Source organism: Chelonia mydas, chromosome 9, assembly GCF_015237465.2.
Source record: "Chelonia mydas isolate rCheMyd1 chromosome 9, rCheMyd1.pri.v2, whole genome shotgun sequence".
In the NCBI taxonomy this organism is placed as follows: Eukaryota; Metazoa; Chordata; order Testudines; family Cheloniidae; genus Chelonia; species Chelonia mydas.
In genome coordinates this window covers 76,370,993-76,659,350 of record NC_057855.1, presented here as the reverse complement: position 1 = coordinate 76,659,350, position 288,358 = coordinate 76,370,993, and the positions used below count along the sequence as shown (strand labels likewise).

The 288,358-nt window shown below is 46.2% G+C and overlaps 1 protein-coding gene across 1 annotated transcript; it reads right to left on the bottom strand.

Moving 5' to 3' along the window:
- Positions 1-142,951: 142,951 nt before the first annotated feature.
- Positions 142,952-277,772, bottom strand: EFNB1 (ephrin B1). The gene is made up of 5 exons (XM_037909075.2): positions 277,136-277,772; positions 198,538-198,815; positions 161,213-161,305; positions 154,697-154,825; positions 142,952-152,445 (listed from the first exon to the last, which is right to left on the bottom strand). The coding sequence occupies exons 1-5, from the start codon at positions 277,258-277,260 to the stop codon at positions 152,057-152,059; spliced, it is 1,014 nt and encodes a 337-aa protein (XP_037765003.1). The 5' UTR covers positions 277,261-277,772; the 3' UTR covers positions 142,952-152,056.
- Positions 277,773-288,358: the final 10,586 nt, after the last annotated feature.

The window sequence follows — 288,358 nt, the reverse complement described above, 5'->3', positions numbered from 1 at the left end:
GAAAAATAAGGGGTCTGTTTCCTCCAACTAAAGTTGGGCCCCCTCCCATCATCTTTTTTAGTGGTGATTGACAGAGTAAAAACAGACAATCATCTCACAAGCCAAGGGCTGGGCTGTGTGCACACACCCTTCTGCCTTCGCCTGCTACCTAGTCCGCCTGTCCCAGTAGCAATTTGTCCATTTCAGATAGGTGTCACAAGCGCTCCCCAACTCCCCCCCATAGCAAGAGCCCCACAATATGCAGAGGTTTGGCAGCAGGGGGAACCCCTGCTTGGAGCACTGCCTGCCTCCTCAGCAATGGCAAAGACTTCACACCTCAGAGGAAGATATGTTACTGTGCCAACTTGAGGCCTCAGGAGACCACACTATACTTTTCCATGGGACAGGGCCAGAGCTCAGTGAACAGCTGATGAGGGAATGAGAAACCAAAAAAATTGAGGTTCTCACCAGATTGGGTGTGCAGGGGGTGCGGGCGTGAGTAGGTGAGGGCTTTGTACATGTGCTGTGGGGGCAGCTCTGCAGGTCTGGCTATGTAAGTACCACTATATGTGTGTATGTACAGGGAAAAGTCGCTGTATTCTGATCTGTGCATTGCGGTCTGAGGGGTGTATGTGTGCCTATGAGGCTGGCAACTTTCAATACAGGGGGTCCCCCTCTTGCCAAACTTCCGCACATTATAGAGCTCACGCTGTGGATGGAAGAGGATGTACGTGTGTGCTCCTGTAAGAGGAGGACTAGGGTCGAACTCTCCACTGTACAGTGAATAAACCCAGCTGATCTGCCCAGAGCAGCCCTTGGTTTGTGTAGATAGGATATACTTGCATGGTGGCCTTGGATTTATTTATAACTCACTAATGCTTATTATTAGAGAGACAAGATGGGGGAGGTAATATCTTTTATTGGACCAACTTCTGTTGGTGAGAGAGACAAGCTTTCGGCCTGCACAGAGCTCTTCTTCAGCATACCTATTATGTACTAGAACTGGATGGAAATTTACTGACAGAAAATTCTTATTTGACAAAATTTTTGGTGAAAAACAGAAATGTAGAACTGAAGGGACCTCGAGAGATCATCTAGTCCATCCCCTGCACTGAGGCAGGACTAAATATTACCTAGACCATCCCTCACAGGTGTTTGTTTAACCTGGTCTTGAAAACCTCCAGTGATGGAGATTCCACAACCCCCGCCCCCCCTCCGCCCCGACACAATTTGTTCCAGTAGTTAACTACCCTGCCAGTTAGGAAGTTTTTCCAAGTGTCTAACCTAAATCTCCCCTGCTGCAATTTAAGCCCATTATTTCGTGTCCTGTCTTTAGTGAATAAGGAGATTAATTTATCACCCTCATCTTTATAACAACCTTTTATGTACTTGAAGACTGTTATGTCCCCCCCTCCGTCTTCTCCAGACTAAACAAACCCATTTTTGTCTAACTTTCCTCATAGATCTGTTTTCTAGACTTTAATAATTTTTGTTGCTCTCCTCTGGACTTTCTCCAATTTGTCCACATCTTTTCAAAAGTCTGGTGCCCAGAACTAGACACAGTACCCCAACTGAGGCCTTATCAGTGCTAAGTAGAGTGGAAGAATGACTTCTGTCTTGTTCACAGTGCTCCTGCTAATACATCCCAGAATGATGTTCCCTTTTAAGGGGCAATATATTACATTGTTGACTCATATTTAGTTTGTGATTCATTATAAATGATCAAAACGGGACTTTATTTTGACTTTTATCATTTTGACTTGTGGACATGATATGATGGGGTAGGATAGGATAGGATACATTGAAATAAAAAGCACTTTGACCTTATTGAAATGAAACATTTCATTTCAACATTTTGCTATATGTCCAAAATGAAATGATTCCAGATATTAGCTTAGCAGGAAATTTCAAAATTTTGACTTTTCATTCTGATTTGGGATGAAGGAAAATTTTGAAATGTTGGAATTTCCCACAGAATGGAAATTCTGAGTTTCAGCAAGCTCTAACAAAACGCCAGAGATGGTGCCCAGGCTGCAGCTCACCCTGACCTGAAGAGCTGCTAGGGAATAACTTCTGGCCACAGATACTTGTTTGGATGGGGGTAGTGATAAGTATGCTCAATGCTCCTTCCGCTTTATTTTAGACACCTCCAGTGCCCCATCTATAAGTACCCTGAGCCACAGTAGATAAACTGAAATCTCTCTGGGGGAACCATCTCATCATTCCCAGGGATTGGCCCCTGCACCTCCAGATGGGATCTCTGCCATCCCCGAGGAGTAGAGTCCCCCACAATGGCTCTCCCCAGCAAAGCAGCCTGTAGCTGATGGCCATTCCACTTGAGTCGTGGTAAAATCAGACACCTGTTCATTTCCCAGCAAGCTGTTCCAGAGCAGCAGTGAGGAGGGTCTGTAACTCCTGGGCCCTTCCAATTAGCATTTAGTTCTCCTGTTGTAATTGGCTATTAGAAGCGTGTCTAAACAGCACCAAAGGGCCCTCCCAGCCCATCTGAAACACCATTTCCATTTCTGACCAAGGTAATTGATGTCCTATTTTCCTTTCATTCACATGCAAATGGCATGCAGCAATTCACATGGCTGCAGAGCGAAAAGTCTGACTGAGGCACTGGCCTGTCACAGATCATCACACTGCTGGCCACAGAGTCCTCTGCATTTGTTTTAATGGAATTATACCCTGTGTACTTGAAAAGCCTAGACTTGGGGTCCCATGGTGCAGTGGGCCAGCACATGAGCTTTTCCAGACTAGAGGGACACCTGGGTTCAAACCCTACTCAGCTGCCAGGGAAAATAGAGGTGGTGCTGTCCATTTCAGTCCCCAGTGGACATGCCTCTCCATCGCTCTCAGCACTTGTCTCTGCGAGGGTTCATCATGGCACCCCTGAACTGAGTGGGAACTCAGCCCCGGGCTTCCTCCATGAAACAACAAAGACGGGAGTCGCAGTGGTTGCTGAAGATCAAGGTTGCTGAGGGTCATTGGTGGAGCTGTCTGGGAGCCTAGAAATGGCAGAACAGCTCTGCCAACAGATGGAACGACACACACACATCCACACCCACACACATGTACACACACGCTCTTGCTCTGTCTCTCTATAATTCACACGGTCGCCGCTGCTCAGGGCTTTTATGAGGCTCACTTTGCCTTTGGATGTTACCACAACAACTGAGGTTGCCGGGCACTGGCAGATGATCCAGTTACTGACAGGCAGGGTAACGTGCCACAGCATACTTCAAACTCAGTACCTGGGCCTCCACAAAGTGCACTCTGTACCCTTAAGGGAGCATCTGGGGAGGGGGGTCATATACTCTCCAGCAGAGCTGGCACAGCCCCCTAGATTAACCCATGTCATGCTGGAGTCTCCAGCCCCCAGTAGGTCACTTTCACCTCAAAGGTTTCCCCTCATCCTTTTTGACCATTGTTGTAAGAAGGGGATTCCCATTCCCTGCTGCATGGGTTGCAGCTGAACACAGATGGGGCAGCTGGGGTGGGGGCAGCTGGGGCCGTCTCCCCATCACAGCTCTCTGAGACAGTGATGAATGACACTGCTGCCCACATGACATGATGGGAGGAGGGGTCACTGGAGCCCCTCACAGTAGGTTCCCCCGGGGACAGTGATTGATGGGTGTATGAGATTTGAGAGAGAGACTAGCAGGTGATAATGGAGCAACCCTTGAACAATTGCAGCTTGATGACACGAGACACGAAACACAGATTATAATGACAGCCCCAAAGCAGCCAGTTAATAACCAGCCTGCCAGGGAGCAAGGAGAAGGGAGGGAAGGATAAATAGTGCCAACTCTGCAGGGTTCCTCAGTCCATCATACATGTGAGTGTGTGGATGGTCCTGTGCCTTTATGTACTGCTGACTGAGTACAGTACATGTGGGTGTGTCTGTGTGTACTGCATGTGTATGCATGGTCCTGGGAATTTTACATAGTCTGAGTCTTGCACATAGGGATATGTTGTGTACGTGTGCATATACCGAGCCTGTGAGCATTGTGTGTGAATGTGTGTTCTCTCTATGTGTGTACATGTGAGCTTGCACTGTATGTCTGTAATTGGTGTGGGGTTTGGGTATGGCATTGTATGTATACTTGGAAGTATGTTGCATACACATAGTATGTTCACTGCATGTGTGTATTGTGTGCATGGACTGTGTGTGGAACTGTGTGTGTGTGTGTTTTGTGTGCGTGTGTGTGGCATAAGCACAGTGTTTTTGTGTGGTTGAGGAGTAGCTTTTCATGTTCCACAAGATGCAAAATATGCCAAGTGCGATAATTTGGGGGAGAAGGCTCACACAAGTATTTCGCCTTTCTTCCTCTGCTTCCTTCCCCAAAGTCTCACAGTCTGGCTGACTGAGATGGATTCTCCAAAGTATATTTATACCATTATAATCCAGAGGGGGTGCTGCAGAGCACGGTGAGTTAGCCCAGGAACGCTGAGTGCCTCCACAGCCAGTTCCTACCAGCCCAGGGAACAAGGTATCAAAGCCTCATGGAGTAAAGAAAAGAAAGAGAAAGAAACTGCAGCTTATGGCTTTCCCCACTCAAAAGCCCTAGCGCATTCCCGAGACATAGACTATATTTTCCAAGATGCCGCTATGGCTCTTGCAGCTGCACAGCTACCAGACACTCTCCTGGGAACACACGTTTACTTGAGCTAATTTCATTTTGGGGTCCTTTTTAAATAATTAAAAGTGACAGAGGAAGAAAAGGCAAAAGTTAAAGGAAAAATTACAGTGATTGAAAGTGAGATTCCCGAGGGAGCACGTAGCTTCATTGCAATGCACTTAAAATCTTCTCCCATTAACTCGAAAAGGCTTTTACAATGTGCTACATAACCGGAGGCTGAAATGCCAGAGACATTCTTTGGGAAGGGACGTGGGCTTTGCAAAGTCAGAACTTAGCTCAGCATGGCTCTCTTTGAAGTGGAGGAGGGATGCAAAGCCATGTTGCGTGAGGAAAGACAAAGGTTGGCACAATGGTGGACAAAGTGTGATTGCCCCTTAAGGAGCTTTACAATATGGTCCTCAGTAACGCTTGCCATTAATACAAGGACACAACCTGCAAAGACCTAGCATACTATGCTCCATCTTAGTTGCATAGGGGGACTTGTCGTCTCTGTGAGCCCCATCCCTGTATTAAAGGTGAGGTTGCCTGCAGCATGGGCAATTTTATACAATTAAATGTAGCCCTCGAGGTGTTGGCATGTAGCCCTTGTTTGGGCAAATGTTAGGGATGTCCTAGGTGAACAGTGTTCCTGGTTTGGTCTCAGTGGCCATACAGGTTCTGTCCTCACACGTTCAGGTGACCATAGCTTGTCTTTGTGTGAGTGACCTGGAAGCTGTAATGCCAGTCTCTTCTCTTCTCCATAGTTCCCTTTAGTGAGGAGGACAGCTGGGCCACACTGGGGGAGTGACTCAGCGTTTAGTGCTCAGCACTGCCAGGCCAGAGTCTCAGGCTTGATTTTCAGCTCTGGGCCTCTGGTGGCTGGAAAGGCTCCCAAGGCAGCGGGCTCAGCCCCAGAGTGGAAGGGGAGGTGGGAAAGCCTTGTGCCACTGTTTAGGGGCTCACGCTGCTGTTTAGCTATCATCATACCTGGTGTCTTAGAGAAAAAGAGGCAGATAGCACTGGTGGAAATCCCCGCCCCCCATCCTTCCACTGAATGGCTGGTGGCTACAATATGGACTCCCCACTGTGGGAAACCCTGAAGGGTGGGTGCTGAAGGCCTCCATGAAGAAATGAGATCAGACAGCAAGTGGTCTCCAGAACCCCCTTCCACCCAGAAGCTCTGTTCACAGCACCGGCGTTTGGGAGGTGGAATGAGGGTCTTGCCAAGCTCAACACTGCAGCTAATTCAGCACTACCAAACTCATCCAAAGCAGCCCACATGGAGCATTCCTGTGCCAGCGTTTGCCCCACTTCCTTCCAGTCTACTTCTCTTGGCTTCTGCCTACCCTGTTCGTGTTGCACTTGCTTTGACTGCCCCCAAATACTTGCTTGCAGAGCCATCCTGAGCTGTGTGTAGGCCAGGAACGTTCATCCCCACTTCAGTCAACGTACTTCTGCCAGCTGGCAATGGTTCCATGCTCCCTGAGTTCCTTGCTCCTTCTCGTTTCTCCAGTGGGCTCTCAGAGCTCTTCTAAAATGACAGCTATCTGAACACCCTACCTTTGCCTCAATCTGTACCGTCATGGTGCTGCCCCGGCTCCCATCAGGAACCTGGCATAAAAGCAGCACTGAACACTCACAGGTTGGTCTCTGCCATTAGGCTGATTGAGACCCACTAACTTCCAGAAACTATCTGAGAGCACCCCTGGCTTCTCCCCAGGCTTTGATCTCACTGGATTAATTTGTCCCTTTATTCTAGCAGTTCCAACTTTTTTAGTGAGAGCCACTATGCCCTAGTGGATTAAGCCCAGGGACCTGGGTTATAGTCCTGGCTCTGCTACTGAGTTGCCATTTGCCTCAGATAAGAATTAATTTCTGCCTCATGCTCAGCTTCCACATCTGAAGATGGGAAAATAATACTGACCTAATGCACAGGGCTTGATGTGTTAATATTTGGGGTGTGCTTTGTCCATGCAAAGGAGGAGCTCAGGCTGGGGAATGATGATTTATTGAATTCTCCTCTCAGCAGATGAAGTTTGGAAAAGATAAGGCCGCTTAACTTCATTTTGGTTTCCCTGCTCATGAATTAAATGAAATGGAGTGTGTGCCAGCCAGTCAGATTGCTGGAAGGAGTGACTAATCACTTGGAAAAGTAAAACCCATTCCAGCCAATCATAAACTAAGCTATTCTCTAAGGTGCCCACTATAGGGTCAAAAGATGCTATACTGCTCACTGATTGGCCAAAGCACACAATAGTGCTATTCTCTCAACCAATCAGAATCCAAAAGATCTAAAGTGTTTCTTTGAGTGATGGGGGTCCTCTATGAATCAGCTGTTAGGTGGCGCCTTCTAAATGAACAGCCCTTGAGAGACTTAAGTCCTGTATTGCTCTCTTGGAGGGAGAGAGAACAGTTCAGTCTCCGTGGTCCAGTCACTCCTTAGCCTCTCTGCTGAGATGTCTATCAACACGGTCAATCAGAAACTATGCTGACAATGATTTTGGGGTGTGCCTACCTGCCAACTAGGAGTTGGACTGAGACCCGCCGCCAAACAGCGATCCAAATTCTAGCCACTTCTCACCAGGAACACATTAATGTTGGTGAACCACTCTGTACTCTGTTTCCAACTGCCAATCACCCAGTCTCCCTATCTTTGGGTGGGATTAGAACCAACCCCTGAAGGTGAAAAGCTGCAAATCTCACTCTGAGGCCCTGGAACCAGCCAGCCCTTACCTCTTGTTGCACAGCTTTTGTTGCCCTTGCCTTTTGTGAAAAATAGAAAAGAATAAAAGGATCATTTAGTTTGCTTCAGTAATGCCTGAATCTTTTTACAACTCTTTTTTACATGCCATCTCTTTTCCCAGCTGCCACTAGTTTCACCATCAAGCTTCCCAGGGTGCTCAAGCTGTGATAATTTAAACGAGGGAGATTTCAGGGACTGAGTGAAATTCTAAATGTCTCATTCAAACACATGGCAAAATCCCTACATTAGAAGAGCCAGAAACTTTAAAACATGGCTTAAAAATTCATCTGGAACTCCAAATGCATGAGCTTCAGTAGTTTTGGTTTAGTTTCTCCTGCCTCCAGGCTCTCTTTTGTTTTTTCCTGTCTGGAGACCCATCTATCCATAAGTCTCTGTTTCTTTTCTTGATGGGACAGGCTTGGGTCTTCTTTTGTCTCTGAGATTGAGTGAATTAATGCTATCACACAGAGGTACTCACCCAGAGTCCTTGTAATGCAGGGACATCTAATTTTTGCCTATTTCATTTCTCAAGATTTCTCCCACACCAGAGAATGCAAGAGCTCTTAATTTATTTTAGGGCTGTGATATTCCCTCATGACTTTATGAATAGTATAACGAAGGCCATTCAGATACTCTTATTCACCCAGCCCTGGAATATGGTAACAAGGAAGCGCTTAGCAAAATCCCAAAGCAGTCAATTTCAGATGAAAAAAAGGCAATGTTATTTAATTTAGCTTTCTAATTAACTTGTGGGACTCACTGCAGCTGGATAATATTGAAGCAAATAGATGAGTAAAAAATAAGTATTTATACATTTTTGGCCCAAACACATATGCATGTTTATGCATGCCCAGAAGCTGGGTGTGTTGTAGTTGAGCATGTGAATAGGTACGTACATGCACAAATCCCAATCTTACATGCATGCTTTGGCTGTGTGCATTTTAGTCTGTAAACTTTTGAAAATATGGCACTACTTCTAATAATAGAGATACACATTTTCCAAAGTTTGAGCTCAATTTCACATGCCAAAATACCTCTGCATTTACACATGCAATAATTGTATGCACATGTGACCAATTAGGTGTGCAAATGATTTATTGTACTTGCAATTACTATAACTACATCCACAAATTATTGTCAATTTGTCCACATATACTTGGAATTGTCCACATATACTTGGAAAATCAAGCCCAGATTCTGTAGGACCTTGTTTCAGCACTTAGGTATCACATTAGTAGATGCCATAGAAATACCTAAGATCGGATAAAATTATGAAGACTACAACCTTCATGCTTCAGGCTATAAACTGGTCACAAGATGGGTCAGGCAGTCATCGCTCCCTGGTACTATATGGTACATGTGCACTGTTGTGGTGTAGGGTGTTATCAGAGACCATAGGCCAGTCGAGATGGACCATTGGTCTGCTGTGATATGGCTAAGTCTGTATTCCCAGCAGAGTCCTCTTCCCCCTAAGCTTTGCTGCAGGATGCTTTTTTGCACCAAAGCTGTCTCCACTTTACCCACTGCGAATAACAGGCCAACCACACAAACCAAAGGATGTAGGTCTGAGCGGCTGTGAGTGTTTCGGGCGAATTTGATCCTGCCAGATTAGGGAAGGCATTAGCAAGGCTTTGAGTCCTTGAATAGGCCTCAGTTTTATATATATACATGGTCACAGTTATGAAAGTGACATTGTAATACATCACACTTGCCAGCTGCAACCTGGGTTTCCTTGGCACCTGGCCAGGCAAAGGTAATTTTGTGCTGAGTGATATCAGAAGTTGAAATGAGCCCCACATACTTTGTATAATTCCCAGAGGCTGTAAAACACCTCGGCCGTCTCCCATCCAACATTTATGTGTTTTGCATTAAACTTCCCCAAATTAGTGCTAAGTGCATTAAAGTTGTAAAAATAGCCTGCGTAAAACCCCATTAAATTCTAAAATTTACGGATCCGGTGCACAGGGATCTATAATTTAGGCTTAAGTTCAGGAGCCCTGTAATGCACAAGCCCTGTGCTAAATACAGCCCAAGGTGGAGCGTCATGGCCTTCCACTGCTTGCTTTGTTGCTAGATAGCAGAGGCTTAATTTATTCGGACCACGGTTTCATCGGAAAGGTTCAGGCGGAGGTGAGCAACATCGCTTCATCTTGGCCTGATGGAGACATGCTGTCCCCACACCCAGGAGTTATAGGCGGAATTTTTCCCAAGGGGGGCTTCCTTTTACACATCAGACATTAGGACTATTAATAAAGTTAGTGGAGCGTTGGACACATACAAGACAGACTGCAGGAGGTGGAGGGAGAGATAGTAGGCCAGAGGGGAAAAATACATGGTTGGCCCAGCTACACCATCATCCTGCAGGATTCATAATGGGAGGGAAGGATGCCTGAGAGAGAAGGATCTGGCCCAGGCTCAGTTATTGTGAGGACGCAAAGTCTCATTGCTAGGCTGGCCGTTCCAGTGCATGAGGCACTAGAGTGCAGCTGCATTTCTGATGGAGCTTTCCGTCCTGCCACCTGGTTAGCAGGGTGCTTGGCAAAGGGTTCATCTGGCTCTGTGTTTACCCAGTTGTGGTGAATCTGCCAATGGGAAGCCAGTTGGTGGGGTGGGTATCGCCTTACTTAAGAGGCGGGAAAGCCCCAAAAGATCACCCATCCCATCTTCCGAGGCCAACACAGGACCAGTCCCTCTAACATATTTTCTCGTGCTTTGTCCAGTTTGGTTTGATTGTTCCAAGCACAAGGGCTTCTACTTCTTCCCCCCCGGAGACAGTACCTGACCAAAATACATCTCTCTGCTATAAATTGGCCCAGATATTTAGTCTAAATAGTCTTCATTTCACCCCATTTCTCCTAGTGATACCCCCTTGTACTACTCTGAACAAGTCCCTCTGCGGCGTTTACATCCTGAAATACATGCAGGCTGTTATGTCCATCCTCACTGTACTCTTCCCTTATCCCAACTAGGCAGATCATCAATCCCTCCAGCCCCTGATCACCCTTGTGGCTCTTTTGCTGCGCTTCCAACAGTCATGCACCATCTTCCTGGCAATGTGGTGCCTGTCACTGAGCTCAGACTGGAGACAGGAGTTACCTGCAGTCCACAGCTCCCTTTGCAGCTGTCTGGTAGTCAGCTCTTATCCTGTGGGACATTTGCTGGCCGTGGATGTGCGACCAATATTTGCACACTCTGCTTAGGCATTTTGGCCCCAGTTCATTCAGCTCCCAGTGTGTGAGAACACAAACACCTCCTCTTCCTCCTGAGCGAACAGCACCTGAGAAAACAGCTAACCTATTGGCTCAGGTAGGATACTGTGCTCTGTGTGAACCCCCCCTCTTTCCTTAGAAGGTGCTGTCCTGCCTGAATCTCACTGGCTTGCTAATTAGCTTCCCTTCATTTCAATATGCTGAGGATTCTTGCTAAAGTGAATCTAGTGGTGGGAAAGGTGTTGCACTGACAGGCCTGGAGTGGGAAGCCTCTACCTGCACCCAGAATGGAGGTATCAGATGTAGTATCAGGGCAAGGTTCACCAGACATGCACACATCCTGACCTCCCAACATGCTTCAGCCCTGCTGAGCGTCAGCCCTCTGTACTGGACAAAGGAGAGCTGAAGCTCCATGGTTCTCTGCAAAGGGTCCACTCAGTGTCACTTGCAATGATGAGTTTTGTGATGGGAGTAGTAGGAACCAGATGTAGACCCACCCATTCATTTCAGTTACTGTCAAGGAGGTCTGGGTTTGAACTGGTAACCTCGAAGTGAAAAGCTCCAAATTCCATCTCCAGTCCCATCAAACTTCCAGTCTACCCTCCCACTCCACCCCAACTTCACTGACCTCTGCAGCTTTGGCTGACTCTACCCTACCTAGTCACAGCCCCTGGGAAAGTTTCACACTTACAGGGAAAGTGGCCAGCTGGAGGTGAGGAAGGAGAGGCCGCAGGGAAAGGGAAGAGAGAATTCCCGTCTGTATGCCTTTCCCCAAATGGTTCCATTTCTCCAGTCAGATTCCAAACTGGCCCCTGGCTGGAGAGAGCACGGAAATGTGCAAACAGCCACAGACTCAGCCATGTGCAATCGGAATAGGAAATAGCTTTGACCAATTGCTAGAGTAAATAGCAAATTATCAGCTCAGCCTGGAGTGCAGAAGAGGCAGAGTTAGGGCCAGAGATTTGGCCTCTCTGGTCCCATCCAGATTCCTCATTTTGTTCCTCTGCTCCCATTCTGAGCTCCCCACACAATAGCCACACCTGTCTTCTTAGTCAAGTTCCAGAGACCCTCCCATCCTTCACAGCATTCCTCCTTCAGTTGCCTTATTGCCGTTTTAGCCCCACTCCCATCCTCATTGCCCTATTTGAGATCTAAAGACAGAGTTCTCCTCCCATTCACCAAGTTCCCTGATTAAACTCTGGACCTGGGAGAGCTTCCCCAGTGATCTCTGAAGTCATTTCTCAAGGCCCTCTCCAAAGTCTACCGAGCCTCTCTCCACAACCTCACCCTTTCCTCAGCACAATCCCCAGAGCAGCCCAGCCTTGATCTTCACAACAGGCCCAGGTATGTGTCTCCCTCTGGCCTGACAGCAGATGTAATATGGGAGGAACCAAACCTACAGACATGGCCAGTGCCTGCCCCTGGTGTTCTTTTAAAACATTCAGTCCTGACAACGCATCACCTCCCACCCACTCTGCGTGTGTCAGCCAGCAGAGCCTCACAGGAGGGAAACTCTCCTCTCAGTTGCCAAGGAGGCAACATTATTTGGCTAACGGCGAATCAATTATGTTTGCATGTCGGGAGACGAATGATGCAGCCACATATTTCACACAGTGTGCTGTTTGCCTGGGAGAAATTCATGGGCCACCTCCACTCCTTCCAGCTGCTGCAGTCGGACGGTTTGCAGATCTCTCATGGTGATAATTATGAGTTGTTACTTTAACAGAGAGGGATGACTCCCTGGTATGGACCTGCTTGGTTTCAAATCTCTGCTTAGGAGAGAAGAGGTTTTTTATTTCATCTGCTTTTGAATTTTTATATACTTTAAAACATTTCATTTCTTTTACTCCTTTCAAGTCCAAGATGTGGCTCCAGTTAGCACAGGCTAGAGAGTATCCAAGCTGCAAATGAGAGAGCTTCAAACAGGCTGGCCACACTTATTCAGACTCGTGGCCATTATCCTTTTGATTTTCCTTTAAAGGTACATGTCCATTTTTATTACTGTCACTTCCCAAACCTTTGGAATCCTTCCCAAGACGTACTTATGGAATTACTGTTCCTGCTCTGAAAGAGAAAACAGCTAAAGCTTTGTTATAACTCCTGTATGTTAACATCTGAATGGAGGGATTATCCTCCTTTACAAAATGCTGCATGTTTGTTTAACGTTGTTTTCACTTGTTTGAAAGTGAAGTTTATAAAGTCTCTTCCCTCTCCACATCTCCTGGCTCTGAGCTTTCGCTCTTGCTGCCTCCTCCACAGATTCCTAGTGATGGAGCAAACCGCAGGCATTTCTATGGTTTGGCTCAAGCAAAACACCCTTGTCCAAATGGATCGAGATCACGCTGGGCTGGAGAACTTGTGAGGACAGGTTTTTCCATGAGATTTCCAATGTGCCTCGTTTTCTGTTGAGTTACAAACCCCATGTGGGCGTTATTATTAACACTGGTATTGAGGTAGCGTGCCCAGAGCTCCAATCCGGATTGAGGCCTCATTGTGCTGGGCACTGTACACACACATAAGAGGACGCACTCCCTGCCCCCAAGAGCTTACAACTAAGGTTCCAATCAAGCGATGTGCAGTGTGTGGGTGGACTGCTGCACCCATCCATGGGGTTCTGCCCAGGTGCAACAGCCCATCCTCATGGACAGGGCCTAATCTGAGACAAAACGCAAAACATGAGCTTGATAAACAGAGGCTCTGCTCCGCTCAGATCTTCCCCCGTGTGCGTGGGGAATCCCACTGAAATCTGTCGGGCTCTGCAGTCTGCCGACACAGAGCAGCCCAGAGGATCAGAGTCAAAAGGAAGAGTGGGGAAAGGAGCATGAGGGAATTGAAAATATCAGTCTGCTTTTTGGCTGTATTTCAGTGCTCCCAGGCCCAGGAGGCACAGAGGGGTATGGAAGTTAAAGGGGAAAGGGAAGGAAAGTTTCAAACTCTGAAAAGCTGCCAAATGGGTTTGAGTTCTGGGCTTAGCATTCTGGGCCCAATTCAGCATCATCTCCTTCCCTCTGTGGAGTGGGCACTGGGGGATTTGTTCTTCCTCTAATTTCTTCCTCCACATGGGAAGGTGACAGTGTGTTCACTTCCAGTACAACTCCTCTGAAGTTTGCAGCAAGCGTGTTATTTTTTTGCAGGCACAATATTTATAAATGGTTGGTAAAATATTTATGTTCTGAGCCAGTTTGCCTTGTTGGTTTAAAAAATTAATATAACATTAACTCTTCTCAGAACCTTTTGCTTTTAGAAATTGAACTGGAAATTAAACAAGAGTTGAATTTGTGGTGGGTGTAACATGCCAGAGAGAGCATTTATCACAGGCAAAGCTGCTCCTTTGCCAAAGAAAGCAGCATTTTGGGGTATTTTTATGCCCTGGATAAATATTCTCAAAATTTTTGGAATAGTTTAAAAAAATAATAACAATAAAGCCTAGTAGGTAAAGAGAAGCCAAAGACATTGATGGGATATTTAAAAAAAAAAAAAAAGGAGACTTAAAGATTAACTTTTATACTCGTCAAATATAGAAACTAAGTCAACTGCTGCATCCCTTATAAGGTGTTATGCTTTTAAGTGTCTCTGCCTTCTTCCTCTTTAAAGCACTGTTGATGCCTCAGGGAAAATACTGATAAACAATTTGTCTTTAAGGACAGTTCTGTTCCTATGGCCTAGATTTTTCCGTCTTTCTTTCACCTTTGTTCTGTAGTACTAAGATGTTTCCATGAACGCAAAGGTCAAATTCATTCCTGGTATAATTCCACTGTACTCAAATGATTTATACCAGAAACGAACTTACCCCAAGAGCTCTACTTCGTTAGGAGTTCCTTTGCGTGGGCGATTATTCTCAGTGCATGACATCACAGTCATTTCCACAGCAACAAGGATGATGTCCTGGGGAGGATTCTGATTGGGGAGATGCAGATGGTGAAATCTCAACAAACTCCAGTCCTGTTTCTATGCAAATGTCCAAAAAGAAAAAGTGAGCATGGGAGAAAAAAGTACAATGTGTGCCTGATGCCAGGGTCTGAACAGCAGAGCCAACAGGGAGGGCAGGGTTAGAGGAGGAAGTAGAGGAGACAGACAATGAGGATACTCGTGCTGCCCTAGAGAAGCACCTTTGACCTCCAGACATTAAATGATGGAAGCTGAAATGAAGCCACAAACTTGCTTTGAAAAGAGAGGCAAAAAAAGGCGAGCAAGGAGGAAGTGTTAAGATGTTGGAAGGTACATATAACTGAGTGACCCTAACTACCACTTCTCTGGTGCTGTTTAGAGCCAGTTTATTAATTCACTGAGCAATAGAGGCCTACGTTTTCAGAGGAGACTAGTGATTCTGTGTGCCCACCTGGAGACAACTGAAAGAGGCCTGATTTTCAGAAGGTGCTGCACATCTGCCCTCTGAAAATTAAAACTCCTTACGGTGTCTTGAGTTGAGCATGCAAAAATGGTGACACCCAGAATGACGAGGAGTCACTTTTGAACATCTAGGCCAGAGTTCCTTGTGAATTCTGGAGTTTTTCCACAGTGTAACTATGTGTGAACAGAAAAGGAGTACTTGTGGCACCTTAGAGACTAACCAGTTTATTTGAGCATCACAGGGGGTGCGTAACGTTTCATAGGGTTCCCCTGGATCAGATATGTGCATATAAGGTTTATCAAAGGGTGGCATGTGAGCTCTCTACTAAGAACCAAGAGCCCATTAGTCGTCATAATCATTGCAAAATGTGTGTGTGTGGATAATGTTTAAGGAATTATGAATCTGTACTGAAAATTATGTTTTCAAGGTCTGTGAGTAAAGGCACATCACCAGACGGTGATAAACCTGTGCCTGTCAGGTAGGAGGGAAGAGACATTGACCTCTCTCTGGCTGGTTACGTGTCCACTGTGTAGTGTCCACTGCACAACTGGGGGCCTATTTGCATTACTGAGCCTGATGCTAATGAAGAGATTGTGAAATCACATGAGAGAAAAACTGCAAAGAAAAAAACCAAAAACAGAGGGCTGGGTGGGAGGGAACATCCTATTTATAAGTAATGAGAAACATTTTTAGGGGGTACAACTGGGGGCAATGCGGTATACACCCTGGATCCTTCACCAAGGAGACAAACTGTCAGTGTGTTCTGTCTTTTGAAAGGAGGGTCACAGCCAATCTGGCTGGAAAATGCTGCAGAAACTGTGGGTGAGCTAAACTTCAGTAGACAGGAAATTATCTTGTTAATTATGTCTAAGCTCTAGAATGTCCGTTATGATCTTATTTCACATGTAACCATTTGTTTCCAATACCTGTACTTGCTATTCTTCAAATCTCTATTCTTTGTTAAATACACATATACTTTTTTCATTATAAACATATCTAAGTGCTGTGTGTTAAGCAGGGCTGTGATCTCAGGTGAAACCGGTAAGCTGGGGACACTGTTCCTTTGGGAGCAGTGGATCTGCGAACAGTGTAAGTGTCCAGTGGGACAGGGGCTGGAAACTCCAGGGGACGCTCAGAGTGCTTGAAGGGGTGGCACATGTATATCACTAACTGCAGAGGGCAGCAGAGCCTGCGGAGGCTGAGAGGGGAGAGTTTGTGTTGCCCATGGTCAGTAGAATCAGGGAGCTGATGTCCAGAAGGCACAGACAAAGCTCCCTTATGCTGAGGGCGGGTGGTAGCGAGGTCCCTCACAACCCTGGGAAGTATCACACTCCTCCGTGTTTGATATTGCACCAGTAGGTACGTCATGATGGATTTTAGGCCTTCTCCTCAAGCATCTGGCACAGGCCACTCTCAGAGACAAAGTACTGGATTTCATGAACCACTGGTTTGCTCCAGTGAGGCAAGGAAATTGGTGAGAAGAAATGTCCTTTGAGCACCCACCTCCACCTGCATCTCAGACGCTCTCCCTGCAAGTCTTGAAGTGTGGCCTTTAGCTGTGGGACAGGGACTACCCCCCAAGTGTAGACTGCTGAAGGGAATAATTTAGTCTATTAGAGGGACAGCCCCAATGGGTCAGACAGCAGACCCACCCAGGAGAAGCCTGTCTAAATTGCTTCATTTAATCTATTGTTCAGCTGAGTACATTGAAAATGGAGCATGTAATTGTTTCCCCGAATAGAGTCGAACACCATTAAACGCTGGTCTGAAGCTTTGCCATCTAGCAAATATTCCAGCTGGCTGGAGCTCCTCTGGGATTGGCTCCACGTCACCATGGTTACTGACTGTCCATGGCTTTATTCGTACGGTTAATTAAAAAGCCTGTTTTACTAGGCTGCTATGCCCAGAGGTATGCTGGTATGCTGGCCCTACTAATTCCAATCAAAGAACTTAACAAAATCATCTCATCCCCACTCTGCCTAGGCGACATGGGCTGGGTGGCCATAGAGTTTCTCCTTGGTGACTTAGATCCTTAGATAGAAACGGTATAAATGTTAGCGTCAAGCAACTCATTGCTGGAATTTTCATTCATTGAGGTATCAGGTTTTTCCTTCATGTGAGGAAAGGCCCGATCCTGCAGCCCTTGCTAAAGAATACTTCTTACTCAAAGAATTAGTCCGATGGATTCCAATGGGACTGGTCACCTGAGTCAGCGTGAATAAGGGATGCAGGACTGGTCCTTAAATTCATGGATTTATGCTGCCCCCTCTACCTATGCCCACCATATTGCTGGTCTCACATCTAAGCACATGGTTCCACCCTCCAGAATGTGCAGTGCTGTCAGACTCTGTTCACAATAGGCTATCTTTGAACAATAGAAACAGTTCTGTTGGCTAGTTCTCTAGGTCGTAAGGGGCATGTAACCCATCCTTAAGATGAAGCGGGAACTGGAACTCAAGAGGGTGCAATGGCTAATTAATTAGTCTTTCATATCTGGAAACCTAAGTTCAAATCTTACCTATTAGCAAAAATGAGTGGATGCTCAGCCTGTTCCCAGCTGAAGTTTGTTCATATTACACAACTCCAGCACTGTTTAGCAGCAGAGTTGTGGTGCATCAGCACAGCCACGGGGAAGGGGGGGGAGGGTCCAGCAGGGAGCGCTGCAGGTCAGGCATGAGGTCCATCAGCATAGTTTGAGGAGTAGAGGGACCTGAGATCTGAATAGTAGGAGAGGCTGGCAAGGGATCAGGATTGAGGTGCATTGGCGGAGCTGTGTGGGAGAAGCTAACGTATATGGATTGTGACAGATTGTGTGGGAAACCCATCTATCCCTTTCCCTGCTTCCCTCCAGATACACTAAGTTATTGAGTGCACTTCATGTGCTCCCTCCTGCCTCTGAGCTTTCCAAGGTGAATTCCATTGCTCGAGGGAGAAGAGAATCTTGGCCGCTGGACAAGGGAAGTGGCCCAGCAGCATGGTGGTGGAGGCTGAGGCATGTGACCTTTGTCCAAGGGCCCCAGGGTGCACCTACCCCCCTTCCCACACTTACCCTGACAACACTTTCAGTGAAGACCGACTGGTAGCGGGCAGCCCTTCAGGGGAAGGGACTGGGCCCAGTTATGTGGGAAATTACCTAATTAGTGCACAAAATGACCGAGCCACTGGGAAATGCAAACAAACAATGGCCTGAAAGGCCGGGCGCAAATTACAGGAATCAGCTCAATTAAGGGAAATAAGCCCTTTCAACGGACTCATTACAAATGATACCGACAGAAGGAGTGACACAGATTGATTTGCAGACTTTGCCAAAGACCAGCACAGCAGAGGGGCAGCTCTCTGAGCCTGGGCCCACCCTCGAGTTCTGTAACAGTCCGTGGAAAGTGAGAAAAAAGCAAGGGAGTAAAGAAAACATGTTCTGCTTTCATTAACCTTTCATTCCCAAGTCAAGCCACTGGCTTCTTTCATGGTGAGGACTCAATCGGGATTCATTTCCAAGGGCTGCGGCTATTTTTAGTGCCATCTGGAGCTCCTCACAGCAAATTCCAAGGCACAGGCAGGCCTTCCCTTCCCCACCTCCTGTCTGGTCCTGGACCTTTGGGGAAGTAGTCAGCCATTGGCTTGTTGATCTTCCAGCTCTAAGAACAATGAGGAACATAAGGCTCCTGCTTCCCCATGCAATAGCATCTAGCACGTATGGTGTATCCTGTCTCCTGGCACAGCTAGGTGGCAGGGACAGGGCCCTGGTATAACGATCACAGTGCTTAGAAATAGAAACGTCCTGCTTTTTCAAATCATCAAGCGCAGTAATTGCAAGATCTGTCTGCCTAGCAGATAGGGGACGTCTCTGATATTAAATGCATGCTGCACGTGAGATCTTAGCTTCCAGGCAATGCTGGGCCTCATCCCCTGTAGAAATGAAAAAAGTCTGCACACAAATGAAGCCTAATTATAATGACTGTATGTAGCTGATTATCAAAGCTAACGTTTAGAGCTGGATATCGAATACCATCTGGTGCTGCTTGCAGCAGGCGGGGAAGGGCCAAGAGAAAACAAATTCAGGTTAAATTATTCAAAGCACTTGATGTGGAGGGCTGAGTGAAAGGAGGAGCATGCAGAGTCTGGGGGCTCCAGGTTCATGGGCTCGTGTCCTACCCCATCTCCTGGGCAGCAGGACCAGTCATGTATGCTATAAACAAAGCCCTAAGCACCCAGGTTGCATGTCAGCAGAGACTCATGGGCAACTCTCCAGCCCACACACACACAGCTCTCTAGGCTATGCCAGCTGTCTCAGCAGCCTGCAGGTGACATTGCAGTCAGCAAGGCCTTGGAGGTACCTAGTGCAGAGGGTGTGTCCTCCCTTGGGCTTCCTCAGACCTGTCTGGATGTGAGCTGCTGTCAGGTTGCCTGGGGATCCAATCTGGGTGGGAGCTTTGGAAACCTAAATGTTGTATGTGAATCTTAGTGTTCACCTGAGTGAGGGGCTAATGACTGTGCTTTATTGCACAGTGCAGGCATCTACCATCGGACCTTCCCACGCCCACACAGCTCTGCCTATGCCCCTGAGTGCTGGCACCCTCCAGGTACTAGTCCACCCTGGGCTCCCCCATACTGCTGCACCAATGCCCTTCAGTACTGCCCAAGGGCACCCTCAGCTATTCCAGTTCTGGGTCCCCAGCTGACTCCCACCTTGTTGCATTATTTGAGTCCTGGGCTCCCCACACAGTTCAGCCAACACCCTTCAACCCTGACTTGAAAACAAAACAATAAAGTTGAAACAAAACCTTTTGATCTTAACAAAGCCAAACAAGAAAGTCAAAGTGACTCATTCTGAAGCCTTTTCATCAAAAATGTCATCAAAATTGATCTGTGCCTGTGAAATATTTAGATTTCAATGAACAGCATTTTCTGGTGGAAAACTGTTCTGTCAAATTTTTCGATCAGCTCTATTCAATGTGTAATGAATCAGCTGAAAGCCAGGAAAAGGAAGAAACTGCGCTAGGCCCAGGAACAGCATTAACCCAACAGAGGCATCTTCCCATGTAGCAGCTAGACTATGTGCCTCTTGCACATTACCATAAACAAGGGAACACAACATGAGCTATTAGGAGCCACACTGAGCTGGCCTCGGCTGGGAGTCATCTTCCCCTGACCAACCTCATAAGAGCCATATTGAGTTGGTCATGGCAGGGAGTTGCCCAATCTCCTAAACTATGATTTGACATACTAAAATCAAGTTACAGGGGTTAAGCTGTGTCTCCATGGTGTTAAGGGGGGTTGTTAATCAAGTTAAGAAAGCTAAGCTGAGCTCACTCCAATGAAAAAAAGAACCTTTTTTTTTTAGGCCTGGTCTACACTAAAAAGTTATGTCAACCCAGCTATGTCACTCAGGGGTGTGAGAAAGTCACCCAGTTAAGGCAACCTAATGCCCTGTGTAGACAGGGCAAGGCTGATGGACATCTTCTGTCGACTGAGCTCCAGCCCTTCGGGGAGATAGATACTATGGTGATGGGCGAACCCCTCCCATCAGCATGGGTAGTGTCTACACTGCCGCTGTGCCACTAGCATTTCAAGTGTAGACAAGCCCCCAGCCTAGTCAAGGTCTTAGAGAGATTATTCACAGCTTTAGCACCGGTGAAGTCTCCTCTCTAGCGTGGGTGTTGGCAGCAAATTCTGCCCTGGTTCAGCCCTCACCTCTGCCTTAGTTCCAGCCCTCAGTGTGCTCAGACATGACACTCACATCAGAGCCATCCCTTTTTGCTGTGTACGCACGCACTGTGGGAAGGTTATTATTCATTTTACAGCGCCCCAAAGTGTGCCAGGCACTTGCTGTAGCATGACGCTGAGAGACGCTCTGTGATTCCTTCACCTCAGTAAATGGGCAGAACCTGTCAATTTGGCTCCGTCTCGTTAGCTTTGTTTTCATAGCAATAAAAAAATACCAAACCCACAATCATTTTTCTTCACTTCATCAAATACCGAATTAGCTCAAACTTGGAAAAGTGAATGTGTCTCCTCTGGGACTGCTGCAACCTCCCCAGCCTGGCCGCCTCTCGCTGGGCTGTTCCAGTCTCCCCTGGCCCGGCCGCCTCTCGCTGGGCTGTTACACTGTCACTAGGTCTGGCTGCCTCTCGCTGGGCTGTTGCAGTGTCCCCTGGGCTGGCCGCCTCTCACCGGGCAGTTACACTGTCACTAGGTCTGGCCGCCTCTCACTGGGCTGTTACACTGTCACTAGGTCTGGCCGCCTCTCGCTGGGCTGTTACACTGTCACTAGGTCTGGCCGCCTCTCGCTGGGCTGTTACACTGTCACTAGGTCTGGCTGCCTCTCGCTGGGCTGCTACAGTGTCCCCTGGGCTGGCTGCCTCTCGCTGGGCTGTTGCAGTGTCCCCTGGGCTGGCTGCCTCTCGCTGGGCTGTTGCAGTGTCCCCTGGCCCGGCCGCCTCTCGCTGGGCTGTTGCAGTGTCCCCTGGGCTGGCTGCCTCTCGCTGGGCTGTTACACTGTCACTAGGTCTGGCTGCCTCTCGCTGGGCTGTTGCAGTGTCCCCTGGGCTGGCTGCCTCTCGCTGGGCTGTTGCAGTGTCCCCTGGCCCGGCCACCTCTCGCTGGGCTGTTACACTGTCACTAGGTCTGGCTGCCTCTCGCTGGGCTGTTGCAGTGTCCCTGGCCTGGCTGCCTCTCGCTGGGCTGTTGCAGTGTCCCCTGGGCTGGCCGCCTCTCACTGGGCTATTACAGTGTCACTAGGTCTGGCTGCCTCTCGCTGGGCTGTTGCAGTGTCCCCTGTGCTGGCCGCCTCTCGCTGGGCTGTTATTGTGTCACTAGGTCTGGCCGCCTCTTGCTGGGCTGTTATTGTGTCACTAGGTCTGGCTGCCTCTCACTGGGCTGTTACAGTGTCCCCTGGCCTGGCCCCCTCTCACCGGGCTGTTGCAGTGTCCCCTGGGCTGGCCGCCTCTCGCTGGGCTGTTGCAGTTTCACTAGGTCTGGCTGCCACTGCTGGTACTGTCACAGCCTATCCTGCTTTGTCTGCCTCCCTGGGATGGTTGCTGCCTCCCCAGCCTGGCTGCCTTCCCCAGAGCTGCCGCAGCCTCCCCAGTCTGGCTTCCTCCCCCATCCCAGTCATAGCCAACCTGGCTGCCTCCCCTCACACTGTCGTAGCCTCCTCAGTTTCCCCCAATCTCAGGTGAAGGCTCAGGTTAGTGAAGGGCCTGAGCCATGATGTTTTGATCCCGGTCCAGACATCCCTGCCATCCAGACTATAAGCCTAAGGGACTTTGGATCCCAGGTCTCATTTGGCAGAACTGGCTCTCCTCTGCCTATGTCACGGTGACAGTTTGTGCTTGTTGGGTGTGTCTGATGCACAACTTCCACATGGAGCAGCCACCGGCCATGGGGCCAAGGAAGCTTGGGTGAGCCTCTCCAAAGGACAGCCTGTCTGGTATTTCCCTTCACCTCTTATTATTGCCCCATATGATCAGCACTGATATGGTACCTTCCCAACCCCCAGGGAATGGGCAGAAGGGAGCTCAGGCAAAGTCTCCTCCAAAGGACATTATTCTGAATAGCAATGGATTGTCGGTTTCAGTTCCTGTCAGCTCCAAGGATTGCCTGCCCTCTTTGGACACTGCTGCTGTTTGGATGTTTGGAATAGTTTCTCATTTCATACTGACAGTGCTTTTGATTGTATTGTCATATTTGTGGTAGGTGCTCACTTAGCACCTTTGTGCTGGTGGATGCACGTTAGAGCAAACATTATTATTGTGTGTGTATTTGCTTTATGTTTGAGTGATCACTGTGGTTATTTCACACCAATATTTCAGGGCCAGCTAAGCAACACACACACACAATTATGAGAGTAGAGGAGTCCCATCGAGGGATGGGGGAGGTAGACATATCCCCCGAGGAATCCTTCTCACCCCTGTCTTGGCCTGTGTGTTTCACACAGCACTCGCTAGGACTAGCCTCGGGCTGCTTCCCCTCCCTCCTGAGCTTGGTTCCAGCCACTGGTGCTAAAATTAGCAGGGAGCTTCTGTCCATTCTAATACTAATAGCCCCATTTTTAATAATGATGTTTTTGCAGCAATTTCAGCCCATCATGGTGTCAAGGGGGTATTGATGAAAAAAGCTTCTAATCCCTTTTAATAGATTCCATTTGACAGTGGACGTGTCTCAATGTTCATTTCCAAAGGCCCCAGCAGTTTCAGTGTCACTCATGTCTGACCTTGGAGGGTAACTAGACCTTCCCTGGAAGAATGGCCCAGTGTCCATTTGGGAGTGGGCTCCTCCACCCTCCCCCTCATCTTCCCAATCTTCTCAGATGACTGGGGCTTCTCTGCTGATTTTGTACTAGCTCCCTGGCAGGGAGAAGGTCTATCCTCATAGGTCCCCTGTGACCAGTGTATGATTTCTTACAACTTCCCCTGCCATGATCCTGCACGAGAAAGGAGTGGTGCTGGGCATAGAAGCAGGGCCATTTTTCCTCACACACAGAGGTCAGAGAGGTGTTCTCCTCTCCTGTCCTGCTGCCTGAGGGAAAGAGCTGGCTAAGGAACAGTTTTCATTCCACAGTTCTAAGAATCAGATGGAGTTTGGTGGCTACCAGGTCAGACAGCAACAGAGTCTTCTTCCCTTGGCTCCATGTAGGGGAAAGGGGCCCACAAGGGTGTCTGGGGACATTTGAAGTTCAGATAACAAGACTCATCATTTGCCCTGAGCACCCGCATCAGGCCAAGCTCTTACACGGCTTTCTCTACCCACTGTCTATAGTGCCAGAGACTGTGATGACAGGCATAGGTGCCGTTGGCTCTATTCTCTACAGCACTTCCTTCTGGGAGAACGGGGACTTCAGAGAACCACCTCATAGCCAGCACTCCATGGGAATCCCTTTGGGAGACACTGGCTATTGCTTGCTTCAGCTGGGCAAGCAAGACAGCTGGATATTAATTGCAGACCAAGAACCTGGCTTAGATTCTGTGAGCCCCCAGCTGAGGAAATTGACTGGACATTTACTGAAAGCAGCCACAGATTGGGAATTTGACCAGTATACAGCTCAGCGGAACACCCAGCAACAATTCCAGAGGACCCCAGCTGCCGTGGCCCTACACGCTCATACACACAGACAGCTGAGAAGGGCACTCAAGCGGAGTTAAGCCATCTCAAGCTTTCACTCTCTGCTGCCTCTCCAGCCCAAGCCTGAGTCACATCTACACATTAACAGACACCTACGCACACACTGGTTGGAAGATGCCAGTCTGCATAGAGCTAAGACTAGAACACAATGCACATTGGCACTGTAGAAATCTTTAAATACCTAGTCCGCTCTTCTACAGCATCTTCCATCTAAGAATGTCTAAAGAGCTTAAAGTCAATGCAGACTTACAGTCCACTCCCCCGCCACTAAAAAGATAGGTGAATGATGTTATCCACTAGATCATGCCTCCCCTCTAAACTCTTCTCTCACCTGGAAGGAAATTGATGTGCTCAACTAGGGCCTGTTAGTTGCCAGTTATAATAAGTGGGCAGGAAGTGTTCTCTTGCCAGAGCAGGATGGCCAGCCTCCCAGGGGAAAGGAATCTGGAACACATGGCCACAGAGAAGGGGAAACCCCACTCAGATCTAGCTCCAGAATTGTGCTTGTTTCTGCTAGGGCTGGAGAGAGAGGTCTGTCCCTTCTGTACCCCCACTTTCAGAATGGAACAACTTTGAGAGGGAACACAAGATAAAGGGCCATAAACGGCAATGGGACCCTGAAAGGGAAAGACACAATGGTATCTCCTTCCTGATCCCTACAAAAGAGCAACTAGCCAAATGATCAGATTCTGATATGCGCCCTGAAAAATCTGCCCTCATCTTCCATCCCCATAAACCTAAGGGTCCCTGGAGCCCAGAGCTGACCTAGAACTGTTCATGAGATCATTCCCTAGATGTGAACTCTGACCCATAGTTTCCACTCCTCCCCCAGCCATTTAACCCAAGGGTTACCCACTTTCATCTCTGCCCTGTGGCTTTTTCTCCTACTCCAGAGTCTGTCCTATTTCTTCTTTTCCCCCCTCCTTAACATTGTCCCCTCCTTTCATCCTGCACAGAAGGAAAGGGGAACTCTGTGTGTGTTCAATAAACCACAGAAACGAGTCATGGCTTGTGGCAGGGGATGGCAGGGGAGCTGATTTTTCTGGGGGGCAGAAGGAAGGGCAAAGTCCTGCTGTAGCTCACTGCCAAAGGCTGCCTTTCACTCTGACATTCCCAAGAAAAATGAGAATAATTAAAGGTAATTTCATTTATTTCACTCCCCAAATAGGGGAGGGACAGACCAGCAGATGGTGTTTAACTTTTTAGAACGTGGAGTAAAGCTGAACAGGGAAGAGTGGCTGAGGAGTTTTAACTTTGCTAATTGAGAGAAGAAATCAACAAAGGGCCCAGAACTTGCACTGGATCTGGGGGATGCACAGTGACGGCAAACACTTTCTTCTCTGGGAATTGAGTGGAATTGTTTTCTCTTACCAGGACATGCTGCTTTCCAGCGTGGATCAAGTGGCAATGGGGAAACCTCAACAATTTCACAGCTGCACAAGTATTTATAAATTCCAGTGCTCTTCATTCAGCAAAGCTGGCCTGGAAATCTCCTGAGCACTGTCTTTCACACAAGATTTCCACTACTTCCACCTGGACTGGCAATGGCAGAAAAGCACCTTTCATGGTATTTTGTGTGTAATGCAAAGTGCACGGGCTGCATGAAAATGCAAAATGGTAACTATAAAAAAAGTCACTGGGACAATTTCAAACCTGCCAACATGTTCAGGGTCCAAGTATTTCAGGCAAAGGTTTGGACTAGTTTCTCCCAACTGGTCTGGCCCATCACTAGTCTCCATAAATTCATCACAGGTCTCAGTCCATTGGTATACCACTTCTGAAGATAGGAATGAGTGTCCCTTGGATGGCTCCAAGTTCCAGCTGTGAAACAAAGCCATCTACAGTAGCTCAGCAAAGGGAGAATACCAGAGCTTCTGAAACAGGGTGCCAACCTCAGTTAGTACAAATAATAATCCTTTGCCCATTTCTAGTGCCTTCCAAATAAGCATTGTGCATTCATCAATTCCTTCTCACAACACCCCTGAGTGAAAGGGCAGTAACATTATCCCCATTTTGCAGATGAGGAAAGTGAGGCTAATAGGTGGGAAAGCACCGTACTCAGGTTTATACAGTTAGTCAGTGACAGAGCCAGGAATAGAATCCAGGTCTCCTGAGTCCCTGACCTGTGCTTCAACCATAAAACCATCTTTCTTTCCTTGTGAGGTGCATGTAGGACACAGTAACAATGCCTAGTTATATCTATAAGCTGGAGATACCTTAAAATGGGTCCCATGTGTTACACACAGTGTAAAATGTGATGTCAATTTCAGATCAGACTGTACAACTGCAGTTTATCAATATCTGTCCTGAAGGAAAGCGGAACATCAGTGAACCAGACAGCTGAAAGCAGTGACTTTAATTGGTTGTTAGTTACAATAATGACATGGACTGAAGTGATCTAATTGGCTGGCAAGGATGTTGAGCTATGTAATAACAAGACCATAAACCACACAGGTCAGAACTCCTTAAGCAATACATTCAATCTCTACTTTATAAGCACAATAATACTCTGCACGGCATACTAATTATAGTCACATAGGCATTTCTTGGAGGCTGAAGTGCCTCTCTTCACCCTTCAGCCTTGGACTTCATAATCTCTCTGGCCCCTCCCTGGTTATCCAAGATGGAGTCCCCCATGTGGCAGCTCAATATATAAGTTGAGAAAACTCTGCTTTCTATTATTTTAATGTTTATTAAGTTCTCAAACATCATGAGAATCAGAGTTAGCAGCTTGCTCCAAACACCTTCCGGGCATAATGGGACTAGGAAGGTTCAGGGCAACAGGGTATCCTGCCCCAATGAAGTTACAGAGCTGAGTGAATAGTGGAAATACATTTCCATGAATATGTGTTCACATTCAAAAGTGATTTTTGATTCAACCATGTTCTCAATTCCATTGTGTTTGATCTGCATGAATAATTCCAGCATTCAAACTTTCCTAGTGCAAATACACATTCAAAACAAATGTTAAGCTTGAATATTCAACAGCATTTTGAATTGTGTACTTGATTGCATTTGAAATCAGCATTGTGCTGGTTAATTACACAAATCATCCAATCAGGGAAAAGAAGCAAAACCATAAAAAGAACAGGAGTAGTTGTGGCACCTTAGAGACTAACAAATTTATTAGAGCATAAGCTTTCATGGGCTACAGCCCACTTCATCGGATGCATAGAATGGAACATATAGTAAGAAGATATAGATATATATACACATACAGAAAACATGAAAAGGTGGAGTAAGAGGCTGATTAGTTAAGATTAGCTATTATCAGCAGGAGAAAAAAACTTTTGTCGTGATAATCAAGATGGCCCATTTAGACAGTTGACAAGAAGGTGTGAGGATACTTAACATGGGGAAATAGATTCAATATGTGTGGCTGGGTCATTATACATATTGAATCTATTTTCTCATGAGAACAGGAGGACTTGTGGCACCTTAGACACTAACCAATTTATTTGAGCATACAGCTCACGAAAGCTTATGGTTAGTCTCTAAGGTGCCACAAGTCCTCCTGTTCTTTTTGCAAATACAGACTAACACGGCTGATATTCTATTTCCCCATGGTAAGTATCCTCACACCTTCTTGTCAACTGTCTAAATGGGCCATCTTGCTTATCACTACAAAAGTTTTTTTCTCCTGCTGATAATAGCTCATCTTAATTAATTAGCCTCTTACTCCACCTTTTCATGTTTTCTGTATGTGTATATATATCTTCTTACAATATGTTCCATTCTATGCATCCGATGAAGTGAGCTGTAGCTCACGAAAGCTTATGCTCAAATAAATGTGTTAGTCTCTAAGGTGCCACAACTACTCCTGTTCTTTTTGCGGTTACAGACTAACACGGCTGCTACTGTGAAACAAGCAAAACCATGTCACTTACCTAAGTAGCCAAGACCGCCTGAATTTCAGACTGAATACTCAAACTGTTCACAAGCCAGTTCACAAAAGGCGGTAAAAGTCATAAAGAAATTTGCAAATAATTTTAAATTATAAATACAATGCGGAGTTGTGATCTGCTCACAAACACTCTGTGAAAGAAAGAGAGACAAAATTCTAGCAATAAATTACTTGTTATACATTTTTTGCCCAGCTCCTTGTAACCACGACAACATGGATGACTGCCTGGTCTCAGCACCTCCCAGTGCTCCTAGGGCCTATTCTGTACAGTAACTGCACATCACATCATCATATAAGCATTCAATACCTATATGTGCTCAACTCCCATGGATATTGCGAACACTGTATAACCACAGGACCTTGATCAAAAATCATGAGTCTCAGCCTTGCTGTCACCCATGGGTGCCATGGTTCTGGTTCAGCTAAGGGATCCATCACCCTGCTCTGATTTCTGACCCAGTTTGAGGCTCCTCAGATGCTGTGTGAATGTGCTGTCCTTTGCTAGTGCCCTCTGCCTCAAGGGGAAGATCTGCAGGGGGTTGAAAACTGGCACCGAGCCAATTGTGCCCCTCCATTCCAATCTGCTGTGATTGAATGCAGTCCAGAGCCCCTGCTTTCTTTGCACATTTAACAATGAGTATCCGTGGAATCTGCAAGCCATTAGCTCTCTGTTATCTTTCTGGAGATGCTGAGGTGAGCCATATGGAAGCACTTACTCGTCAACAGCCTGGGACAGAGTTTGGTGGGGTGGCCAGGACTCGGCCCTTTGTGAACTGCAGAGAAGTTGGAACGGATCCATTGACCCATTTAATGAGCTCCGGCAAGGGGAATTTCACACTGTGCCTGGAGCGGCAGTAACCTTATATGTAGAGAGGGGGGGAGATAATTTCTAATCTTGTCAATCACGCCGTTGTGAAATCCACAGCAGGGTTCCTCATAGCGTGAGGGCCAAGGAGAAAGAAGTAGGTCCTGATCCAAGTTCTTGGAGAGCAGGAAAGCACAAGAAAGGGCCTTTCATTATTTTTCTTTGCAGTCTCCTCATTTCCTTACTGAAAAAATTATAATATATTTATTAACTGTACAAATATTTAACTGGGACAAAGTGCTAAAATGTAAAGCTTAGTGACTTGCAATCACCTCACCCTAACCAACAGAGGACCATCCACTCTCAACTCCTTCCCTCAAATGCCACTTCGTGCCCGGGCCCCAATAATCCCCACCTTTACCCCCTACGAACTCTTTCCACCAATCCCATCTCCCTTATAACTAACAACTACTGAAATGAAAATGGCGCCCTTCCAAGGGGATACAGTGGGTCTAATTCACCTCTCACACCAAGTGTACGATGGAGTTATTTCTTTGACTTCAGTGGAATTATTCCTGATTTACACCTGTGTGAGAGCAGAACTGGTTCCAATGAGTAGTCTCTGCTGGTTACAATGAGTAGCCCTTGTACATCTAAGACAGGCAAGTACATTTACCCTGCAGTGCATAATGGATAAGGAATAGGAATAGGAATAAAGGAGTCAAAAGCGCTCAAGTGACTTAGGTGCCTACATTCCATTAGCTTTCAATAGGACTTAGGGACCTATGTCACTTAGGTGTTCACTTTGAACTTTTTATCCTAGGTGTTCTTAATAGGGCTTGTCAATCTCTAGATTCCATGGCAATTCTGTGCTATTGTTTTGGGGCTGCAATGTATTCCATCCAACAGTGTGACTAAGTGAAAGAGGTGGGTGTTTGGAGTGTTCACACACTGAGACCACTAGAGGTCATCGCAGACACCTCCCTTAAAAAAATGAAGCAGGCCAGCCTTGTCCTTACTACAGTGACATGTGCGTACAGGGAGATGTTAAACGGATTAGAAGAACCCAAGGTCTGGAAGCTTTCCTTTGGGAGCAATGCATCTCCCACGATGCCATCCATGAGACCGTCTCTGAGTCTCATAGTCATGCCTGAAAGCTCTGTGCTTCGGAAGAGAGAGAAATTGTTAATAAAACAAGTGCCAAGCTGGAGCTGTCTAGACACACAGACGGGACTTCCTCCTGACCATCCAGCCACATACATGGCCTATAAGTTCTTACAGCATGAGTGACCACTGGTCCCGACATGGAGTTGCTCTCTCTGCCAGCTGCAAACCAGTTTAAGGCATATGTTAATAGCAGTCCCACCCTGCAATGGGGAGGGTTTTGCCAAAGGTGATTAAAAAAAGGGTGAACTCGATCCCCAGTCTGGGATCTCTGCAAAACAAGAACTAGCAAGCTGAAATATAAGGTAGCTTGTTAGCTATGAAAAGCTGAATTCAAATCCTATTTAGGTCCAAATATGTCTGGTCTCGGTTTTTGCTCAATTCCTAACAGATGCTTCCCCACAACCTCAGTCACAACGACAGTATTGTAAAAGTCAAAACAATAAGCCAAACCTTATCAGAACTAGCCAAACCTCTTTAGCTTAACCAGCTTTCTTGCAAGATTTCTGGTACTTTCTGCTTCTTGCTGAGTCAGAAATACCAGAAGAGCAGTGTTTCTCTCAGTAGTTTGGTCTTCACTTCTGGTTATGGCTTGAACCAGGATGTTCAGGGATCAGTGAAAACAAATTTCACTCCTCCCTCCTTCCACCCAACCCATTAACCACACTTTTCCAAACCTCAGAAAAGATTCTGTGGATCATGGTTTGGTTTGAGAATTGGGTAAAGGACAGGTCAGTTCTGAGTTAACCTTAACTGTTTCACTTAGCCTTCAAATTAGCTAGAGATGGGCACAAGACAAAAAATTCAAACCCAGATCCAAACTTCCCGAAGCTGGGGGATACTGGGTCCCCAGGTTCAATTCAACCCCATGTCAAAATGTAACCAACATAAACTGTGGTATGCAAATGAGTGCAAGTCTGCTCTTTGCTTATTGGGTAGGTTCCCTCTGGTGTCACATTCTGCCCACACTCCACCATCCCTTGGGAGGGTAGAATTGTCTTGGTATTAAACTGCAAGATAAAGAAATCAAATTTCTTCTCCCATTGTTTTTCCTGTTTGACTAAGAAACAGTCTTACAAAAACAATAAATAACTTGCAGGTGGGCCCAGGAAAGAGGCCATTTTGTTTGTGATTTTAATCAAACAGGCTTTTCAAAAATAAAATCTCCTAAGTGCCAAATATGTGAAACACAACAGAGGGAGATAGTGGATAAGGCTGCATACCCTCTCTCCAAGTCCTGATGAAAGGAGCTTCACTCATGGTTACCAAGATGATATCATAACACCACAAAATGTGTGTGGATTTCTGGGCAGGTAACCGTATAGTGCACAGTCCAGTGAGCTTTGCCACATGTGTTGTGTCCATACCTATGTTATATCTAGACGTACATACATACTAATCTCCATGCATGCAAAATCTATGCCCTGACACCAATGGGTGCCGAGTGTTACCACTGACACTTCCCTCTACATCTCCCATATAAGGAGCAGAACTATCATTAGCCATCAAACTTGTGGTCTTGCGTCTTTCCCACATCCAACTGCAGCTGAATGTTAGCAGTCAAGACTGCTACTATTTCCTGTGTCCTCTCTGAATCCCCGTCTGAATGGAGGAAGAGAAAGATTCCCCCATGTGAGTGGACTGAGGGATAAGCATGATCTATATGTCAGATCTTGACCCCTCTAAAAACTTGCTCTAGTTTTAATGACAATAGAACAATAACTAATAACTAATGTTTTCATTGCCCCTTTTATCCCAAAGAAGCCCAAAAGGTTTTGCAAACACCACATTTACAGCCCCACTGACATGCAGCAACCTCTGGGGGAGGGAGAACCTATCGCATAGCCCACTGCACATCAGTGAGAGGAGGGGACATTTTGAACAAGAATAAGAGGGAAAACATCTGCTCTTATGAAAAGCGCCTTGGAGTCTTCAGCATCCATGCAGCACAGAAAGGGCTTTATGATTTAATCCAAGAAACAGAAATGGGAGACGGTTTATTTTGAGTAAACACACAATATATTTTAGTTCATATTATAGGAAACCTTTCATAATCACATAACCACAATATCTGGGTTATTATTTAAATTCCTATCACTTGACATCTTCATATTATTGGAAATCCACCGGAGGTCTAATATTTTGGATTCTTTCAATAATTGTAAGGAGGCCAGAGACCACAGCCATAGGACCTACTACTCATCTACCAATCGGTCCTGTCAGCAAAAATATTTGTTGATTCCAGCTATGTGTGTATTTTATGTCAGGCTGAAATGCAGCCAATTTAGCATGGCTCCCACTTACCAATACCATGGGTGTGTGTGTGTCAATGGGTATTTTTTGCCCTTATTATTATTTATTTGCAGGTAACCTAATGCAAAGTGACTGACACAGAAACTAACACCTCCTCTCTAGGACTTCCGTGGGTCGCACTTTCCCTGGCAGACTCTGCCCCTCTCTGCTGGAGTCACAGACCCAAATGTGCTGTACAGTAAGTGGCCTCATCATTATCCTTGGTGTAACACAGTCCGTTTCTGTGGGTTCCTCATTTTTACGAGGTGTGATGGGAAAGGAATGTTGGGTACAGTTTAATTAGGGACTAAGTGCCTTGAGAGAAAGTGGAAGGTAATGAATGTGCTGGGACATGTTGACCAATAGCTCTGAATACTCAATATGCTATTAAAGCAGCTCCTTTGATGTCTGTCGTCGGCCCACTGTAATACGGCCCTGGTAACCTATGGCGAGGCAACCAAAGTGGGAATGCAATCACCAGATGGGAGGTTCCAGGTGAGCCAGCTTGTTGCTATCCAGCTGAGCAGCAGCTGGACATGGGAGGAGGGGGCCTATATTAGTGAATTGGCATCCAAAACATCTGCATGACCCCTCTCCACCATCACTGATTCTCCCCTCCCAGGACCAAAGCAGGCACATCTCGATTCTTCATTGGTGGCTGCATTGGGAATATGACAGCTAGCTAGAGATAGAAACTGAGCAAGCCCAGGTGTGAAGTCAGATGAAGGAAGGGAAACCCAGCCAGGAAAGAAGGTAAACAGAAAAGGGAGGAGACAGAGAAGGAAAGAGAGGAGGCAGGAAAGGAGACCATGTGAAAGAAATCAAGTCCGTGGGTTCTGTGTGCTGGTCTGGGGGACACATGACACAGCCAGGTTTGATGAAAATCCCTAGACCAAACCCCAAAGTCTGACATTCTGGAGGTTTACACCCTCCCATTAAAGCCTCCAGCTCTGGTCACTGCTGGAGACAAGATACCAGCCTAGTGGACCACTGGGTTGTACCTTTGACTTCCTAGCCTTTGTTCAGCCCCTATGAAAGGCTGTTGGCTGAGGCTAGGCTTGAATATGATGATCCCATATTTTTTTAGCTTCTTTTTCTGCCTTGGTATTTTGTCTGAAGAAGAAAATAGGACAAACCAAAAGTTCTTACAGTTAATAATGAATCTGGGCCAAATAGAAATGGGAACCAAAAGTGAGCAATAAATTATGCCCATGGTTTGCTATGGGTGCAGGGGACCAGGGGGGGCTGGGGAGGGCAGCAGTGAGGGTGACATATTGCCCTCAGAGATCTGTGGCACAAACAGTGACAGCAAAACTGTCCCTTCCCTGGCTGCTCCCAGGGTGCACAAGAGATTGGCATTGGTTGCTCCTCGTTCCTCTAGTGAAACCAGGAATCTCGAAAGGCAGCAGGGCTTGGCTAACGGGGTGTTCTCGTTCTCAGCACTTCCCTCTTCTGAGCCGCACCCAGAAAGGAAATTCACATTAGGTCAAACTAATTTTCACCTGGCGTCCAATGAAAAGGGGCAGACTGACATTTGCTTCCGCCTACGTATGGCAGCGTGCAGGTCACAAAGCGAAGAGAAGCAAACACTGAGTGGCAGAGCAGTGTCCCACTCCGTGTCCATTTTCCCACCCCCTCCCCATGCTAACAGCACCGAGAGTTACCGTACTGATTCCAGGCGGTAGGTGCGATCCCACTCTGCCTTCGTCTTCCCAGATCGTTACATGTCATGTATCAACACGGGCAACGAAGCAAAGAGTATGACGCACTGCTTGTAATGATTTCTTCACCTCCACCTGACTTACCGGCTGAGTGAGGAACATGAGGTAAGTGTAAGGCTCACCGCCTCCAGACGTACTGAGACTTACACATGTACTCTGCTGAGTCTGAGTCTGAATCAGTGCCTGGAGGGCAGACCGTGACCAGCCCCTGTGTAACACATTCCTTTTCCCCATGTCCAGAGCCTGCCTGCAGGAGGAACCCATGCCCATCCCTGTTCCAGGTCCTTGATGTGGTCTGTTCTGTAACAACAGGGCGGGATCTGAGGAGCTAGCTTTAAGCTCTTTTTAGGCTTTTATGGTCAATATTGTTTTGTCAGAGTGTGGATCACTGTGTTACTCATCCTACCTGTGTTTCTTCATGGCATGAAAATCCCTGGGAGACAATTTCTCAAGGTGTGGCTGATGGAGTAGACAAGTTCCTGTCTGAGGAGTCTATGATTTGTGAGGGCACATGGGTGATGGGTACTTCTGTGTGCATCCCAAAAGGACATGTGGCATACCTGCTGGCGAGGGAGAGAATATGTAAGGGAAGGTTTACAGCTATGGCAGACATTTTGATCAAACACACATGCTTTATTCAAGCCGATGATCCAGTGCTGGGAGTGAACACTGACCAGTGAATACTGATCCAGTGCTGGAAGTGAACTCTGAGGAGACTGGATCTGGAAAGCTCTTCAGCACCAGATCCCAGAGCACCCAGATGCACATGGCTGGCAGGGGAGGATCTGCACTGAGACCTGCTGGTGTGTAGAGATCCACAGGCGGTGGGGACAATCCACCTGAAGGGGGTGGCAAGATTCACCCCTTCTGTTTCAGGCTTGATGAGACTCTGAAGCTGCTCCTTGTCTCAGCAGTCAGTACGGGTGTGCTCTCTACTATCATTCACGGGTGCCTAGAGACTTGGGTTCCTACAGGAGACTGCTTGCCATTGTGGAGCTAGAGCCTGCCGCTGGGCTTAGGCCTGGCAGTGGGGAACTGGATCTGGGTGTTGGTTTGAAGTTCAGTGACAAAATTTCCCTTCCCTTCCTCCTGATTTTGTGCAGAAGAGAGTATTCTTCTCTGCTGGCAGAGTCGCCAACCAGCAGCGTCACCAACCATCAGAGCTAGACACTTGGGAAATACCCCACCCGTAAGAGTTTTCAGGCAGCAAATGGCCACTGCAGAAGGTGGCGGGGAACTCTGACAATGCTCCACAAACCCAGAGGGAGAGCAAAAAAGACTGACACAGAGAGGCAGGAGGGGGATCCCCCCTTCTTTCTCTTTCCCAGAAGCTGTTCATAAGTATTCCTAAGAAGCCTTTGCCAGGGTTAGATTGAATCTCTTTCTAGTATGGAAATCCAACCACCCTTCTTAACCCAACAAGCATCTCTCAGCTTGTGAATGGAGCTGGGCCTTGCAGCTGGGCGGTGCCCCTTCCATTCTCTAATAGGAATGGAGAGAATGGCTGGCTTTGCTGCTCTCCTTTACTGCACTCAGATCTTCAGGCTGCCAAGCTGCTATGGTATTAGGGGCTTTTTTAAAATCAACACAGTCATTTGATAATGTACCTCAGTTTCCCCACCTGTAAAATATAGCTAGTGAGCCCGACTGTCCTGTGTAAAGGGCTTGGAGATCTGTGGATGAAAAGCAATACACGAGCCTGATCTGAAGCCAATGGAAGGGCTGCCTCTAAGAGTTAACTGGTATTCTTGCCATTAATAAACCCTCTTAGGATAAAGTCCCAACATATATGTAAGGCAATTATCCAGCCCCTGCTCACTGTAGTATCTGAGTGCCTTAAAATCTTTAACATATTTACTCTCACCACATGCCTGTGAGGTACGGCAAGTGCCATTATCCCTATTTTACAGATGGGGAACTGAGGCAGTGAGACGCAAAGTGACTTGCCTAAGAGCACCCGGGAAATCTGTGGCAGAGAAGGGAATTAAACCCAGGTCACCCAAGTCCTAGGTAAATGTCCTTCCTTCCTTCTCATGACACACTCACCATCAGCTACTTTGGACTGGTCTACAGTGAAAACTTACATCAGCATAGCTACTCCTCATGGGTGTGAAAAATCCACACCCCCGAGAGGCATCGCTACGCTGAGCTAACCCCCAGTATAAACAGCACTAAGCTGATGGAAGAATTCTTCCATCAAGCTAGCTGCCAGCTCTCAGGGAGATGGATTAACCTCAGCGACAAGAGAGCCCCTCCTGTCGTGCAGGGAGTGTCTACACTGAAGCGCTGCAGCTGGGCTGTTATAGTGTTTGAATTTAGCCAGACCATTATTAAAATATAATTTGCCTAATTTTTTTTAACTCTCCTTTGTTTGCAAAATGAAATAACCCTTGTAGGAGCCAGAAAAGACCTTCATCCGCATCCTTACCTTTTACTTGGATTTCCATTTAGATTGCAAGCTCTTCAGTGCATGGACCAATCTGTTGCCCAGTTACTGGACAGTATCTACACACTAGTGGGTGCTCTAAAATGAGAATAAATGCTGTCATTATTATCTCTTTCCACTGATGGACCCTGATCCTGCAATCAGTCCCATGCTGTGAGGCCTGTGTGCCTATCTGGAGCCCCAATGAGCTCCTTAAAGGTGCCCCAATGCGACCTCCATTGGGAGTCAAATGGGGAAGAGGTGTGCCTATATGCATCCAGCTGCAAGGTCAGGGCCCTGGACTGGACCCTTTGTTCCACTTTTGTCCTGCTTTTTCACCTGCCTCTTCACCCCTGAGATGAAACACACGTGGCTTCTGTTGTTTTTTTCTTTTTTTGTGCGTAGGCCTGGTGGTGCATGTTGCTGGCAGCCACCTGGCAGGGTCTGCCAGGGAACTCTTGCTATGGGACCAGCAGAGGGAGCACAGAACATTTCTGCATCATCCATTATTTTGCATGATGATTTTTTTTTTAATTTCTTAGCATTGAGGTGATGCATTTACAGTATAGATGAGACAGAGATTTAAACTCCACACACATGCCTCACCAGATTAGAACAATTTTTGAGTAGGTCAGAGTCTGGCTTTAAGCTGCTTGACAGTTCCCCTATAAAACATATCTAGTTTAATGCCCTATATATATATATATTTTGTGACATGGAATCAGAGCAGTTTATAGGGGCAATGTTGGGAAACAGATGTTTTTTTCATGTTGGGGGAGGGCAGCAGTGGGGAAAGTGATCTAAATGAAGTGGTGATTAAGGTCATTAAAGAGAACTAGGCTGGAGAGGAGAGGGGGCATCCAGCCTGTTGCCTCTAATACGTAAAGCATCCTACAGCCTTTGCTTTGGGGGCAGAGCAGTCACAGCTGCACACAATGCTTAGTGCAGGGTCAGCCCTCCCACTGGGACACATTACTGCACCAACCCTTGGCTTTCCAGAGACCTGGCTGGGTTTTTCTCCTCTCCCTTGGTTCTAGAACGTGAGATTCAGGCCATGGTATTGGGCGGTGGGGGGAATTCTTAAAGCCACAGCTCCTGGAGCCCTGTGACTAGGTGATCATCTCAGCTTCCATTTTTCAAAACCATCTGTTTCTAGCTCTTGTGGTTGTGAAGAAAGTTTGAAACATGGCCTAGAAAGGCTCAAAAACCACAGGGCAAATAAAAAAAACCCTCAGCACTTGAACAATTAATAATCGCATGCTTTTGGGGTCTTCCTCCTTGAATGCTTGGGGTTGCAGTACTGTTGTCTCCCCATATCTGCAAGCTTCTAGCATTGTACCATAGATACACTACAATGCTAGACCACAGCCCAATGGCGGGGTGAGGCAGGGGGATTTACTACAGCAGACGGTGCCAAGATACAGGCAGATTCTCAGAGATCACCTGAGTAATGGCTGAGTAAGCGTCCCCCTCTCTAATACATATCTCTGCCCTTAACTGCACTCCACTTGCTTGTGCCTCGGTGTTGAAATCTCTATTGTGGGGGAGGATGGGATGGGGCTCCTACTCTCTATCCCTGGGTCCTTCTGCTCAGCACTCCCTGGCTCACTTTCCTTCCCCAAGGCAGATCTCCTCAGCTCGCCACACAGGTCTCTGCTGGAGATGGCTATGCCCTCTGGCCAAATCACAAACAAACAACCCCTTTCAGGGTAACAAGAATCCAGCTGAAAATCTTAACACACAAGAAGGTTCTTCTGCCCTTCTTGGGCTTCTCTTCAGCCCACCTTCTAGACCAGGGATTCTTAAACTTCAAGACCTCAGGAAGGGGAACTGAAGCCTAAGCCCACCGAAGCCCTGACTCCCCAGGCCAGGAAGCCAAAACTGAAAACTGAGCCTCACCACCCTGGGTGCGGGGGGCCAAAGCCAAACCCCACAGGCTTGAGCCCCGCTGCCCAGGGCTGAAGCCCTTGGGCTTCGGCTGCACGCAGTGGGGCTCAGTCTTCGGCGTTGACCCTCGGTCCCAGCAAATCTAACACCGGCCCTGGCAACTCCATTAAAATGGGGTTGCAACCCACAATTTGAGAACCGCTGCTCTAGACCCTGTTCTCAGCCCCTTTCTGGGCTACCTTGGAGGGTTTCCCCTGCTCTGGTATAGGGCGCTGGAGCCTGCCCACTCACTATGGCTCCAAACCCTATGTCAGGGCCTTCTGAGCCAGCAAGCAGCTCCACACCCCAGACTGAGCTCTCCCAGCCCTTTTTTGAGGACCAGGTGTCTATTAAGTGATCACCTGATCCCCTTTGTCCCACCCCATCAGGCTGGGAAGCTGCTAATTAATTATGGCACAGGTGAGACTGGCCCCAGCTCCCGTTAAAGGGCCAATCACTTGCATACCCTGGCTATACTCTGATCTGCTCATTTTCTGTGTGGATTTCTCTGAGACCTCCGGCAACCTTGCACAGAGTTACCTTGGGTTGTGGATAAAGGGGTAAAATCCTGGCTTCACCATGGTCAATGGGACTTTTGCCATTGACTCCAATAGAGCCAGGATTTCACCCAAGATGACCACAGCAGCAAGCTAGTATTCTTGGGCTGCATAGATGCTAACCTGCTCACTGGGTATCAGACCAGTTTTGGGAATCCCAGTCCCTCAGAGTCTCTGGGCACTGTAGCTTCCCTGGATCTCTGGGCTGCATAGCCCCTATCAGCTTGCTCGTGTGAAACATGCTGATCCGTGATCACGCTGATGGTTTGTTGCCCCAGCCTCTGGCTGAGGAGATGCTGCCCCTGGGCAGGGGGTCTACATTACCGAGTTCTGAGCAGCTCAGACTAGTATTTGATGGGCTTGTTTGGCAGGTGGCTCCCTTAGCTGGGGCTCAAGATCTGATCCCTAGTAAAATGCCCTGCATCTCGCCCACTGGCATTGCTAATCCACCTCCCTTCCCCCCACATATCTAACCCCTCAGTGGCACACTTTCTGATGAGAAAGGAAAGAGGCATGATTTAAACGTGACCTCTCACCCCAAGCTGTGCCTGTAATCAGATGAGCAAACATTAATAGGCTGAGCCAGGCAGCAGAGCCCAAAGCCCAGCTACACCCAGCCCCGACGACGATTCAATTTCTTTCCATGAGATCAACATGCAGCTTTAGCAAAGCCACTTGAGAGGTCACTGGACTGAAACAATCTGGGCTGGCAGGAATGGTTATGCTGCCTTCAGGGGAGATAAAATGGAAACTAAGCAGAACTTTCCACAGGCAGCCCTGCTGTACTCACCTGAGCCACCCACCCTGGTATCCAATCTGCCTCAGTGTCCCCCTTGTTCCTGTCCTGCCTTGGTGCTCACCTTGGACCTCACTTTCCCTTCAGTTCTTCTTTCCAACAAGAGACAGGCCTGTTAGTGTCCACCAGCATTATGTGGGAGATGTGACCGGGTGCCTGGGATGGACCATACTGATAATGCCACACTCAGGGCAGACTGCAAGAAACCCCAAACTGGTGGTTTATTCTGTAAGTAGATTCACCAAACTAGTAGCAACAGAGGTTCTGCAGCACCACACTGGTTAACAGGAAGCAAAACACAATTCCCTTTAGGCATTCCAGCCCTTGGTTCCCATCCAGACAAACTGGTCTAATATAGTGAGAGGATACTGAAAACTCAATTCACCGCATGTAAGGGTCTACCAATCCCAAAGGATCAGACGCTTACCCCCAGGTCAATTAAATATTTCAGATCTTACCCAAATACCACGCTGTCAGCCAGTCCTTAGTAAAGTAACTAAGAATGTATTAATCAAAGAAAAGAATTGAGTTATAAACGGTTCAAAGATCATATACTTACAAATGACTGAGAAGTCCTTAGATCAGGTTAGTATCAGTGATGGAATAGTCTGCTGCCTTGCAAAAGTCTCTCTGGTAACTTCCAAAAGATTGGAAGGTCCTCAGTCCATTGTTCAAAATACTGTTTTTAGTTGTAAATCCACAGTCCAGGGAATTGGAGCAGGAATGAGGCAAAATGGAGATGTTTTAGTTGCAATTTATACCCTCTCCCACATGCAGGGAAAGTTACTATCCCATACAATGCTCATAGCTCATGTGCATGGAAAGTTACTGGCAAAGATGGAATTTAGGTCACATTCCATATCACATCCTTACATGTTTTGCTGAATCACATGGGTGGCCATTGGCCCCTTGCTGTCTGAGGCATCCTCCAGAAGAGGTATCTGGAGAGTTGATCCTTCTTAATGGCCCATCAAGCTTGAGTAGTCCATTCCCAATGGGCTGGCAAGACTGGGTATAAACTACCTTGTTGGTGTCACCCCAAGAACAAACACATTTGAGCTACAAATACATAGCCAATATTAATAATTTCAGTTACAGTGATGATAGATGGATTTAACCAGGATACTCATCCCTGACAGATTGTAACTTGTCCATTGATACCTTGCATGATGCACTTTGTATAAGATTTGTTGTAATTGTATAATAGTGGTAGGAACAATGATACAAATGATCATCTTCACTCATACAGCGCCACAGAAGACCCAGGGTCAGTGACTGCGGTTTGGTCCCTTGGCTCTCATCCCCTGGGAGCACGTACGTGGGGAACATGAGGAGCTGCTGAGAGAAGGGTACGTGTTTTGTAACACAGCACTGCCCCCTGTGGATAAGTAAGGAGTGATATTAAGTGGCTTAAACCTGAGGGTGGCCTCAATGATTCAGGACCTTGAGGGTGAGGAGCACAAAGAAGGGGGAGCCTGAGAGCTCAGACACAGATGCAGAGGACACCCCCGGGAGGGAGATGTCACTATCAGTGGGGTTAGATATTTTATGGCCCCAGCACAATGGGGTCCTGAGCCATGGCTAGAGTAATACCAATGAATAATAATAGTAATAAATAATAACAGCTGTTGGCCAAAGCAGATTGAAAGAGAAGGGGGCAGTCTCATGGCACCAGCCAAGGAGGAGGGAGAGCTGTGTGGAAGTGCTGCTTGCTCAAGCCAGGGAGAGGAGGCATTGTAAACCTGTGGGTTCTAATAGGAGTCTAAAGCAAGCATTTAAAAGGGAGCAAAAATGAGTCCTTCCCTCATCCACCCCCAGCACCTGGATGCCAAATCTGCCCCTTCCCCCTAGCGAGTTACAGAGCCCAGGTGTGGCACAGGAACACTAGTGGGCACAGCTGCGCTGGGCTGGGAGGAGAGAGTCACTGGGTTTCCCCCTGGCACACACAGTGCCAGAAATTGTCCTGCACAGAGTGCCTGCGGTGCTAAACCCCCAGTTGTCCCCCTCCCCTGCGGAACCTGCTGTTCAGCCTTGTTCTTCAGTGACACACTGGGGAGGGGAGTTTAATAGGGATGGGGGTGGGGAACAGAGGGTGAAGAGTATTGGGTGGGGGCGGGGATGTTTTCCATGTCACTCAGGAAATGGCGACTCCCATCGCTGTAGTGAGTGTCCCATCCACATGAGAGAGAAACGATGCCAGGTTGTTGTGCTCACTGATCTTAGACCTGGATAATATGGAAACCTGGCTGGAGCTGGGAGTGAAAAGGGGGGCTCTCCAGGAGACGGCTGAAGCATACTGGTGGGATGTTGTGGGGGACACTTACCTGTCGCTCCCTGTGCTGTCCCTGGTCCTTGGATACAGGCCATCAATCTCCAGGCCTGGTAAGCCAGCATCTTTCCCCTGTGTAATATCGTAGCTATTTTCACATTTGAAAATAATTCAGCATAGAGGTTATTGATCACCTCCATCCCCTAGGGCTGTGCTGTGTGGTGGACCAAAGTCACCTGATGCCTGGGTCTTTGTACCCACTGGCAGATGAGGGGTTAGTGCCCACTGGGGTGGAGAATGTCTCTGACACAGTATGCTGCATCCATCAGGTAGAGGGGAACCGAAGTGAAGCCGAATGGGACAGAGCAGCAGAGCAGGTGGGTAACCAGAATAGGAGACCCTTGAGTAGGGCTGTGCAAGCCGCTCACAGGTGAGGCTTCAGGGCCTTCCCATTGTGCTATCTGCCCGAGGCAGCCAGAGAAATGACCACCCTCTCATGGGAATGCTGCACCACTTCAAAGGGTGGCAGTTTTTCGCCAGCTAAGCCAGTTGGAGCAAGATCCCATTTGTTGAGGTGGGTTATTATTAAAGCATTGTCCAGTGCTCTGGGCCCAGGGACATTATAAACAACAGCAAATCTCACAGAGTCTGGTCTCTCCTTACCCCAGCAGAGTCTCAGGAGTAAATGCCAACCTCCTTCAGGAAAGCCTGAGAGAAGAGTTAAGCCTTGCAGTATGCCTAGGATGCCTAGAGACTCAACTCTCTTGGACCAAGGGGGATACAAGTCCCCAAGGGCTCTTCCCAGAGCCTCCCCCTCCCACCCACCACACACGCACTGATACACCTGGGGGTTGTCTTTGCCAATATCTCAGATGATACCAAATGCCATCTGATTGCATGAGGTCAGAGATTTTTTATTATTCTTAGTACCAAAGTGTGATTGGGGCCCCATTGCGCTAGGTGCTGTACATACACACAGTCACAGGACAGCCCCTGCTCTGAAGAGCTTACAATCTACATAGACAAGACAGAGGAGAGGGTGGGAGTAAGAAGTGTTGTTATGCCCACTTTACAGATGGGGAACTGAGGCACAGCGAGATCGTGTGACTTGCCCACGGTCACACAGGAAGTTTGTGGGAATTGAATGCTGTTCTCCTGAGTCCCAGTGCCCTGCATGAACCACAACAACCCCTTCTCCTAAATGTTCCCTTCCCCCACCCGAGTGCTAGCTGCTCCCTCCAGTGCTCCAATACCAGGGGCTCTAGGAATGCAGCAGGTAATTCGATTCAATTAGATATTGATTCTCCTCTCACCAGTGTAGATCAGCAGAAACTCCTGTGAAGTCAATGCAGTTACACCATTGTAAAACCAATGTGCGTGAGCAGACAATCGGGTACATTAACTGCAGGGGGTCTTGCCTGCAGGCAAAGGATCCCAGCCCATATTTGCAATGACCGTACCTATTTTAGTAAGGATTAAGCTCAGGAGTCATTTTTAACTCTTGGGGCTTCTCTGCAGAGTGGGGTAATGCACTTGATAGGGGTGTGATTTCTAAAGCGGCCCAAAGTGTTGTGCATTACTTGGTCACTGCAGATCCTGCTGGTAACAGTACTACGTTAACACGCACTAAGGGAACAGCTACTGTGCACCAGCAGGGTCTACCTGGACCAGTTAATGAACAACGGTAGGGCAACTTCAGAAATCACCCCCCTGTCAACAAGCCCCTGGAGTGTTTCCCTCCTACATTCCCAAGTCCATATTTTAAGCTTCATAGATGGAGGAGCTTTGTCCTTTTGGTTTTCAGCAGCAGGATCGGCTGGCATTGCCTCTCCCTAAGCTGCTCTACCTGCCTCACCCATCAAAGCCAAAGTTTCTTCTGCACTCACCATGACGGGGGTCCCTTTTATCTTCAGACTGGAGTGGGCTGAGGCATTTCCTTTGGTCTGATCCGGAATAGATGGCTAACATTACCTTGTGCTGTAACACAAGCTCAGCTTCCCCAGCAGGTTCCTTATCTGTCCTATTTCTACCTACCTAGCTAAGGCCTCATCTACACTGGAAAGGGTTTGCCAGCATAGCTCTACCAGCAAAGCCCCCTAGCGGAGATGGAATTTATATGGGTTTTTAACAGCTCCCTGAATGAAATAAACTATAGCAGCAAATGGAATTTTTTTGCCAGTTTAACTGCATCTGCACTAAGACTTTTGGCTGTATAAAAGTGTGATAAAGGATCACACCTCTAACTAACATTATTATACTGGGAAACATTTCTAGTGTAGACCTAGCCTAAGGCTTTGAGAGAGCACCGTTCTCTGCAATATCTGGGTAGTTTTGTCAGCCACATTTATGGCCTCTTCTAAACTCTTAGGTAAATGAATTCTGATTTTACCACTACTCACAGTAACAAAATAACCCTGAATCACTGACTCTCTAGTAGCTAAATCATATTCTACTAAGCTTTCACTGCCAGGTGGCATGCCATACCAAAAGTACTTTATGCATATAGGTGTAGTGAATAGAGCATGGAATCTGGAGTTGAGATACTGGGGTTCTCCTCCTAGCTCTGCCACAGATTTGCTTTAAGACCTCAGGGCAAATCTGTTCCCTTGTCTGTGCCTCTGTTTCCCCATCTGCAAATCACGGATAACAATCCCCACCTATGTAACGTGCTTGGAGATTCTTGGGTGGAAGGTTCTCTCTGAATGCCAAGTATCATGTTATTCTTCTGTTCTGCAGCCCCAGCTTTCTGCAGCCACTCCAGGGGTGCAGCCTGGCTCCAGTATGCATGGACTGTAGGTTCGAATTGTTGCTTTAATGTCTCTTTTAACTTCCATAGTCACTTTTCCCCTCAGGTGGTAAATCTCTATGCACCTCGCTTTCTCATCCTCAGAATAACAGAATTAGAAAACAGAGCCTCCTTCTCTCATTCCATCCATTTGCTTTTATAATTCAGACTGCTCTGCCCACACTATCCATTTACCAGACACTCCGCTGAATGACTCTGGCAGAAAAAGCAGTGCTCTCAATCCACCATGCTGAGCCCCAGCCTTCTTATCTGTCATTTCAGTGCCGCTATTCCAGTACTGTAATTGCTCTTATTATGAATCTGCCCAATCCCACTAATTGCCTCCAGTTTGTAACTCACTGTAATCAATTTGTAACCCATTTCTCCTTGGTTTAGGAGTTGCTGGTAGTGCATTCAGATCCTTTGTTAATAAAAGCAAATGCCCACAAGGAAGCCTGCACCTAAAACTTAAACTTCAATAACCAGGAAAGGACTGACTATAAAAACAATCATTTAAAGTTCCAGTTCCTGAACCTTATCACTCCCAGGTCATGTTCAGAGATCATAAACTACCCTGGTTGTTGCATGTACAATTCCAGCAATTCCAGTCTCAGGGAAAGAATTAGCTCTTAATTCCCTGAAACCAAATCAGGACACAATACTACCCATATTGTTCCAATTTACACCTCCTTAAGAGTTTCCCAGTTCCCTTTATAGTCTCAGTCTGCCTGTGTCCTGAATCATCCAAATTTCCAGTTGCTAGTTCTTGAACCTTGCAATCCTAGAGTCCCCCAGTTGCTGAGTCTTGCAACTTTTTTTTGGACCCAACCTCTGGATACTCTATATGCAAATAAAGAAATTCTGATTGGCTGTTGTGAACAGCTCTCTTTCACATCCTCTTCTCAATCCATGCTCAGATTGCACAAAAAGCTTTCTCTGCTTCCCTTGTGCTACAGTTACCCAATCATTTTAAGAGGCAAAGACGTAAAATCCACATCACTATAGGCCAACTTACCCTCGGAAAAAGGTTATGTCACAAAGACAATAACCATAAACCCAGGGGTCAAACTGGGGGGCGGGGGGGGAAGAGTGCTATTGCGCCAGGCTCCACCCATGCGAGCTGCCAGAACAACATCGCTCACAGTAAATTGTACAGATCTGTGATCCTCTCTCTCCTTCCTTACACGGGGAATGAAAGAGTTAACGATCCTGACATTTAAATTATCATTCTGGGTCATCTCAGTTCATTCTTCACTGAGATGAATGGGGCAGTTACACCTGTCAGAGATGTCATTCCAGGCTCTTTGCAGACTCATATAGACATCTCGGCATTGGTTACACTCGGTTCACACTTTGAGATTTTCTTCCCAGCCATACCAACTACAGGCTTGCTTTTTAAAACAAAGAGGGCTGAGATTTGGCAGAACATGGCCGGGGTTTCACAAAGCTGCTAGTATAGAATGTGGATGCATTTTGGCTGCTTCTGATATGTGTCAACCCACCCCAAGAGTTCCCTATTCCTTAACCCAAAGCACAAGTGCTCCGCAGCACCATCTAGGATTGTGGAAATGTACAGATTAGAACCAAATTACTAGAGCCCTGACAGTGGCCCTACAACAATAGCAGCAAGAAAAGGGCTGGCCGCTTGGGCCCGACACAGTTAAATACACAAGATGGATCAGTCCCACGCTGGCAGGGTAATGGACTGAATAACCTTTTCGGCCTTTCCCAACTCTAATGTCTTATGACTCCCTGACCCTCTCTATGGGTCGGAGGTTTCTGCCCCATTGCACCCAGAAGATAGAGACCGCTCTACCACTCTCCGAAGACAGAGACAGAAACCCAAGGGAGGAGAGGTGAGGATGGGCTTTAAACTTGCACTTCCCAAAAGCCTCCCCTTTAGTTCTTCACCTGCCTCCTCTCACCCATTGGCTGAGACCTCTTCACTGCCACGTCCTGACTCGCGGAGCTGCTGTCGGTTTGCATTTGGCACTCTGTCTTGCTGAGGGGAGAGTTAATTGGAAATATGCTAATCGGGCCAGGTGCAGACAGCCTACCCAGCTGTTCATTTGGAAGGGGAAGATCTGAGCAACATTTGGGCTGGAGCTGTACCGTAAACCAGTCACCTCTCCAGACACCAAAGATCTCATTGCCACCACAGACAAGGCAGAAGAGGTCAGATAACTTTGAATTCAGAGGGAGGGCACCTGGCTGGATTTTATCATCTATCAGTCCCCATCCCCCACATGCCATCCCATACCACATGCTCACATGACTGCTTAAAGGGAGCCCTTCCCCTTCAGTGATTCAGCTCCTTTACTAGATCAATTGGGGTGATTTGATGGGATGAACCATCAAATCAGCAAGAAGGGAGGCCACGTACATATTCCAGGAAAATCTCCTTGGATGCAATTCATTTTCAGATTCAATCGGCTACATTAAGGGATCTGAGCTGGTGTTTTCTGCTATCGGGCTACCCTCCTGCAATGCAAAGGTTCAGAAAAATGGTTCAGTGTCCTACATGAACCCATCAACTTAGTATGTCGATGGGAGAAAAGAGGTGCTGGGTCATGTTCGTAGAAAGAGCACAGAACGTACAGGCTGCTTAGTAGACTCCGTTTGGGATGCTGGCCAGCAATGGTCACCATCTCACAGGGGAAGGGGACATTGTTGCATCAGTACCACAGCTACACACACTGGACCCAAGTGGTCCACACAGCAATGACCCTTTGATACAGTTGCCGGACCCTGCTCCCCACTAGGCTGTTTCCCGTGCCCCTTACCCTTCGTGTCGAGGTTACACTCAGCTCTGGGCCTTGACAGTGAGACTAGAAAGATGATATACAAATATCCATCTAATCTCCTGCCGAGAAGAGAGAGGCCTTGATACCCAAACTGAAATATCTCACATTTCCTAGCTGCTGTTATCACCAGGCACTTGGGCAGAAGGAAAGGGGGGAAGTTTGGGAAACCAGTGACCCTGCCAGAGCCTGTGGTATCCCGTGAAAGTCCATTTAAACTGCTCAAGGAACCATCTGTGAAATCAACACCGTATAGCGGCTCTGCCTTTTAACAATGCTCCACTATGTAGCCTTGTGATAACCTGCCCCATTCCAGAGACACATGGCCCTGGGAGCATAGCCCAGCCCCATGGCATTCATCTCTAAGACATTGCTCACTCACACCTTAGCCTAGAGTGCCATCAGCAGCTGGAGCAATTGCAAACAGCTAGATAAAATCCCAGATGCCTTCCATGCACTAATGACCAGGGAAACGTCACACCCCACACCTCTCTCTTGTTTTCTTATAGCAGAGACACGAGCCTCATCCTTTATCAGTTGGTGTCACACGGGCACCATGAAACATTCTTTCTATAGAGTTCCGAAAGGCCAGTCTGACCAAGCACAACCATCTTGCATCGGCTCTCAGTAAGGGACACTGACCCCTCATTCTGGCCGCTGCTGGGACTCCTTCCTCCGGGCAGCACAGTGTAACAAAAGGGGGGGTATCTTGATGAAACACCCTGCATTGTTCTCAGAGGCGCTCCCAGCGAATTGGACCAAATGCTGTGAAGGTGACACTTCAACTCCCTTTCTCCCTGCCCTGAATTAATCACCAGTGGGCAGCCATCACAAGTGGGGAGGAAGCCATGTAAACAAACCCTTGGGGGAGCGGGGAGGGATTAAATCATTCTTCCAAGGGGACTAGAGAGCTGATCGCAGAGGCAGCCAAGAGCAGCCCATGGACTTCTACAGTATGTTCTGCAGTTGGTCTCCTCTTGAACACCAGAATGTGGCCTGTGGAGACATCTCCCATCATACAGTGCTCCATCTTAGAGCTCTGCATGCTGGATCCTGCAGTCTCTGCGGGCCACACTGCTGTGTTAGAGATGATGGTGGCTGTGCTCAGGTTGATTTGATGCTTCTGACAAGTTGCCAACACAACCCTCAACTGACCACTGCGTACGGCCCCCCGTCTGGGCGAACAGGTATATGACATAGCAATTCAGTAATCTGTGGGGCTCACTAGCCATCAAGAGCTGCCCACTTTTCCTCAGTCAGGAAGGAGGACTTGGCTAGGAGAAATAGTAGTGAGGTAGGTTATCCCTAAGCAGAGGAAAGGGTTTGGGGAAAAGGTCATTGTCCAAAGGAATATTTCCAGAGAGGGCTGCTGGCAACCAGCATGTTGGAAAGCTCCTGTCCAAAGATTCATCTGCCCAAGTCATGCTCCTGCCCAGAGTATCCTGAGAGTCAAGCGGAGACAGTTTATTTTTTTGCAGAGCTAACAGAAACCTACCAGGCTAATTGGGGTGAGTAGGAGAATGACGTCACTCTCTCCTGGAGAAAGGAGACCTACTAATGGAAACCAGGTGGCAATGCCCCCTCCAGGCCTGACCCCAACTCTCTCTGGAGTATGACCTTGTCTGTGGGATGAAAGGAGCTATCCACCGCCTCTGCGTCACCCCAAACAGCTCTGTCTAATGCAAACAGGTGTGGGTTTGGTCCATCCCACACTAGGGCAACCCCCCTACAGGCCAGGCCCTGGCGTAACAAGCATCTGTGTCCTGAGGCCAGGGCACACTTCCCTAATGGATTCCAGGACAAGCAAAATTGCCAAAGGGTCATGGCCGGAGACAGGCTGAATGGTTGTGCTGGAATTTCAAGGACAGGGTGGACAGATGGTCTGTGTCAGTCAAAGAACAACCCCGGACCTTGGCCCTCTCCCCACAACACTGGGTACAGAGATTTTCTTTCCACCCAGACAGCTGCTGTATGAACTGCAAGCAGCTTCAGAGCTGAGAAATAGCTACTCACCACAGCATGGATGGGCTCACCCCTGCTCCTAATGGACAGGTGGTCACATCTCAAATCCCACAATGATCATTAGATCCCTCTTTGTCAGTCTCAGCAGAAAAATCAAGGACTGAATAGATCATACAATACAGACAGAACTCCTCTCCCACCCTGAGGGGGTGTCAGGGGACAGCTTCCAGGGCAAACGTAACAAAACACTTCTCCCAAAGCAAGCCCTTCAAAACATCCTGCCTTACTGACAGATTCTATCCCTCTATCTGTCTGAAAAACTCAGGTGGAAGCTTCAGGCAGGCAGACTTGAATAAGGTTTGCCAGATTTCTTGTGCCAAGTCAGGCCAGGCTGGAAACACAGATGCTTTTCAACCAGTAGAGGCTTTAAGATAAGGTGGCAGGGGTCCAGTGTATCAGTGACTAGAGGAGCGGGCATTTCCACTGAGCTCCTCTCCCCACAGTCCTGGGGCCTGATGTTACTGAGAAGGAGAAAGTCACCATTCTTCTGGTTTTATTCCAGTCCTTTCCCTTTGGTACATGTTATTCAGTAGGGAAGAAGGGTTGCTATTTCCCCATGCCCTGATGATAGGCACCAGTGTACTGTTTCTGCAGTTGTCCAGAGTATCCTGGCATTCAGTGCAATATGGGCCCAATCTGAAGTCAATGAGAATCTTTCCATTGACTGCAAGGCTTTGGATGTAGCTTTTGTATCTTCCTGTGTCTGGAGACCTGAGGTCCATGCTCCCTACCAAAGGGAATTATTTCTGTTTATTTCTGGAGACTCACTGTTTGGTTTAGAGCTCTTACCCTCACTCTCCCTCTTCCTCTAGAACGACTGCTCTGGCTGCTGAGCGAAGGGAACTCCCTCCAGGCGTCAGAGACTGTGAGATGGCACTGAACCAGACTCCATTCCACTCCCGGTCCCTGGAGCTGTGAGTAACTGAAAAGTGCTTTTCTTACCACTATTCCTGCAGGTATAATGCTCCAAGAATAGCATTTATGCATAAAATTGGAATCCTTAATATGGGCTATATAATACCAGACCAGCAACCAGCACCATAAATCAGGCCTCATAAATCTCCGATAATGCATGACCTGCACTCCGGCTGCAGAGCAGCTACAGGTAACTCAGCTCTGAGAGGAACCAAACTTGGTGACAGCAGAGAAATTAGCAATGGAAAAGACCTCACAGGGCCAGCCCCAGGAGCCAAAGTAGGCTTGTTCCCTCCCATTACTCCCATCCAGGGCTTTGTACAGACTAGTCTTTTACCTCCTCATGAGCAATGGGTCTTCCACCCCTTCCATGGGGAGACTGCTCCACAGTCTAACAGTCCTCACTCTTAGGAAATATTTCCTGCCATGCAGCCTAAATTTTCCTTGGCTCAATGCCACCCCATTTCTCATGATCCACCCTAACTCACTCCCCTCCCTCCTTGGTGTGAATCCTAGGGAAGAACTCTGTATCTGCTGTGTGTCTATTTCCCTCGCTCACACAACAGTCACATCTTTCACATATCTGCAGATGATTAACACATCCCTCTTAGTCATTTTTCAGCTGGCTGGGCATACGTAGCTCGTTCACTCTTTATTACTCCTAAATCCAGTCTCTTGGCCCCTTAACCATATCTGTTGCTCTTCTCTACGTTACTCTAAATCTGTTGGTCTCTTTCTGGTGCAGAGGTGCACAGAAGTGAGCTCTGTATTCTGGGTAGCCTCACCAGAGCTCTACCGAGATTCACTAACCTTGATGCCTCTGCAGCCCCAAATTCTCTCTCACTGCGCTCAGATCTAATTTCATATTGTACCAAACTTCCAGTTTTGTACTGTCTAAAAGACTAATAAAACAAAATAAAAAGATGCTAACAAGATCCAGCTATAACAACAGCTTAGCTCATGATCTTTCACCAGAGGATCATTCACCCATATCTCTCCCCCTCCCCTTTGCTCAGTGTCATCCCTTCCTCAGTTATTGCTCAGGCACAAGCTCCATAAAGCAGGGGCCTCTCATTTTGGGGGCTGTAAAGCACCATGCACATGTAAGGCACAATATAGTTTGCTGTTAAGTAGCAGATTAGGTCAGAGAATAGCCACAGATGGAACCTCTGAACTTTCTTTGAGTTTTAGTTTTGATACTGGTGTCCTGGTCCACTCCAGGTTGGAATTCTACCTCCTTAGATTGCCCCTGCAGTCTCAGTTGGAGATGAGTCTTCTTCACTCCGTTCCCTAAGCTGCTGCGTACTGATGGTGAGCACTGTTAAACAGCCATTGTTCTGCCCCCTAGAGGCAGCTGCATTTCCCAGGTGGCCAAGGAGGAGCACAGTATGCAAAGTGCTTCAAGATAAAGGAGAAAGATACAGATTCATTACTCAGGGCACAGTGAAATCAGGAGTGGTGAGGAGGGCTGTATACAGCCCTATCCCCTGGCTCTGCTCTCTCCGGGCTTGATGAAGAGATTGTAATGGTTCTGTTGAGCTTTTGTTTTTTTGGATTATCAATGCACTCCTGTGTAGTTCCTCTTTACTTGCTTGGCAACTATAGTCCTCATCCTTCAGTAGTAAGGAACATTTAGCCTCACTATTATTATGGCTCCAATTTTATTTCTGGAAATCCCTCCTGCAGCTCTTGACAGTCCCTGCAGCAGCCTGGCTCTGGAACTTGGCTCCCTGTATTTCCACAGGGGGCTCGCAGGGCTGCTGTCGCTTGCCCTCTTCACACGTGCTTGCCCGTTACTTTAATGAAGACTGGAGGGACATTGGAGGGGAGGGCTGGTTTCATAGTGCCGTTGGAGTCTGGAATCAAGAGGCTGCTGTTGCTATTGGGCTGGCCAGGTGTGTTGCTGCTATTCCCATGAGGTAGGGTGACCATGTTTTCCCAAAGGGAAAATAGGACACCCCACGGGCCGGCCCGAAGCCCCGCTCCCCTCTCTCCCACACGCGGGCCTGCCCCCAGGCCTCCCAGCCTCCCACCCACATGGGGCTGGCCTGAGCCCTCCCCCTGCAGCTACCCTCCCCGCCATGTGCAAGGCTGGTCCAAGCCCCCTGAGGTTCCCCTCCTACTCTCAGTGTGCGGCCATCCAAGCTGCCTCGCCACCTGCCCATGCATGGGGCCAGCCCAAGCCCCCCTGCTGCCTGCCCGCAAGTGGGGCCAGCCTGCCCGAGCTGCTCTCCCTAACCCTCCCTCCAGCGCGGGGCTGGCGTTGACACTTGCCCCTCCCGCCACGTTCCTCCGTGCCCCACTGGGGTCACACCCTACTTTTTTGGCTAAATTGGGCATTTGTCCAGTTTGCTCTTGCCAGTTGATGGTCAGTTGGCAAGAGCAAACTGGCCAAATGCCCAGTTTTGCCAAAAATGTCAGGACAGCTGGGACAGGGCCTAAAAGGGGGAATGTCCTGGCCAAAACGGGGCATATGGTCACCCTACCATTAGGCAACCAGTCATGAGCAGGCTGCAGGAACAAACACTGATGAGAAGGGAGGAGGGACAAATACGAGAGAGGAGGGGTGAGATATGGAGGGAGAACAAAAGATGATATTGAAAAGAAAAGCTGTTACAGTGGCTCCATGGGATGCTCGAACCATTCGGCTCTAAGGGGAAGGAGGGTGCTGACCTCAGCATGACTCTTTGCAAACCACTTCCAGCTGAGCAATGGGTCTAATTCTCGGCCATTCGCCTCTTCCCCCTTCCCCAGCTGGATAGGGTCTAGGGTTTCTCTGTGGTTCTACCAATCAGGATGTTTCTCATAAAAGAGAATTGGGAGCCCTTGGAATGGGGCCTTGTCAGGGACGAGAGAGAGGACTCATTTTTATTTCCATTCACTTTTGATTCCTGCTCCCGCCCCAGCACCATATATGTCTCTGGCTATGAGCAGGATGCTGCAGACCTTCATTTCATTTGCCTGCATAGTGGTCTTGCCCTTTGTTAACAAAATGCCATGGGAACAAGGACATGCTGGTGAGTGCCAAGAGCAGGAGGTCTGGGTGAAGATGCTAAGCTTACAGGCCCTGAATCAATGAGGGGTTTACCATTCCTGCTTGTAAAGTAATTCCAGAGCACTGGCACTTCCAAATGGCTCTCTCAGAGGAAAAGATGAGGGGAGCTTTCAAAGATTCAGTACAGAGAAGCACCCAAAATCTCAGGGGCCCATTCAGAGCTGCCTCTGAACCGATTATGTTTGGAACACTGTGACACTTCCAGCCACATCAGAAATACCATGAGCAAAGCCTCCCCCAGGATATTTCAGCTTCCAATCAGAGCCAGGAAACATAGGAGGGGGGATAAACAAAATGCTCTTCTCCAGACCTCAGGGAAAGGCTCAGGTTGAGTTCTGAGCAAGGGTTCCGAATAGTTTTAATCTTCCCTAGCCTCAGCATAGCATGCAAATGACTCCTCCTTGTTCACTGTCCCTGTTTTACTCTCCTTATGGACCCTGCTCCAGCAGCTCTTCTTGAGGAAACTCACTCACTGATGACTGGGGAGTTTGGCTTGGGTAAGGACTACAAGGCCAAAATGAAGACAGAACACACGTTATTCCCTCCTGGTTTCTCTTCTCCTGTCTGGCCATCACAGATTATTTTCTCCTGTGTTGTCCTTACGGGTACAAAATGGCCATGGACAGATTCTCTTCCTTTTGTTATATCCTTGTTGGTGCCCCAGCATAGTCAGTGTTCAGTTTTTCCAGTAGCACATATTGCAGAACTGCTCCTACAGGCCAGCAGGAAATCAGAGCACAATGATTTGCTTTTGTCTAGGTCCTACATATAAACACTGGGTATTATTTTTATTAGTTTCTCAATACAGTAGAACCTCAGAGTTATGAACACCAGAGTTACAAACCACACACCTCATTTGGAACTGGAAGTATGCAATCAGGCAGCAGCAGAAACAAAAAAAAACACAAGGAAACAAAAAAAGCAAACAGAGCACAGTACTGTGTTAAACATAAGCTACGAAAAAAATAAAGGGAAAGCAGCATTTTTCTCCTGCATAGTAAAGTTTCAAAGCTATAGTAAGTCACCGTTCAGTTGTAAACTTTTGAAAGAAGAACCATAACGTTCAGAGTTACGAACATTTCAGAGCTACAAACACCTCGAGAATAGAGTTCTGCTCTGAGGTTCTACTGGAACTCAAAGGTGGGATTTTGTAGTAGCCATGATGATTCCAGAGGTCGTTCCCTAGCACACGGGTTCTCAACCTTTTTCCTTCCGAGACCCCACAACATGCTAAAAAAACTCCACGGCCACAACTACTGGTTTTCTGTATATAAAAGTCAGGGCCAGTGTTAGGGTGTTGCAAGCAGGGCAGTTGCCTGGGGCCCCGTGCCATAGGGCCCCCCGTGAAGCTAAGTTGCTCAGGCTTTGGCTTATGCCCTGGGCCCCAGTAAGTCTAATGCTGACCTTGCTTGGCAGACCCCCTGAAACCTGCTCACAGCCCGCCATGGGGCTCCGGACTCCTGGTTGAGAACCACAGCCATACCAGCCCAGAATAATTTGAAGGTAGGTCAATTTTTCGATCTTACCTTCCTAACAATACACCCTTTCAAGAAGAAAAATGTATCTCCCAGTGATGTATGTAATTGCATTAACAATTCATTTTGATTACACATTTTGGCCCCGAAATATGCCTCACATCTCACATACAGAATAACGAAGAAGAGGGCTTTGCGAGCAATCCCTGGGGTTGGCCAATGTCCCCTTCCCCTCACCAGCCACATTCAGACAAGAGCCAGCCACAGGCATTTAGTATGGTAATGTGGTAATAAGACTAATCAATAAACAGCCATGTAATACAAAGCGACAGTTGCAACTGGACCAAGTGTCTCTGGTGACATCATAAAGCAGGAGAGTGGAGCTCAAGGCACCAAAAGCCCTGGCTGGAATTTCCTTGCATTGCACTGTTGCACATATTTGTTATTTTTTATAATATGAGGTTAGAATGTTTCCATTCTGGCTTCCAAAAAAATCACATTAGCATCGGCAGAATGTCGCGGTGGGGCTAAGGGGGCCGCTCAAGCCACTCATTGGGAACTTCCCGAAACTGGAGAGCCTGTAAATATATTCTGTACATATGCGTGTAATCGAGTTGCACTCACAATGCTCCAGGTAAAGTCCTGTCAGCACTCCAAGAATAAAGACCCAGTGGCAACATGCTTCCTCTCAGACTGGAGGTTGGGATAAGGGTTATTGGGAGCTCAGGCTTTGGATTCTGCGGGTACAGCCTCCCCTCAACAACATCCTCCCTGTGCCCCATCCGGTACCTTCCTACTGAGGAGCTGTGTTACAGCTTTCCCCCGCGCCCACCCCCCGCACCCCATAATGAATTTCACTGTATTTGCTTCACAAATGTATTTTGATTAGCTGGATGGAATACAGGCACTCAGGGTATGACCGCTGTTTGGTGACCAGGATGAACCAAGATGGAGTTTTTTCAGTCCACTGTCCCATGCACGTAAGTGTCAGCCCAAAACCAGCATCCAACTGGCCCTCTTTGTTGGCAGCCTCCTCAGCGAGACCAAAGGCTGATGGGGCTGCTGCCCTCTCCCTCCTTTTGAGAAGCCCTCCTGGTCAGAGAGACATCCTCAGGTGTTAGGGTGGGGGTAGGCGTGTGCTGTCACTGCCTCCGCTGTAGCTGGCAGCTTGTCTCTGGATAACAAGAGGATCCAGTCTCCAGCGCAGTTAATCTGGTGCCTTCCATCAACACCAAATACATTTTCCTGCACAGCTGAGCTCTCTAGATGCAGGACATTCTGCTCTCTCTAATGTGTACATAAAGCACAGAGATGGAACGGCAGAGTAACGCCCTTCAGACAGACCTGCAAGCTCCCTAAGAGAGGAAACACACAATTGTGGGGTGTTTGGGGAGTCTGGGGTGGGGTGGGGGTACGTTTATTATTCTTCCTCCAGGCAAATAAATGGACACTCAGCGTGGAAAATTCTTGGCTTCTTTGCCAGATGTGCCCCATTCCTGTTATCATGTAATATTAATCAGCACGGCCTGTGTGTAATTTTGGAGTTTTGATTAGAGAAATCTCCCTTACAATAATAATCACTCTGGGGCCTGTATAAATACCAACGGCTCCAGGTTTGTTGGCTGGATAAAGTGGCATGTTGATTGCTGTGCTCGCCTGTTCATCAATCATTCAACGTTGCCCCTATGGTAGTCATCCTCCCGGAAAACTCCCTTCTTCCACACTCCCTCAGTGCTTGTCCTTTCATTAACAGCCTTCTTCCTCCTTCCCCTCCACCTCCATCCCTGCCTTCCTTTCCCTGCACTTTCTGTCCCGTTCCCCCCGCCTCCCCCGCTCCCTGCATTCATCTTGGATTATATCGTTTGGCTGCTTGGAGTAAAATAAATTGCAGGTTTTTGAAGGGCTGGGGCCATGTATATTTTTATGGTTAATGAATCTTCCTGTTTGAGTTGGGAAGATGGGAACATTTCTTTCTAGCTGCCATGTTCAGCTCAGGCCAATTACATCCATGGGGGCGGAAACATACCCCCCTCCCAGCTCAGAAAAGCATCGACTGACTACAGCCACCCGGTATCTACCAGGGGCCATTAGCAACATACTTGTTACACAAACTGCCCAGCCACAGAAGAACAGTTCTGACGCTCCACAGCAAACTCTCCATTGCAATAGAATGAGATCAAGGAATAAACAGATTTCTTCTGCTGCAATCTATTTTCCCTGTTCTGCCATATGGATCAAAAAAGTGCTTGCAGATATTCAGCCAGTTGCTTAATTGTATGACTTCAGAATATACATCATTCACCTCTATATCAGGTGTACCCAATGGGCGGCCGTAGGGGGATCTAAGTTCCAGTTACTGAGTCAGCCCGTTCGCAGCACAAACATGATGGTGTCTATGCACACACACCCACACCACAGTGTATGGAATCACACCTGCTCTAGCATTTGTAATAATGTCACCCACGAACGGGTAGAGTTTCACTGAGGGTAAAAGTCCAGTGTGGACAAATAATTCACAGTGACTCATTTATTTGATGAATTTTACCTCTTTTTCCATTTTTGACTGGTCTGTGGGCAGATTGCAATTTTCTCTAATTTATTTAACATTCAAATTGATTCACCACCTACTCTTTATGACTGATTTCTTGGCCTATAGATTGTTGGCCTGCAGTTTGTTGAGTAAATTTGACATTTAAAAGTCAAGCTATGCTGGTTAGTTTTGATTGGACACATGCCATAAGTCACATGGTATTGTTTCTGTTCCCTGACAGGCTGAGTGTAATTCAGGTTTCTGGTGTGAAAGCTCACACTTCTGAATTCAAAATTCACTGTCTGGAAATATTTCCCACTGTTCTCTTAGAATTCACTCTGTTTCTATGAGCATTCTGAGAGTAATCTGCTCACTGCAATATTCATGGAGAGTGACACAGTCAAAGTGAATTTATTTAAAAATGCTAATGACTAACCACATAAAACTAGGGCAGGGGGTTGGGAATGAAGATGGGAAGAACTTTCCAGTCCTGCAGACTGGAACTGCTTCCTTCCCCCAAATGTCTGAACTGTAGTGAACAGCAAGGAGTCTCCTAATGCAAATTTCACCCTTACTGCATATACAATCTCTGTCCCATTGTTGGGCTCCCAGAGAGGGACTCCAAGAAGACCCTTGGGGTATACTGACCTGGCAGCGAGTCCATAGCCAGACCAGTAGCTACTTGGAGTCAGTGCAAACTGGCCTCTGCCATGTGACATATTGGGTTGTGTAACCCTGATGCAGACCAGGGAACAGAATTCATTCCCCTATCAGCACTTCTGTGTCTCACACCCTTGTTACATTAACCCCATTAACACATACCTGGGACAGACAAACACAAACACAGAAAAAGAGCGAGAGGGTGATATGTTGAGAAAATATGTATTTGTTTTTCAGATTCTAAATCAGAATTGCATCCAGATGGGATTGGGGTCATACACCCTGACATTGGCTTCCCATTACACTGGTATTCAATGCAGATAGTTTTGCAAATTATCTATATAAAATATAACACATAGTTGTACGGGTTTTTTTTTAAATCCATTTCCCTAGTCACTCTCCATTGTGATGTACTTCCTATGTCTCAGGTTCCCTGCTCCTTTTCTCCCTCTTATTCTGTTGTTCACACATCTGGCTCCCTGCATTTTCCCCAGATGGACAGTTTAATTTGAGAATGATTTCCTTTCCCACAAATGCCTGGTCAGGTTATTAGATGCTGCTGACTCTTCTAATTGCTGTGTCAGTGACAGTATGTTTTGCAGCCTTGTTGTGTTGTTTTCGGACATCGGAAATGTTCATAATGATAATTATCAGGGAAAGAACATTATTTAAAAAGCAAACCAGATTTCTTAGCCTCCGGCATTATTTGCCAGTCTTGAGGGATAAACAACAAAACAAGTATGTGGATGAATCTCTTCGCTTGAAGAAAGGAAACAGTGACAATCATTGCTTGCTACTGGACTTCTGGAAATGCCTGAAAATGTCACACCTTAATGATTTTATAGTGGAAGCAATGCTGAAACTATATCCTACCTTGCTGCTTTCTACCTCATCCTAATCCAGCTGCTTCAGGATTTGTGGAGCTCCCAGCCTCTCTTAATTGAAATAGTGTCTTTCAATGGTCTCATGCTTCAAACCAGCATTTCCCCAAACCACCATGTCATAGGAAACCAGCTGCAGAAGGAATCAACTGCCTCTCCCATCACTGCAAGACACCAAATTCCAGGGAGAAGGGAGGAGCTCTGCTTTCTAAATTTACTGACGTGTTTTCAAGTTCAGATACAACGGAGATGAGCACAGCTAAGCAAGTTACTTGTAGCACATAACTTATTCAATTGAATTTGCCTCCTTTTCTGTTTGTGAATTGGCTGTGACCAGAACAGTGTTCTCAAATGTATTCATTATCCAAAATGACTGGGGGGCCTAATGCAGAGTTACCTTTCTATTGACTTAAATGGGCCCTTAATAATTTCTGCAAATAATTCTTGGCCTATGTCTTATCCACAAGCAGATCACTGCAAGTATTCAAAATTCAAGCTATTTTATTAGCTACATAGGTCACAGGATGCTGCTTCTGATACCTGGCTGATGAGCCTCTCTCTTAGCATTGGGTTTCTGATGCAAACACTTCTGACTATAAATTCAGAATTTGCTTTCCATTAACATTCTGTGAGATTTACTTAAAATTCACTGTTTCCTGAACCCTTCCTGCCAGTAGCTCATTGCACTTGTTAGAACAGTAGTCAAAGGCAAACACGAAAGGGGCACAAGCACAATCCAAGTGAGTTTGTTTAAAAATCGGAATGATATGTGTGGGAAAGGTTTTGCAGCAGTTGCCCAGCTCCTATGATGAGTGCTTTAAAAATGTTTAGGAAAATGCTCCCCATTTCTACCCCATTTCCCTACCCCAACTACAAACCATCTGTCAACATTTTATTCCAGGAAAAAGAAACAGTAAATTATTTTCAACTGTTAACATGCTCCATCCTTCTTAACCAGAACAGACAAAGTTGTGGTTTACAATACTAGCAAACTATGTAAATCTGAGTCACTAGGGAGTTGTGGTCCTCTTGTTTACCTTGCAAATAATCTGCTATTAACACGATACCCATTGAATATACTAATATGCACCACCTACACTCACATTACACATGCATTGCAGAGTATGGATGTACATGTATTGTCAATGATCTTCCACATGTCACTGTACAATGCAAGACAGTTATTTCCATATGTATGCACCCCTCATCTCCACCCCTCTGACTTTTCCACTGATGGATTCATGAAGAATAGAGAGCTAACAGTGGGCTCTTGTTTATTGGACTCACTTCTGTTGAGAAGGTCTGTAGTTGAATTCAAAGCCATCTAAAGCCACCCCAGATTTCTACCACTTTCCATATTCTAGAAAGGACACTGATTGAAGGGAATGGGACCAGAGGGGCAGGGACACCATCCCAATCCCAACACCCAGTGTAGGAGATAGAGTCCTTAGGAATGTTACCCCATAGCCACCTGTGGCTTTATCTTGATGATCTTAGCATGGACCTTATTGGCTTTTGATCTGGAAGAGCTGCCCCAGAGCAATATTCCCCAGGACTCTGTCCCTTATGCTGGGAGTTTAGATTGGGAGTGCAGTGGGAGGGGAATCTAGTAGAACAAATGTTAGAGTTGCTCCTAGATCCTACGACTGGTATAAAAGTCCTCTAGGCCTTCCCCACCATGCCCATGTTTGTAATCTTACCTAGGGGAACAGGAATTGAACTGAAAAGAGACTTTTGATTGAATTCCCCTCCTGATCAAGGGGAAGGCTAATCGGCAGGGTCAGCATGGTGTACAGGTAGGAAGCTTGTATGGCTGCTTCCTGTCCTGTAATTGTTCTGGGGTTCCGCTCTTAGTTATAGCAGTGCAAATCCAGAATAACCCCATTACTGTCAGTGGATTTACTCCAGATTTACACCAGTACCTGAGAGGAATCTAGACCTCAGCCTCCAGGGCTGTCAAATACATCACCTTCCCAAGAACTACAATTCACTTTATAAAGCAAACAAAACAAGAAAACACATGTTTCTTCTATGTCATTTAGTAAGGAGCTGAGAAACGGCGCAGCTCTCTGATTGATGAAATGTGTACTATATTTGGACTAAAGATTCTAATAGATTCTGATGTGATTCTTTGATTCATACCAGGCCATCTGGATTTGTTTCTATGAGATGCTGTTTTAATACACTTAAAATTTCCCATTGCGTCTCATGCACCAAAAAGAGAAGGAAGCAAAAAAGCAAATTTAATATCAGAAAGACCTGAAATCTATTAAATATATATTAAAACACATTTGGCTTCCCAATGGGTGCAAAATGCCATAACATTTTCCTGGGTTTCTGATACTGGCAGAAGCTCTGAATGAAAATGGAGCGGAAAGCCCAGATCCCTGCTCAGTAGTTCATGGTAGGGAGAGAGAGTCATCTCCAGTTTGCTAACACAGCAAAAATGGGAAAGGCTTCTCAGATAGGGCCACAGAGGACACATTTCACATGTGTTTCTCTTAAAGATGTGCACAAAACCTGAACAGCAAGAGCTTTTCTGTTGCAAAATGGCCACCTTTAAGTCTGTTACTGAGTGACCAGAGAGGTTGAAGTGTTCTCCTACTGGTTTTTGAATGTTATGATTCCTAATGTCAGATTTGTGTCCATTTATTCTTTTGCGTAGAGACTGTCCGGTTTGGCCAATGTACATGGCAGATGGGCATTGCTGGCACATGATGGTATATATCATATTGGTAGATGAGCAAGTGAACGAGCTCCTGATGGCATGGCTGATGTGATTAGGTCCTATGATGGTGTCACTTGAATAGATATGTGGACACAGTTGGCATCGGGCTTTGTTGCACGGATAGGTTCCTGGGTTAGTGTTTTTGTTGTGAGTATTTGCTTCAGGTTGGGGGTCTGTCTGTAAGTGAGGACTGGTCTGTCTCCCAAGATCTGTGAGAGTGAGGGATCGTCTTTCAGGATAGGTTGTAGATCTTTGATGATGCGCTGGAGAGGTTTTAGTTGGGGGCTGAAGGTGACGGCTAGTGGCGTTCTGTTATTTTCTTTGTTGGGCCTGTCCTGTAATAGGTGAATTCTGGGTACTCTTCTGGCTCTGTCAATCTGTTTTTTCATTTCAGCATTTGTGATTCACGCTGCATTGCATATCTGTCATGACAAGGAAGGAGACAAGGTGGCCACCCAGATGTGCCAATGCCCTTCTGTCCTGCCCTGCAGCCATTTCCCCGGCCCTCCCCACGTTACTCCAGCCTTGGGCTCCCTCTGCCAATGTGTCTCAGTCCTGAACTGCAGCCTCCAGGTGCACTCTTCACAATTTGGACAGGTCTACATTACGGGGTTAAGTCGACCTAAGTTATGCAACTCCAGCTATGTGAATAACGTAGCTGGAGTCAATGTAGCTTAGGTCTACTTATTGCGATGTCTACACTGCTCTGGGTCAACAGAAGAAACACTCCTGTCAACTTACCTTATGGAGTACCAGAGTCGACAGGAAAGTGACCTGAGATCGATTTAGCAGGTCTTCATGAGACCTGTTAAACTGAACCCTGGTGGATCAATCACCACAGCATCGATCCATGGTAAGTGTAGCAATCTGATTATCTGAAACCATTGGTCTAATGCTCCATTCCCAATCTTGCACTCTAACACACCAGGCAGGTATACAACAGGGTGGAGAGATGTCAGGCAAGACATCAAACTTCATCACTGCACAATAGCTGCTCCAATAGTTGCCTTTGGCCCAAGACTGTTACCTTGGTACATTGCCAGTGTTTGGGTTTAATTTATATTTGCACATCAGATGCCAGTGATCCTTCACCTCCTCTCCATGTAGGGATTTCATTTCTGAAGTGGTTGTCAAAGGTTAAGAAGTGCAGCAGCTTCATTTTTCCTGCACACTTTGCTATTAATCTGTGAGCTCCTTGTGGGCAGGTTCTTACTCCATGTCTGTGCAGTGTCATGCACACTGTTGGTGTTTATTAAATAGCAAATCATTATAATAATAATCAGCTCACTGGGCCCAATTCAGACTTGGTGAAAGTCCATTAACTTCAGTGGTATGCCAAAGATTAGTATGGCCCGTTGATTTTGGCCTTGGAGCTTGGATTCTCAGTGTGCCAGGTGTGAACAATTGCTTGCTCTAGAACAATTCTTAGAATCACTGGAAATTTTAGAGAGTGGATCTTGTGTCCCATATTTGCATTGAGGCTGGGGCAAGGTACTGGCAGTAGGGATGGTGAACCGCAGCATGGAGTTGCCATGTGCATAAGCTACTCCCAATATTGAATTTTAATTGAACTATCCTGAGCTTCATAAGCACCAACACTGGGTTGGGATGTCAAGAGAGCAGATGTATGGTATTTCAGCCCTTTTGCTTCTTGTCCAAGTCACAACTGGAACATGCAAATGTGCACAGTGAAAATTAAAGTAGTGAGAGAAAAATTTTGCCTAAGCTATTTAGGACCTAAAAAAAAAAAAGGTTGGTTTGGGTTAATTTCAAGCTTAACTCACTAGTTATTTTATGACAGGTTTCAGAGTAGCAGCCGTGTTAGTCTGTATCCGCAAAAAGAAAAGGAGTACTTGTGGCACCTTAGAGACTAACAAATGCTCAAATAAATTTGTTAGTCTCTAAGGTGCCACAAGTACTCCTTTTCTTTTAGTTATTTTATCTGAACCATACCAGTTCATCCATCCAGAAGCTAAAGAAGACCAGCTCCACATTGTGCTCCTGAAAAACAGTACACGTGTGTCTGTTCACCCGCAAGTCTGTGTGTGACTCAGTGAGTGTGCATACTCATATATTTGTGAGTTTTAGTTCAGTGAGTGTATGTGGATTTTTGAGCATGCTAACTGTGTGTGTTCTCCTTTTTGAACATCTCCAAATGTCATAGCTGGTATGCAGCCCAGTTTACACTCCCACTGAACGGCAGATGTTCAGGGTAGACTGAGCCAGCATCAGGCCAGCTTTCCATGATGTGAGAGTCTCTTCATCCGCCACGGTTAGGGGAAAGTTTCCCCAAAGATAGAGTCAGCCAGCAGCCTGGAGATAATGGGAAGATGTTAAGGCAACACAGCCGGTAGCCATCAGTGCACTGCTAATAGCTGCTGAAGTCCATTGCATCATTGTTCGAAGAGGAAGAGAAATGCTGACCTCTGGCCACTTCGGATCCAACTTTCACTCAATGGGTAAAGAGTGCAGGAAGCCAGAACTGCACAGGAACAGGATGAGCTTCAAAAACAAGACCAAATGCAGCCCTGATTGGTCACAGATGGCCAAGCACACTGGGAGCAGTTCTCCCAATTTCAACACCTACAAGAATCCCAATACTAATGTTCTGGTGGGTGAATCCCTTCACATTTGAACCCTAGTGAAGGTCTGGATAAGAACCAGACAAATGTTTTGAGTTTCCAGAGCCACATTCTTTATAAACGCCACCTAATTTCACCACTGTCTTATGGATATTTTTTTGCAAGATCACAACTTTCTGGGGCATTGTGGGGAGGGGGTGGAAATGAATTTCCAGGATTCACCCTCTTTATCTTCCCTTCTTGCACAAGTCTTAGTTCAAGCTGACCCACATCTCTAACAAGGCACCTCACCTCACCTGCAACACTCCCTTTTTCCAGTGCTCTACGAGTGAACCCAGACCTAACAGAAACTTACAGTCATGCTAAAGTTTTACCCATGATCTGAAGAAAATTTAAAATCATTGCTAGTAAAAATTGAAGATGATATAAAAATTGGTGGAGTGGTAAATAATGAGGGAGGCAAATCAGCTACACAGGCCGATCTGGATCATTGGGTAAGATGGGCTCATTTGAATAACATGCATTTTAAAACAGCCAAATGCAAGGCCATACATGTAGGAACAAAGACTGTAGGTCATATTTACAATATCCAGTATCCTGGACAGTGACACTGAAAAGGACTTAGGGATCATAGTTGACAACCAATTGAACATGAGCCCCGAACATGATGCTGTAGCTAATAGGGCAAACATGAGCATTGCATGCATAAGCAGGGAAATAGCAAGTAGGAGTCGGGAAGTGGTATTACCCCTGCATATGGCATTATTGAGACAAAACTGGAATAAGTGTGTCTAGTTCTGGTTCCCACACTTCAAGAAGAATTTTGAAAAGTTACAAAGGATTCAGAGAAAAACAAGAAGAATCGTTCAAGTAATGGAAATATGCATTGGAGTGACAGACTAAAGAAGCTCAATCTATTCTGTTTATCAAGCAGTTTAAGAGATGTCTTGATCAGAGCCTACAAGTACCTACATGGGGAAGAGATTTCTGATAGTAAGTGGTTCTTTAATCTAGCAGAAAAAGGGATAATGAGCTCCAGTAGGTTGAAGCTGAAGGTAGACAAATTCAGATAAGAAACAACACACCTATTTCTAACAGTGAGGGTAATTAACCACTGGAACATCATCTCTAGGGATGTGGTGGGTTCTCCATCACTATAAGCCTTTAAATTGAGACTGGACATTTTTCTACATGAGATGCTCTAGCTCAAACAGAAGTTATGGGCTGATGTAGAATTTACTGGGTGAGAGTATAGGGCCCGTATAATTCAGGAGGTCAGACCACATGGTCAGAATCCTCCCTTCTGGCTTTAAAATCTATTAATTGTGCCATGATTTTATGATGTGGACAAAAATTAACTAAGGACTAAGCTGAGACACACTTAATCCATTTGAATTTGTCACATTCAGCAAGAAGATTTGCATTCAGGTTTCCAGAAGGCTAAGATTATTTCTGGAGCCTACTGCACTGCTGAGCCCCTGCCAGACTGCACTGACCTGTGTCCCATGGAAAACTAGGACAGTTAACTAACAAGGCAGGTAAGAGGTCCAACAGGTACTATGGCTAGGAACCAGTTGGATGTTCCATGGACACCACAGAAGACTCAAAGGGCTCCATTGTGGCCTCACAGTTGCCTGCCAAGAGAAAGAGACAGAGGTGTTTAAGCCCGTCATGGACTGGGGAAAGCAGCCACTATCTCAGTCAGGTTTTTTATACAAGCTGGACTACCTGAGGAGGAGGAAGAGGGAGTCTGAAGGAGGCTGGTAGTCCAGGCCTGAGAGAAAGGACCTTGTCATACAGTCGCCTGCCCAAAGTGAGGTAAACCCAGATGGAAAACCTGCCAGGGCTGGAAAAAAACAACTTTGAATGGCTCCCTTTTAAATTAATTTAATTCCATTTTTAATAGTAGTTTAAAGGCAGACTTTAGCCAGTAACAAAAGGAGCTTTAAAGTGTCTAGGAACACTGAATGCTATGAAAGAGGCTGGGGAGCCCAAGGGACTTCATTAGGAATGCCAAAGACAATCATAAACCAGCTGCCAAACACAGCTTGCTGGCCTGTAGGGAACAGAGCTTTACAATGAATGTTGACCCACCAGAATCCCTCCTTATTCCTGTACCTGCCTCCATCACACCAGAGTAATAGACACGGGTATGAGAATCCGCAACATGAGAACGGATAGTCCTCAGTGAAGGCTTCACTGTGTTTTACTTCTACTGTTAAAACTGAATCCAGTGTTTGTGACAGTGAGACCATTGTTGTTTGGAGCAGAGGTTCCACAGACTGTATCTAAGATTTCCAAAGGGGTCTTCACCTCCATTTGAAATTTTGTAGGGGTCTGCAAATGAAAAAAAAAAGGTTGAAAACCACTGGTCTAGAGCCAGGCACAGCACAGGACGATGCTAATGCTGCCCTTCTCCCCACACACCTCACTCCAGAGCTCCAGCTAATTAATATCCCAAACCCACCTCCACTAGTCCAATCCTGGTTGCCTACAGAACTCTGCCAAGCCCCTCACTCCTGCCCTGCAGCACCCCTTCCTTCTGCTCCAGCCCTGAGCTCCCCACCCAGCTCTTCCAATACACCTCACTCCTGCCCTGCAGCACTTCACCTGCAGCTCAGGTTTCTCCCAAGCTGCCTGCAGAACAAGGCAGTTGGTGGAGCAGTTTTGTGCCCAGACCAGAGATAATGTATAACTGAACTGCTCTCCCATTGAGAAGCTTGTCTTCAGACAAATCTCTCTAAATACATTCCAGTGCCCTGGGGTCACATGTCTGACAGGTTTGCATTGTACGATGAGATCACATGACCATTTCTACAGCATTAAGTTCCAGACACATCAGCAAAATATGAAAACAGCTGAATCTAATAAACAATCTCAAGGCTGGGGATAACGTGCAGCTACAGATAAGGAGACTTTCAGATAAACACACAGCATATGTATACATAATGCTGCTGCACAGAAAAAGAGCATTACTGCTCTTGGCAGCTCCCCCAGACTCAGTAAGATCCAAAGAGCTCTGAGCACTAGCTGCCAAGCCCACAGCCATCTTGATAAGAACAGGTCATTTACATACAAGAGCTCACTAGAGTTCCAACCAGCCCCTGGTGGGGTAGGCTCTTAGAACCCTACTCGGAGATGTTTGGCCACTGATATCACTAGGCCTGATGGATGGATGACTCCGCTGGAGCTCAATGAAGGCTGAGCTATTAAAACACCAGCCAGAGCACTAGTGAAAACCACCCTACAGGACGGCACTGTCTATGGCTTGTTCCTAGAAGCCGCGCTATGGGCTGTTGCTGGACAGCTGCTAGGATCACTGCAGTTGGCTTATCCTAGATAGAAAGTATGATCTAAAGGGCAGACTCTTAATATTCTTCCTCTCTAGGTTGGAAGTTTGAGTGGATTTCTCTGTGTAAAGTGTCCACATCTGGGCTTAGATACATGCTACAATTTCTACAGTATTATCCAATGACAGTTTTTGAAAAGGAAAGGGATCGATGTAAGAATCACCAAGTCCACACTACCATGCCTAATTAGACAGAAAGATAGATTTGCAACCATAATATACGGAGCCAAATTCAGACCTGTTTTATGGAAGGACAAGAGATGGATCTGGTCCCATCAGCTAAGGGTCTCAAGACATTGGATACATTATTACATTTTTTGGCTGATCTCCATAGTCTTTAACTGCATTCATTATAATTAAAATGTCTACAAAGGAATCTGGCTGTAGACCAGGTTCACTAGTGATATCAATGACTTTCCAATATATTTGATAGCTTTAGCTAATGCCACCTCTAAGGTCTCCCCAGGTCTGTTTTCAGAGGGCAGAACTGAACAGCAGTGAGGTCAGAGACAAGAAATAAGAGATTGTCAAAGTGGACAGGACCAGGAGAAATAAAATAACTTTAACAACTCTTTAACCAGTAGGCTGGTAGCGTGCAAATTACTGAATGCAAACTGTGTGCCAATTGGCTGATGCACCTCGATGTCATAAATCCATCTATAACATGGATGGCAATACCCAGCGCTTATCTAGTCACTTTTTCCTTCAAAGCATTTTATAAATATTAATTAAGCCTCACAATCCTACTGGGAGATAGGTATTATTCCCATTTTACAGATGGTGAAACTAAGTGACAAAGAGAGAAAGGCATTTACTTAAAATCACAATCAGCGTCAGAGCTTGGAAGAGAACTGGGGAGTAAAGCTACATAACATTTTTTGGACAAAAAACATTTTTTCAGTGAAAAATTCAGAGTTGCGTTGACTGAAACACATCACAAATTAATATCGAATTTGTCAAATTGTTTCAGCAGAAAACACACAAAAAGTCCAAAAAAGACTAAATGATTGTTTTGAATTTTACTTCCATTTTATTTTGGTAAAAGGTAAAAACACTGAAAACTGAACAAACTGTTTTGTCTTATGTTGAAATGAATTTTTTTCTGATTTTTTTTTCATTTGGCCGCTGACCCAAAGAAATTGGTTATTGGCACACCTCTGCTCAGGAGTCCTTAAAACCACTTTCCGTTTCAAGGCCGGAACAATGGCTGCTCCAAAATCTTACATCAGAAAACAAATCTTAAAATGGTTTTCTTCTGTAGCAGGAAATTTCTGGTGAGTAGAAGCCAAGAAAACATGCCTAACGTTGAGGTGAAGTGCATGATGAGGCCCAAGGACTGTGGGAAGAAATGGGCCCAGGGCATTTTGTGTCCAACATTTGTTCATTCACATAATAACAAGAACATTATAACAACATATATCTGCAGCACTTCTCACCATCTCACAAACTACAGTGGTGCTGCCCCCTCTGGAAGACGGCAGTCAGATAACCAGTCTTTAATGGGTCTTAAATGTTTAGGCAGAGCTAACAATGTTATGGTCTCTACTTGCATAGCCCTCAGTTAATCTAAATCAGAAGGACAAAAAGCTGAGCTGCTAGTCCCTGTAAATGGGCCAACAAATTTATAAAATTTAGGAAAACTGACTAGGGCTCTGAGCATATCAGAGAGTTCTAGGCTTGCAGTTTTACGGATCGCTATATTGTTCAGAGGTGTGCATACCTGAATGCAGGTGGTGTGTGTGTGTATAATCCAAAACACTAATACTTAGAACTTTTATGGCACTTTTCATCCACAGATCTCAAAGCAGTTTACAATGGACTGTTACTAGCAGTGTCCCCATTTTACAGATTGGATGCACCTGTGCATGGGGATGTCTATATGCATGCATGTCATTTTCTTTTGTGCACCCAAATACATGCCAGGCGCCTTCACAAGATAAGTGAGAAAGCAATCCCAGTCCCACAGAGCTTACAAAATAAATGCCCCCTGACACACAAGCAAAGATCACAAGGAGACAAAAAAGAAAGGAAAGGAAGGTAAGTAAACAGGAGTAATGAATATCAGATGGTTAATCAGTGAGGCATGGATACATCTGGAAGTTTCCATTAATTAACTTTTAAGTGTGTGTGTGTGTAGTTATTATCTGTATCAGACCCTAAAGTGTTCCAGGTGCCTCCACATAAAAAAAATGTGGTTCCCCCACCCCCTACAAAATTTAAGTGGGGGGGGGGGTAGGAATAAGTGATGTCAACAAACAATGGAGTGGCAAAAGGGAGAACAATGATAAATAAGATAATAATGTTACTCAGTCTGTTACAAGCATATGCCACAGATTCACCTCTCTCCCCACCAATCCTAGCACTGTACTCTCTTTAACTCATCGCACCAGCTCTGAGCCCCTTTTCTCCTTTTTTGCCCCCTGAGTTGCACTGAGGTTTGATACTTGTATCATTTGCTAAAGAGCCGTAGAAAGACATAGCAAAAGCAGATCTGCAAACACTGGGGTCTGCTTAGGAACCCATGGTACCTCTGGGCCCTTTGCAAAACGGGCCATTTCCACGATGAACAGCTAGGGATGCAACTTGTGGATTTATAATGACAAAATACAAAGTGATTTAGGATGTTTAGGAAGGTTAATGCAAACCAGTCATAATTCCCATCCCTGGGAGGGCATTGATCAGCTCCACCTGAAATTGAAAATGAACTCAGAGGCTCTTTTGTTACACTGGGGCATCAGTTCTCAAAGGATATGAAATGCAGAACCAACTAGCCAGTGTGTGAGTCATTGCAGCCTGGTTCGTTATGGATGTGGAAAGTGCTGGTGCCTCCTTTGGGAAAGTCTGTGGAGGCCTTTGACACTCAAGGGTTCCTCAGTAAGGATGTCAGCACTGTGATCTCCCCTTCCCTTCAGACAATTCTTTTATTTCCTCCAAATTATTACTCGGTAATTAATTTTACTCTGCCCTTCGACGACAAAGAGGTTTCACATCACAAGTATACAAGCCCCGGCCCAGTGTGGTACTGTTAACCTGAAAGCAGGAGGCATAAAACTACTTTCAGCTCCAAATACAGAAGCAAAACCAGACAAATTTACATGAGAACATTTTAGTAATCTCCGGAGAGGCAGAAAATGTCTCTCGATTGAGCTTTGTGGTTTCATTTGGGCTTTGTGATTAAACGTGTGGCATGGTGGGTTTTCTCTAACAAAACCCAAGGAAGTCCTCACAAAGCTTACAGGACCTCTGGTACACCTTCTCCATGCAGAGAGCTTCACAAAACTCACTGCTTTCACTTCAGTTTCACCTTGACCATGGTGGTTTCAAACAAACCCTATCTTTAAAGTGAAACACCTGGACTGAACCTGATGCAATGTTTGCAGAAATGTAGATGAACTGAAAGCAGAAATTTTCCCATGGCCTTAAACACTGCATTTGAGGGGTAGTGTGCCCAGAGGGAATATCTGACCCATAATGAAGTATCTGCATTTCAGGGAGGGTTTGGGGAAAGACATATTTAAAGTTCCCATTGCTTGTCCCCAAAAGGAGGCACTGCTAACCCCAATTTCTTAGCGAGATTCCAGCTCACTGTCCCCTTCTTTACTGCCACACTTTCCTTTTCAGTTTCCTTTCAGTAAAATCTGTTTTAGCCCCGCACTTCTCTGCAGTATTGCTGGTGATTGCCTGGTGTTTCACCAGGGTGAGGGAGGCATTTCACTGCAGGCAGTGAAGTGATCCCTTCATGAAGCATATTCTGCCATCATTTTACAAAGCAGACTCCCATTGAACTAGGGGTGGGATGTGGGCATGACCCCATAATTCAGAGCCTTCTCCAGTTCACTGAATAGTAGATTATGGTGTTTGTCTCCACTGGGTCTTCAAATCCCTTTATTCCTGTTTCTAAATGAAGGGCTTTCTGGTTTCTGCACTGGTGCTATTTTTCTAGTCAAATCCCCTCCAGAGAGCTCTTTTCGGGGAAGTCAAAGTCTCTCTCATTCCTGGCTAACCTTTCCAGTCCTAGTGTGTGCTCAGCCATGCCTTTTATTGCTCATGTGTGTGGAAACAACACAGCCCACATCAGAGCAAAGGCAAGTCTCCTGTGAGAGTGCTCACAGGAGAATAGGAGGAGATGGGGCTTCTTACCCCACCCACGGAAAGGAGAATGGAGACCTGTCACATGCTTCATTCCATTTATTGCACACAAATGGGACAGAGATCTGGCCATGTCAAAATGATCTTATTTAAAATACACAGCAGGGCACTAGAGGAAACGGCATCTCTGTTCCAAGCTACAGCTGCATCTCATCCAAAGGGGATTCAGTTGATGTTTCTGAGCCATCTCCCAGAAGCACTGGATAGAAAAGCAATAATATTAGGGTTTGGGGAAAGCAGTTGTTGTTGGGCATTTATCATAGTTTTGCCAAATGAGCCTCAAACATTGTGGGTTTTAATTCAGCTGACTCAGCTGCACAGCATCATCATATCACCTTGAGACCCAGGGCAATAGCATTTGGAGCATGGTGTCATCACACTGTGATGCTGCCCTGCAGGTGTCATTCACTCCCTCCCACCCTCTCCCAGAGTCTACCGTGAGTGTGGGTGACAGCTAAGGATTATCCACGGCTTCCATGCGGATAGCAAGCCAAGCAAGAAGTGCCTTGTGGTGCTGACTCCTATACTGCCTTGTACCTTGTGCATCATTTTTACCTGTTCAAAGTAAGTGCAAAGCAGCTGTAAAATGCTACCAAAAGACAAGGTGCAAGGCAGTGGAGAATGAGACTCAGAGTCTATTCCAGAAGCATGGGGAGGAGAGGTCCAGGCACTTCTTCATGGGCACAGCCCCACCAGCACTACATTCCTGGTATTGTCCTCACCCCTTCCTTACAGACCCCCAGTACAGTGTTGGGACTGGGGATACAGACAAGCCCATTACTTCAGGGGGAAGGAAGAGGAGACGAAAGGCTAAGGATCAGCTGCTCCAGATCTAAATGAAGAAGCAAACTTTTCAATAATTCAGGCCTCCTTGCATCTAGGAAGGACCTAATGTAGCGCTCACTTGCTGTGCCCTTTGCAGTGTGGCACAACGGAGCAGGAAGAGCAGCACAAAAATTAGTGGAGCAGGAAATTCCAAATGATGTGGAAATGATTGTGGTGAGGGAGAAATCCTGGACTTCCGTGACATAGGGTCTCTTTGCTCCTGATATTAACTTAATTAGGCCAAGAAGAAGTAGAACACCTTAGAAATCCCCATGCAAAATGGGTGAGTGGCCATTAAGAGGCAGAGAGAGTGAATGCAGGATGAAACTCAAGGTTGGGAGGTGCAATCTTAAACTGTTCAAGCAGATGCTGTGCAAGTTTCCATCACACAGCTCTATCAATGCACCTGGTTCTGGCCCAAAGCACCCTCTGCTTTTTCAGTCCACACAGCTCAGTGAATACACCTCCATCCTGCTTTCCAGCAGGGATCCCTGCACAGCTCTGTGTCCTGCTTTTCCCGGTGTGGGCCTCTCCTGTGCAGGGACTGTCACCCATGCTCAGTTGTGCTGTAGGTTGGTTTGTTTGCCATCCAGGGACGGTGAGTGTCCTTTTAACATGAGTGCTATTCAGCCATCTGACAAATGCCCATTTTTATCTTCTGGCTGAGAAGCCACAAAGCTGACAGTGACTTTTGAACTCAGGACTCTAGAGATAAAATATAATGTCTATAGCCCACCCTGTCTAGCACCCTCCCCATATCTTCCCACTAATCAAGTTGGCAGCCCCTCCTCCTTCTCATTCATAGGCTTTTGCCTTTCTCAGGACATTTGTCAAATATTAAGTTTTAAGGCTGTGGTTTCCCCTTGATGCACCCCCGCATCTCTTTACAGGTGGGGGTGGTAGGATATGTATTTTCACTGTAACTGCTGCAGAAAAGGAGACGTCAGCAGACACACACACACACACACCGGTTCAATTACACTGTCAGGAGCACAAAGTAGGGAAAACATTGTACCAGAGCAGTGGGTGCATGTAACAGAGGCACAGGCATCTCCCCTCTTCTCTTCCCTCCCCCACCTCACCTCCCCCGGGAGAAAACAGCCCCATAGTGCCTCATTTTCTTAATCTCTCTCTACGTGGTAGCCAGAGATAACTAATCACCCACTAATTATTAATCAGTTCCCTGTGACTTTATCTTGACTGGCCTCTTTTCCATTCACCCTTCTCCAGGACCTTAGGCCAAGATCCACAAAGGTACTTAGACTCCTAATGTCCATTCAGGTCAACCCCACAGCCACTCATTCCCCACCAGCCTCCCCGCCCCCCTCTTACCCTGTAGCCTTGCCCCTCCTCCCCTACATTAATGTCTCCATTTTTGACAGTGTGGCTAATTGGCCAGGCCCGGGCAACCTAACCCTCCCAAATTGCTTTCACATGGGCTGCCCACTGGTCCGCACTCCCCACTGGCTCCAGCTGCAAGCAGAAGGCTGGGTGCTGCCCCAGCACTAACTATGTTTATTTAATAAGGCTTAAAAACCTAATTCAGCTAAACTGAAACCTAACAGCCCGCAGCTGGGGTGGTAGCAGCTGGCGGGGCTCACCCAGCGCCCCCTTTTATCTCGCTTCTCCCCAGCCCCACACTGGTCATTGGGGGAGGAGGAAAGTTAACAGCCTGCCCAACTTGGAGAATCGTATTGGCCTGTGTAAACCCTGCTGGTGAGGCTGGTCTGCCTGCCTGCTTCTATCGCACCCAGGCAGCCTGCCCCACTCACGCTGGGGTGTTCCCTGGCAAGCAGAGGAAGAGAGGCAATGAGTGGATTACTAGGGTTAATGTATGGCCTATCGCCAGGAAAATGAGGTAGGTACACCCCAGGCTCTGCCTGCTGCTGGGGCAGTACTTTTAGCTGGGAGCTCCTGGCTGGAGAAAATGGAAGGGAAAGAATGGAAAAGGAGGAGGAGAGAAAAGGGACTCTGTAAAGAGGGGAAATGAAGAATGGCTGGAGCAGAGGGGAAAGGAGAGAAGAAATGAATGAAAGGGAGTGACAAGGAGTGTGGGGAAGGAGGAGCCAGGTGGATACACAGCTGGAGAGATGCGTGACAGGTTGCAAAGAAGAGAGGGAAGGGGAGAAAGCCACGACGACAGAACAGAAAATAGTAGCCCAGAGAAAGTCAGGAACTGGGTGAAGAAGCCTGGGGGTGTCCTACAGCTCCTACAGCATGGCCAGAGGCTCTGCTCTCACTGTTTGCTGGGCAATACTCTGGTCCCTGCTCACTCTGGGTATGTCTACACAGCAAGCCATGATGTGATTGCTGCCAGGCTAGGTAGCACTGTGTGCCCTTGACATGTCTGAGAGAGATACTGCTTCCCCAGAGCAAGGCAGCTAGAGAGAGGAGCTGATTATCTCCCAGCATGAGCAAGTGAAGGCAGAGTTGGATAGGCCAGCCTGTTACTGGAGATGCCAGCCTGTGTCACTTGTGTGTGCTCTACCATGAGCCCGGCTGCTAGAAAGTGACTAGCCAGTGGGAGTGACAGGAGAGAGATAGCAGCTTCCCATTATGGAGCTGCTGTACTGGTGAGGTGGCAATGGAGATGGGAAAGGGAATCTGTAAAACAATTAGAGCCATCAGATTCATTTATAGGAGCAAAGCTCCTCTGAGCACTTACCTGCCAATTTTATTTGCCTATAAAATGCCCTGAGTATTTATGATGTAGTATGAATAATAAATCCAGACACCTAGTCGATAATAGCTACTCATATGTCCGGTCTGCCCTGGGGAATATCTGAGTGCATCGTGCCTTTCTTTGAATCCCTCCACCGACTTTCCCTTCTTCACCACATCAAGTTCAAGCAGAACTCCGTATTTAGGTGTCCTTGCATCTTTTTACATTGATCCTCATCCCCTCCATTCTGCCAGGCATACCAGACCTGTCGCCCTATTTGTTCAATTCTTCCATGCCAATTCCCGGGCATGGAATGCTGTTCCCAAGCTGCTACTCCAGGTCACCACACTCTCACCCTTCAAAACTCTCCTCTAGACATTAATCTCCCAAGAAACCTTCAAGAAGCAGCCAGCTAATAGAAGAGGCTGCAACTGAGGATAGGTCATGCAAATAAACAATCACGGTGAAACTCTTACTCCTGTGCCAGCATCTCCCTGACCACTCTGTACAATGCAGCCTCTTCCTCTGTCACTCCATTTTGTCTTTAAGATGCTTGGGACAGGGATTGTCTTCATGTATGTCTGTACAGTGCCCAGCATAACAGGGCCTCAGTGCTGAGTATTCCTGCAATAGAAATAACACTCAAAGTAAAGATAAAGAATTGCATGGATCTGGCTAGTGAAAACTCCCTGTCGTGTGGTTCAGGGCTGGGGGGCATTCCCAGTGCTTCAGAGCTCCAGGCCACTAATGAAGTACCTAATGGTCATTGGAAGCAGACAACTAGTAGACTAGGATCCTGGGGTAAGAAAGGGGGACCCTGCTTCTGAATGTCATGGTATTTACCCAGTCCTGGACACAGACCTTCAGCTAAGACTGAATAACATAGGAAGTGTGAGATATAGGGATACCTTATACCACACACTATATCAGATATACAGCCAGTCAGGTTAGGGAGTCCCCCAGAGGAGGTCCACTATTCCGCAGTGGGGCCAGCCCAGAAAAGCATATGCTTCCTCCTAGAGAGATCACAGCCCCATACCCAGATTGATCCTTCAGTACATCCTACATCAGACAAGGAAAGGAGAGGGTAGGGACATCACCTGGAAATTGCTACCTTAGGCTTAAGTTCCTTCCAAAGCCCTACATTTGGCTGGGGATTGTGTGCAATACAAGGTAAGAGGGAATCCTTGGGGGAAAAAATCTTTTAACTGATTTATTCCTATTTCAGGTATTTCAATGCATTGGCTGTAATTAAAGTTAAACATCTGGGGGGAAATAGGAGGGAAATCTTCCAACCACTTTAAAGAGAGGCTTTCAGTGAGGAAAAGCAATAAAGCTTGCCATGTTTAAACAAATCCTTTTTACCTTTCATCATTTCCCTCCACAGCCCTGGCTAATTATCAAAGCTATCCGTGTTCCTGGGATGGGCTGACGTCCCTCCTGGGCCCCTTCTCCCATCCTTCTGTGTAATTGTAATCCTGAATCTATGGTATCCCAATCAGTTACAAGGAAATAGGAATCATGTCAAGCAGGGTTTATCTGTTGGCTATTTGGTGGCCTGTGCAAAAGGAGTTTGCAGAGTCTCAGGCCAGTTCCTCGTGGACATACGTCCACATCACAAAAACTACCAGCCCGCTTGGCGCCAAATGGCCTTTTTGTGGGCGTGTTTGACAGCCTGAACAACAACTAAATGGGTTCTGGAGAAGCAACTCCCCTCTCAGTTGCTGGAGGGGTCCCTTGTGGGAGGAGGTTTGTCATTTTGGAGAGGCAGTGTGTATGGGAAACTTGCACTGCCGTTCTTTGTGATCTCTCTCCTGTGGGTAACAGAGGCCTTTAGTCTCTGGCATTGTCAAACTGGCACTTTCCAGCAGCACAGAATTCACCCTAAAAAACGTTTTTTAAAGAAAATAAAAATGAACAAAGAAAGGAATCTGACCTTGCTGCAGGGCATAGCAGAAAGGGAAACTAGATGGAAAGCCTGAACAGCGCCTATTCATATTCCAGTCTCTGGGACAATTCAGTGTTGAGGAAACTACAGTTAAATTAAGCTGCCCTTTTGTTGGTGTGGTCTTTTTCATGTTTATCCCATGTTGTAATGGGCTTGCTCACACACTCTTGAGTGGCTGGGGGGCTGAATGAAACTATGGCCCTGTCTACATTCGATTTACTTTCCTAACATTTCCCACTGGTGCAGTTCGACCCACGGTAACAACAATGGGTGCCCAACTGTAGATGGCTACCTGTATTTTAATCACAGGTCTAGAAATCATGATACTTGAAAGACTGATAGCCACCAGCACCTTGTCTACACTAACTCTTTCAGCATTGCTATCAATTGCAGGAAATATATCTAGTGTAGACAAGACTCACTACCGGCCAAAGGAGATTCCCATTCCCACAACTGCTAGAGCAAATGCTCCTGGATTCAGTGGTTCCCGCTTAATGGCATGAAGAAGTTTATCTTCGCCACCTGTTCAGATCACAAACTCTACCTGCTTATATGTTTCACGTAAAACATGGCTGGAAAACTGAGGAGGGAAAAATTAATAGCATTACTAGAATAGTGATAGAGTTAATGCAGTAGCAGGCAAAATGATTTTCCAATAGTAAAAAGTGATCAAGTAAACCAGTTTAAAGGTCTTGTTGGGAGCCTAGGTTTTCCCTTGGAGATCCCACATGACACGCGCACTGTACAGGCACCTCCTAGAGGCATACAAGAGCTGGAAACAGTGCTGTTTTTCAAAAAAAAGAATAGTAATTTAGCAAAAAGGAGGCGATGATGGATTGAAGCTAAGGCAGGGAATAGGTTGGACTATGGAATGAAGCAGTGAAGGAAGGCAGTGGTGTACTGTAAATCAATGTAAGGGGGAGCTGGAGACATTATTGGAGAGGAGGAATCTGAGGGTATGTCCATAAATGAGATTTGAGGGGGGCGAAAATGGCAGTATCTAGGCAGATTTGTGTTTCCTGGGCCCCATGATGAGCCAGATGGTCTTTCCAAGCCTTAACTATGTTGCTGTGTTCTCATGTAATCAGCACTTTGTTCTTAATCTCCAGGGAAAGACAAAAAGAGGGTGGGGAGAGGGAAATGTTCTATGAAATTTCCCTTTGTTCTTAAAAACAGAAACAGCTGCTGTGATTTATGGGAGGCTGATTGGCCAAGGCAGTAGCTAGGGCGGAGACTCCACCCTCATGAGGAGGAGTTACTGCAGCCAATGGGAATAACTGTTGAGAGTTTGGCAAGAGAGAGACACATAACTCAAGTTGTCAAAATAAAGAGTTGAAAGGGACAGGGAAGTGGAGAGAGAATGGAATTGCTATTGTAAGTGAAGGAAAATAGCTTTACCCTTTGTGCAAAACAATTCTTGAATCCATCTCTGGCTTTTGGAGCAAGAAGAGCTACCCGCAGGATGAAGACAAAATATGAAATTTTTTAAAAATAAAAAATGTAAAAATCCAAGTGCAACATTTTCAGAATCCAGCAGCAGCAGCCACCTGCCAGGACTCTAGGGATTTCCAGAGTCAAATGCAGGAATTACTGATCCCAGATGAAGCTTCTGTTCCCTAGGGAAAACTGGTTACGTTCCACTTGGGTATGCGTTGGCCACAATGACCCACAGAATGGCACTGGTAGCACATGTGAAGAAGTGAGAGAATACATGACCGTTAGCTATTGAGACCAGAGTTATTATTAGGGATGGGAACATCCTTATCTCACTGTGCATGGGAGCCAGGATTGGAGTATCAGCGGGTGCTGAGACTCAGAAGTGAAGTGCATTGTCTGAACTACAGCTAAGAAAGCTTGCACACTGTCTGCCTTCCCCTGTGCATCTTGTAGCTATCAGTGCTCTCAGCCCCGCCCATTTGCCATAGTACCAAATTCACCTTATCATGCTAATCAAACGTGCCAGGATCAAAGAGACTAAACCCTTTGGAAAATCAGAGAAGGCTGACAAACGCTCCTTGATGGAAGAAACAAAGGAGCAAGGGAAGTGTGGCTGGAGCTGGGAGGGAAGCCCATATTCAGGGACCAGGTTCCACTCCTAAAGACATTTACAAATGAAATAAAGTAAATGTAGCTTGAAAGAAGCCCCTGCTCACTTCCATGGGGTTAGAGCACAATTTAAACTAGCCCTCCTCATGATGCTAACTGGAGGCCTGAATTGAGACTGAGGAAAGGGAGTGCCCCTCCCTGCATGTGACTCCATTAGGGCTGAGGGGAGAGGAGGACAATGTGCTGCTGCAGGCAGCCTGGACACTAATCCTGCTTGCAGTCAGATGCCTTTACCCACGCCTGGAATTGTCTCTCAGCGGCAAGCGCCTGCTTTCAGATGGCACCCATCTCTGCTCATTACCACAGACCTGAACTGCCAGAGGGGAGGGGCTGAACGTGACTTGTCTTCTCCAGTCCCACTGTCAGGAAGAAGCTGAGCCAGGTCCTTCTATCAGAGGGCAAAATGGGGCTCCCATGAGCTGAAGAGCTACTCTTGGGTAATTAAGCACCCTGTGCTACCCACTTCTGCAGCTTTGCCTGCCCAGCACTCATCTCCTGATCCCAGTGCTGGTCATGTCCCTCCAGCTCATCTGCCCTGACCTTGCCTATCCATCCATACGTGTCATTGCTGACACACTCTGCTGCTGTACTCCCACCGCTGTGCCAGTCACCGCCCACCCCCAAACCATGCCTCGCCACATACCTTTAGCTGTTCAGCCCTAAGCTAAAATTGCTCTTTCCAATGAAGCAGATCAGGGCTCCCAGGCCTGCAGCCCAAATACACAGAGCAGAAACGAAGGAGAAACGCTGCTCTCCAAGTCAGCACGTGTGGGTGGTTTCTTGTTTGCAGCACTGAGAGACTTTTGGCAGGTCAGCTGTGAGGACATGCCAGCACAACAGGCCGCTTGCCATCTGTGCACTTGCCCCTGGCTGCCTCCGGTGCCTTCTGGTTTCAGTTACCCAGGCTGGTCACATTCCAGTGTAAAGTGCATTCTTCATCCCTGCCCACCCCCTTGGATTTAGTGCTTTCGAACAGTTGCAGGATGCAACCTCAGAGCCCGGGAGTTGTGGCTCAGATACAGAGCCACTAAGTGGGGAGCACAGCTCATGCTGGGCTACCCTCTCCCTGGTGACGTACCTTCAGCACAACCAGGAAGCAAAGACCTGTTTTAGGAGCAACATGAAACAGATCATTTTCCACATACATTGGCACCCTCAGCTTGTTTGCAGCGAGCCAACTGCATCTCCTCACACTGACGCAGGTGTGCAAAGCCATGCAAAACTGCAGTGCATCTGCTTCATTCAGTGACACACTCGTCCTGTTTGTGCCCAGATGGCACAATCTGGGTGGTCCAGCATGCTTTGTAAAGCAACAAATCGCACTGAGCAATGCAGTGACTCTGGGGGTGAACCCAGCCGCTGTTCTGGGCCCAGCAGCAGCATGCCGCGGTCTCAGGTGTTGAGTACCATTTTATTGAGAGAGGGGGTATTAGGCAAGAAGTAGGATTATTCCTCTAAACTGTCCAAGAAATGGCCTGGCATATTTAACCGCCACTGGAGTAAAGAGGGTGCAAGCCAGCAATGAACTAAATTGATGGAGACAAGCCCATGTTCTGGTCCAGGGCTTGAACTCTCAGGCTTCAGACCACACCATGAGAGGAATCATTAATGACATTGTCTGGGGGCAGATCAAGCCTTGTGACAACAGCTTCAATGGGAGAGGACATTGTGGGCTTCCAAAAATTCTGCAGTACCTGAAAATGACTTTTCTGGTAGAGCCCCACCGAGGGGTTGTAGCATTTTCTTCTTCATTCCAGGAGAAAAAACCATATGACAGCCTGGCTGGGACAAAGCCAGTGAAGATGGGATAAGGAAACAAGCCTGAAAATAATAAAATAAACTGACTCAACTCAAACCAAAGCCATTCTCTAGAACTGGGGTCATGTGAGACTATGGACAATTATTCATGACATTTTCCGCCATTTAATTTCTCCTCTTCTTGTGTGTCCAACATTTTGTGATTTTTGCAAAATCCCACAAAACGATGAGCACTTATCTGTGGAAATGTAGGAAATCAATAAAAATTACCTGTGCCTGCAGTGAAAAAAACTGAACCATGACCTAATTATAAAATGACGTTTGCAAAAATGGGACCAGTTTTGAATCGGCTCAGTTTTGAATTTGCAACAAAATACATCAAAGCTTACATTTGGAACGTTGCAGCAAATATTTCTCCTCCTCTGTCAGCAGTCCTTTGTGTGCTTCCAAAAATGCCATCTGCCTGCACCAGGTCACTGTAGTTCCAGGGCCACAAAGAGCTGGACAGAGGAGACTCTCTTTGGGCCTGGCTGGAAGCAGAAAGTTCTGGCATTTTTGATTTTCTCCCAAGTGGGCCCATTCTCATGAGATTTCCAGCTCAACTTTAAAGCCACAAGAGGTTGGCAAATTCCAGAGAAACAAACGTACGTTGGGGTGTTGCTTCGCGCTGTTTGAAATTCAATCGCCCCTAAGGAAAATATGGGGAAACTGAAAAAGAAGGACTAATGCGAAAATAATAAATTGCAAACATTCCTGTGGTGGAAGCGGATTCCCTGCCTCCTTTTATCCCTGTGTATTGTCTTCTCAGCAGTCATCTGTGAAATTATGCTGTTATTGAAGTAATTCTGGGTGTAATTAGAGTTAATAATTTGGTATTTTATTTCTGTCCTCCAATTACTGCAGGGGGGAAAAAATCAAAATCCAGGCAGCAAAAGCATTTTTCTCCTTTTCCTGGTAAGAAAACTCCCTGTCTGGGTCAGATCCCTTGGTATACCTAGCACTGCATCTCCCCTGCCTCCCTCCGACCCCTTGCTGCACCCATACCCGTGCTCACCACTGCGTCCTCCCCCCAGGATCCCTCACGGTGCTAACTCCTGTGCCCCCAGGATCCATGTCTGTGCCCACTCCTGCAACTTTGCTGTATCCAGGCTTGGGCCCATTCCAATCCCTCGCTGTGCCGGCCCTTAACTTGCCTGGAACCCTTTCTGTGCCCAGCCCTGTGCCTGCCCAGACCCCTCGCTGTGCTAACCACTTACCCTGCTGGTTCAAGTTGGAAGTGACGGAAAGTCATTCTCATCTGACAGCTGGCCTGAAAGAGCTGGTGGGTTTCGATCCAATTCTTAGTAGACAAGTGTCCCCATCTCCTAAGGAGCGTTATGTGGCAGTCTCAGCAGAGATGCCAGGCACCGACTGGGCCTGGAGCCTGACAGATGTCTTCTCCATGCTGGCAGGATGGCATGTAGGGACCTTGCCCTGCTGCTGCTTGTGCAGTCTCTCTTCTGGTGATACACAGAGGAGGTCAATCTCCAAGGCTTTGCAAAGGCCAGAGGTGGGTGGAAGGTTTCAGTGATACCAGTGGGTGAGGAGCAAGGTGTGATTCTTTTTAAATTCCCCTGTCATTTGCCTGGCAAGAGCACATCCACCATTAGTATAATCTACCAGAGTTAACCCTTTAGCAGGGTTAGCTGCTGGTGGTCTCCATCCAGCGAGTACGTGTGCGGCATGCATATTGCTGATTTCAGCCTCCATTCTTCAGTGGCATTTCTAAAGTGCCCTTGGCTATTCTTGATTTTATTGCATTTACCTGTTTGAAACATTAAAGAACTTTTCTGTTAAATTATTTTGAATTAAGTTTGGCAGCTGAGACCCTGAGGAAATCAGTCCAATCCCTCCCGTGTGAAATGAGTTTGGAGAAGACTCTGTCTGGTTCCACAACTAATTATCCTGCACAATAATTAAGAAGTCATCAGTTTGGGGGATGAAGATGGGAGGAAGAAGGGAGGTGAGCCCACGCTGGGGGGGATCTACTCAGCCCTAAAGCTGGGCTTGGCCTTTCAAAACACGATTAGGGCAAGAGACACACATACAGCGCAGGAATTATTAGAGCAGGAAATTTCAAATGATATGGAAATAATCTTCTGAGTGTGAGTTTATTTTGGAACTTTAGACTTAATAATTCAGCACTTCTGGGATTTGGAAAGTGAAGTGACAAAAATTAAAGGCATATTGTGAAGTTCACAATCCTATATTTTCAAACACCACGTTTCCTTACCTGGCTTGCATACACAGTGGGATCTCATTCATACTTCACTAATTCCCACACTCCAAGATTTGCATTGACAAAACCTCCCTCTCTCCCTGCTGTGCAGCAAAGATGGAATAGCTGGGACAGTGCTGTAGTGAGATCTCATATTACTAAAACTAAAATATCCTTCAGAACATGTGCTAGCACATTACGAAGTATAATCATAAATAATTAAAACTTAGCCACACTTGTCAAATAAATGAACAAAGTAAATCTTGTGATGCATTATCCTTGTTTTCTCTTGACTGTGTTTGTCGCTCGTTATTAGAATGGGGCAAACTATTTTTACCAAAGAATTTATTCAAGGCATTTTGCCCTTTTCCCCCCCTGTTTGTAAACTGTTCACAAACACACTTTGATTCCTCGCTAATTTGTTCACTCTTCATAATTGCTCAGAAACTGTTTCAAGCTGAAATTCACATGCATGTGGGTAGCTCACAAATTGTGTCCACCACATCTATTCACTCTTGTTATTCCCGCTCTGTGATTGGACACTCTAGTCACACGGGGTCTGGTTCTTTGCCACACTGTGGCCTCTTGGGCAACGCCTGCTGCACAAAAGGACCATAAAGCCAGCTTAACTTGCTACCTGGGATTTCCCTTAACAGGGGGGCTTCTCAAGTGGCATGGTGCCAGAGTTGATCTGTGGGAGAAAGGGCCTCCTGCACCAGTTGAGACCCATTCCTCTAAAAGCTGTATGGACAAGGAACTGACCTCTGAGGCAGCCTCCCGCAGCAGATGGGACTTGGGCTTCAATCTCACCATGAGATGAATCTGTCCAACTCCCCACCCCCCATTCCACTGGGCTCCATTCTAGAGAGGAGTCCCCATCTGTTTATCTTCAATTTGAAAGGGAAGTCACCTAATCCCTGCTCATTCCCTGTTATTGGGGTCTGGCTCAATTCACCCTGTCTCTCCATGCCCACCCAGCACAGGCTAGAGAGACAAAAAACTCTGAATTCTGCCAAAACTAAAAAGGCGCGTCCAGCCTGGAACATACCCAAGAAGAAAAAGCTTCCCCAGGAAGTCAAGGCGTCTGGGGCAAGGCTGCTTGGGGGCAGCTCTGACTTGGACTTTGGCCATCGTCGGTGCAGGATTTTACATGACCAAACAGTTGTTCTTTGTGACTGGTTTTATGAGCAAATAAGTGGAACAAGCTACACAAAAGGGGATTTCAGAGCAAGCGTTTAATATTCACGTTGTTACTGTTTCAGTGGGTGGTTTCTTTGTTTATACACAATGTATTGCTTTTTTTTGAAGATTCGCTTTAACAGCAGCATTTATGTTAGCCCACTGCCCGCCAAGGTCCAGCATGTTGTAAGCCCACTTTGGAACAGGGCAGGAGGGAGCCCTGGCTCCTAGCAGATAAAGGTGAGGAAAAAAGACAAGTCCATTGGCCTCACTGCACCATTCTCCAAAACACCCACTCTGCCAGAAACATGACAGCACCAGAAAACTAGAGGTATCTGGCACTGAATCCCATACCAGAGCTGGCAAAGCACAGATTGCTGGGTTAGGATTAGCCTCCCAGAAGCCGAGATGCCCACCTGAAGTATATGGGAAGCATGTTAGCCTAGACACCTCATGAGAACTGGCTTCTACTCCCACCAGTTTTCTGAATTTCTTCAAGGGCCGAAGCACTATAAGAAGAGCCTTTCTATATGGTAGCACCTAAGTGCAAGGGTGATGAGCATGGTTGAAACACCAGATGGACCTGCAGACAAGAACAGACTGCAGCTGGGCTGTATTTTTAGTTTTAAACTTAGTAGGTTAAAAAAACAACAACCCAGAATGAATGTTTGAACTCTAATAATTTCCAGCCAGGGATCAAAGCCCAGAAGAGAAATACTAGAGGTCAGTGGTTAGGACAAATTGCAGCAATGTTCCCATGTGCACTAAGTGCATGACAGCAACTCCAGTTGCCATCTGTCTGAGGTGTGCCCAGGTAGAATTTGCCATTACTCTGTGCACCCATCACGCCAGCAAAACTCCCTCCAATTCACTGAGAGTGTGCCAGCTTCCACATGGGGGATAAATAACCATATTTGTTCTGCTGGCAGAATGCTTTCCATATATTGCCCAAGAATAGGCACAAAGGAAAGAAGGTGATACGTGATTCTAGTGTGGAACAAGTAGAGGTTTTGCTTAGACTATTCAGACACTTGGAAAAAGACACAGAAAAGCCTAGAATGGGTTTCTGAGTCCCTTGGACTCTGGGTGAAGGTCCGAGGAGAACAGAGAAATCTAAACCTGGCATGAATACAAAATGGCCTCTGGGAACTCAACAAATGACTAACCAGCTTTTGGACCAAACCCACCATTTGGAAGGAGAGTATTTGGGGAATGACTACTCCCCAAAATATGATTACAAAAGTTGACATCACTTATAGCAACAGCCAATCAAAACCCTGACATCACTTCCTGAAAATACCCCTTTCAGGTATGGAACTTCCTGGTGTGATCCCATTCAACATCGTCATGGGCCAGGCTAGAGATAGGCGAGACAATCAGAAACCAACACTGCCCACCATGATCTTTTTCTCCAAAATCAAGTGGGCCTCTCTCCAGTCTTGATAACTGAGTAGGTCAGAAGCAGCTCACATCCGAAGATGGAAGGTGACTCGGTAAGTACTAAGGTGTCCTTGCCTCAGCTTGCACGTTGGGGTGCAATGACTGGAATCTTTCTGTCTTGGAGGCTGTGATGCAGGGGTTGTCCCATGCAGATAATCCATGAGATAACCCACTCACCAACTTCAATTCATGAGAATGTAGCTGGAGGCAGGAGGTGACTAGACAGTAGCATTCTGACTGAATCGACCCCAGACATCATGTTGCTGACACACCCAGACCTTGGTTTCCAGCCAACGCCGTGCCCAAACAAAGACAAAAAGCTGGGGAAGGAATTTGGCTGGAGGCCGGTGTCTCATCATGGCCTAAGCAGTCTGGTCCAGTCTGGTGCCGGCAAGAGAAGCACCTAATTGTCAGGAGAAATTTCCAAACAGAATAGCAGCCAGATCACCAGAGGGCATCCAGTTCCTAGTTAGTGCTGCCTCTCACACAAGTACAGGACAGGAAGCTTAGCTTGGGTAAGCCAGGAAACAGTCTGAGTTGCTCTACCAGCACGTCCGAGTTCTTGTCCCAGGAGCATTCCATACTAAGATCCTGTATTCTTCTGCATCCCTCCTTATAACTCTGATAGCATCCTTCCTGTCTCCCACTCCCACCCCTGTATGCAGTTTCAGGATTACAGCTGTAATTCTATTGGTATCTGATGTGTTTTTTGCCCTGAAGGTTCTGGGGACTTCCCAGTTCTGTTCCAGGTGTGGTTAGTCAAGGAATTCAGTCCAGTCATCTCAGCCAGTTAAAACACTTACTAACTACACTTCAGCTGGGAATTTCCTGCTCTGAGGACGGGAGGGGGCTAGAGACATGTGGGGATGCCAGGAGGGAGGGCTGGAAGTTCCTTTCAATCCAAAACTGATGGCAGAAAAGGAGAAATTTTTCACTATCTGGCTGAGGTTTGATTGTTTTAGCCTTGCCTGACACAAAGAGCAAGTGAAAACTAAATAAAAAGCGACTGTTAAAACATTTCAGCATTGCCAGCTCCAAGTACTCAATAATTATTGGTCAGACCTCCCCTCCTGCCCCCCCCCCCCCCCAAATTACAAGATTGGCTTAAAAATCACCAGATTTTTAAAAATGAATTAAAGTACAATGTAGGTCTTCTTTATTGATGAGTTTCTGAGACTTTAGGGTGTCTCGCTTCACATTTTCAAGTTTGTCTCTGCACCACAATGGTGGCGAGGGCTGAGATTCCCATGCAATCCCTTGGCTCCAGAAGCTGAGGCTTTAAGAGAAACATCAAATATCTCTAGTGTTGAAAGATTTGGCAACACTGCAGTTATAGAAAGATGCTAAAACAACACAAATGGCAGGCAGAGCAGACACAAGTAGGCTTCACTGGATAGCATCTGTTTGAGAGCACGGGTGACTCCATCATGCTTACAATGAGCTGCTGCCTGAGCAGCCGTCCCTTTGCATCCCTGCAGACTGAGGACTGAGATACAGCCTGGACAGCAATAGTCCAAGCTGTCCCCACAACGTTCTCAGCCAGTGTCCCTCCATCCTATCCAGAACAGATCGCCCTTGGCTCCATGGCCTGTTCAGTCATTGGCTTCTCTCCCAGGTGATCCAATAAGAGCCAATATGGTAGTAAGTTTTGTGATGTGGACACTGCTTTCTAGGAGATGGGCTGAGACCAACCTAATTTCACTTCCTTTCAGGCACTAACCTCAATTTTAACTAGTAGCCTAGAGATGAAACGCTCCATCTTTCATTCCCCATCTCTCTGAGCCATCCTTCCCTCCATCCCCCAGTGACCTCTGATTCCTCTGAGTGAGCATCTGATGGCTCTGAACCCCCTCAATAATGCACCTCACACAGCCTTTCTCTGGCAGTTATCCTGCACTGGAATTTTAGAGGCATTTTTCAACATCTCTGGTCTAACTGAGAATTACTGAGGGACTGTCACAGACAATGCCTTGCCCTGCTAGAAATTGGGATTCAAACTAGAGAGAGAGACTCAAGCCACAAAGGAACCATCCAGATCTCAGATTCCCCAAGGTTCAGACCTGGGGAATTGCATTAGCCTATTATAAAGATATGGGGCTAGTTGCAAAATTAGGCTCCAGGTTTGGGTTTGGATTCCAAACACCCCTTATGCTCAGCGATATTTGAGCCAGAGTGCTGGCTCAGGCCCATCTCCAGCTAAAAACCTGGATATGAGGTGGGAGGTTCCTGGCATCCTAGTCCACAGGGGCTGTTTATCCACAGTACAAAACCACCACAGGCTGTAGAATACTTAGCCCATCTCTGCTCAGGGCTGGAATAATACTGAGGGCTTTTGAAGGATTTTAGACCTTTCTATGTCTTTTCCAAATGTGGAAAATGAAGAGGTACTTAAGAGTCTGCTGTTTATATTGAAAGCTAAAATCCCTTTAGAATTTAATCTCCCTGTGATGGATTTAAAACTGTTACAGACAGTCGAGTTCTTATTTCATCACTGGAGTTGTGGTAACGCTTTGAAGCAGGATTTTATTGAAAGCAGCATTTTAGTTTCCAAGCCCTTGTCAGTGCGATGTCCATGCTTGCATCTGTCTGATGGATATTAACTGGTAACTCCAGTGAGGGAAGTCCCGTTCTAGAGAATTCCTGTTCAGTGACACCATAATGAGGTGGAGGTCCATAATGATCCTACTTTAGGGTAAATTCCAGCCCAGGATCCTACCAGTAATAAGATTGCTATAGATACATGGCCTGTTTCATTGCGGCCCACTTTACATAATATACCTACCCAGGAATCAATTCACCCAGCTCTGTGGCCCATTCCAGTCTAACAGCACATAGCAAACACCGTAGGGCAGAAAGTAAAGAAAGGGAGACTGAAGGAGAGAGAAAGGCGTTTCCCAAACTGGAACTTAGCCTGCTCTGGGGTAAAGTTGCATGGGTTCTTTAAATGGCCACAACTAGGCAAAACCCTAGTTTTCCACTATATCCAAAAGCCAGCAGCATAACACACCTAGCACCGCACTGAGGCAGTGGTTTAATTTGGACTCAGAGAAGAAAGCACCACCTATTGAATCACCAGCACCAGTGCCCTCAGCTCCCTGGATGCTGCTTGCTGGCCTTCCATCCTGATGCTGGGCTGACCCAACTCCTGCTTAGCTTGTTAGATCTGGCAAGATCACAACCCATCATCCTCTTGTTGCAGCCATAAAACAAGCCCGTGAGGAGGGAAATACCAGGATCAAATTGCTCTAAGACAAAATAAGGGGAAGGAAGTGGTGAAAACTTGAAATGTTGGCTTATATTAGCTTCAGGAGAGCATTTACTTGGCTCTCCCCTGTAGCTGAAGTCTTTCTTAGGGCTATCTCACCTAGAACGCCCTGTGGTGGAAATGTCCAAGCAACATGCTTTTTCACCCAACATTGCTCTGTCATTTGTTCCAGCAGCTTTTGCAACTGAAGAAAGAGATGAGCTCTCCCAAAAACATCCTTAGTGACAGCTAACAGGTGATTTGTCCCAGAGAAGTACCAGTGCCTCCAGCATTCCCTTTGTTAAGCGAGCTACCCACCAGGAGAGATCAAATCCCACAGTCTCTCAGTTCCCCATGATCCTACAAGGCAGCACACAGACTACTTCACAAATGCACACGTCTTCCCTAGTGTCCGTGCAGCAAAAGCAATGCAGTGCTGGCAAATGCAGATGGCAACTAGGTGCCGCTGGGAGTGTTGGGCTGCTGGGGCTCACACCCACAGGTTGCCAGTACGCCAGGAACTAGCTGAATTGGGTGGCAGGCCAGTGCCAATAATCCTTCCTCAAGAGAAGCCGGAAGAGTGAGTATGGAACACTTCTGTGGGAGGATCCATGCTGGAAAGGGACTCCTGGCCTCTACTTCCATCTCCGCCATTGACATGCTTCAAACCCCTGGGCAAGTCATGTAATCAAGCTTGAGTCCTTGATCCCTTCCCTGACTAGGCCACGGATTCTGGCTTCCTACCAAGTGGAGGGGTGGGAGAGGCCAGCTATAAAGTTCCCTAGATCCCCACGTGGAGACTGGGGACAACCCATAAGAAAACAGTGGTTGTGTGAGGTGGAGTATTAATAATATTTGCCCAAGCTGAATTATATTTGCCCTTTTCCAGTCCTCTGGAATCTCTCCCATCTTCCATGACTTTTCAAAGATAGGTTTCAGAGTAGCAGCCGTGTTAGTCTGTATCCGTAAAAAGAAAAGGAGTACTTGTGGCACCTTAGAGACGAACAAATTTATTAGAGCATAAGCTTTCGTGAGCTACAGCTCACTTCATCGGATGCATCTTTTTCAAAGATAATCACTAATGGCTCAGATATCTCCTCAGTCCACTCCTTGAGTATTCTAGGATGCATTTCATCAGACCCTGGTGACTTGAAGATATCTAACTTGTCTAAGTAAACACCTATCTTCCCAGCTCTAGAGGGAGACATGAGGGATAATGGGCAGGAAGGAGCAAGGTATTCAGAGAGCATGAGGAACAATGGGCAGTGGAGCAGGATGAGATATAGTCAGAGCCATGGAAGGGAGGAAGGTTCAACTGAGGTGAGACTGCGTGTTGGAATCTAAGGGTAGGTCTACACTGCGGGGTTAAGTCTACCTAAGTTATGCAACTCCAGTTACGTGAATAACGTGGCTGGAGTCGACGTACCTTAGGTCGACTTATTGCGGTGTCTACGCTGCTCTGGGTCAACAGGATAAACTCTCCCGTCGACTTACCTTACACTTCTCGTTCCAGTGGAATACCAGAGTCATTGGGAAAGCGATCTGCAGTCGATTTCGCGGATCTTCACTAGACCCTCTAAATCGACTCCCGGTGGATTCATTGCTGCAGCGTCGATGCACCACTAAGTGGAGACAAGCCCTAAAAGGGGCAAGGAGCTGGGTGCTGCAGACAGGAGTGGGGACTACGAGTGACATAATGATTACTGAAAACTAGAAGAAGGGAGACTGGCAGTGTGACTCTAAGGCCAGAAGGGACCATCATGATCAGGTGAGGGGACTTAACCTCAGATGAGCCTGTCAAGCACAGTGGAAATAGGGGGTGGGGGATGTGATGGATTTTTACAGCCCTTACCGCTGCATCCTTTATTCATCAAAGAGGAGCCCTGCCCGGAGCTTGGCCTCTGAACATTCAGATCCAGACGCTAATTCTCTAGCTGGCCCCACTTTCTAACCCCAGCCCCCTAGAACCTGGGGACATTTTGGACCCCGAGTAGAACTTGGCAGCTGAGGTGCATTTCTAACTCTCAGCATGGTCAGTTAGTTTGCACTTTCTCTGCGTTTCTTCCTCAGCCAGGTAGAGGCTTAGGAACATCCTGCACTACTGCTGAAATGTAAACCTGGAGACTAGCCCTCGCTCCTCCCCGTCAATAAAGCTGCCGGCAGGAGTCACTGACCTTGTCCCCATCTTTCAACTGCAGTTTCAGGAGACTCAAAGGGGAGACACAAGGTCACTGTCTTTTGCCTGAAGCTGGCTGAGTAGCTGTTTCATCACCATGGAATAGCCTGGTGCTGAAGAATGTCTTGGCGCTGGGAGAGGAGCTGAAAGATTGGTGGTATGCAACATGCATGCAGCGTGCTGGGCAGGGACGCAAGCAGGGGGCTGGGAAAGGATGGAGGGCAAGTCAGCTTCAGAGAGAAGGATGAAAACTGAGACCCTTTTTCTTTATCAATAGGCCCCTTTACTTCCTGCCCTGTTGTTGCCCCTTTAATGACTTGGAGGGACCACCCTGTCCTAGGGTGCAAGGGGCTTCAATCTTCACAGCAGCTCAGTCCCCGCTAGGCCTCCCATGAGCACAGCCAATGCCTATTCTACCAAGTCATCATGTGTACTGAGTTTCTATGTGAAAGACTGAGATGAGGCCATCAAACTCACTCACTTCAGCTTTTCCAAAACAGCTCACAGGGCCAGAATTTGCAGAGAAGATTTAATAGCCCACTGCTTGCTGCAATACTTTCCTGATAGTTTTATCACTTTTAATGTTCATTACTATCCAACGCTTTAAACCTTACTCTGTCCCAGCACCTTTTACATCATGCTGAGAAGTCACTGAGTCATAGGGCACAGCACCTTCTGCTTGGAGATAGTTGCTATTGGTACCCTGGAAAGATTTCTTCCTGAGTGACAATTGCTGGAGTCACTAAAGAAAGTGTATACACCCTTAGGAAGGAGCCCTGAGCTGGAACCCCTTACTACTCTGACATCACGGATAGTCATGATGAGTTTTGGCCAGTGAGGTTTTCCCTGTATGCAGGGAGCAGATTTTTGAGGTCAGACAATATTGTGTGTGTTGTTGGTTTTTGACTCTAGTGCTCCTGCGAGTGAATAGAGAACACCACCTTTGTCTTCCCCTCACAGTGCTGTGCCAGGGCACTTCCATCCTGAGCTGCTATTTCAGTGCTGGGCTTCTTCCACGCATTGCTGTGTGCTATGTTAGGGAACATGGGCAAGCAGCCACTACTGACTGAAATAAGACAGTCAAACCCCCCCCCCCCCCCGCCCATCTTGCTGGGACCCAGTTAGGATTTGAACACTGACCTTTTGCAATGAGAAGCTAATGTGCTGCTCCATGGCAACACCAATGCCCTAGGGCAACATGGCTACGAAGGGGACCTGTCTGAGAAAAGCACCAAAAAGGGGCACAATTTACCAGAGATTGTGAGCTCTTTGGGGCAGGGACCATGTCTTCACATACATTAGTGCAGCACCATGGTGCCCCATTTCTTATGGGAGGCCCTGGAAGCTACTGCAAAACCAATATTTTGCAATTAAAAAATAATAATTGTAAATCTTAGTTTAGGAAAAACCCAGGACTGGAATAGCAGGAGGAGGGAGCTGTGAGCCAGGCTCGGAGTGCCCGGCAGAGCTGGTTCCCTGCACAAAGCCTGCTGCTCCGTGACCTATGCTATGATCCCCCTCCATTTCAGGAGCATCAAGTTCTTCCCTTTCTAATTTAAAAATCATAAACGCAGCCACCATTCCCATGGAAGAAGGTCCTGAAACATTTACTAAAAGAGCAAGAGCCAGAAGAGCGCACGGCACCACCTGAGCTTAGAAGTCTTTTAGCAGCTGTCATCAAGGACAGAAAGAAATGTTCAGCATAAAAGCCTGTTATTTGATAACAACCACATTAGAAGTTAACCTTCTCCCCTTCCCCCATTCATGGCGGCAGGATTTGTGGAATGCTAAAAGCCTACGACCATGCAAAGGGGAGAAGCCTCCGCTTCCTATTGTCTGGGAGCTGCACAGTGAGGCCTCAGTGTTTCTGCCCTGCCAGCATTCTTTGTGCTTACGTTCTCGCTCGCGCTCTCTTTCGTACCCCTGACTTTCGTTCTGCTCCGGTGGTGCTGCTGACAGAGTGGAGCTGTGTTACAGCGGCGCCTCCGAGGCTGGGAGCATCAGATAATGCTGGCTGCACGCTGGCTGCTGAATGTGTGGGGTGCACCCTCCCTTGGAGGATTGAACCTGCCAATGCTCTGCCTCTTTAGGCATGGGTTCACAGGGCACAGGACACCTAACAGGCATCCAGAGACACAGGATGCGATACAAAGGGTTTACCTTCACGGCAGATGGGGTATAACAGGGGCATAATCACAGAACTCGGAAATCCAGGGAAATCTTGCAAGTGAATTAGTTAAACTGAGCCTGATGTGCAAGAACTGCTATGACCGCTGAGCCCTTTAAAACCAGGCTAGTGCTTAGGTTAAGTGCTGGAAGACAGTCTGTCAGAGCCAAACCTGCACTAGACCCTAGGGTGGGGAATGGCCCCTAATTTTTACAATTTGGTGTTTTGCAGATGTGTCGCCAGGGGCCTACTTAAATTAAAGATTCAGGCAGAATGTGACTTATCGGGAGTCTGTGTCTTGGCCTTTCTGAACAAGGAATGTGGGTGTAACTTGCATTTTACAATGCACCCAAGAGGCACAGGAAGCGGAGCTGGGGAATAGCAGGCAGGGCTGGATTAAGGCAGTCTGGGGCCCTAGACACACTATGAAATGGAGTTCCCTGAGACTTAGCCCTGCAGATCCACCCCCACCCCATAACACAAGCACACCCCAGACGCATGGGTGGCACTAGAGGTCTCCCTTCTAACCCCTGGAACTTCCGGCTCCTGACTCCCCTCAGGAGCAGATGGAGTCCCCTCTCTCCCCACAGAGAGGTAGGGGTCACAGCAGTAGGGCCCAGTGGGGATTTGAAGCATCCAGATTTCTGAAAGGTGAGCCAAATACAGCTAAAGAGGTCAAAGATGTTCCTATGTCACATTCAGGCTAATTTCATTACAACTAATACGACTAATATATCCTTACAATGTTCTCTCACGTATAAAACACCTCTCTCACGTATAAAACACGTATAGCACCTCTCACGTATAAAACACAACACAAGCCCTGCCCCAATGGGCTTACAATCTAAAAGGCAATAAAACAGACAGCAGGCGTGAGGCAGGCCACAACGTAGAGGTAAAGAAGCCAAGGTGAAGACTGGCCACTTTGGTGACTCAGTGAACTGACAACACAGATCCAGAATGCACGGAAATCACGTCGGATTCACTGTACGTAACAACAAGAAGGGACTATTTGAAGCCCTGAGACTAAGAAAGGCTCCCAGGGCACAGTAATGCAGGGGTGCCAGACTTCAAGAAAGCCAGTTTAGGGGACACAGGGAACTTACTGAACATGCAGCAGTTGGAGGAAATATTAAAATCTATGAGGGTGGAGCAGTCTGGAGAATCCTAAAAGACACCCCAATAAAGGGATATGAAGTCCCTTTGCAAAAGAAGCAGAAATGGTCAGTATGTCTTCAAAAGGAGCTGCTCCAAGGTTGGCGGGGAAGAAGACTTTATGCATAATGGGAAAAGGGTAAAGAGGAACAAAGAGCTTTGACAAGTATCTTAGAGGGAAAGGACATAGAGAGAAAGCAGATCATAAGAACTGAGGAGGGAGAATCATTTACTAATCATTCTAATATAATTGAGTTATTAAAACAGCAGAGGCATGAACAATGACTGTAGCTATTTAAGAAGTAGGTGTCAGCTTGCACGCCTCCTGTTGTGTGAACACATTCCATGTGCAGGCGCAGTTAGGGATCTGTGCATCCACATGGCCAGAGAAGTGTCTGCCTAGTTGTATGCACACACCAAAAAGTCTAATTGGACAGGCCCAGGCAGTACACTGCACATTCAGAAGTAGGTGCAGTCCTCAGGCCTTGGTTTATGAAAGTCAGGAGCAGGAAGTAATGAAGACCTGGTTGTCAGCACAGCTGTAGGTTGGGGCACTGGATGGCTCGTAGGCTTATTAATGGAATTTGGAGCCTTTCATCTCAAACTCATCAATTCAAATCTAGTCCAGATCAGTAGTGAGCAGAAGTTGCTACCATCTGGCAATGCTTTGTAGAGAAATGAACTGGAATTTTACCCCAGTGGCTGGAGGAAAGGAGAGTTGTTTGTCATACAAACAACCATCAGCATGAGCACTCACTCACCATCCTTCTTGACAGTCTCTGAGAGGTGAGTAAACGTCACGCTCACTCCTACAGCTGGTCCTTCCAAGAAAGCGTTGGGGCACATTGGCAAGGGTTGATTTGTAGTGTTCCTGCTGTTTGTGCTGCCACCATACTGTGGTCAGAGAACTTCAGTCGCCAAGGGGAGTCATTCTGGCATCTCTCACTTGCAGCGAAAAATCACTTAAAATATGCCGATAAACTGCATCCTAGGGTAGGATAGCTGAAAAAACTTCCAGGGGAGAGGGTAGCTTTGCAAGCACTGAGCTATGGAACATGCAGCCTAGAAAGAAACATGCACCATGTGAGCTTTCACAGGAGCACAGCTCGCCATCTGCCTCCCTTCTTTAGCAAAAAGAAAAGGAGTACTTGTGGCACCTTAGAGACTAACCAATTTATTTGAGCATAAGCTTTCGTGAGCTACAGCTCACTTCATCGGATGCATACTGTGGAAAGTGTACTCCACAGTATGCATCCGATGAAGTGAGCTGTAGCTCACGAAAGCTTATGCTCAAATAAATTGGTTAGTCTCTAAGGTGCCACAAGTACTCCTTTTCTTTTTGCGAATACAGACTAACACGGCTGTTACTCTGAAACCTTCTTTAGCAGAGAGTTGAGTACAGAGGTGAGAAGCCATCAGTGACTCCACAGCAACTTCACACAAGTGGGAAGGGGTAATAGCAAAAGGCATGAAAGGAGCGTTCCAGCAAGGGGCCTTTGCTGGGCATGCAGTTCAGCTTCTTTGTTAGCAGCACTCTGCAGAAGGTCTCCCTGTCACTGCCCTGGCCCTGTTTCAACAGAAACAGTCACAGCTTTTTGATTTCAGCGACAGCTACGTGCCTCTTATCTGGTTCCTGAAAGCAATTTTGAGCCGAAAGGTCAGCCAGGTACTTTTAGCCCTGTCTTCATGGCAAAGGAATGACAGGGCCTGTTAAGTCTCTGCCTGCTCACCTGGACACTAGCTCATTGGAGGTCTCTGCATCAGGGCAGCCGCACTTCTCTGAGGTGAGGTTGTCAGTCACTTGCAGGAAGGGAGATGGACTAACATCTCCCACTACTGCAGTAGCATTTTCCAGGGATACCTTCCCCTGCCTCCCCCTTGATCAAGGCAAGTGAAAAACTATGCCAGCCCCAGAAAGGAAATAGAGATGTGGGTGGGTGTTAATCTATGTTAAGCAGTTGTCTGAGATGCAGCTAGTTCTAATGCCACCATGCAGGACAGGAAGTCAGGAATCATATAGGGTATCAGGTTTCAGAGTGGTAGCCATGTTAGTCTGTATCAGCAAAAAAACGAGGAGTACTTGTGGCACCTGAGAGACTAACAAATTTATTTGGGGGATAAGTTTTCGTGGGCTAAAACCCACTTCATCGGATGCATGCAGTGGAATATACAGTAGGAAGATATATATACACAGAGAACATGAAAAAATGGGTGTTGCCATACCAACCGTAACGAGACCAATTAATTAAGGTGGGCTATTATCAGCAGGAGAAAAAAAAGCCTTTTGTAGTGATAATCAGAATGGCCCATTTCAAACAGTTGACAAGAAGGTGTGAGTAACAGTGAGGGGGGAATTAGCATGAGGAAATAGTTTTTACTTTGTGTAATGACCCATCCACTCCCCATCTTTATTCAAGCCTAATTTAATGGTGTCCAGTTTGCAAATTAATTCCAGCTCTGCAGTTTCTCATTGGAGTCTGTTTTTGAAGTTTTTTTGTTTGAGAATTCGACTTTTAGCTCTGAAATTGAGTGACCAGGGAGGCTGAAGCGTTCTCCGACTGGTTTTTGAATGTTATAATTCTTGATGTCTGATTTGTGTCCATTTATTCTTTTGCATAGAGATTGTCCAGTTTGGCCAATGTACGTGGGGCATTGTTGGCACATGATGGCTTATATCACATTGGTAGATGTGCAGGTGAATGAGCCTCTTATGGTGTGGCTGATGTGATTAGGTCCTATGATGGTGTCCCTTGAATAGATATGTGGACAGAGTTGGCAACGGGCTTTGTTGCAAGGATAGGTTCCTGGGTTAGTGTTTTTGTTGTGTGGTGTGTGGTTGCTAGTGAGTATTTGCTTCAGGTTGTGGGGCGGTCTGTAAGTGAGGACTGGCCTATCTCCCAAGATCTGTGAGAGTGAGGGATCGTCCTTCAGGATAGGTTGTAGATCCTTGATAATGTGCAGGAGAGGTTTAACTTGGGGGCTGAAGGTGACGGCTAGTGACGTTCTGTTATTTTCTTTGTTGGGTCTGTCCTGGAGTAGGTGACTTCTTGGTATTCTTCTGGCTCTGTCAATCTGTTTCTTCACTTCAGCAGGTGTGTACTGTAGTTTTAAGAATGCCTGATAGAGATCTTGTAGGTGTTTGTCTCTGTCTGAGGGATTGGAGCAAATATAGGTGTATCTTAGAGATTGGCTGTAGACAATGGGTCATGTGGTGTGGTCTGGATGAAAGCTGGAGGCATGTAGGTAAGTATAGCGGTCAGTAGGTTTCTAGTATAGAGTGGCGTTTATGTGGCCATCGCTTATTAGCACTGTAGTGTCCAGGAAGTGGATCTCTTGTGTGGACTGGTCCAGGGTGAGGTTGATGGTGGGATGGAAATTGTTGAAATCATGGTGGAATTCCTCAAGGTCTTCTTTTCCATGGATCCAGATGATGAAGATGTCATCAATGTAGCGTAAGTGGAGTAGGGGCATTAGGGGACGAGAGCTGAGGAAGCGTCGTTCTAAGTCAGCCATAAAAATGTTGGCATACTGTGGGGCCATGCGGGTACCCATAGGGTATCGTTATTTCAGGAACATACAAACAGACCAAGCATCACTTCAGAGATCAATGGGACCTGACCACTAAATGCCTGATCTCTTCAAGGTGCATGATGCGATCACTTCAGGGTCATAGTGTTATAGGATCCAACGGGGCCAGGAGCATGCAGCCATGGGGCTAATGACAGAGCCGTTTGACTCCTCAGGAGCCAGGGTCCTGGCAGTATAAAACAAATGCCGGAAGCTCTTAGGGTACTGTCACTCAGACTGCTTTTCCATGGCGGCTTTTCCCAACCTGAATGCACTGAAAGGGTAGACAAGATTAATCTCGCTCCGGAGAGGAGCAGGTGGAGCCAGACTGAATGAGGGGACCTTTGGCATGTGCTTCAGCAGAGGAGGAGGAGGAACTGTTCCCCATTTGCTTCATGGAATAGGGGCTAGGCTTGAGTTGTCCCCTGCCCCCAGAGCAATGTATATGCATTGACCATCCCCATGGCCTGATGGATGAATACACCCCGCCTGAGGTCTGGTGACACTGCCTTGTCCTGGTACAGATCATAGCCATTTCTCAGAGGAGTCTTTTTGCATAGAATTTACTGAACCAGATCATCTCCCCCTTCCCCCAGGCTCTCTGCCCTCAAGTGAGGGAAATGACTGGCTCAAGGCCGCACAGTGAGTCAGTAGCAGAGCTGGGAACAGAACTCCCAACCCCCTGCTCTAAACACTAGACAGTGTTGGTGATACCAGGGTAAGGGTCAGGTTTGCACTGGGCTTTTGATGTGTGGTAGGGATGATCCCCAGAAGCCGGATTTATGACCTATTCACACTTCCTTTTAGGTAGTTCCTTTATGCTTATGACTCTAGCATCAGAGTTGCCCCATTCCCCAATGCATCTGTGGATGGCGAGGGGCAACATACACACATTCCAGTTTCTAGAAATATATCAAAGAAAGATCCCTGATACTCACTTGGAAACAGAGACACTTCAGCTAAGAAGAGACCTGAGCTAAGTCCACAGTGCTCTCTGCTCCAGCATAGAGATGTCAGCATGGGATCTGAATCTCCCCCAGCCCCCATTAACTTCAAGGGTAGTTATAGGTTCTCTGCAGGGGTTGAATCAGGCTGGTGTTGTTTACATCAAGCTGACAAAGCTGTGAATAAAGACAATTGAATCCCATGACCCCAGCTGACTGTGCCTGCTGCTTTCGGCTAGGGTCAGAGTTTAAATCACATGCAACAGGGCAGTCTCCCAGCTGTGTGAGAGAGCAACATATTCTTTTAGGATTCATATCCATTAGGTCTGATTTGTGTAGCAGAGATGAAGATTATTCATCGCCACCTCAGCAAAAATGGACACAGTTGTTACCAGATAGTTACTGTCATTGCCAAAGGAGATCAGCAATAGTGCCCAAGTATTATGTGATGGTGGTTGGCGACTCAAGAACTAACCTGCCTCCCCATTTATCACCCTACTGCACCAGGACTACCCTGCTTCCACAGAACTTGGAGGGTGAGGAGACAGCTGTCCTGCCAGCCCATATCTCTGAGCAACTCCCAGAGAGCTCCCATGTGATCCAAACAACAGTGAGAGTATGGCTGGATCAAGGCATCACCTGGTCTGTACTGCATGAAGAAGACATTGGTTGCAAGTGCAATTGCTCTAAATTTTCTCAGTGCTGGTTATAAGGTTTCTGCAAGTTGGGATACAGTCTGGGTTTCTTGTAGCTCCCCAATCCAGTTTTTTTACAAGCCAGAGCAGTTTGGATTAAATTGCACAATGCTTTGGGTTATGTTTACAGACTGTGATTAAAAAGCCTGCCCAGTAACTGCATGGCTCCTCACAATGGTGTCTTTGTCTCATCCAATCTGTAGATCACAGAATGAGGGCTCGGAAGAGGCTGGCCATTGTACCAGCCATACACTGAGTGAGAAGCAGCTCTCCCAGCTCCATGACAGGAGAAGAGCAAGGAATCTTGACTCATGCTGCCTGTGCAACCCACTCACCGTGCCAAAGGTTTCCCTTTGGCCCAAACACAAGTGATCCACTGGGGCCTTGAGTACTTTGCTTCCTGTTAGATATTTTTATGAATCCTCATGTCTTTCTGCTTCTTCTGTAAGTTACCTTAGCACACCACTGGGAGTGGTAACAATAATGAATAATCAATGTGGCCCAATACTTTGTGTTGATATATTTCAGCCTATGGATTCCTCACAGATTATTCCCTTTCAAACACATCTTCGACTCTTCGTTATTCAGGATGTGATCAGTAACTTGGTGCAAGTCACATGAGACTGTTTCTGTTCCCTGATTGGATGATCTAAACTTGTACAAATAGGGGAAGGGAAATCAATGAGACTTCAAGGTGGCTGTGCAAACCCTTCACATTGCAACCATTGTGCAAATCTATGTTCACACAAGACTTCCACTCATGAATAATCCTTCCAAAACATAAGAGATCCTTGTCAAGAATGCTCATAGGACATGAAGAAAATGGGATAGAGGTGGCGTGAATTCATGTTCTGTATTCAACTGAATCCTCACTAGTGCTTTTTGTACTATTCATCCTGCTTTAGCTGGAAGGATGGGATCAGCCTATGAGATGGGTCAGGATTTCAGATTTCCCCCCACAAAAAAAGAAATGCAGCACATCGTGCATTTGCTCCTGTGATTTGTTTCTTTGCCAGTCCCTCACGGTCTTATTATGTACTTGCCTGTCAATAAGACTACATCCATCCTTTGTTAGCCCTGCTCATGGCGACCCCAAGAGGACGTGGCATGCTTCAGGTGCACACTTAATTCTGACTGGCTCTTACAATCACACAAGCCCAAAGTCGCTGGTGCCACTTTCCTTCTCCTGTCAGGTCCTATGCCCAGTTCCTTTGCAAGCTGATAATTACATTGTACTATACGTGATAGTCGTAATGAGACCAGGTGCTGGTTTCCCATCTAAGCAATTTACACTGTGTATCCTCCAGCAACAGATGAATCCCACCGAAGGATCTGGGGTAACGGCTGTGTGTGAGATAAATGCAGAGGGTCAGAGCAAGGATAACCCCTCAAGCAAGGAAGAGACAAGAGAGAGAGGGAAGGAAAGTGGGAAAGAGGACTGCAAAGAGGAAGGAAAGGGAGAGAAAGAAAGAGACAAAGGGTGGGATGAAAAGGTAAGAGAGGCAGAGGAGAGAAGGTAATAGAGACCTATGAGCAAGCTAGAGAAAGAAAGACATTGATAGATGTTATTTTGTGGGCTCCTCATGCCTAAAGCCCTCTGGCGCCTTAGCAAAAGGAGCTGAAAATAGAATTCTAATAAACAGAGGCCATATGCCTATAAAAATACCAAAGCCAGAGAGTTACAATAAACATAAAAGCCCAAAACAAAGGAACTCAAAAGAAAACAAAAGCATCTCAAGCTGCACCCAAAAGATACCTCAGAGATGCCCTGATAGATGTGGAGGGGGAAGCATTCTGTAGGGAGAAGGGGAGGAGAGAGAGGCTATTGAGAAAAGGCACAGAGAGAGACAAAGAGAAAAGGCAGCACATAGAAAGGGCACAAGACTTTGTGACGTAAAACAACTTTCAAAGTTCTGTTATTAGGGGAGGAAACGGATGAAAATAGTTTCTTTAAAAAGTCGGAATTTATACCAATGCTGGAAGCCACCACCATCCCTGTCAGTTCACATACTGACTGGCTGGGGCCCTCTCCAGTCCCATCTTTCCCCCATGCCCTCAGGCCAAGCAGTTCAACTCAGCACTCAAGGGCCTGATCCTCCTGCACCACTGAAGACAATGGGAGTTTTGCCATCAACATGAATGGGTGCTGAGTTGAACTGCTTGTTTCTCAAGTTGTCATCAGACTGACTTTCTGCTGGGAAAAATTAGTAAAATGGCAGCTCCCACTGAGAGAGATGTGCACCAGACACAGTTACAAAATGCATGAAACTGCAATGGATAGTCCTAAAAACTGCTTGGGGGAAAACGTGCAGCCCAATACCTTGCCTGACTCTGGTGCCCACCATCTGAGGAGGTCAAAACACTTTACACACACAAGCTAATCAAATCTCCCCTCGTTACCCCATACTACACTGAGCAGAGGAGGAAATTACTTGTCCAAACTTACGTAGTGAGTCTGTTGCAAAGATAAGACTAAGTCTCGGGAGTCCAAAATCCCAGGCCTGTTCTTTAGTTGCAGTTAATATTGACCTAGCTCTCCAAGGGGCCGGGGGGGAGGGGGCTTGGCTTCTGGCTGAGGTTTCTTACAAAGGCAGCTTTCTTAGAAGCTGGGTTTCAAGATCATGCCTTTATCTCCAGGAGAGTGAGAGTTTACTCAAGTTGAGTCTTACTCAAGAGGCTTCACTTCCTGACCGTCCTCTTTGAACACCACTCCTTTTATGCATCAGCTATAGTTATAACTGAGTCAGGAGTCTTGTTTACAGTACAGTGGTCCTGGGTTTTAACCTAGTTACAGAGCCATTGTAAGTTCTCATCTCCACTGCACCTTTGAACCCTGTCTTACCTTGTCCCCTGGCTTGGTTATAGCTGTAATGGCAACAGTGTCATGGAGGGAGCTGGCTGGGCCCCTCTCCAATCCCATCTAGGTTTCCATGACACCTACAGGCTTGCAGGCTGCTGTAAACTACTAGAGAAGGATGCTAGTGGGAGAGGAAAGGAAAATAGCCCTCCCCAGCAACGAGGGAGAGGCGGGAGGGGGGCTGATGGTGGTTACTTTGCCCCACTTGCCTTGCAAAGCAATGGAGAGACCTGAGGCCACTTGCAGGCGAAGGCCTGTAAAGGCCTGTCTCCCTAGCTATCGCCATAGCAATCATTCACACCTGCACTCAACTCTAGCTCTGCCAGTGGAAGTGGCAGCTCCCATGGTGGAGACCCGTGGGGAAGGACAGAAAGCAGCAAGCAACATCCTGCTCACTCCAGAGAGACTCCGATTTGGGTTCACTGATTATGTAGCACTAACCCCTGAACACACAGCCGCTGCCCTTTATAAGTTCAGTCCTTGTCACCAAAGGATGGCGGGAAGCACATCTAGCTGCAGCCTGCTGTGAATGCGCAGTGACTGGTGCTGTCTGTGATCAGTGGCGATACTCCCCTTGAGTGGGTCTGTGGGATTTAGCCACCTGCCTCATTACGTTCCTGATCTTTATCAGGTGCCAGATAAGCGGAGTGCTTGGTGGCTGCCCACTTTCCCCAGCCTTTCTGCCCGTGCTCAGTGAGTTGTGTTGCGTGTGGGAGAGAGAGGTTCTTGCATCAGAGTTTCACAAAATCATGGCCATACAGTGAGACACAACTGCAGTTTTCTGCTCCAGAGAAGCCCAGGACTGGAAGATCAAGAGGGCTGCAGGGCGAGACTGGGGCCCTAGGCAGAACTCAGGGGGTTGGGGAGGATGGGATTCACGACGAGTGCTTCAGATTGAGATTGAGGTGCAAGGCAGAGTTGTGTGAGGAGCTCTGGACAGGTGAGGGGCTGCAGGTCAGGGATGAAGGGCATCAGCAGAGTTATGTCATGTGTGCACACACATGGGTATGGGAGGGTGGATCTAGGACATTTGCTGCTTGTTAAGTTCATGCAGCAACAAGGTTAGCATTTGTAACAGAAAATGCAGTCTGGGGTGGTGAATGTGCCTTGAGCAGAATGGGGCTTGGGCAGCTCTGAGCATCATTCTGCTCAGATTCTTCTCTTGCAAGTTACCTGATTCCAGCTCTTGATTAGTGACCTGGCATTTTACACAAAAGCTACCGTAAGCCAAATGTTCTGTTCAGCTCCAACCCTCCCAGTAGCTACTATGCTTGTAGTTCTCAGAATGGGATTGGGATCTGTGTGGAGTCAGGGAGACCCAGACAGAAATAAAATACCCAAGTGATCTAAATGTTAGGGGGGGAGGGGAAACATAATAAATATGAATCTATTTTTGTTACATCTGCTGAAAAGGAGCTTTAGGACAGATGCTTTCTGTATCCTATTTAATCTTGATGTTAGTATAATGAGCTAAGGTCTGGGGTCTGAGCTGATTGTCTCCAGAGGCAAATTCTTAAATAATAGTGAAAATTCTGCTTCCAGCCAGACAGGCAGCTATTCCTGGTTCCCTTTCTCCCATCTGCTGGAGAGTACGGGACTTCAGCGGGCTTCAAAGAGCACCCGCTGCTGCAGCAAGTAGGACAGAGATGGAGGGAATTCATCTGTTCCTTGCACCGGGAGTGTGAACGGTGCCCCTGCAGGTGGACTTTTCAAAATTTGGTTGGGTATTTAATTGCTCAGAAAACACCTCAGACAACGATACAGAAGGGAAAAGACAGTGGCCGGAGTGAAGTTCAAGGGAGAGTTCAACGCTAAGCTCTAGGGCAGGTAAATAAACCACCCTGACTCCAGTGTCATTGCCACGCTGATGAGCCTCCTAGGCTTGTTATGAAAGTGTAGAGACCAATCGTCCTTCTGCAGCTTGGTGCAATGGTGTCAATCTAAGAACAAGGCCCAATCATATAGCTCATTATTCCAGAGGCCCTACTACACAAGAGACACCAGCATCAGCCAGTTAGGAAGGTCCCACACCTGGCCTCTTTCCCAGCATTTTGTGCTGACACATGCATGCATGGGCCTGACTGTGGAAGCCAGCAAATGGTAATGAGAAGAGATAGGCCCAAATCATAACCCCAATCAAGCCAAACCGCTCCATCCCCTCTTCGAGCCGAACTTTCTCTCTCCCATCTGATTCTCTCCCCCAGTTGCCGGTCTTGCGCTCCTCTTTATGTCTCTACTGTTTATTGGGCATAGTTATTACTCTGACCTTAGAGGCTTTGTTTTTAATTTTGTAAATTACAGCATAATTTAGACTAATTATTGCTTTGTCCCTCTGATCTTATTAAACCTTTAATCCCCCAGAGATTCCCCACCCAGAGCTCAGTCTGGTTTTTTCACATTCATTCCTGAGCTGGAGCTCGTTTTCCCATGAGGGGCGCCTCCTCCCTAAGGCAGCCTCACCTTACACACATTACAGCCCCCCAGAATGGGCACACTCCAGCTGCTCTGCACTGGAGTACAGCTGGGTGGGAAGAATGAGGGTAGTATGTCCAGAAGTCTCTTCCTTTTGGCCCATGTCAGGGTGAAGTCTCCAGAGGTAGAAACGACTGACCTCTGCTGCCATTAGAGACCCTGCTCACTGTCCTTGAAAGCCCATGGACATAGGACACAGACAACAGAATAAATGATTCCTAAGAGTCATTAGAGACAAAGGCTTGATTCCCATTCCCAGACACAGCACTCCCCACCGCCCAATCAACCTGCCCTATCCCCTGCATGCTCTGCTGACTCACCACCCTGCTGGCTTTATTACCAAATATTTCCTGCCATTGCAACTCCACCAGGCGGAAGGCTCATTTAGGTACCAGTGGCTGCAGGCATTTCTATGTAGCTGAAGTATCTAGCCCAGCCATACAGTGGCTCTGACTATTCCTCTCCAACAGGACCTGGAGAGAGATGAGCAACTGCTGCTGTTCTCCAAAAGCCTGCACCTGCAGAGTGGCACAGGGACACACCCCGCTGCCTTACCTTGTCGACCCTCTCCTGTTCTTTTACCAGGCCGTCTCTGTTACTGCTCTCCAGTGATGATCTAACTCAATGAATAAAAAGTATCATCCCTTCTGGAGTGACACAGCATCCGGGACAAGAACCAGCCTTGGCAAGCCAAGTCCCCAAGCAGCTTTGGGAATCCCTGCCTCTCCCCACCAAACACCAGTTCCTGTTTCCCTGCCTGTTGACACGCCTGGTATCCTCTCTGTGTGAACCAAGTCAAATCAAACCCAGACTCTAATTCACATTTACCCTGTCCCAAAGGCCTATGTGTGTGGGAACCCCCCGCAGTGTTGCTCTGCTGGCAAGGGAAATGAATGCACTTTCCCTGCGCTCCTCAGGTTCCTACAAAGCCCCAAGTGACCCCATTATCCAGCTACAGCAAAACCACTTTGCATAATAAACTGTACCCCAAGGCATGTTATTAGAGCCCAAGTATTCATTAAGCAGCAGAAATGAGCAGGGAGCAAATCACTGGGGAGTTCAGGGATCATTAGCCCTCCCCAGATGGGGTGAGCAAGCAAGAAATAAGGTTCAAAGATATTGGATCAATACTGGCACGTATCCTAAAGCTATCCCAGTCCTCGGCCCCACACAGCTCTGCCTGTGCCCCTCAATCCCGCCCTACAGCCCCCTCCACTATTCCTTTCAAAAGCCACCACCCAGCTCCACTGAAGCACTTTAGTCCTGACCTGCAGACCCCCTGTAATTCCAGTCCTGAGCCTTCCATCTGACAGCTCTCCATCCAGATCACAGTACCTCCTATTTTTCCATGCTAGGCACCCTCCTGAGCGGAGGCTGGTGATGACCTAGCCAGGCTGCAAAGTGGGTTTTCTGATGCAGACAAATGCCTGAGAATAGAGCTGGATAAACCCATTTTCATTGTGAGATTTGAAGCTGGGGTCTCACAGGGTGGGAGGCAAGTGCATTATCCAGCCCAGCTGTACCCTGTAAGAGTTAGACCCCCTTACTCAGGTGCTCACGTTAGTGCATTTCAGCAGATCCAAAAATCAATACAGCTAAGAATCCAGCTGTGAAACTCTCATGTTAATTTACTTGGGCAAAACAGATTATAGAAATGTACTTTTTATAGCTACCAAGTTAAAGGATTTTCTGACCATCGGCTGCAAAAATCCCCTTAATGAAGCCCTGCAGCTCTCAGGGGCTTTGGGAAGAGCTCTGGCCCAGGCCCCCCCACCCCCCACACTTGAAGTATTGTTTCTGTCGTCCGTCTCCTGCCAAGAATCTCTTCAGCTCTGCAGCTGGATTTGATAGCGGGGGGAGGGGAGCTCAATCACAAAATAAAGAGAACGGGAGAGGAGCTGTTTGGGGGAGTCTTTCAAGGAGGTGGATTTAAGAGTCCCCAAGTGCGAAGGGCGATCCCAGATGTGCTACTCAAAGCCACAAAAACAGAGAGGCTGAACAAAACCTCTCCCAGCCCTTTTCTGTCTCTAATTTATCCCAGCCCCAGGATTCAAAGTAGGTCACTAAAGCTGCTGCAGGGAAAGGGTGCGCGCGCGGAGGGGCGGGGGAGCACGCCAGTAGCAGTGTTAGTGTCTATTAACCAATGGTAAATCATGGCCCATAGTCTATATGGAAGCTCACACGTTCTGGAATTGAGCCTAATTTACAGTGGAGTGTGAGATGCGCCACAGCAGGATGGAATCCCAGAGCAGCAAGGGGCGAGCTAGGAGAGAGATGGGAAGAACAAGAGCAGTACAGGAGCTAGGGAGGAGTGGCGGCTATTACCTCCCTCCCTGAATCAACGGGCTCCTGCTGAAATGGAACACGAAGGGCGGGATGAGCTAGAGAAACTAGGAGACATGAGACCAGGCTGCTTTAGGAGAGAGGGAGCAGAAGGAGACCTCAGGAGTCATTTTTCTTAGTGGAATTTATAGCAGGATCCTGCTCCTGCCCGGGCAGGTGCCTCTGAGCAAACAGCTTGTGCCCCACCATGGACTGCGTCCCTTCCAGCCATGGAGTGCAGCATCTGCTATGGCCTGCATACAGAATCAGGTCTCTATTGTGCTGAGCTTTGTAGAAACTTTGGGAAGTTCTTTGGGATTCCAAATACTCAGAATGTCGTTACTGTTCATTTTTGTGCTGCTTCTGCATTTCCTGATCCCAAAACAGGCCAAGAAAAGCTGCTTTCCTGGTATCTCCCAACCACCTGAGATAGAAAGTTGTGGAGACCTTATAAGAAAGCCCATTCTCCTGAGATTCCCAACCTAGCTCTGCAGCTGTCACCCTCCAGACCTTCTCAGAATCTCCCATAACAGCTTTTGAGCTATCTAAGGAGGCATGACTAAGAGCACTGCATATACCAAGTTCCCGCTTCACATTAGATGATAGGCCTCCAATAAAATGATTATAGGTGAAACGTAGCAGAACACCTGGATCCAAACATTCTCCAAATGTAAGGAGCTGGGATATGGAAATATCTCCTGACCAGAGATGTCCTTCATGTTGTGGTTTAATAAGATGTCCACTAGAGACTTATAAATTGAGGTCTCTGAACATTTTTCACTTTTGAGCCAAGGCAAGACACTAACTCTTGTCTGCTGAAGGGAAAGGTTAGGCTGTGAACCCACCTCTCCATGAAGCCTCCAGCTTTCTATCCAGGTATGTAGTATACAACATAGATACACAGATCAGCAGTGCATGCAGGTCATGGGCTGATGGTGCAAAGGGACTGACTGGTCCCCATTAGCACAAGCACTAACCGGTCTGGGAGCTTTGCTTGCCAAAGCAGATGCTTGTCCCATATGCTGAGCTATGAACCTCAAGGCAGCTTCCTGGGCCCTGCAAGCAAATAACCCAGTCAGAATGGTAAGGGAGGTAAGTAACAGGTGACGGCCCTGCAGGTTCATCTCACAGTACAGAGAAAGCTTGAGTCATCATGTGAAATTTTGCCCTGCGAAACCCATAAAGGCCCATGGAAAAACCATCCCTGGAGAATGGTAAGGAGTCAAAGAATCTCATCCATATTGGAAGTCACATTGTTTGAGGCATTTAAGTCTGGAAGAGAGAATGCTCCATATGAACCAATCTTGCACTGACCCTTGGGTGACAGGAAGGGTTGGATACAGAGAGGACTACGTGGACATTCATGCTGGAGGACTTTCCCAACTCTAATTTACAGGGTTCTAAATGTTCCTAAAATCTCATTGTTACACTTTAGTTAACAGAACCGCTTCCCAAACCAGCCCAGACATCCTTTCTCCCACACACGTACCCCCTCCCCCTTCATGATAGGCTGAACCTGTAGCCAGACCCCCCCTCAGCAGCATTGGGTCTAAAAACAAAATATTGGCAGGAGGCTGAGCTGGGCTGTTGCCTGTCCCATTTCAGCTTTGGTGCCACAGAAAGCACCACAGTCCAAACCACTGACAAACAGGCAAAAGCAAGACAGCAGCTTGCTGGGATACCCTAATAGGGGCAGGACAGCACTAAGACACACTTCTGGACATATTGCCTTCATCCTTCCCACCCAGCTGTACGCCAATGCACTCTGCCTCTGCTGGCCTCCCAGTAGACTGCAGGGCTGAGCCAACCTAAACCATCTCATGGTGCAAGGATCCTCCCACATGAGGAGATTTCTCCCACCCACAAAAATCTGATTTTCATTTGTGCAGAAAGGATCGAGTTGGTCGTGAAATACCCTTCCCCTAGGCCCACATGCAAATAAGCACAAGGAATCGTGTGTGCATGCAAGAAGCCTACAAGAGACTCCCCTGCTTTCTGCATAGTGTGAATCAGCAGCAAATGAAGTGAATGTTGGGACATTGCAAACGATCCCATGCTCCTGAAGATCAGAGCAGCACAGCTTCCCCCCACCTCACCCTCCTGCAGCCACGCTGTACATGGAAGGAATCCTTGCAAGTGTTTCCAATTACCATCTCTAGAGAGTCAGAAAGCAAGATACACCTGCAATTACCAGGCAAAGCGCCTCCGAGCACGGAGGACAGCAGAGCTCACATTGCTCCCGACTCAGCACAAAGAAGCCCTTACATCAACTCTGCAGCAGACATGCTTTGGAGAGGGGAACAATTATATTTTTATTCTCTCAGTTCGGCTCTTATTAACATTCCATAACACAGCAGCAGAGGGCTGAGCTGGAGCAGACGGGTGTTGTTGAAAAGATAGATAGGTAGAAAGGCAGACACCAAAAAGCCAAGCTTCTTTGACAGTCTTCCAGAAGGGTTATGATCTTCACCTACTAATCCTGTGCAGAATCACAGGTTCTAGTCGGGGGGAGCCAATGCACCTGGCCCTTCCTTCCCCAGCTCCCTGAGTGCAAGCTCTCCTCCATCACTTGCTATCCAGCCAAGAGAATGCCTCCATCCACCTTCCCAGGTGCAGAGACTCATTGGCAGTGTGGGGTCACATTCACTCAAGATGTCAGGGGTTTTATGTATTGTCCTCACATTCTGTCACCTTCCCACAATCTCCCCTCTGTAAAGGTGAGAGCCTTCTCCTCTGCATCTCCTGCCTTAAGGAACAGGACAACCTTATCCCCATCTCTCTCTCTGACTTATCCACTCCATCTATGTAAAGTCTCATCAGATCTTTCCTCTCTCACACATCCTGCCCACCTTCATCCCACTCCCTCTGATTGGCCTTAGGTCAGGATGCTGTAATTTGTTCACTGCACATACACTCTCCTAGTTTGCACTGCAGCCTGCTGTGACTCACACCATACAGTGTCTGCCCTGTATTGTCAGACTTAAAGTTTGGATGAAAACTGCTGTTCAGAATGAAGCTCTATTGGATTGGGTAATTCAGGGTCCACTTGGGTTTAAGCATCTCCCAGCCCCAGCTGTACAATACACTGTGATAAACATGCAGCTCTCCTCTGAAAGGTGACTAGAAAAACCTCTTAAAGATTTCCAGGTCAAATTTGTTTCATTTACAAGACACTCATATTGTGAGCCCTCAGCCCTACAGCTCACCCTCGTATGTAATGCCTCAGGACGGGACACAGAGATTAAATTTCTAGACACATTAATGACCACTTCTTGGAGCAGCTAGTCCTGGAACCAGCAGGGGAGAGGCAATTCTTGATTCAGTCCTAAATGGAGCACAGGATCTGGTCCAAGAGGTGCATACAGCTGAACAACTCGGTAATAGCGAACATAATGTAAGTTATTCCACTTTAAATACATAATTGAATAATTAAGTGTGAATTAGGTCAAAGATAGCTAGAATAACTCTACACCCTAGTGCTTAGGGCACTGTCCTGAGAGGTGGTGGCCAATCCCTTAGCACCATCAGGCAGCGGGGAAGGGGGACTTGAACTAGGGTCTCTCACGCTGGGTGAGTGTACTAACCACTAGGTTAGAAGTTATAAGGGAGCTCCTTCTCCGGCCAACCCAGCTATTTTGTGGAGTTAGGCAGCCTCTGAGCACATCTACCAAATCAGGCCCTGCCCAGGACAGGCATCTGGCTGCCTATCTTCCCCTGTTTATGAATCACACACAGAGCTAGGCACCACCTAGAAACCCAGACTTACAGGCCTATCTCTGGGGGAGGTGCAGGGCTTAGCACACACCTCTGACATCAGCATCTCCTATTGGCTAGCTTTGGCTTGCAAGCTGGGCTTCGTGGCCAGCAGTAAAAGGAGCGCTCAGGAAATCTAAACTGTCCTAATGTCAATCCATGTTGTAAACAAGCAACTCGCCGCAGATCCCTGAATCAGCCGTTCCTGAGCCCGGGGTTTGTGTGCTGTCTCTAAAACCCAACTGTGTAGGAGCGGCTGTGTCCAGCCCATTGGGTCAGTCCACAATCACAAGCATTTGGGCTGGTGGCCAGCAGGCTGAACTGCTTTCCTCAAGGAAAGAGGCCAGAAGGCTTTGCGGGCAGCCACACCTGGCACCGGGTACAGAGTTGGTTCCACTGAATTCTGCGGAATGGACTAACAAACAAACAAACAGAGCACAACAGTCCCCTAAGGGCCTCTTCCCAACTGCCTCCCAGAGCATGCAGAGCTCCAGGGATCACCAAGTGCCTCCATCTGCTCAGGGGCTCCTCTTGCAAGGGAGACTTGGCAGCACAATGCTGCAGAAGAGACCAAGGATGGGACACTAAGCAGAGCAGCTGCACAGGGCCCTTGAGCCTGCATCGTACCAAGCTGTACATTAAGGAATGAAGCAGGCTGCAGAGGCTGTCAGGACAGGCAGCTCAGAGAAAGGCCAATGAGAGGGGCAAAATGAAAAGCAGAGGTTTTGGATGGGAAAGGGCAGGTGTATGACTCACACCAGCAAAGGCACAGATATGCCTGGTCACATACACATGCCCAAACTCATAATTATGGCATTGACATACAAAGCATAGCCTCATCTAGAGAGAGAGACTCATGCACGCACCCTGGTGCACAGAGTGTCACGCACACCCAGACACTTTGACAGACATATACAGCTATACCCAGATACCATTTGTTTATGCACACATGCTCACACACATCCCTGGACATGCTACATTATGGAGTCTCTCTGTTTGTGTCTCACTTGGGGCTCTTGTGCAGGGTGACTGCACACTGTGGCCTTCAGTCTTAACCCAGGATGGAACATCATCTACCCTGTTTGGAGGCCCAGCCAGAGCCAACTAGGAGTGTGAGCATGGCCCCACCCCTAAGGAAACAGAGGCATGCTCTTGCCTGGGGTCTCCCTGGAGCTCCTTATTGTCCAGCACATGAGAGCTAACTATAGTCGTGAGTCAGAACCCTGGATCTGAATCTCCATCCTCCCATAACTCCTGGGGAGTTCATAGCCTGCCTCCGAACAAGGTGACCTGGGTCCACTTCTGCTCAGAACTAGAACCTTCATGGGCTCTTTCCTACAGACTGGCAACAGAGCAGCTCACGGGTGTCTCTCATTCCAGTCATTGCCAACAGAGCTTTTGTTTTATGGGAGCAGTTTGAAATAGTGACATTTTTCAGCTTGAAACACAGAAAACAGGGGTATTTGCCTTTGACCAATGATGGAGAATGGCTTGTTCTCTCCATGTGTGCATGGAGGACCTCAGAGCCCATAGAAGATCAATGTTTATCAAAAGCAAGCCTTGTGGAGACACAACACTGAGCAGTGGGCACAGGGTGTGTTGGATGCACATGGATTGCACTGCGTGTTATCATCTCTGTGCTCCTAAAGACTAAAGGGTGCCACACAAAACCCTGAAAGGAGGAAAAAGAAGTGGGGGTTATAATGCTAGTCTCCTGCCTATAAATCATTGTAAAAGGTGGCCGTTTGCGTCAGCTTTAAAAGCAAGCACAGGTTGGAAAAGGTCTTCTGCACACCATGTACAGCACTGCATGGGGCTTGAGAGCTACCCTGACCTTCTACAGGCTCTTCCCTTCCCTCCAATCCTCTCAGCCTTTTCACCACCTGCTGTGGCTCATGGATGATTTCTCATCTGCAGCTCTCTTTGTGCTTGGAGATTTATGCTGAAGACATGTGGCTGTAACTCTCATAGTCTTACCCGTGGCACTGGCAAGGGCCTGTACAGGAACCAGTCACTGAGCTGCAATATGGTGCCATCTGGTAGGTCCCATGATTTCCCTTAGGCCATCTTGCTGAAAGGTGATGTCACGTCTGACCCCAGCAGTGGAGGGACAGAGAGCAGGCATGGCAGGGCTTGGGAGCCAGTCACTAGGTCAGCGCAGGAGCATCTTTCCTGTCATGTCACACAAGAGATTTCCACACTCAGGGGGATTTTATGTATCTACACACTCCTGTTCAATGACATGGGGGGTTGCTTTGTAACACACACACTAACATGGGGCAGAATTCACGTAACTACATTTTTCATGCATGCTCACAGACACATCCATCATCTTGACGCTCACTCATGTGCGGAAAGCTGTGACTTGTACACGATTCCCATTGCATATCACTTCTCCCAGTCACGCTGCAGTGATGGGACTGGTTTAAGAAGAAAGTCTCCCATGAAAACAAAAGGTTTCATTTGTAAATGCTAAGCGTTAAATAACATCATCCGACCCTTAACCCAGAATTAAAGGCAGAGTGGGGAAAAGGCTTCCGGTTTCTGACCCTGAGGGAGGCCTCCCCCAAAACACTGTTGGGGTCACCACTCAGGAAGGTGGAAGCCTCCAGCAGGGGACTGTGAAAAAAGACCCTTTTCCCCAGCCCCTCTCACAGTTTACTCCTGGTAGGAAGCGCTGCCCCCTTCCCCTCCTGCCACTTTCAAGCTGCTCTGCTGAGCAGAAGGGGTGGGTTCCCTCTCAAGTGCAACTCTCAGACTTGAGCAAACTTGGAGGGACGGGGCCAGGGTTACACAAAGAGCCATTTACTGGGCTGCGAAGTCCCTCCTGACTCTATTTGCTGTTATTTCTGATCTTCATATTGAGTCACTGCTGGTCTCCCTCCCTGCCTGGCTTCTCTGGGCATGGAACAGCACAGACATGGACAGACTCAGAGAGGCATAAGACAGTATGAACATTGCTATAGGCACAAGAGCAACATGGACCTGGAGATAGACACACCTTAGCACAGAACAAGCAAGAGTCCTGGAGCAGAGGCCGTTGGTGTTCTGGGAGTTGCCTGCCTCTTTCAGACTTGGGGCCTGGACCCTACACAGGGCTACGTTCCCTATCCAGCACCCACCCCTGCAGTCTCTTAGTTCCTAGGCCATGGTCTGCACCTAGAGCCAATCCTCCCTGATGAACCATCTCAATGCTGCCCAAGGTCTCACTGGGCTGGCAAGGAGAATCCAGTGACTCCTCCCCAGGGGCTTCTTCAGGGGTGTTACTGAATGTGTGAGGCTGCAAGAGTAGTTAGATTTCACCCCTAGCTAGGGCCATCTTCGAGAGTCACAAGGGAAAATAAGTGAGGGCTCTGAATGGGGGAGGTGCCAAGCTGGGCGACCCACTACATGTGCCAGGATCCCCAAACTTAGGGGACATTCAGCTGCCTGACAGGAGGCTGGGTGGGTAGGGTGCAGTGTGACTTCCTGTTCTGGGTATGACTCATACTAGTTTCCATGACCACCAGTTGTGATGCCACAAGCAGGCAATGGGCCACAGAAAGAGATGACTTAGAGACAGGCCTGACTTAATCAGCATCCAGGGTCCTCCTTTGGGGTTCACTACAGAGATAGTGTGGATCCAGTGCACAGATACAATGACAAGCAATGAGGCAGCTATAAAGACTCCCCCATGTCCAGGAGTGTTTGCAGCTGGGGTTCACTTTAGGTCCATGTCTCCTGTCTATGGTGCGATGGAGAGAGAAAGGCAGAAACAGTGGGAAACAGAAGCCTAATTGTTCCAAACCAGGCAAATTCCCCTAGTTTTCCAGGTGGTGCCAGCTGCTTTTTCCAACAACCCCATTTCATTTGCCAGCCAAGCGAGAGAGGCATTCCTGCTGGCCTGACATGTCTCTGTCACAGAGCCCCTTCCCCTTCTCTTCCCTCCCCCTGCCAGGGAAGCTCAGTACTTGTAACATTTCTCAGGCAAGACTCCTGCTCAGACTCAATATCCCTTCCGTTAAGGGGGTGAGGAAAGGAGGCAGGTCATGGGGCGGGGAAAGAGATGGAGAGATGCTCTTCCACACCTGGAATCAGCCTGCAAAACTGGTGCTCATTTGTCATCTTGGTGGCAAGGAGCCCTGGTCCTCTTCCACTCATCTGGCCCCAGTGCTCTGGGACGGATGCTGGGTTTGGCCTGTTGGTGGAAGGACCTGAACTGTTCTAGGCTTGTAGACTGTGATCTCTTGGGGCAAGAGCTCTCTCCTCGTTAAGGATCTAGCACCTTGTCAGTATTAAGCAATAGAGACAAATCGCTGGCTTTCTGTGCCCTCGGCAGTGGTGTTTGGAGTCCCGGCCAGCGGGGCTCCCCATGCACGGCACAAGAGCAATTAGAAGCTGTGCACGCGCTCACGCACACACACAAATGCTACGAAAACTCACAGTTTGTAGCCCTGCCATTGCTGCAATAGTCATGTCTGCTCTGTGCAACCCTGAGGGAGCGCGACTTACTAGAGAGATGCTGAGGCAACACATCCAGTGCCCCAGTAAGAAGTGTGCACAGGAGGCCCAGGTACTGAGCCCAGGAGGAACTGAGGGGCTACATTCAAGGCTCCTTGGGAAGGGGGATTCTTTAGCAGGGGTTGCACACCAGCATGGAGGAGCCGAGAGCAGACAGGTGGTAGAAGGGGCCGTGGGATTGGGTGGGTGACAGTTCTTTGTAAAGAAGCCATTACTGCATCGCACTTGTTAAACATGCACAGAGAGTAAATATGCCTGTTCTTTGTGCCACCTCAGTGCCTGGCTTGTCCCATGCTGGCTCCATTTCACTGCACAGGCTTTTGGCTGGGAGAGCCAGCCGTGGCAGCCGGAGCCATGTGCCCAACTGCAGGTCCTTTCCAGAAGCAAGCCAGAGCCCTCTCGGTCCACAGCGGGGCTCACATTCCAGGCACCAGGTGCTAAGCTCCAGCCGCAAGATGCCATGAGGTGGCTTCATGGGAGTTTTGGGGTGGGATAAGAAAAAACTTCAGAATAAAGAGAGAGGAGACAAAGGGAGACCCTGCCCCCCTCCCCGCAGCTGTCCCACAGACTCCCCCTTCGCTCTCAGAATCGCAGCAGACAAAGATAGTCACTATTGGTGGAGCAGGCAGAGGCGTTTCCTAGCCCCTGCCCTATCGCTTTGCCCACAATCACCATCTCCCTTAATCTGACCTGACAGAGTCATCACATCACCACGCAGTGGCAACCCAGCCACCATTATGACCAGGTGCTGTCACACATCATCCTACCGAAAGATAACTTAGGGCTCCCTGAACAGCCTGCAGGCCTGATGGGATGGAGAGAAAGCAAAGGAGCCAGCTGGGAGGATTGAGACCATTCTGCAAATGCCAGATCAGGCGAGAGTCAGCAGCAGGTGAATTTCACAAGACTGGGTTCAGATAACCCCACCCCATGGGGCCATGCGGGCCTGGGACCCAGCTGCCCCGCTCTGGGGGGAGGCCTGCAGGCCATAAGGCCAGCTGCTCATATCTGTTAGCTAGGACCCATTGAACAAGCTCCTCCCATTCACAGTGCCAGGTCATGCAGCATAAGGACCTCCCCTTCCCCACAAGGGATGAGCACCGGCCCACCCATCCCTGACCCTTTTCATTATTTAGAGCCATCAGCAGATGAATCTTTCCTGCAGCTAGCACAGAAGAGTGAGGGGAGTGGGGATGGGGAGCTCCGGCCCGTTGCACTTACCCTAAGCAACCCCATTATATAACATGGCTGGGATGTCAGGCTGAATCACATCAGCGAGCACCACGGCTTCCCTCCAGGGAGGAGGCATCAGCAGCTGCCAAGTCACATTAGGCAGCATTGCATGCACTTGGGGGAGCTTCAGAAGACGAAGGCAGAGAGCAGGGGGTGGGGACTTAAGGAAAGGGGGACCCATGCCCAGGGCAGGGGAGGGCGGCTCCATCTCGGTCTGAATCCTTCTCCTTTGAGGTCTTACGGCCAAGCACTGTGCCACTGACATTTCCACTCCCTCGTTTCCAGCCAGCGAGTCGCCCCACCTGCCACTCTCCTGCCTATTCCTGGAGGGAGCAGTATCCCTGCTCAGCCCCCCGCACACCACTGCATTGCTGCTCAAAAGCTGCATGGGTTTTTCTTGGCCAGGAGATGGTGCACCACTCCCAAAGCTCCTCCCTGCAGAGCCCAGGGACAAAGGTTTACAGGTCAGATGCCCTGCAGGTACAGGTTAGAATCAGGAAGAAAGAAGACAACACTCTTTCTGCAGTCACAATAACGCATCAAGCCTTTCCCTGCTGTCTGATGCCACGCCCATGGGGAATGATGTGTCCTGATGTGACAGCCCCACAGTAATGCTGATTGGCTACATCCAGAAGTCCTGCCTTTTGGGGGCAGGGCATTGGGAAATGATATCACTCTACCAGTCTCTAGTGCCTTCCATTGGAGGATCACACAGTGCTTTACAACATTAATTATTAAAACTCACCGCCCCCTTGCAGGCTCTGTCAGTACCATTATCCCCATATTATAGATGTGGAAATTGAGGCACAGAGGGATTAAGTGAAATGCCCAAGGCTCCCTAACAAGTCTGTGGAGGAGTCAGGCATGGAACCAGGAGGCCTGACTCCAAGTCCTTTGCTTCAATCACAAGATCTCTCCTGCATTGTTAAACTTGGACACAAAAAAATTTTTCAAAGTTTATAAAAGTGTTTTGCACCAGAGCAGGCAAAATCCCCTCTCCTGGCATAACCCTACAGCCAATCCAGGGTGGAGTGGTGGTGTAAAAACAAACTCCCTCCTGACTCACAGCAAGGCTAGTGCCCAGCACAGGAGATCCAATAAGGTCCAATCTGTGCAAATGAAGTAAGAACAAAACTAACTATCACTAACAAATGTACATCCAGCCTTTTTCTTAAAAAAAGAAAACTCCAGTGGAAACAACAGTCTGAACAAATAACCTTCCCGTTGCAGTGTTTGCAACCTAAATCAGGCAGCGCTGGGTTAGTGCAAGAGAACCTGGAAGGAAAACTGACTAGAAACTTTCATTATCCCACCTGAGAGAAATGAAAAAAGTATGTAGACAGCATCAAGACTGGGAAGTAAATCAGCTCTTTATGCTTTACTGAGGTGGTTAGTGACACAGGGAAAGGAAACTGGTTGGATTTTTTAATATATAGGATTTATAACGTGACAGTGTCTCTTTAAAAAGCGCATAGTGATTGAAAAGGGGGTCAAACAGGATAAATTCTCAGCTGTCTGCTTTCCTGTTTGTGAGAAACAGACTACGCTGGACTCCTTTGGGTCCTCTCCACAGCTCACATACACCCCAGCTAGACCCCTGCTCTGTAGTTCCCTCTCAACACCTTTTTCCTTGAGAGAGGCACAGGAGCAGTTCCATTTCTTGGGAGACATGACTGCCCAGGAGCAGAGGACTTGTGGGTGTCAGCGTGTGACAACTGTGTGCATGGGAAAGGTGTATCTGCTGGGGGTGTGAGCAAGCTGTTTATGTGAGAGAGAGTGAGCAGTATGATTGTGTATACACGTACTATGGTGTTTGTGTGGGAGGTGTGGGGCTGGGACATCATGCTGTCTAGTCCAACTCTCCCAGGCCCATCAGAGCAGTCTGTGCTGTGTACCTCAAGGCTAGTACCCCAGGGGAATACTGTGGCAGGGAGGTAAAGCTGGCAGGATTCGCCCTGCAGCATTTTGAAACTCACTTTACAAATTAAAAGTGATTCAGAATTCACTTGGTTCAGAGCTCTGACGAGACAGTGCAAACAACAATGAAACAACCTGCTGTCTGGCCAGCGTCTTCAGTGTGTGAGACAGGCTGCGGGGAAAGGGGGGTGTCGAGGTCTTGGAGAGCCTGTGAGAACCTGCCAAAACTCCATGCCTGACTGGCCTTTACAATGGAAACCGACACTGAGCATTGGCAGTTCACACTGGAGCCCTCTCTCTCATTTGTTCGGTTTCCAGAACCGCCCCAGAAGCTGGAGGGGAGGAGAGTCACTCAACACCCAGGCACTGGCTTTGCAGATTCAAAGAATGACAATAAGCAAAGCAGAGATGGGCCCGATCCAGAGCGCTGGAACTTTGGGAGAATACAGGTCTGGATCCGGATCCAAACTTTGTGACTCAGGCCCATCTCCGCTCGGTGATTCTGAACTACAACAGCAGATCCACATTCCTCAGCCTCTAGGGCTGGGCCCATCTCTCTTTCAGCCCAAACCTCTGGTGAGGTCCCCTGGCATTTGGGGAAATTCATTTTGCCCTGGTATGTTTTTATTGTTGCGGCAGCCTGTGTGTCTGAGTCACAGACTGGCATGGAAGGCGAAGAGCTGAAATACACAGAAATTCCTAGAGAAGCTGCTCCCTCCAGCCCCAATGCCAGATCCTTGAAGACACTTCAGATCATCCTCCAAATTGCAAAGCCCCAAAGAACAAAGAGAGAATATCCCAGAGAAATAATCCTAGACACAGAGCAGGCTCTTCCTGGAGTGGGGAAGGGAAAAAAGTTCGTCTCACAGTGAGCTACAAATGGTCAGGGCACATGCGTTTGAGTGCTTGTGTGCTATCTGGGGGCGGGGCAGGGGGGGATCCTTAAGTGAGAACTTCATGGCTGTCAGAGGAACAGGGGAGCTGCCTGATGCCCTTAAAGAGACAGGCTCAGAGAAGATCAGACCCTACATTGCCCAGGTTTCTTTGGGGCACAGGTTACCCCCTGGATTTGGAGATGGGATAGTAGATAATAGGGTATGAAATTCCTACAGTGAGAGGAACACAGCCCACATTGTACAGTAACAAAAAAGCTACCAGTTACAATCAACTCAAATTAATTAGCTTTGATCTTACCTTATTCTGGATTTTTTATACACTTTGGAGCGAAAAAGATTGTTTCTCTCTCTGCCCAGATACGATACTGCAAGGGGGAAGGATTAAAAATAAAAACATGGGGATGGGTGCACAGCCCAAAGGATGGTTTGTGTTCATCATGACAGCCTCAAACTCTATTTTAGGCCCCCAGGCGGCTTGGGTGTTAGAGAATCTCCTTACACCAGGCCCCCTGAGGTGGGGGAACATGCAAGTCTCCACGATGCTAAAGGGCTCTTCTTTCCAGCTCAGGATTGCCACACCAGGGCTCATGTTGTTGCTCTACCCAACACAGGTACCAGCCTCCATTCCCCAAAATCAGCCCAGCAGGCCTCTTCCAAAAAACAGTGGGAAAACCAAATTTGTGCACTGTCTATTTGGGCCTGAAGTAACAGGAGTAATGGAGATGCCAGGCCACATCAGACACTTGGGGCATCTCTCTGCATTTTCCCCAAGCTTTAAATGGGGCTAATAATACCTACCTCACAGGACAGGCATGTGAGGATTAGTTCAAATGCCTCAGTGTCTGTAAAGCACTTTGAGATCCTTAGATTAGATGGCAGGTATTAGAGAAGAGCAATATGTCATTAATCCAGTCTCAGCTTCAGGCCACGTTGGATGGACATTGACCCAGTGCTTCTGAAACCTGTCTCCAGCAGAGGCCAATAGCTGATGCTGCCAAGGAAGGCGAAATATCCCCATTAATACTTGGACACTGCAGTACATGAGGCAAAAATTCCATCCTGACCCCACAGACAATCAGCCCTGAAGCATGATATTTCATTGCCCTTATCATCTTAGTTTGCACTGAGGGCATGAAATAAATCATCCAGCAACCTTATCACCCAGCCTTGAAGAAGAACTAACCTTTCTATCCCACCAAGTCTGCAATACGTTATAGGCTTGGACAGGGCCGGCTCTACAGTTTTTGCGGCCCCAAGCAGTGAAAAAAACTGCCGCTGCGGATGGCAAAAGGGAGAAGCTGCCGTCGATTTGCCACCACCACCGGCGGGGCAGAGGGGCTGCCGCCAATTTGCTGCCGCCGTGGAAACACTGCCACCCCAAGCACCTGCTGGGAACGCTGGTGCCTGGAGCCGGCCCTGGGCTTGGCACAGGCAGCTCAGGGGGTTGGTTTGAGGCCCCAGCAGAACTTTAGGAAAGCCATCTCTTTGCTCCACTCAGCAACTCTGCCAAAGACTAGAGGATTCATTTTCCCTTTTTATTAAGGTCTAATTATCCCTCTATTAGTTTGGGGAAGGATACTGCCAATGTTTGTAAAATCAGCATTCATTAACCCTTTCACCCCAGCCTGGGATTAATTTCCCCTTGACCCCATGCTAGGCGATGCACTTCCAATGGGAGAGCCGGCCATTGATGGAGACAGTGCAGGCTTTGTTCAGCTGCGCAGGCTGGGTTTGTTGACAGAGTATTGCCTTACTTGTCAAAAGTTCCAGCTCCACTCCTGGCTTCCAAGAGCAGCAAAGCCCAGCAGGCAGGAGGATTATTATTGAAAGTAATGGAGGAGAGGGCAGAGGCATCAGGCTTTCGCAGGGTCGCTCTGATGGGTCTTCTCTAGGGGGAATGTGGGATGGGGGCTTGAGTAGGTGTGAGGTGGAGAGAAGGGGGAAGCAAGGAGAGAGAGAGGAGCAGTGAGAGGGAGAGGAAAAGACAGAGACCATGAGAGGGATGAGAATGTGTGAGAGCAGAAGGGAGAAGAGATAGATGGGCTCAGAGAGGGGTGACTTGAGAAGGGAGAGAATACGGGCAGGGGGGATAGAGACAGAGGGGAAAAGAATAGTGTGAGGGGAGACAGAGAGCTCAGCAGCCAACCCATCAGTCCTGTATTTTGTTGCCAGCAGGCTGTCCTGAGCCTGGTGAGGGGACTTTCCCTCTCACACCCAGCCAGGATCACGTTTCTCATTTCCATTTCACCCAATGGCCGGCACAGAGCATTTGTGACACAGGCCCACATTCGTGCGCTGGAAATGAACCCCATGGCACTAGATAGAACACACTACATGAGCCTGACTCCAGTCTCCTTTCAATATACTGCAATTTCACTCTAGGCACAAATTCAAAGTGGGGCTGGGCTCGTTGCAATGAAAGGCCTAGGCCCATTCCGTACTCGCTGGCTCCTTTCTTCTGGGAGGAGGAGGCAGAGCTCAGAACCATTCCCTTGTGAAGGCTTCTCACCACCCTGCACAGTCTCCTCAGCTCGCAGGGGGAGCTCATCCTTGCTTAGACAGCAGGTGCCTCATACTGGAGCAAAAGGCCTGGCTGGGTAGGTATTTGTATTCTCTCTTTGTTCTTCTGGGGTATCCTGCCCTCGCTCAGCAGTTGCTCTGTTCCTTGGCACCGCTCATGATGCATTCATTCATTACTCAAGGTCCCTTAGCAAGTTTGCCTTTTAAGTAAATAATTACTGGAGTCCAAATTCTTTATTGAATTAAGCAGCTCTTTGCTAGGCTGATCAGAGGCTCCAAGTCATGTCTTTTTTAGACTCCTGCTACATAATATGATAACGTAATTGTGGAATTAATTCTACATGTCACTCCTGTAAGTCAGTATTTTATTTAGAACAAGTCCAAAGGCGCGGAAGGGAGTGGTGCTGACGATTCAGCAGGCGTCCCTGTTCCCTGTGGGTTACTGCTGACCCCAGTGCCCCAGCCCTGTGCTGTGGAATTTGGGGAGGAGGGGAGGTGACACTTGGCTAGTGGAGATGCTGTCTTAGATATAAAACTCAGGTTCTAACTGGTCATCATGGGAATTAGCACTTTTCGGAAGAGCACATTAGTGTCTTGGGCAGATCACATTCATTCTGCCTCCTTAAGTGCTCTCTGGAGCTTCACTTCCCACCCTAAACTCTTAATCGGTGTTACTTTGAGTCTGTTCAGAAAGGCTAAGATGCTGATGTGCATGTTTTGGTGTGTGCCCCAACTGCACTCAGTGTCCATTTTGTTGCCATGGGACTTTGCTGAGGGCAATGGGATTGTGCCCCAGAACAATAGGATGTTGCACCCAGGGACCCAAGAACACAGTACACATTCCGTATGTCCCTGTATTTCAGAACTACCAGCAATGCTGATGGACCAGTGGTAATGTTTGCCCTCCACATGTATGGAGCCAGCCCTGGGTGTGAATGATTAGTAAGTTCATGAACAAGGAATGTGGCACCACCACTGGGCAGCTGGCTGGATTCTGTGGAGGCAGGATGCATTTCTCCTGACACCTTTGCCCTCAGATCCTTGGACACTGAAGTAATACATTTGCTGGCTGAGGCCTAGGAACACGGCAGCTTCCTGACTGTTATTGCCAGGTCCAAGTCCCAGGTCAGTTCCCAGAGTCTCCATTCACTTACGTGCTAAGGGAAGGCCAAGCGGATTGACAGGTGACTAGACACATTTTCTACATACACACAGACTCACCTTTATCCCAGATGGGGACTTCATCATTGCCCAGATACTATGGCGATGGGCATAGCAATAGTAGGTAGAAAATCCTGCCACAAACTCACCTGTCTTGCAGAAGGGATGCTTGAGCAAAGACCATCCTAAAGGAGATGGAGTTCCTGTGGCTTTGTCTGATTTCGGAGGACTCTGTGCCTTTGGAACTAAGCGCACACAAACACGCACAAAATGCAGACCGTTGTTTCATGTAGGGCACTAAAAGCCACTTTCCTAGAGTGATGGGCAGCAGGGCACTGGCATCCACACAGTGACCAGGAACTGCAGGAAGGCTTCCAGGACCTTTCCTCTCATTACTGCAAAATGAAATAAACCGCACAGCGAGCCGCCGTAGCGTTTCTGGCTATGGCTGAGCTTTCCCATCTTATCCACCACTATCTCCCCCCGATTTTTTCCCTCTCTGTTCTGTCCCCTTTTTTCTCCCTCCCCCTCACAACCGCTTTACCTCCCATACACACACTCATTTATTTGGGTTTTTTTCTCTATTTCACTGCCATTTCTCTCTCCTTTTACTTTAATCTCTTCAGGCTGGATTCAATTTCTGATTTTTCCTCATCATCTGTCTCCTCCACTCCTTAACCACCCCCCAACACAGACACACTGCTCTCCTTTACTTCTTGATTTCTCCCCCTTGCTCTCTGCTCTGAATTTCCCTTTGTCTGTCCCTGCTTTCTTTGTACAGTGGATGGGGCATTGTTTTTTGTTTTGCAAAATCTCATCTCAATAGAATTTTGCTTTTTCTGGTCCAGGGATGGTTCTGATCCAGGTTCCATTTCATCTGAACCACGATAGGGCGCCTGGGTGAGGGGAGAATAAGATCAAAGGTTCCAGCTTGGGCCCATTGCTTTATTCCAGGAACGCGCACAGACCAAGTTTCCGAGGTGAGAAACATCTCCGTTCCCCTTAGCACTGTTCTGGCAGCTTCTGAGGAGTGGCAGCTGTCCCCTGCAGTAGTTCTTTCCCTGACACACATTCTTGGGATGGGTTCAGACAGAGTCTTAGCTCACTGTCAGGATTCGGGGCTATTTGCACCCGCATTAGACGCTGTCTGGACTGTTTTAGAGCCCAGGGGGCTATCCCACCTACCTCCCCCCAACCCTGATGAAAGAGACCGGAGCCTCCCCAATGCCATTTCCTTTTGAATAGCCGTCTCTCTTTTCTTTCTGGCTCAGCAATGTTGCAAAGACCCCAGAGCCGCAACAAGAGCCAATTTCCAGCAAGAACCTGGCGCTCGGCTCACTCAGGAGGATTACACCAGCCTGCAAGAATTAGAAACGAAAAAAACCCAGCTGAAATCTAAGACTCCTTCAGTGCTTCCCACCAGGATTGGGGAGGGTCTGAGTCCAAAGAAAGGCAGGGTAATTACAGCTATTTGAGCCCTGCACCCTTCTCCACCCTGCACATCAACAAAGACCAGACCCAGATGGATTTGTTTCCCCGCAGGGAATGGACTCCGGGTGCCACCCCTGGGAGCAAAAAACCTGAGCTGGAATCTGGGTGCTGCCCAGGTAAATAAGTGCCCTTCACAACTGTGCCCCAACCTCTGGGTACCAGAGTGGCTGTGCCCTGACCCAGAGGGAGTGGAGAAAGGCCATCAGAGAAGCAGCTCAGGAGAGGCTCTGCATGATGACCCCCCACAGGCAAGCACAGCTGGTATTCTGGCTGGAAACTGCTGTGTGCTGGGACAACAGGCCACCCTAGCCTGTTCAGGAGAGTAGCCCCTTATCTCTCCGGGCAAAGCATGGCCACAAAGCCAAGCAGGAGATTGGCATCAGAGGGAAATTCTAGCTGCAGCCCAGAATGAGTGACATCTATTTATGGAACTTATCTGGCCCCCATCGCTGTCATAACTGAGCACCCCACAATCTCTACTGTATTTATCCTCATGACACACCTGTGAGGTCGAGCGGTGCCATTAGTCCCAAGTTACAGATGCAGGACTGAGGCTCAGAGTCACTGAGGGCATGTCTTCACTACAGACTTAAGTTGACAGGCCTTACCAGGAACACTTCCACCCACTGAAAAGGGGCAGTGTGTGGGGCTGACAGCCAGGACTCTCAGCTCCACGCAGTTCCCCACTGGGAGCCCAGATCACCCCCAGGCTCTTGGGAGCAGGAGTGGGGGGTGAGCAGCAGCCCAGGCTTTTCGCCTCCCGGAGTGGAGAGCCGAGAGGGCGCAGCCCAGCTGGGAGCAGGGATCTAGCTGCCCAGCTTTCTCGATGAGACAGTCAGCAGCCAGTGTAAGTAATGCAGTGTCTGTGTAGACACAGTCTGTGTAGATACTGTGTCACCCTAATTACAACGACATAAGCCCTACACCTCTCAGGGAGATGGAGTTATGTCAGTGTAATACGGCACTTACATCAGCAGGACAAGGCTGTAGCATGTATACTGACATAATTAGGTCGATGTAAGCTGCCTTACATCAACCTAACTGTGTAGGGTAGACCAGGCCTAAGTGATTTGCCCAAGATCACACATGAAGTCTCTGGCACAGCAAGGAATTGAATCAGGGTCTCCTAAGCCCTAGGTGTGACATTCTGTACCTCGGGGGAACACCCAGCACCCCCATGTTCATCCTTATAATGTGATTGTGTGGTATCTAATGCAAAGTTTGTCATGTCGGGTGTCTTCGGAAGGCTCATGATGTACTGAGCATTGTTGTTATGGTAATGTTACAGTAATCATTGTTACAGTAATGTTATAGGTTGTAATTTCATTTATATAGTTACGAAGCTGAAAATGTGTCCTCCTGGCTTAAAGATAGCCCAGACAAAAACTCTCCAGAAGCAAAGGGGAAGTTCACACCTCATGAGGGCATGTATGGGACAAACCCAGCCCAGCCTCACAGGAACAAACGACAATGGCATAGGCAACAACAAAGGATCTGTTGGACTCTTGAGTGAGTCACCCCCCCACTTCCTTTCGTCAGTTTGGGACTGCGATGAGGTAATGCTCATCTGACTCTGAAGATGGGGGAGGGGAGAGAGGGGGCAAAGCCAAGAGGGAAGAAAGAACATGATAAAAGCAAGAAACATTTGCCATGCTCTTCCTCTCTCTTCCACCTACATCTACAGACAACACACCAAGCGACTAAAGCACTGATCAAAGGGGAGAGCCTGGCTGAAGGGCAACCAGCCAGCCTGTGGTGAGAAGCATCTAAGTTTCTAAGGGCAATGAAAGTGTTAAAATCAGCTTAGAATGCGTTTTGCTTTTATTTCATTTGACCAAATCCAACTTGTTGTGCTTTGACTTATAATCACTTAAAAATCTATCTTTGTAGTTAATAAATCTGTTTGTTTATTCTACCTGAAGCAGTGCGTTTGGTTTGAAGCGTGTCAGAGACTCCCCTTGGGATAACAAGCCTGGTACATATCAATTTCTTTGTTAAATTGACGAACTCATATAAGCTTGCAGCATTCAGCGGGCATAACTGGACACTGCAAGATGGAGGTTCCTAGGGTTGTGTCTGCGCCCGGAGATATTGGCTAGTGTCATTCGGTTGCACAATCCAAGGAGCAGCTTACGTGCCAGAGGCTGTGTGTGAACAGCCCAGGAGTGGGGGTTCTCACAGCAGAGCAGGGTAAGGCTGGCTCCCAGATTCAAGGATTGGAGTGATCTAGCAGATCACCGGTCCAGATTACACCAGAGGGGAATGTCACAGTAGGTTAGTGTCCAACCACTGGATCATCCTTCCTCTCTAGGAAATGAGACTCATATATACCATATATACCATGGCTCCCTCCACACATATACACCCCATGCCAACCTCCTAGGACTCCTCCCTTGGCCCCAGCCCTTTCGCTTCTAGTGACACACGTCTAGCATTCGTCTGAAAGCATGAACTGCAGAGGCGATCAAACTGGATGCGAGGAGAGCTGGTAGGGAAGTGGAATGTCCATCCTGCAGGGAATTCTAACATCTCAACATTTCCTTCTATCCTGAATCAGGATGAAAAAAAAAAATCAAATTGCAAAATTTACCATGGAATGGAAATCTGAAATATTTCATTTCAGAAACATTGAAACAACTATCAAAATATTTCATTTCAATAATAAGATTGAAATATTTAGATGTAAATAGGAATTGTGTGTATCTAGCAATAAATTAAAAGTTTAAAAAATTAAGATAAAGCAAAATGAGAAGGCAGATACCAAATACTCCATTTCAGTCCTGAACATTTTGAAGTTTTTTCCACTGAAATCAATACGTTCCTGCAAAACATTGCGGATCAGCGTTTTCTGCTGGAAAACTGTTCTGTTGAAAAACTTTTGACCAGCTCTAGGCAATAAAAAAGACAGAACACGGCAGCCTGCTGGCACCACTGATACCAGCCATCCCTACCCCCCGTGCTCATTGCAGGTATAGAGGCTGCTGGGAGTGGGGCCCCAGTCAGTCCATTGGCTCATGGGCTGGCTGCACATACTATCTCCTGACCTCTCCACAGATTCCTTGCCCAGCCCATATCCAAGTAGAGGTGGGGGGATTCTCACTCCAAGGAGCTGCCTCCACAACAAACTGATTATTTTTTTGTATTAAAGGGAGTGCCATGTTAGGGAAAGATGCCAGACTGACAGCCCTGCTGACTGGATGGACCCACAGAGCAGGTGCAGCACAGACAGTGGCATGGCCAGCCTCCCACAAACATCATTCCTCTGCAACGTATCTCACCGCTGAGCTGGGTCAGTGTTGCTGTCAGTATTGCATGTCAGTATTGATTCTGAGGGTGGTCTCTTGCCTCCTGCCAGCGGTGCTTATAGGCCCTTGGTTACCATGGTCATGAAGATACCAATGTCCATAGACAGCATTCAGCATTGCATCATGACACCACCATATAACATGTCAATAGACCATTGCATGATGACACATTTTGGTGCATGAGATGGCCCCAGAGTGCAAGCTGTTAAGGTGGCTGTGGACTAGGAGAGGGGAGCTCCATTCCCATGGCCCCATCTGTTCTTGGCCTGTTTGCTCAGACTGGCAGGGAGGAGGCAAGGGCTATGGCTAAAGAGGTAATACTAATGTCACAGCACACTACATGGACACGTCTGATCTGCTGAGGGTGTCGATCTGCAGGTCTATGTACCCAGGAACACAGGGTACAATCACAGCATCACATCCCACGGGGCTCCGTGGTACCCTGTGCCATACAGCGCGGGATAAAGCACTGTAGACTGGTGATAAAGAAGGGCTTTCTTCTATGCGCTGTATGTTTCACTGGGACCAGCACACCTGCTTGAAGGACGCTTCATAGGGAAACTGAGCTCAGTAACCCAGACCCAGGCCAGCAGAGACTGCAAGGGGCATGGAGTGATATGCTCATCCCCAAGGAAAGGGAAGCACCCCATGTTGCTCAAGTGACCTTCTCTGCTCCCAATCCAAGTTGCTCTAAGCCACATCCAGCCCTTTTTGATTAGATGGATAGGTTTATCTGATGCAAGACCATGGGGGAGAGGGGGGACTAAAGGGAGGTCATTGTGGGGAATAAGGATATTCTGTGGGATCCCCTAAGGAGCCTGATTGAGGATCCCAGAATCTGTAAGGTGCACTCACCCCTGAGGTCCCATCCCTCTGTTCACCACTCCTACATACTGCCTACACACAAAGACCTGACCGGAAAGGCCCCAGGCTCTCCATCCCCAGCACTGCAGAAGCTGGAGTATCCATTCATTTTCCCCTCAGCTGGGGCTCAGCTGTTCCCTGACTACTTCACACCCCACACCCTTCTGGACATAAAGCCCATCAGAAAGAGAACCTCCACCCCAGCCTTCTCCTTACCTCAGCTAAGGCAGGCCAAGGACACCCAGTGGCCTAACCACCATAGGATGCCTGATTCTGTCAGTCTCCAGCCTCACACAATGGCTGTTCCCAGACAGCTCTCCACAGAGCAAGGAGATTCCACAAGTTGCTGCCATCCAGCAGAAGCAGCAGCAGGGTTGGCTCTGGAGTTGGGTTACCCGGCCTTCCCCTCACAGCTGAAAGGTTAGGCGGACTTGGCTTCTTATCAAGTGAACAAGGAATATAGGAAGGGAAACAAGAGACCATCAGCTGATGGTGACTCAAGAGGAACCCCTTGGGCTGGGGTCCGCTTCCATGGCTGACGTCCCCCCCTGCCTGAGATGAATCAAAGACAGCTCTGAAATAGTGGCAGCCATATTTCGTGGTCTCCACTCATTCTGTAAGCCACTGGTTTTCACTCATCTTGAGGTGTAGGTGGATGGGCCGCAGTCCCGGTTGTTTCCTTCACCTCCTGAGATTAGTCTTCAGCTTCCTGAGGGCATTTTGGCTGTAAAACTCAATCCAGAGGGAGAGAAAGCTGAGCAGAATCATTATTACAGAGGCTGGAGGAGATTTGGTTAAGCTGGGCCATGCTTTAAGATGTCCCAAGCCTGCCACACAGCCTTCACCAGCACTGGAGAGCTCCATCCAGCCTGCATTTTATGGGGTGGGCCCCTTTGCCATGGCTCTGTCTGTCCTGTTGGCAGGGTACTGAAATCCCCAATCACAGGGAAGGGGGAATGCCTGTGGGGGGCATCATGACTTTGCACAGGGGGTCAGGTTTTGTCCTCTGACAGAAATCTCTGGAAACGGCAGCTCTTCTGGGGCTTATAGATATGTGTGGAATTTACCAGTGCTGAGTCCCAAGAGAGACAAGGACTAGGGAAGGCTGAAAGGTTAAATCAAAGGTGGCCAAATACTGCTCAGGCGAGGGGTACCTGGCAAATTTTCCAAGTGGCCAAGGACCACGTCTAATTGTACTAAGCGGAGCACATTGCAGCTGGAATGCCAGTAGCTTTCACTCAGCACACGATGGTGAATTTCATGCTGGGGCTTGTGGTGCATGGGTCACACAAGTAAGTCATTGGGCCACATTGTAGAACACTGTTTGCTGATTTTAGCATATCCTGATCTCCTCTCCTTCTCTTCCCTACTTTCAAATGACAGGTTTCAGAGTAACAGCCGTGTTAGTCTGTATTCGTAAAAAGAAAAGGAGTACTTGTGGCACCTTAGAGACTAACCAGTTTATTTGAGCATGAGCTTTCGTGAGCTACAGCTCACTTCATCGGATGCATAGCATATCGTGGAAACTGCAGAAGACATTATATACACACAGAGACCATGAAACAAAACTTCCTCCCACCCCACTCTCCTGCTGGTAACAGCTTATCTAAAGTGATCATCAAGTAGAGCCATTTCCAGCACAAATCCAGGTTTTCTCACCCTTCTCCCCCCCCCCTCCACACACACATACAAACTCACTCTCCTGCTGGTAATAGCCCATCCCTCTTTGAAATTTCATCGGATGCATAGCATATCGTGGTTTCAAAGAGGGATGGGCTATTACCAGCAGGAGAGTGAGTTTGTATGTGTGTGTGTGGGGGGGGGGAAGGGTGAGAAAACCTGGATTTGTGCTGGAAATGGCTCTACTTGATGATCACTTTAGATAAGCTGTTACCAGCAGGAGAGTGGGGTGGGAGGAAGTTTTGTTTCATGGTCTCTGTGTGTATATAATGTCTTCTGCAGTTTCCACGATATGCTATGCATCCGATGAAGTGAGCTGTAGCTCACGAAAGCTCATGCTCAAATAAACTGGTTAGTCTCTAAGGTGCCACAAGTACTCCTTTTCTTTTTACTTTCAAATGCTGTTCTGTGAATTTGGGTAGAGACCACCAACAAATCCAGTTACCAGCAGCAAAGGTCTGAGAGAGCCTGCAGGACAGCAAGGGAATCAGGTATGTAAAAGACATAGTGCCCTGCAGCTTTCCTGACAGCAAAGCCTGAGACATCTCATCCCATTTGAATTCAAAGGGGAAGGTTCTGTCCCTTCTCTAGGCCTAGATTAACCTGGCCGTTCCTCCATCATGAACAGAGGTAGGGGAGGATCGGTGGTGCTCAGTCCAAATTTGAGTGAAGGTGGAGGGGCCCCCAATTTCCACAGTGCAGGGGCCCAAAATTCTTTAATGTGGTGGCCTTTTCTGTCCTGCCCTTTCCTCCTTCCCCTTTCTTTACTGCCTTGCCTCCATCCTCTCCTGGCCACGTCCTTCTCCCACCATGCATTAGTGGAGAGGTATCCCTAATGGCACTGTCGGTGCTGTTGGGGATGGCGGGAGGTATCACAGACAGTAGCATTCGTGCTGATGGATTGTTGCCTGGTAGGGGTGTTGCTAGACGAAGTGCTTGTACCAGCTGACTGTGGAGGCTGGTGTTATGGGCTGAAACGTGGATGTCTTTGCTGATAGTAGTGGAGATAGTTGGCCAAGGTGATGTTAGAGAAAGTGTTATCCTTAGCAGTGTTCACTGTGGCTCCAGCATTATGGGCTGCTGGGATGTGGAGGGTCTCAAAGGCAGAGTGGGTGGAGACTGAGTTAGTGCTGGCTTTGGTGAGAACCTTATTGGAGGAGAAGGTCTTCTAAGGTATTCTTATTGCCATGTCGGTCCCAGAATGTGAAAGAGACAAGGAGGGTAAGGTAGTATCTTTTATTGGACCAACTTCTGTTGGTGAGAGAGGCAAGCTTTTGAGCTCCACAAGCTCTTCTTCAGGTTTTGTCTCTTTCATTAACTGAAGCTGGTTCAATAAAAGTATTCTGAGTAATTTCCCAGGAGCTTCTTCAGCATAGATTTCCTACCACATTCCCCATCTATGCGAGGCTCCTTTCTAATACTCTCTCCCCTGTCCGACTGTTGCTATCATAGTGCTCTTACTCCAGGTTAGAGAACAGGGAGGCACCCTCTGTGTAGCCCAATGCCAGCAGCACTCTGGGAATTGCCACCTGTTCGACAGCCATTTGCACAGGGCATTCAATTGGTACCTTCCCTCCAGAACCCTTCAGAAATCCAGCAGCAGGAAGAAGGCAGCTCCTGAGCTTTGGGTCTCCTGCAGCCACCACTGCCTAAACAAATGAATATTCAGATGGGCCTATGAAAAATAGCCCACCAGTGCATTGTAGTTATTACTCTAATTACTTGGCCTTTGGGACTAGTTGCATACCATGGCAGGACTAATGGATCTTCCAGGTTCTTCCTTGTGCGAGCTTGGAAACCAGGTGCAGCTTGGCTGGTGCAGGTTATAAGAGGCTTTGCATGTGGGAAAGGCACATGGCCTCAACCAGTGGAACCTGTTATTTATTCTGGAGATACCTCAGGGAAAACAAGGATAAACTTCTTAATCCCCACTGCAGCAGCTGGCCCAGGCAAGATTTATTAGATGGCATTTTTATTATATAATCTAATGCAGTTTGGGTTTTTCTAATGTTCCTTTTTGCGCTAAAGTGGAAACATTCAAAGAGGTGGCTGGACAGGTTAGGAAAGGCAGCCGCCTTCATGGAAAAGCAGATAGTGTGTGTGGGGGGGTGGAAATGGGTGGAGACAGGAGGGCTAGGCTAGCTACGATGTGACTGAAGGGAGGGAAACCCTCAATACCCCAGAGGCTGGAATGAAGCAGAAAGGGGAAGAGAGAAAAGAGGGCCAGGGAACATTGAACCTCCCTGTTAACTAAAGATTAGAAAAGCATTTTAGGTCAGTGGCTGCACACAGGTTGCTATGGTGACCCACTCAACCTTTATACATCCAACGCAACACAGGCTGTCCCAGTGAACCGAGAGACCTTCCCCCCTGCTCCCCAGCACCCGGAGGGAGGTGATTGTGGGACAAGGGCTGGGGGCAGTAAGGGCCTCCACCTGCTGCAGCAGAAGCCAGCTTCAGTGGGGCACACAGCCAGAATTCTGTGGCACTCCCGCCACTGGTTTGTGTTATCCAACAAAGAATCTTCACCTGCCTTTGGGGCCCTCACCAGAACCCGAGAAGCTGAAGAATAAAACAAAGAAAGGAGAAGCCCTCAGGAGGGCTTTGTCCCTGGGACACAGCTGTCAGGAGTCATTGCTCAGAGCAGCCTCACATACCAACACTTTCACTAAATAACCTCAGGAGATTTGCCTTTCTTCTGCCCTCTTGCTGCTGCTTCTTGAGGGTCTGGTTTATTCTTGCAGACATAGACCAGCCTCCACTGCTCACTCTGTCAGGGGAGCCAGTGATCTGAGGTGTGTGAGAATTTAGATACCCTGTGTACCCAATGCCTGGCCATCATGTGGAGACAGCACGCCGGGGAAGATCAAGGTGCAGGGCAGTGGAAGAACGTGCCAATATTTCAACTCTTGGAGGCATAAGTTCAGAGTCAAGTCAGGTGCCTGGTAGATATTTGTCAGCTGAGCTTTTCAGAATGATCAGCATCTGTGCGTGACAGGGCCTGTTACAGGTCTGGATTGAGGGGCATTGGCAGAGCTGGTCAGGAACGCAGAGCACCTGCACACACTATGCCTGGTTCCAAGCAGCACTGTCAGTCCTGAGCTAAAGCATTTTGGAAACTGACACAAGCTAATGGGATCTCCAAGGGAGGCCGCGTTGTTGCTCAAAGCATATAGGGAAAATAGACCCTGGGTGAAGCCACACTAGAGGCTAGTGAAAAAACTCCTGGTTTCATGATGCAGGGGACTGGACCAGGTGAGCCTGTCAGTTCCACTCTGACTGCATCACACCACGTGTGAGGAGTCTGTTTCATCTACAGCATGTAGAGCTTATCCCTGCGAGTTATGGAAGGAGCAGGGCTGTGAGCCCTGGCTGAAGTGGGTGCACATATACATTTGCCAGGACATCCCTGCACCCACAAAATCAACAGTTCTGGTGATGCACAGCTACACCCCTGACTACTCGAAGCCACCCTCTCTGAGTGTAGCTTCCCTGTCTGGGACCGGTAAATTACACACACCTCTCTGAGTAAACTGAGTATTCCTCAGGAGGCACTTACATAAATGGAAAGATCAAAATACACCAGTAACATCTGAAAAACATCAAGTCTCTCCTTGCAGTCTGCTTTCGATTCGGGGAGGTTACGGCTGGGTTACATGGATCTGCTGGTATGTGAGTGTATGGAGGCAGGGCCAAAGGTGGCCCGAGAAAGCTCTTTGCTTGGATCTGTTGCATTCATAATAACCTGACCCTTATGGAAGTGCAGGTATGCACCCCATGTGCAACAAGAGCGAGGGCATGCATGCTACAGCAGCGAAATAAATGAGCCATGCATGCAACATGACTAGGTAGGCAGCGGAAAGAGTGCACTCTGCATTGTCACTCAGCTTCCTCTATGTACTCTGCATGCAGCAGATATGGCCTGTATGCTCAGCTTGCAAGATACTGCACATATCCCTGCTGCTTGACACATGTATTAATACATTATTTGTTAATCACGCACCATAGGTGAGCAGGGTTCAGTCAGTACATTTGCTGGTACTTCCCGAGGGAGTGAAAGGTGATTTCTAATGAGTCTGAGCCAGCATGATCTCTGCTGTGACAAAGAGCAGTCTCAAGGAACACTTTAGGCATAATCTGGGTGTGGCCTCAAGCCACTAGAAATCTTAGCCCAGTTTCTTCTCAAATGGAAACTAGAAATGCAGATCTCCAATTCTCCCTTAACTCTTCTGATAGTCTGTGGGCCATTAGGGACTGGTTTGATGCTTGGTTGGTTGTGCGCTCATGCACCCTGCCCACTCTTATTCTCTCCCACCTCAAGTTCAACCATGAGTTAGTCTGGTTACTTAGTACCGTCCAATTAACCTATACAATTATTTCTCGTTCTGGGCCATACCATTAATTCTGCACTGAACACTAAGTAAACCACTAAGCCCCACACTGGGACAACACATTTCAATTTAGAGGCTGAAAATGCAGAGGCATGATATCACAACCTCAGCTAGACAGTGGGTTCAGTTCTGGGCAATTCATTACCAGAAACCTAAAGATAGAAGGATGTTGACAAATTAGAGTGTGTTCAGAGAAGAGCCACAAAAATTATCCAGAGGCTGGAGGAATTGATTTATGGAGGAAGGATTGAAAGAGCTGTAACTGTCCATCTTGGGTACATGGGATGTGAGAACAGTGTTATGTTTACAGCATACACGGAAAAGTAAGATAAAAACATAAAATACCCTTGCTGGAAAGTTGCAATGTAACACTACATAGTATCTGAGAATTCAGAGTACCACCACACAAGAACCCTAAAACATAGAAAGACAAAGCAGACTGCTCCCAAAAGCAGAGATGCACAACTCACCATGCTCTAGGATGGCTCTGCAGATGGGAAGCTCAAGGCCCAGATGGCACACAGCCTCCAGGCCTGCAAGCAAGACCGGGAAACCCCTTGCAAAGTTAAAGTGATAGCTTGTGATTTTAACACACTTTTCAATACACCACAAACAAACAGTCTGCAACTATTTGATGGGTGCAAATACAAAGGAAGGAGATGAGTCATTTGTTGTGGTACAAGTGGTTGTAGCTGGAAGTAAAGGAATGGAATTTAGAACAGGAAAATTTAGGCTGAATATCAGGAATAACTCCTTGTGAGTGAGATGTATCAGGCTGAGGATGAAGTTGTCTCCTAAGAAAAAGGATGGAAAGCCACATTACCTGGGATGTTGAAAACTAGTGTAGAAATCATTATTAACTATACAACCAATAATAATGCTGCATAGGCCAGGAGATGGTTTAGATGGAGCCATGTAGGACATTTCTATCCCTGACATCTACGATCAATAATTTGTGTGTTGGCTTCGGGGGTTTGGCCTGCTGTGAAGTTTTGTGGTCAAGAACAGCACTTTGGCTGCCATTGCAATACCCAAACACACACAGCGGCATGGGAGAACAGGGAAATTGAGTTAATTCTGCCAAGCTACATGTGAAGGAATTGGGAATGGGAGAGAGGGGACAGTGCAGGGTGACTCCTCCAGCAGATCCCAGGTTTAGTCATGCTGGGCATGAAAAGCAACTCTCATCTCAAACTCAGAGGTAAAAATGTATCTGGGAACCCAGTGGTTTTCAAATGACATGAACAGCCAGTGGGAGCCCCAGCCCCATCTGACTCCCCAATTTGAGGGAGACCTTTTGACAACAGTTGTATAGCTTGTCATGCCAATAGCATAAAGGAGACAGATTGCTCAAGTGTTGGCTAGAGGTAGGTACAATTTACCCCAGTCAGGGCTATCACAGGGCCCTTTGTGGTCTCCCTGAGTGCACCTCCGCATGTGTCAGGCCTTGTGCCATTACTTATCAGGGGTAGAATTCTGTCTCTCTCTCAGACCAAGCCCTGGGCATACAGTACTCTGGACCCTATATATTACTATGCATACCCAACAGGTCCAACTGGATTCAGCATCTGCAGTTCTTCCCTTCAGGAGCCTGCAACCAGCAGCAAACAGAATGACCAGACAGCCTTCTTAAAACTAACAATACTTTGGTTTTAACAGCTGGAGCAAAGAATTTAGAAAGAGAATTTTAAACAGTCTACACACATCTATCTTACCTAACAGTGTATAATTCCCGGATGGTAACCTAGGCAGGCCTAACTTCTTCAGATATCCTACCAGGGTCCTGTGTCTCTGTCTGGTTCCCCATCCTCTTCCCCCTCTTGAAAGTGTCCCTGTAAAAATCTGCCACAGTCCCCTTGATCTTCAGGGCATTTGGCCCTTTACCTGGTATTGTCTCTTAACAAACCTCAAGTGTTTGCTGAGAAGTGGCTTATCTTGAACGACTGTTTCTCCTTCCTGTTTGTTTTTTCTTATAGCCCCTTATTAAACACATATATGCATATAGTAAACACACCAACAACAATACAGTATTAATAAATTATTACAGAGCTGCTTGGTTAGAAGTTGATACAACTTACCCTACACCCTCTGTGGTTGGGGGTTTGACTCCTGTGTCCATTTGTCAGCAGCATCCATCCCTGATCCGGGTGCAGATTGCTAGCATTACACAGAACAAAACTTTTGTTCTCTCGCTCCTTTCTCCCTGGGATCAGACAGTTTTCCCCCGTTGTTTTTTTTGCTGACAAGCCATTTACACTTCCTAATAATTTGGGAATGTCTCTCTCTTGCACTCCTTGTATTTTGAACATTGAGAGACAAACACTTTGCACTTCAGTCTCTCCATTGTTAGAGTGGTCGCACAGCCTCCAGTAGGGAATGCTGCTCATGCAGGACAGTCCAGGGAAATCTCAGCCCAAGAAACATCCCCTCCCTCTAACCCCAATATAGATCCAACTAGCACTCACTGCTCCTGAGGGATGCTTCCAAAGGAATCTCTGCCTGGGGTCACCCCTTCCTGGACTCTCACACAGAATAAGCAAGCTCTGTTCTTAGCCCACATCCTATGACCTTAAGCCCCCGCGCACTGCTTGGCTTGTCCTGTTGCTTCACAACCATGCACAGTGAATGCACAGCAGGTTCCTCTTTTGGCTAACATCCAGCCACCATGAACCCCAAGCTGCTCCCACCCCGGGTTCCTGTCACAGCTCACACCAAGTGCTTTGCATTCCCAGCACATACCCTGACCCTGACTCTCACTCTTCCTGCTTCTCCACATTCCTCTCTGACACTCCACAGAGCCATGCTCCTTTCAGTCAGACCCATGTTTACCCTGGACATAGTGGGAGGCGGTTAAATTAGCAAACGAACTGGGAAATGGCTGTTTCTTTACGAGATACAATCTCCCCCCTCGCCACATTGCCTGCCATCCCTCCCTCTGCAGTTAGATCTCCAGCACATCCTAAGGCTACATTCCACAAACATTCTATGAGTGGAAGAATCCCTCCCCAAGGGAGAACTATCCCAGGAAAAAAGAACAGGAGTACTTGTGGCACCTTAGAGACTAACAAATTTATTAGAGCCTAAGCTTTCGTGGGCTACAGCTCACTTCATCGGATGCATAGAATGCAACATATAGTAAGAAGGTGCCACAAGTACTCCTGTTCTTTTTGCAGATACAGGCTAACATGGCTGCTACTCTGAAACCCATCCCAGGAAAATATAGCTCAGATTCTAAAAGGGACCCAGAGCAGACAGTGACTGCAGGCACAGCAATTCCAAGGCCAGGCCTCCCACAGGCTCCATTAGGGAGACATCATGAGGTTTCACTCTCATTTCTTTCTATAAGAGAACTCTCTGTCAGTTAATTAATCCATTCATGAATGTGTTCATGAGGACACTTTTCTGCTGAGTCAGACCTGGCCAGAGCAGAGCCACAGTGGAGTTCATGGCCCACAGGAAAACATGTGGTCACGATAAATGGAGAATAGTGCTGATCTACTGGACAGAGTTAGCTGCCTTATTGGAATTCCGATGCTTTGTAGCAACAGCTGGTCAGAGATGGACTTCAGGAGGTCCCCCTAAGCTCTGTTTCTGTGCTGAAGGAACCTTCTGAGGTCAGTCCAACTCCTTGGCAGGGGTTCAAAGACAATTTTAGGAAATGAATCATGGCCCTCAGTGATCCAGCTGCTCAAGGAGTTTTCTTGACATACATGGATCTACAGGATGAGAAGTATAGATGACAAGCATGATTGGAATATATGGTTAATAACTTAATTCCTCCTGACCCTCAAAAATCAGAAAAACTATCCACCTCTGTTGAAACCAAAATAGGCTCCACCTAGTTCTGAACTCCACCTAGAAGTTAAAGAAAATAAGAAAACAATTCATTTTGCTTTAGATACTTTGTCTAAGGAACCACAGATAAGATCAAGAGAAAGGTTCCATCCCTAGAATAGAAATTGTTCACACTTACAAGGGGGCAACTGAACAAACTTTAAACCAATATATATTGATTACCTTCTCACCACCCACCCTATAGGTGATCACTGCAGGGAGAAGTCAGGCACGTCGGTGGAGTTGGATGGAAGGCAGTGATTCCCAAACTTTAACAACCTGCGAACCCCTTTCACTAAAATGTCAAGTCTCACGAACCCCCTCCTAAAAATGAATATTTCCAGGGATTTTCTCCTTTACTCAAGAATAAATTATAAAAGCAGTGATCTTGGAAATATAAAATTTGTTTTTATGACATGCTTATTACACACTATTATTATTAATCATTACAGTATTTTTATTATATTATGAAAACGGCAACACTCTTCCAAGATCTCATTTTCGTAGCTTGTATCACTTTGAATAAGCCTGTTATAGACAAGGCTCCTATGTTTCATCAAGGAGTATCAGATGTGAAACACCAGGAGGGTTTTTAAGAAGCCAACTCAAAGAGTTCCTCCTACACAAGCATTCAGGTCTTGAGCAGTCCAGGCAAACAACGCACATACAACAAAGCTTAAACTTGTTCTTTATAATAATTTTTAAAACAATACTAGCTGCCTATTTAATTTTAAAAACAGCAAAAAATATCCACCTCCCTTTCCATTTCTTATAAGAAGTCTTGAAGTTTAAATCTCCTCAGTGTGATAGATATGCTTTCTTTGATCTGCTCAGCTCTTGGAAGTCCAGGGGCTCCGGGCTGCTGGCCCCGTGCTGCCCAGGGTCCCTGGGGACAGCTCTGTCCACCATTAGGGAATTTTTTCTCGAGAACCCCCGGTAACATTTCACGAACCCCAGTTTGGGAACCACTGATGTGAGCGATGCTTGCACTCCACAGTCCATCTTGTACTTATGCAGTGTAAAGGGGACTTTGCAGTTCACAGTGGCATCTTTCTACAGCATGAAATTCACTTCAGTCTTGTTTTAGTGAACTTTGATTGCCCTCCCCCAGACCCTCTTTCCCATTCATTGCTAATTAGCAAGGTCAATGTATAAAGAGCAGCCCTTTCCTTTCTAACCAGCCTCCTCCTGCCTGGTTCATGAAGTATCTCTGATCAGGACATTATATTTCTGTGGCACCTTTCATCCCAGATGATCCCAAATGCTTGAGACGTCAAGTCCCATATGAACTACATGGAGGGATCCCTTCACTTACCCTGACATCCTCTCTGCATCTTGGGAGGTTGCTGAGCCAGCAGATTTTGCTTATGGCATCTTTCCCAGTAAGAAGGGCCAACCCCAGATGTCCTGATTCCCAGTCCAAACCCCAGGAATATACAAGAGACCCTCTTCTAAGGTTTGGATTCATCCATAAAGAATCAGAAATGAGCCCTTTCCCTTATGAGGGCTTCTGCTTTATGGAATCCCACAGGCATCTGTCTGGAGAGCATTAAACACGCCCCACCAGGAACTTCCTTCACAGGAAATGAATTCGACATTTCACATTCTCTTGAATCATTTCTGCAAAGATTCTATCTGACATAAATCACAGTCTTTGTATTTCACATGTCGAGTGGCTTTTAATTTAGCATATGGAGGCAAGCGGAGCAACGGCAGAGGGGCTCTCTTCAGAGTTGCTAGGGAGCAAGGCTGTCAAAGGTTTCCAAGTTCTCCTGCGTGTACAGTCATCTCTGTAGGTTCGTGGGTGGAGGGAGATAGCAACATCCTTACACTTTCCATTCCACTTGGAGAGAGGGATCTTCCATTTCTATAGTGCCTTGCAGACCAAAGGGTCCCAACTAATGAAGTACAGTTGCCTCCAAGGTGGAACTTGGCTGAACAGAAAGTCTTAAATACATGTTCACAGTATCACACAGCACAGTGGAACAGGAACAAAGACTACCAAAGCCAATCACCTGGGGAAGTCCTGGACAGTTTTCCACTCAGGAGTAGACAGCTCATTGTGCAGCTGCTTTCCCTATTCTCCACCCAGGGGGAAGGGAACAGCATGTCTTAGATGTGCCAAGATGATGCATAGGCAGTGAGTACACAGACTGGCACTTGGCAATAGACTAGCACAGGAGGGGCAGCTACTGGCCTCCGAACCCACCCAACTTGCAGTGAGAAATGACCAAGCAAAGCAGAAGGGCTCCACGCTCAGTGGCATGGGGATCCATTTTGCTAATGCTTCTCATCTATTATTTATTGCATTTTGTGGTACTTTACAGTCATGTAAAATCCTATATTAAAGCAGGTTATAAATAGGCAGAGCAACAGCTATGGTGGAGCCTGCTTCAGAGCTGGTTATAGCACCATCTGTTAAGGATTTATTACTGCCATTTCCCAGAATGACTTTTTAATAACTTATTAAGTTATATGGAGGAATGATTAAATAAATATCAATAGCGAAAGGAGGCCTATGCTTCCAGCCCTTGGGCAATACCCCCAGAGATTAGGTACAATCTCAGGGCATTGTCTTCAGTACAGGAGCAGGGTGCTCGTGGTTCCTGCTCCTGCTGCCAACCCCCCAGCTTCAGGCAGATTCCGCTGGCTGGGGTTTCACAACACTTCCTCACAGCAGCCAAGTACAATGGCCCGGGCAGAGGGTGCTGATCTCTGGTAAAGTATTTGCGCTAAGGAACAAAGATCCTGATTTCACAAAAGCATCCCTAGGACAGTGAACGAAACACAGAAAGCCTGACTTGTTTCCAAACGGAAAAATCACTCCCAGTTCTTTGACGCATCTGCGACTTGGTTTAATATTTAAGGGCACTATTCAGTGCTGGTGGAAGATGCTGGGCTGACAGTCCCAGGCCTGGGCTACACTGGGGTGGGGGTTTTCGAACTAAGATATGCAACTTCCGCTATGCTATTCGCGCAGCTGAAGTCGAAGTATCTTAGTTCGAGTTACCTGGCCGTCCTCACGGCGGCGAGTCGATCGTGGCGGCTCCCCCGTCGAGTCCGCTTACTCCTCCTGCCGAGGTGGAGTACAGGCATCGATTTGGGGATATATCTAGACGAGATGTGATAAATCTATCCCCGATAGATCGATCACTACCCGCCGAGCCGGTGGGTAGTGAAGACGTACCCCCAGTAACTAAAATTCTGTGTCTCTACAGAACACGAGCTTCCCCCCTCTGGCTGCCCTCTGCCAAGGTCCTGTAGCCCTACCTCAGGGAGAGAGGAGAGTTCCGTCATGGCACATTTGCTTTTTGGCTGAGACAAAAATCCACTGAAACCATTTACACTGGCCATTTGTATGATCTGGATCCCTACCCCACTAGCACAGGACCAAAACCCCTTAACAAACCTATTTACCAGAGGGCCAATTACTGACAGGCAGATAGAAAAGCTTTGGTGGGTTCTAACTTGAGCCTGATTCAAAGCAGTGGCAGTTTCATGTTGCAGTTAAGGTTGCAATCAGGCTCAGCACTCCATTGTGCTTGGAGCTGTACAAACACAGAACATGAGATCTCTGCCCTCAGGAGCTAAGAGTCAAACAAGACAAGTGAGAGGGGGTTACAAATGTGTGACCATTTTTTTAAAAGTCAAAATAAACTCTCTCCGAATGCTTTTCAGTCTAGCACTCAGCACCTCAAGGTACTGCTTTGTAGCCCATTATCAATTCCCTGAGTTAACCTTTTCCTGGTTCTTTTAAAACAACATTATTTCCAGAAAGAGTCTGGGGCAGGAACAAAAACACACAGAAGACTGCTAGGTTTCCATAGGAAAAAAATCTTTTATTTAACAATATATCAGGTTCCATCATGGCTCCATGGAATTCAGATTCCATATTACTGATTATTGATGATATGATACTGGGTGAAAGCAGCTGTGTAAAAGGCAAAGGAATAAAAAAAAGGAACATGACAAGAACAAAAGAATACATGGTTTGGGTGAGCATGGCCAATAGGATTCCAGGACTCTGGGCTGTGGCCCAGAAGCCAAACCAAAACTTAACAAATGGATGGAACATGATTAGAAACCAAGAGACGATCAACCAGCCAGTGAGATGCTTGCCCACTGACTATCTTGCTCTAGGGCAGGGAGAAATACTCTGCACCTTACACTTCATCATGAGGGTGGGAAGGGAACAATCATTCATGAGAAGAGGCACTCTCATTTTGGAGTGTTTCTCTGACCAAGTCATGTGTTGCCTGCCAAGGAGAGGCCTGAGTGGATGGACTCTCTGTGGAGAGGCTGGAGAGAAGGTGAGTACTTTAATTCTGTTAATGAAGGCAAAATGTGTAAACACTCATTAGCCCTGTGGCTGGAAAGCATCTGTACTCTCTGCATACAGATGAGGACATCAGTTACAGCAGCAGGGCAGCACAGCACTGGCAGCCTGACCACTAATCTAGTCCCAGAACGTGTTCGTGAATCACCCTCCTTCGTCTGGTTCACTGACACTCCAGAAATGTATGAGGATGACTTGCTACCTCAGATCTTTTACAGTTGGGAGTACCCTGCTGGCAACATCAGCTGTAGGGGCAAAAAAGAGCTTGAGGTGCAGGAAGGAAAGGCGAGAGCATGATCCAGCCAGAATGCCTGTGAGACCATAACTGACTGTTACTGCTCCAGCACAGATGGGCAAGGGCGGCCGAGGCAGCAGCGCCACTGGTTGATCACATGACTTAAGGTCGTCCCCAACTTAGGAAAATGGAAGGAAGTTTAACTTGCTGCAGAATACTGGATTGTGGTATTTAATGAGATGACCCAAATGTGCACATGGCTGTGATGCATGGGCTCATCTGTCATGCCAGGGTGTATTTGCATACACACGGTATGTACACCCCCCACGAACGTGTACCTGTTTACATCTCTGAAATGTGGGTGCACGCCTCGTTACGGGGTGTGTTTGCGCGTGCACTGCCATGGAGACAATGGGTTCTCTTGACCCTTTTCACCTCATCAACTTATCTTAACATTCCAGAGAACCTGGGACTGCAGTAATCACCTCACATGAACTCACTGTGTTGCTATAATGCAGAAGGTTTTTGGCATAACTAACTGACCAGCAGCTGTAATACACTGGGCAATCACCACAGACTCAGACCTCGGAGACAGACCTACTAGGCCTCTTCCATCTCTGAACCACCTCCCCTTCGTGATGTGACAGCAGAGCTGGAAATGGTTTCCATGAGGCACGTGCACACCTCCCCCCATGGGACTAACCTCTGGTGCTTCCCCACTCATTCACTTTAGTTAGGCAAAGTGCACTTCTCTAACATGAAGGCATCAGGCACAGTAAGGAGGGGTGGGGAGAGTTTAGCTTTCTCTTATCAATTAGAAAGAAGAGGGGGTGGGTTAACATCCCACCCCAGCGCTGACAACTCACACATCACGAGGTAGGCCCCCCAAATTCATGAGTTTGGCTTAAAAACTTTTTTTTAAAATGTGTGTGTGGGGGGGAGAGGGGGATTTACCAACTGCTTTTAGAGCTCATTTTAATGGGGTCACCAGCACTGGCTTAGACTTTCTGGGGCCTGGGGTTGAAGCTGAAGCCTGAGCCCCACTGTCCGGGGCTGAAGCCAAAGCCCGAGGATTTCAGCCCTTGGCGGTGGGGCTCAGGTTACAGGCCCCCTGCCTGGGACTGAAGCCTTTGGCCCCTCACGTGGGGTGCTGGGGCTTGGGTGGGCTCAAGCTTCAGTCCCTCCTCCTGGGACCTGTAGTAATTTTTGTTGTCAGAAGGGCGTCGCGGTGCAATAAAGACCCCATTCCCTGATTCTCCATAGCTCCACCAAAGTGCCCGCGCACACACACCCTTTCGCCGATGAGCCTCCTGAATTTGATTGCGGTATGACAATGTTTTACACCCGTTCTTGCAGTTATTTTTTTTTTTTAGTTCTCATTTGTTTTTCTAAGAAAAAGCAACCAGAAAATAATTCAGAGTTTATACAAAACATCTTTACATTATTTCTTCCAAAAAAGACTAGTATTTACACACAAAAACAAAACAAAAACAAAAACCACCTTCAATTCTTTCAGTGAAAAGAACAAAAGGGACACTCAGTTATAGGACCCAGCAGACTGAGGTGCGCAGCAAGATTACAGTTCAAATTTCACCCCTTGACATGGTTACAAGTTTTTTCAGCTGCCCACAGCTAGAGGAGTTAGTTACTTTTATGGGGGTTACTACCAAGCAACCCACATTCTGTTGATGATGGGTGGTTTTGCCCTTTCATTAGCAGTATACTACTAAGATTTAAAAATCCCAGAAAAGCAGGGGAGGGGCGAGCAGACAGTCACTGCATTCAGGGGGCAGTAATCACATTGGAGAGCTAACAATAAAAGTTGAAACAATTGTATTTATCTACTTTTGGTTTAAACATCTGGCCAGCCCAAGCCCCTTGCGTCTCCTAGCCCTTCCCATCAAGCATGCCTCCAGCTTGACCATCGAAGTCTCAAACCACTGCCAATCACTCCTTTCCAGGCTGGGAGGTGAAACTCCTTGTAAACAAACGGTTCTTTAACAATGCACACAGGCTGGGCTGCTTCTCCAGTTTTAGCAATCTCGATTGTTTTAGTTGCACTTGGAAACAGGATGCTGATTTTTTGGGGAGGGGGGATATTTCTAAGATTAGAATCTTTTCGCAGTTTTGCACAACAGACTCAGTCAATCCTCTGTGGGGTCCTGAAAAACCTGGACCCTGGCCAATGACCTCAGCCGAGCAAGCCTCAAAGTGCACTTTTGTCTAAGCGCTTTAGAAACACCTTGGCAAAACACTGCCCAGCCTGGCTGCTATGCGGCACAGCACGGCATCCTGCACAGACCCCCGCAGCGGGGAAGTAAAGGTGCATTTGGGGAGGGAGCAAAACTGAAAGGTGTAAAATGAAACCTCTTGTAATCCTGCCATCTCTCAGGGGCTGGCAGCTGAACAGTGTCCCTTCCGCTGTGCCTCAGCCCAGAGCCCACAAGGAGGGACAATGGGATCAGCTTAAGTTCCCTGTGATTCTAAGGCTCTTCTCCTCCCACCGTAAAGGCAGCCATGACTCTAGCCGGTTTATTGCCCTGCACGGTGCTGAGAAGTGGAGGGTGGGGGGCATCCTGCTTCTTGCCCTGTCTGGGATTGGAGGGAGAGGGAGAGGAGAATGGTGCTCTGCTCAACCCTGAGCTCTCATTTTTTCATTTCTAAAAAACTGAACAATTGCTCTTTGATGCAGCCCCCAGGAGGCCATTTCCACAGAGCACAGTGCCCGCTTTCCCCTCTAGATCTCAGTGGGCCCCATATCCCTCCTGGTTTTCAGACGCCTTATGGAAATAAGTGCCCTGGGTTAGAGGGAGAAGGCACAAGGGCAGGATTCAGGAGAGACTCCCTGTAATGAGATCAGGACAGTGGAGCCCCCCACTGTATGCTGTGCTTTGTGTTCCTTCTCCCTACTTATTGGGCTGTACCTGGAGTTGGGCCACATCTCCCCTTGCAGCCTGCAGGCACGTGCTCATTGCACCCAGCTGCATTGCATGGTGGTGCTCTCCGGCTGTGCACTTCCAAACAGCCAATTCTGGGGCCACCAATAAATGTGAACAATTGAATTCACACCAAAGAAACATGCAGGGAAAACAGAGGGAGGGTTAGGGCACTAGCCCAGCTCCTTAAGCAGAACCCAGCTTGGAGGTTGATTTGGGTGCTGTGGGCCCCTGTCATGTCCTGACGGCCTCTGATTCCCAAGATAGTTTAAGACACTGTGCTGTAGCCAATTCCTTTCATGGATTTACAAATGGGATCCAGTAAACTAAAGAGACGACTAATCCCCGCCCAGAAATAGGGCTGGCAAAGGCAGATGGCAGCCTCAGAGTGAGTCCAGTGGACTGAATGACTCCTAAGTACCGTGCCCAGCAAAGCAGGACCTGCATGGGAGAAGTGATGACTCTTCCCCTGCTCCATACCTGAATCTTACAGAAAGGACAGGGAGGGAGAAGGGACTTTCTGTCTCTTGGAAATACCTTCACTATTTGGTTCAAGGATGAGTTCAGGAAATGTCTATCCCACAAATTCTATCCCTCACACTGCACTTCCTCCAAAGCAGCCACTTCCCAAAGGAAAAGGCAAGGAACAAACAAGTAACTCTCTCACTCCCCACCCATTCTCACGCCTGAGGTGGAGGCTGCATCAGAAGGGTCAGAAAACCCCCCTCCCCGGGACAGCCGTGAAGGCAGCCACACAAGGTCACAGAAACACTGGCTCTCACCTTGTTATCACATCACACTCACTTAAGACAATGCTTCTTTTAGACCTCAGCTGGAGAACTGTGTCCAGTTCTGGGCACCACACTTTAAGAAAGATGTGAGAGTCCAAAGCACAGCAACAAAAAGGATAAAAGTTGTTAGGGAACCTGACCTATTAGGAAAGGTGAAAAAAACTGGGTATGTTTAGTCTTGAGAAAAGACGGCTGGGATGAGGGGGACCTGACAACAGTCTTCAAATATGTGAAAGGCTGTGATAAATGGGACAGGGAACAATTGTTCTCCATGTCCACTGAAGTAGGACAAGCAGTAATGGGCTTAAACTGCATCTAGGGAGATTCAGGTTAAATATTAGGAAAAGCTTTCTAACATCAGGGTAATTAAACTCTGGAATAGGCTCCCACGGGTGGTTGTGGAATTGCCATCATTGTCTAATGCAGGGGTGGCCAACCTGTGGCTCCAGAGCCGCATGTGGCTCTTCAGAGGTTAATACGCGGCTCCTTGCATAGACGCTGACTCCGGGGCTGGAGCTACAGGCGCCAACTTTCCAATGGGCTGGGGGGGTGCTCACTGTTCAACCCCCTGCTCTGCCCCAAGCCCTGCCCCCACACCACCCCTTCCCCCAAGGCTGCCATGCCCTCGTTCCTCCCCCATCTCCTCCAGAGCCTCCTGTGCACCACGAAACAGCTGATCATGGCCAGCGGGAGGCGCGGGAAGGGAAGGGGAGGTGTTGATCGACAGGACTGCCGGCGGGTAGGAGGGGCTAGGTGCGGGGAGCTGATGTGGGGCTGCTGACGTATTACAGTGGCTCTTTGGCAATGTACATTGGTAAATTCTGGCTCCTTCTCAGGCTCAGGTTGGCCTCCCCTGGTCTAATGTGTTCCTAATAGCCTCTGAACACCTGTGAGGGATGGTCTAGGTTTACTTGGTCCTGCTTCAGCACTGGGCAGCACAGCATGGGGAGGAGGTGACCAGCCCTCTGTGGAGAAAGAAGTGGTTCGGGACTATTTAGAAAAGCTGGACGAGCACAAGTCCATGGGGCTGGATGCGCTGCATCCGAGAGTGCTAAAGGAGTTGGCGGATGTGATTGCAGAGCCATTGGCCATTATCTTTGAAAACTCATGGCGATCGGGGGAAGTCCTGGACGACTGGAAAAAGGCTAATGTAGTGCCCATCTTTAAAAAAGGGAAGGAGGAGGATCCTGGGAACTACAAGCCAGTCAGCTTCACCTCAGTCCCTGGAAAAATCATGGAGCAGGTCCTCAAGGAATCAATTCTGAAGCACTTAGAGGAGAGGAAAGTGATCAGGAACAGTCACATGGATTCACCAAGGGCAAGTCATGCCTGACTAATCTAATTGCCTTCTATGACGAGATAACTGGCTCTGTGGATGAGGGGAAAGCAGTGGACGTGTTGTTCCTTGACTTTAGCAAAGCGTTTGACGCTGTCTCCCACAGTATTCTTGCCAGCAAGTTAAAGAAGTATGGGCTGGATGAATGGACTATAAGGTGGATAGAAAGTTGGCTAGATTGTTGGGCTCAACGGGTAGTGATCAATGGCTCCATGTCTAGTTGGCAGCTGGTATCAAGGGAAGCGCCCCAAGGGTCGGTCCTCGGGCCAGTTTTGTTCAATATCTTCATAAATGATCTGGAGGATGGTGTGGATTGCACCCTCAGCAAGTTTGCAGATGACACTAAACTAGGAGGAGAGGTAGATACGCTGGAGGGTAGGGATAGGATACAGAGGGACCTAGACAAATTAGAGGATTGGGCCAAAAGAAATCTGATGAGGTTCAACAAGGACAAGTGCAGAGTCCTGCACTTAGGACGAAAGAATCCCATGTACCGCTACAGACTAGGGACCGAATGGCTAGGCAGCAGTTCTGCAGAAAAGGACCTAGGGGTTACAGTGGACGAGAAGCTGGATATGAGTCAACAGTGTGCCCTTGTAGCCAAAAAGGCCAATGGCATTTTGGGATGTATAATTAGGGGCATTGCCAGCAGATCGAGGGTCCTGATCATTCCCCTCTATTCGACATTGGTGAGGCCTCATCTGGAGTACTGTGTCCAGTTTTGGGCCCCACACTACAAGAAGGATGTGAAAAAATTGGAAAGAATCCAGCGGAGGGCAACAAAAATGATTAGGGGACTGGAACACATGACTTCTGAGGAGAGGCTGAGGGAACTGGGATTGTTTAGTCTGTGGAAGAGAAGAATGAGGGGGGATTTGATAGCTGCTTTCAACTACCTGAAAGGGGGTTCCAAAGAGGATGGATCTAGACTGTTCTCAGTGGTAGCAGATGACAGAACAAGGAGTAATGGTCTCAAGTTGCAGTGGAGGAGGTTTAGGTTGGATATTAGGAAAAACTTTTTCACTAGGAGGGTGGTGAAACACTGGAATGCGTTACCTAGGGGGGTGGTGGAATCTACTTCCTTAGAAGTTTTTAAGGTCAGGCTTGACAAAGCCCTGGCTGGGATGGTTTAGTTGGGGATTGGTCCTGCTTTGAGCAGGGGTTGGACTAGATGACCTCCTGAGGTCCCTTCCAACCATGTTATTCTATGATTCTATGAAAGGGGGCTACATTTGCCCTCTCGAGGTCCCTTTCAGCCCTACATTTTTATGAGATGTTGGGAAATCCCACCCCAAGGACAGACTGGGAATGTAGCCACCGACCCCTTGGACACAACAAGGTCAGCATGGCAGGACCTTCTCAAAGACGCGCCAAGATCCCTCAAACACTGCCACTCAATCATGTTACTACTAGATCTGGAGCCATAACTGCAAGGAACTGCAGTATTCCTGTGATGGGTTCCTCTGTACTGCAGGACACAGCCATTCCTGCCCTGTGAGGTGGGACGCATGCATTCACGGAATGGAGCCAGATAGGGTGATCTGTTACCTAGTAAATCAGGAGGATGGAGCAGGGTCTTTGACTGGTGTTCATGCCATGACAACAGCAATCAATAGGGTTTGCTGAAGCCATCAGGGAGCTAAGCCTCGCTTCTAGTGCTGAATGACTGGCTCGTGCCTGGCAGTCACTAGGGAAAACAGATCAAACATACATAAGAGTTCTAGAAACGAAAGGGTCAGTGGGAGAAGAGGCCCAGCTGCTCTTTGTGGAAGGGGTGAGGATGCTGGGGTACATGGGGGCCTAGATGGCCTTTGAGTTTACTCAGAATTCCAACCTCCCCAGGTCAGCCAGGGTCAGAACAGCCTAACTGCTGTGGCCACTGAATATCTGCCCCACCCCCAACATCAATGCAGTTTGCTTTCTCCTGCTCTCTTAACATTTGCTCTAGCCTCCTGAGAACATGTCAAATACGGGCTTCAGAGCAGGCATGATTCATTTCGTTTCCTGTCCAAATGGAAACCCTGTGACCTGAACCCAAAGAGCAAACCAACTTCAGGATCTGTGGAAACGACAGAGCCAAGAACGAACCCTGTGACTAAGTTACTGAATGCTCCCACCCTTTCTCTCAGCCCAGTCCCAGATCCAGCCTGACTGAGACCATCAGTGAATGCTGTCCTCCTGCCCTCTCCCTGATGTTGGAGAAAGTAGCTCAGCCTCTGTCCTAGGAAAAGAGATCAGGCAAGGGGCATGCCATGAAGAAGACATGCCTTTCTGAGGAGTTCCCACAAAGGCTACTGTCTTGTTGAAAGGGAGGAGGCTCCTGGCTCTGGTGGCATGGGGTAGAACCCTGGATTTTCTCATGCACTGACCATTTCAGTTATATTTTTCCTCTCCCCCCTCGTTTAAGCAGGTAAAAAAGAGTTGACTGCTACAAACTTAACACAAAAGTTTAAAATGGCAAGGACAGCAGAAGGTGAGAGTGTGTGTCCTGGCAGAGCATGGCCAGGGGATTGGCATGGCAGAGAGAGAAGAGCATGCCAGAAGGCTGCAGGTGGTGGCTCACAGTCCCACCAATATTTCACAAAAATAAAAATGTTACAAAAGTTAAAAAATAATTATAATAATAATAATAGTATGTTGGGTTTGTCAGCCTCCTCCCTGCACAGGGTCTACGTCCTTGGCATGCCTACGCAAAGTGCTGCCGCAAGCTGCTCATTCCTCAGGTGAGTGGAGGTTCTTCTTGGGGCCCACAAGTTAATCCGACTCCTAGGACAATCCTGGACCAAAGCAACAACCAGCACAGCCCCAAGCACAAGAATACTTAACATAATATAGATGGAAAAGCTGAAAGGGACATCCCCAAAACAAGAGAGGCCAGAGTTTTCTGTTATCGCCAGGGGCATCAGAGTGAGGAAAGGCACAGCGCCCACGCACAATGGCTGCTGTGCGCAGCTAGGGCCACATCTCGGTTAGATGTGTCTAGAGCCAGGATGCAGTCTGAAGCAGGAGGAGGATGCTGAAGGCCCACCCTCGAGTTTTGGGATTACAAAAGCTGAGAACTACAAAACTAAATACAAAGGGAAAAACAGAGCGAGAGCGTGCGAGTGATCCACTATCAGGTGCGAGACCCTTGCGCTCCCCTGGTCTTGCCATGTGGTTCTTTTCACTTCCTCCCTCACAGAGCGAGCACACTAGTGGGGAGAGCCAGCGGCTGCCCCCAGGGCCCTCAGCTCTCTAGTGCTCTTGCATTGGTAGGATGCCGAGGCTCAGATCTTGTAGTAAGCCTCAGACCTTGTAGTAGATGTTGGCTGGGCTCTGAGGGGGCATCTCCTGGACAATGTAGACGGGGTGCCCATAGTCCCCGCTCACCTTTTCATAGTGAGGGCAGTAATTATTTTCTGTAGTCCGTAAGGGGATGATGATATCGCTGGGTTCTGAACCTGCATTACCACTGCACTTGGGACTGGCCAAGGTGCTAAGTGACAAGGCTGCTGCCCGCTGCTGGGTGTGCTTCCGGTGCCGCTTGCGGATCTTGATCAGGAGGACAACAAGGAAGATGATGATAAGGATGAAGATGACACAGCCTGCACCGATTGCAGCAAATACTGCCACCTTAGAGCTGAAGAATCCATCACTGCTACCTTGGGTGTTCTGCCCATCTTGGTTAACGGAGCCTGGGGCATAGGGGAGAAAACAAGATGGATTAAAGTGAGGAAATGACCTTCCTGCCCAAACATTTAGTCATTCTCCCTTCCCCTTCGGGGAACCTGGGCTCTTCTCTTGCTTAAGTCACAAAAAGAATTTACATCGTCTCAGCCTAATCCTCTTGCTCCACTGCAAAGCCACCACACCCAATTTAGCAAGAGTGGTGGACGGGAATAGCAGGGGGAACTGCAAGTCAGGGATGAGGTACACTGGTAGAGCTCTCGGGAAGAAGATTGTACGCCTACCAGCACTTGGCCCAGCTCCAAATTCACCCATCTGCATAAGGAAAAGGAAACTCAGTTCACTAATGTACTCCAATGGCAACTGAAAAGTAGCTATTATAGGATGGGACAGAAGAAAAGGTTAAGATACAAGACTGGGCATAACCCAAAGAGGCAGAGGAAGAGAGTTTACCGGGTGATTTCAGGGGTAGGGGTTGAAGTTCAGTCTAAGGCTTGGTCTATACTTAAAAGTTATGTCAACGTAGCTACAATGGTCTAGGGTGTGAAAAAAATCCCTAACCAACATAATTATGCTGACATAGCCCCCAGTGTAGACGCAGCTATGTTGACAGCAGAGTACTTCTGTCAATATAGCTAATATCGTTCTGAGAGGTAGTTTTCCTACAACAGAAAACCCATCTGCCGGTGTAGGTTATGTCTAGCCTGGTATAGTCCCCATGGTGGAGACATACCCTATGCTGACACAGGCTACGTCTAAACTATGGAGCCTAAGTACCTGGTTCCAGTACCACACCCAGATCTGAGGACACACCAAGGGGCTGGCAATACCCCAAGGGCTCCCACTCTGCTGTATTTGCATCTCCAACCCTTACAGATGGTAGTCAGCAGCACAGCCCTTCCTCCGAGTGAACTGAGATAGCAGAGGCAACAGTCCAGTTAGTGGGAACATGAGACCCATTGATTCCAGGAGGAGGAATGGGTATATTCTGGAGAAACCCCAGCACAGCAGTGTCCACAGCGTATCTTCTTTCACTTTGCATGTACTGGGTTCCCCATGTACGTAACCCCACTTACTCAGTCTCAAGAAGCAATGCAATCTCAGGATATGTTTACACTGCAAGTGACGATGTGTTTGTAGCATGGGTAAGAATACTTGTGTGTTACCCAAACTAGCTAGATTAAAGCTAACAATAGCAGTGTAGACATAGTGGCACAGGCTAGCAACTAGAGTAGAATATTTACCCAGGCTTCCTAGAGGGCCTGTACTCTGGTTGCTAGTTTGTGTTGAAGCCCATGCCACCATGTCTACACAACTATTGTTAGCTTTAATCTAGCTAGCACAGGTAACGCAGGTATGCCTGCCCATGCTATAATCACACCTTCACTGGCAGTGTAGACATACCGTAAGAGAGAAACCTTGGCCACTCACAGACACTGTCGTCCCATTGTTGCCCCCTTTCCTCACCCTAATCTGACATCCTCTCTTCACATTCACCTGACTGGACTGGAGACAGATGGCTGTTCACATCCAGTCTGTAATCAGATGAACCCCAGGAGTCCCTGCTCCCCCCAGAAGACTAGAAAGCTCTACTGAAAGTGGGTTCTGATGCCTGTAGACCTGCCATATCCTGTTACTGCCCCCACCTCCCTCTAACCCCCAAGTCCAAGGCAGGTCTAAGACCCCTGAGGGGAGCAATTTGGCTTCCTGTCTGTATCACAGATGGAGAAATGAGCAACTTTCCCCCACTTCATCGGATTCCACTTTTCCTGACAGGAACTCAGGAAACCACCTTCAAAGGCCTTTCACCCAGGCTTGGCTCAAAAATCCAGGCAACCTCTATTTTTCCAACCCCCCCAACTCTGCCTCAGTAAACTGACAGATAACAAGCAATACAGAGGACAGGAGCAAGAGAGTGCTAAAGGAAAACTCCCCCTGCTTAAGTCACCGGGGAGCTCCAGGAACTATCCTTCAGAGTCCAAGTCCATTCTGCTACTGCTCTGGACTCTGGCAGCATCTCACTGTCTATGAGCAGCGACATCAGGAGATGCATGGTGAGGGAACCCCAGATGATGAGTTTGCAGGAACCTGTGCAGAGAGCTTGCAGATGTCTAACTCCCTGCTCTAAGGTATCTCGATTTTCCTGGACTCTTAGAACTGAACTGGGCCTGGCTCCTCTGGCAATCAATAGCTGGTTCGGGACCCACTAAAAGCACTACTGGTTTTCCTCTCTTTCTTAAAATGCACAGGCAAACCTACCTGGCTTCCCAGGATCCTCCACCACAGGGACCTTGTGGCGTGGACTGTGTGTGGCGATTTTCACTGTATTGTCAGATTCCTTGCTGGGCCGACTGGTTGTCAGCTGCTCTGGGATCACAGCATTTGGATCTGAGAAAAAGAAAGACGGGATGAGAAATCTGCTTCCAGGTGCTAGATTACAAGATCAAGAGCTGTAGCTCTTCCTCCATCGTCAATTGCTTAAACCTCACTCCTTACCCTGGTATCTGAGTGCCCATGTCAAACGTTGTTCATAAAGGTGGTGCAGCACAACATGCTGCGTGTGCACAAGTGCAGTCTGGCCCTGTGCAAGGGCTACATGCTTGTATGGGCAGGAGGAAGGAATCAGAGGCATGGGGCAAGGGATTGATGGGTAAGAGTGGGAGGCTTGGTAAAGAGGCTTAGGAACACTGGGTACATTTCCCTACTATGTATGGAGGAGCAAGCATTCCCCTTGGTTTTAAACGTGCACTCTGATTCTCATGTCCCCCAGCTCCAACGGTGAGTGCTAGGCTAACCACATAGAGAAAGGGTCGGGGTGAACCAGAGTGATACAAGGCTTCTCTCCCTCGTTCAAATAACCAGTGTTCAGGACTCTGGGCCAAAACAGCCCCTGGTGTTCTATCGCACCAGCAAGCATGATTCCTGGAGGCAGGCACAGGTCCTGCCTTGGTTTTGCATTTGAGGCATTTCCTTTTAACTAGAGGATGTGTGATGGTTAGAGGTTAAGTCCCACATTTGAAAGTCATTCTCTAATCAGTCTCCGTGGTTTCCTCCACACTACCCCTTTATGCAGGGAATGCCCTCCCTGAATTAATCTGTAAGGCTACTACTGTTTCCTCTTTCTAATCCCTCCAGTAGACTCACCTCTGCTGTGACACCCACAAGAAACTAACCAGCCAACAATGATTTAGTTGTAAGTCAAGGAGAGTGATTTGATTGAAATTTAAGACAATTGAGAACCATCAGGACCACCAAGTTGCGCAAGTCACTAACCTAATGTGAGGCATGATCTTATCTTCGTTATGCTCCTCCCTCACCTCATCTTATCCTCCCTTACATTCAGTAATTGTTTACAGGGAGGGCTCTTTAAGGCAACACTATCTTCCAGTGTGCACAAGGCACCCAGCACAATGGGGCCCCAATCCCTATTGGGGATTCTCAGTGTGACCACAATACAACATAGTATCAGCTGCCTCAGGAATAGACAGAGGGTGGTGGAAGGTGGTTTCATACAGGCACCCCTTCTCAAGAGCAGTACACATTAAAAGGCAGGACTGTGAGCGAGGTTGCGTTTCCTGAGAACACTCAAAAACAAACACTTCTCCTGAACTCCGTCTGGAACCCAGCTCCGCCTGGAGGGTTCTGCACCTCACAGGGCTGGCCCAGGAAATCAAGGGGTTACATGCTGCAGAAGCAAGACTGGATTGGGCCATATCTACCCCTGGGGTAACATCACTGACTTCAGAGGGCTACACCAGACATGAAACTGGCCACCAAATGGAGATGAAGAGAGGAGCAGCTCAGAGTTTTGTGGGGAGCGTGTGTGCCTGGGAGGGTGCGCGCATGGGAGGGCGCGGGGAATTAAGGAGTAAGATCCTTATCTGTTGCCAGAATGCAGGCGTTTCCATTAGATTTAAGTGCAGCTCATGGACAGCTTCATTTCACAAGTAATACAATTGTTCAGTTTGGCCCCAGACATGTACAGTGTGCTGCAGAACACTGCAGTACTGGCAGCACAGGCCCTGCCCTGAGACACTTACAATCTAACTGGAGAATGGCAGACACAATGCTCGGAAAACAACAGCAAGCAAAGAAGGAAGGCGCACAAAGCTGAAATGTGGTCATGGCTGCTGAAGTGACACAGGGAGCATCGCATCAGCTGCCATATTTAAAGTAATTTTGTTGGCTTGAGTAGTATCTGTTATATGGGTCACTGTCTGAGGCCCTGTGAGCAAAGATGGGTTTGAAGGAGGGATCTGCAGGAGGGGAATGAGGCTGTGTATTGTAAGGCTCAGAGAAAACATTCCCTGGACAGCCTTGGAAACGGCACAAAGGAATTTTTACACCGAAACAGAATTAGCAGAGGGTCCAAATAGGAGGGCAAGCCAGTGACCAGTGACAAGACATAGGTGGGGCTAGGACCTCAAGTATAAGAGTGAGACTTTGAATCTGATATGGAGCCTAGAGAGAGAGAAAGACAGAGAGAGAGTATGGACACTGTAGATCATAGCTGGTAACGCTCCATCTTGAGCCAAAGGTCTGTGCTGCTTTTGCATGATACCCTCAGACCTCTAATCTCGGTGGTATGCAAGAGAGACAAGCTGAAGACAAGCGCCAGCAATCTGTTTCTTTTTAAGACCATTAGGATTGACATTGCCTGAATTGCTTTCAGTTTGGGGGAGTTTAGGCAATACCCTTGGCTTGGTGGGTGGGAAGTCCTGCCATCCCCTTCAAGGCTAGAAGTACTAGAGCAGAAACAGCAGTGAGAGTCAGATAAACATGAAGCAGAGGTAGATTCCTGGCTGAATCCTATACGCACCAGGATCTCCCCTTTGGACAACATTACAAACTGCATTTTACTGTAACCAGTTGGGTGAAGCTTGTGTGGGCTCGTTGCCTGTGGGCCTTTTGGACCACAGTAAGGCCTTAAACTTAAACACTAACAATATGTGACAAGCCCCATTAGATATTTTGTTCCCCCAAAATGTTTCCACCTAGGGTTTAGGAACAACCACCTGAAGCTGCGGTATTTTGGCTGCCCTCTTGCCTGCCCCAGAAAGGGAGCTAATAAATGTGTCCCTCCACTCCCAGTTTAACATAGTCATGGAGTTTTAAACCCTTGTGAGTATCACACAGAAATGAGCCTGTCATGGGTGTTGCTGGGAGAACCCAGAGCTCCAGACCCACCTCCTGCCACCTCCAAGGCATTTGTTGCTCATTGATGAATAATGCAAGTAGCTCCCTTGGTGGTAGCAAAATGTCAAAGAGCAGGGGGGGCATTTGACAGAGCAGAACAAGATGGCTTCCTTGGTGCCTCCTTGGCAAGACCATGGTCTGTTCAGCATCACTGGAGGACGGGCAATGCAGACAAGCCAGCTTCACCCTAGCTGCAGCCATATCCCCCATCCTTCCCTTTCATGTCCATCTGATTATGTGCCCAATTTTGCATTCTAAAGTGACCACATCAAACACAACACGGGGAGCAAAGATGCTTCACCTACTCTGGCTGGAACTCTGCTTACAAGCAGACCAAAGGGATGCATAAGACTTGACTGAGTGTGGGAAACCAGCAACAGTCTGAGAGCCAAGCAATTCCTATTACTGCTCCCCTGGTCTGGGAAGTGTGACATGATGCAGAAAGGAAAGAGGCCAACCCACAGGAGTTACTGAAATAGCAACATCAAAGCTAGTCCTCTCCTCAAAGGAGCATTAACAAAACAGGCAACAGAACCAGACTAACTGACAAATGAAAACCACGGAACTAACAAGCCATATGCTAACTTCAGCTTCAGTCAGTGGCCTGCTGCTGCCTCCCATCCCCTAGTTTGCTGTCTTCTATTTAGAGTGTAAGCTCTTCAGGACAGGGACCTTGTCTGCCTCTTTGCCTGAAAGGCATCACTCTAGAAAGCACACATGAAAGGGCAGTGATGAGGTAGCACTGTCTTTAAGGGAGGGCAGAGGCATCGGGAGGCTGAGAGAGAGGAGTTCGGGGACATCACAGGCTTGGAACATTTCAGAACTTTGGGGGAAACAGTTTTTTGATGGTGGTTTTTTAAGATTCCTTCTGAGCTCCAGTGCATGGGTCTGCGCATATTTCCAACAAAGGCAGCTGAGAGAACACAAAGGAATCTAACTTTCCAGGGCAGCAGCACTATTCCTTTTGTTTTGTTATAAATACTGGCACCAACAACATCAGACAAAATAACGAAAAGCAGCCACTCTGAGCTCTGCATCCAGGGAGTGAGCTGGAGTCAGGCCTGTGGCATCACTGGGACCCAGAAGAACTCCACAGATTGGGAAGAGGATGTTTTCAGAGAGCTTCGGCCGTCAGAAAAAATTACACAGCAGAGCACGTTTAAAGGACTCAGATAGGTCATGGCTGCACTACAATCCCTTATTCTGGGGGCATTTCCCAAGGAAGCATCAGATGTCAGAAAGAATTCGGTGCCTCAGCCCTGTTCCCACAGCTGCCCCTTCTCCATGCCAGGAGCCATGACCTCCTTGTAGAATCCCAGCATGCATTGGGAAAGCTCATGGAAGGCCAAAGAGACTGGGCCATGTGGTACCTCTTGGAATTAAATTGCAGCTCCAGAAACGCCATTTGGATGAAGCTGTGATATCACTCCCAGAATATCTCAAAGCACAGAAGGTGAAATTCATTAGTATTAGGGGCAAAATCACTCTCCCCTGCACACACTGAAAGGTCCAGGGCCACAAAACGACAGACTGATATTGCCTACAAATATGCAGGGGGCTGCTCAAAGGAGAGTCAATGGAGGAACAGCCATCTATGCCTTGGGTGCCCAGGGCCCTATGCAATGCAGTGGGTTTTGCAACAAGACCCACAGCCACCTTCATTGTTAATATTGATGAGCATCTAGTGCATTGTGTTGGTAGATGCATTATCCCCTTTAGGATCTATCCCACAGAGAAGATAAGGCTTCTACCAGATCTCTGTTAGCTCAAGCGGTAGTGACCTGAACTGCTGACGCTGAATGCCCAAGGTTTAGTTGTAGCTCCCTGGGTCGGCTATCTGCAGAACATGGATTCCTTGAGGATGGCCTGCAGAAACTGCAACTGCTAGAATGCAATTCTTAGTCTGGGCAACGTGGCTTCTAGGACCTCTATTCCTGACTGGCTGCAATAAATTCCATTTTATGCAAACTAGGAGTAACTATTGGGCTTCTTGCAATTTGCCAATGTGCCTTTTGACTGCTATGGTTTGAGGAACCCCTGGCTTGGAGCTATTTCAAAGGGGAAGCCCCTAATTTCTAGCTCTCCCTTCTGATGGCCATCTCTCGCTCACTTCAATAATGGGACAGGTGGGGAGAGACAGGAAGCCCCCATTTTAGTTTAAGAACTGGATTTTCTTGCAGAAAGCAGTTTTTGCCATCTTACTTTGGTGCAGAATAGTTCAGACTTGAAAGTTCTGTCTAGTTTATATATTAGGCAGGAACTGAGAACAGGCCAATTCAGCACAGGCTAAACAACTTCAGCTATTTTTAGAGACCTGCAGTATCCAACATTCAGATTTGTTCTCCCAGCAATGGGGAACATGGCAACCTCCTTTATGTACGGCACTGAGGAAGCTGGAGGACTCTGCCTGATCACAGACCAAACCAGTTTCAGTTGACCATCCATCTCAGAGTCTGAGCTCATTTCCAGCGAAGTGATAAAACCAAGGTGGGGTGGAACTGACACTTACTGTAACTTGGGCTCATAATGCTGTGTGTGCACAAATGTTGGCCAAAACAGGGCCCTAAAACTCAAACTCTGCTGAACAATTGGGAAATGTCACTGCTCAAACAGCAGTTGCCCTGTTCTCCCTAATCAACATGCCAGACTATAGCCAGTAACCCCACTTTGGGCCTCGAGAGGAAGAGGCTGCTATAAAAAGTTGCTTGAACTTTCTAAAGTGTTAGCACAAAAGGGGGAAAAAATAATTCCAATTAGATCTCTGTTTTGGAGAGACCACCCTCTTGTGGGAAAGTAATGATGGAACATTTAATTAGATGGAAACAGCTCATTCCATTAGCAGCCAATCAGAATATCTGTTGCATGGGCCCTCCCAGATAAGGCCATGAATGCTTCAGAATCTTGAACCATGATTGGCTGCTAAACTCAAATGATTTAATTCTCTTCATTAAACTCAAATGATTTAATCCTCTTCATTATCTAAATGACATTCTAATCATTTGGGACAGGGGCGGGCGGTATTCACAATCAGAAGTGGGAAGTCTGGGGCACTGAAAAATAAAGTGTAGGAAACAACCCTGCACTGCCCCCTGGATTACAGGGGACTTCATAGGTCGTCTTCTCTCTCAGTTTCTCCAGTATGCCTGGAGCAAAAATGGGGCAACCCAAAGGCATCATCATCACCTGTATTTTACAGCATCAAATGAGCCACAGGCTTCTGGGCACCATAACATTTATTATAAAATTGATCAACATAAGTTAGTGATCAAATACAAAGACATCAAACTAGCTCCTCCCTCACCACTCCCCACATTATGTCACAATTAAGATAAACAACTCAACCAAAAGACACCAGTTCTTCAGTCCGGCCAAGCTCAGTCCCTTCATGAGAAACCTCCTGTAGTGTTGGGAGTTGCAAACCTGCTGTCCCAATGGTACTTTGTCAAGCTCCCAAGAAGGGTTTGCTAGCACATCTCAGCAAGCCTGGACTGCACAGCGGCTATGTAAAACGTAGCACATTTCATTTCAATACTGATTTCATGTCCAATGGGAAAACTCCAGAGGACTGGAGTGACTCACCCTGCCCCACTTTCATGACAATCTTCATAGAGCGTGTCTGGCAGACTCCACCTTCTCTGTTCTCCAGGCCTTCCAGAGTCCCATTGGAAGTGGCTACAGGGAAAAAGAAGACTCAGTTAAAGAGCATTTATTAAATGGAAGGGTCTTCAAGAAGGCAAGGAAAGAGGCATAGATTAACATGGGGGTGGTGCCCCAAAAAGAGTGGTTCAACAGTTACTCTGATCTCCTGTCTGTGCTGAGCTAACCTAAAGGAATGGGGAGCAATTTAAAGAGGATTGCTTGTGTCGCTGCAGAAACACAGGGGGCTCCATGTCTCTTCAGCTGTGTTCTCTTTGCTAAACAGTGGGATGCAGTGCTTTAGACCTTTATTCAGTGGCTGGTCACCTCAGGCTAGCTGTTCAGAAAGGTCCCAAGAAAAACCTTGAGGGTTTCTCCTAACATTACCGTTGCAAAATTCTGTTTACAATCAGAGTAAGAGAATGAAACTGAACAAAGAAATTCAGAAAACATATCAGGAAAACCTCCTGAGAGCAGGAGCCAGTTAGGCTACAAAATAGTATTATATGAGTCCTAGTAACATTTTTCCATCTCTCTCCTGATGTGCACATTCATTCCACAATGTTCTCACCTCCCTCCCCACTTCTAGCCTTGGGTCAGGATATTTATGGGCTTCCTCATTCTACAGTCCTGAGCACACAGTAAATGTTTAATATACCGAACTCTAGTCTTCTGTAGTCTTCTCCAAATCCCAGCTGCTCCACCCCCCAGTTCCACTCACTCAAACCTCCAGCCCATTAAAATAGTTATCCTGCTGCTTGAACTGGTTGCTGAGCTGCTAATTAGATTGTACTCCAAGGAAAAATGAGAAACCAAATCTGACAAAGGCCAAGGCTCCCATTCCACAGCCATAGCACAATGAGGATAAAAGCTGCAGAGAGGCAGCAGGGTACTGGAAGAGAGGAATGCTCCGGAGGCTGAACTTTCCAAGCCATAAACCAGAGAGATTCTCTCCATTACTTTGTCTCCCCTTAATAGGGAGCTTGTTAACCCCATGAGGACAAAACGTGAAATGTTCTTTTCACCAACCTGTCGCCCTCCCCCTCTTAAGGCTGGTTAATGGCTTTCTGAGCAGCCTGGGGCACTAGCCTAACACTTAAAGGGGCTGCTACTGCTCAGAAAAGTGGCAGTTGATGGACAGACCCCAGCTGCCTCATGGAATGGAGTCTACAGTCCTCTCTCTCCTCCTTGTTACGCTGCCTCCTTCTGACCCAGTCCCCAGCTCCAGCCCCATAGCAGCTTCTCCTCCAAGAGGCACAGCGCAGCACTTGATGAGCTCAGCTCAGGAATATGGGCTGCTACAGCAGCACAGACCAGTGGTCTGTCTAGAACTGGATTATCCCTCCTCCTCCTCATCTCACTTGATAAGACTGGTCCATCTGTGCAAGGAGATGCCGCAGAGGAAGGAGACAGTTCTCGCTCACACTCACTCACCTCTTCCCACCCATATTAGAAGGTTCAGGGGGGATTTCTTCCTGCCCCCAGCTCCTGCTGAGTTTATGCTCTGAAGCCTAAGGACTTGCAGCCCTGAAAATGTTTACCTGAGAGCATGTCACAGTAGATGCTATTACACCAAGATTTTCCTTAATTTTTTTTTTTTAAAGAAGGATTGGGGGAGGCACTCCACACATGAAGTATAAATAATTCAGCATACAGTCAGGAAGGATGGTCTTTCAGTTAAAGCACAGGACTGAGATGGAGAAGATCTGGGTTCAGGACCCAGACTCTGCCACACAGACTGAGAGACCATGGCAAGTTCCTTGATCTCTCTGTACCTCAGTTCCCCATCTGTAAAACAAGGACAATACCACCTCCTTTCTCCACCTTTTATTTGTTTTGCCTACCTTCAATGCAAGTTCTTTGGGATAGGGACTGTATCTTACTATATATCTGTTCAGTGTCTAGCACAATGAGGCCCCAATTACAGTTGATTTCTACCATAATGCAAATCACAAATAAAAGCATCTGGGAGACATTTTTATTGCCAGGAATAAAGCTTTACTGGTTATTTTTTGTTTCGCAACCATTTCATACAAATAAAGTACAGTACACACAGGAATTACTTTTCAGACCACTTGAACGCACTCATCTCTGAGCGCAGAAGAGAAAGTGGCTGTTTAACAGCAACGCCAGGGCCACTTAAAAAGACAGTGTTTCCCATGATAAGGAAGCAGTTCTGAATCAGGCCCTTCATCACCCATACCTCATCCTCAAGGCTTATGGGCCCTTCATCGCCCCCTCTACCGCCAGTAGATAATTCCCCTTACTGCTTGAGGTGTGTGATAGGAACATGTATGTATGCACAGTATAAATTATACATATATAATTACACACTGTGCATCAAAGAATGTAAACTCAGAGCCCCAATGGATTCGAATGGCTATAATTTCAGGGCAGAAATCAGCTAAACTCACATTAACTTTTTTTTTTTTTTTTGGTCTGTGCAGATTTTAAGTCTCTTTTGTTCCTGTGGGAGTGAAGTAAGCCACACACCTCTTGCTGTTACGGAGAAGAAAATGACATATCAACATGCTCAAGAGCCTCCTCTCGTGACTGGAGCAGCTCTGATATGCCTGCCTGTGTTGCGGCTAGGACTGGGAGTCATGTGTAGTTAGGCGCTTGGTTAGACTGTATACCACCCTAACAAGCACCATATAATTATCAAAAGAGAAACTGCTGTGTCTCTGAATTTAGAATAGTGCCCCAGGATAATCCTGGCCCTTCAAGAGTGGGTGCTGTGGGTGGGAAATGGAGTCCCTTGATACGGATCTTTTCGCCTTGCCTTCTGATCCCCGACCCGTCCGTTATATGGATGGCGCCATACTAGGGCAAAACAGAATTTGGCCAGGATATCTGGGCTAATCCCCATCCCTAACTCCTGCACAGAGCACCATGGCATATTTAATAGCCAAAAGAGGATAGGAGGTTTGTGAAAGGCCTGAGCCCTTCCCTCCCTCTGTAGTACAAAGAGTCTTATTTTAAGGGGAAACACAGGAAACTGATGACATGTGGCTGACTGGAATAAACACATCAGGAACGCAAGGGAATCTTTAGGGTTACAAATCTGATTATGTCTCAGCTCGGATGTTATGGGTAGTAGCAAGGGCCTGAAACAAGGTCTCTTTCCTAGTGACCCAACCCAAACAAATAGGGTTCCAGGATTGTTCAGTCTGGTGCCTTGGTCAGGATCAATAAACAGTGATTCACAGGAACGTACAGCCCTTCCTTAGTATACCTAGTTAACAGTGCAACGCTTTGCACAGAGAAGGGGAACTGCCTGATGAGCCCACAGGAATCTGCTGATACTCTGAAGCAGGTGATCAGATACTTCCTTAATATGAAATAAATACAAATGTTATAAGTGATCAGAAAGTGCCCTTATAACCCTCCTGTGGCACCAATTTCCCAGACGACCAACTCGTCACTGCCTGAAGTCTTATTTCACTGTGTGTTTGGGATTCACAGGCTGTTAGTTTCATTAAGTGCTCTGCCACCATCAGCCCTAAGTCAACTGGATGGAGGGGCCAGGGAAGTTTCCCTTTGAGAACCATGCTAACAATTTCCATCTCTTGGTCAGGCCCTGAACTCAGACCCCTCACAGCGGCATTTTAGGGAGATAATTCCTCTGTCAGGAGAAATGGATAGCTCCCGAACAAGCAGGGGTGCTGGAACAATTTTTATGGCTGAGAGGAGTGCTGAGAGCCACTGAACCGAACTGTAAAATCCTGTATATAATGGAATCCACTTCAAGCCAAGGGGTGCAGCAGCACCCCCAGTCCCAGCACCTATGGGATCAAGAAGAGATATGGTTCCCTCTATGCCTTCTCACCCTGCCATGTAAATTCAGGTCAGGTCTTTATCTGCTTCAGATTTTCTAGAAGACTATCAGTGTTACCAGCCTCTAGCCCACTCTTACCAATTTACTATCGATGTTGAGAACTGTCAACTCAGTCCACTACTCAACTTTTGCGTATCAGAAATTATAATCAACATACACAATAACATCCTGTGTTCCATACAGAGGAGTGACAGGGTTCCCAATAAAACAAAGGGTCACTAGTAAGACAAGCAGGCCCATAATGAGGACTCTTCGTTGAACTGACGAGCAGGCAAATGAGAGAACGGTGTAGGCGAGTTAGGGAGAGCTGTTCATTTCCCCTCAGAAACAGCAAAAAGAAGTTGGTTTCTTTGAAATCATCTGACCTACAAATCCTGAACTTCCCCTTTGTTGTGGGAAGACAGGGCAGTTACCCTATTTAGATGGCTGGAGGGTACAGGACAAGCCAGTGGGCATCCTAACAGACTCTATGATGCCACGGAGATGGAAAGATGCCCGCACACCCATTCACTCTTCTGTGTTTAGGGTCCAGAATAAAAACAGAACTGACTAATGGCCAAAAGCATAATTCTAAAACAGTTTCACATACAGGAAACTACACACACCCTAGCCTACCATTACAAGCAATGGGGCTATGGGAACGCGGCAAGTGTAAACTGTATTCCATACACCCATGGCAGTCAGTTCATCTCTGGTGGGCACAAGGCAAGATATTTTGTAAGATAAAAATCAAGGAACACTCCTTCCCCCCACCCCACTTGTGACTGGTTTATGGGAAGAAAGGGGGATTAGAAACAAAAGAAAATGTAAAACTGTTGGATACCTTTCTCCATCTATCAATTTTTATCCTATTATAGAGAAAACCATCCAGGTCCATGGGGTGCTCTGCTCTGGTCCTTAGATCTAGCCCTTTAGATACAGGAGCACAATAGCCAGAGAAAGCTGCACAAGATTGCACCGACCAGAGACAAGGCAGTGGCTCCTGACAGAGAAAAAGACTCACGGAAAAGATGGGTGCAAGCTATTTCTCTGGAACCAAACAGAACATTGGCAGGCATGGTGAAAGCAGGAGCAAGAGCTCAAATTGCCCCACTCCCTTCCTAAGGAGCACCATCAGCAGCCAGTAGGGGAAGGAGATCAACTTGACGTGCCAGTGTAAACCACAACAAGGAGCTAGTGCTATGGCAGGGAAGTGCATACCACAGAGTATTCTAAGTCGTGTAGACATTCAACTACATGGTGCGTTTGTATGGCCTTGCTGTGATGAGCGTCACCACCATGCCCTCTCCACAAGAGTATCAGTGCCACATCCTCAAGCCAAAGCAGCAGCAGCTGTGATGAGGAGATTGGATTAGCATCATGCCCCACCATGCTTTTTGCTGCAATAGGCAAAGGTCCCTTAATTAGTATAAGCAGGAGCTCAGCAAAGCCAGCCTTAGTGGCACTGGCCATACCAGCATTTTCTTGTAGCCACATCAATTTCTGCAGGATTTTTCCTTCATTTGCCAGAGCAGGGAGTGGGAGCCTCCCCTGTGCAAACTCTCTTTTCATGAGTTTAGCATTTGGTTAGGAGAGTTGTTAGAGGTCTCCATTCATCTCAAGGGAGAGTTAACCCTCGGACCCAGCGATAAGAATGTAATGTCAATGCTGTTAACTACATCACTGCTAATCAATTTAGGAGAAACACTCCGCTAATACAGAGCTGTGAGCAGAGCTTGAGCTGTTGGTAGAGCATGCTTATGGCTTCTAAGCACACAACAAATGGAATGTTGAGAGAAGGCTGAAGCTCACCAATTGGCTAGTACATGGGGTATTAACATACCAGGTGGAGGTTTAGGAGAATCCAGATACACAGGATTCTTCCTGTGTCTAGCTACTAGCAGCAGGAATATCCTCTGTGTGGGGCCTTTCCCTCATACCAGCTGGTCATGTCTTACTCTCCAGTGTAAATGCTTAAATGGTGTACAACAATTTGATTTTGGAGGATCTGAAGCCATGGAAGGCGTACCTGTTGGCAGACAGATGCAGGGGTCTTTTAACTGGTCAACTTTGGATGGAATAAGATGTTTGATTTCTCTCATGATTCCCTTTAGCAGATCTCTGTTATGATTTGGGCCCCAATGCACAATCAACATTCTGAGACTGTAGCAAATCCAAACAGTTTTTCTTTTATTATTCTTAAATACTCTGCCATCTGTGTACAACAGCCTGATGCTAGGTGCAGCCAAACACAGCACAGATACAGTACGCAATCTGGCTCTGCAATCCCTCTTCCTCTTCTCCAGAACTGTGCGGGTCCAACATCCAGGAGGCCTTATATAGCCTTCAGTTAGGGCCTTTGCTTTCAGTCACAACGTTTTTCTGTTCTTTTTAAGAAGGTGATTTCCCCCTCCCCTGGGCAGAGTAAGATCTGATGAGCTCCCACCTCAGAGAGCTTAAGAGAAGCTCCAAGTGTAGGAACATTAGGCTCTTCAGCCACAAGTGGCCCTGCAGTTTGGGAAGGGAAGGCTGGGGCAATTACACTCCAAGAAAAGAGCCCATTATCTAGCCAGATGCTAAGAAGAAAGACGTAGATTCCCCAACTCTTAGCTCCTATTGATCTCATGGTTAAAGGAAAAAACAGCTGCATCACAGCAACCCCACTGCCTGCCTCCTCCATGCACCCTCCCTCTCCATTGGTTGTTCTGAACAGTGCGAGAGCACATCATGGGAAATCTAAAAAAAGAAAAAGACGTGACTCCCGACTACACCCAGACAAGGACAAAACCCTCTAGAAGAGCTTGGGTTGTGGTTTTGTTGTAATTGCAGGATCAGGGAGAGTCAGGATTGAAATTCTGCCCTCTTTGGGAGAAAATCCATACACATGCTTCATCAGTTCCACAGGAAAGCCTGGGCCTCTCTATACGAGGCAGCTAATGAGCTAAGGACAAGGCAACAAGATGGAGACCAGCCCTTCACCAACATCCAGAGGGAAGTGGAACCAACACACTTTGTCTAATGAATTTATCTTTACACTTTTACTAAATTATCACAGATGGCTATTCTTTCAGCAATAGGTTCCTTCTGTCCCATGCAACCCATTAAGATTCCCCCCACCTTCCCCATCTGCCCCAGCGCCTCACCTGTGCCAGTCCTAGCCATCATACCAGTTTCCCTCTCCTTCCCAGGTCCTCCCCAGACTTCCTAAAGCTCTGTCAGGCAGGGGAATTTTTACTGTGTCTTTACTACAGAGTTTATCTAGCACCCAGGTATTAGCACCTGGGTTAATCCAACCTGGGTGCGAGTGGCCGAACGCAAAGCTCTGCCTGAGTTATTGTGTCCTCATTGGTGTTGCACTCATGTGTGTGTGTCACTAGGACTTCTGGGGGCATATCCCACTGCTCTTTGTGTTGCACTAAGATGAGCTGCTCTGTTTCCATCCCAGTGAATTGGGGAGGAATGTATCTGTCTTCTGGGCACATGGGGGGAAATTGTGGGAGGCACTGGAGAACTACCAGAAGGTTTAGCCTGCGCTCTCACTACGAAGTGAGCAGGTTACTAACCCGACTGAAAACAGCACCCGAGCTCCAGCCAGGCCAGCTACCCCAGGGTCAAAGCACCAAACTTCGATGAAAGGGTTACATCTGTGTGGACAGGGAAGAAGGTTAGAGGCAACACCCGGGTAAGAGCCCAAGTTAACCCTGCAGTGAAGACATACCCTAAACGTCTCAGAGGCACATGCTGATAGGATTCTATGCAAACCCACAAACTGTGGGAGGGTTTTAGATACAAATCAACTCCTGCATTTTTTTTAGCCACTCCTTTTGCCTGCTCCTCCCACTTCTGGCTTTGCACTTTCTTTCATGACACTTCCTCCATGTCCTGGAGACCAGAGCATAGCTACCAAACTCCCGCTGAGCCCAGGGTAAGAGATTAGATGGTTTCTCCACCTCCAGTTCCTATGACCCAAGTTACTTGTCGCTTTCTCCGCAAGCCATGGTGCGATCTTTAAGGATGTTTCCAGGTCACAAAGCAGAGCCAATCATGTGTACAGGAAACCACAACCACAAAGCCTTGTTTGAAAAGCATAGCTGAACAAGAAGGCATTGCATCCTCTACCCCTGTAGATGGAGTCCCATTTCCCCAGTGTTACCTGGGTGATACTACCCCTCCTTTACTGCACATAGCAATAACTGTAGAGGCTATTTCATTTCTGGGCTATGCTGTAGGGCAGGGGTCAGCAACCTCTGGCACGTGTACCAAAGACAGCACGGGAGCCAATTTTTAAGGCATGCTGCTGCCGGCAAGGTCCCAGCCGCCGGCCCTGCTCAGCCCACTGCCGAACCCAGGCCGGCAGCGGGCTGAGCGGGGCCAGCGGCCGGGACCCTGGCTGGCAGGAGCTGGCGGACAGAACCCCAGATCAGCAGCGGGTTGAGCCACTCAGCCCACTGCTGGTCTGGGGTCCTGGCTGCCGGCCCCACTCAGCCCGCTGCCGGTCTGGGGTTCTGGCTGCTGGTCCCTCGCCAGCCAGGATCCCAGCCGCGGGCCCTGCTCAACCTACTGGCAGCCTAGGTGAATGGAACCCCAGGCTGGCAGTGGGTTGAGCGGGCCGGCGGCGTAAGATCAGCATTTTAATTTAATTTTAAATGAAGCTACCTTAAAATTTTGAAAACCTTGTTTAGTTTACATACGACAATAGTTTAGTTATATAATATACTGACTTATAGAGAGAGACCTTCTAAAAAACATTAAAATGTATTACTGGCACCCAAAACCTTAAATTAAAGTGAATAAATGAAGACTCGGCACACCACTTCTGAAAGGTTGCCGACCCCTGCTGTAGGGTAACAGCCTGATGTGTACCTGATGTTTTGCTCTCCCTCTCCCGACATTGCCGCCCCTCTTCCCTCCCCCTGCAGCACACATGCACACAAGCCCCTTCCAACAGATCAGGAATAGTTATTCAATTGCCTGCCAGAGCAAGTACCGGGAGGTTTGTGCAGGGTCTGGCAGGCAGGGGACTAGGATGCTGAGCTGTCACTCTGCCAAGGAGTTTGTGAACAACCTTTCAAACTGGAGAGGCAGCTGCACTGGGAAGGAGACTCTAAAGCCACAGAAATTTGTACTGAAGCCAGTCCAGCCCTGTCCCAACCCCATATTAGTGCAGCATGGGAAAGGCTAGGGTTCCACACACCCTCATGGTATCTCAGGAGCAGAGGATCCAAGTTCACTTTCCAGTCTGGGAATCTAAGGAAAAGAGCAGCCAGCCTCTCTCTCTTTCTCTGCTTCCATCTACCTAGCTTTTTACATGCCCCACATCAGTACGGTAACCAAGAGCCTCTCTCACCTTCAAGAAGGCTAATCCTGAACTGCATCAGGCAGCATTTGTGTTACATTTAATACATCAAATTCTTCATTTTTCTCAAGACGCAATTACCTCATTACTCACTTGGGAACCCTAAGCTTTCCGTAGTTAAGGCTAGCATCAGCAGCTCAGCAAGTGACCAAGGCTTGTATCTAATGTATGTTAAACAGAGCAGACTATAGCCTTTTATTGTTATTTTAAATATGGAGAGGCAGGCTGGGGGTCTTCAGATCCCAGCCTGCAACATCCCATTGAGTAGGAAGCAGCCTGACAAAGGCAGTGCTTGTAGACCTACCCTTTCAGAGCAAAGACAAAGGTAGTTGTCTGATCTAATCCAGGGGAGACTACAAACATTCCAGAGCATGCTAGTTCTGGACAGGAGGGCAAAGTGAAAAGGAATAGCCTGAAATTAAACTGATGCCTGCATCTAGATGAACTCTGGTGGGAGAGGGCAAGATGCTACAGACCAAACCTAGCCTATAAATCTCACCCCAAAGCATAGCTGCCAAGGTCCCCAGGGTGCTCTTTCTTCCAGTGGTACGGTGCATCTCAAACAGAGAGGGGACTTCACTGAGTGGCAATTAGAGATGAGCAAAATAATTTTGGATGAATAGTTTATTCAACCAAAAAAAATATGCAATTTTGATTGACTCAAAACTGTTTGTGAATTTGACACAAATAAACTGGCCATTCACAAAAGGGCCAGCAGTGATGGTACTGGTGGTGCTACCACCCCCTAATAGTCTTTAGCACAGTGGTTAGAGCACTCACCTGGGATGGGGGAGACCCAGGTTCAAATCTCTGCTCTAGACAGACCCAAAAAGAAATGTGTGTGATTGACATGCCAGTTACTGAAAATGCGATGGCTCCTCAAAAGAAAAAAGCTGTAAACTAGTCTGCACTTGCCTTGGTGGAAACAGATTAGAAATCCCTAGGTTCAAATAGTATTTCTCAGGGTTGGAGGGCTCTGGACAGGCCCATGCACAGAACTCAGAACAGGGATGCCACAGGCCTGAGTGGTTTCTATACACTATAACCCTTGACATTTAAGGACTCCCTTTGGGAAGATGTAATTACTGGATTAAAATGCCTGAACTTTCCATGGAGTGAAAGCTGGTGCTGAGCTGGTACTGGCTCCAGGTTGAAGCAGGTGGCTGCAAGCCAGACTTGAGTTAACATTCTGCACTCCCCCATTGTCCTGAGCAGATACTAAAGATGCACGATGCACACACACAGGTTCCCAGACAGTTTGTCCCTCTAGTCTCCATTGCAACAACAGCACCTGGCAGCTGCCCTTTTGACCTGATTCCCGTCACCGATAACCCTTTTTGCAGATGCTAAAAGGAAACTTACTATAGAAATGGGTCAGCAGAAACAGTCACTGCACCATCAAGTTTCAATACAGATGCTGCAGAGTGAAGCAAGTAGGGTCTTCTCAACAACCAGAGACAGAAAAGACCTGGTACACTAAACTAGTTCATTCTCCTACTCAAGAAACAGGGCAAGATTGTTACCCGCAGTGTCTTCACCAATCTAGTTTTAAATATCCCCAAGTCACACTCCTTCCAACACCTCCTTTGAGAGACCCACAGTCTAAGCACTCTATTACAAACTGTTTCCACATTGCCAACCCCAAGCATTCAGAAACCGTGAATCAGCCTCCTCCTCCTCCCCCTCAACAGCCAAAAAAAATTAGCTTAATCATGAGTTTTTAAAATGAATAAGTTTTGGGTTCTTTTTGTTTGCTTTCAGGGTTCACATTTTCAGGCTTTCCTACACAGCCACGAGGGATAATGAAAGCTGAGACTCTCAAAATCAGAGGACTCCAAAAGCGAGGTCTTTAAAAACACTGACTATAAGAGTTGGCCACACTGCTATTTCCCAATATTCAATCTAACATTACCTTTGCTTGATGATATCACCACACCTCCTTATTTGTCCATAAAAGCCCCATATACCCTGCTTCCATATGGGCCCCACTTGGAAGAGGCACTCTTAACAAGGAAGACATGAGTATGCTGTACAGGAACAGGTATAGGTAGTCAGTGATACCATGTGAACATGCATGTGCTGGAGGCTCCATCAAATCTTTATATTGTTCAGTTTCTCTCGCAAAGGGCTAAGCAACAGCCAGTATCCTACTACAGGGACAGTAAATTTTCACTGAGCACAGACATAGTGGCATGGCTTGGGGATATACAGTTAGTGCATTAAACATTTACCTCCAGAGAGCAAGGTTCAAGTACTCCAGCACTCGAACCAATACACAGCAATTTAAACTAACCAGAATAAAGATCTCTGAATATTTCAAGAGACTGGATGGACTTGAGAGAAAAGTCCTTTATACTAATTAATACTCTATGTTGTGTGGCACTGGATAATAGGCTCATTAGAAATAACCTACATACAATATAAATCCTGCTTAGGGCACATTTGAACTAAATTTGGTGGCATCTGCCCAGCTTGTTCATGGAAATCACCACCACCTACTGAAAATCAATTACAGTACAAGAGAAATAGTTAGAGGTGCCTCAGCAGAGGTCTAAGGACAACACATCAAAAAATCCAGAGTGTGGTGGGGAAGGGCAGAACACAACAACAGTGCTGGTTCATGAGGAGCTGGGGATAGGCAACAGAGGTACTAGGACACCCATGAAACTTGCACTTCATTGAGAGCCCCAGCAACAGCCTCCTAGCAGTGTTCTGGAAAGCAGGTTGGGCTCTGCTGAACTCCTGGTGTGCTCACCCCTTTGCTCCAAGTGGATAGAGTTCCCTCCTTCACAAGAGGGCTAATATTTGGAGGGTCTCCTGAAGTATGTGCACTGCCTGGGAGCTGCTGCTGGCTCTCCTTACAGGCACCTCTCAAACAGGAGGTTAAACTTGCCTGCTTTTTATGACATATGGAGATGGACTGCCTCCTGGCCTGCAGTGCAGGGACAGAGTACAGCCCCATCCCTGTGCAAGGAATGAAGATGCAAGTGGCCTTCTGCTGCCTCCACTATTTCTAAATAGTTTAATTCCCTCCAGTCCCCAACTATGTAGCACCACAGCCAATTCTACAAGTGTGTATCTGCAGTGAGAGGTGTGCCACCTCAGCTTGGGCTCTCTGATCATGGTGACAAGGAGATGACCCAATATTACTGCAGCACAGATTCCAGTTTGGGTTGAAAGCGGTTCCCTTTTGTTTTCACAGAAAACAACAAATTCTAGATGGAGATGGAAGAGACTATTAGGTTGTACCTAGTCCATTCCTCAGTAACGGGGAGACCAAGAGACGCTCATTCCTGTGGCGTAACCTTCAGTGATTTGCACACAGAGCCCAACAACTGGGTTCCCAACTCCTACCATTGAGAGACTACTTCCTAACAAAATAGCATCTCTCTTGCTTAGGAACGGCTTTGGTATGAAGGAAATGGGAATAGTCAGGGTGAGACAATCAAGAAACACATCATTTGCTTCACACCATTCAGAATCCAGGCTTTCTTTCTAGCTTGTGTTTATAGCTTCAGCAAGCTGCAAAACATCCCACAAAGTCACAGTAGCCTAACTTACAGAAAAGTTAGTTTAGATAAGTTTTGAAGACATTCCTAAAAATACTGAAGTATACTGTGTAAAGTATTATTTCACCTCCCCTTATAAAAAAAGGAATGAAATGCAAAAGTTACCATTAATGCAATGTTATTGTATACACATGTACAAGGAAGTCAGGAAATTCAAAATGTTGGAGTTCTCATACATTAACTCTATCACATTTATGATATGTTCTGTTGCTGTTCTTTGTTACAGGTATACCGTGGATTAGAATTTTATATCAGCCACAAACTGCACAGTATGTACAATGTGGAAGAGTTAATTTTATACCAAAATATTAAATTTTTTTGTTTGATTTCCTAGACTTACCATTAGATATTCCTCATGTTCCCAGTCTCCTGTGTGTGCTAAACTCCCTGGTTGGACCACATCTCCCATAAATGCATCCTGGGAGCTATAGTCTAGCCACCAGCCTGGCCCAAAGAAGAAAAGAGGGACATGAGGTAATTGAATTACAGCTCCCAGGAGGCGCCACAACAGCATTTCAAATAAAAATATTTCTGGTATTGGCTGTTTGGTGAAAAACTGACATTTGGTCCAAAAATCAGGCACTTCACAGAGATTCTTGTTTAATCAAAAACCCCATTTCCCATCAAAAACAAACAGTTTAGACAGAGAATTTTTGACCAACCCTAATCAAGAGAAACAGCTACACTGCCTGTACTCTCACTAAACCCAGAAAGGCTCTTTTTTAATTGGCTCTGGGATCTTTGTTCTGTTCAAACTCTAGTTCTCCGCAACATTCAGTGTAGGAGAAAAGTCTATGAGGCTGGGGCAAAAAAGGCCTTGAGGAGTCCCTGTAATCTTCGCCGAGCTATCCCTAGCAGCACTGCACGTACCCGTTCATTTTAAAGCACTGCTGGGAGCGGGACACAAAAATAAAACCTTTAGTGTCTTTTTAAAAGAAAAAAAACCAACAAACAAGAGAAGAGACATCAACTAAAGGGAAAGGTCATTCACAAAAGCTCTGTGGTGGCCCTGCACAGTTATATGTCAGAATAAAGTGCCATATAATTCTCCACCTGATGCTCTGCCGGAGTCATTTGTTGGCCCCACAGGGACCAGAAGAGGAGGAAAGCACTTATTGAGTTTTCACAGGGTGTAAATCTCTCCAGTTAGGTAGCAAAACATCCAAGACAGTGAATAAGAAATTTGCTATTAAGGGAACAGAAAGATTCATGTGGGGACACTGCCAATCCCCCAGTTAGGCTAACGACTGCTCTTTGTGCACTTTAATGTTAATAGCCTGCATAGAAGGAGATGCAGACATACCAACCATGAGTGACACTCCCCTTTGAGACTGCAGCTGCAATACTGGGCTTGGTCTGGCCACCTCATTACCGAAAAGATACCAACAAACTGGAGGGTGTTCAGAAAACAACCACAGTTATCAGGGGGCTGGGAAAGACTGATTTATGTCCAGAGATGCAAAAAGAGCTAAGTCTGTCTAGCTTGGCTAAGTGACAAATAAGGGGGAGAAAGTATGCAATTCTCTGAAGGGTGTAAACCATGAGAGGGGAAGGAATTTAGGGGGGAGGGGGGACACAATAAGGAGGATTCAAATTACAGTTAAAGGGAAAATTTGGCATGAATATCAAGAACCACTTAGTGACAATGATTTATTTGAAGAATCATTGCCCAAGGGAAGGGTTGGCAATCCCCTAATTTGGGACATTTGAAACTAGACTGGATGATACATACAAAAGCGTGCTGTTGGAGCCAGTCCTGCACGAGTGGAGCAGGACGAGTGTATCATTCAGACGGAAGTCAACACCCAACCTATCCTCCCCATAATGCAGTATTCTGTTTATATCTTGATAATATGTTATACAGTAACATCCACAACGCTTGGGCCTGAAAACTGGTGGAAGGGAGACAGGCAGAGTAAGCATGAGGAGTGTTTACACTCCAAGGGTGAACAGGTCATATATTTGATACCTAAAGCATCAAGGCATTATTTTCTTGACTGTGAGGGGCTGTGCAAGGTGGTCCTTGGGGAACTAAATAAAAAGGCAGCTGAGAACTCTCCCCCCAGGGAGCACTCTGGGCACTCTACACTTGCATGGACTCAACGACACACTTGCAACCTTCACCTCGTTTTCTGTGTTACGGAATTGTTTGGTACTCTTAAATCAGCCCTAATCAAGCTCCTGGGGTGTACTTAACCTGAACAGAACTAGCTCACTTGCCATTTGTGTCTGAAAACGGGGGACAGAGGAAACAGGCTGCTTCTTTCCCAAAATTAATACTTGAAACCACCAAAAAAAAAATCTTTCCTTCTCTCTTTTGGTCAGTCAGAAGATCTCCAGGGCATATGGGATATTTTATGGGAAGGAGAACATAACTACCCAATTCATCCTGTCTTGTGCTCATTTTCAGAAGAATGTAGGGAGCCCTTTATCTGATCCCTCCATTAACCTTGCTGTTCTGCAGACAGCCATTGCTGCCATAACTGGGGCTCAGTTAGTTGTGTTAATATCAGCTCTGAGCTTGGAGCCTGGATCAAAGAGCACAGTTATTACACAGCAGCAGCAGGAGAAAAATATCATCACTCCTAGGGCAAAGGAACTTCAAAAAGCAACTAGGACTAATTCTCGCAGGAAAGACAAGCTTTTAAAGGCAGAGCACACAAACTGGAGAGTCCTCAGCAGGACACTCACACAATTTGAGAGGATTTCAAAATATAGATTATAGCCTCTACCCATTTTGGTCACACACCACATTAGCATCCACATCAGCCAGCCTCCAAATGTGTTAAGACTCCTCGGTCCCACACCACCCCTTCAGTTCCAACACACAACCGCCCACAATGCACATATCCAATTTCCCTAAATTACTCACACACACCCCCTTAACACAAACCTCAGAAGGATACAGACCTCAGGAGACCAACTTATTGTAAAGGATGCCATTTCTATATAAGGAATTTTGAGGTCAGGGTTAAGGTTGGGCCTTTGAGTGAGACTCTGAGGAACTAGATGTGTGTACTGTGGGTGGTGAAACCGAACCAAGTTTGTCGAGAGAGGGTAAGAATCAGAGTGCTTGTCTGGATGTTGTGTTGCTTTGTGAATCAAGGATGGGGAAGATCATAGAATGATAGAAGATTAGGGTTGGAAGAGACCTCAGGAGGTCATCTAGTTCAACTCCCTACTCAAAACAGGACCAACCCCAACTAAAGATGTTAGTCATCTTAACTGACTAGCTTTAGCTGTGTTATGCTTATAAGAAGCACACAGGATCTTTTTCAGGGGAAAAGGCAATACGCCGCATTTATTGAAGATACAACAATTAATATATGCATTCAATCACACCACACACATACACACACACTATCCTGCCAGTCGATGTTATAGTTACCAGTCCAGAGTCCGGATCAATCTAGTGGCCAGCTAGGCTGATCAAGGGTAAGGAAGAGCTGGGTTCTGTCGGCCGCAACACAATGCTCCGGGGAAGCGCTGGCAGGACGAACCCAAAGTTTCATGGTAAGACACCCTGTTTATATTGTGATTTTTCTTCACTGGGACCAATGAGTTTTGCACCGTCATGCTGTAATTAATTGTTGTTTGACGAGTGCTTGTTTTTTTAAATTGTCCTTCTCATTCTTTATCCCAGCTATTTTGTCTCCATTGATAGGTGCCTGTTTTATTTTTAGAGTCGTTAATCTGCCCTCCTCTGACATTTCAATAGGGGCGTATTGCAGCCTCCTGGCGCCCTTGTGTCTGTTTTTGGTTTCTTCCTTGTATATTTGGCTCAGCAATGGCCTTCACACTTATTTTTTTACACATACATTCCTTATTCACACACAAAACAGAATTAATTTACACAGAACATTTTGAACAGGAACATTAAATTGCAATGCACAACAAAACAATCATGGCTATTCTTTTACTTGTTTTAAAATGCTAAACCTACAACAAAATAGTGACCTTAAAACGTCTGTTACTGCCTTGAAATTAGCCCAGACAGATTCTGTCATCTTTACCAAATGGTCCATTAGGCCATTCCTTTCTGCTATTCAAAAAGGGTGGCTGGCAGGATATGATTAAATCATACACTAATACATGTAATACATACTACATTATTATTTTATTATTTTTTATTTTAAATTATACAAAATACAAATATAAAATTCTACTACTACAACTGGACATTAGCATGTTTGTGTGGGAATACCCCTGACATTTTAAATTAAGAAGAGTCTAAATGTATTTGGTATAGAGAGCAACCTTGTTCTGGTAGTCACCTGACAAGCAGAGACTCCTCTGCAAAGAGGGCAGCTTTTCTGACAAACTTCCTACAGAGAACAGCCCTACTCTGATGGACCATATTAGGTACACCAAGCCAGGGCTGTCTGTACTGACCTGTCACAGGCCCCCACAAGATGAAGGGTGATAGTCACGTAGGGCAGGAAAGGGATAGAGCCAGGAGGACTAAAGGAACTTGAATATCTAGGTGCTGGGAAGCCAGGGAGGCAGCACTGAAGAATGGAAGTTCTCTGTGAAGTCCAGTGTTGTCAGCCTCTGTGGCTAGAAGCAGAAATTATCACAAATCAAGTAGCTGTCTACACTTATATTTCCCCATAAATTCCCCTGGAAGGCCTCTTCAAAACTGCAAGCTTTTATCTTGAGGCTGTAAATGTTACAGGAGCCCAAAAAACATTAGAAGCTCAGTCCAAAAGGACAAAAACAATGAGGAGTCCAGTGGCACCTTAAAGACTAACAGATTTATTTGGCCATAAGTTTTCATGGGTAAAAAACCCACTTCTTCAGATGTGTTGTTTTTGTGGATACAGACTAACACGGCTACCCCTCTGATACTAGTGCAAAAGGAGTAATTTTTCAACCTTTCCAGTTCTACTCAGAAGGCTCTGAAGAGCATGAAAAGCACCTGGAGAATCAAATCAAGTCCTCCTAAAGAAGTGAGAGTTTAAAAAGGGTTTCTGTGAATTTTCATGTTTAATTAAGGGACCACAATCAATTATTCTGGTGACTTCAGTTTTGTCCTCATCATGAAACAGCCACGCAGTTGGTAATTTCTGGTTCAGAGAAGCCCACAACTGGAATAGCAGAAGGAGCAGTGGGAGCGGATTGAGGCACAGAGCTGAGTCTCCGCTCAAGTCTGAAATAGCAGGGGAGAGCAGATCAGAGGTAACTGGCTGAAGTTTGCATAGTGCCTATCTGCTGCATTATGCCGAACTACAGCAAAGTGCTATGAGTCATCTCAGCTGTCATAAACACTAAAAATTTTATTTTTCTACCTAATGGGATAAGTCATCAGCTCGGTCTACAGAGAGCCCCAGCTGCAAGTTGGAAGCATTTTTTCTGGAAAGCATTGAGGCTCCAGAGTGAGCCGAGAAGAGTCTGCACCCATAATTGAATCTAGTTAGATTTTCCTTTCACTTAGAACTGCACCAAACATTGTGGAATCAGGAAGAGAGGTTTCCCCAACAGGAATTTCATGGAGTCTACACAAATCTCATACTGAAAAAGCTTCCCCTGAGAGCAAAGGTAAGTGTAGGAAAGGGCGAGTGAAAACTCAGTCAAATTTGCCCTGCTCCTAAAAAGTTAAAAAAGATGGTGCCATTACCATTCACTCTGTTCTGCACAGAAGCCACCCCTCCTCCCCAAGCAGTAGATCAAAGTTCTGGGTATTTACCTCCTGGTTGGGTGCAGGGACACAGTCCCTTTCTGATAGGGCTTTTCATCCCTATTAGTGCTATGAAAGGCTCAGCTATGAGATCAGCTGCCAGGGGCTGTACAGGGACAACTCTGAGCTGGAAAGGTCAGGAGGGAAGCGGAGAAGAGAAAAGAGGCAGAGGCTTAAGGACAGGGCTCAATAAAATCACATTTACTCTGGTCACGGTCTTCAGACAAGCTTCCAAGACAAGTAACCATGTGTCACCTAACAGCCATTATTTGGGTTTGACACATCCAGCGCATACATAGGCTTTGAAATTCTGAGACATACACTATTACAGGCCATTTGTCTTCACAACAGTAGATTGGGCACTCCCACATATTCAATCTCAGCACCTCCTGGGGGAGAGGAGAAGTTGCAAGCATCCTATAGCCAACACTCCATCACTCACTCCCTATTGCAGCTCCTGGTGGGACTGGAAAGGCTGCAGGTCCATCCATTCAACACCACACAGATACTCTTCCTACTCTACTCTCTAGAGTCCTCCTGTTTGGGAAAAAGGGCGGTAGCAACCCTCATTAATGACTCCATAGCAAGGTCCATAGTGAGAAAGAAAACGGTGTCATCTCCCAGGTACCAAACACTATAAGGGTAGTGGATATCTTGAAGTATCTGGAGAAACTCAATGGTCATAAGCCTTGTGGAAATGACCACTAGTACATTAAGATTCAATTAAATCAAGAACGGGTTTCAGGAACCTAGAGAAAAAACTAAAATGACCTGGAGAAATCCCTCTGGGCCCAAGCACTAGTGAATACAAACCAATACTGGAAACCAACTGATTGTGCCACTGGTGCATAAAAGAGATTTTGATTCACAACACTGCAATGCCTTCAGAGAGAAGCAGTAACTTTAGATTAGTCTGCACTTCAATAGGGTGCCAACCTCCTAGGGTCAAGCTGCTTAGGGGGGCTTTATTTACAGAAATCTCCATTTACAATAGACTCTAAGCACTTCCACTTTTAACTTGGAAAATTAGGAGCTTTTAACTTAATTCATCTGGCATGTACCTCCACCATATCAAACAAGTTGTTGTAGAATAGAAAATGAAGAGTACTGATATATTAAGGTATGTAAACACATGTAATCAGAATGGGAAAACAAGCAAGGAGAACTGTCACTGAATGACAAACTGCCATCTGCTGGGTTGATGCTATGTAACTTGAATATTGATATAAACAGGTGCAATCTATTTAGGAGAGACAAAGGGAACATAAGAATGGCCATACTGGGTCAGACCAATGATTCATCTAGCCCAGTATCCTGTCCTCCAGCTGTGGCCAGTGCCAGATGCTTCAGATGAAATGAACAAAACAGGCCAATGTAACCATCCTCAGTCCCAGCTTCTGGCAGCCAGAGGTTTAGGGACACCCAGAGCATGGGGTTGTGTCCCTGACCATCCTGGCTAATAACCACTGATGGGCCTATCCTCCATGAACCTATCTAATTCTTGTTTGAACCCAGTTATACTTTTGGGCTTCAATGCATCCTCTGGCAACAAGTTCCACAGGCTGACTGTGTGTTGTGTGAAGTACGTTCTTATGTTTGTTTTAAACCTGATGCCTATTATTTTTATTGGGTGACCCTGGTGCTTGTGTTATGTGAAGGGGTAAATAACACTCCCTATTCACTTTCTCCACACCAGGCATGGTTTTATACACCTCTGTCATATCCCCCCCTTAGTCGTCTCTTTTCTAAGCAGAACAGTCCCAGTATTTATTTATTTTTTACTTCTCCTCATACGGAAGCTGTTCTATAGCCTTAATCATTTTTCATTGCATGTGTCTGTACCTCTTTCAATTCTAATGTATCTTTTTTTGAATGGGATGACCAGAACTGCAGACGGTATTCAAGGTGTAGGAAGTACCAGGGATTTATACAGTGGCATTATGATATTTCTCTTATTATCTATCCCTTTCCTAATGGTTCCATAACATTTTGTATGTATAGTTGGGGATTATGTTTTCCAGTGTGTATTACTTTGCATTTATCAACATTGAATTTTATCTGCCATTTTGTTGCCTAGTCACCCTGTTTTGTGTGAGATCCCTTTGGAACTCTTTGCAGTCTGCTTTGGACTTATATATCTTGAATAATTCTGTATCATCTACAAACTTTCCAAATTTACTGTTAACCCCTTTTTTCAGACCATTTATGAATGTGTTGAATAGCACTGATTCAAGCACAGATCCTTGGGGCACCCCATTATTTACCTCTCTCTCTGTGCAAACTGACCATTTATTCCTGCCCTTTGTTTCTTATCTCTTAACCAGTTACTGATCCATGAGAGGACCCCCTCTTATCCCATGACTGCCTACTTCACTTATATTTAAATATTTCATATTTAAGTTCCTTCGGAACTGACCTAGTGACTTATTACTGTTTAATTTATCAATTTGTTCCAAAACTACCTCTATCAACACCTCAATCTGGGACAGTTCCCCAGATCTGTCACCTAAAAAAACAATGGCTTGATGTGGCAATCTCGCTCATATCCTCTGCAGTGCAGTGTGATGCAGAAAAATTCATTTAGCTTCTCCATAATGGCCTTGTCTTCCTTGAGGGCTCCTTTAGCAGCCTGATCATCAAGTGGCCCCACTGATTGTTTGGCAGGCCTCCTGCTTCTGATATATTTAAACATTTTAAAAGATATCTTTTGTCTCTAATTACCACTTTTACCCTGGTTAGCCATAGATTTTTTTGGCCCGCTTCACATTTAAAAAAAAACCCCAAAAACGTGAGTACACATAAGAGGCTCAAACTATATGGGGTTTTAAAAAAGTTTCCATGCATCTCGCAGGCATTTCACTTGTGTGACTATTCCTTTTGATTTCCATTTAACCTAGCTTCCTCATTTTTGTACAGTTCCCCTTTTTGAAGTTAAATGCTACTATGGTGGCCTTCACTGGTATTCCCCACCCCAAAAAAAGAATGTTACATTTAATTACTTTATGGCCACTATTACTGAGCGGTTCAGCTATATTCACCTTTTGGACCAGATTCTGTGCATCACTTAGGACTAAATCAAGAATTGCCTCTCCCTTTGAGGGTTCCAGGACTACCTGCTCCGCAAAGCAGTCATTAATGGTATCTAGAAATTTCATCTCTGTACCCTGTCCTGAGAGGACATGTTCCCAGTCAATATGGCGATAGTTGAAATCTCCCGTAATTATTGAATTTTCTGTTTTTGTGGCCTCTCTAATCTCTGAGCATTTCACAATCACTGTCACCTTCCTTGTCAGATGGTCAGTAGTATATTCCCACAGCTATACTCTTATTATTCAAGCATTTAATTTCTATTCATAGAAATTCTATGCTACTGCTTGATTCATTTAAGATTTTTACTATATTTGATTCTATGCTTTCTTTCACACACAGCCACTTCCCACCAGCACAACCTATTCTGTCATTCTTATATATTTTGTACCCTGGTATTACCGTGTCCCATTGATTATCATAATTCCAGCAAGTTTCTGTGATGCCTATTATAACAATATTCTCATTTAATACCAGGCACTGATACTCACCCATCTTTGTATTTAGACTTCTTGCATTTGTATACAAGCAGTTATAAAATTTGTCAGTACTTGTCTGCCTTCAGACCCTTTTGTTTGACTGCTTCTCTTCAGTTCCTACCTGTACATCATCAACTTCTATCCTTGCCTCTTCTTACGATATAGAAATGTCTCCTGTAATAAATCCTCCCCGTGTCTGTCTGAAGCCTGTGCTTCTCCACACCTGCAGCTTTCCCCAAGCCCTTAGTTAAAAAACTCTATGACCATTTTAATTTTACATGCCAGCAATCTGGTTCCATTCTGGTTTAGATGGAGCCCATCCATCCTGTATAGGCTTCTCCTTTCCCAAAGGTTCCCCAGTTTCTAATAAACCTAAATCCCTCCTCCCAACACCATCGTCTCACCCCACTCATTGAGACCCTGCAATTCTGCCTGCGTGTGTGGAACTGGAAGCATTTCAGAGAATGCTACCATGGGGGTCCTGGACTTTAATCTCTTACCTAGCAGCACACTTTGGCCTCCAGGACCGCTCTCCTACCTTTCTCTATGTCACTGGTGCCTACCACTATCACCGCTCCTCCCCAGCATCACACAATTCTGTCTAGATGTCTTGAACAAGAGGAAGAGGAAGCAGAGAAGACATACTTGCGTAAAAAATACTGACGATTCAGAAACAGAATGGAATAATTGTGGTGTTTTGATTATTACACAATAAATTAAACAAGAGGCATCAGAACATCAAGGCTATAAAAAACAAGAACGAAACATTCTTGGCCCAACTCTAGAAGTACTCAAAGCTGCAATGCTACTCTCATGGGGAATTTTAACTATCCAGATAGCTGTTTGTGTTCTCCAACAGCCAAACATACTCGAAATGTACTTAAGGTACAAAAGACTACTTTGTACTCCAGAGACTCCAGCCACAGAAGAACCCACCTAGATAAATGCTGATAAGGAGGAACCAATTGAGAATAATACACAAGATTGGTATCAGTGACTGTGAGCCACTTACATCACCACAGGAAAGAATGGATACCCCTGCATTGCTTCATTTTGTGCATTAATTTTTCAGGACAGCAAATCTGGGGTAAGTTAAACAATTTAGTGAGATGTGATGGGAAGTAGTACTGAAATGTGAAAGTGCAGAATATTGGGCTATCATTAAGGTAGAGACTACAATTTTTCTGAAAAAAAGAAGAATGACCCAAGTGGCTTCATGAGGGGTTGGTTTAAAATTTGGGAGGAAAAAAACCCAACACATGGGAAATAGAAACAAGTGCAGGCAACTGAACTAGAATACAAAATTAGTTCGGACTTACAGGGGAAAGGATTAGGGAAGCATAAAAGAAAGTGTTCATGGTAGCTAAAAGAGTTAAGAGAAGTAAGATGTTTACAGATTAGATATTGATTAAAAACAGTAGATAAATACCTGGGAAAATGAAAAGGAGTACTTGTGGCACCTTAGAGACTAACCAATTTATTTGAGCATAAGCTTTCGTGAGCTACAGCTCACTTCATCGGACGCATGGAGTGGGGAGATTTATATACATAGAGAACATGAAACAATGGGTGTTACCATACACACTGTAACGAGAGCAATCAGGTAAGGTGAGCTATTACCAGCAGGAGAGCAGGGGTGGGTGGGGTGGGGAACCTTTTGTAATGACAATCAAGGTGGGCCTTTCCAGCAGTTGACAGGAACGTCTGAGGAACAGTGGTGGGTGCAGAGGGGGAGGGGGGGAATAACATGGGGAAATAGTTTTACTTTGTGTAATGACCCATCCACTCCCAGTTTTTACTCAAGCCTAAGTTAATTGTATCCAGTTTGCAAATTAATTCCAATTCAAGGAATATTTCCAACACACCTCTGAACAACACACTAACCCACAAAGACCTTCCTACCAAGACTACAAAAAGGAGGATTACTGGGTGGACTCCTCCTGAGGGTCGAAACAATAGACTGGACTTCTACATAGAGTGCTTCCGCCGACGTGCACGGGCTGAAATTGTGGAAAAGCAGCATCACTTGCCCCATAACCTCAGCCGTGCAGAACACAATGCCATCCACAGCCTCAGAGACAACTCTGACATCATAATCAAAAAGGCTGACTAAGGAGGTGCTGTCGTCATCATGAATAGGTCGGAATATGAACAAAAGGCTGCTAGACAGCTCTCCAACACCACTTTCTACAAGCCATTACCCTCTGATCCACTGAGGGTTACCAAAAGAAACTATACCATTTGCTCAAGAAACTCCCTGAAAAAGCACAAGAACAAATCCGCACAGACACACCCCTGAAACCCCAACCTGGGGTATTCTATCTGCTACCCGAGATCCATAAACCTGGAAATCCTGGATGCCCCATTATCTCAGGCACTCTGACAGCAGGATTGTCTGGCTATGTAGACTCCCACCTCAAGCCCTACGCTACCAGCACTCCCAGCTATCTTCAAGACACCACTGACTTCCTGAGGAAACTACAATCCATCGGTGACCTTCCTGAAAACACCATCCTGGCCACTATGGATGTAGAAGCCCTCTACACCAACATTCCAAACAAAGACGGACTACAAGCTGTCAGGAACAGTATCCCCGATAATGTCACGGCAAACCTGCAGGCTGACCTTTGTGACTTTGTCCTCACCCATAACTATTTTCACATTTGGGGACAATGTATACCTTCAAATCAGCGGCACTGCTATGGGTACCCGCATGGCCCCACAGTATGCCAACATTTTTATGGCTGACTTAGAACAACGCTTCCTCAGCTCTCGTCCCCTAATGCCCCTACTCTACTTGCGCTACACTGATGACATCTTCATCATCTGGACCCATGGAAAAGAAGCCCTTGAGAAATTCCACCATGATTTCAACAATTTCCATCCCACCATCAACCTCAGCCTGGACCAGTCCACACAAGAGAGCCACTTCCTCGACACTATGGTGCTAATAAGCGATGGTCACATAAACACTACTCTATACCGGAAACCTACTGACTGCTATTCCTACCTACATGCCTCCAGCTTTCATCCAGACCACACCACACGATCCATTGTCTACAGCCAAGCTCTATAATACAACCGCATTTGCTCCAACCCCTCAGAGACAAACACCTACAAGATCTCTATCAAGCGTTCTTACAACTACAATACCCACCTGCTGAAGTGAAGAAACAGATTGACAGAGCCAGAAGAGTACCCAGAAGTCACCTACTACAGGACAGGCCCAACAAAGAAAATAACAGAACGCCACTAGCCATCACCTTCAGCCCCCAACTAAAACCTCTCCAACGCATCATCAAGGATCTACAACCTATCCTGAAGGACGACCCATCACTCTCACAGATCTTGGGAGACAGGCCAGTCCTTGCTTACAGACAGCCCCCCAACCTGAAGCAAATACTCACCAGCAACCACACACCACACAACAGAACCACTAACCCAGGAACCTATCCTTGCAACAAAGCCCGTTGCCAACTGTGTCCACATATCTATTCAGGGGACACCATCATAGGGCCTAATCACATCAGCCACACTATCAGAGGCTCGTTCACCTGCACATCTACCAATGTGATATATGCCATCATGTGCCAGCAATGCCCCTCTGCCATGTACATTGGCCAAACTGGACAGTCTCTACGTAAAAGAATAAATGGACACATCATATGTCAAGAATTATAACATTCAAAAACCAGTCGGAGAACACTTCAATCTCTTTGGTCACTCGATTACAGACCTAAAAGTGGCAATTCTTCAACAAAAAAACTTCAAAAACAGACTCCAACGAGAGACTGCTGAATTGGAATTAATCTGCAAACTGGATACAATTAACTTAGGCTTGAATAAAGACTGGGAGTGGATGGGTCATTACACAAAGTAAAACTGTTTCCCTATGTTTATTCCCCACCACACTGTTCCTCAGACATTCCTGTCAACTGCTGGAAATGGCCCACCTTGATTATCACTACAAAAGGTTTTTCTCCCCCCGCCGCCCCTGCTGGTAATAGCTCATCTTAAGTGATCACTCTCCTTACAGTGTGTATGGTAACACCCATTGTTTCATGTTCTCTGTGTAGATAAATCTCCACACTGTATTTTCCACTGAATGCATCCGATGAAGTGAGCTGTAGCTCACGAAGGCTTATGCTCAAATAAATTGGTTAGTCTCTAAGGTGCCACAAGTACTCCTTTTCTTTTTGTGAATACAGACTAATACGGTTGCTACTCTGAAACCTGGGAAAATGTTAACATAATGAGTTTTTCTGGAGGAACCAAATCCTAACATGTTAAAGGAGCTGATTAAAAACTTTGTGAACCAATGCAAGAGAAGGCAAGTCACATTAATTACATTTACGATTGATACTAAATTGAGAAGAGCTGTAAACACCAGTGAAGACAAATATATAATACAGAAGTACTTAAGACACTCACATACAAGGGAGAAAGCAAGAGATTCAACCTGGGGAAATGCAGCTAATACTTCTAGAATATAATTCCAAACTCAAATACTTGAGGGATAAGGAAAAACTTGGAAAGTAGCAAAGGCTGAAAGAGGCCTGCATCAGACCAAGAACTGTCTGACTCTGTACAGCACCACACACACTTCCTATACTACACTAAAAATAAACAGATCGGGTGAAAGCGGAAAGCAAATTAAACAAATACTTCTAAAGCTAAAAAAAGAGACATTACAGACTGAAAAGATGCAGTACATTGAAAATTATCCAGATTGTAATCTATCACTTTAAAGGCTATGGGGCTTTTCCTAGCCTCACTTGCAGACTCCGGGATCTGTAGAAAGGTGTGTGATTCCAGACTTAGCAGTCAGTTTTGCAGACAACCTGGCCTCCAGCAAGGTGAGGTAAGTTGTCTCTCTTTGCCTAATGGAGCAGCCTGCTTTGCCTTGTCTGCTTTTGGTTACTGGGTATTATCGTTCTCGATTCTAAGGATGAAAACAGCATTATGTTGGAACCTTCCAACAAGAGTATTTGATGTTTCTGTCTCACTTCTCTGAAAGTACAGTGGAGTTGCATCTTACACGGGGGTTAGGTTCTAAAGTCAGCACTTTAAGGCTAAAATCGCATATAGTCAAAATTACCCTTGAAAATCCTTAAATCGCCCATAAAGTACAGTATACTGTACAAGGTTGTGTGTATACAGCCCTGTACAGTAATATGTATAAATGTATAATGTATATAGTAATGTACAGTATATAATAAAAAGAGTACATATGCAAAATATAATTTTACAGTACTGTATTATTAATTACAGGGGGTAATTACAGGGCTTGATGTCGATCCAGGAGACGGAGAGCTTTGGTGATGGAGAGCGAGTTGTAAACGAAGTGGTTGGCTCTGGTTCAGCTCGAGAAGTTGATTGCATAGGCTCATCTGCAGCTGGCTCTTTTTCCTTGAAAAACATGGTGATCGGCAACTGTCGCTGTTATCTCTTGAGCTGCTTAAACATTTCTTGATACGGTCTCAAATCGTCTGTAATACGTGTGATTTTGAGCCTTCGTTCCACAAAAGGATTGTGTTCAGAAATTAAATCATTCTTCATTAGCAGATGCAGCTTCACCAGTAGCCTGCAAGTTTTTGAGATTGAAGCGGTTCCTAAAACTGTTAAGCCAACCTTGGCTGGCTTTGAATTCCTTCTCATCAGAAGGCTGTCCCTCTTCGGCAGGAGGTTTGAACAGCGCGTAGAGGCTAAGAGCCTTTTCTCGCAATGTGTTGCCATCGATAGGCACACATTTACGGTTCATGTCTTCCAGCCATAAGTTTAATGCCTTTTCAGTCTTCACTAAAGTCTTATCACGCACCTAGCTCATCACCTTAGCAGTTATTGGAGCACCTGATGCCACGGCTTGAAGAATTTCTCTCTCTTGAATCTTAATGGCACGGATGCTAGATTCATTGCAGCCATATTTACAAGCCACGTTGGAGACCGACATACCATCTCTCAATAAGTCCAACACAGCCAGTTTTTCCTTCAGCGTTGGAACAGATCATCTGATGCTCAACCGAAGAAACAGCGCTCACTCCGGGGCATACGCTCATTAAGTGGAATGGTGGGTAGAATCACCAGCACTATTTACAGATATTTTGTTATTTTTCTTTTTTTCTGCTGAGTGCGTATCGTTGAATTCATGTAAGTTAAATGCACGTATGATGCGACTCACCTGTATGCCATGAATATAACAAAAGGACATCTCTAGTCCATCTCCCTACAAATGCATATGACAACAAACAAAGCCAATGCATTTTGGGGCTGTATCCACAAAGACATTGCATCATGGGACAGAGCGAGTATTTCCTCTCTCTATACAGCTTTGGTGCCAATACATGTGAATTAGTACACTTATTTATGGGCACATGGATTTCCAAATTGGAGCAAGTTCAGAGGAGCAGAAAAAATAATTAAGACCTGGAATAAGTTAGTAAGATATAAACTAAAACTGAAAAGCTACCTAGGTGTTTACTGGAGGAGGAAACCATAAGAATCTACAAATACTTGAAGGATGTAAACACCAGAGAGGAGATTATTTAGGTTGATACAGGGGTGTCAGTAGGTGAGGTGGGCTGGAGTTAACAAGACACAATTTAGGCTGAATATAAAAAGTTCCCGAGAGTGAGATCTCTTATGCTGTGGAATATAGTCTCCCAAACTAGGTGGTGTAATCCAGGTGTAATAGTAAACCACAGCACTAGTATTTGCCTTAGGCTCCTGCAGCAGAATCTAACCCCTCTGCTGGCTCCCAAAATGGCCTACTAAACATTTGCATGGCAGGGGCTGTTTGCCAATACATTATTTGGGACCTCAGCAGTAAAAATGTTATTCAGAGCCAGCTGCCGTGCAGCTAGAACCAAGATGGCCATACGCTTCTACAGCTTCCTTTGGCTCCTGCACTTCCCTCCACATCTTACAGATTCCGTCTGGATTCTCTTACAAGTAGAAGACAGGAGTTAATCACAACTGGATTACAGGTCCTACCTTCCAGTTACAATGGAGAAAGGGGCTGGGACAGGGGAAATTAGCAAATGCCACAAGCAAAGCTGCACCCATATCTTTCATTCTGCTGTTAGGTGGTGTGAGTGGCGTATGCTCTACTGTAGGGCATGGCCTTTTGAGGAATTTTCTCCTCCTTCAGAGCCAGACCACCTACCATAATCCCCATACAGGACCCCAAGGGGGTCCCCTTCTTTCATTCCTACTTGCTGGTGTATCTCAGCACTAGGGCCTCTATTCTCACTGGCCACATGGATACCCTACAGGAGGTGGTGTTAGAACAGATGTGTTTCTTGTCTGTGCATCCTCCACCAGAAGGGGTGGGAGGGGGAAAATCACAGCTACCGAGGCCATGCCCTTCAACTCTTCCCAAAAAGCCACCTGCTAGAAGTGTTGACCCATGGCTAGAGGAGTCAGAACAGTTTCCACTCACACATTACTGCCCTGTGGAAACTAGAGTGATTTGGCATGGAGAGGACAGGACATAAGACAACAAACAACTTCCTGCCAAGGCAGCTTCCCACACCCACACCAGTTTTGTTGGGAATTTGCCACTTGTTTGCAGGTGTTGAAGAGCTGCATGCCCCCTTCCACCCTCCAACAGAAATCCAACATTCCATAAACTCGAGCCCTGCACATGCAGAAGTGTTGTGCCATCTGCTTATTGAAGCACTTACAGAACAAAGTGGGAATACGAAAAACCCTGGTACATATTTGTTCTCAAGGCTCCAGTGCTATAGGCTGGGCCCAAGATGCTCAGCTCGAGGTGCTACTCTCCTGTTGCAGCCCAAGGAGACTCTGGCCAAAGTTTGGACATGCAGACAAGGGTTCTCATGCTTTATTCTTTCAGAAAAGGATTAGGAGAGGAATCTTCTTCTCTGCCTAACCTTTGGAGAAAAGATGCTTTTAATGAAAGCCTTAAAATGGCATTCAAGTGCTTGGCGCTGGGAGTCTGAGGGGATGGGGAGAGGTTATGTTAGCTTTCAAAGGCCTTTTTGATTGCTAAGCAGTCTAAGCCCAGTGCTGGGGCAGAGCCCCCAGATGATGAAAGTGGCCCTAAACGAAGCTTGGCATATCCAATGCGGCTGTGAGGGGGGTAAGGAAGGGGGAGCAGCCACTGAATGAGGATGAACCCCAGGAAGCTCTCTCGCTCCAATGGCGAGGATTTTTCAGCTGGTCTTGGGAAGCCAGTGCCTGGGCAGCCCACGTCATGCTGCTGTCCATGCTCCTTTCCGTTTGAACACAGCTTCCCTAAGGCTTAAAGCCGTCAGTAAATGAAAAGGAAGAAAAAACCTTTTGTATTTCAAGGCAAGTTTGAAAGAAAAAAAAAAAAGAAAAAGAAAAGAGACAACATGTGGGTGGTCTGCATGGGAGACTTTTGACTTTGTTTTTTTGGCTATTTTATTCCTTGGCAGAGAGAGTTCCTGGGGCTTCTTGGCAGAAGGTACAGCCAGATCGCAGGAGCATCTTCAGCCCACCCAAGGGCCAAAGGTCAGTTCACAGCAGACACAATCCTGGAGCCAAGGAGGCTGCTTCAAAGAGTGGAGAAGTCAAGAGAAATTAAAGTGAGAAATGGTCTCAGGGCCAGAGGGGGTGTCAGGCTTAGGGCTCTCCTGGATTCCTTAACTCCCCTGTTAGGGGCTCTTGGAGAGGGGGAAATAGCATATTAAGCAAAGGCCCTTTAAACAGAATTGAGGCACTGGCAAATCTCACTTCTGCTAAGAGGCAAAGCCCCGATTCCCACGCTCCCCAACATTCCTCTATTGCAAGAAAGCTCTTGTATCGGATGTGAGTTACTGGGCTACGCAACAATAGATCAAGAAGCCAGGAAGCTATATTTACCACTTGCACCTACAGGTAAAGCCTGATTTTATAAAGGTCTTTGGGGCCATCCCAGACAATGGTAAAAAGCAGGATGACACCGTTTTTTCTTTGATACATGATTCAAATTTTGGGTAACGGACTCCAGTTAGGTCAAAATTAAATCAGTTTAGCACCCTGAGCCTAATTCCTGACTGATGTACGTGCTCAGATTATGAAAACAGCAGACTGTATGATAGCAACAGGTGATGCAACAGGTCAGGTTTAGGGATACTGGCAAAGCTGCAGAGGGCCCCAGGTCTGGAAGAGCTGGAGTGATACAGATGTGTTGGCAGAGCCAACACGGATCCTGCCTGCATGATGGCAGATAAACTCAAAGTCACTCCTCCCTCATGAACAGTGTTTATATTTTGCAACACACTTTTCCATCACTGTTTGTGGAAAAAAAGCCTTTTAGAGCTAAAGCCAAATGATTTAAGCAACATGCTTCTGTGATATGAAACACCAAGTAAATTCCTTGAATTTGTGAAATCCAGAACCTCAAAAATCTGTATTCCCCCCCCCCACAAAAGGAAAGGATGACCCACCCCCACTCTCTGGTTTCCTCTCGTTAATCTGGGGGTGTCAGGAGCAAGAGCATTTTCCTTTGAGAGTTTGGAAAGGATCAGTAGCAGAGAATGGAAATCAAAGCATTGATCAGTTCTGATTTTGGGAGTACAAGATGTTAAGCTAGCACAGTGCTTGCCAAACTAAGCATCTCAGAAAAAATATCAATATGCTGTTTGGTTTTTTTTCTAATTAAGAGTATTAAACCAGGCTTAAAAATCACCTGCATCTTACCTGTGGGTCTGCGTCTTATGCGGCTGCTGGCACTGGGAACCTCTCTGTGGTCTCTGCCCCTGCAGGGGGCTTCAGCAGGGAGACTTTCTGCTGGGGAAGCAGTTGGTGGGAAATCTCTGTACTGAAAGCTCCCTGCTCAAGCAGAGGACACAGGGAGGCTCTTGGTGCAAGCAGCAGCTACACCTGCTCTAGCAGATAGGGGAAGGAGGCTTAGGGAGAGACAGTGCATCTTATCTTTATAATGGAACAATTTTTACCAAGTGCTAAGCCTACAGGTAACAAACGATTGACTGAAGATGATTTTAATGAAGTTAAACAGAAAAGGAAGAAAAATAGACAGCACAATGATAGTTGTTTGATGTTTGGATTTTCGCTTCTCAATATTATGGCAAAAAGTCTACAACCACAATGTGTCATTTCTTTTCAAGGGTTCGTGAAAGAAAGTATGAGGGCAGAGAAATTAAGAGACATTTAGAAACCAAACATCCAGAATTCGTAAATAAGAACTGCAGTGTTTTCCTTCAGAAAGGAAAAGAATTAAAGCAGCAAAAAAAAAAAAAAAAAGTCAGATCTGAAGAAGCAACTGTTCCTTAAAAGCATCTTAAACTGTGGCCTTGCGAATTGCAAAATACAAATAAGTACATACTATCTGCAAGACCCATCTACTTCGAGCACCAACAGACATGTAAAATTATGACTGGGTAACAAGCAACAATGGCACTAAAAACCATTCCTGTGTCAAATAATAATTCTGTTGATGCACTGATGGCCTTGCAGAAAATGCCCAGGACCAGCTGATAGAGTATGTTAAGAAGAGTAAATATTTTGCACTGAACCTGAATGAATCCACAGACTCAGCCAACATGGCTCAGCTTCTGCGTTATGTGAGATTTGTCAAAGCAGGTACAACAGCTTAAAAATGTTTATTTTGCAAAGAAAGGCCAACTGAAACACTGCTGAGGAAATATTACAGATCTTCAAATTTGTAGTGGACGAAGGTCTTAACTATGCCACGTCTGTGCGGCAGCCAGGACCAGAAAGAACAGTGAGGTTGCAGCACGAGTACAGAAGTGGCATCAGCAGCCATTTGGACAGACTGCACGACTCATCGCCAAGCTGCGGCATCAAAGAAGTTGCAGTTTGAAGTACACAAAGCCCTCAACGTTGTTATAAAAACTGTCAACCTTGTAAAACCCTTGGCACTGAGTATGTTTTAATATGCTGTGCAAAGAGATGGACTCTGACCACACTCAGCTTTTGTTTCACAGTGAAGTCAGAAGGTTTGTCACATGGAAGAGTGTTACAAGGCGTCTTTGAATTGCATGACAAAAGTCAGGATTTTTCTGCTTGGGAAAACAAGCTTTGAAGGTTACATGGGAAGTGTGGACTCCAGGATAATGTTAGCTGGTGGACATGATTGGCAAACCTAACATGTCAAGGCAGGAATACAAACATATTAGATATCAAAGAGAAAAATCAGGGCATTAATGAAGACATTTTGTTTCTGGAGATGCCACATTGAAAAATGAGTTACCAAGATGTTTTCACTGTTATCAGACTTTTACAAAAGAAAAAGGTGAAAGTGATCAAAATGTTATTAAAGGCCAAGTATTAAACTAATTTGCTTGGATTGTATTCCCATTTTGCGGAATATTTTCCTGGAGTTTAACATGAACCTTCAGATGCCAATTGTATTTGAAAATCATTCTTGGTAACAGCTGATTCCATTTCAAGATCAAGTATTTTGGCTCAAGAAAATCTTAGAATTACCCAATGATCACACACCGAAGACCAAGTTTTCAAATTTAACAAACCAGGAATTCTGGATTTACATTAAAGGAGAGTAAGATGAACTCAGTGATAAAGCTATGAAGTGCTGCTTCCAGTCACTTCCAGTTATCTTTGAGTCTCTCTATTTTCAGCAACAATTTCTGTGAAAGCGAAACTCAGAAATCATTTAAACTTGGAGAACAACTTATATCTGGCACCATTAAGAGATTCAACCAGACACTGCTCTACTGTGCAGTTCGAGACAGGCCTGTTCTGCTCACTAAAATCTTAAAATGTGTCTGAACATGTCAAACAATTCATATTTTCAAATTATAATTTTAGAAACCTGGATTAGACTGGATTATATAATTAAACTGTATATAGTTGAATAAAGTTGAAAAATCACCACAACTCTAATGTCCCTCGTGAATCTACTGTTCTTGAACACTTGAATCTAATGTCCCGAGTCAGTTAAATAAACAGCATTGGTTCTGGGGAGCTACCACGTTTTAAAATATCTGTATAGGAACTGCAGTACTAAAAAGTTTGGGAACTATTGACCAGTGATTCTCAAACTTTTGTACTGGTGACCCCTTTCACGTAGCTAGCCTCTGAGTGCGACCCTCCCCTTAAATATAAAAAAAAGTGTTTTAAATTAATAACACTATTATAAATGCTGGAGGCAAAGTGGGGTTTGGGTTCGAGGATGACAACTCATGACCCACCATGTAAGAACCTCACGACCCCCTGAGGGGTTCCAATCACCAGTTTGAGAACTCCTTAGCTAAGGGGCTTGTTCTGGTGCATGAATTGTCATTCAGTCTTTTTTCCCCCCACAGTTACAGAGGTCGGTAGGTTTCTTGCTCAGAACTGCTTGAGTCAGCTCTGGTACAAGAATCCTTGATGTCCCATGGGGTGTAACACAGAGGCCCCGGTTGGGACCCCTGCTTTCAATCCTCATTAGTTTGAAGAGTCGACTTCTGCTTGAACTTGACCTGCATTGACCCTTAACATGGAAAAACCAGTGACCGAGTGCTTCAAGATGTTTGCCCGGGATATGAAAGGCTGACTCGTTCCTTTGCATTTAGCCCCCTCACCTCCCCCCTCTTTTGCCCACTTTAGGGAAACTTGCAGCTCAATCAAATCTTCCTTTGGCTGAGAAGCTGTGGAAAGGACTGAGGTGTGACCTAGCTGAGATTGACAGCTGCCATGCTGGAGAAGGCAATCTGCGTTGGGGCCCTTGACAGCATGCAGCAGCAACGGCTGGCTGCACATGATGGGGGCCCCAGGAATGAGTTTCGGATTCTCCATTCAAGGTGCTAACAACATCCTGCAGAAGCAAGTGGTGGTCGGGAATTAAGAACCATGTGAATAAAGCATGCACAGGTGTGAGTGGGTGGGTAGGGGAGTTAACTCAGGGTGAGACAATGGCACCACAATCCCAGCCGAGAACGAGAGACTGGAAGTGAAGATGAAGATTAGTCCGGGAGTCAAGTGGCAGGCTACTTTGCTGTTGGAAATATTAGGAAGGACAACTCTCAATGCTGCCACCCCCATACCAAGAACACCCTGTTTTAAAGCTGTTTCTATCATTGTTGCCAAAACCCCTCGACTCCCCTTGGTACCCGTATAACAATGGAAAAGGGGTGGGAGCAACTCAGTCTCATCACTGACTCCCAAACCTTAAGCCTCACCAAACAAGTGTGGTGCTGAGCTGGGAGACATCCGCCGGTCTACCCAAGAATGGGGTGCGGCAGGGGCAGGTCCTCTAATGACCCCCCATTCTCAGGGGAGATTGAGGACGGCAGGTCAAAAAAAAAAAAAAAAAACTGGTGATGCTGAATTGCCAACATCTGGTTTCTTCCACCCCTAACTTTGAACTGTTCTTGAAAATCAAAACCATAATGAGCTGGTTGTAGATGAATTGTTTCAGGCCTTCCCAGCACAAACCACGGCTGCAAAGACATCACACTCAGCACATTCAGATGACCAGTTCAGTTTCTGCTTGCTAGTTACATCAACAGTGCCAACTTTCTGTAAGTTCCAACACCAGCCTCTGCTCCCACCAAGAATTAGAGATGGGCCCAAGCCAAAGTCTAGATTCATACAGTCCCCAAAGTGGGTTTGTCTGAAAATCTGTATCTGGCTCTGAATCTTGTAACCTGAGCCCATCTCTACTGCTCTCCGGGTACCAGGTTCTGTTCAGTTTAACCCAAAGCAAAATGCAGACACTCCATGAAGATTTGGATCTGGCTGGCTAAGATGAGCAGCGCAGCCCCACAAAGGGCTTATAAGCACCTACCACAAAGGCAGTCACTGTAACCAGGCAATTGCTGTACTTGTAGCATACAGTTAATGTTGCTCTGGTAGACTCCGTCCCCACCCGACTGCCAAGATGAGATACGTGGGCTAGAATAGATTTCTGAATAAGGTGTGCCCAATTACATGTCTCTGAGCTCGACCCTGGCACCGCAGGCTGACCTTTGGTCCAGGCTGCTGAGTGGCAAGTTAGCAGCATGTGACAGCAAGCAAGCAAACAAGGAGCCAATGATGCATGAGGTGACAGATGAGTTGTGGCGGGGCCGCTGTGCCCTTTTCCTGCTTTCTTGCTCTTGGGTTAGTGTAGTGCGCCAAATCGAGTGGCAAGGTTCAGGAGAATCCACAGGAGAAAAGAAAGAAGAAAGAGAAGCCTACCTAACAGAATCCAGACACGGCACACTGAACCCCCAACACGACCAAACTGACTGCAGGAGATGAGGTGACTGCAGTGCCCTTGCTTTAAAAAAAAAGTCAACACATGGAAAGAGCCCCTCCCCTTCTTCAGGGCAGATCAAAAGGAGTCCTATCTATACAGGATATAGGTGTCTCCTTCTACAGCAATAAAGAGGCACGATCAGCTGAACACATCCAACATGGTCACTTTCCTGTGTCTGTGAGGACCTCCAGACTTTGGAGAACCTCAGTCCTTCCCCCTCGTCATCTATTATGAAGCAATGAAACAATGTCAAAACTAAGGCAGTGTCAATAACATTGCAAGTACGTTTTGTCTAAATATCAAGATCCTTTGTCAAGGGCTGCTTCTGCAGGCAACTTTGTGGTCAGTTTCAACAAGGGCAGCTCCAAGCAGCCAACATGCTTAATTTTAACTTCTGTCCAGAAGGGAAACTGAACAGCTGTTTCTTACACTGGGCCAATTTCTCACGGTTCGTTTGAGATCCGATACCTACAAAGTTCTTCCTACTTCCAGAACAAGCCCTTAAAAAAGGTCTCACATACTGACCTCTTTCCTGCCCCACAGAGATCACTGAACACACATGCTCCAAGAATGCTGCAAAGAAGTAACTGAACATGGCTTTTTCCCCTCGCTGGTCCATTCGGAATTTGAGAAAATACTCCCTGCCCCTTTAACTAAACAAGAGTGTGTTGTGGCTTTTTTGAGGGGGTGGAGGGAAGATGAGGGGTGCTTACTCACTCAGCACACTGGCAGGATAAGAACCATACACCAACCCAAGAGGCAGCTTACATTCCACTCCTCACCACCGTTCTCCTCCCCATGATCCCCCACAGGACAGGATCAAGGAGAGTTTCCATAAGTGTAAGCCATGAGCAGGGCCCAAACCAGAAACATCCCTATGTGCTAAACGTGTCTGTAAGCCTCCTCTTGATCCTCTAAACAAGACAATGAAGTACGCCCTCTTGTGGTGAAGTGAAAACATGCCCTAGCATTGGCCCAGAAAGCTACTAAAAGGGAGTTTAATGGGGGAACAACCATCAGGCCAATGAAAGGCTTTGAAAGTACATGGAAAGACAGCTGTAAGCTGGGGTAATGAGGAAGAGGACGACTCACATGTGATGAAGTAGTCCTGTTGCCTCTGGAACTCCAGGCCCATGTAGTTGGGGCTGAACTCTTGGAACTTGATGGTGAAGCGGATCTCCTTCTCCGGCCGGTTGCAAGTCACCAGCACATTGGGATCCATGACAGTGCTGCAGGACTCTGCCTGCTCCCGCTTCACCAAGTACAACTTGTAGTATTCATAAGGTCTGGAAAGCTCCGCCTTGGGACAGATAATGTCCAGTTTGTCCCCGATCTCTGGGTAGATGACCAGCCCTTTACCAGCCATGAATCTAGAGAGGAAAGAGAGTAAGAGATTAGATTCATTTGCCCTATTTGGATGCAGATGAGCGGGGAAGCTCCACGTTGTGCACCAGGGCAGCTACAAGTTTCTGCTTGGCTGGGGCAATATTCACAGATTTCATCCTGACCAGAACTGTGTCCCCCTCCCTCCTGGAGGGAAACCTAGTACTTTCCCCAGGTGGAACTCCCACCATTTCCATGCCACAAAACATTTTTTATGTTGAAACAAGTTTTCCTTCTCATGACAAATGCCTGCAGTGAGGATGCAAAGTGCCATTGTCTGAAGGTTCCCTTTCAGCCCCACATTCAGACACTCATCCCCTATGCCAGGGTCACAGCCGGTTTGCTGCCTACAGTACATTACCCAGGGCTCGGTCCAGTCCATTTTTAAATGGAGACTCAGGCGACAGTCCCTCATTCTCCTCACTCTAACCTTCCTGAACAGTCAAGTCTCACACAGCTGCCAGGGAGAAGTCTCAATCTCTCGTCACGCCCCAATCTGGAAGTGCCACAATATGGTTACCACAGTGGTTAGCCTATGAGAGAACTATGTTGTTGCTGCTGGGACCACTTGCTCTCTTCATGGACTGGAGTACCGTGAAGACAGTGCTCCTTGCACCCAGGAGCGGAACACAGAGGGAAGTGAAGGGAAGAGTACCTTGTCCAGATTTCCATGACTGGGAAGGTGAGGTTCTGCCACTGGGTTTCATTTAGAGAAGGAGGATTAACTGGGAGCATGAGAACTGGTGAGTGTGGAGAGATCCCTCCCACACCCTCACCACCAACGGAATTTTTATTGCTGAATAGGAAAGGGAAGAAGAGCTCTACTTCAGCAGGGTGCCTCCTGCCAACACAGCAGTTGCCTCAAAGTCCTAAACTCGGCAGTATGCCCAAGGGAGGACTGGACAGAAAATGGCAAGGAGGGGTAAAAAAAAAAAAAAAAATCTATTCAGGGCTGGAAGGCAGGCCATTACTAAGCAAAAGGAAGGAAGGCAATGTGGCTAACACTTAGGCTCCATTATTACAGGGCAATTACTCAGCTGAATTTTAAACAACAGCAATTAGAGAACTGGGGCAGCAGAGAGGGGAAGGGCAAAACATTTACCTAGCATAAACAGCATAATCTCTTCTTGATGGAAGATAACCAAAAATTCTCTCTGCTGTGCAGCCATGGCTCCCTTGATGCAATTTGGGTGCTTTGAGAATTGTATGGAGCTCCCAGATGGGCTACACCTCCATTCATTTCTCCCGCCCCTCCCAGATGTAATCAATCCCTTCCCCCAACAAATTGCTAACCAGAAGACATCACTCTGAGGATATGCCCAGCAGATTCTATTGTCCCCTCCTCCATACCAAAGAGATTTGCACAAGTCAAAACTATAGGCATCAAAGAAACAAGATCAGACATACAAGATCAACCTGCTCTGTGGCTCTCATACAAGTCTTAGCAAGAAGCCAAAGGGCTGAAGCCAGAGCCAGCAGCCTGGGCTTCAAAATTCCCATCACATGAGCTCCCCAGAGAGGATTGACAGCCCAGGCTCAGAGGAGGCCGGCAGGAAAGGTGGAGTCTGAGCCCACATACTCTTGGCAAAGATTCCAAGTTACATTCCAGCTGCAGTTAAGGCAAAAGACAGCCAAAACTGATCTCACCTGCATCAATTGCTTCAGAGACTGGAGTAGCCCTGATTCTAATTGCCATTGCCCTCCCCCCACACCTCAACTAGCCCAACAAGACAGGGTGAGGCTATGGGGCAGCAGGAACATTTACTTTTGATAAGAGCCACTCCCTGTTCTAGAATTTGATTCAGATATAGTATTTGCATGCTATCTGGTGTAGCATATCTGCCCAAACTCTTCCCAACAGCCAGAGCTCAGCAGCAGCTGGAACTTAACCTCAGTAGCTAACAAGCTCCCAATGCTTAACTACAGGGCACCCATCAGGCACATGGGAAGTCAGTCACTCTCTGGAACTCTGACTGAGCAAGTTATCTCACCTGTCCGATTCCAATACCAATAGCACATACCAGTTTAGCTGATGCACTTTTACCATGTAAGCTGTGGGGAAGTAATGAAATTTAATAAAAGCCATGACTCCTAGACCAAAAGATACACAGTAACCTTAAAAGGTCAAGAAACTTAAGCCCTAAGTGACTGAGCTCTGTCACTGTAAACTGCAAATACAGAGAAGAAAAGAAGGTGGGAAAATGACTATTGCACATGCACTACCTCACAAGGCATGAAGTGAATGATGCAGCTGTGTTCCAACTCAACAGAGCTGCTGGCATGTAAACTAGATCTGGCCCTCAAAGGGGTCACCTCACAGCTATGCCACTTGTCTGCTAGCCAGAATGCTTTTTCCAAGGTACTGCAAGTGATAAAGGCTTCCCCGCCCACCATCTGAGCTTTGATGCAATCCCCTGAACATGCTTACATCTTGTACAGAACTGCCCCCTCTTTACCCACCCTGTGACAAGCCACAGGTGTGCACATTTGGTCCAACAAGCAAACACTTGTACACACACAGGTTTCCACCCTAACAGGAAGCGGGATCTAACCTCCACCTCTCCAAAGCTCGTCTGACTCACACATTTTCTGGTGAGATAACTCCAAGTGACTCAAATTCCCGGCTTCAGCCTCTGCTGGCTCCTTCCTAACCAAAAGATTCCAAATAGGAAGCTACAGACAAAGCAAAGCAGATGTCTTGAGGTTTTGGGGCAAAGAAGGAAGAATGCTACACATTTCCCACCTCAGTGGGACCCCAGCATAACTCTTTATCCAGAGGGGTCTTTGCAGTGATACAAAGCCCCTCAACAATACCCTATATACCCAAATGACACCATGCAATAACCGTATAATTATGATTAAGGTGTAACAGGGTGTGGTCTCAAAGAAGACTAAACTGAGTTATCAAGACATTACACAGTATATACCTGAACGCTTAAGATTTTCAGCTTTCAGAGCTAGATCCAGATCCACCACTTTGCTCTAGCTCAGGGGTGCTAGAGGGCCACATCTGGGAATAGAAATTGTATGGCGGGCCATGAATGCTCACAAAATTGGGGTTGGGGTGCAGGAGGGGGTGAGGGCTCCGGTTGGGGGTGCAGGCTCCAGGGTGGGACCAGAAATGAAGAGTTCAGGGTGTGGGAGGGAGCTCTGGGCTTGGGTGCGGGGGGAGGCGGGGTAGGGTGAGGTCTCCGGCTGGGAATGAGGGGTTTGGGATGCAGGAGGGTGCTCCAGGCTGGGATCGAGGGGTTTGGAGGGCAGGAGGGGGATCAGGGGGTTGGAGCATGGGGAGAGGCTCAGGGGTGCAGCTCCAGGAAGCGCTTACCTCAAGCGGCTCCTGGAAGCAGCATGTCCCTTCTCTGGTTCCTATGCAGAGGCACCGCCAGGAGGTTCTGCACACGGCCCCGTCCGCAGGCACCACCCCTGCAGCTCCCATTGGCCACGGTTCCCGGCCAATAGGAGCTTCAGGGGCAGCGCTTGGGGTGGGGGCAGCGTCCCCTAGCTGCACCTATGCATAGGAGCTGGAGGGGGGCCATGTCGCTTCCGGGAGACACATGCAGTGCCCCCCGACTCTGCTCCTCAGCTGGAGAGCAAGAGCAGGGCAAGCCCCAGCGGGAGCTCGAGGGCCCAATTAAAACAGCTGGCAGGCCGGATCTGGCCCACAGGCCATAGTTTGCCCATTTCTGCTCTAGCTACTTTATTTCACTCAAGTAATGTAAATCAGCCAAATTGTAGTGGCCACAGAAACTGGGTTTACATCTGCTTTGCAGCATCAGACCGCCACCAAGCTGCCCGGGTGTATACCCGTTTTGCCTCATGTCCTGTCCCGCCCATTCCTGTAAACACATGCATTCACTTTTCCTCTCCTTCCCGCCCCCATCATATTTCCCCAAAGCTTTGATGAGTGGATCTGGCACAAAAGGTATTTTTTTCAAAATTAAATAAGTAGGAATAATGGGAATTTATTGACTTTTTCATAACAGAGTTCTCTCTCAAGCAAAAACGGACAAAATCTTCAGAGAAATTCACGAAGAACTGAATACTTTCAAAATGGCTGCCAACTTCCATTGTTCTCAAAAAAACTGAAACCACAGTTTGCCATCAGTTAAGATGCCCTTTTCCAAAATGGCCACCAACTCTTATTGTTCCAATAGCAGTTCCCCAAGTTGCTTTCAGGGAAGATTGCAGCTCCTAATCTACAACAAGGCAGAGAAAAACAGGCAACCTGTGGGAACTACATTTGTTAAGGGTAGCTTGTAGTCTCCATTCTGTTGAGAATAGCAAATGGTAGACCTTTTGGAAGAGGTCAGTTCTTTATGGAATTCTCTGAAATAAAGTTATTCTTCATGTTCTACTGAAGTTTTTCAGTTGTGAACAGCAGAAAAAAAATGTACTATTAGTCCTAAAGAAATTCTTCATATGTGGCCTATACATAACATGGTAGTGACATTTAACCATGATGCATATGAAGAGTGCATTATTCTAGTAAGCTCACTTGGGGCGGGGGGGAATCTGACAGCGGGTGCCCAGTCTCTTGAAGGACCATTTATAAATTAATCTGATCTAAAACTAATGACCAGATCTACTCGTAAATTAACAGAAAATTCATTCTGTGCCCTAAGAGCATGTGCTGTAACCTCAGGAGGATCTGCTGTATTTTTCATACATAAAAAAGATTGAATTAATTTCGTTAAAATGCACAACTCAATTCAACCTTAACTATGGAGCCATGCCATGCACCTCCATAATAAAGCTCTTCGGGATGCAGGTAGTATGTACTAGGGCAAAGTAGATTAAAATATGGAAGACAGGCACCTCAGAAAACAGTAGAAGTGGCAAAGCATTGGGTAGAAGGGTAGCAAGGAGAGTACAGATCAGTTGCTTGAAGTGCTAATCTACCTACTCATCCAGGATATGGCTCAAATGACACCAACCAGTACAGACTAGCTCTGACAATATGACTGGGCCCACCTTATGGCCCCACGGAAAAACCGAAGACCTGGATTGTGATCTACAAACGTCTCCTCTCCACATGGTTACACTCTTTTGTGACATTTGAATTGGAAGGACCTGGGAGAAGACAACAAGCATGGAAAGCCTAAGAGCACCCTCTGGCTGCCTATCCATGCTGATGCACATTAATGCTATCAGCCAATTGGAGAACAGTCTGGTATGTCAGCAAAGTCGGAGCAGAAAACAGCGTTCTCAGTGAGAGTGGGCCCAGCACAGAGACCCAATATTTTTTAATCCAGTTTCCCAAAACACTGCAGCTTTTAACTCTATCTTCCCATATTTAGAATTTGCAAGCACTCTCCATTAGACTTAACCGAGAAGTCTTAAATTAGCTGACAGCTTTCCCTGCTTTGAATTACTACCTTTGGATCCCCCAAACTAACCGAAGGGCAAAAGCCAGGCACTGACACATGCAACTGCAGCACCAAGGAGACCCAGGAGCTTGGTAGGCCCCTCACAAACAAAACGGGCAGTGAATTGGTGAGAGATGGCCTGGAATCCAATAACCCCAGCCAATGATACCGAAGAACACTTGTAGTCTTAACCCTTTCACTGCTAATCCTTCAGTGCACCTGCTGAGCTGCTGCATTCCTTAAACAGCCCATGGAAACCAATGAACAGGCCAGCCCAGCAGGCAATTTCAGTTATTCTTGTTTCGAGGTAGAGTGCACACACAAAAACACACACACCTGTTGCCAGCAGCCATCCAAGGGACCGGGACTAGCAAAACAAAAGTAAGTTGCCTAAAAGATGCTGGCCTAACAAGGTTATATTGGAAACTATAGAATTCTTTAAAGAGAGGCCTTCTAAGGAGATTGCCTATTGAAAGTGAGGCCTTTACTGTAGTTCTTACTAACATACAGCATCTTTCATCTCAAGACACTTAAAGGTACATATCCCCATTTTGCAGATGGGGAAACAGGCTCAGAGATTAAGCGTGATTACCCTAGCTTTAGCAGAAGATCTATATTCATTCATCCCTGCAACAAAAAGGAGTCATAGAAAAATGGGGAAGGACAGACGCAGAGTGGTTATTAGGCAGGATCTGTTAGCCACCCATCAAATTTCAAGGTAGTGAAGAGAAGGGCAGACACTGATTGCCCACTACACGCAATCCCTTTACAAGAAGGGGTGGCTTCTTGACGCAGGATCCCCCTGATCAGAGAGCCTCTTTGTACCATGACCAGATGGATATTCTGACCAATCAAGCAAATTAAAGCAGAATCCAGAGAAGACTGAAGCATGTCCTCAGCTACAGTCCCCGCTCCTCCTCTCTTGGCTCTCCTTCACACAGCAAAGGACCAGCGTAAATCCTCTCATTCCATTCACAATTTACTTCCCCCCTTAATTTCCCCACAACCTCCCAAATCACACTACCCCCTTTGAGGCAGTCTGTGGTACTACAACTTGGGATGCAATGCAGAAATGCAGCAGGAATCAGGCTGGGGTGGGCAAACACTGGTGTAGAGCAGTCTCCTGTTAAGTGTGTTCTGGGAGTGACTGTCAACTCTAAAGGCATACAGTCACCAACAGCCTCCCTACAGGTCCCACCAGATTTGGTTCCATAAACCAGACTTAAAGCAAATGCTGGCCTCTAGGCCAGGTCTACTGTGAAGAGAGGGTGCAGAAATAACTTAGTTGTTTTGCTTGGCTTTCAGGGGGCCAGTATACTTCAGAGGAAGCAAACCTTTATAGAGAAATGTAAAAGTACAGGGTGCTGCACAAAAATCTCTGCCCTGAGGGACTAACAGTTTGAGGGCACCAGCTAGAACAATTCCCGTTACTACAAAAAGAGAAAAACACTCAACTGATGCAAATCACGAAACTTATCATGCTTTACATGGCTATATCTCCTTTCATTTGAAAAATGAAGTCCTTTATGAACTTGGAGCCTCACAACAAGAGATGGTTAAATAACTCCCTCATCTGCCCCCAACTACCAGTTTTTTTGTGATTGGGGTATTAGGCAATGGGCCAGATTGTTCACTGTCAGATAGCTGCTCAGTGTGGGACCCCATTCCACTGCAGTTTATGCCACAAAGGCTGGTATATCATTGATAATAAAACCTTCCCAGTTGCCCTTAGCACCACACTGGAGATCCACCCCTCAACTCTCACATCCGGGATTCCCTTGAAGCTCCTCTCCCAGCCCAGCCTTCTCACCACACCACAAGGGATGGTAGGGAGGATGTCTAGTTTTAATTTTGCAGTCAGGTAATGGAGTTAGTCAGTAACTGAGGATAGCACAGACTGAGACAGCTACTGAAGATCTTTTCTTGGTTGTGGGAAAGATGGGGCAAGTCATTTCAGTTCAAAAAATCTTTACTGGCACAGCAAGCTGCACAAGTTTTCAAAAATACATCAGGATGGGAGTATTCATGGTATTTATTTGCATTGTTAGCGGGAGGACTGGTTACTTTAAGGCCCTGGAGTTGATTTTTGGATAGAACTCCTGTTACTGCCCTCCACCCTGAGACCCACAAAGCCTCTCCCGTGCTGGGCCACTGAATGCCTCAGTATGCCAGCCAGCTGGTCCTCAATGGCCAGAGTACAAAGGCAGGTTTCGCTGTGGTTCTTCTTGCAGGGCACATACAGAAGTCTGTTTGCTGAGTGAATTCCTTGCTCTGCAGGTTCCTTGGGAGCTATCAGGTGGCAGCATCCAATTTCTTCATTGTTTCGGGAGGTGTTTTCTGATGGGAAAGGTGAAAAGGGTATTTGTGAGGCTTGTAAACCGATTCCTCAGAGTTGGGTAAACAAGGAGAGCTCTGTTGGCAGCAGGCCTCAGGGAGTCAGAAAGATGCCCGAGCTGAGAAACTAAATTAAAGAGCAGTCCCCTCTCTGGGAGAGAGGGGCCTCAGTGGCCCCCCAGAAATAGAGCCCAAAAATCAAAGGCTTCCATTGCAACCAGACAGGGCTGCATAGGCCAGTCAGCATGGCAGATGGGCAGGAGGAGACCAGTCAATACTTTCTGCCTGGCTCAGGAGACACCAATACCTCTGACAAGTGCACTCACCAATGCAGGGTTAATCCAGGCTCTCTATACAGAGTTTTAAAGATTCAAAAGGCTTAAGTGGAACCTGACCTTATGGCATGACTACCATAAATGGCCTGTTAATCCTTTGGCTCCACTAGTGCCCAGTATAGACGGTGCTGTGAGTATTCTAACGCCACTAATATAATTCGACTGAAGAGGGAAGTGGGTTGGGTGGTGAAAGGATATTCCCCCAAAACATGCTGCTGGAAGTTGTAGCCAGATTTAAATAGTAGTTTGCCCCTTGGTCCTAGCATGATGCATCGAGCATGGATTTAAAAAAGCAGTCACCCACCACAGTGAATTCATGAAGTGGAAGACTAAGATGGACCGCAGACTGTCCATTGCCCTCACCTGAAAATCCTAGGGAATGGTTTGGAACATATGCCAATGCAAGTGTGATAGATAATCCCTGCTTAGTTCTCCAAAGGAGGAGACAGGAAATCCTGTTGCACAGAGAGAGGCTGGTGGAAATTGTCCGGCACAGCCATGTGGGAGAGAGTCAAGGGTAAGTATGCTCTTGCGCAAGGGGCCAGAGCAAATTATGGAGGTGGCACTCTTTAGCATGTGAGAAACATGCCCAAGAGTGATCACCACCTCTCCAACTCAAGCACACCATAGCAGCAAGCACGACTGAGCAGATGTGGCTCCATCCAATTCACTGGTGGGATCAGCTATCCAACTACATCAGAGCAAATCTCAGACAGCATAGCTCCTAACATGAGCTCAGAACCTGGACCCTGCCCAGCAGGTGCCTCCAAGCACAGCCCTGCTTCCTCTGCCCCAGGACAGGGAAAGTTAGTTGATGGATACAGTCAGCTATTTTCCAGCCTTGCTGCAAACAGATCAGTTGTCTCCCTCTGGAAGAAATAATCTGTTCCTTCAGCCACAAGGCTTACTGCAGCCATAGCTCAAGCACATAGGACTGCAGGAAGCTGAAACAGGAACAGCAAGCTAGAACAGAATGTGTGAACACAAGGGCCCCCTGTCTCCAAACCCCTGCTTGGGCCAGCCTTGAGTCCCTACATTTGAAATGCTAGAGGCTGCCATGGCACTTGGGCATATATCCAGACCAGGAGCCAGCCACACAATAACCCGAGTTCTTAAGCACTAAAAGAATCAAGCCTAGCTAACATGAATGAGTTCTCAGAAAGGACTTGGAAGTGATCGGCGCAAGCAGCACCATTCTGTCTGCTGCCTGGAACTTGACTTAACAAGGGTTAAACAAAGCAGAAAGGAGCTAAGAATCAAACTAATAATAGGTTTGCTTAACCCCAGAGCTAACTAAGGAATCTGCAGAGTGAGTGAGTCCTTCCCCCACACCCAGACCCCTTTTTATTTGGTATGGTCATGTCTAGACTACGAACACACTACACTTTTTTAACATGACCTAGTTAGCATGTTTTAAATAGTGTTTTTAAACACTTGTGTAGCACAAAAAGGATACCTCATCTTTAGAAAAATGCCAACTGATCAGGGAATCAGCCCTCAGAGGGATCCCAGAGTGACCATAACAGCTAACCTGTGTTTAATTTTAACACACACATCGTTCTTGAGCTCTTTGGGGCTGGAACCTGTTTTTTTACAGGTCTGAAATGCAGGGCACATTCACAGATAGTATATGTATTCCCACATTTGCACTTCTCTGAAGAAAACAGATCAGCATTTAAATATACGTCTCCTTGTATAAACTGCCACACAGTTCAAAGTCTGGCATGCACAGAAGATGATGTTTGGTCTTCTAATTTCTTCAAAGAAATCCCAAACCAGTAGTATATCGCCAAAGGATATCTACTTTTAGTTCTTGTATGTAAGTGCAGTTAAGGCTGCATAGTAGTTTAGGAAGTCTTGGGTGTTCATGTGTTGTGGAAGGAGGATAGTCGTAAGAGTGAATATGTTTTATGTCGCTGTAGGTAGAGAAGAGTGTGAGGCTGTTAACTGTATCTGCTAGCTTTTTAGTATAGAGACTATAAACTGAAGTGAACAAGCAAACAGGTCTTATAAAGAAGAACAACAATGTAGTGGGAAAAAAACCAGCAGCTGAAGCAGGTGTTCAACTCTGAAGAAATGCTGATGTTAGATTGAACGCAGTCATTGCAACTTGGTGAATCTGTTGTCATGTGTAAGAGACCGGATATTACCAAGGAAAGAATGTTGTCATTAGTTAACCAAAGCTTTCAAATTGGCAATGCTGAAATCAACATTAGAGAGAATGAAGCCACTGGAATTTGACAAATCTGCTGCAATGTACAGACACAGGTCAATGCCTAGCAATCAGTTTCATCATATCATTAATGTGGTGCTTTCAAATTGGCACAGCTCAAATCAGTTATGGAATAGTTTTCCCTCACTCAAATTCCAAAAAAGAAATGTAACTACTAAATATCTACATAGTAATCTAAACTGGAAGTTCAGTGCAGGATCACTACGTGTATTTATTTTTGCAAAAGAGTTCTGAAAAAAGTGAAATGCTAGAGACCCAATTCAAAAAACCATCTGTTCTTATATCCAAAATATTTGTAAAATACATTACTCCACTACAACCTCCAGCTTCATAGAAAATTAAAAGCCGTCCTGCACTATTTTGCAGGTTTCTTTTTTTCCTAGAATAAATCATTTAGCAATTATTTTTATTATTTTCTCCTGTTAAAAACAATTAACAGATACAACCATAACAACTGTGGCTTTGCTATTACTCCACCATAAATTCCCCACCTCTAGAATCACTCCCTGCTTCCCCAAGCTCACAACCACTGGCTACAGGAAACTTCAGTGTTCTTCACTTCCTCCCTACTGAGGGAGGAATCCTCCAGAATCTGCATACATTGTGAGATTGTTCCTTTTTCCAGAGGACATGGGCTCCCCCTGGAGCCCACAACTGCTGCCCAGCTCTATACAATGCAGTCATCGCAACCTTGGCAAGCATATTTATTCAGGCCTACTAAAATCAAGGGGCTAGTATCAGCAGATTGTGGTACATCAGATTAGGCAGTAGCACAGTCAAGTAGAGACTGGGAATGACAGCCCTGGCAAAAAACAAAAAAACAAACAAAAAAAACCCCACCAGCATAACCAGATTTAGACCAAACCAGAGGGGAATGATGGGGCCAGAGGGTCCTTTTGTCACCCATAGTAACCTGCAGTTTGGTTTGTGACACCTGAGTTCCTTCTTTACGGAGAAAGTCACAAATTAACCAGACTCCGAAGTACCAAGCTAAATGGAAAGCCCTGCCCACCCGCCTCACCTATCTTGAAGCATTACAAGGTGCACCAGTTCTGCTCACAAGGACAAGTTTACAAGGTCGTTCCCCAGTAAGGCCTACAAGACACCCTTACTTTGAAGGCCCCTCAATGGAGCTAACAGCTTTTGTCATATCATAAGTCTCCCACCATCCCTTATGCCTCAAAAGGGCCAGTAAACTAGGACACAGGAATTCATACAGAATCAGACTAATAGTCCATCTTAGTCCAGTATCCTGGATGTCAATGTCCTGTATCAGATGTTTTAGAGAAACACGCAAGAAACACCAGAGTGGAATCTTAAGCTCTTCAACTCAGTGATATCCTGTGGAAGTGAGTTCCACAAGATAATTATGCATCATGTAAAAAAAATCTTAATCAGTTTTACCTCTGCTGCCTTTTTATTGGTTAGGCTGAGCTGTTCATTATGAGAAAGGGTAAATAGCAGCACCCGATTCACCATCTCTATACCATTTATTAGTTCATATATTTCTGTCACGTTCCCTTTTCTCATTTATCTGCTTTCTAAACAGCACTTTTCCCTCTAACCTGAGAACGTCTAGTTACTTTCATTGTCTTTCTATAGACCTTTTCTATTTCTGCTATGTTATCCTTTTTGAGATACAGTATGAGGTAATCAGAACTGAACACAGTATTTAAGAGGAGTCGCTCTTAAAAAATACTATCTTGTTTGCTCTTTGGCCTCAGTGGCCCAGAGGAGATTTTTTTCTGAGCTATTCACAATGGCATCTAGGTTTTTTTCCCTAGAGTGGCTGCAACTGTTCTTTCCAACGTGCATTACATTGCACTTGTCTACAATGTATTTCATCTGCTGCAGTATTGTGCAATCACCTCATTTTGCTAGGGCCTTGCAAACTTGTGTTCACAAACCTGTCTTGACAACCTTAAGCTGTTTAGGGATAACTCTGAATTTTACCACCTCAGTGGTCACCCTCTCTCACAGATCACAAACATTAACTTAACACCACACAACAGTGGAGCACCCTAAGTGTTAACCTCCTTCCATTCTGAACACTGACTATAAATTCTTGTTTTCATCTCTTACCCAGTTCTAAATCCATTACAGAACATCACTTCTCACCCAATGACTACTTAATTCCTCCAGTAAGTTTTTGGGAGGAAATCTATCACTGGCTTTATTAAAATTCAAACAGATTCTGTCCAGCAGTTCTGCTTTACCCATTAGCTTGCTGACTCCCTGAAAGAATTCTAATAGACTGAAGAGGCACAATTTTCCTTAAGAGAAGCTGTGATGCCTTGTCCCTATTGTAACTGATTTTATCAAATAGTTTACCCAGTTCTGAAGTAAGACTAACCGGTCTGTAATTCTCAGAATCATTCCAAATGCCTTTAACAACAAGCACAGTATTGGCTATCCTCCAGTCCTCTGATTTTAATGACAGATTACATCTTGTTAGCTGCTCAGCCACTTTACTTTAAATGCCTTCAAAATTCTTGGACGAATACCATCTGCTCCTTCTGACTTATTGCAGTTTAACCCACGAGTTTGTTCCAGTACATTTTTATACACATATACACAAACACCTCTGTTTGACCGTCTCTCATCTTTATTATCTGCAAAGCGCAGGTCCAGGATAGGCAGCCTCCTCAGCATCCTTTTTTATGAAGACTGATATAGCGTCTCTATACTATCACTCTTCCGACTGCTCCCTTTACTCCCTGATCAGCAAAAAGGTCTCACAGGCTTTCCACTTCTGATGTACTCAAGAAGTGTGTGTCTATGACTACTTAGTCTTCAAATTTCCTCTTACTACTTTTACTCCAGCCTATGTTTTGCCTGCCCTTATCATTCCTGTCTTTTGCTGTCACTTAGGATGGATTTCTACTTTCTGAAGGATGACTTTTTGGCTTAAATTAATTCTTTTATATTGCCATTTAGCCATGCTGTTTTTCTTTGCTTTGCCCTCCTGTTTCCTTTTTTGTCTAGGGGAAAGTTTTGCCTCCAAGATGCTTACATTACTGTATGGTTTTGAGGCCTCTATGCTAATTCCAAAATTTTGATTACTTAACTTTTACTGTTAAATTCTTTTTAGCCAGTTGCCTCGTTTCCTTGGTTATTTTGTCACTACCATACCAAAATTGGGAACTTCCATCCATCCCCTCCCACAAAAGAAGTTAACATCCTCACAAACCCCAAATTACAGCTACCCAGCAGGTGACCATGTGCATGCAGCAAGCTCATGAATATTAATCAGCCCTATTAGCATAACCACATGGCCTTGGGAATGTAACCCTAAAGGGAAAATTGTGTGATGGCTGGAGGGGGAGGGATACCGACTCAAACAGATGCCTTCAGCTTGTCTAATCTTTTCATGTCCAAGGGAGGAGAATCCCCACACACCGTATTTCATGCCGTACTGTATAGAGCACTCTAAATATGTCATCTCTTTACACGCTTCGCTCCAAGTCCACCACCACAATACCACCTTATTTGCATACAAAAGGTGGCTCAAAGGAAAGCTTCCACTCCTCCCCACTCCCCTAGATCCCACCCTGGAGCCCATTTTAGAAGCTATGCCTCCTGGATTTTATGTTCATCTTGATAAACAGCTAATCTGAGCAGCAGATGTCAATAAACACAGAATGTAAACGTCACGTGCCAGGCACTTCTCAATGCAGGGTGATTTAGAGAGACATGAGATCCAGGGAGCTCAGCCAGGCCTAGGCTCCATTGACAGGACCTGCTTTCCACAGCTACAAGAGAAGAGGTAGACATGCTGAAACGAGGGAGGGAAGATTCTGTAAAAGCACCATGCAGCGGACAAAGAATGCAGCACACAAAGATGTGAGATAAAAAGAGTCTTTGAATAGCTGCTGACAGTGAGGCAATAAGCTCTCGAGGGAGATTTGTACTGCTAGAGAGCACCACATCCCTAATTCGTTATATGGGGCAGTATGGTCTAGTTGAGAGCACGTTAGCAGGTAGAAAAATATAGCTTCTACTCACACATCTCTCACTGGCTCACTATGTGACTTTCAGCAAATCATTTTAGCACACCCTGTGTCAATTTCTCCCTCTGAGAGATGAGGATAATTCTTATCCCCATTTCTAAGGCACTGAGATGCTCAGGTGAAGAGTGCTATAAATGTCCAATGTTTCATCATGTAGAAAACGCCCAGCTGTTCACAAGGAGTAGCTGCGCCTTTTATGCTCTCTGTGAAAGTACCGAGCTGGCACACAAGCCTGGAGAGAAGAACTTGGACAGAGAAGCCATTGATTTGTGATAAGATGTGAAGAGTTATTTGGGCAAGAATCCAGGCTCTCACTCTTCATCAGGAAAGATCAATTTCATTATACATAAACCACTCTGAGAGCTAGCCTCCATTTCTCCACCTAGAATGTTTCCAGGAGAGGAGATTCCACAGCCTCCCTGAGGTGCTTTTTCTGCTGCCCCATGTTCTTCATGGAGTTTGAAAGTATTCCTTAATATCGAACCTGAACTCTTCCAGAGGAAGAATGAAAATGCCCCACCCACCCCAGCTACTTATAACATCCCTCCCGCATGTTTGCAAATAGAGAAGAGCATGGGAGGATAAACTGGGCATCTAGAGCTAGAGTAACAGCCATTGGCAGCATAAGCCTTAAAACAATGAAGTAACCCCTGTTAGTGGAGGCATAGAGCACTTATGCTGTGTTATTCCAAAAACTGAAAGGATGACAGTCCAGCTCATGGTCTGTCAGCACCAAGATTCCTGAGAGAGACCAGCCTGCTCTCTTGTACCCCTGACAACTTCCCCAACCAGAAAGCCTAATGGGAGAGGCTGCCAGTGTTTGGAGTGGTGGAATAATCTAATAAGGCCCAAGTGACCAGGCCTTTGCTCACTGCAGGGAGAACTCCCTTTAATTAAATTATGTAAAATCCTGCCAGGTGCTGCACCATGGGGAGATGCTCTGAGAAGGCCCCTCCTCTCCTAGGGCCCCCAATGGAAGCAAGCGCACATCAATTGCCAGGGGTTAAAGGCCCCTATTAATAAAGTCTGAGAGATAAGCAGCAACTTGAGGGCTTTTGTTGGCTGCCCTCTTCACTCCTTCCACTCGACCCGTCCCCCTCCCAGACACACTTTAAGGGAATTTTTTTCACATTTCAGGTTTAATGAGGCCCATTCAAGCCTCCCAAAGACAAAAGGCCCTTCTCGTTTCTAAATGGATTTACACAACGCATCAGTGAGGCATAAACAGGTTGTCATGGTAACCTCAGCTCCCCCAAAGCAGTCCCCTTCCTCTCTCCTGTGCTTAACACAGAACAGTTGAGAATTGAGAAGCCACCTCCACAGATAAAGTCCATGGTCATGGTTAGCCCCAATCCCCTGAACTCTCGGCCCCATCCTCCTTCAACAGCTGCCATTTTGTATCTTCATTGCTCCAACACTCTCCCATTGTGTTAGGTATGGCTTTTACATTCCAATCAGTTGGGGAAAAAACAAAAAAGTTAAACCCCATTAACACCCCCTCTCTCTCCTGGTGCCAAGAGAGACAGGAAAGAGGACGTGAAGCCCACAGCTAAAAAGGAAATAAGCTACTGATACTCCATGCAATGGAGCTATGGGAGAGCTCCCCTCAGCCTGTGCAAGAAATGCTAAGAGCAACACACACAGACAGATGGAAGTTCAAACTCAGTCTGTGGGTGTAAACTACAGTTGGAGTTACCACCACCTCCCTAGAAAGGGTTCCCTTTGCAGACAATCCCTCTATATTCCAAAGGGTCTATTGCTCCCTTTTGTTCTTTAGCACAAGCAGTATATTGTGATGAACATGGGCTCAGTTTCTCAAGAGTTCAGTTACTACGGTTGTTTATCCTTCCTCTAAGATCACAATCCCATCTGTGGCACAGTCATCTTCACAGTAACCAACTGTGCTGCCACATACAGGGTATTCTGCTCTGATGCAGACATCTTGATTAAGAATTAAAGAGAGAGACCAGCCTGTAAACGGGAAGATTCCTAAGACACAGCAAGAGGCCTTCATGCTCCCAAATAGGAAATGTTCTCACTATGGAAACATTCTTTCCAGCACAATCAAACCTTTGCTATTCAGATATTAAAGATGCCAGTGCCTCAAATTTTAGGACTTTTCCTTGGTCGGACATACCCCTAAACCTCTCTGAAGAAAACCTGGATGAGGGTTTTGAAGGGACAAAGCAGGAAAATAGTCCCTGTTTTGTTTGCCTCCTGAGATTTTTAATTTACTTATTGTTCCAGCATCAGAGTTCTGGTGTCACATGGCAAGGCTGGCTGCTAATATTTGAGGACATCCCCTTTTTGGTTGACGTACTGTGGATTAAGACTCACTTTCTCCCCTTAAAAGTCCTACTGCATAAAAAGCACTGGGTTTATGAAACAGAAGTCTAACTGTCTCTCTCTTTTTTTGGCAAAGCATGCAAAAAAGTCTTTGCTTTTCTTGAGGACTTCATAAATACTGGTAGGTCCCACCACAAACTCTGTGACATTGAGAATGGCCCCTTTTTGGAGCCTGAAGGATACATCTAATTTCTGCTAAGATATTTTCATTGTGCCCATCATATAGTTTGTAAATCATATAATCAAATATGATATTATCAAAACAACCAGCAATACTCTATTTGTATATTCCACTGTAGGGGAATAGAAGTTACTAGTTTGTTGAGTTCACCAGCAGGGACAAATCCTAAGGCTACTGGAGGAGAGCAGCATGCTAAAGCTTTGCCTGTTAAAAAAAGAAATCATTAGCATCCACACACCAGAGTTCTGAATCTCAGATACAGCAGACCTGAGGACTGCAGTTTAGGACTTCAGGAACCACAATCCGAGTACCCTCAAATCAGGGCTGAAATTTTCTAACTGAAGAGAGCTGGAATAAAGGTAACGTTTATTATATACACATACACAAGTCATTACTTTTGTACCAGTGACTGATTCTCAAGTTTATAATCAAATTTAAGTTAAAACTTAAGCAAAACCCCATGTGAACCCCAACTCCTGAAAACCATCATTGCCTGGAAAGAGGTTTTAACCTTAAACCTGGGAAAGTGCTAAGCTGATTAAAAGCAAGGTAATCTTTGATAGATAATGCAGGGAGTTTGCTAGCTGTGCTCCTGGGCATTGGACATCAACTCATACATTCAGCTTTCTAACTAGTAGCAGCCACCCACTACCTTCCTGGTGGTCTAGTAAATGCGTTCAATAGCCTCCAATACAGCCAGATTATTCCTACCTAAATATGGTACTTGAACTTCCTTCCCCACCCCCTATCAGGTTAGAGCAGGAGTTTAAGTTCCCATACTCAGACAGAGCTCTGTCTCTCGGCATGCAGCAAGGGCTTCCTGTCACCAAGCGCTCACATGAACATGGGCACTACAATTCCATAATTGCTCTGTAGTCTACTGCACATACAGATGGTCATGCTAGATGGGGCCTTGTTCAGCGTTTGCCCCCAGTACAGATAAATGGAGCAATGAGACCTATGAGACCCCTACCTGCAGGAAGGCGGAACAGTGTTCCCCTCTCTTCAGTGTTTGGAGACTATGCTCATTCTCTCACTATAGGACATAGTAACAATGGGCACCTCAAGACAGGACAACGCCCTTTATCTAGCATAATCGTTCAAAAGCCAAGCAGCCACTCCAGTTTATCCAACAGAAGGCCGCCTCACTTAGCCAACACAAGGCTGAACTAGCTGTAGAGACCACTTACAATTTGCACACCTTCCATTCCCAAATCCCTTCTGGCTTCAAGGTCTGGGCCTAATCTTTGGAGTCAAGAACAAGGTACCTCTGTGCCTGCCACCTCAATTATAGCCTTCCGAGACCACTTAATTTTTCATGTACCTGATAAACAAAGAACTAGGAATGAGACAAAGTCCATTCTGGTGCTAGGCCCTAAACTCAAACACTTTACCAGGGGAGATCAGCATCATGCGTTCTAGACTGACCAGCTTCAGTGCCCAATGAAGAATTCATTTCTTTGCCAAAAGGTACCCACAATAACAAAACCTAAGAGCATGACTAAAAAATTCCAAATACAAGCAAGTCCTTGGAAAGGGAAACCAACACCCACTTTAGTTTTAAGGTTCTCCCCCATTTTACTGTATTTCAACACCTACATGATGCACTGACTTCTTACCTATAAATACATAAGGCAATTTTGGGAAGTGACAAGGGAAGATATTGTTGTAGGTCTGAGACCAAGGCATTCACACTAAAGAAGGGGGAAACCAAGTGGGATTTCTCCATTACCCTAGCTGCACCTAATCAGCAAAAGAAATGAGATCAGAAACTTATCTTTAAAAGATTATACTCACTCCCAGATTTCCACAATGGAACACCAAATTATGGCTGCAAAACCATACTTGAGAGTGCGAGAAGGAAAAACCAGGAGCTGCTAGCTGTCCCAGCCCCGCACCCCACAGGCAGATCTGGGTGGCACAATAGCCTACTGTATCCACATTCACTCGTGATAATGCATTAGGATCATCCCTGGTACAGTCTTTCAAGAGGAAGTTCTTTCCTACATCTTTCCCTTTTGTCTCAGCCAACAAGATTCCCCAACCAAGACGACCACCGCCTCCTACCACAATGAGGTGTTGGTGTAATGCAGACTCATCATACATTAAAATTAGGACTGTTGATTAATCGCAGTTAGCTCACGCGACTAACTCAGAAAAATTAACTGCGATTTAAAAAATTCATCATGATTAATCACACTGTTAAACAATAGAATACCAATCAAGGTGGACAAAAATCAATGATTTAAAAAAAAATCAGATTTTTTTTATTTAAATCTGATTTATTTGATTAAATGCTTTTTGAGGAAAAAATCCTACCTAAAGATAGGTTTAATTAAGATACATTATAGCTCAAAGATGTCTCATCATGGAATAGGGATTATAAATTCTAATTCTATAGTATGAGACAATATATTCATGTAATGTTTAAGAAAAGTTTTGTAAATGAGTTCCAATACACCTCTACCCTGATATAACATGACCCGATATAACACAAATTTGGATAGAACATGGTAAAGCAGCGCTCTTGGGGCGGGAGGGTGGGCCTGCGCTCTCTGGTGGATCAGCGCGCCAGCATGTCTGGCTCCAACACGCTGCTGCTCTGAGCGGCGTGTTAAGGGTGCTGCGTTGGGGCCGAGGGGTTGGATAAGGGGCAGAGGGTCTCGGGGGGAGGGAGAGGCAGTCAGGGGACAGGGAGTAGGGGGGGTTCAATGGTTTGGAGGTTCTGGGGGCGGGACGGTCAGGGGACGGGGTCGTTGGATAGGGCGTGGGGGCATGGATGGGGTCGGGGCAGTCAGGGGACAAGGAGCAGGGGGGTGGGGTCTTGGGGGTGATTAGGGATGGGGGGTCCTCTGGAGGGGGCGGTCAGGGGACAAGGAGGAAGGCGGCTTAGATAGGGAGTGGGGTCTTGGGAGGGGTGGTTAGGGGCAGGTGTGTCTCTGGAGGGGGTAGTCAGGGGACAAGGAGCAGGGAGGGGTTGGATGGGTTGGGGATTCTGAGGGGTCAGTCAGGGGGTGGGAAGTGACTAATAACGGAAATGCTCGAGGCCAAAGCAAGTTCAATATAACGCGGTTTCACCTATAACGCGGTAAGATTTTTTGGCTCCCGAGGACTGCGCTATATCGGGGTAGAGGTATACTTCATGGATCAGGGACCCAATCTTATGGGGTTCCAGGGGCTTCTGTATAGATTATTTAGGTTAATCTACCCAATGGGACTCAGTGCTCAGTCTAGAAAATACCATCAGATATGCTTAGTTTTGCAGTTCTCGAACTGTGGATTTCTGTCTCCAGAGAGAACATGCTCGTTAACAGCAAAAATGTTTTAAAATAAATAAATAAAATAAATATACAGAGGTGAGAAACAACAGACCTCAACCCTATTGTCCCTCTGCAAATTTGTGTACACAGAGTCAATCCCTTACCTCTCTCTAAAAGTGCAAAGTTTCAAAAATAGAATAGAAGATTGTTGGGGGCGGAATAGGTCTGGACAAGGAGAAGAAGTCTGGAAGTGGAGATAAATGTGAGAAGGGAGGGACAGGCAGTAGAAACAAGTGAAACTGTTTGAGCAGCATATTCCAGAACTCGAGGTCTTTCTGAGTGTAATCTTCATTGATTTGAGATATACCATACCATTCTCTCACTAGAAGGGAAAACCTATAATGGCAGCAGGCCGTAAAAGAGACCCAATTTGGGAATATTTTAATGAAGTTCCTCTAACTATGAGAAAGATGGGCATGAGTGCAAAACGAAACAGTGCAACAAAGAAATGCAAGGCCTGGTTGCCCGAATGAAACATCATGAGAAGTGTTCCTTCTAAGGAGGAAGCTGCATTGAGGACGATGAAAGGAACATGTCTGAATATGCAGGATCTTCAGGTTGGTAAACTTTTTTATTTCATACTTCTTTCTTAAGGACTGCCTGTCTTCCTTCTGGACTATTCTTGAATTCTCATGTTTGAGCAAAAAATATGGTTATTACTCTATAGTACTATCATTTTAGATGCAGCTGTGATAAAAAAATAAATAGCTGAAATAGACAGATCTTCCTTTTACAATTTCACCTTTAAAGTAGTACTGAGTGTCAGTGAATGCAATGAGTAATACTAAATAAGCAGTATAGTAATAATTAAATAACTGCATTGACTTATTTTGTTTAGGAGACTCCATCCTCAACATACAGGATTCTGAAGACTATCCACCTTCAAGATTACTATCATTTTCAATAGTTTCAGAGCTATCTGCCAACGATAGTGTTTCAGTCACATCATGTATGCCACGTAGCCACAGTATATCACCTGAAGCAAAAAGAAAAAAAAAAATCTCCATCACCCAGAAACCACCACAGATAAGTTTGTGATAAGAATCAGCAAATTACAAAAAGAGGTAATTGATGAAAAAGTTGCCTGGTTTGTTTATGCAACAAACTTTCCTTTCCATTTGATTGAAAACCCACACTTCATTAACATGGTTCAGCCATTAAGATCAGGATACAGTCCACCCAACAGAGCAGATGTCTCAGGCAAATTGCTGGATAAAGTGTATGAAAGAGAAATTGAGCAGTGTGCAAAAGGTCTAGAGGGTAAAACTGTTAACCTGAGTCTTGATGGGTGGAGCAATGTCCACAATGATCCTGTTGTATGTGCTTGTGAGACAACAGAAGAAGGGAATGTCTTCCTTACATCAGGAAGATACATCCTGATACATCAGGAAATGCACATACAGCAGAATACTTACAAGTAGCAGCAGTAAAAGCTGCAACAAACTGTGAAAAAAAATTCAAACATCTAGTACGCAGCTTGGTCACAGACAATGCTGCAAATATATTCAAGATGAGAAGAAATTATTTAGAAGAGAGTCCCAATCTAACAACATACAGTTGCAGTGCTCATTTGATGCACCTCCTAGCCAAAGACTTCAGTGTTCCAGAAATAAAGGCTAATGTTGTTGAAATTGCAAAATACTACCCTAACAACCACTTTGCAGCAGCTGCTCTGAAAAAAGGGGGAGGAACTAAGCTAACTCTCCCACAAGACATGCGATGGAACTTGGTAGTGGACTGTTTTAAGCACTAGATCAAGAACTGGCCTAATCTCATGAGAGTTTGTGAACAAAATCATGAAAAAAATAGATGGTGCTGTCACAGCCAAAGTTCTCAACATTGGGCTTAAGAGAAATGTTGAACACATGCTGAGTACCCTGAAGCCAATTTCTGTGGCCTTAAACAAAATGCAGGGGAATAGCTGTTTTATTACTGACGCTGTTGAAATTTGAAAGGAACTGAGTGAGATCTTAAAAAGAGAAATGTGCAACGACTAAGTTAAATTAAAAGCATTAAAAAAAATGAATGGGACAAGCACTATCTCCAGCTCATTTTCTTGCAAATATTCTCAATACTCAGTACCATGGTCAAACCTTAACTGCTGAAGAAGAGGATTTGGCTATGGCATGGACATCCAGCAATCATCCCTCCATAATGCCAACTATAATATACTTCAGAGCTAAGGGTGAACCACTCAAGAAATATATGTTTGCTGATAATGTTTTAAAGAAAGTCACACCAGTGAACTGGTGGAAGTCACTTAAGCACTTGGATTCAGACACTGTTGAAGTGATCATCTCACTTTTAACAGCAGTAGCTTCTTCTGCCGGTGTAGAAAGAATATTTTCTTCCTTTGGACTAATTCATTCCAAATTGAGAAATCGTTTGAAACCTGAAAAAGCAGGAAAGCTTGTTTTTCTTTTCCAGATTATGAACAAACAGGAAAATGAAGGTGAAGATGACTGAGTTAGTTGCACAAGCCAATATTTTAAGTTTCTCATGTTGACCTGCCTGACAGTCTATTTAATTTTGGGGTTTTTTTAATATTTCATTTAACTATTTTAGTTAAACAATTTTAACAAGAACAAACCTGATTTTAAAAAAAATACTTGAATGTTTAACTAAATTCCTTTAAAAAAAAAAGTATTATATGTTTGCTGTTTAAGAAAAAAATGCAGAATACATAACTTTGTTGTTTGAGTTAAATAAAACAATTTAAATGTCTGTCTGGTGAGGTTCTCCTCCTAATACAGCATGGTAAGAAAATCCTCCAAATATTAATGATTAACCTGTTGAATTGGAGACAGTTTACCTCCCAATGACTTCATAAATAACTGCTTCAATTACCTTTCGTAAATGAAATAACCAATCATTCATTCTCTGATAGAGCTGTAAAACTATAGCTGTTTAGGTTGGATATTAGGAAAAACTTTTTCACTAGGAGGGTGGTGAAGCACTGGAATGGGTTACCTAGGGAGGTGGTGGAATCTCCTTCCTTAGAGCTTTTTAAGGTCAGGCTTGACAAAGCCCGAGCTGGGATGATTTAGTTGGGGATTGGTCCTGCTTTGAACAGGGGGTTGGACGAGATGACCTCCTGAGGTCCCTTCCAACTCTGATATTCTGATTCTATGAACTAATCTGAAAAGTTTTCACAATAAACCACTAAAAAAATGTACAGCGTAGGTTCCATTTTCAGAAGGTACACATCTATCTCCGAGTTGTGAAGAATATTAAGGTTATAACCATCAACAAGAATGCACTTTATGTAGAAATCCGTGATCCAAGTCTTCCTGACTAGTGATTTAAATCAATTTTATTTAAATCAAATCCACCCTGATACCGATTGAAATTTATTGAATATTTTTGGATGTTTTTCTACATTTTCAAATATATTGATTTCTGTTACAACACAGAATACAAAGTGTACAGTGCTCACTTTACATTATTATTTTTATTACAAATATTTGCACTGTAAAAATGATAAAAAATAATTTTTCAATTAACCTCATACAAGTACCGCAGTGCAATCTCTTTATCGTGAAAGTGTAACTTACAAACGTAGATTTTTTGTGTGTTACATAACTGCACTCAAAAACAATGTAAATCTTTAGAGCCAACAAGTCCACTCAATCCTACTTCTTGTTCAGCCAATCGCTAAGACAAACAAGTTTGGTTACATTTATGGGAGATTCAGGTGACATTGTAAATAAGAAAGAGAGTCAGCAGTAAGTGAGAACAGATGTTCGCATGACACTTTTGTAGCTGTTGTTGCAAGGTATTTACGTGCCAGATAGGTTAAACATTCATATTCCCCCTCATGCTTCAGCCTCCATTCCAGAGGACATGCTTCCATGCTGATAGTGCTCGTTAAAAAAAAAAAATGCATTACTTAAATTTGTGATTGAACTTCTTGGGGGAGAATTTTATGTCTCCTGTTCTGCTTTACCCACATTCTGTCATATATTTCATGTTATAGCAGTCTCGTTTGATGACCCAGCACATGTTCATTTTAAGAACACTTTCTTTGCGTTTTGTCAAATCTGCTGTGAAAGTACCAATGTGAGATTTCTAAGGATAGATACCACACTCAATCCAAGGTTTAAGTGTCTTCCAAAATCCGAGGAGGTGGTGGTGTGGAGCATGCTTTCAGATGTTTTAAAAGAGCAACAGTCAGATGTGGAAACTACAGAACCCAAACCACCAAAAAAGAAAATTAACCTTCTGCTGGTGGCATCTGACTTAGATGATGAAAATGAACATACGTCGCTCCGCTCTGCTTTGGGTCGTTATCGAGCAGAACCTGTCATCAGCATGGACACATGTCCTCTGGAATGGCGGTTTAAGCATGAAGGGACATATGAATCTTTAGCACATCTGGCACATACATGTCTGGTGACGCCAGCTACAACAGTACCATGTGACAGGTTTCAGAGTAGCAGCCGTGTTAGTCTGTATTTGCAAAAAGAAAAGGAGTACTTGTGGCACCTTAGAGACTAACCAATTTATTTGAGCATAAGCTTTCGTGAGCTACAGCTCACTTCATCGGATGCATACTGTGGAAAGTATAGAAGATTTTTTTATACACATAAAGCATGAAAAAATGGGTGTTTACCACTACAAAAGGTTTTCTCTCCCCCCACCCCACTCTCCTGCTGGTAATAGCTTATCTAAAGTGATCACTCTCCTTACAATGTACATTTTTTCATGCTTTGTGTGTATAAAAAGATCTTCTATACTTTCCACAGTATGCATCTGATGAAGTGAGCTGTAACTCACGAAAGCTTATGCTCAAATAAATTGGTTAGTCTCTAAGGTGCCACAAGTACCATGTGAATGTTTGTTCGCACTTTCGGGTGACATTTTAAACAAGAGGTGGGCAGCATTATCTCCTGCAAATTGTAACCAAACTTGCTTGTCTGAGTGATTGGCTGAAGTAGGACTGTGTGGACTTGTAGGCTCTAAAGATTTACATTGTTTTATTTTTGAACGCAGTTATTTTTTGTACACAATTCTAAATTTGTAAGTTCAAATTTCATGATAAAGGGATTGCACTACAGTACTCGTATTAGATGAATAGTATATTTCAATCTTTTGGTTTTTACAGTGCAAATATTTGTAATCAAAAATATAAAGTGAGTACCGTACACTTTGTATTTTGTGTTGTAATTGAAATCAATATATTTGAAAATGTAGAAAACATCCAAAAATATTTAAATAAATGATATTCTATTATTTAACAGTGCAATTAATCGCAATTAATTTTTTTAATTGCTTGATAGCCCTAATTAAAATGGATCAGAGGAAATGGCAGAGGAAGCACAGATACAAGAGGCTGACACTGAGCATCAGCCAAAAAGGCCAGCTCCCTTCAACCTTGTGTCTCTCTGCCAGTTCACATTTCTGCCTGAATTCTAACCATGCATCCAGATTGCAGGGATATAACAGTTATACCATGGCCATTAGCAGGGAAAGGGGAAAACAAGAGAAAGATCTGGCAGTTTTACAATCCAGGCTTCAGAGTTGGCAAGATCTTGGAAAAAATGCTGAGGCTAAAAAGTTACAAGTAACCACCTATACTGCACTCACACCACCCCGGGTTCCTGCCACACACCTCAAAAACACCCACATCCTTCCCTCTGATGCCACTGAAGCTGCCAAACTGGATCATGCTGTTAATCCATGCTGTCTGATATTCTGCCTCTGGCAAGTGCAAGAACCACATTATTCACAACTATTCTCTTGACCAACTGTGCAGTGACAATGTCGCGGAAAAGAAGATTCTTCCCTGAGTTACATGAGCAATAAAAGTGTCAGGGGCAGGATCAAGTTGGAGCTGCGCTATGCACTTTGAGCCTAGGAGACCTGTGTGTGTGCATACATTACTAAAAGGAATGACCTTGTAATGGAGATAATAAATTACTGGTTGTCCAGAGTCAGTTGCTAAAATAATAGTCATGCTAGGAAAGGAACCCAAGGAGAAAGGTTTGATATAGGGGGTATGGCTCTCACCAAAGAGGCACACAGACTAGTATTTGCTCTCAGGTTTGAGACTGCTACTTCTAGCTGCCCCTCCGTGAGCCTCCGTTCCCAACGGCCACACACCCTCCTATTCAGTTGCATCCACAGCATACAATGGATTCATAGATATTTAGGTCAGAAGGGACCATTATGATCATCTAGTCTGACCTCCTGCACAATGCAGGCCACAGAATTTCACCCATCACTCCTGCAAAAAACCTCTCACCTATGTCTGTGCTATTGAAGTCCTCAAATCGTGGTTTAAAGACTTCAAGGAGCAGAGACTCCTCCAGCAAGTGACCTGTGCCCCATGCTACAGAGGAAGGCGAAAAACCTCCAGGGCCTCTTCCAATCTGCCCTGGAGGAAAATTCCTTCCCGACCCCAAATATGGTGATCAGCTAAACCCTGAGCATATGGGCAAGATTCATCAGCCAGATACTACAGAAAATTCTTTCCTGGGTAACTCAGATCCCACCCCATCTAATATCCCAACACAGGCCATTGGGCCTATTTACCATGAATATTTAATTACCAAAACCATGTTATCCCATCATACCATCTCCTCCATAAACTTATCGAGTTTAATCTTAAAGCCAGATAGATCTTTTGCCCCCACTGCTTCCCTTGGAAGGCTGTTCCAAAACTTCACTCCTCTGATGGTTAGAAACCTTCGTCTAATTACTAGTCGAAATTTCCTGGTGGCCAGTTTATATCCATTTGTTCTTGTGTCCACATTGGTACTGAGCTTAAATAATTCCTCTCCCTCTCCGGTATTTATCCCTCTGATATATTTATAGAGAGCAATCATATCTCCCCTCAACCTTCTTTTAGTTAGGCTAAACAAGCCAAGCTCCTTGAGTCTCCTTTCATAAGACAGGTTTTCCATTCCTCGGATCATCCTAGTAGCCCTTCTCTGTACCTGTTCCAGTTTGAAGTCATCCTTCTTAAACATGGGAGACCAGAACTGCACACAGTATTCCAGGTGAGGTCTCACCAGTGCCTTGTATAATGGTACTAAAACCTCCTTATCGCTACTAGAAATACCTCTCCTGATGCATCCCAAGACCGCATTAGCTTTTTTCACGGCCATATCGCATTGGCGGCTCATAGTCATCCTATGATCAACCATTACTCCAAGGTCCTTCTCCTCCCCCGTTACTTCTAATTGATGCGTCCCCAGCTTATAACTAAAATTCTTGTTATTAATCCCTAAATGCATGACCTTACACTTCTCACTATTAAATTTCATCCTATTACTATTAATCCAGTTTACAAGGTCATCCAGATCCTCCTGTCGGATATCCCTGTCCTTCTCTAAATTGGCAATACCTCTCAGCTTTGTATCATCCGCAAACTTTATTAGCACACTCCCACTTTTTGTGCCGAGGTCAGTAATAAAAAGATTAAATAAGATTGGTCCCAAAACCGATCCTTGAGGAACTCCACTGGTAACCTCCCTCCAGCCTGACAGTTCACCTTTCAGTAGGACCCATTGTAGTCTTCCCTTTAACCAATTCCTTATCCACCTTTCAATTTTCCTATTGATCCCCATCTTACCCAATTTAACTAATAATTCCCCATGTGGCACGGTATCAAACGCCTTACTGAAATCTAGGTAAATCAGATCCACTGCGTTTCCTTTGTCTAAAAAAATCTGTTACTTTCTCAAAGAAGGAGATCAGGTTGGTTTGGCACGATCTACCTTTTGTAAAACCATGTTGTATTTTGTCCCATTTACCATTGACTTCAATGTCCTTAACTACCTTCTCCTTCAAAATTTTTTCCAAGACCTTGCATACTACAGATGTCAAACTAACAGGCCTATAGTTACCCGGATCAATTTTTTTCCCCTTTCTTAAAAATAGGAACTATGTTAGCAATTCTCCAATCATACGGTACAACCCCTGAGTTTACAGATTCATTAAAAATTCTTGCTAATGGGCTTGCAATTTCATGTGCCAATTCCTTTAATATTCTTGGATGAAGATTATCTGGGCCCCCTGATTTAGTCCCATTCAGCTGTTTGAGTTTCGCTTCTACCTCAGATATGGTAATATCTACCTCCATATCCTCATTCCCATTTGTCATGCTACCATTGTCCCTAAGATCCTCTTTAGTCTTATTAAAGACTGAGGCAAAGTATTTGTTTAGATATTGGGCCATGCCTAGATTATCCTTGACCTCCACTCCATCCTCAGTGTTTAGCGGTCCCATTTCTTTCTTGGTTTTCTTCTTATTTATATGGCTATAGAACCTTTTACTATTGGTTTTAATTCCCTTTGCAAGGTCCAACTCTACTTGACATTTAGCCTGTCTCACTTTATCCCTACATGTTCTCACCTCAATAAGGTAGCTTTCCTTGCTGATCCCCCCCTTCTTCCACTCCCTGTATGCTTTCTGCTCTTTCTTAATCACCTCTCTGAGATGCTTGCTCATCCAGCTTGGTCTACAACTCCTGCCTATGAATTTTTTCCCCTTTCTTGGGATGCAGGCTTCTGATAGCTTCTGCAGCTTTGATTTAAAATAATCCCAGGCCTCCTCTACCTTTAGATCCATAAATTCTTCAGTCCAATCCACTTCCCTAACTAATTTCCTTAATTTTTGAAAATCAGCCCTTTTGAAATCAAAAACCCTAATTGCAGATTTATTTTTGTTAATCCTTCCGTTCAGTTTGAACTGAATTAGCTCATGATCCCTTGAGCCAAGATTATCCCCTACAACCATTTCTTCTATGAGGTCCTCACTACTCACCAAAACCAAATCTAAAATGGCATCCCCTCTAGTCGGTTCAGCAACTACTTGATGAAGGAATCCATCAGCTATCACACCTAGGAAAATCTTAGCCCTATTATTATTACTAGCACTCGTCCTCCAGTCTATATCTGGGAAGTTAAAGTCTCCCATGATCACACAGTTTCCATTAGTATTTACTTTATTAAAACCATTTAAAAGGACCCAAATTAGATCCCGGCGGTCTATAGCACACCCCAAGCACTATCCCAGGGGAGGCTCTAATAGTTTTCTAATGGAGCATGAGCTGCTTCAATTTCAGTTTTATGCAAGTTAGAGGGAGCAGGAGCATCTGACTAGAAGGTGAGGGCCTGGTGAGACACTACCGAAACCACCAATTCAGGGCCCTGAGTGAAGTGGTAAGGTTTCCAAAAAAGAGTTGAGAAGCAGACTGTGTGTAGTTGGAACTGGATTGACCAGATGTGTATTTCACCCAAGAAGCTCTAGGCTTCTGTTACAGTCTGCATTGTACTTCTGAGCTATACAGAGACTGCATAGGGGCAACTCTGACATTTACAGAGAGATTTTTATTTTCTAAACCCTGTGATGTGACAGTGATTTGTTTACAAACATATACAAATTAGGTTGCATTCATAGAAATAGCTATCTCCAGCCATGGGAAGAACAGAAATGCTTGTCTGTCTACTTAGTACCTAGTGCTTAAGTCTGTTTCCCTTGATCACAGAAGGGCTGCTGACTATGGAGCACTATAGTGTGAGCACACTATATACCACCCTGGGGGTCAGCAAAGTGGATGGGGGTGACTTTTCATTCAGGCTGTACAATTTGGTATCTGGCCTTGAAGACCCCTTTCCGAGGACTGCCTAAATGCAGGATTAGATGTGAATGGAACTGAAGAGTAAAAGATGGATCGTGCTCAGTCTGCACTGGGAGGTCCCATGCAGACCTTCTCTTTAAGGCTGGATTTATTCTGCAGCTCCTGATTCGTGTCAGGCAACATGGGCCTGAGGTGATGGGGAGCAGAGGAAGATACCAGACAGATCCTCAAACCAGTGCCTCTAAATTATACTTACTTTTTGAAGTGGCACAGCAGAAAGACTAGTCAGAGCAAACCCTGTGGGGTGCCAAGGCCATACAGAAGAATTCTCTCGGGCTTTGAAGTGGGATCTACTGCCAGTATGAGACTTGCTTGACTCTACAGATTGCTACAAGTAGCAAGCTGTTAACCTAAAGCCAACAATGAAACACTATCAGCCTTTCCTCCTCTATTCATGGTAAAAGGAGAGCTAAAAGGTTTTCTGGGAGCTTACACCACTTACACCTCTCCAATGCAGGATGAGAAGACTGGTTATTGTTCTCGCCATTCATCAGACCCCATGGATGGATGCAGATAGCATATAGTGAAGTTATAAGAGCATGTCTCTGGTGCTAAATGCTTAATGCAGCCAATTCTAAATGTTAGGAGAGATCCCAATCCAGCACAAAACAAGTTAAGATGTCCATAACACCCTGTACCCAAATCACATAAGAAGCCAACATTAGCCCATAGCCATTGAAAACTGGTAAGTCAGGCCATTGGGAGGAGATTTAACTGGGGCCTTGATTACCTCAGCATGCTGCTAGTGCTGCCACCTGCTATGTTTTCGGTAGCTGTGAAAGAAAGGGCAGTTCCAGCGGGGCTATGACTAACACAATAACCTTTTGCCACTACAGACCTAGGGCACAAGCTATATTTAGGTCACAGCTGAAGCAAGTTTGATTGTCTCAGCCTCTAATAGACATGTTCTACATCCATTCAAAAGAGGCTTGAGGTCCAGTAAATAGGGCACTGGACGATTCCTGGCTCTGTCTGCTCAAGGCTACACAGGTCAGTGGCAAATCACTTCACTCTCTGTGTCTATTTCTGCTCCCATCCTTTGTCTGCCTTGTCTTTTTAGACCTTTAAGCTCTGAGACAAGGACTGTCCCACTACATTCATGCAGTACCTAGCACAATGAGGCCTCAAACTCAGTTGAGGCCTGTAGAGGGGTTTGGCCGGGGCTCGTCCCTCTCCGGGGCAGCAGGGAACCACGCTGCCTCGCTACTTCCTTCCAGTTGCTGACGGGAAATTAGCCTGGCCGCTGGAGTCTCTCGCCACAGCAGCAATAGAGGCAGACAGTTATTTGCGCCCAGCCCATGATCAGCAGGCAATAGCGAGCCCAGGGCTCAGGTCCTCAGGCAGGAGCTGAGCAACAGTTTATATAATTAGCAGGCCCAGGGTCAGGGTGGAGCAGAGAGTCAATGGCTCAGGCCTTCAGGCAGGGACTGAGTAAAGAGTATTTATCTAGTAAGCCCAGACCCTGGGTCAGGGCGGGGCAGCAAAGAGTCAATGGCTCAGGCCCTCAGGCAGGAGCTGAGCAAAGGCGGGTAAACAACAAGCACAGGTTCTTGGCTCAGAAGGGCTTGGGAGAGGGGGAAGACTACCACTCACAAGCTGGGGTGGCGGGGGGGACACAAGCCCACCCACTCCACTGCGTCCCAGCCCGGGTCCCTAGCAGCAGCAGGCCTGCTGCTGAGTCAGTTGGGATCCTGGCCGCAACACGCTGACATAGGCTCTGGCAGTGCTGCAGCCAGACTAGGGTCGGCTGTCCCCCGAGCTACTTCCAAACTCCCCCTCTGAAGGGACCCGAGTCCAGACAGTGTCTTCCGGGGGGGAGGGAGGGAGGGGCCCAAGCACCATGGGGTCCTCTGTGTAACTGGCAAGGGGCAGGCTGAGCAGCTCCTCCAGCTTCTGGTTGATATTGGGTGTCGGCAGGTCAGGCCAGTCCTCGGGTCCGCTGTAGGTCACCGGGGTCTCCCAACCAGAAGCTAGGCTGGAGGCGTCTGGCCTCTCTGGCAGCTGCTCCTCGAGTGAGCTCTGGGGTCGAGCTTTTATACTTCCGGTCCTGTGCCTTGACCTCTGGGGGACGGGCGCAGAACTTGCTGGCTCCGCCCACTCTGGTGTCAGGAGGGGCTCGTCCCTCTCCGGGGCAGTGGAGAACCACACCGCCTTGCTACAGGGCCTTTAGGTGCTACTGTAATAAGAGTCCAGGTGCAGTATAAGGACCTCTCAACGTAACTACTGCTACTAGTTTCATGAATGTTATTGTTCACCCTGTTCTCAAACAAAGAGCTGCCTTCATGAGCAGAGAGCAGTGGTGAAACAAGTCAGTATTCCAGACCCTGCTCAAAGCAGGCTAAGCACACTGATTCCCCTACCCCACCTGATTGAGATTCTATACAATGGTTCCCCAACTTAACGTTAGAAGTGCCTCTTTTCAACCCTGCAATGCAAATGCCTGGTCATATTGCAATGAATAAGGGCTAATGAACCAAGGTTGTCCAGTCCAAGCTCCCAACCCCCATTCTCTAGCCACACAAAACCACCCCACAGACCCTCCTGGAAACTAATTCTTTTTCAGGCACAACGAGTAACTCTGCCATTAGAGAGAGGCAACATGCATGGAGAGTTTTGAAAAATGATATATTTTCCCTCAGAAATGATATTGCCTCCACCTCCCTTCAAAGAGACAAAAGCAAACCAAAAGTTATCTAATTAATGCTGTCAAGAAGGGCTGCTGTGTCGCTGCCACCAAGCACCTGACCTGGCATTCCGCTGGCCCCGAGGGGCTTGCCAGGCAGACCACTACAATGGAGTCCCAGGGAGCAGTCTCCCTGCCTCCTCCCACTCCGGCATGTCAGTGCTCATATCTCCATCAATGGGCCCCCATGCTGGGAATGAGGTAAGATGCAATTCAAAGGGGGGTTTGTAAGAGGTTTTGTTTTTTAAATGAGGGAGGGGAAGGGAACAGTGCTTGACAAGAACTGACAGACAACTGAACAAAACCATAAGGGCTATGAATGGCAACACGGTGCTTTAATTGGCGTAGGAATGGAGAGAAAAGTGAGACAATGAGGCGCAGGCTCTGATTGCAGGGCCCCAGTTGGCAAGGCTGTACTAGATGGGGGCTACCTTAGGTTGACATGGGCAGAAGAGGGTGGGAGAAAGCACTTCCCCCTCCCCTTCTGTTTATAATTAGGAGAGAGGAGGATTTTTTTTTTTAATGGGGTTTCTCAAGTAGTTTGATAGGGGTCGACAGCTGTATGCTCAGCATTACGCAAGAGCTCTCCCAGCAGCAAGGGGAGTGGTCTGGATTTGAGCCAGGAAGAGAGAGGAGACACCCCCCAAAATGCAGAAAAGCTGAAGAAGAGAAAAAGCCATGAAAACAGGAAAGCAGTAAAAGCAGAGCACCAAGGGGCTCTCTTTCTATAGAGCTTCAAAGCTCAGCAAGACCACCTGGCTGATCAACTGATCTCTGCTCCTTCTGCAAACCCCACTTACCAAGCCCAATAGAACTTGATACACACACACAGCTCACTCTGAGCCAGGGGGCTTCCTGCCTTCCAAATATCCAAGGTTCTTCTTGCAGGAGCCCAGCCAGAAAAAACCTCCAGTGGCCAAGCCCTGTTCACCACCAGGAATTTCAAAAGCTAGAATTCATCAGAAACGGCATGAACCAAAAATCCAACCCCTGGATGCCACAGATATTAAATGATCTGACGGAAGCAGATCAGATTCCCTGCTTGACTCAGTTTGTTTTTCTATTTTCCTTTGGTTTGGGGGAGGACCATGAATGCCTGTGTCTGCGTTCATGCTGCAGCCCTATTCTTTCTCTATTCACTTGGAGGATGGGGGAAATAGTGAGAAGGTTAAAAGGGAATGAGATTTGATCAGCAGGTGTCCCACTCCGTCCCTGACCCCTTGGAAATAAGACTGAGAAAATTTTGTCTCTTCGTTCCAAAGCAAAGAATTACTTTGGCCTGGAACACAGCAGCGGCTGTGTGCCCACTTGGAAGGGAAAAATGGCAGCAGCAGTAATACACCCAGGGAACCTGAGAGCAAGACCTCCCAGCCAAACCCCACTAATTGTAATGCAGATTAATCCCAAGTGAGAACACAGAGGAGGCAAATTACAGCCATCTACAACGTCATAGTGGACCATTACACAGGAAATCCAGAGCCTGGTGGAGGGACTGGTATGAATGGACTTCGTGTTCACTGGTACAGCATCCCTTGCCCCCCACCAAGAGTAGGAGACATGGAAGGGGGAAAGAGGAGGAAGCACCCTTTGTTTGGTCAAAGATCTGAAACCAAATGTAGTATTTTGTCCTTTAATCTCCCAAAGACTACCTCCCTCTCCTGCTCTCACCAAAAATTCATTTTGAAGAATTAATTAAAAACACAAAAGCAAAGAGAAAATTACAGGCCATGGTTAGTCACTTTGGGGCCAGAAGAATGTGTTTCCTCCATGGGCCTTAATCTCTGTAGCACAATTTAGGGACTTGACAGCACACAGAACCCCAAGTGAGACTGAGCCACACCTCTGGATCTGAAGGCAGTTACATCTGCCCCTATACCCACCCTGCCCTTCAGTCAGCTAGGATCCCAAAATACAAAGATAATTAAGGCACAGTTGTTCAGTCAAACTCCTTTTAACACACTCCAGCCCCTGCAGGGAAGGTGAGGGCTCTACAGGTCCCAGCATCTCAAACACGTGGGTGGGAGGGAGGAATGGTTAGCACCATGGTGAAAACCATTCCTTTACACACCAACTGGTACAAGGAAACATTCGTAAATGATATTGATCAAGAAGTCACACTAGCAAGCCATGCCACCATCACACAACTGTAGGAACAGAAATAGGCCCTCTTCCCTTCCCACCACTGCCACCTCCACTACATTGCCACCTCAGATGGGAAAGGGATGCAGAACCAAGTCTAACCCATCTTTACAAGAACTCCAACGAACACAACACAAACCTACTTATAACCTATGGCTTCACTCAAGCATTCTGATCTCAGCCAGACTTCCTGGAAGCGCCAAGCAGAAAACCTTTCCATCTTTAATTCAAACAAAGTTTCACCAGTTAGCCCTGTGCCTTCCAAACTGTCATCCTATCAGTGATTCTCATATGGCTGAGCAGGCCTGAGAGTTTCTAAGGCAACTCTCACACCTTGAAAGGAACAGGATTCATGTTCGTGGATTCAAATGCCAAGGCATGTGATCACCAATCCACTGTGCCCCAAACTCATCCTCTATGGCAGAGCAAGTTCATGATGCACACTGGATTAGAGCTTTGCTGACTCTTCACTGAACTTTTTCAGGAAACCATATGCCACAGTTACAGAGTTAGCTGCACCTCTGATGGTCTCCGAGTACGCCTTCTCAGGTGATAGGCCTAGTGCCTTCACCTCTCCAGCAGTGGAATCCCACAATTCTCCCACTCTTAAGCCAGGCCTAGGCTACAGTACCCTATATGTATACTAACTGCTCAACCAGCAGGTCCAACCGAGTTCAGCACCTGCAAGTCTTCCCTTCAGGTGCCTGTGACTAGTACACTGATGACCTGACAGCTCTCTCAAACCAAAGTACTATTTAATCGTAACAGTAGGAGGAAGATAAAGCATAAGAGAAAAGGGTTTTAAAACAGGAGGGTTACACCCATCCTATCTTACCCTAGCCCTACTACCCTGTAGTAGGTGGTCAGACAGTTTTTCGTTCTTCAAACGGATCTCCGGCCACTGTCTCCCATCTCCTTTCCCAGAGTGATTAATTATTTGGTGTCCTTTTGATTTTTTGGCTCCTAGCCTTCGCAAAACAATTCTTGTTAACTTGGCTGGGAAGATGCTACTTCTGTACTCCAACCAACAGCTCAGCATTGTCTCTTAATGGCCTCTGCCATGTTTACTAGGAGTTGCTTATCTAGAGCCACTTGACTTCCTGCTAGTTTCACAGCCCTGCTATTACGCTAAATAAACGTGTAGGCACAGTAAACATTCCAGTAGCCCAATACAGCTATACAGTAACCATGTCAATAACTAAACCACCATTCATTAATTACAAATCAGCCACATGTCCTTCACACCATACATATGGGACCTATCTGCCCTTCACAACAGGCTCTTTTAGATGGGCTGGGAAGAAAAGCCACATCAGACTCCTAACAACTCAGAAGGCTGCCCCCACCTCTCCATGCACAAAAAGAAACTAGGAGTTCAAGAGTTCTGCATCTTGGTAATTAAAGCCTGGTGAATGTGCACCCTGAGAAAGAGGATAAAGCCACCTTCTCGCTCACTGACTTGTTCCTAAAAGTCAAGAAGATCACAGAGTGGGAAACAAAAGGCTTCCCAAAGCCTTCTCCCGTTGTGGGGAGCAGCAAGCATTTATTATTTATTTGTATCATCATACATGCAGGGGCATTACTCATGGCCCGGGACCCAATTTGTATTACAGCAATGCGCCTAGGGGCCCCACTCAAGAGATTACAGCCACACTGGGCTAGACACTGTACAAACACAGCAAAGAGACATCCCCTGCCCCAAGAAGCTTGCAATCTAAGCAGCAGTGAACCCCATTGCCCCCCTGTATGTATTCCTGCACTGCCCCCAGTTTCCCTGGCTAATAAATGTGAGTCAGAATAATGATCATAATATGAAGAACTCAGCAGCCTCAGCAGAGAGGCAAGAGATACAAGTTCACTGTTTTGTGTCATGTTCCAACCCACCTCCTACTGAACAAGATCTTATTCACTCTTGCTTTTCTGTTTTTAAACCAGATGACAGACAGACAGACACCTGAAGTCTATGAAAACCTACGGTCATCATTTGAAAGCATGAGAAGCACAGGTGAGTGAGGAAGACTGCCTATTAACTGCAGCATATAGAAAGACTGGGGATGCAGCACATACACCTCCTCCTCTGAGAAAAGTCCCTTTGAGACAAATCCTAGAGGACTGGGTTCCAAAGAGACAGCACAAATATACTTGCTATCTCTGTGTACCCAGCAAAAGTTGAAGCTTGGCCAGTGCCCAACACCACATGCAAGACAACAGGGAAGCAGAGCAACTGATATTAATGGCAACTTGGAGCATTTGCTCTGGTTCTATCATGTTTAAATACAAAAACTACACAGTATACCCCACTGGCTAACTCTCGCTGCAATCATTTTATCAGAGCAAAACCAATGACAGCACTTATACTCGACAGCTTTTTAGCTTCCAGGGCTTCCTCCACTGGTTGCTTACACTCTTTGTGAACATCAAATCACACCATCTGCTCACCACCAAACTGGAAGCAAGTTACATTGGGGCCATTCCCGCTCATGGCAACAGTGGTTAAAATCAGAGAGAGCAAAACAGCTCAAGAGCCTGGCAGACTGTAAGGTGTTATGCAAACTAATAAAAATAACTTTTGCATTGGAAACTTTTATTAAGCTGGATCTTGCCTTCCTGACACTCAAAATGAAGCAACTGATAAATGAAGAGTTAAAACTGTTTCCTTCTCAAAGGTACAGTTACTTAGGCTTAAACCCTTCCCAGTATCAAAGATTCACTCCTTCTGCCAGCAAAAGGGCATGACAATAGAGCAAGAGATTCTACAAGGTGATCTTGGGAGCCCACGACCCTCTCCTCCTATCTCCACACGGGCAACACCTGCTCTCGGGATAGCCTTTGAGGGGCAGTACATAGGGTTATACATTAGCTTTACCCTCTGGAGACAGGACTAATGTATACAAAGCCAGGACTAATGTATACAAAAGTGTAATGAGTTTGGTATTCTTAGCCTAGTCCCTGTGGACATTTCTCACAGTTCCGCAAGATTGGTGGCCCCTGTAAAGGTCACATTTTGCATGTCAACTCAAGTCTTTATGTCCCTAGGCCACACTAAACAGGACTATAAATTTCTTACTGATCTAGGAGGGGCTGGATCACTTCAGAAAAAACACATTCTCTTCCCCAAGCCACACCATAAATCTCGCCTCTTGGCTGGCTTTTTCTTACGGCTAGTCTACACTAGAATTGCTACAGTGACACAGCTGTACCGATGTAGCTGCGTTACTCTAGCACTGCTAGTACAGATGCTTTATGCCGACAGGAGAGAGCACAATTACTCCATCTCCCAGAGTGGCCGATATAGCGCTGTGCACACCAGCGCTTAGGTCGGGGTGGGCAAACTTTTTGGCCTGAGGGTCACATCTGGGTATGGAAATTGTATGGTGGGCCATGAATGCTCACAAAATTGGGGGTCGGGGTGCCGGGGGGGGGGGGGGGGGGGGGGGAGTGCGCTGGCTGGTGGTGCGGGCTTTGGGGTGGGACTGGGGATGAGGGGTTGGAGGTGCAGAAGAGTGCTCCTGGCTGGGACCAAGGGGTTCGGAGGGTAGGAGGGGGATCAGGGCTGGGGCAGGGGCATGGAAGCGGGCCAGGGGTGCAGGCTCCAGGCAAAGGTTACCTCAAGGAGCTCCCGGAAGCAGCAGTATGTCCCCCCTCCAGCTCCTACGTGGTGGCATGGCCAGGTGACTCTGCACCCTGCCCCCGTCCACAGGTGCTGCTCCCGCAGCTCCCATTGGCCGTGGTTCCCGGCCAATAGAATCTGCGGGGGTGGCACTTGGGGCAGGCCCCTTGGCTGACTCTGCACATAGGAGCCACAGGGGGGACATGCCGCTGTTTCCAGGAGCCACACAAAGCCAAGGCATGCGCGGAGTGGGGAAAGCCCCCAACCTCGTTCCCTGACTGGAGCACTGGAATGGCACAAGCCCAGGACCCCACTCCCGGGCAGGAGCTCGGGGGCCAGATTAAAACGTCTTAAGGGCCGGATGCGGCCCCCGGGCTATAGTTTGCCCACCCCTGGCTTAGGTCAACGTAACTTATATTGCTCAGGGGCTATGTAAATAGCAAAGTCATCAGAAGCTACCAGCTTTCTTATTTCTAAAGCCCTTCCTTATTTGCCTGAGGGGAGGTGAAGAGCAGAAAGACACTGTCTTCCTGTTACAGGTGGTCAGTTTCCCCCAGCGGTTACAGGCTAACATTTCTACTGCACTTCCCCAAGTACCTTGGGTCAGTACCAGGGATTTTAGGCTATGCCTTCACTACTCCAAGGGTCTGTGAAAGGCCAAGATAACTAAACTAAGAGGGAGATCTCTCATGGGACTCCTGCCAACAACGACCCTGGAATAACAAGGGTGGAGGATCAAAGTGGTTAGTGCTCAAAGAAGTGCATTAAATAAAGTTAATTCCCAATTTTTCCTCTGCTGCCTTTAGAGGGCTCTGACTCTGCCCATGGGAGTGGCAGCCTAGGGACCCACACCCTAAGGTACCCTGAGATAAAAATGCCATTGAGCTCAAAGGGTATTGATAATGTTGCTAAGAGCCAAGCCAGGACATTCACTGTACAAGGAAGCAGTCTGATAACTGCACAGAGCTCAACATTGGGAGGCAAATACAAGGTCTGCCATGCACACACACACACACCCACCCCACCATGGTCCAGTGCACCACAAAGTGAGGGGTTCTAAGCAAATATATGGAGAATACAAAAAGGTTAAGCATCAGCTCTCACAGTGCCTATGAGTGAAGTCAGGGAACTCCCCTAACCAAAATGCCCCTCGGAAGACTCCACTGTAGAGCCACGTACATTAGCCACCAGTTATGATTGGAAGCTGCTAACCCACCTCCATCCTCCCACTATATACACACAGGGCCAGCAATGTAGGCAGTGCCTTGTAACAGGACTTTGGCTCATACAAAGAGGGCTAACCAAGCTGTTGCCATAGTGCGTGTTTAATGAATACCAGAGACCCCTCTCCAACTGTCTTACTACAACACCCCCCCAAACCACTCCCACCCTGGTGAAGTGCCAACAGCTGTGCTATGACACTGAAACAGTGCTGCAGGAACTCTACCCTGGGATACTGGCTCCCACAGAGTTTGCTGTTTCTCCTCATCCCAGAGCGTGGCATTCCAGAACCCACATCACACCTGACCTCCTCGCCCACACTGGTTTTGTACAAAGCAACTTAGCCTTCCCCAGTTTCCATGCAACAGCCTCCATTTGCTAAGATCACAGTAACTAGCACACATTGCCCACAATGCAGAAACTGACAGCACTATGCACATTAATGATGCTTAAGCAGACATTTGTTCTGGACAGACCCCTCACTTATGATGGCAGTGAGTGGAGAAAAAACCTGAACCCGGGGTTGCAACTTAAGAGGAGGAGGGCAGACTGACTATTCTGAAATGCTTAACAGCCGGGTGGATAAAAATCAATGATTTTAAAAAAATAAAAATAAATCAGATTTTTTTAAAATGAAATGTTTGAGGAAAAAATCCTATCTAAGGATAGTTTTAATTAAGATAATTATAGCTCAAAGATATTTCATCATGGAATAGGGATTATAAATTCTAATTCTATAGTATGAGACAATACATTCATGTAATATTTAAGAAAAATTTTGTAAATGAGTTCCAATAGTTCATGGATTAGGGACCCAATCTTATGGGGCTCCAGGGGCTTCTGTATAGATTATTTAGGATAATCTTTCTATCTACCCAACGGGACTCAGTACTCAGTCTAGAAAATTACCATCAGAGATGCTTAGTTTTGCATTTCTCAAACTGTGGATTTGTGTCTCCAGAGAGAACATGCTTGTTAACAGCAAAAAATGTTTTAAAATAAATAAAACATATAGAGGTGAGAAATAACAGACCTCAATCCTATTGTCCCTCTGCAAATTTGTGTACACAGAGTCAATCCCTTACCTCTCTCTAAAAGTGCAAAGTTTCAAAAAAATAGAAGATTGTTGGGGGCAGAATAACTCTGGACAAGGAGGAGAAGTCTGGAGATAAATGTGAGAAGGGAGGGACAGGCAGTAGAAACAAAAATGAAACTGTTTGAGCAGCATATTCCAGAACTCTTGAGGTCTTTCTGAGTGTAGCCTTCATTGATTTGAGATCTACCATACCATTCTCCCACTAGAAGGGAAAACCTATAATGGCAGCAGGCCGTAAAAGAGACCCAGTTTGGGAATATTTTAATGAAGTTCCTCTACCTGTGGGTAAGACAGGCATGCGGGCAAAATGCAAACAGTGCAACAAGGAAATGCAAGGCATGGTTGCCCGAATGAAACAACTAAACACCCTAACAGGCTTTCTCATTGACTTCAATTCAGTATTAAATCATGATTTAAATCAAATCCACCCTGCTTAACAGTGCCCTCAGCACTATTACTATGAGGACTTCAGAAGTAAACAGAAATCAGCTGCTCACCTTATTGCTACAGGTTTCAGAGTAACAGCCGTGTTAGTCTGTATTCGCAAAAAGAAAAGGAGTACTTGTGGCACCTTAGAGACGAAAGCTTATGCTCAGATAAATTGGTTAGTCTCTAAAGTGCCACAAGTACTCCTTTTCTTATTGCTGCAGTTCACACTCACATACAGGTGGATACAAATGTAGGAGACAGATTCATTTTGAGGCAAGTGGAAGGAAAGGGAGTTTAATGCCCTTTAAGAAAAAGACTAAGCAAACAGCTGTCTTGGGAACAAGAACAACCCCGGATAGACAACCCAGCTCAGGGGCGTGTGGGGAGGGGAGCAGAAAAGAACTCTCCAACTTCAGACAAAGCCTAGAAATTGCACAAAAACCTTCCTCACTGCAGAAGAGCTCTGAACACCCCCTCTCCTCCTCCTCCCCAGGATCCTTAGCCTTCCGTTCTTTCTGTCTCCTTCTCACAGCTCATGAAAGGCTCTTTTGAGGGACTCCCAGCCTCCAACAGTTCCAATTTGCATCCAATTACTCCAGGTCTGTATAGAACTCATCAGCAAATGGGAAAAACTTTCCCCAGTGTCTTTGAAGGAGGGAGGGGCATACTGAGTGGAAGAGCCATCCCCAAATCTCAAGAGTTGCTACTCCTTAGTGTGACTATATTTTCCAAAAGGGAAAACAGGATACCACACGGGGCTGGTCCGAGCCCCACCCTGCATCCTGCTGGCACAGAGCCAGTCCAAGTTCTCCCTCCCCCTGGCACACAAGTCCCAACTGAGGTCCCCTTTTCCTCCCTGCATGCAGGACTGGCCTGAGCCAGTTGACAAAAGCAAACTGGACAAATGCAGTGTTTTGCCAAAAATGTTGGGACAGGGCTTAAAAAAGCGACTGTCCCAGCCAAAATGTCACCCTACTACTCCCACAACCAGGGCAGTTCTGTGAGCAAGCCCTCCTAAGGAAGGGGATTTTGAAGACAAGAACTACAACGAAGGAAGTTATCTGGAGCTCAGGGAGAAGAGAAAGCAGGGCTCACCAACTGTTAGAGGCCTGCTACTTGCTTCCTAGATTCCTTTACTCCTTATGTAAAGTGCTGTGCACCATTCTGGTGCTACACAGTGTAAACTGAGAAGTCATCTTCACCCCAATACTGAATTGAAGTCAGTGAGGAAGCCTGTTAGGGTGACCCCCTGCAAGAGGGGATTGCAAGTTAAGTCTGCTAAGGGGCCAGGATGGTCAGCCAAACATTCTCTTTGGGTTGCAACCTGGAGGCTAGGCCAGCAGAGAACCCCAGCACCAGGAAATCCTCAATTGAAATTAAGCTTTGCTATTAGTGCATTCTCTTCCAGGGTCAACCATTGCCCTTTGAAGTACTTTCCAGTTCACTAGTAACTAAGGAGGATGTTAAACAACATCTACTATGGATAAACATTTTTAAGTCAGGAGGCCCACTTAACTTGCACCTAAGAGTCCTAAAAGAGTTGGTTAAGGAGATCTCTGGCATGCGGATAGCTTTTAATAAATTTTGGCATATTGGGGAAATTCCAGAAGACTGAAAAACTGCTAATGCAGTGCCAAAAAAAAATAATAATAATAATAACCGAGGTCATCCCGCTTACAAATAGCCAGCTAGCCTGACATAAATCCCAAGCAAAATAATGGAAAAAAGCCGATATGTGATTCAATTGATAAAGAAATAAAGGACAGGAGTATAACTAGCCCCACTCAACATGATTTTATGGAAAATAGGTTTCAAACAACAAACCTGGTTTAATTCTTTCAGATTACAAATTTAGTTAAGAGAGGTAACTGTGACATGTGATATACTTAGACTCCCATAAGGTGTTTGACTTAGTACCACATGATATTCAGATTAAAAATTAGCACCATACAATATCAATAAAGCACATATTAAATGGATTAAGAACGGATAGATCTGAAAAAAGTAACAATCAGGAACCATCAAATGAGGGTATTTCTAGTGGAGTTCTCCAGGGATCAATAGTAGGCCTGACACTATTCAACATTTTTATTAATGATCTAGAAGTAAATTGCTGATAAAAATTTGCAGATGACAAAGATTGGTGGAGTGGAGGGGGACAGGGCAGTCAGAGCATGATCTGGATCACTTAGTAAGCTGGGCCCATTGAAACAAAATGCATTAATACAGCTAAATGCAAAGGTATATATCTAGGAACAAGGAATACAGGCCATACCTACAGAATGGAAGACTGTATCCTTTAGTGGCACTGCCAAGGCTTTAGGGGTCATTGTGAACAAGCAGCAACTCAACACGAGGTCCCAGTGCAATGCTGTGGTGGTGGTGAAAAGGTCTAATGCAATCTTGGACTATATAAACGGGGAGAAGCGAGTTGATCTTGCCTCTCTGCAGCATTGATTAAACCAGTACTGGAATACTGAGTACAGTTCTGGTATCTACATTTTAAAAGAGGACAATGAAAAATTGGAGAGGGTGCAGAGAAGAGCCACAGAAATGATTCCAGAGCTGGAGAATGTCTCTCACTGCTATACACTAAGAGCTCAATCTGTTTGGCTTATCAAAAAGAAGACAGGTGATTTAATTACAATGTATCAGTACTTTCACAGGGAGAAAATACAGGGTACTAAAAAACTCTTTAATCCGTAGGAAAAGAGCATAACAAGAACCAATCGCTGGAAGCTGAATCCAGACAAATTCTAATCAGATATAAAGGCACACATTCTTAACAGAACGGATGATGAACCATTGGAACAAATTACCAAGGGAACGGATGAATTCTCCATTGCTTGGGGAGTCTTCAAATCAAGACTAGATGCCTTTCTGGAAGATATGCTTTAGCCAAACAGTTCTGAGGGGTAATGAGGTGAAATTTAATGGCCTTATATTTAGGAAGTCAGATTAGATAATCTAATGACCTAATACTCCCAACTGTATATAGTCTCGTCTTGTATTTACACTGTAAAGTCCTTGGGGCAGGGATTGTCTTTGTTCTGCATTCATACAGTGCCTAACAGTGAAGTCCTGATCTATGACTAGGTCTCCTAGATGCTATGGAAATACAAATAAATAATAAATAGTGGTCCCTTCTGACCTTCAACTCTATGAAGGTATGAGGAAGAGTCTCTCTGCCTTTTATATTAGTCACGGATGCCATCGTAACCTAGGCATCCCACAGAAATGCTAACAAGACTCCCAGGCCTGCCCTTTACTACATTAACAGCCCATTTGTTCCGGAAGGCAGGGTACAAAAACCACCAGCCACCAGGACTGCACTCTCCCCTGCAGCTAGAAAAGCTACAGTTCCAGTATTTAATAGGTTTACACACATGCTATTTGGGATGCATTGGACAGGATATTTTGGGGTCAGACTATGTATATTCATTGTGTGTAGTACCCCTCCATACCACACATAAATGAAAAGTGCAGTGACATAGGAAGCATGGGCTCAGCAAGGCCAGGAACATGCATGGGACATTTTCCACTCTTCTCTCAACAATGTCGTAAGAGTTATTACAACAGTGGCAGGAGATTTATGACACTTCTATCACTTTCCTACTGGCTTAACATGGATGTATTTAAAGCATCCTTCCTGAAACACACAGTCTCTATTCTCTAACCCATTTCAGTTACAGGATGTCATTATTCTGGGGCAGGGGGAGGCTCTTACATGTTGTCCCGTGTCCCCAGGTTTTTAAAATTCTACAGGGTTCTTTTGTCACTATGGACAGTGCCTCTGCTGCTTCTCCTGCACATTTCATGTGTGGTGGGACCAAAAGTTGCAACAGTGTGAAACAAACTTGATCTCACTCAGTTTCATTCTGCTACTCTTGCAGAGCCTCAATAGCAGGAGGCAGAGGAAAGCATGCTGAGTAGGAGCAGCACTGGTCACTACTACTGAAGATGCACAGTGTGAGCCAGGAACAGGCTAAAGAAAAGGTTTTAAAATGGACTACTTGTGGAAATGGGGCTTTTCCCAACCTAATACTTCAAGTGAAGGAAGTGGAAGTAAAAAAAGATATTGGAATTAGTGTGGGAACAGACATGAGTTCAAAGCGATAAGTAAGACAAAGGAGACAGGGAAGTGAGGAGTCAGATGCCAAACTGAAAAAACACGGACCGATTATTCTATTTTCTACTGACAGTTTCAGACACAGAGGCCAATAAATCCAGATTACAGATTTTAAAAGTGCTTCCTCCAGACAGACTATCAAGGCAATTTTGGATTCCTATAACTTCTGTTTATGATGTTCATACATGTCAACATTTTACAGAACCCAACATTTCAATAAAGATGACCATAAATCTAGATTAGAGATTAAAAGACTGAGTCAAAGAAAGTTATGTCAGAGGCAGAAGCTAGTTTGCCTGAGCTCGCTCACAATTTTTACTGACTTTTTTACTTCTACCAACAGTCAGTTTTTTGATGGTTTTATACTGGCAGTAAATTTTCTAACTGTTGGCAACTGAGTAGCGACAGCAACTTAAGAGGGGTGAAAGCAGACCCTGCATCTGGTAGCAGTAGGAGAAAGCTGTCTTGGCAGGAGTTGGAAGGAGTAGTAGCCAAGTCAAAGAGCCAGAGTCAAGTCATCAGCACCTGGAGAAAAAGTCTGAAGTGTTTCAAAATACTGTGGAGGGAAAGAGTACCACTGACAAGGAAAACCAGGCAAGCCATATAACAGAAATTCATCAGGCAGCTGCAACAAGCCACAGACCAAAAGCTCCTCCACCTTCTACAGCTAAGCATCAGAGTAATTTCTGGCAGGAAAGCTATTTAAAATTACATGTCTGCCAAGCATTATGTGGACATGAAGGACAACTGCTACACAGCAAGTGACCCAATAGAGAATCTGTAGCAGCATTGCATGCAACATCACTGCTACAGCATAAGGAACTCGAAGATTAAATCCTATGGCGACTGAGGAACTTTTCATAACAGCTTCATAAAAATGTAACAACAAAACAAAGCACTGGTTCTATGAGGCGTTTGGAACAGAAAAGAGGTAGATGCCATCCAAGTGTCAATGGCACAACATTAAAAACAGGAGGGCCACGGAAGGCCAGCTCTCCAGCTACAACCCCAGTTTCCTCTTAGCAGAGGTGAAGAAATAATTTCACTACACAGTAACTTCGTACGCCAGAAATAGAGTCCCATGTACTTGCAGTTAAGTGTGGGACACTAGAATTTGAACCACAACTATTGGACCTTTTTCTGGTTTCTCTTCCTCCCCTACCCTTCTCTCTAGCCTCTCCACCCCAAGCTCTCTCAAGTCTCTCCCTGGGAATATCTCTGTCCTATTACACTTCCTCTCGCCCGCCCCCCTTTACTGGCCTTTCGGAGGTTAGGAGCTGCCATACAGAAGCATGTAAACACATAGAAAGGTAACAGAAGGAAACTGACTAGCATCCTCAGTTGCTCAGCACTGGAGGGGCAGAGAAGCAAACCTAAAACAGTACTCCTGGGGGAATTCTGCGTGACACCCACCCCTCCGCAAATTCCTGTGCTTCCCTGCGGAAAACTGCAGGGAAGCCTCAAAGGACCGTGGGACAATCATGGGTGCAGTTTTTTGGGTTTTTTTTTTTTGGGGGGGGGGGGGGAAGGGACTTCTCCCCCAAACACAGGTGAGACATGGAGGTGGCACACAGGGTTACCTGCCACTCCCCCTCACCCCCATTTCTGCAAGCACAGAGCTGCCCAGCTGAAGAAGGCTGCCTCTCAGCTCCCCCACCTCTGTAGCTGAACGTCGCCTCCTAGGTCTTAGTGCCAGTCGTGCTCTTTCTGTATCCTGGGAGCCTTCCTGTTTTCTGTGCAATATTGAGTGCCCATGTTGGGGCTGGGTAAACCCGGGGGGAGGGAGGCAGTGGGGAAGGAGGGGGTGGTGGAATAGGGCAGGGCAGGGGAGGGGAATGTGGGAGTAAGGGGAGATGGATGGATGGATGAAGAAAGGGGAATTGTGGGGGGAAGCAGGAGCCCTGCATGCAGCATCCCCTCAACAGCAGCTGGGGCTCCCCCATTAAGCAGGCCCATCGAACCCTCACCCTGACAAGCCCTACCACCCGCCTACACCTGGACCCCTCTGATGAGCTCCCCACACCCAGACCCCGACCCCACTGATGCCCAACCAGTTGCACCTGGACCCCCACCCCGTGAAGCCCCACTCCCCCAGGACCCGAACCCCCCCGCTGAGCCCCAACCACCGTCACCTGGATCATCTGCAGAGTCCCATTGCCCCTGAACCCGGAACCCCGCCATAAGCCCCTGTGCATCCAGACCTTCCACTGAGCCACCCGCACCCAGATGGCCCCACACAGAAACCTCTCACCCCACACCTGGATCCCCCCACACTAAGCCCCTCCACACTTGGATCCCACTGGGCTGAGCCTGCCCATCCACACCTGATGCGCCTGGCACAGAGGGGCAGGGCCACACGGTGTTTCTGGGGCAGGCCAGCCCTTGCACTGTCAGGGTCAGGTGCAGCCTCACTGCAGAGTCCCTGTACCAGGAGAGGTGGGGGCTTCAGGGTGATCTCTCACCTAAATGCATTCAGTAGCCTGTGTTCCCCACTGCCAGGCTGGAACATTTATTTATTGACAAATAAATTTTGCAGAATTTTAAAATATTGTGGGCAGAATTTTAAATTTTTTGGTGCAGAATTTTTAGGCACAGAATTCCCTCAGGAGTAAAATAGTCATTTTCTGTCTGCAATCAGCAAAAGAAAACAAAACTAACTACAAGCAATACTAGTTACTTGCACTTCGCAGCCAGATCAGTGTGTAAAGACAGTTCCCTGGCTGCAGCTCCTGGCCAGCTTTCCACTGCCCATGGTATGTCCAAACTGGCAGCAGATGACCAATAAGGAAGCATAGCAGCAAATTTATGGCTGGCCTCCCAACACCACTCACTCCGGACATGTAGCTCTCCCCACACCTTTAGCTATTCCAGTCTCGGGTCCCCATGCAGCTCTGCAGATGCACCTCACTCCTGCCATGCCATATTTTCAAGTCCTTCATCTCTCCTAAGCTGTAACACCAGTTGTGACTGAATCAGAGCTGCTCTGTAATAATTTAATAGTATGTTGACCTAGTTATTGTGATGTTGACTGCATAAATATATTGATTTAATTAATAGAGGAGCATAAGGAAAACAACCAGGAAAGAGAAAGTATGACTCAAGACAAGCCATTTCCCTGCAGTCTCTTGAGGGTTAAGAGAATGCCAGGGACAGGAAAAGGACCAGGTACATGAAATCAAAGGGACTATAGCAGTTTAAAAACAGACCCTGTTTTTAAGGGGTGGGCATTCAGAGGAACTCAATCTGCTGGTTTGCCTGAAAAAGTCAGGCTTGCCTAGGTTACCATCAGGGGATGAGAAGTCAAAGTTAGACAGACACGAGCAGACTTATTTCAAAATCCTCTCTCTAAATGTTTGGTTCCTACTGTTAAAAAAACAAAACAATATTTTAGCGTTAAGAAGGCTGTTTAGTCAGACTCCCAACAAGAAAGAACTTCACATGCTGAGCCCAGCCACACCCCTTGGGTTAGCACACTGGATACACAAGATACTTTAGCCTACAGCCCAGTCCTAAGAGTGGAAGGATTCCACCCCAGGAGAGGGGAAGGCACGAGGCCCATCACCTGAGGGTGGGCACTCAGAGACCACAGAGGGGACAGGGTGCAGCTAGCCCTGTCATGGTGACACCAACAATGCAGAGTCTTTGTTAAGAGAAAATTGATTTTGCAAAGTCTCATTTGAACGCGAGTCTCTGGAGAAGAAAATCAAATTTGTTAAGCCAACCAGGCCTCTGTTCTTCCTCAGTTAAACTATTCTGCACAAAGTTTTAATTTTAAAACCCTAGTCTGTTCCCAGAAAGGCAGGGAGATGGAGAGCGGACTGTCAAAGGTTTGTCCTGTACCTTTTCAGATGGGAGAGGCCCCTAACTCAAAGACTCCTCCATTGTGAGGGAGCAAGAGCGGCTCCAATCCAATTACTGTTCCTCCATTGTCTGAGGGGAAGAGCGCCCTTTAAGGCGGACATGGGAGATTATAAAGATGGGGAAGAACATTAGATAATCTTAGGTGCACCCAACAGAAGAACCCATTTCATTGACAAAAAAAGTGCCCTTTTCCTGACAGAATGAAAGGGCCAAGAGCTCAGCACAGAGTCCCAGGGAGCTCTCCACACTGAAAGGAGACTGATGCCCTTTCTTGCTGGTGTCTCTCAAAGTCTATCAAAAAGTCCTATTTACATCAAAATGCTCTTCCAGAGATGCTCAATTTTACTTTTCCTCTTTTATCTCCCTCCCTACCCCCACCTTCAAGAACCATTGTGCACACAGCATTTGTGGCATCTTACACAACAGATGAGGCCAAGAAAGCTGCCAGAGTAAAAGAAATGGAACAAAGAATCCAGCTTAAAACCAGTCAGGAAACCAGAATCACTCTTGGTTTTCCCTATAGCAAGAGTACTGATCTTTTTCTCCTCTCTTCCTCCCTCCCAAGTCTCCAAGGGGGTTCCATTGTTCAGGATTTGCCTGTGGAAGGGTGAGGCTGTGCGTTGCTGACAAAGTCCTAGATTTGTGCTGTCATAGAGTCTTCCTTGACAGTGTCACTCCAGCTCCCTAGTCAGGCTTTGGTAACCACAGATGGTTTTAATGAGCTTTAACAAAAGCCTCAAGCAATGATTTTAGAATTAACACTTCTGCATTTTGTACAGAGCCATTTTTTGCACCTCTGGTGTAAGAATTCCTTGGCATGGCCTCTTGCTAAGAAGTCATGTGGCTCTTTGCCGTGCCAGTGGAACTCCCCCAATAACCTGATGCTGCTTTTCCCATAGGAAGCTCTAGATGCTTTGCTGAAAAGCACTGAGCCTAAACTGCCTCTGAGACACCCCATCCCAGGACTTACATCCCATATAGTAGCCAACCTCAAGGAAGCAGGAACATTCATTTTGCAGCTGCTTCATGTAATTCTGTAATCACACAGCAATTCACAGTTTGGCTAAGCAGCGTCACTCCTAACAAGGTAAGAGCTCTGCCGCTGGCACAGCTTGACAAGGAGACATTTTACAACAGAGGTTTTAGGGCCATCTCACAGGTACAAGTTTAGCTGCGAATGCCATTGTGAGACCTAGATGCCTAGTTGGGCCCCAATCTGATCTGAACTCCTCCTTCCCCATTGGTAGTAAAAGCACTGGAGAAGCTGGAACATTTCTTTCTCTGCCAAGTTCTCCTTTTCTATTTGGCAAACCAAGTATTTCCCACCTGCCCTCCTTACACAATTAGGATTTAATGAGGTTCTCATTTTCTCCCCATCTAGATTCTTATAACCTCTCTGTGCCCCAGCAAGTTGCACAGCACTCAGTGTTAAGTGCCAACATGGAGCCAACAGAAGGAGCAAGCATTGTTTTGCTCTTGCCCCTACAAAAACAGTAGCCCTCTGTGTGCTTCTTGACATCTAAACCTCTTTCTCAGTACCTTCCATTTCAGATAACTATTACGAATTATTTTTAATTTAGGGGCTTAAGCATTAAAGCCAAGCCTCAGAGATGCAGTATAATTCAGATGCCTTTTGCCAGGCTTCTGTCCACTTCCCTTAAAAAAGCTTTTTCAGTCATTCCTTCCTATTGTGTCTATTTTTAACCCCATGCATTATGTCTCCCTTCATGGCTTCAGTAACTCTCTGGGAAGGATACAGAATTGCTGAGCTTGTACAAGTCAAAGTGACTCAAGTCTCACCTTCAGAAGCACTGCAGAAATCAGGGGACTAATAAGTTACTCTCCATTCACCTGTCCTCTCATAGGTGCTGGAACTAGGGGTGCTGCCGCACACCCTGGCTTGAAGTGCTTTCCATTATATACAGGGTTTACAGTTTGGTTCAATGACTCTCAGCACCGCCATTATAAAAACTGTTCCAACACTCCTGCCTCCTCTCCTCTCCACTGAGCTTTTCCTGGTGCCAGTGTTTAGAGAAACTGCAGAGAGGTAAAACATACATTCATGGGCATGCCAAAGGGCACAAGCCATCCAGCATCCTTCCCTTTCTCTGTACCCTTCTTACCAGCAAGCCTGATGTTTCTGCATGGACATTTCCTTAGGAAAAGTCACAATATCTACAGCCAGGGTGCTTCTACCAAGATTGTAAGTGTGGTTGCAATTTATAAGTAAGCCCTTTTGTTTTCAGTTTAAACTGATTTTATAGAATCATAGAATATCAGGGTTGGAAGGAACCTCAGGAGGTCATCTAGTCCAACCCCCTGCTCAAAGCAGGGCCAATCCCCAACTAAATCATCCCAGCCAGGGCTTTGTCAAGCCTGACCTTAAAAACTTCTAAGGAAGTAGATTCCACCACCTCCCTAGGTAACGCATTCCAGTGTTTCACCACCCTCCTAGTGAAAAAGTTTTTCCTAATATCCAACCTAAACCTCCCCCACTGCAACTTGAGACCATTACTCCTTGTTCTGTCATCTGCTACCACTGAGAACAGTCTAGATCCATCCTCTTTGGAACCCCCTTTCAGGTAGTTGAAAGCAGCTAGCAAATCCCCCCTCATTCTTCTCTTCTGCAGACTAAACAATCCCAGTTCCCGTAGCCTCTCCTCATAAGTCACGAATCCCAGGTTTTACAAAAATTATTCATTTTTTCCTGATTTTCACCCTACTTTTGTATCATTCAAATATATAAAAAGTAACATGTTTTATTAGGAAAATACAATACAATGCAGGAGATGTATGTATTATGATAATACATTAGTCTGTGTGTATATGCAAAGCTACCAGTTGAAGTAAGGCTATGTATTGATCTGGAAGATACACATAAACAGGCATGCACACAAGCTCTAAAATATGTGCGCACCTGAAAGTACTGATGAATCTCACACCCACCATGTACACATTTTAAGCTGTTAGCAGATAACGGTTTAAAGATCTGACACTCAAATGGGAAGAAAACAAAAATCTGTATCAGAATATGTTTCACAACACAAGGAAGTTTTAAAAAACAAAAACTTGAGAAAAGGATGAAGTTGAGCGTATGCACTGCAAATGGTGTGGCCCAATTATTAAATGCAAATATTTATAGCTTGATAGTAAGTCTACAACAGTAAACTGTTTATTCAAATGAAAAGTTTTATTTGGGGATTAGAGATATAGTGTTTTCTTAAACTCAGAGGTAGCATTGTGTTTTGAGTTCTGTTTTAGTTCTGCAGCAAACCACACTGAATTCCTTTGAGCAAAGCATTAATCTACTAAATACTTTTGTCCCGTCCTTCCATCCACCAAAATAAAACCTGATATTTACCCAGAAAAATTAATAGTTTTTTCCACCGATTTTCACCTGTTTTTGTTGCTGTAGTAATGAACACCGAAAAATTCCGGAGAAAATTTAAAAAAAATTAAAACTGAAAATGAAGGGTCCTATTTATAAGTTATAATGGTTGTGAATTTAAGGTTTCACTTGAGAAGTGTGTTTTGAGCAATTTACATTGGGAACAAAATAGATATTATATGTAAATACAAGAACATACTTAAAAGCCTCTGCAAAAATTAACTTGCTCTTTTCCCAGCACAGCCCTGGCTAAGGTAGGACAACTTAGAATATCAGTGAATAAAAGGATCCAATTGGCTGAAAGTGAGGTAATGCCTTTAGTGCTGCAAAACTACAATCAGCAAAAAGGTAAGCAAGAAATATTTTAAATATTGATATCCCAGCATAAGTTTATTAAAACGAAACCCATCTTCAACAGCAACAGCTACCCCTTAGACAGATTCATAAAATGCTCAAAAAAGTATGTTGCCAGTTTAAGCCAGTGTCCTAAATCCTCAGAGGTGACTGTATTGTGTTACACTACGCTGGTAACATTTGTGTTCCATTAGCCAGATGTTTAAATCATTTGGTATTTTCAACCTCCTAATACTAGTGTTAAATTGATGCTTTCTGCAAAAGATTGTGCCAAGATGCCAAAGAAATGTGGTCTCTCTCACAATTCAAGCATCCCACAGATAGGAAGTTGGGTTGGGGAACATCAGAAGATTAAAATACAAGAGACTCACCTAGAATCAGTGTTGCCTACTCATGATCACACGGCCCATGATATTTGATATTTTTTATAAAGCCCCAGCACTCGGATTATGTAATTGTGAGAATCTCAGCTCTCTTTTTAAAAAGTTTCTAACACCAATGGTTGTGGAGAAAAGTTTGAAAATGTGACCAGAAAACACCCTAAAGGTTCAAATATCATGACATAGTGAACCGAAAATTATTTTATTTTCAAGCATGGTTTTTTCTAAACCCATCTCATGATTCTTTTAGGCCTGACTCAAGATTTTTAAGCTTTGGAGCCGATAACCATTTGGAACACACATAAGCATAGATGTCCATGTTATTTTATGGGGCAAGCGTTTGTCTGGAAGTAATTAACCCCTTACTTTTTGTATTTGTCACCCTCTTTGTATCTGGGTAAGGAAATAATTTGTAATAGTTTATTAAAGATAAACCAACCTGTTTATCTTTAATAAACTAAGAAAGTGATTCCTTCTCTCCCTGGAGAAAGTAGGCTGCAAAGGCTTAAAAGGCTTATGTCTTTCCTGCCAGTCACAAAGCATGTGGGGCATGTGAACAGGATGCATCTTGGGAACAGGGTGGATACAATCATGTGAAGAGAGAAGGACATACTTGCATAAATGGAGAGGGGAGGTTGGAGATTACTAATAGCAATTAAGGGGCGCTGCTCTGTTCAGTGTTAGCGATGATCTAAAATTGCAGCTTGTTAATATTTTACTTGGCTACCCTTTTCTCCAAAACACTCAAATTACTTTAAAAACATGAATTAACCCTCACAACTCCCACGGGAAGCAAACTGGTGCTATCCCATATTATAAATGTGGCAAAGAGGGGCAAAGAGAAAGGAAAGGATTTGCCCAAGGGCAAACAGCAAGTCTATAGCAGTCCCAGGAATGGAATCCAGGCTTCCTGTGTCTCAGACTTGCACTTAGCCTCAAATACTGTACAAACACAAAGCAAAGATGAGGTCCCTGCCCTGAAGAGTTTACAATCTAAACTGAAACTGATGCAACAAGTGTTAAACAGAAGGGAAGGGAGAGGGAGGACTAGGGTAGAGCAAAATCATTTCCACAGATTAGTTAGGAGCATATCTTATGGTTCTGAATCACGTGAAATGGATCCATCTCCTCCCCACACCCTTTAAGCCAGTTACTGCTGACTGAAGTTCAATCTAGCTATCACTGACTGACTGACTTCTTGTCAGGGCAGCGGAGCCTAGGGTGCACACAGGCCCTGATGAACATAAGACGGCCCACCTTCAGAATAGCTTCTCCTCCAAAACAGGGCAAAGGCAGGTGGTTTGAGAAGATTTCTGTGCCTCTCCTAGATGTTATGAAACCGGCAGAGCAACAAGAAGCTGCCTCAAGAGGATGGGGACAGCAAGGGCTATATGAACAGAGCTCTGAGGTTCCAGTTGAAATATAGGAAAGTTTATTTCTCATTCTCCTCTCCTTCCAGAAATAATTTTTCTCCAAAAAGCATGTTAAGCATAAACACCCAGAACAGCCCTACACCGAGGAGCAGTTAGTGAAGCAGCTCCAGTCACAAAGGAGAATTAGTTTTGCTGTTCCCAACCAATGCATGGACAAAGCTTAGAAGTGCAATGTAAGTGATAATTTAACAACATTCTCTCCAAGAGGAGCTGAGCCACAATACTGGCTGTTAGACTCACCCCACTGAAACAAGGGTCTGCCTTCCATTGCAAGCTGCTGAAAACTAACAGCTAAGGGCCTCTTTTTGGGAGTTCTGTCCCCAGCACAGTCCCTGCCCAAGCTGACAGAGGAAGAAATGCAGCTCAGTCCAGTTCCTGATCAGCCAATAAGCCCATCTCAGGGAGGGAAGAGCCTGCACCAACACAAGGAGGGAGTGGCAGGTCTATACGTTGTTCACTGGCAGGAAAGTTCTGAGCACATTGTTCCCCACCTGTAAGCTACTGGGGTGCAATACTGGCCCCAATGCCACAGTAGTAATAAAGGTTACACTTGCCAGATCCCAGCCACCCTTAATGTTGTGAGGCATCAGGCACCAGGGAACTTGCACAGATTTCACTTCTCATGGGAACTTTGAAATAACTCTGCCCTAAAGCCGAGGCACAGAGTTCTCCCTTCCCAAGCCCATCAAGAAGAAAGGGGAAAGACCCATATATGGCCAGTCAGCTCACATACATGGGAGCATCTCCCCCTGGACTAAGACCATTAGCAGAGGAGAAACAGCTCCTCTCTGAAAGCCTTGCGAGGATTTTTATCTTTTCCCTACTAGCCTTTGCCTGACAGCAACCCACCACTCTAGAAAAGGCTATTCTCACACATTTCATGCACAAGTGAGAGATCAGGGAACATCTAATGAGCTAGTGTAACCAACATACCTCCTGGGTGTGGTGTTTTGTCCCATCTAGTGGCACCAAGACCACAGAGAGAGATAAAATGAGTCTGCTCTACAGCCTTAGCTAACAGGCAGTTGGCTTTTAGCTAATGCGTTAGAAGCTCAGGCACTAAGCTCCAAAGATCCCAGGTTCGATCCTGCCCGCTGGCAACCGAGATCTGTCAGCATTACACTAGCATTCCCACTTAGAGACCAGTTTGAGCTAGAGGTCTGGGCTGGCTTTCTTCCTTCCTTCAGGGGCCCCATAACCACTTCCAACATCCCTTACCCTCATATAATATATTGCACTGGGACATCTTTCTTCAATGAACCCAGGCCCATTGACTGTAAGATGAAGCTACAGGAGAAGAAAGGGCACACAACCAGCCTTGGAGTGAGAGCCAGTACCCTGAACTTTTACACTAAGGGTGGGATAGGGCATGTGCACAGGGAGAGAGACTCATTTAATGATTAGATCACTCTGAGCTGCTGCACAGGAACGCAGAGCTTGAAAGGCACAGCTGTATGATGGGCTCTCCATTGACCTCTGGCCCAGCAAAATTATCCTGACAGGTTGTAGCTGCCCCAATTATTTCAGCAATTAGTTATAGACGACAAACTGCTAATGGTGGAGAACAGGAGAGGGGAAGAGTCCTATCTAAGAGCACTTTGTTCTGGATGCACATGCACTGGTGCACACGCGATCAGGACGTGTCTCCTGAGTTTATACAAAATAAGAATAATAGAAGTTTTAAAACAAACACAGCTGAAGGGGAAATTCCAGCCACCTTCAGCTCTTAGCACCTCCAAACTACTTCCTGAAACTTTAACCCAACCAGGCCTAGCTTTCCACAACAGCCTTTCCCTCATCAGCTGCTTCGGCCTCCGATCACACTGAGAAAGCAGCTCTTTGTGTGTCTGCCTGGGAGGGTGGTGCGGATCACAGGACATATACAATAACCTCAGCCAGGCCCTGCTGCCAACGCAGTCTTCAACATCCAAGACACTAGTGCTCTGCAGCACATGCACACACACCATCCCCCTCTGCCATTTCTTCCATCAGCCTCACTCCTCCAGGTACAGCTTGTTCCCAGCTCTGCAGGGATTAGGAAGAAGAGCAGCTTCTTTGAGGCCAGGGCCAGAGAAAGGAGATGAGTACAGCACCTAAACTGCCTATTCCCCAGCATCACTTGAACAGCAGCCTTTAAAGTGGCAGGGCTGCAAGAAGAGGTAGAGACACACAGAAAGGAGCAGCAACTGCCTACGTTGTAGGCTTTAGATGTTAGAACACCCACCAATGTTCAGCTTCTGCCTTTTTCTGCAGCAGTCAACAAGACACAAGCTAGAATCCAGACTTCTACTGAGAGGTGAGTTGTTCAAGCTGGAGTTTAAAAAAAAATAAAAAAAATAAGTTGAGCAACTCTGCCCCGGGCTTCCCTGCAATGCAGCAGTGCCCCTCAGTCCTGACGCACAACACTTCTTACCATTCGAGTCCCACGCTTCTGAACAGATCACTAGTGCACAGCAGTTGCAAGCTCTGGACCAACCTTTATTACCATGAATTTCATTTCACTCTGACCCCAGTGGTTCCCAGAGGAAAGAGGCTCTTCACTGATGCATTAGCCAGATCAGCCCCTCCCCAGTTCAAGAAAGATTTTAATTCTTTTTTTATTACTTATTCTAAAATAATTGACTAATTGGCCGAGCCCCAGTTGTGCACTCTGAGTGAATTCCAGGTTCACTCTTGCATGAAACATTTATTAAATACATCGGAGCTAGAGATTAGAATAAATCAACACCAGGCAAGCCAGAGAAACTGGGTGGTGTCCTCCAAGAGTAGACTCCAAGGGATGGAAACTTCCATTGCACCAGAGAGAGGAAAGCCTGAGGTTAGTCCCAGTTATAGCCCACAATGCACTTCTGCCCTGAGTAGGAGTGTATTCGAGTCAGATCAAGTACAGATACCTATTGTGCAGGCTAAGCAATGCATCTCAACCTTGATCTACATCTTCTACCAATCCTGTCCCTGTTTTTCGAGTCCAAAGAATCTGTTACAGAGAAACCCACCCTGGAGTACTATGAAGGGAGATGAGAAGATGATTGAAGCAATCTCATGTGAGAAAGAAGAACAGAGGGCAGCAGCTCATAAGCTCTGCAACTGGCAGCCCATCAGATGAAGGGGAGCCTGAACTGTCCTTTTATCCAGAGGTGAAAGTAAGCCGGTACACGCCGGTACGGGCAAGCAGCAGAGGCGAGTTATATGGGCTCGTGGCTCCAGCAACATTGAGGGCCCGGGGGCCCGGCTCCACCAATGTTTGGGACCGGGTCTCTCCCCTGGCCCCCCCCCTTCCTGCCCCCACGTGCCTCCCTGGGTCCCAGCAGAGCCTCCCTCTCTCTCCCCCGCAGCTCCATGCTGCCTCCCTGCATCAACTTCCGCCGCAGGGTCCTAGTGTTCCCCAGCCACTACTGACAGGGCAGGCTGCCCTTACCCTGCCCTTCCCCCTCAGACCCTTTCATTTTCCAGCAGGACCCTCCACCAGTACAGCCACCCCCCTGCCCGCAGTCACGGCTCCTGCCCCATGCTGGGCAAGAGGCAGCCCCATCCCCCACCCCCAGTGAGGCTACAGTGAGAGGCAGCCCCCGCCACGGCACCCACCACAGGGGAGGCGAGGGAGATTCCTGGACCTGAGAGGGGCCCTAGGAGCACGTGCAGTGACAGTGGTGGGGGTGAGTGTGCTGCCGGGGGAGAGAGGGGGCCCCTACCCCACAGCTCGCTGCTGCCAGGGGTGACAGGGATGGGGGGAGTCCTCCTCTCTGGCTCGAGTCCCGGGGCCTGCACCCAAGACCTGCCCCACCCCAGACCCCATATCCCCAGCCAGAGCCCTCATCCCCCCACAACCCAACCCGCTGTCCTAGCCCTGAGCCTCTCCAACACCCCAAACCCCTCATCCCCCCCACCCGCACCCTAACCCTCTGCCTCAACCCTGAGCCCCCTCCCACACCCCAAACCTCTCATCTCCAGCCACACTCCAAATTCACCCCCAGCCTCACCCCACAGCTCTCACCCCTGCACCCCTCCCATCCTCAAACTCCCTCCCAGAACCTGCACCCCCTCCTAGAGCCTGCATCCTGCACCCCAATCCCCTGCACCCCAGACCTCCCCCACCCAAACTCCCTTCCAGAACCTTGGGCAGGTGGGGGGCGGGGGGAGTTGGGGCAGGGGTAGGTTCTGGGCACCAATGAAATTTCTACAAACCTGCCACCCCTGCCTGCAAGAGCCAGTGCGCCGTACCAGGGCAGACCGGCTTCCCCAGGCGGCAATTTAAAAGGCCTGGGGGTCCCAGCAGTGGATGGAGCCCTGGGCCCTTTAAACTGCTGCCAGAGCCCTGGGGTAGCGGCGGCGGGGCTCGGGTGGCGATTTAAAGGGCCCGGGGCGGTAGAAGTAGCGGGAGCCCCAGGTCCTTTAAATAGCCCCCGGAGCCTGCTGGAGTCCTGGGGTAGTGGCAGCGGCACTCCGGTGGCTATTTAAAGGGTCCAGGGCTCCCGCTACCTCTACCACCCTGGGCCCTTTAAATAGCCGCCAGAGCCCTGCCGCCACTACCCCAGGGCTCCGGCAGCAGAACTCCGGGGACAATTTAAAGGGCCCTGGAGTGTAGTGGCAGCCGGAGCCCCAGGCCCTGCTGCCAGACCCCCAGGGCTCTGTCGGCAATTTAAAGGGCCTGGGGCTCTGCAGCGGTAGTGGCAGCTAGAGCCCTGGGCCCTTTAAATTGCCCCCGAGACCCAGGGCTCCCAGCCACCTCTGCAGCTGGGAGCTCAGGGTCTGATTTAAAGGGCCCCGGGCTCCCAGCTGCTGCTACCACAGCCCTAGCCCCGGGCCTTTAAATCCTGATTTAAAGGGCCTAGGGATTTAAAGGCCCCGCCTCTTCTGATAGAGGCCACGCCTCTTCTGGTTGAGCCCCCAGCCCCTCTCCTCAGGACTCCGGAGTACCAGCGAGTCCTTTAAGTTACTTTCACCCCTGCTTTTATCTCTGGGGGAATTCTCTCTTCACATTTGTATCGCACATTAAAAAAAAAGAGTTGAGCAAGCCCAGCACAAGTACAGCCCACACAGACTTGGTGCCTCTCAAAGGACAGGAGTTCATTACTCCTCAGAGCCCATTTCTAAAGGGCGGAATCTAGCAGGGCCCCCTTTTCAATTTCAATCCATCACCACAAAACTTTATACAGAAAGGAGCTCTCACAAGCATGCACACTTCCTGGGGCTTTCCTGCCCAACCCCTGCCAGGGGCACGCGTCTCAATGAACAGCTCCAGAAGGGGACACAACTCCCACAAAATTGTACAAAGCTCAGGTGGGGAGAGAGAAGCTTGGTTAGTGCATGCAGTAGCTTCTCACTGCACAGCATGCAGATTTTTTTCAGCAGTCACTCTGGGTCTAGCCAGCCCAAAGGGAGACAAGCACAATTCCATATAATCTCTATTTTAGAGATAGGGAAACTGAGGCACAGATGAGCAGCAACTTGTCCAGAGTCACAGGGAGCCCACGTTACAGCTGGGAATGAAATTCAGGGGCTCTCAGCTTCCAGCAAATAGATGATGCTTAAGGCTCTACTTGAAACACGGGATGATTGTCAAAAAATTGCAGGTGACTTGCAGATGAGCCATGGAAAAAAATCACGGAAAAGTAATAATGGACCTTATTATTTGCAGTAATTTGGAGAAGGGCTGAGAGCAGGAGTTCCTACCATCAAAACTGTGGTGGAAGCCTAATATTCCGGAATCCACAATTTCCACATTATTGTGAATTAAGCAGGGCCTTAACCATGCTGCCTCATAGCGTGTTAGGAATGTGCCCTGTAAAGGCAGACTGCTCTCACAGTCGGTGCACCTATTTATTATTAGAGAGCTTTTCAAAGGGGCTATGGTTTTCCTAACCCCTAGAGGCAGTGAGCAGAGTTTTCATCCAGGAGGAGAGGAGGAAGGCAGTCCCATGTCCTGGCCTTGCAGGAGGCTGCCACCCCCTGGCTGCACTGCAGGCTAGCCTTCCCTCTCCATTGCTTTCCTTTAATCCCAAGCACTGCAGCAGACCCCTTTTGGGGGAAATGTAACGCAATACCTGGAAAGTTTCACCCACCCGCTCTTTGCTCCCTGCTGTCAAATTTAAAACATATTTGATGCTCATCAACGGAGAAACATAACCTGCTCCCTAATTCCAACATGTTTACTTTTGGGGCAAAGAAAAAATTCACACACTGTCACTCACCACATTTTCCCTCTGCTTACAGTCTACAGCCCTGCAAGTGAGAGCTGCCAAAAACCTGCGTAGGATGAACTGTGTATGCCCCATGGAGTGAGGCTTGAGGTAGAAGGGCCATATTTCAATCCTATTACTCCCCTGTGCACATTGGGGAGTGAAGCCCCAGCACACCAAAAACAAGGCAAACCTGTGGCCCAAGAGGAATGGAACTGCTTTAAGGTTAATTCTCAATGGCAGAACGGGAGTATGTCCAGTGTGAGTGCATGACTTATGCCAGACACCCAAATGGAACACATGTGGCACACCAACAACAGGGTACAAAGCAAGTCTAGAAAGTGCTGACCTACCTCTCACAATAAAAGCCATGATGCAGCTCAGATTGGTAACATACCCCACAACTGGCCAGGACAATGAACACGATTAGGTGCTCAACACCATATCAAACTAGGTAGATTCAGTGGGGAAATGGACATTTGAACTGGAAGCTGGTTTTACCAGGAAGGGAAAATTGGATGGAAGAGGAGGAGATCTAGATGCCTACACCTGAGACAAACAGCCAACTGAAATGCCCATTCTGAGGAAAAAGATGGAAACCAGGGCACTGCTCCTCTCACTCTCCATCTCTCGGGCACATTAGATACTGCTGGATGCTGAGGAGGGGAGGAACTTTCCAGCTCCTTAGAAACAGCCCTTAAGACCCCAGGCCATCCAGACTAACCAGGCCATTCACTTAAGAGTGCAACTAGCTAAAGCTTCAACAAGACACCCATATGATGCCATTAGTTGCTGCAGGAGGCAGTCCCAAAAGGCCTCTCTGCACCTGCAGCAGTCAAAAATGACTCAGTCCCCCCAGTGATGCTTTGCAGAAGAAATGCCAGTCCTAAGAAAGCCCTTGCCCTCCCTTTGCCTGAAGAATGGTTTCTGCCCAGGGCACTCCTGCCCAAGGAGCTGCCTCTCTCTCTTCATTGGATGTGCTTCTACTAAAGCATTCCTCCCATCTTGGCCTACCCCAGGGCAGGGCCTGCCACAATTGCCCCACCACCATTCATGTCCCAACCAATAGCAGTATGCACTCACCTCCGCTATACTCAGGCATTCAGTCCCTGCTGGGCCCCTTCACAGCTTAGGCCAGGCTAATGAGCCCATGAAAGCCTCTGTCTTTCCCTGAGCAAACTGTCTCCTCATTAGGATTCCAAGAGGCTCCAAAGTAAAGGAATTTTCCAAAGGGGCTTGGTTCTTAAGCAGAAACATGAAGCAGTGGAAAAAGCTTGTTGGAAGTTCGGCAAGGCAGGAGTTTAGGGTGGAGGAGAGCACAATGCATATAGCAGACTGAGCGATCCGACAGGGCCCATTAAGAAAAAAAATGTAATACATTAGGTCTTTTCTGTGGACTCTTTCCTAAACCTCTATTTAAACAGCTAGAGCCTTGACATGCACATATAAAACAGATATGGTCTGTAGTGCCTACATGTGTAGAGATAATATAGGCTATTTCTCCTGCTCATTACACATACCCAGGCTAGCTCTCACTGAGGTGGCATGAGTATAAATAGCAGTATAGCAGCAACAGCTTGGGTAGCGGAGGCACGGCTGAGCTACAGAGTACAAACCTGCCTGAAACCAGTGGCTATGTACTCTGCATGGCTCAGCTGCACCTTCACTGCCACTACCCTGGTTACCACCACTACACTGCTTTTACTCATGCTAGCTCAATGAGAGCTAAGCTGGGTACGTGTACACGAACAGGGGAAATCACACCTCTAGCTTACAGCATGGACACAGCCATAGACACAACATGACAGGCTGAGCAAGTCACATCCTTCCACTACCTGCCTCAGATGAGACAATGGCTAAACCCAGGAGCTGCAATGTAGCCACAGGGAGAGGCAGTGTTAAACGCTCCCTCTGTGTCCAGTGAGCCATCCCACCCTTTCCTGGGTGTACAGCCCCTACATAGGAAGGAGTAGAATAGCAGAGGACATTCAAAGAATTTCACTAACATTTTATTACATCTAAACTGTACCTATTACTTGACCAAAGACATGAGACTAAGATTTTTTTTAAACTCATCCATGATTTTCCTTGCAGCCCAGACCCAAATATAAATCCAGCCCTGCACAGAAGATATCAGACAGATGCTGCAAACATGGCTTCATGTGGGCCAGAAAATGGAGTCAGAGACTCATGTGGAAAGAGCACTCTTCATATTGCTAGGCACTGAGGTGACAGACTACAGACCCCACTGATATATGCCGCAAGAGGGCAAAACAAGTACCCCAATACTGTGCATCTTGGACCATGGGGAATGGCAAAAAGACATGCCGGACTGTCCCCACACCCTGTTGCATGGAGACAAGCCCACTATGAGCTTTTGAATTCTTCAGCTGGCACTAAGCAAGAACGTGCGTGTGTGTATGTATATGTGTATGTGTATATATATATATGGGGGGGAGGGGAGAGAGGGGCGTGACAAGACACCAAATAAATCTGGCAGCATGTGTTGAGCAGCTGAACACTCCCTCGGTCTGAATGCAGGAGGTACAGTCCTGGCCATTCAGAACCAGACAAATGAGCACTCAAACAGATGAAATTTAAAGACCATAGCCAAGGCAAGTCAAAAAGCGGTTGGTAATAAGATTTGCAGACACCTGGAGGGGTACAGCTTGTCTTACAGCCCAGGAATTCAAAACAGAGGTAAGCTCTAATAACCCTGGGATCCAAGAGGAGTGAGTAATCCAGCACCCCTGACACTAAGATGCTGCATGAAAAGCAAAGTCACAGGCCACTAATCACAAACTTGAGATGGGTTCTGAAAACCCTGCAGAAAAACAAACACGCTACTAGGAACAGAGCTACCAGGAGGCTAGACCTTTGTTCCCAAAGCAGCTTCGCACTGCTTGCTGGAAGCTGGATTTGTACAGTTTATATAACACCCCAAGTGGGCATGGTGCTTTAAAGACCTCTGTAGTGACAAGTCTGTACTCTGACTGCAGATTGCAAACTGCTCAATGTAACACAGAAAGGATGAGGCAGCACAAGGCTAAAACAGCAGGAGGTCAGAAAAGAAGCTCTTTGTATGAGTGGACACATTTTATCAGGATATTTTTATATTCAGCTTTGGGGACAATATGGTCTGTAGATTGGGCTAGATCTCACTGTACATCAGAAAGCATCATCCATGGCTCCTTGCATGGTCAGCACCCAAGAAGCCAGCTCCAACTCTTCCCCAAACCCACAGATACAAGGAGGCATCTGATGGGCAATGAGACACAGAAGCACATTGGTCTCTTCAGTTTGCTGTAAGTCATGAGGCAGTGTGAAAAGTACAAAAATCTTTCTATATTTATGTTGCATTTTACATTTGCAAGATGGATTCTTCCCCAAAGATGATAAAGTCTCACTAGCCCCTCCCTTTCCCCTCCCCCAAACAGAAAATAAACCGGCCTTGAGCCAATTCTAAGCTGTGCCCCTCTCCGTTCAGGCCCTTTTTAATTTATATAATCGTATAAAAATCAGGAGGCACTTACTGTCTGCACCCCTGGGTCTTTGCTCAGAGATGGCCTTGGAGCAGATGCCTTTGTTAGATTCCCTGGCACTGCAGCTTCAGCCTGACTCTGCAGTGGACTGCTGGCCTGTAGGGAGGGTGTTCAGTTATGGGGTGGGGGCCACGGTCTGGCAGCAATAGTTCTATCTGCAGGTCTCCTGGCGCCTGCTGACTCTGCTTTTGTACTCTGAAGTTCTCGGCTGTACGTGTGAAGAAGAAACTAGCAGTTGTGAACAACAGAGCAAGAGAAAGAGAAAGAAAGCAACACAAATCCCCAGGATAATGAGTCTAGAGGAGGGAGATGGTGGGCTCTATCTGAGAAGGGAGCCTTGCTTTTATTGGAGAGGCCTAAAAGGGCTATAAATCCTTAGATTCAAAGGCAAACTCAAGCTCTTTCAAGTCTGAGGAAGGCCTGGGATGTGTCAGCCGGTGAGGACTAACCACACTGCGTCCCCTGCTGAAGTGGCCTCTTCAGTAAAGCTGTTCTGCAGCTTGGGATATTACACTCAGATCCTTTCCATATGCTGCCCTTGCGGCTGTAGACAGGGTACCGCCTTAATCCCTCCCATGGCTTCCAGGGGAATTTCCCCCTGCACAACACAAACCATCTCACACTCTCCCCTAAAAGAGAGGCCCACTATCCCATAATCCTGAAAATGCCAAAAGATGCCTAACAATAGCCCAAGGGTCCCCCTTTGCAAAACTCCAGCCATCATACTGCTTTTTAAAGGGGAAGAGTCACCATTCCACAGATCCCACATTCACAAACACTGCATCTAAAATTGCTTCTTAACTCCAGGTGGGGAATGGACTTATACTAAGGCTTTGTGGGAAAACAGCAGGTCTCCCCTTTGTGTTCAGTTGGGTTACTACAAGAAAGCTAAACAAAGGAATTGCATCCAACCCTTACAGCAACTGTATTTACAGGCAGACATCCTTCAGTGCAGTTCTCGCAATCCAAATTGGGCACTCGTTTGTCTCAGTGCTGCTGTAACGGAGAGCTGAATGTCTTCATTTAATAGTCTCTCACACACACACAATACCATACATGCAAACATACTTTAGAAACCCATTAAAATACTGAAATCGGTAGCAAAAGGAATGAAACGTAAAGTCTTGCACTCACATTTAACGTGTCCAACCACAAACAGACTTCTCAGCTTTAATGAGAAACAAAATATGCAAATATTCAGTGATCAATACTAATGGCATAAGTGTATTTATAGCTGATAAGCGGCAAAGACATTTTGCTTTTTCTGAAGTATTGAACCAGAAGCTGTTGCATAATTAAAAAAAAAATAAAAAATCAAGCAGTGCAGATCATATTCTCCAAGGTTCAGACGAAGCTGCAAAGAAGGGAACTTCAGTCACTACAAAAAAAAAGAAGTAAAGCCCTTTACAGCAGGAAAAATACATTCACATGCTCTAGGTAGCGAAGGAATGTGTCAGGTTCATTTCTGTCTCTTCCATTCCTTTCCCCAGCCACCTGAGTTAGGAGCTCAGCCACCAGAGGGTGACACTTGATCTGCTCTTGAAGAATGTATTCCCCAAACTCACTACCAATGATATTCTCCAGGGATAGAGATGATTAGCTTGTATAGCATCCTGTCCCCAATTCCTTACAGTGGTTAAGCATTAAGGGCAGAATCCCACTCCACTCTGGGGTGAGAGTGAGAGGGTTAGTATGGAGGGTGGGGGGTGGGGAGAGAAATCTTACCATGTCCAGACCTGACACCAGTTGTTAGAAAATACATGCATGCTGCATATTTAGTATACCAACTAAAGATCTGAGCCTCTTCCCCTTCACCCCGCAACCCACCACCACACAAGAGCCACCATTACAAGCAACACACAGGCTTAAGAATCTACCCAGTCTGATTTACACAGTATACAAAACCCCAATATCTTGCCTCAGTAAGTATTCAACTTCCTCAGCCAAGGGAGGAGAGCCCACATTCAAGCTCCCAAAACACAACTCTCCAAGTAACTATATCCTTGAATAAGCTGAAAAAGGAGTTTGTTCCCCAATACTAGAACAGCAACCACCAAGCCATAGTCAGTGGGAATCCCAGCTGCAGATCATGTGACAGAATGACACATTTTAAATCCTCTTGTGTTACTAGTTTTCACAAGTTGGTGCAAATCTGCTTTTTCCATAATATGAAAGAGAAAATACAACTGAAAAGTTTGTGGTGAGAGCAGCTCAGGCTCCTGAAATCCCTCAGGATGTTTACACTGATGTTTTGCAAGCCACCAGCTAGCCCATAAAGCTGCATCTCAGCTCTGGGATTTCAGGGCGAGGGAAAGGGGCTAATAAATAAAAAGGAAAACTAAAAAGGGCTTGGAAAAAAACAGTTCTGGAGCAGGTGCTCCAACACCCTTTCCAACTGCTACACCAGACGCTAACATTTCATAAGGGTTTTTGTGAGTAGCAGTCACTCTGACATGACAATATCACAAATCTAGTTCATGCTTTATCATGTCAATATCTTGCATTCTAATAAGTTGCTTGTTAATTAGTCAGGCATGCCACACAGCTACAATGCTGGAAGAAGCCTGCTGGAATTGTGGTTGATTAGTTTCCAGTTGTTCCTTTGTCCTTTTTCATTTAAACCAGTAAGACAAATATGCAAGCTTTGCCCATCCCTATCTCTTACTGCAGAAGGGGAACAAGCCATCAATTCAGTGGCCAGGGACACGGTACACAGAGCCAGACGTAGATTTGCTATTCTGAAGGTACTAAAGACAAGCTAGCAAGCAAAGTAAAAAAGAAATCCAGTTTGTTACAACTTCATTTGAAAACAGGTTTATCTCATCAGTATCAGGCTGTACATATTTGCCTTTATGTAGCTCCCTACCCTGATAGTCTACGTAGTGATTTGTTCACCCACAGACTGGTATTTCCTCAACATGGCACAACCTGGCTACCATCCAAAGCAAGCACCACAGACAAAAGCTGACAAGACTGCTGTGGGAAGAGAAGAGAGAAGACAGAGCACCTGTGAAGGGCAAGCTGCAGTCAGGAAAGGTTATTCCATGGAGAACAGACAAGCCAGGGTTAAAAATAGCTAGCTTTTTTTTTAAGTGCAGCTGCTCAGCTCCAGGGCCCTGGCGGCCTTGCCATGCTGACACCTGAATAATTCTATATCCAGCTCTGGGGAGTAAATGGAGAGAGCTCCGAGGAGAAGTCATCGCTAACCAAAGCAAAGCCCTACCTGCCACCACCACCATAACTCTTGAGCCTTGCTTACAGCAGCATTTTTGTTTAATGCAGAATAGCTATGTGACTCTGACACTGCCCAGGACTCAGAAAATCAGAGTCCTAGTCTCAGCTCTGTCACAAACGTCCAGGGGGCCATGGACAAGTCATTTAATCTCTGTCTCTCAGTTCCCCATCTCTAAAAAGAGGATAACCCTTCCTTTTTCTCATCTTTTGTCTTGTTTTAGACCACACTCTCTTCAGGACAGAGAAAGGGTATGTCTTCACTACCAATGTTGAAGCAGTGTCGCGGCAGCGCTTTAATGTGGCTGTGTAGTCGTGGCTCCAGAGCTGGGAGAGAACTCTCCCAAGGCTGTAATAAAACCACCTCCGCAAGGGGAGTAGCTCCCCGTGCTGGTGCACTGTCTACACTGCCACGTTACAGCGCTGAAACCTGCATTGCTCAGGGAGGTGTTTTTTCACACCCCTAAGCAAGAAAGTTTCAGCGCTGTAAAGTGGCAGTGTAGACAAAACCAAAGTCACTTCCTATGTGTTTGAACAGCATCTACCATGAAGGAGCCCGATCTTGGCTGGGACTCCCAGATGCTGCTATAATGCAAAAAAATTGTAAATCTTGCTCCACTGGTGGCAATACAGGGGCTGGGCCAGTCAGCATAGACAGGACAGATGTTCAGCACCACCTTGTCTCGCCCCACTGGGATCAGGGCAAGATAAAAACATCTATGTCCTGTCTGCAACTCTGACCAGCACTTCTACTGCTGGAACTGCATTGGTGCTAGTGCAGTAGCAGGCAATGTTAAAAACTGCTCATGTATGCACAGCTTTTAAGGCTGTCCAGTAAGTAGCAGACTCTGCCCTCCATGCGAGGCTGTGGACTTCCGAGTCTCAACTGTACTGACCAACGCAGACAGCTAGTGATGAAGCTTCACTAAGAGAATGAGCGCCCATTAGCGTGGACAGTCCCCTGAAGGATTGGTGTGGGAAACGATCACCCTTGCGGAGCTGCCTTGTGACCAAAGAGGCTTAGCTTCTAAAACTCAGTCCCTGATACTCTAGCACCTCTGCCAAGCGTAAGGTCACAGAAGGCGGCTTTTTTGTTTTTGTTTCGAAAAGAGTTTAGATTCTTAGCCACACAAACTTTAGTAAGGTCTCGTCTACACATGAAAATTAATCCAGAATAAGGTAGTGTGAGAATTTAAAGTGGATTGACTATTCCCGATTGACCCCAGGTATAGACGCTTTTCCCCCACCACAATACAAGTGCCTTATTCCAAATTAACCTGAGGAGTGGTTGATTAATTCAAAATAAAACATTCTTACTCCATGGAGTTAATTCAGAATAGCTAATCTAGAATACCTCCCTACATAGACAAGGCCTAAAAGAAATTAATCAAAGGGGAAACAGACCAAAAAAAGCCAAAAGGAGCTAACCTTCTAGAGGAAATAAGATAAGTATAATAAAAGCACCACCACATCACTGCATCCTTGCCCAGATGTGACATGATGGCTACTCCTTCCAGTTTCCTCCTATACAAGGAATCATTAATTAGACACAGAGTGGATTTCAGCTTTGTTTCTCCACACCCTGCTTCAGCTGCCAGATTCCAAATAGCATGTGCTACTGATCTGTACAAGACGTTTCTCCACTAGGACTCCTGCACTTCTCAAGCAGATTTGCTTCCAAGCACCAAGGCTTCTTTGACTCTTAACATTTTGTAGAAGGGCTACTCTGCTAGATATTAGCAGCTCTGAAACCTTTGAAGGAGACACTGAGACAATACTACCCATCTAAGACACAAAAATCCTATAGAATAATAGTGCTGTCTCCAATACATAATCAAAGACTTTTAGAGAACTTTCTCAAAAAGAAAAGGAGTATTAGTGGCACCTTAGAGACTAACCAATTTATTTGAGCATAAGCTTTCGTATGCTCAGATAAATTGGTTAGTCTCTAAGGTGCCACTAGTACTCCTTTTCTTTTTGTGAATACAGACTAACACGGCTGCTACTCTGAAACCAGAGTACTTTCTAAACTCCACTCAATATTAATCCCATAAAGGGGCAAAAAGCTTTAATTAGACATAGTTTGAAATACTAGCATTGGTCTTCATAACTAACACAATGAGGATAGGTCTCTTGCAGATGAGGTCTCCTTACGGGAAAAGGCCTACATGATGCATGCTAGTATCCACACGTCGTTCCACGCATACACTACCTGCATCTGCTGTACTATGCCTGTTTTGGACAAGACTCATCTTCTGTTTGCTAAACCGCTATGTAAAGTGTCAAGTATATCTGAAATGGTCTATTTAAAAAAAATATAAAGGGTAGAGGATATATTGAAGTCACTAATTCCTTCAGATCAAATATGAAATGGGACCCTCTCATCTGAAACGCTGAAGGGGGGGGGGGGGGGGGGAACCCTCTCCCAAAGAAACAAAAGCTTTGATTCTGTCATAATTCCAGACAGTGTTTTAAGGTACTTTAGCAGCTGTTTAGCTACATGAAACTACAGCTCCTTTCACAGTCACCCCATCACAGCTCTTTTTTAAGGAAGCAATTAAATCTGTTTTATAGAATTCTGTGGTATTTACACAGCTACTGCAACAGTCGCAGCTTCAAATTCAGTTACCTTTTTTTTTTTTTCTTTTTAATTTTCTTAAGTCAACAGAAGAGTCATTCCCTAAAGACATTCAGTGAGCCCTGGGTGCTTCTTCCCTCCTGGCAAAGGCACTGAGAAAGGAAACAGGACTTAGAAAGAAAGCCGTTTCCTCTTTCTCCGAAATTGAAGGTTACATTTATTCATCTCTTCCCTGAATAACGCCAAGACATGCCAAACTTGCGATATCCTCACTAGAATGGAGAGACAGGCAAAGTGTAATGAAAATCCCCTCCATAGTGCACGAACACAAATTTATGTAGATTTGCTACAAAGTAGTTAGTAGACTGTTGCACCCCTATAATCACAACACACAAACAATGTTCTGCTTGCACTTTAAATTGAAGCTAGCCAACCTGGAAAATGCACTTTGAACAACCCTGCACAAAACTGAACTAGCATTATGCTCAGAATCATGAGGCCAAACTTACATCTGAACTATTCGAACCAAAGCATGCAATGCTCTGAAGCCCCTTTTCCGCCCTTGTCTTCCTGGCACATTTGAGAACAGTTCTTTCATTCTAGCAGGAAACATGAACCAGGATTCAGGCTGCCCAGCCCCAGTTAATCCCAACCAGTCTTTGGAGATTAAGAAAAACCCTTCAGATGTACCAGTTAAAGGTGCATGCATGCTATAAGATCAGTTACGCTGCCATCTGGATATCCCCCACTCAGATTAGCAAGGAACCACAGCAGATAACAGCCAACTACTACCAGCAGAATCACTCTTATTCAAAAAGAAGGCTCAAAAGGTTCTACAATCAAAATACATTTTTAATTAAAAATAAGCAGCATGTATTCAATATTGCTCAACTCCTTATACTGTGAAGCGCCTCATGCACCCCCAGTACGGTAATTAAATTACATCTGCTCCTACAAGTGTTAGCCCACTGATGCAGAGCTCCAGGCCAACTACTCCCATCAAAAACAGCTTTCCCACAAGCACTTTGTCCCTCATAAAAGACATTAAAAAAAAAGCAGAGAGACACCAGTCGTCAAACCCAATGCTTACAAAATTAAATAGGACACTGTGATGTCATTAAAGACAGAATAAAAAAGACAAAGTCTGCCAAGAACAAAAATGTCTTATCCTTTGTGGTATTTTTAATTTGTTTTTTTAAGACCGTAATTTTCTTGCTACAAAAAGCTAATAAGTGAGCAAGTCTAGGAGTAAAATTTTCAGGGGGGAGGGAAAGAAAAGCATAGTAGGTTATAATCAATTCTTAAAAGCTACATGGATGATGTGTCCCATTTCCCTCTCCTCCCTATTAAAATGCTTTCTGGAAAGCCAAATTCCAGCCTGAAATGAATTTTCCAAACCATATTTTATTAGGAATGTTTCCTTTCAGCATTCAGCACAGAAGCCCACCAGGGTCAATATTTCTCCAAGATTACACTCATGGGATTTAAGATTTAGTCAGAATTTCTGCATAACTCCAAGTTGTCTAACAATAGTACACCCCAGCCAATGATCAAAAACACTATCTATTAAATAACACACAGTCTGATTAAATCATTGAAACCACACTTCAATTTTTGTCCCCCTGTAAACTCAGAAAGCAGTTTTCAAAGAACCCCCTTCAGAGATGATGTGATAAAATTAGAACCACATTGGTTCATTGAGCCCCCTGTAGAACAACTCTGCTCACTTCCAATGCAAAGCTCACTTAAAGGGGCACTAATCCAGTCAAAATTTGTCCGAAATGTTTGTTGAATACACATTAAAAGCTCAAGCCCACCACAATCATCATCGTATTTTTCAGATAGACATCCTTATCCTGCATTTTTCACAATACAAAATACAGTAATGTGCGCTAGTGCAAAGGCCAAAAATGAAACTGACTAGAAACAAAAGAATTTTTTCCGCATTTCTCACTCAACATGAACGAAGTAAAATATTTGGCACAGTGGAAAGTAAATTATGTGTCTAAATGAAAGATTTAAAAGGCTAGGGCATTTTGTTCATCTAGAAGGAAGTTCCCCTTCTACATCCAATATTTAACCCGATAGTGTCCACTTAATTCCAAAGGGTAACCACAGCTACTTCTCTCACCCCACGGAAGAGTCAGAAACCTGCTTATGTAACAAAAATAAAATTATAAATTCATCCTTTATATGAATAGTAGCGGGATGCAGGGAGAAAAGGGCATAAAAATACTGACATACTTTAAAGTGACACTATCAAGCTCAGCCAGTCTAAAGTGTGATGCTTTTTTCTTTGTATCTCTTAGAAAATTCCACATAATATTTTTAAAGGCTTTCACTCTTTCTTCTAAAAAGAAGTATTCATTCTAAGCACTGTTAAGTGCAATTGGATAGAGAACGGATAAGGAATCACCGCAGTTCTAAGTTTCCAAGAAGCACAAGAGAAAACATTTTTTGTGTTTCAAAAATCCTAGTGAGTGAGTGGTCTTTAAATGCATCTACACAGAGGAAATAATTGTAATGTAACAAAAAGCAAATCGTTCATTTTTATTAGGTGGGGGGGGGCAAAGTGTGATGGGGGCTATGTAGGTTTCACCCCACTTTTTACATATGCTTATTCAGCTGCATTTGCTAGCGAGAGCAATACATAGTGAAAAGGGGGACATGTCTAATTGAGCAGAACTTGCAAAAATCAAAAGCTCTAACACAAGATTAAAAAGTGTAGCGTGTTCTGTTTGGTAACCAGTCGTCTCCAATGAGACCTGAACCCCAGAAGAAAGCAACATAGAGAGGGGTTCCACAGATTTAGTTGTGGCAAACCTTGAAAAACCAGAGTCCGGAAATTAGGAATTTGATTTTCATATATGTATTAAAACACAAGAGCAAGGGAGGATATTCCACAAGGGTCCAAGCCCTAGACAGAATTTGATAAACTTCACTAGTATCCACAGCCGCCTTCTATACAGAAAACTTACTGTGATACTAGAGACACGGAGGTGGATCTGCTCTATCTAGTAACCTTGCAAAACAGAGAAGAAATGCTGTGAGACCAAGTACCCCAAAAAACTGAACCTATCCATAACCAGAAGACAGAAAACCAAAAACTGAACATTTTCTGTGTGGGAACTCTATCATCATGCAGAAGTTCCACATTCATTTCAGCCTTTCACCACCACTGAATAACCAGCCAATCTTTAATTCCTATCTAGTTGGCGCTGCTTCAGCAGGTTAATTTGTAGAGGGGAAGAGAGAACAAATGATTTTCAACACTGCTCCCTATTCACTCTGGTAAACCCCAGTACACGCCTGGCAATGGAGCTGTGCCTTTGTCCTCACCCAAGTCCTGCACTCTACTCTGGCTATTCAAAAGGGAAATTCTGCTGACACCAGAGACCTGCTGGCAGAAAAGTGAAGAGAAACAGAAATATGAATATATCAGAGATATAGGTTCTACATAAGCAAGTGTTCCTACAAACTTTAGCTTCTGAAATCCATACTACGGGAACTTTGAAGTAGGACCAGCAATTCCACCATACTCTAAACAAATTCCACAAGCATCAAGGAGTGACCATTACCCTCCAGTGGGTAACTATTGCACATATTCATCAAACCTTCTGTATGGGAAGGAAAACAAGGATCTTAACTAAAGAGGATGTCTCCAAATCCACCCACACATTGATCTTCATAAGCAATGAAACATTCTTTTAATTTGACCTCTTTCAGTGTTACATTCTAAGGCAAGTACTGCAACAACTTAGACTACAAGGGCAACCAGTTTTCCTGTGACAGCTAGGCACTCTGAAAATTCATTGCCATATGCTTGCTTTTGGGTGGGGCATTAAAGGAATATCATACTCCAAACACGCAGAGTAATTATTTGTAAACCTCCTCCCAACCTTGCAGGCATTAACAATTTAACACTAAAAACAATTTAATAAGTCAGGTTTGTCTACTCAAAGTGTACATTTTACATTACCCAGATATGGAAAAGTACCAGAAATGCAGCTCAAGGGTATCAACTAACTCAGAAAAAGAAGACTCATCACATAATGAAGGAGGGAGTCTTCTTTTTGCTTCCCAGCACAAATGAGAATGGCAAGCTCTCTGCACTAAGAAAATGGCATCTCACATCAGTCCCATGCCAGGTACATCCACCTATGACTTCCCAAGCTAATGCAATCAGTAACAAATGATTTCTAGAGCCACTCTTCCCTCCCCACCTCTCTTTTTTTTTTTTTTTTTTTAAAATAAGCTGAGGTGGTCTCTGGAACCAATTTACTTTTTTTTAATCCCCCTCAAAGCCCGCATGATAGATTTACAAACGCAGATGGTCACTTCTTGGGGAAAGGGGCTCCTCTTGAGCTCCAGGCCCATGACGGTATCTTCAAAGGGGGGTGGGGGGGGGGAGAAGAGAGGGAAGAATCTAATAGAGGCAATCATTTACTGGGATTTTATTGACCAGAAAAAGTCTCTTTCCTAGTCTTTCTAACTTCTCTGGATCAGAATGGGAGCGTTTACACCCACATTCGCATGCTGATAGCAAGATAAATTGGTGTTTAAGTGTTAGTGTCCAGCTGTACAGAATGTCCAAACTGTTTCAAATTATTTCATTTTCCCCTTTCCTCCCTCTCCCAGAAAAGCCATAAACTCATTTAATTGTTAAGAGATTTGGAAAGAAAGTTATCAAGATAAAGCCTTTTTTTTTTTAAATTCAGACGAGATGGGGATAAGATAAACTCTCAGATTTACAAGATAAAGTTCAGCAAGACTGCTACCAAAAACATCCTGATGTAATCGGTCCCCAAATGCCTACATGTTATTAGTACCCAAGTTGGGTTCTTAAACATCTTTTAAAAGCGTTCAGTTACTTTCTAATCCAAACATACATGCTGGAAAAGTAACTTTCATCATTAATATTTTTAAGTTAAGAGCACAATTGTTCTGGGATTCTACCAAACGTATTCTACATGAAGTTGTAAATGCCACGTTACAATAAGGACTTGCGGGAAAAAGGAGTGAATGCTGGAATCCCATCAGATATATAAAGTAGGATTTGAAGGAAGTGCTTAAATCTTCCCCGTCACCCTACCCTGAAGATAAGGGTTGTTTAAATTCTGGTTGTTTCAAAAGCTTTTCTGGTAACAGAATCAGTACTATTAGATTTCAGAAACCGGGGATGTAGAAGCAAAGATTTACTTCTCTGTTCATGTTTTAATGCAAGAAAGATTCCTTCCTCTCAGAAATCTTCAAAAAATATCTACTTTTTTAACAAGTCGTACCAGCCTTTCCATATCAAAGTACACCAGTACTGAACTGGTAAGACAGAACTATTAACAATCTTTAATTTACGGGCAACTCATGTCTAACAGCCTCTGGGTGCCTTAAATATAAATGAAAAACAATTTACAAAGAGGCAACATGTTCCATTAGGTTCTGAACAACAAACGTTTCCAAACAAAGACATTTACAGAAACAGATAGGAAAGTGCCTACCACTTTACACCAGGTAAAACAAACCGGCAACAACAAATTTGCCAGGAGCAAAGGAAGACCAGCTTTTGACTCAGAAAATAGTACTTCCAAGCCATTTTAGAATCAAGGACAATTTGAGGATCTGCTCCAAAGAAGCAGGCAGATGAGCATATCTGGTATTTTATTAAAGTACATATAAAGAGTAAAATTTCTACAACTAGGTGTAATGTGTTTACCATGTCTGTGTAACCTAGATCACCTAAAGACGGTATGTGCTACTAGGTGCCAGCCAGAGGCATTATTAAATAAAGGCTGGCACCAAAGTTTACAATCTTCTCTTGTGAAGCCAATTGATATCCCTGGATGCTGGCTCCTGGAGTCAATGGGAATGTGAATTGCAGGCAGAGGTCTCCCTGGCACCAGCTTGCAGAGTTCAGGTAAATGATAGAAACCAGGGGCCAGTTTTTAATATTTGCCCATTGGTCAAAATGTGTTAAAAAATCCTTTACAAACTAGCACAGTAGGGGAGGAAGAAAAAAAAAATGGAGAGTGGGCCTAGAGTCAATCAGAACCTAGCACAATGGAGAGGCAATCTGTGCAGTTCTAAAGCCAGGGGTAAAAAGCATAGATTACTTTTAGGTGATCTAATAAAGATATCAACAGAAATCCTGTTCGCAATAAAACTGAAGTCTTGTTAAGACTGCAAATAACTTGATACACATTCCAAGATCTCATCTGTATCTGCAAAAGCAGCCAGAAAGTTGTAAGTTCACACATTAAAAAAAAAAAAAGAAAAGTTCTCACCCAATTTTTTGTGCAAAGGGAACATTGTTTTGGCATAAAACTGACAGAGATGTGATGAGGTTTTGATATATTAACCTCCAGTTCTTTTGCCTCTAGCCCAAGTTTTCACAAAACATGTGAATTGAAAGCCATCTGCTGGCAATTCCAGACCAATATCTACAGCTTAAGTAGTAAGATTCTCAGTAACCTATTTTTAACAAGCAAAAAAAAAAACCCCAATCTCCAAATATAGCTATTACATTTTACAAGTAATTGGCAAAAGAGGGGCACTAAAATTTGGAATGCAAATTCAACTTGAAATCCCTTGTGAGCCATTAAAATTTGATTTTGTCCATTCTATTCAGAAATATTCTAATACACTTAAAGGTTCAAAGATCTGGAGAAAAGTCTGCATGACAAATAAAAAGAAATTTACCCCACTGCCACGCCACTTTTGCCAACACCGATTTCCCCTGAGGAAAAGGGGGGGGGGGAGAAAAAATGGGGGAAATATTGTGAAAGTGTGGTCATAAGACTGCAAAAAGAAGGAACAATTTGGGTAAAGTTTTAAATGCAGCCAGGGAATCCTCGTGAAAGAAAAGAGACGCTCCCACAAAAATATTTGAACAGCAGCAATTAAGTGAGATGCAAGATTTAAAAATACAATATTTCTACACCACTTTAATTGGGCACATCCAAAAACTGGAATATTCTCCTGTAGAAAAGTAACGCCTAGAGCTTGGGACTGAACATAGACTGGCATAAAAGAAACAGATGAGACTCCAATATTGTACTTCTTGAATCATTTGGGCGGGGGGGGGGGGGGGGGGGAGAGATGTTCTTCTCCCACTGTATTAACTGTCCCACCAGCATGAATTGAAAAATCAAGTTAGATAAATAAGAAAATCTTCTTTTACTGATACATTGTACATGCTCGTTTCATATTATCATTGTCCCTAAATAAGGGACCTATGGTATTTCTCTAAGAGGCAAGGGCATATCAGCAGTCTTTCCACCCTTCTTCGAGGGCATAGTCAGGGGGCATCTCCCCCAGGTTATGATTGATTAGAATAGAAAATGCATTATTAGGACGGTAAGATTAAGTGAATATATTTAGCTTTATCAAGTCACACAGCCTAATAGAGGGGGTAAGGGAGAAATAAAAATATATGTGTTTAAATTCATCTGAGAAAGAGAGAAAATGCTTCATCAGTGATCACTTCGGGCTCTCGCCTCGCCCTATAAATCATTTATGTCCATCTGCGTATATGTGTGTTACCTACGGAGTCCCCAGCGGGATGCCTTGCCAGTTTCCTAAATGGGTTTCCGTGGAAGAGATGAAACCCTAGATTATCCAGAGCTAGAAAAGCTAATAAAATATTCATTTTAGTCTATTTAAAAACCTGGTGCATGTCATCTTCTCCCCTCTCTAAACGCTGGATCTAGGCAGAGCTATGTATTTGGGGGAAAGAAGAAATCAGACACAATGGGGCCGGCCGTATAGGCAGGATCGGCCACGGGGAGGCAAAGTCCGCGGGAGCAACGCTGAACTCCGAACCACGTTACAGCCCAACGGGCCCGATTTAAGCACCGGAGCCGCGTTAAACTTCTGTAATTTCTCTCTCCTCCCACGAGCTTCCCCAGCAGATGCAGCGGAGACTCCAGACGCGTTCGCCGGGCACTTCAAAGGGCCGGGGAAGGAGGGAAGGCTGCGCGGCGACCCGCAGGAACATGACAGCTTGGTCTGCCACCCCAAGCAGCCGAGCCCAGCTCGATCCTTGCCCGGGGGAGAGCACCGGGGCAGGAGCGGGCACCGCAGACTCGGGGCGAGCTCAACCGGCTCAGAACGGCCCTAGCCTGTCGTGAGCTGCCAAGGGATTGCCTCGCCCTGGACGCTAGCTCCTGCGCCAGACAGAGGCGCCCAGACCACACTGCCATGCCCCCGCCCCGGAGAACCGGCCCCCGCTAAAAGGAAAGGGGAGACGCCCGCGGCGGCGATGGGGCACCCGAAGATGCGGCACGTACTTGGGGTTGGCCGAGCTCCAGGACACCGGCTCCAGGTTCTTGGCCGGCGCAGCAAGCCGGCACATGGCAAGCAGGACGCCCAGGAGCCACTTGCAGAGACTGGGGAGCCCCTCCGGCAGGGCCATCTTCCCCCTCGCCCGGGGGCGCCGGGGCCGGGGAGCCGCTAATCCTCCCGGTGCTGTAAATCCCGCCGGCCGCTGCCCTGGTTCCCAGCCGGTTTCACGCTCCCATCCCCTGCGGTTGGCGTCCCCCGGCAGCAGGGCTCACTCCGCCCGCATCCAGAGCGCCCAGCGCAGCTGCGACGGCTCCCCCAGACAGGCTCTGCTGCACGGGCTGTTCCCGTGGAGAAATCCGCCCCTCTCCCCCACGCGCTAGTCCCTCCGAGCCGGGGCCCCCCGCGCCTCGCCCCAGATTAGCTCCTCAGGGTCCCCTCGGCTGGAGTCCAGCTCTCCGCGGGTCTCCCGGCTCCGCTGTCGGGTCCCGCCGGGCTCAACGCGCCCATGCACTGCCGGCTCCACACTGTAATTCCACGGGCATAGCCCGTCCCGTCCCGGCGGTTTAGCGCTTCCCCTCCAGCTGCCCAACTTGCACAGCGCCTCAGCCCGCCCCGCCACTCTCTGTACTCCCCAGCGCAGGCACCAGCAAGGCCAGCCCCACCCTGCCGACCAATAGCGACGCGGGATAGTGGGGCCTTCGCCTCTCACCCCGCCTCTCAGGCTGAGAGGGGCGGGGCAGCCCGGCATCTTAAAGGGAGGTGCAGCTGCAGCGGCGCGTGGGGCTGTGAGTTCGAGGTACAAGAACGTCTGTCCCGTGGAGCGGGCTCGTGAAGTGACCGATGGGGTGCATGTGTACGGCTGCCGGCGCGCAGAGCTGGGGTTGGTGCATGTGAAGGAAGAGGGTAGCGCGGTGGTGCGCGGCTGTAGTGAAGTAGGCAGGGTTGTGAGGAATGCACAGGATTACATGGGGGGGATGAATCAGCTGCTCTGGGGCGCTGTAGCCTTTGCAGCATTAGGATCCTTGTGTAGGACTTTGCTAGGGCTATTCTCATAGGCCGAGCCTCTCCCTGCTCTGGAGACTGGTTGAGCCAAGAACCTTGGCAATAATTGGGGGTAGGCGGCTACTGCTCTTCACGAGGGACTCTGGTTCCAGCTCCTGGCTCGGGCGCTCCCCCTTGCAAAGCGAAGTGTGTGGGGACAACACTGGGGTCTGGAAAGGAGAAGCCGCCCTGGGTACAGAGGCTTGGTGCACCCAGATAACTTAAAGCCCTGGCCCGAAAGCTCACACTCCATGCAGTTCTTAGCAGGCGGGTAAAGAGGGCTCACTTCGCTTTCAAGAATTGCAAGAGACTCTTCCTGTTTGGTTAAAGGAGAGGAGCGGAGTGAGAGTAGGGCTGGGGGGCGAGCCCTGTTTGCAGAAGGAAATGTCCCCCTCTCCTTATCTGATGTACAGACTGCTCTGTCTCTGAGCCACTCGACAGGGATCTGCAAAGCGCTTCGGAGGTGTTGTAAGCAGTACTGCTCTTTGAAGAGCCGGATGGAAGAAACTGCGGAGGGGTTCGCTCTGCGGCGGCCCCTTCTTTACTCAGCAGCTCTCCCGCTTCTATAACATTCAGCTGTTTCTTTCACGGGGCAGGCAGAGTGGGGTTATTCTTTCAGTTCTCCCTCCTCGCCTCACCACACCCTGGGAATAATTCCGTTACATTTCTGCGTCTTCTCTACTGGTGTAAAATTAAATACAACATTTTATCCACAAGGTCTCAAACGTTACTCCCTCCCTGCTGAATCACGGATAGTAGACGTCTTCCCATAAAACACAGTCGCCCTGTTCAACACAAATAAAATAAAAGTCCGAAACAAGTTCTAGAACCCCGCAAATTGTTCAGCTGTTTCCCTACGCAACATCTTTCTTACTTTACATAACCTTGACATGTCCAAGATAACCTGCTTTTAAAACGGGGGAAAAAAGTCATACTGTGTGTGCGCATTATTTCATTGGGATTATGATTATAAAATCCCAATTAAAATTAATCTGTCATAGTGCTAACTGGAGTGGATTACCTGCTATGTATCTAATGATCTCTGGGTTTGCCTGAGCCTCTGTCACTCTTGTTTCTGCCATACAGTTTATTGTTGTTTTTACAAAAGGTTTGTGAGTTTTGAGCATTAATATTGTTTGGTTTTCCGTTTGATTGGATTTTCTCTGATTTTGGGGTGGTATTTGAATGATTTCAAGGACATTATGGTACTCAGAGCCCTAGGATTTGGGTTTGGATTTTATAAATTTGTTTTTTCTTCTGTTACAAAAAAAGGGATTATTTTTGTAATATGTTGTTTTCATCAGTTACTCTTGTACAACTTTGATCTTTATCTGTGTTTCAATACCAATAATACTGCCCTAGGGTTCCTGTATTACGTTTTCCCCCGCTAAATTACTGAGACATGGCAGCTACAGCATTCAAATATGGACCAATATCTCCCCCTGCTGGCTAATAACTTCACTGTTTGGTTCATATCCATAGCTTGCTTCTTGCTTGAAATGGCTCACCTTGATTTTTAAGTATGATGTCCCTATTAACTGTTAGAGAGAAACAGACTCTGAAAGACAGTTCTCTCATCCTGCTTTCTGTCCATAGCCTGATATGCCTCAGTGAGAGTCTATAAAGATTGCTGCAGGCTCAGCTTTTCCTCCTGTTGCTGCTGCTGCAGTCCTGTGGTTGAAGAGATGAGCAGCTGTCAGCACTAAATCAAACTCTTGGGCTACAGACAGTCCTCCAGGCATTTTCTCCATTAGATATTCTTCTAATCTAGAGAATTCCATTTCTCCACTTAAGAGAATGGGAGCGTCCCTTCAGAGCAAGAGGTAAACGGGAGCTTTCTTTCCCTCACTTCTTCCTTCATTTTGAAAATGCTTCAAGCAAAGTTCTTAAGTTATCTTTCATTGTTTCACATCTGCCTAAGTCATGGATAATGTGAGAAAGATGACACTTCAGGCCTGAGTTTGGAGAAGCAGCAGCAGACCTGTGGAGCCACTTCTTTTTGCTGTTGAGCTGAATGCTAAAAACAGATAGCATTCAAGTCAAAACTCTAGCCTCTTATAAGTATGGCATTTAACAATCCTGGAAGTAACCTAGTTTGAGATCCTTTGGTATTTGCAAACTGGAAGATAAAATACTCATAAACTGAAGCTCTGCAGAGATTTCCCTGAAAACACAGGGATATAGCAGTGTCTTGTATTACCCATTCCCATGCTAGCTAAATTATTTTGTTAGGCACTTAAGGAGAAGTTAGAATCCTGAACACAAGTTAAAATTGTAGATTTGGTTTAAGCTAATGAGTGAGACCACTTACCATTTTTATTTGATATCAGTTCAGAAAAGAAGAAAAATGTTGGGGGAAAAGAAGAAAGAGTTATTTTCTCTTTAGGTGGGAGGATTTATAACTTACAACAATGAGTTATATTGCAACAAAAGTAATTATTCTAAGTAAGTTGGCTGGAGAATAGAAAATTGCATTATAGCATCAGTGACTTCCTCTTGTGTCTTCCATCATTTCTTCCAGTCAGAAAATTAAGAATAACATCAAGAACAGAGACACATTTACAAGAGATTTTATCAGACACGTCACAACAAGCTTAATAACTCCTTTGTGCCAGGAAGTAGTTTACCTTTAACAGGTACAAGCTACCTGTTTTTTGCATTCTTTCTATTTGCATATCCCATTTCTAAGCAATGGGGGAAGTAAACTAGCAATTCGTACTTTTCCTGACCTGCATGAAGTGCCCATGGAAACTGGCAGACTTTTATCAAGTATTCCTGACCAATAATCTCTGCACATGACAACACAATTGGTTTCCATGGAGATGATCAGTGTCACAGGATGATACTTCAGGTAGGAAATAAGCAGCAGGTGAATTCTTAAGAAACATCCCTTGTGAAAAAGAATAAACAATGGAAAGAGAAAATAGATCCAACAGAACCAGAATAATTTCTAAAGCAAGTAATTTAACATTACATGAAGGGTGCACTGAAAAAGCCAATCTATAGAAATGCAAAAGTTAGGATTCCAGCAGCAGTGGTAGGAACATCTGGAGTGTTGCACATCCTGTATCTCTTGTGGATGGCTCTTAATATTTATTATACACAGTAATATATGAAACTACACCATTACAAAGAAAAACAGAACTAGCACACACTATATCTCTGCAATTTAGCTGAATTAGCACAATCATTGGTATATTAACTTTGGCATTTCCTGACTTTGATTTTAACACTGCAGATTTCAACCTTAATGTTGTTGTAATAATTTTTATATATATTTATTAGGTTTTGTTTTTTTAAAGGGAAGGAGAAGAAAAAGTGGGCCAGCTTGTGCTTCCCAACAGTCTTTGAACAGTGCATTCTTCTACCCATGTGCACTTGGTATATCCATCTCAAACCATGCAGCCATAGAATTTACCAGTATCTGCCAGCCTTGGCATATCAAAATAACCCAGGAAAATTACAGGTGTGATTTTCAGAGGTGTTGAATTTTGGCTGATCCTACTAATTTCAGCTGGAGTTGTGCATACTCAGCACTTCTGAAAATGAGGGCCTAAGGTACAATCAGTCATTAACAAGCAATCAAAGGCCAGCTGGTACATCTTTATTGTTATCGAAGACCGTAAATACATGACCTACACAAAAACATAGCTGTGTATTTATGTGCTATATAAATATGCAGCTTAACAGCAGATTTTTACTATTTCTCCTGCGACTGGAATTTTTCTGACAAGCAGATGGACAAATGCAAAGTCATATCTTTCTAACCAAGCAGAAGCACTGGAGCTCAAGGAGGACTATGTCAATGTCATCTTGAACTGTGAAAGATCAGAATTCTCTGTATCGAGCAGCATTTCTCAAACTGGGGTCTGCAAAGCCCTGGGGGTCCGCGAGGGTACTCCAGGGGTCCGCGGGCCCCGATGATCAACTCCTCCCCTGCCTTCTCTTCCTCCCTCCCTCCCAGCACCTCCTGTATGCCAGGGAGTGAAAAGAGGCGGGAAAGAGGAGGGGCAGGAAGAGGTGGGGCAAGGATGGGGCCTTGGAGGAAGGGGTGGAGTAGGGACAGGGCCTGCGGCTAAGCAGGAGGCTTGGGGGTCCATGGCAAAATTTTAAATCAAAATGTGGGTCCTGAGGTTACTAAAGTTTGAGAACCACTGGCATAGAGGGGAGAAAAGGAGGTCACAGAAACAAGAAAGTATATCTTCACTGTTGCTTCAAAATGAATGACTTCTGCTAAATTTTCCCCTTGGGAAAAAATAAAATCTCACTTTTGGGCTGAGAACAGTACAACTGAACCATCTCCAAGGAAAGGATGTTAGCTATTATTTAGCAGAAATAGAAAAGATTTGCTATTTTTGATTTGGCTGGGGAGCGGGAGTGAGGATTTATAAGTAATTGCCAGGAGGCGAATTAATTGGGCAGGTACAGCTAATGAAATGGAACCCCCACCCTTCCTCAGAAAAATACATTTAAAATCCAAAGTTTTGTAAAGCCCTTCTCAGGATTTAAAAAGCAGTTGGAAGTGTGAATGAAGTTAATATTCATGAACACCGTCAAGTCCTGCCCAGTGCCTCTTGGTAACATGGGTGGGAATTAAATCATCCTTTGCTGTCTCACTCTCTTTGCCTTTCTGCTTCTTAACTTCACTTGCAGTTTTACCACTGGACACAAACTTCAGCATGGGACCACTCACGCACCCTTGGGGCCTTGTCTAGGGTGACCATATTTCTGAAAGGGAAAACAGGACACTGTGCGGGCCTGGCCCGAGCTGTTCGCCCGAGCCCTGCCTGCCCCCCTTGCATGAGAACAGAGCTGGTGTTGCCGCTCACCGTTCGCTCTGCCTGCCTCAGACTGGAGCTGGTATCACTGCTCGCCCAACCCCTGCCTGCACCCCCTCCCTGAGTCCTGCCTCCCCCCTTGCTCAGGGCTGGCATCGCTGCTCCTTCCCCCTCCTCACTTTCCTCTGCACCCCATTTTTTGACAAAACTTGGCATTTGTCCCGTTTGCCAAAAAAGTCAAGACAGCCAGGACAGGGCTTAAAAAAGGGACTGGCCCAGCCAAAACGGGACATATGGTCACTCTAGCCTTGTCCTTTACACCAATACATTTCAGTGGGAAAAAAGAGGGTCCTAAATTGGAATCGGGGGCAAGGGGGAGTTTAAGGGTCTGTCTGTGAAGTTCCAATTTGGTGGCTTCTTCAGCCAATACGTTTAAGTACAGTAAAGGGACAAATGAGAAGCCTGGTGACTTGTTTAGCATCCACATTTTCAATTCTCCTCATTAACCAAAAGTGGAGACCAACTTGCTGTGTTCCATCATCTACAGTATTATGATAGCTCATGGCTCAGGAGCACCTGTTAGGAGCAACAGCTAGAGTTCATACATTTTACCATGATAGCAAGAGATCAGAGGCTCAAGCTGTGATGAAACAAGCCCTCCCACCTGTCCAAAGGATTCACATGCCACACATCAGGACAGACCATTCTTAAAAGATTCCATGCCAAGAGGATGGATGCAACACGTGTGCATGGGGTGCAAATATAAACACACACAACACAGATACAGAATTTTATGTAAGAGGTATACTTATGTTTCACAGATGCAAAAATATGCATGGAATACAGATAAAAACACAAGTACACAGCATGTTTACAGCATAGGGGATGTTAGATATAAAAGAAACAATGCAGGACGTAGCCAGCTCTCAGCTGCTGTGGCAGAAAAAGGCTGTTCTTCTTGCCTATGAAGTTTTGAGGCGGGACAGCTGGTTTATATATTAAACTAGTAGTCGAAAGCCTGTGTTGTCGCATGGGTGTGGCAAATGGACCAAGAAGTAATCTGCCATCTGTATATTCGCCTTCATACACCAACAAAATCATTGTATGCAAATTAGCTGTTGAGTACGTGTGGTGATTGGTTAAGTTACCTCTGATACCACAGTGACCTAGTACTCTTGACATGACATAGAGACATACCTTGCTGATACACAGATTTAATCTGTAAAGTCAAAATGGCTGAGAACTTAAAAAGTGAATGATAACACCTCAAATCCCAGTGATAATTGAATCTACTGATATTCTGAACAAAAAGAACTCTCAACAGCTGTTTCTGTTGCTTCACACTGACTCAACAGATATACTAGGCTTCAAAGTGACACACAGTGACAATCCTGGAATCTTTCATATATATATATATATATATATATATGAATCAGTAACGAGTTTTTTGGGGGTCTCAGCTCCTCTTCACAAAGTCTGTAAAACACGGCAGTGCCCTCTTTCTATCTGAGGAGTCTCTTTAATCCAGCCCGGGGATTTTCTCTTGCACATATCCAGAAACTTTTTCTACAGCCAGAGGGTTGTTATAAGGACAGATAGAGCTGTAACTTTATTGCCATGTTTCTCAGAATGTTTGTGTTTAGGACCTGTCCTGTGTCACACTATTCTATACACACAATGGCCCCATACCATTCCTCTCCTTTTAATCTAATAAAAAACTCCACTGCTATTCCTGGGTACAGAGTGGGGGAGTTCACCCCCAAATGCCTTTCTATTATTCCTGAAATGTTTTACTTCATTCCAAAGGGAAAGGGAAGGAGCTCCCTTACACGCTTCAATGGACTCCAATATGCTTGTGACATACCTCTGCTTTCCTGTAACTTGCCTCTCCGTCTCCTCCAGCATTGTGTAGCCCACTGTTTCTCATAATGAACAAACACTTTCCCATCAAGTAATGATCTGCATCAAGAAATATATTCCAAAATCACTTCATATTTAAATTACCTGAGGAATTTTATAGTAAGGGAGTAATGTGATAAAACTGAACAAAAGAAAATTTAGGCTGCATACCTGGGGAAATTGCTAAATTGTTAAATCTGTAGATTATTCCAGTCAATCTCCCAAGGGAAATGGAGAAAGCCCATTGCTTGTGTTATTTAAAGCTCACTTAGACACAGCACTTTAGGGAATCATCCTGAACTGGTCCCAACAGTATGAACTAGATGGGGCTTAATAGGTTTTTCCCAGTTGCTGTTTTCTGTGATGAAATGGGTAGGACCTAACACACCTGAACCCTTCTAGTGATAATTCACACAGTACATTTGATCCAATGTCACTTTTCAGTCAATGGTATAGAGAGAGAGGAATCACAGCACACATCTCTAAAATATAGCTTCTCCAAAAGGGGCTTGACATGCCATATGATGTACAAATGGGACAGAAGGTGAATTTGGACCAGTACACTTTATAAACCCCACCATCTTTCATGGGATTTTTAACATTCCTGGACAAAAGACTTGTGGAGATTCAGACTACCTAGGTACTTGCTAGATAACAAGTGTGGCCAGCCAAAAAGGCAGCAGAAAACCTATGACCCAAAACCAGAGGACCAAATTCAGAGATGTAAGGTGATATAAATAAGTTTCCCTTACAGTAACTTAAACTTTCTGGCATTAAGACTCCTTGAGACTTACTGATACCCTCCCCATGGATATGCTGGATATCGAAGATGATGTAATTTACACGCTGATTAACTGGAAGAAGATGTAAATTAAAATGGCCCACATCCTAAGTTAATGTCCACTTTTTCCTGGCTCCTTGCCATGTAAGTTATACCAATTACATATTGATAGAGTGGGTGCAGATAGATTTAAGGAAGCTTAACCCACACCACTTTATTCATCATCTCTGAATTTGGCCCAGAGACTCCAACCACAAGAGAAAACTTTCTGGATCATCTACTGAGTGTTAGGGAGGAACTGAGCGAAGAGGTGAAAATAACACTGAACGTTGGAATGAGTAGTCGTGCTACTTGAATCACAAAAGTAAGGAATGGAGAGGGTACCAAATGCAGCAGCAATATGAGGGTATTAGATTCAAGGCATATTTTATGGATGTGAGAAATCTAGAGACTAACGCTCAATGGGAGGAAGTATCAAAATCTATAAGCAGTTTTCAGAGACAGGATGATTAAGGCACAGCTAGTTACAATTCTATTGAAAAAGAAGAATGCAAGAAACAAGAATCGACAGCTTCATAAGGGGTCACTCATGACTTTGAGATTAAAAATGTCCATATCAGAGAAAGCAAATGAGAAGGGACAACCAAACAAGAGTATAGTCGATTAGAGTTTCCAGAGAAAAAATGAGGGCAGCATAAAATAAGATTAGTGAATAATGCCACAGGGATTAAGGAGCCTAGGGCAGTGGTTCTCAATCTTTCCAGACTACTCTACCCATTTCACCTTACTTAAAAACTACTTGCTTACAAAATCAGACATAAAAATACAAAAATCACAGCACACTATTATTGAAAAATTGCTTACTTTCTCATGTTTACCATACAATTATAAAATAAAATGATTGGAATATAAATATTGCACTTACATGTCAGTGTATAGTTCATATAGCAGCATAAAACAAGTAGTCTGTATGAAATTTTAGTTTGCACTGACTTCGCTAGTGCTTTTTATGTACCCTGTTGTAAAACTAGGCAAATATCTAGATGAGTTGATGTACCCCCCTGGAAGACCTCTGCGTACGCCCAAGGGTACATGTACCCCTGGTTGAGAAGCACTGGTCTAGGGCCATGATTCAGGAAAGCACTTAGCACATGCTGAAGTTCATCCATATACAGCTCTAAGCACATGATGGCTTGCATGAGAATTGAACATGTGCTTAAATTCTGTCCAGAATAAGGATGCTTTCTTGCATCAAGATCTAAGAGACACTTTTGCCAATATACTGGGGAAAGAGTACTAGAGAGAAAGTAGGTCTTTAATGCGGTTTGAACTAATGATGACAAATGGATGAGAGATACTGAACGCATTATTTTAATCTGTTTTCAGCAAGACAAAATAAGTTTGGACAAGGAAGTAGGGAAGAATTTGTAAAAATAACTATCAATAAAGAGCAGATAAAACAATACTCAGAAAATCTGGTTGTATACAAATCATGTAGTCTAGGCCATATGATTACCTGTTCTGTTCATTCCCTCTGGGGCACCTGGCAATGGCCACTGTCGGAAGACAGGATACTGGACTAGATGGACCTTTGGTCTGACCCGGTATGGCTGTTCTTATGTTCTTAGAAATGTGCAGAAAATAAAATGATCTTAGTAGAAAAAAATATAAGTTAACCTACCCAGGAGAAAAGTAATCTAAAACACACATCACAAAGGAGGGAGAAACCAAGTATGCAGTAATAGCAAGACAGTTTTAGGAGCGGTAGTGGTCAGCAGATTAGAAAAGAGTTTCAATATGACAGATAAGGCAACAAAAAAGGACAATATAATTTAGGCTTAATATACAGTCATCACAGACCAGAGCGGTACCAGTGATCCTTTATGTCTTGATGTGAATCCATCTGGAATATTGTGTTCACTTCTGGGCACCTCATTATTAACAAGATACTGACAAATTGAAAGAAAAAAGAGCCAAACAAATGAACCAGGGCTTCAAAATTTATATGGAAACATTTAAAAAATGAGATCAATCTTGCTTGGGTTAGCAATGACGAAGATAAATGATAATGGTGTACAAATATCTGAAAGGTTTTGGCACAAAGGGTAGAAATTATTGAGGGTGTTACAAGGGGGTGTAAGTAGGAGGAATGGGATGATATTTTTCTCAAGGGAAAATGAAGACTGAATATCAGCATCAGTTTCCTAACAGTGTGTTGTATCAGGCTGGAAAATAGTCTCCCTTGGGGAAGAGGTGGAGTCTATGTCACTTAGGATTTTAAACTGGACTGGGCAAAGCACTAGTTTGCATGTACCCAAGTGATGGACTGGGTGGTCTAGCAGGGCTTTTTCTATCTTTAAATTCAAGGATAATCTCCACACCGAGAAGACCCAGACCTTAAGGTGTAAGGACTCATTTGAAAGACACACACACACATACACAGACTTGTATAGAACATGGATACTCTAAGAGCAGATGAGAAGAGCTGAATGCAGATTCCTAGAGCCTGTGCATGGCCTTAGGAGGGAACAAAGAATGATGCAGTCCTTCCCACTGTGAGGTTTGAGCATGTATGTATCCTCCCACCACTGCTGGCCCAATGGGCAAGGCAAGATCTCAGATCCCCCATGTGGGATTGAGGATATGAGATACTTTAATGTATTTTAAAATAAATTGTAACGTTATATTTGAATCATTACGTAACATTCTCATTGCAGTTTCTATTTGTC

Bases quoted from the DNA above. Each gene is read 5' to 3' on its own strand.
- EFNB1 (XM_037909075.2), bottom strand. From the start codon at position 277,260: ATGGCCCTGCCGGAGGGGCTCCCCAGTCTCTGCAAGTGGCTCCTGGGC. The intron at 198,816-277,135 runs GTACGTGCCGCA...TTTCCTCTCTAG, and splicing joins TGGAGCTCGGCCAACCCCAA to ATTCATGGCTGGTAAAGGGC. The intron at 154,826-161,212 runs GTGAGTCACTCC...TCTTTTTCTCAG, and splicing joins TGTCATGAAAGTGGGGCAGG to ATCCAAATGCTGTGATCCCA.